General features: G+C 42.7%; 2 protein-coding genes across 2 annotated transcripts in view; both read left to right on the forward strand.

Annotated features, from left to right (window-relative positions):
• Positions 1-31,983: 31,983 nt before the first annotated feature.
• LOC126468583 (melanopsin-like) lies at positions 31,984-197,275 on the forward strand. The gene is made up of 8 exons (XM_050096565.1): positions 31,984-31,988; positions 32,105-32,284; positions 110,568-110,698; positions 132,970-133,115; positions 173,636-173,978; positions 184,031-184,233; positions 185,814-186,107; positions 197,138-197,275. Exons 1-8 carry the CDS (start codon positions 31,984-31,986, stop codon positions 197,273-197,275), a joined length of 1,440 nt encoding a protein of 479 aa, XP_049952522.1.
• Positions 197,276-207,858: 10,583 nt separating this feature from the next.
• LOC126468740 (uncharacterized) overlaps positions 207,859-288,358 on the forward strand; it is a 115,996-nt gene continuing 35,496 nt past the window's right edge. The window contains exon 1 of the mRNA XM_050096578.1: positions 207,859-207,968. Coding sequence (XP_049952535.1) covers positions 207,859-207,968 — 110 coding nt within the window. The remainder of the gene's footprint in view (positions 207,969-288,358) is intronic.

The raw sequence follows: 288,358 nt of genomic DNA on the forward strand, positions 1-288,358 counted from the left end.
ACTTTAACCTCAGTTTTGCGATGGCTTCGTATTAGCAAAGTTGCTAAATTTCAGGGTAAATCTTTTACTAGCCGTAATTCCGTAACCAAACATTTGCGGTCCTATGTTTCTATGAACTTTTTGTTTAGTTTTACTTGTAGAATAACATATTAAAATATTTGAATATCTTTGTGAATCGCCCGTATGTACAGGTTGCTCAGAAACAGTCTGAAAAGCTTGTAAGGATGTTATAGAGCATATCGTGACGAGAATTCAGTGTTAAGAAAAGGATTGGATGAGTTGCACTGTTTCAGAGTTATTTAGCGAATTCTGTCGTTCCGCAAAAGGTACGTGTGTTATCACTTGTTGAAATGCTCATTACCAGTTAAAATGTGCCTTTTCAGAAGTGATAAATTTAAGCTACGTGAGCGAAAGCTACGTTTGTTCGGTTTGAGGAACAAATAACGAGGCCGGCCGCCGTGGCCGAGCGGCTCTAGGCGTTCAAACCGGAACCGCGCGACTGCTACGATCGCAGGTTCGAATCCTGCCTTGGGCATGGATGTGTGTGATTTCCTTAGGTTGGTTATGTTTAAGTAGTTCTAAGTTCTAGGGGACTGATGACCTCAGATGTTAAGTCCCATAGTGCTCAGAGCCGTTTGAACCATTTGAAAAAAGTAACGAGTTTGTCAACACTGTCTCTGTCAGGCAACGTGAACTCGCTCGCGCGCCAACGCGACGGTTAACTTCAAGGCTAAATAACTTGGAAACGGCGCAGTGATTGGAATTTTTTTCTTAACAATTACTGATCAATCTCTCCCCCCCCCCCCCACCCACCCACCCTGCCGTAGTAGTCCAAGCTCTTTGACTTTTTCTGACCATCTTATGTGCAGGATGAATAACCTAAAGCTTGCAAAGCATTGGAAATGGAAAGTGCTATTGATGTACGGTTTTCACGGAATGGATTGGTGGTCAGGTCCTCGTATTTTTAGTCAATCAACGAACTGTAATAATTCTTAAAGTGTATTTTTTGTGCAAACATACAGTTCTTTTAAATGGAACAATGCCTGTTAACACCAATTAACTAGAAGTAGTGTAAATTTTAATGTGAGTGGTGTTTGTTGTAGGTTTCTAGTGCGGATTTTTTTACAAGATATCGCATTTTGAAAAGTTCCACGCTGGAACTTGTACAATACCTGTGGTAGCACACGCTGAAGAACAACATAAGTGCGTACAGTAGTCATATGGATACCGACCAGTACACGACACAACTGACAACCACAGGTTGTGTTCAAAATGAACACCGGCAGCGGCAATACACGCCTCCGGTCTGGTATGTAACGACTGCTGCACATGTGCTACCATTTCCGCGGAAATTTCCGAGCAGGCTGCACTAATACGTCGTGGTGCATCATTCGGTGTAGTTGGTATGTCCGTTTAGACTGCATTTTTAAGCTTTCCCCACAGAAAGATTGTATAGGCGTCAAATTCGTGGAAATGGACGGCAAAGGTACAGGTCCCAGGTGTCCAATCCAGCGATTGGGAAATAATTCATGAAGAAATGCTGTTGTACTTCGTGTACTATGGGATGGTTTGCCATCGTATTGCTGCAGCAGGTTTCTACTAGTCTGCAGAGGAACACCTTCTAGCACCGCAGAAGACAGGTGTTCTGAGGCTGCAATACTTGTGCGCGTTAAGTGCTCTGTCTATGAAAAAAGGGCCTCTGAGTTGATGCTTCACTATCTCACACAAACGTTTACACTGCATGGACGCTGAAGTTCAACCTGACGAAGCCAACGAGAATTCTCAATACACCAACAGTGCATGCTTTGTCGGTTTACCTCGCCTTAAATGGTACATGTGGCCTCATCACTAAACAAGATACATCATGATTCATCTGGAGTATTATGTCTTAATGTCCATGAACAAAAATTAACACAATTCTCATAATCGTTCCCATGCAGCTCTTGACGGAAAAGATGGAACCTATGTCGATGGAGAATGTGGAGGAGACTTGCCTGACTGCCGCCACCTCATCGTGCAATAGCGCGCGAGCTAACATGCACATCAGCTGCAACAGCAGGAAGAACATTAATATCTTCCTCTTCTGTCGTCAATTGTTTCCTTCTGTTACTTTGTCTAAGTTTATCCTACCACTTTCACGTAACTGGTTGAAGAGATTGATAAAAACGGTGGCCATTCTGAAAGCAAGGTACGATCGATCTCGAAATGGAAACGAAAGTGAAAATCCGATGAAACTTTGCAGAGACATGTTGGATAGTGTCTCTAGTACGCTCGTCGATTGCGTGACGTCCCTATTTCCAGTTCTCAGCGCACAGTGAGATCTTAAAGATGCCTAGAAATAAGGGTCTCCCTCCACGTGTGAGGGTCTGGTGAGAGATTTCATCTAAGGCGATTCAGTCCACATAACATGGCGGTCATGCATTTCCTTCGTCATGACTATTCTCACCAACACACTCCAGAGACTATGAATGTGCTCCCGCAACGTTTTCGATGGGAAGTCTTTGATTACCAACCATACAGCCCGTAATCGGCTCCCACTGAGTTTCGTTTCTGCTCACATGAACCGCTGAGACAACGAACTATAGACCAGTGCAGCGATTTGGTGGAGAGCACAGGCAACTGCCTTCTGTGACGAGGGCATTGGAAAGTTGGTACTACGCTTCGACATATGTCGAAGTCTGAGCGGCGAATATGTAGAGAAGTAGATGGCAAGTTACAAACAAAACATTTTTGAATTTCACAGTGGTTGCCATTTCGCGAACGATCGGACCTTACTTTCCGAATAGCTATTGTAATTGCTGAGATGGTTGACTTCTATGACTTATCTTGCCGTGTAGACCATGAACCGAGGGGAAATCGCTGGCTCTAATTATTCTATTTCCCGTCTGAGTAACAATCCAGCTTGTTCTGGCATGAGTGTTTCCTTTTTGGTTTTCCTCTTCTGGCCGATATTTAAGCGCGGCGCTTGCGACGTTGTGAGTCTTGGTTTTCCGCTCCGGGTCGCTAGAGGTCTTGCTTGCCCGTAGTGTGGGCGTAGGTTGTGTTGTGGAGTCTCGCAGTGACCGTTGCGTGGATCGTTGGTTGCTCGCGGCGCCGTGTTATGATTTGAGAAGTGTGTAGGCGCCGGACTGGTGGTGATGGCCTCTAATGTACTAGGAAGAGTGTATGTAGTACGACCCCATGCTGGATGCCTATGTACGCTATGTGGAGTCTCGGCACTTGCTGCTACTAACGGTGGGCACCTGCTAGTTTCTTTCAAGTGGCATTGGTGATCAATCTGATCGTAATTTCTATTCACAGCCGGAAACACCGTTTGTGATTATCCCCGCTGAGGCGGGTCATCCGTCGGGGTGTGCCCGCTGTTACACTGACTTTAAAGTGACTATTAAAGTAATTGTTTTGCACATGTTTGGTGTTATACTCGGAAGAAATTCCAGGAGTGAGTTCTGTGGAATAGTCACTATATTATTAGTGGAATTCCGTTGGTCTGTTTAATGGATCAAATTTCCCATTGTTCAAATTGCTCTGTAACAAGTTGTTATTAAATTTTCTATACTATTGCTTAATGCACCTGTAAGCTTCACATTGCTGAAATTGCTCTTTAACAAGTTGTTATTCAATTTTTATACTGTTGCTTAATGCACCTGTTGGAATTTTGTCCCGGTAAGTTCCTGTTACCTTTGTGGGGAATTACGATTGTTATTCATATTCGTTAGGGACCGTATATTTGTTTAATTAAAAAGGAAGGATATTTACTTAACTTGTTTCATTCCATGTGCTCATGTAAAGATTGATTATCCTTGTTATTGGTGGTCATTGGAAAGCCGGTTTTGTAAAAGATTTTGTAAAACTGTTTTGGGGATACGTGTAATAAATCTTTGTGGACTACAAGCCTGTGTTTGCGTTTTCTTGTGGTTGCTCTTGGTGACGGTTGAAGAATTGTAAATTTTACGTCCCAACTGGTAGAAGATTGGCTCTGAGCACTATGGGACTTAACATCTATGGTCAAGAAGAGTTTTATCTGATGGAGGGAAGAAGGGCTCCTACGTTTTCGAAGGTTTATTGTTCTGTTTCGATAGCCTTTCTCCTTATAATATTACTGGTTGCTTCTGAGATATTGATCTCCGTTCCCTGTTTACAGGAGACCATTATCACCGTCGCCACCCGCACTTGCCCGAGCATAGCATGTTTACGTCGTGAGTATCTGGTATAAGAACTGCGCGTGCGCGGCCATTCGTGTGACGGGAAGTGTCGCGGAGGTTGCGGCCCGTCTCCGTGCAGCAATCAACGGTCACTGCGAGACTCCGCAATACAACCTACGCCCACACTACGGGCAAGCACGCCCCGGGGCGGAAGACCAGGACTCACAACGCCAGAAGTGCCGCGCTTAAATAGCGGCCAGAAGAGGAAAATCATAGAGAAAACACGCATTCCAAAGCAACCTGGATTGCTGCCCTGACTAGAAAGAGAATCATTGGCGCCAGCGGTTACCCCACAGCTCACACCGTACAAGAACGAACTGCATTTTTCCTACTATTTCCGTACACCATGAGCACGTCGGCTTTTCCTGCATTGGTAAATCCAATTGAGTGAATAACCCGTAGTCTCGAGGCAGTCTGCTTTCCGCAGTCGAGTAGCTCGTGCGTCCCGGGCGTGGAACTCAGAGCGCATGCGATTATTTACTTCGTGTTAGCCTTTGCTAGGGCTTGCACCTTCGAACTAGAATGGCTCATTCGTACCGACAGTGTACCATTAAGATCAGCATTATTAATGAATTCTCACGACCGAAGGCATTTGAACTAGAACGATTTACACCAAATTAAAATAAAACCACAAGATATGATTGGAATCCCCGTCTCTATTACAAGCTGATCAACGACACGGTGTGTAACAAAATCGTCCGCCACCACAACGATAGACTTAAATTTAAACATTCTGTCGGCCATGTCGGAAAAATGGCTATTGATCATGTGGGGATTGGATTAAGAACTGTCAGGCTATTTGAGCTACTATTTGAGGTTCCTCCTAAAATTGAAGTTACCGCACTACAACCAAGTAGCCTGGAACTTACTCACATACCAGAAAAAGGGACAACCTTTACCAATTTTTCTTTTTGAGTCATCAGTCTTCTTACTGGGTTGATGCGACCCGCCACGGATTTCTCTTCTGTGACAACCTCTGCATCTCAGAGTAGCAACTGCAACGTACGTCGTCAATTACCTGCTGGGCGTATTCCAATCTCTGTCTTCCTCTACACATTTTGCCCTCTGCAGCTCTCTCTAGTAGCATGGAAGTCAGTCCCTGATGTCTTTATAGATATACTATCATCCTGTCCCTTCTCCTTGTCAGTATTTTCCACAGATTCCTTTTCTCTGCAATTCTGCGCAGAACCTCCTTACTCCTTACCTCATCAGTCCACCTAATTTTCAACATTCGTCAGTAACACCACATCTCAAATGCTTCGATTCTCTTCTGTTCTGGTTTTCCCACAGCCCGTGTCTCACTACTGCTGTGCTCCAAACATGACAGAAATTTCCTCCTCAAGTTGAGCACTATGGTTGATACTAGCAGACTTCTCTTGGACATTTTGGTCAAAGTTGGTCTGCTTCTGATGTCCTCCTTCCTCCGTCCGTCATCGGTATTTTGCTGCGTAGATAGCAGAATTCCTTAATTTCATGTACTTCCTGACCATCAATCCTGATGTTGAGTTTCTCGCTGCTCCCAATTATGCTACTTCTCATTACTGTCGTCTGTCTTCGATTTAGTCCCACCTTCGGTGAGTACTAATTCGAAAAACGATAAGCAGCTGGATTACACTGCCTAAATCAATGTACAGGAAGACTGGTACAGTTCAAAGGTCCTACACGTTTCAGTCACGTTTCCGTGGCCACCACCTGTGCTCGACGTCAACGTGCACCACTCACAAACGGCAGGCAGCAGCATTAACATATGAAGGTCTATAAAGCATATTGATGGCTGGGGGACGGGGGGGGGGGGGGGGGGGGACGTGGGGTAGGGGGTCGGCAGGACGACACGGAAATCAGTACAGTCGTTGTCGTAATTGACTATTAGATGTTCATCTCCCTTTGTGTATTGTATTACCCAGTCAATATCCTCATATACATTATATACCTCATCATCTTCAGCTTGCGACATGGGCATGTATACCTAAAATGTCGTTGTCGGTGTTGGTTTGCTGTCGATTCTGGTAAGAATAACCCTATCACTGAACTGTTCACTGTAACACACTGTCTGCCCCACCTTCCTATTCCCACGACCGGGTTCCCGGGTTTGATTCCCGGTGGGGTCAGGGATTTTCTCTGCCTCGTGATGGCTGGGTGTTGTGTGATGTCCTTAGGTTAGTTAGGTTTAAGTAGTTCTAAGTTCAAGGGGACTGATGACCATAGATGTTAAGTCCCATAGTGCTCAGAGTCATTTGAACCATTTCCTATTCGTAACGAATCCTACTCCCGTTATACTAATTTCTGCTGCTGTTGATCTGACCAGAAATCCTTAACTTCTTTTCATTTCACTTCACTGACTGCTACTATATCTAGTTTGAGAATTTACATTTCTCTTTTCACATTTTATAGCTTCCCTACCACGTCCAAACTCCTGATGCTCCACGCCCCTACTTGTCGAACGCTGTTCTTTCGTTGGTTATTCAATCTTTTTCTCATGGTCACCTCCCCATTGACAGTCCCCTCCTGGAGGTCGGAATGGAGGACTATCACTGATCCTTCGCCAATGCAGAGATCAAGGTGACACCTTTCAGAGTACGGGCCACATTCCCTGTGGATACAAGTTATGTGTCTTTAGTCGGGTGGTTTCCATTGCTTTCTGCATCCTCACGCCGTTGATCAGTGCTGTTTCATAAGCCTCTTTGACGAGGCCGTTGGCAGAATGAAGGTGACTTCTTACGCCGGAAGTCTTCGGCGGCGAATGCAGATTATTAATCGAAATTTAATTGCTGGCTCTTTCCGGACCCTGGAATACGTTCTTTTTTATTACTAACCGGAGAGGCCATCTTTCTTTTTCGCTTGAAGGCAGCGGTTACCTGAACCATATGCTTTTATTATTTTTATTTTCTTGTTAACGCATTCTGTAGGATTTATAATATGAGATTAACAATCTTTTCTTGTATGAGCTGAACAGTATAACTACAAACCACACCCACGTATAACGTTGCAATAAGTAACGCTCTGTCGGAAGTTAAACAAAAATTGAGTTTAAAAAACCCAATAAAATTGGGTTAAAAAGAAATAATTCTCCAACTCCGCTTCAAATTTTAATGAATATCTTTCGTAAATTAAAGCAAATCCTGGTACACCTATAACGTTTAGGTGAAGTTAAATTTCAGTAGCAACCACTTCAGTGTCATACCACAAATAATATTTCTGTAGTCTTGAAAGCTATTAAACTGAACGTTATTGTCCCGTAAAACAAAGAAAGAAAAACACATCCCCGCTTCTATATCATCCCGGTATGTGTCCTCGTAGGCATATAGTATCGACCGATTCTCGTCTTCCGTTCACTCTTTCATCGCATCGATAAATTAACTTCTCCTACCATGGACGTTCGAGCTGCGCGGAGGAGGGGGGAGTCTTGAAACGCACTCCATAGGAATGAAATACTATCGGTATTTCGGATTGCTCATGAACTCCAGATATCCGAAAGAACAGATACTATCTTCATATAGATGAGGCTTACGGGCCAATGATCTTCTTCAGTGCGGATGCTCTCACATTGCCCGAACTCTTACGGGAATCGGTAGATTCACTGCAGCGAGTAATGAGTATAATGGGCAGGGTCACTACAAATGCAGTGTGTGGACAATAAGTTGGGAATGTGAGTCTTACGCGGAGCCTGCCAGAGATAAGCCCCTGCAGTCGCAATATCCTCTGTGTCTTCGGTGGCCCAGACGGATAGAGCGTCTGCCATGTAAGCAGGAGCTCTCGGGTTTGAGTCCCGGTCGGGGCACACATTTTCAACTGTCTCCGTTGATATTTATCAATGTCTGTAGACAGGTAAGGGTCTGGATTTCACTGTAATTTCATTCTTTGTGAGCTGCAAGATCACCAATGGTATCTGTTCTTTTGGACATGTCCGAAAGAACAGATACCATCTTCATGTAGCTGTATGTTGTGGAGTGACTGGGAAATGTGCTGGATCGCCACTGGCGCCATTTGTGAAACTAATACTGGTTCATCTTTTAAGATTGCTATCAGACAAGTCAGATGTCGTCTCCATAGTTTTAAAAATGTGCTGATATACAGTTCTCGATCCTGAACATACTCAAGACCAAGCTTACGCCCTGCTAAGAGGGAGGGTAAGGGCCTCGAATCTTACTTTAAATCGTATATCTGCACTCACAAGGAACCGAAAGCTGCCAGTATCTGTCGTGCTATCATCATCTGCATCGGGAGCACTTGAGCAAGGTGCGGAATTCGTGACGGAGCGTGTGATGTTCCCTTTGACACCAATCCAGACTGACTATAGTAGTCACTTACAGTTGTATTCTGCTGTGCGACATGTGTCGTAGGTAAAAATAATCTCTAGGCATTTCAAGGAATCCATGAGCCGTAAAGGTGCTACACAATCTTCCGTTAGTCCAATAACGTTAATATTCATCGCTACAAATTTGACCACATTTACACACCTGCCGATTACCGTTCTATATTTGCGTACCCAATTTATAGCCACACTCATATAGTTTTCATTCCGCACTATCCGCCCCAGGTCATCCGCGTATGACTTGCACGTAAATGTATATCCTCCCAAAGACAGTCCTGTCAACCGGTGCCGAAGGACGCAAAGTAACGGGTCGAGTGCCAGTGAATATAATGTTGTAGATAAGGGACATTATTTTCTGACAGATCTCGCTAAGAGATTTTGTCGTACGTTCATTGACGATAACTTTGGTGCAGGCATTGATGAGTAGCCGCATCACGACAGATAAAAATTGTCGTGGAAACAGCATGTGTGTCAGGACTTCTGCAAGATAGCTATGGATTACTCTATCAAAGGCTTCTCTCCAACAAGCGCCGTCTAGATTTTGTTATCTTCGCCGAGTGAAGTCCGATCGACAGAGATCATTTGAGCAATACTCTTCGGAGACTAATAACAATGAATACTTTAAAATCGCAATTAAGGAGCGTCCGTGGTCTATAGACGCGTGTGCGTGTACCACCGAGGTTTTGCGTACCGGGATTATCAGCCCCTCCACACAACCCGGTGGCAAGGGCACGTCTGGAGACAACTCGTGACAGATAGCAGTCCATCGTGATGCTGTCATGTAGCTGAAGGTCCTATAGAATTTAACAGGGAGGCCATCTGGTCATGGCAATTTATTCACCGCTCCCCTACCAATGGCTCCCATCTCATCTTCCTCTATAATCTCCTCCATTAGTTGTGCTTCCGCCTCCGGTTCGATGGTGCTGAAAATCAAATGTGTAACTTGGCCCCCACATCGGTATCCATTCCAGTGTATAGTTGAGTGTAATGTATAAAGACGTTGCCTATTTCTTACTGCTATGTTAGATGACTGCCATCATCTATGTCCACAGAATGTACCAGGGCTCTTCGTCGTTCTTTGCTTTCGTTGATGATGTGATACACCGTTGGACTTTCTCCTCCAACCCGGTATTGTGTCCGCGCCCTGACCACTGCACCTTCGAGGTGGCGTAGCATGATGACCTTTGCTCGTTGTACTGCCGCTTGCCTCTCTGGAGAAGGCACTTGTTCGGCCCATTACCGTGGCACCGTGAAATGGAAGTCCATCTCTGACGTCGCCACACTGCCTTCTCTCGAACGTACGTGATCATTGCACGGCGCAGTGCCGGTTTGGCGCAACCCATCCACCAACTTAAGGTCGTGGGATACGACCAAAGGCGTCGCTTGCAAGTTTTCCAAACATCTTCAATGGCATCTCGGCAAGCTGGGTCCCGCAGGTTGGCGACGTTCATTTTCCGAGGACCGCGGCTGCGCCACAGTTGCTGCCGCCGGATTGAGATCGTACACATTAATTTCGTATCGTCAGTATAGGCTGCAGCCCACAGCTCTGCTTCCAGGAGGTCAGCGTTAAGACTGCGTGCAACCTTGTCTCTGTCGAGACGGCCAGCGGAGTGAGCCGTTGTATGCATGTAACCAGGAGGAGACAATGGACATGCTCCCAGATGTGAACCCGTGAACCCGTCAACCCGATGCATAGTTTGCACCAACATTCGTAGTTCTGACCACGTTATGTATCGCGGAAATTGATCATTCGGTGCAAGTACACAATTAAAATCACCGCGTAGGATTAACCGGTCGTGTCGACATTGGAAGAGGGGCCATTGCCACTTCGACGAAGCCGGGATGCTCTCGTCTACTGTCTCTAGCGAACGAAGCATAGACGTTGATGAGTCGTACATCAAGTGCTGTCATCGCTAATCCCCACGCCGATGGTAGGTACGATACATCCTCTGCCGTGATGCTTTCATTGAGAAGTATTGCTATGCCGCGGCCAGTGATATTTCAGATTCGTACCCGTACATGAAAGGAAATCCATCGACGTATACTTCTTGGGGGAGGACGATGTCGATGTCCCCTGCTTGTAGCATATCTTTGAGTAAATACATCTTAATCTGCGACTGTATGTTATTGATATTGATAGAGGCAAGCCGATATGCTCGTCTTCGTTCCGTCACATGTGCAAGGGCCGTGGGAGCTTATGCCATCTGCTGTTCTACTGGCACGTTCCGTGACTCCGTCGTTGGTATTAAGGCTAACTTTAGAGGGCATCGCCCCCGCCGTGTCACCTGTTGCGACTGTCGGTTGGTCCCCTTCTCAATCATCAGTCCAGCCTCCTTGTGACAATTTTTCCGTCATCCAGGGCTCTCCAGCTCCGTCTCTCTGTGTCTCCTCTTCTACTACCTGGGAGGGCATTAGACTGCTAGTTTCTGTGCTTTGTCAAGTTTTTCAGGTCCCTCTTGACGTACTCTGGTGTCGAGACGGTGGTGTTCTGGATGTGAAGTCTCTGGATCTTCTGGGAGATGGCCGACTTCCTCGGGCTTTTCTTGATTGTCGCCATGCATGCGTATTAAGGGCTCCTCCGACGGAGTTAAACGTCGTTTCTTGCACCGTTTCGGAGATCGTTGCTTATGCGTGTGTGTTTCTGAATACGAAGATGGTGAATGTCTCTGTCGCCACTGCAGTCTGAAACGAAAACAGCCATCGGCACTATCCGACTGTCGATGACCATTTGCTCTTCCGATCTCTGCACTGTTGGTATCTGTCGGTGCTGCTTGTCGGGGGCCGTCCCCACAGCCACCATGCACGGGTCGGTATCCACCGTCGTCGGCGTTTCGACGGCACTGTCCAGCTGTTGGGTGGTGTTACTTTCCAGTGGGGCGTCCTTCCGGGACATATTTGGATATTTGTTGCTGCTGTCGGTATTTGTACAATTCTTTGTTGGAGACACGCTGGCCTTCCTGACCACAAGCAAAGAGAGTTTCGGCTGACCATCATAAATGGAGTTTCCAGTTGTGAGGTAAGAGTCGGCCTTTCGCTGTGGTGAGGCGCACACGCCTTGTTTGCGTCTCACCTGTTATGCTGCTTGCGCGTTTGTTTACTTCCGCGTAGCGGCTTGTCTCTGAGTCCGACTTCCTTGACCATCATGACGTTTTCTTACCGACAAGCCATGATCAAATTAACGTTCCCATTAGATCAAGAACGACCGAAGGCGTATGAAGTTGAACGTTTTATAAGGGATGAAATACTTCTCATGCCACAAGAAGTTCTCGGGATACATTTTTCGATCCTCAATACTATTGTATTGGCGAATGACGACCTGTGCCCCGATGTTGTGTGGCGCCACGTTAAAAATCTCAAGGTTCGGTACTCTGACGGACGTATAGGGATTGCAGTGGTTGATCACGCTGGTTTTGGCCTCCGTTGCGGGTTTTCGAACTCCCATTTGAAGCACCGTCGGACGCTGTAGTGGCCGCTTTAAACCTCACGCAAACGCCGTCAGTCACGTTGATGTAACGTGGAAGATGTTCAATACGTATGATGTCCTCAATAATGTCCGTCACATAATCACCGAACTACGGAAACACGTTCCTTTTTACTTGGTTACTCCAGGCAGCAGGGCTGTCGTCATGCAAGATGGCCAGCCGCGTACCCGTTCAGGTTGTGGCCAGGAAGGCCATGTCCGTTCTGAGTGTCTCCGACGTAGACTGGTCCTGACGCCGAACGGAGACGTCGCTCCTCCTGCGGCGCCCACTGTGCTACCTCTGTCTTACGCGTCTGCTGAGGTGCTGCCTGTTACGCCCCCTGTGAATCAGTCGGCACAAGTATCGGGTCCTCCCGACGATGCGACTGACGTTTCGCCTGTCTCTCCTACACCTCTGCCGGAGGCAGTAAAAATCAACGACGACCGTCGACAGGCATAAGCTGTCCGTCCCGCCCACATGGTTGTTGATCATGGATCTGTAACTACGCCTTTCTGCCATCTGGCCACATGTCGGACGATAGCCATCCGCCATCCGACACGGTACAGCATGTTAGGAAGCATTGTTCGCCGAGGAAATGGAAGAGACAATGCCGTACCCCTTCCGATGACTGCGTCAACCGGACCTGCACAGGACGACGTTGGTGCGCCGCACTCTGACTCCCTGACACCTGACGACGCGACGTCCTTCCCTGCCTTCATCCCCAGTCAGCCTCCAACTCGGGACACCGACTTTCACCCGACTGTGTCGGATGCGGTTGTCGCCCTCTCTGTGTCTGACTCTACCTGTGGGCCCACCTCTGACAATGTCTCCACTGAACCGGTCCGGTCACACATCTGTCTCCTGAGCGGACGACGTCGATGATGAGGATGGACTTCCCCATAGTTGGGTCGGCTCCCTCCCTTCTGTGAGGGCCTAACAGGGAGTTCGCTGTGCTTTCCCCATGTTTGACTGGCCTGTCCTCCTGCCGATGGCAATTTGGCAGAATTATCGCATAGGCACTGCCAATAACCATATTATTCTTGTACGCTACAAACTGGCTTTACTCCATGACATCCTGTATGATATGGGCATTGACGTATCTCTCGTTCAGGAGGTGCATGTTGTAACTTTCTATGCTCCCCATAGTTTTGAAGCACATGTCTCTCTCTTGCTTCCCCTACTGGTAGTGTCCACTTACACGGCATTATCCTCACTGATTCAGTTGCCTATCACCCTGATGCCAGAGGTATGGCTCTCACTTTTAGTGGCGTCAGGATCATCAATGTCTATGCACCATCTGGTTCTGGTCGCCGCCGTGAACGTTCCTCCTCCTTTTCAGAGACAGTCACTGCTCTCCTCCAGGGCCGGCAGAAAGCATTGATCATGGGGGGAGTGGGGCGATTTCAGCTGCACCCAGACGCCCAGAGACCAACTACAACGTCCCTCTCCAGGACCTTAGCCTATTGGATTCTTGGGAGCATCTTCATCACGATCATTCAGGTTTACGCATTTCACTAACCGTTCTTCCAGTCGACTCGATCGTGTTTACATCTCCCGCGGTATTATCAGTGGGGTGCAGGCTGCTGAAGTCCACTCTGTTCTCTGACCATAACGCATATATCTGCGCCATCAAACTGCCACCAAAGGGTGTGGCGCGGTCGTGGACCATGGAAACTGAACACGATCCAACTTACTTCACCCGACTGCCGGCAGCTCATCGAGACCAAGTGCGCTGCTTGTCGTCGACGCTGTGATGCCTAGCAGTCATGGTGGGTGTGCTCTGTCCAAAGCCTGCTCTCCGGAAGGCTTTGATTGGTTACGGAAGCAAGGTTGCGGCATGGTGGCGAAGGACACAGGAATTCTATTTCACCATTCTCCTGGAATATGCTATGACGCCTTTTTCGCAAGAGCAATAGGTGATGGCGAATCGTGCCAAGGCATAGCTCACGTCACTCCCTCGCCGCCACCTTGAAGGAGCTATGGTCAGGGCGCACATACGAGGTGTGGCTAGAAAAAAACCGGACTAGTACTGGTGAAACAATAAAACGAATGCAATAAGGCTGAAAGTCGCGTGGCCTGTCACGTGACTCTCGCTCCACCTACTGCTCGAGTTTCATCTGCCTCCTGCACTCAGTCTGCCCGTGGCGTCTGTTTTAAGTAGTTGACGTTTTGTCTGTGCGTCGGAAAATGTTGAATGTACAGAAAGAACAGCGTGTTAACATCAAATTTTGTTTCAAACTAGGAAAATCTGCAAGTGAAACGTTTGTAATGTTACAACAAGTGTACGGCGATGATTGTTTATCGCGAACACAAGTGTTTGAGTGGTTTAAGCAATTTAAAGATGGCCGCAAAGACACCAGTGATGACACTCGCACTGGCAGACCATTGTCGGCAAAAACTGATGCAAACATTGAAAAAATCGGTAAACTTGTTCGACAAGATCGCCGTTTAACAATCAGAGCAGTGTCCGAATTAACAGGAGTTGACAAGCAAAGTGTTAGGCAGATTCTTCATGAAAGTTTCAACATGAACAAAGTGTGTTCAAAAATGGTTCCAAAGTGTCTCACAATTGAACAGAAGGAACGCCGAAGAATGATTGTTCTGACATCCTGGAAAACACTGAAAGTGATCTCACCTTCTTACAAAATGTTATTACTTGCGATGAATCGTGGTTTTTTACTTACGATCCCGAAACTAAACGCCAATCGATGCATTGGAAAACTCCTGGTTCTCCACGACAAAAGAAAGCACGAATGTCAAAATCGAAATTCAAGGCAATGATTGTGGTGTCACCGCCAGACACCACACTTGCTAGGTGGTAGCTTTAAATCGGCCGCGGTCCATTAGTACATGTCGGACCAGCGTGTCGCCACTGTGTGATCGCAGACCGAGCGCCACCACAAGGCAGGTCTCGAGATACGGACGAGCACTCGCCCCAGTTGTACGGACGACTTTGCTAGCGACTACATGGACGAAGCATTGCTCATTAGCCGAGCCAATAGTTAGAATAGCCTTCAGCTAAGTCAATGGCTACGACCTAGCAAGGCGCCATTAGTAACATTGCATGTATCTAAAGAGTCTCACTTGTATCGCCACAATCTCCAAATGTACCAAAAGGATGGATTAAAGTTAAGTATTCCTGAAGCTACGTACTTTTCTTTATAGCATTCATTACGTATCCTGTTTCAGACCTCACGTCAATTAGCGCGTGCCTTCCGGCTTCCTCTCATTGTGTCTAGGCTGTCTTGTCTAGACACAACAATGATGATTGTTTTTTATTGACATCAAAGGGATTGTGCACATTGATTGGGTACCAGAGGGACAAACAGTGAATCAGCATTACTACATTAGCGTCCTGGCTACCCTACGTGAGCGAGTACGGAGAAAACGGAACGATTTGTGGAGAAAAAAGTCATGGATCCTTCACCAAGACAATGCCACAGCTCACAGTGCGTTGTCAGTGAAGACGTTTTTGACAAAACACAACATTCCCATCTTAGATCATCCACCCTACTCACCTGATTTGGCCCCCTGTGACTTTTTTCTTTTCCCTAAAGTCAAGTCAGCTTTGAAAGGAAATAGATTTGAGACTGTTGAAGCAGTAAAAGAAAAAGCGACGGAAGTACTGTATGGACTTACCGAAAATGATCTGCAGCATTGCTATGAACAGTGGAAAATTCGTATGGAGCGGTGTAGAGACCGAGGAGGAGAGTACATTGAAGGAGATAACATGAAATTGTAAATAATTGTCAATAAATGTTTTTTCCAGCATCAGTCCGGTTTTTTTCTAGCCGCACCTCGTACACGCTGGGTTGCCGCAAGAGCGTCCGTCTATGGATTATGTTATAGCGGAACGACGCCACCGTCGGAGGAATTTGACTAATGTTCTTACGACTGATGATGGCAAGCGTTATCATACCCAACGGGATACCGGGTCAGCCATCCATGCACATTATGTCACGCTATACTCTGAACAACGTCACCGTCCTGTCAACATTACGGTGCTCCGTTCCCGCGTCTGATTGCTAACGTCACGGAGGACGAAGTCGATGATGCTCTCCAGGCGGGTTCTAGGAAAAGGTCGCCTGGCCCTGACGGCCTCCCACTTGAGTTTTATCGGACATTTCGTCCCCTTCTGGCGCCAGTGTGGACGGAAATTTGTCAGGACCTAATACCATCTTTCGTGCCGATTCCAGACGCTTCCTCGATGGTTTCCTAATTCCCATCCACTTCTCGGAGTATTTCACGGATATGCGATTGCCGCCCCTTGACATTCGTCTGTAGGACCACATCTCAAATGCTTCGAATGCTTCGATTCTCTCCTCTTCCGGTTTCGCCACAGTCCATGTCTTACTGCCATACAATGCTGCGCTCGAAACGTACATCGGGAATTTCTTCCTCATATTTGATATTAGTAGTCTTGTCTTGGCCAGGATCGCCTTCTAGCCTTCTAGTCTGCTTCTTATGTCCTCTTTGCTCCGTCCATCACGGGTTACTTTGCAGCCTTTGTAGAGAAGATCCCTCAACTTCATCTACTTCGTGATGTCCGATACTGATGTTTACTTTATAGCAGTTCTCTTTTCTGATACTTCTCATTACTTTGGTCTTTCATCGATTTAGTCTCAATGCATATTCAGTATCTATTACAGAGTTCATTCCATTCAACAGACTCTCTAATTCCTCTTCGCATTCACTGAGGATCGCATGTCATCAGTGATTCTTATCATATATGTCCTTTCACCATGAATTTTAATTCCACTCTCGAACCTTTCTTATTTCCGTCGTTTCTTCCTCGTTGTATAGCGAAAGACTACGTCCCTGCCCGACGCTCTTTATAATCCGATCACTTTGTTCTTGGGATTGCAGTCTTATTATTCCCACTATTGTATGAATCCGTCCGTCCCGGTAGCTTATCCGTATTTTGCTCAGTATTCCGAATTCTTGCACACTTTGAAAATGTGCCAATGTCGCCATATCCCATGAATATGTATTAAATTTCCATCACTCGCAACATCAGTGCTGCCTCTCTGTTTGCTTTACCTTTCCTAAAGGCAAATTGATTGTCATCTAACAAATCCTCAATTTTCTTTTCAATTCATATCATCAGCTGTTGAGCTGATTGTGCGATAATTCTAGAACTTGTCTGCTCTTGCTATCTCCAGAATTGTGTGGATGATATTTTTCCGAAAGTCTGATGCTACATCACCAGTCTCAAATATTCTACACTCCAAATTTTCACATAAATTTTCTCAGCATGTTATAGTCTTAGGTGGAGATTTCAATTTACCAGATATAGACTGGGACACTCAGATGTTTAGGACGGGTAGTAGGGACAGAGCATCGAGTGACATTATACTGAGTGCACTATCCGAAAATTACCTCGAGCAATTAAACAGAGAACCGACTCGTGGAGATAACATCTTGAACCTACTGATAACAAACAGACCCGAACTTTTCGACTCTGTATGTACAGAACAGGGAATCAGTGATCATAAGGCCGTTGCAGCATCCCTGAATATGGAAGTTAATAGGAATATAAAAAAAGGGAGGAAGGTTTATCTGTTTAGCAAGAGTAATCGAAGGCAGATTTCAGACTACCTAACAGATCAAAACGAAAATTTCTGTTCCGACACTGACAATGTTGAGTGTTTATGGAAAAAGTTCAAGGCAATCGTAAAATGCGTTTTAGACAGGTACGTGCCGAGTAAAACTGTGAGGGACGGGAAAAACCCACCGTGGTACAACAACAAAGTTAGGAAACTACTGCGAAAGCAAAGAGAGCTCCACTCCAAGTTTAAACGCAGCCAAAACCTCTCAGACAAACAGAAGCTAAACGATGTCAAAGTTAGCGTAAGGAGGGCTATGCGTGAAGCGTTCATTGAATTCGAAAGTAAAATTCTATGTACCGACTTGACAGAAAATCCTAGGAAGTTCTGGTCTTACGTTAAATCAGCAAGTGGCTCGAAACAGCATATCCAGACACTACGGGATGATGATGGCATTGAAACAGAGGATGACACGCGTAAAGCTGAAATACTAAACACATTTTTCCAAAGCTGTTTCACAGAGGAAGACCGCACTGCAGTTCCTTCTCTAAATCCTCGCACAAACGAAAAAATGGCTGACATCGAAATAAGTGTCCAAGGAATAGAAAAGCAACTGGAATCACTCAATAGAGGAAAGTCCACTGGACCTGACGGGATACCAATTCGATTCTACACAGAGTACGCGAAAGAACTTGCCCCCCTTCTAACAGCCGTGTACCGCAAGTCTCTAGAGGAACGGAGGGTTCCCAATGATTGGAAAAGAGCACAGGTAGTCCCAGTCTTCAAGAAGGGTCGTCGATCAGATGCGCAAAACTATAGACCTATATCTCTGACGTCGATCTGTTGTAGAATTTTAGAACATGTTTTTTGCTCGAGTATCATGTCGTTTTTGGAAACCCAGAATCTACTATGTAGGAATCAACGTGGATTCCAGAAACAGCGATCGTGTGAGACCCAACTCGCTTTATTTGTTCATGAGACCGAGAAAATATTAGATACAGGCTCCCAGGTAGATGCTATTTTTCTTGACTTCCGGAAGGCGTTCGATACAGTTCCGCACTGTCGCCTGATAAACAAAGTAAGAGCCTACGGAATATCAGACCAGCTGTGTGGCTGAATTGCAGAGTTTTTGGCAAACAGAACACAGCATGTTGTTATCAATGGGGAGACGTCTACAGACGTTAAAGTAACCTGTGGCGTGCCACAGGGGAGTGTTATGGGACCATTGCTTTTCACAATATATATAAATGACCTAGTAGATAGTGTCGGAAGTTCCATGCGGCTTTTCGCGGATGATGCTGTAGTATACAGAGAAGTTGCAGCATTAGAAAATTGTAGCGAAATACAGGAAGATCTGAAGCGGATAGGCACTTGGTGCAGGGAGTGGCAACTGACCCTTAACATAGACAAATGTAATGTATTGCGAATACATAGAAAGAAGGATCCTTTATTGTATGATTATATGAAAGCGGAACAAACACTGGTAGCAGTTACTTTTGTAAAATATCTGGGAGTATGCGTGCGGAACGATTTGAAGTGGAATGATCATATAAAATTAATTGTTGGTAAGGCGGGTACCAGGTTGAGATTCATTGGGAGAGTGCTTAGAAAATGTAGTCCATCAACAAAGGAGGTGGCTTACAAAACACTCGTTCGACCTATACTTGAGTATTGCTCATCAGTGTGGGATCCGTACCAGATCGGTCTGACGGAGGAGATAGAGAAGATCCAAAGAAGAGCGGCGCGTTTCGTCACAGGGTTATTTGGTAACCGTGATAGTGTTACGGAGATGTTTAATAAACTCAAGTGGCAGACTCTGCAAGAGAGGCGCTCTGCATTGCGGTGTAGCTTGCTCGCCAGGTTTCGAGAGGATGCGTTTCTGGATTAGGTATCGAATATATTGCTTCCCCCTACTTATACCTTCCGAGGAGATCACGAATGTAAAATTAGAGAGATTAGAGCGCGCACGGAGGCTTTCAGACAGTCGTTCTTCCCGCGAACCATACGCGACTGGAACAGGAAAGGGAGGTAATGACAGTGGCACGTAAAGTGCCCTCCGCCACACACCGTTGGGTGGCTTGCGGAGTATAAATGTAGATGTAGATGTAGATGTAGAATAGTCATTCTGAAGCCATCTACTCCAATGATTTTACAAATTCCGATGAGGTTGTCTGTCTCTTGTGCTTTATTTGGTCTTAATTATTCCAAAGCTCTTTTAAATTCTCATTCAAAATGCATCTGTATGCGCCGTGATCAACTTGATCTTCTTACGATCCCTATGGGGGCGATATTCAGGGTTTCGTAGAGTATTTAAAGTCGGTTCTTGAAACCCTGGAAGCATGCTCTGTAATTATTGTTCACGTATCATGTATCTTCATGTGTATGCCAAACATATCTTTAAACATCTCTGTGACGCTCTCCCGCTTATCAGACAAACCTGTGACCTTTCGTGCTGCCCTTATGTGAATACGTTCAATATCCCCTGCTAGTCCTGTTTGCTGGGAGTCCCACACAGCGGGACAATACACTACGATGAATCGCACGAATGATTTGCATGCAATCCCTGTTGTGGGACGATTGCATTTCCATCGTTTTTCCACTATACTCCACATGATACTAAGAGCGACTGTCCGTCGAACACTTAAGATTAATGTGATAAATCTAAATTTATCATCACATTCCACCAAAACATGAGCAGTACTGCCATCTCTGCCCCACTTCCGTTATCGTTAGTAGTCGACATTCACTTACACTTGGTGTTCTCTTGTAAGCTTTTCAATTTATATAAACCTCACGCAGAGCGGGGTAGCCGCACGGCCTGAAGCATCTTGTCACGGTCCGCGCTGCTCCCCCCTTCGGAGGTTCGATTTCTCGGGCATGGGTGTGTGTGTGTTGTCCTTAGCGTAAGTTAATTTAAGTTAGGTTAAACAGCTTGTAAGCTTAGAGACCGATGACCTCAGCAGCACTTAAGACCTTACCACAAATTTCCTAATTTTCCAAAAACTTCACAATAACTTTAACACACATGCTGTGTAGCCTTCCAGCCAAAAGAGTGAGGGTACACAGAGGTACGAAGCACGAGATTTGTAGGCGGTTCTTAACTGATGTAAGCGAGCTGTTGTAAGTGGATTGCTTTTACAGCAGCAGACAGAGATCCCTACGCACGGAATATGTGGTGCCCCACGACTGCTTGCCCATACACAAAGGCAACTGTAGACAACAGCACACGTTACTTCTAGTTACGGTAATGAACTGTAGTGTAATATTTTGTTTCAGAAACCTTAATTACTCCCCAGACACAAAGAACTATAATGGTAAAACCTATCGCGGCTTCGGATTTCTATTTTACAATGGTTGGTATTTCCATCCCTAATTCCCCCATGCGGCACGAGCTCGTTACTGCTGTAAATGAGTAGTTGATAGATATTTCCCAGTTCCATTCAGGGGCTAATGAGTTCGTCGAGTTGCATCACGTATGGTTTCACAGTGTTATCAAATCTGTATGAAGTACCTTTTCATTGGTTACTGGTTATCTGGAAGTCTAGACTGCATACAAAAATTCGATGGTGAGACCATAACAGTGTCACTACCCAAGACTACTGTTAGTTACATAGAAAAATGTTTGAAAATATAACTTTTCAATAGAGTCTGACGTTAGGAAAAGCTTGTAATTGATCCTGTTGACCAGACTACATAATACAATACCATTTATGAAACTGAAGTGTAGTCGAAAAGAAATTATAGGAAACAAAAGGATTTATTGAAGCATATCTGACAATCGGAGCGGAGCTGGAGTTAGTCACATCGTGTGTTATATTCAGATCAGAAAGGAAAAGACATTTATTAATTTAAATTAAAATGTAATGTACACCGTATTAGATAGGCTTTTTAATATAAACGTCTATTTTTCTACTCCACAATTCGCACTACCTATGAACCATCACCGTTGTTGCGTTTGGGTGGTTTGCTTGCGTCAACAATACAAATAGGCGTGCCGGCCGCTGGTGGCCGAGCGGTTCTGGCGCTACAGTCTGGAACCGCGCGACCGCTACGGTCGCAGGTTCGAATCCTGCCTCGGGCATGGATGTGTGTGTTGTCCTTAGGTTAGTTAGGTTTAAGTAGTTCTAATTTCTAGGGGACTTATGACCTCAGCAGTTGAGTCCCATAGTGCTCAGAGCCATTTTTGAACAAATAGGCGTACCATAGGTGCTAGCTACCACATGGACATGATCGCTAAAGACGGGCAGTAGTCTCTGCAATGGCTGAAGAACGACAATATAGTTGATTGACTAATGTTGCTTAGTTGTACACTAGTACTGCGATCGGCCGAACTCAGGAAAACTACCGCCCTCACACATGGTAATCGAAAATTCGTAGACATCAAAAAGTAATCACGGACATTAAGTCCTTTATTTCATGGGCTCACACATTTTAGTTGTAACATACCGCTAATGAGGTTACACTATTCAGTACTAGGTGCACGAGTTAGTTGCGATGTATGAGGGCGCTTTGCAGAGCCAGTGCGTGTAGTTTGTTCTTGGAGTCTTCCGTTTAGCTCCACAGGCAGAAGTCTGGATTCTTTATATCGGGAGAATGTGGACGTATAATACTTATATATCACCAACTGGAACCAACATTAACGTTCATCTGCTTCAAGATATAAAATAAACTGTGTTATGTTTCTGTATACACCTCTGGTGATGTAGTTTGAAGAAAGAAGGCCCACAGATTGACGACGCCATACTGCACACCACACAACAGTTCAAGGTGTTTTCACGAAAGACAAGTCGATTTTCAGTTGACCATATTCTTCTGTTTTCATTATTTACTTACTAATAAGGTGAAATCACACTTCAACAATAACGAAATCACCGTCCAGTTCTGCGATTCCATGGATGTCAACTAATGACCGAGGCTATATATAGTGCCCTAGATGGTAAACTATACAAAACTGATGTTGCACAAGTAACCACGTCAAACACTTGATGGCAAACCATTCCTCACAACACCCACTTTAATGTAAATGAAGGTGGTCGGTCTCCCAGTTGCTTTCTTTCATGCATTTGATCCGCATTCCCAGAAACGGACGATAACTCTCGTTATTTGTGATTGCTGCAACTGGATACGTGCCGCGATATGAGTCTACAACACAAGCATACGAACCACAGGATTGAAAACTATTTACTCTATGGGTAATATCATGTGTACCAAGCAGGGAACTCCATAATAATATATATTTTATGTGACCTGTACCTCCTTTACTGTCGGTAACACCTGTCGTTACGTCTTGCGGTGGCTGGTCGAGCGAATGCATTGCAACTTTCGTTTACAGCCGCATTTGTTTCCATGCGCGTGACTGCGTTAGCACTGTATTTCCCGAGGACATGCAGCTGCCTTATATACATGGAGAATTGCATGAAGCTACAGTATAATTCACTGTCCACTGCAAACTCCTTTTTTGAAAAACAATTGCTCACCGTTCAGAAGGTTCTCAATACCGCTATTGACTGTCAGTGGGTACACAGTGACATTACGCAGGTTTCATAGTAATCAATTATTTCATGATGATCGCCCACTGCCATTTCACTTCCTGAAGGATAGGGCGCGTTAAGTTGCCACTGGTCGATCAGTGTGTGCTCTGTAATTTGGAACCATCTGCTCATCAGCGCAGGACGTAGAGTACATTTGCTACTCTCACTTAGCCCGCATCTCGTGGTCGTGCGGTAGCGTTCTCGCTTCCCACGCCCGGGTTCCCGGGTTCGATTCCCGGCGGGGTCAGGGATTTTCTCTGCCTCGTGATGGCTGGGTGTTGTGTGCTGTCCTTAGGTTAGTTAGGTTTAAGTAGTTCTAAGTTCTAGGGGACTGATGACCATAGCTGTTAAGTCCCATAGTGCTCAGAGCCATTTGAACCATTTGAACCTGCTCTCACTTAGAGAGCGTCATCAAATTGCGATCCCCATACTTTTTCTTCTCCTCTGTGCACTACAAAACATATTATCTTATTCCTGTAGTTACTAGTCATCGCAAAACCAGGATCTGTTCACTCCTAAAATTCCTTCAGTAATGAGTAGTTTCGTATTCAGCACCTAATTTTCATGTTTGTGGTAAAAATTTTATTTCGGCGAATTCTGAGAGTTTTTGTTAAATTCAACAGTAACACCGGAGTTTTAAGTTCTCCAAAACCTCTTTTTCAGTTTTGAAAGCAAATTTCGTGAAAACAGAGCTTTAGTTACGGAACATTATTTCTCTGTGGATTAGTACTCAAGCCCATTCGACTTTCAAGCTGTTGACTTCAAAATGAGACGAGAGCTCACATGTCACTCGTTCTATGTGCCGCGATCCCTTGAGAAAACAATAATGTCACTGTCGAAAGAACTACTCCGCTATTGAGGTTTTCCACGTATGCGAAGTGTAGAAGCGGAAGGAGAACCAGTTCCTTAGGACTGAGCGGACTTGTTCTTTCCGTCGGTTATCTACCGTTGACATTCCCAAACATTTTCATGGTATCTGTGTTATATAGTTTCTACAGTGTCTTTTGCTCCTTTCAATATTCATGATACGTGCAACTTTTGCTAAGAGCAATGGCCTTTTCCGCTCGGCGTAGGTGAGCAGTTTCCGTGCGTCCGGAGTAATGACGACGTCTCCACCCCCGCGTGTTGGCGGACAATCCATCAGTCAGGCGCTGCAGCTGCCCTGATACATCACACCTGTTGCTTCAGACCTCGCTTCCGCCATTCCTCGATATATCACTGTCCCTGAGAACAGAGAGATAAATGTATATTTCCGGTACACTGTGCATTAGTCAGTATCGTCCTGTGTATATAAGAGAATACAAGGAGCGCAGATTTATACATGACGCTCAAATTTAGCAGATGTGGTTGTACAGGGAGCTAGTAGTTAAAGTGCTTCTAGATTTATTTTGATCAACTAATGGGTATTATTATTTTTTTCCGTTAATTGCTTATTTTGTATGGGTGCATGAATGCGTGTTAATAATTACTGTTCTCATAAACTCTTTATGCGAATTAATTTTCTCGGCTTCATTATTTTCGTGGTTAGCGGATCGTATTAACGCAAAAAGTTACTCAATGCTTCTGTGTTCATTTCAGTGATGATACCAATGATTCTATTTCTTTATAGTAGTGTAGTAAGGCCTCCTGAGATACCTTTACTTATCAGAAACATGTTTTTAGTTTTCAGTTCTCTCATTGAATCATTTTTCTCCTTAATTATTAAGCAATAACCCCTGAAAACGCATGCTGTATATTACGCAAAATGATCAGTTAAGTGACCTGCAGTGTAACAGGTCTTAGCACATTGAAACAGGTGTTTTATTTATTGAATAGTCAATGAGGCACTATAAAATTCTTTCAGCACTTAGATATATAATAGAAAGTCGTTGAAATCTGAGTAATCAAAAACCTTGGGTTTCGCGGCCAGCTTAGTTATCGTAGAAGAGCAAGAGGCTCTTAGGTACACTTAATGACACAATTTACATCAAAAATATTTTGAAGAATCAGCCTCAGTTGCCCAAATTTTCTAGTCTTTAACGGGTTTAGGCTAAATTAATCTAGCCTTCTTCAGAAGCATAAAATTACTATAACATGCCAGAGTTACGCACAGTCACCATTAAAATCAAAACCTATAGTATCTTGGTGCCATGTCGAATTAAAACTACTTAACTGTGGTCCAAATTTACATGAAACCTCTTGCGGAGAGCTAAGTCGGTTTTCATTTTCTTTCAGAGTATGGGGTCTCTAGCTCAATCATAAAGTATTCGCTGGTGGGCAACGTCGTTGCTCAGGTTAATGAGGCCCTCTGATCCGGCCACAAACTGAGCATTGATAAATCGACAGAGCCACATCAAATCGACTCGCACTGGATTTCTCCATGTACTTTGCACGATTCGTTATGAAAGTTACAGTATAGTTAACGTGAATGCTATTTAAAGCATTCAGTTGTCAGACTAAGTACGGGAGCTTCTAATGGCACACAGAATTCAAAGATCTCTGAATGAAAGTCTCCTAACAACGAAATCGGAGCTGAGAGTTAATTTACCAAACTAAAATTAATTCCCGTAGTTAATCATCAAACAACTCATAAAGTGTTTCATAGTCCATGACACTTCGCGCCGAGATGCTGAAGAAACCATAGGTACGGCCGTGTAATACCTCAAAGGAGACACAGCCTGTTTATAAAATAACAAGCTCAGCTTTGCCAGACGGAGAAGCGTTTGCTCAAGGATGAAGGGTATGGGTCCTGGATTGACTGTATTCTATTCCGAACCGAATTCACAGTGAACAGGTATAATTAATTCCGATTATAAGTAGACTGATTTTACTAAGCTGCAGATTAAATTATAACAGTTTTGGACTCAATGATAGTCTTTTTAGGGTTCCATACCCCTTCAAAGATCCCATTATTGTCTTTCGGTCTCACTACTCAAAACGCATTTTCTCTGGAACAGGTAGACGCATCCAGTTGACATTTATGCTACATATTAAATAAATTGAAGAGGATGTGGGAAGAAAGCAAAAGAAACGGAAGGAACTAATGATATCAGCTACATTGTGACTTCGTGCGAAATCAGAGGCGACGAGTGAACATTTGTACCGGACTGGCCTCTAAGCCGGGATCTTTTGCTTGCTAGGCAAATGAGATAAGCACTGCGCCACCTGAACATAATGTTTATTGCAAATGCACGGACTATTCCGGCACACATAGCGTCCCTAATGCGCAGTCACTGTCCGCATCCTCCATGACTGCGAATTTTAGTTTCCCGGTGGAGATCAACAGCAAATGTGCACCCGCACTGGAGGTTGTGGATTCATTGCTCCTGCAGATGATTCAGTGATCTGAATGAGTGGTGTCCGTGCTTTCTCTCTGTCTCTTTTCTGAGCCATCAGTCTTCCGATTTGTTTGATGCGGCCCGCCACGAAACTTTCTCCTGTGCCAACCTTTTCATCTCAGAGTAGGACTTGCTTCCTACGTCCTCAGTTATTTTCTGGATGTTTTCCAATCTTCGTCTTCCTCTACAATTTTTGCCTCTGCAACTCCCTCTGGTCCCACAGAAGTTATTCCCGGATGTCTTAACATATGTCCTATCATCCTGTCACTTCTTCTTGTCAGTGTTTCCATTATATCCATTTTCTCTTCGGCTCATTCCATATCCTAGCAGCCCACCTAATAATCAAGATTCTTCTGTAGCACGGCATCTCAGATGGTTCGATTGTCTTTTGGTCCGGTTTTCCGACAGTCAGTGTTTCACTGCCATACAATGCTTTGCTCCAAGCGTACATTCTCATATATTTCCTCCTCAAATTATGGCTGATGTTTGATAGTAGTAGAATTCTGATGGCCAGGAATGCCCTTTTTGCCAGTGCTATTCTGCATTTTACGTCCTTCTTTCTCTGTCCGTCATGGGGTATTTTGCTGTATAAGTAGAAGATTTCCTTAACTTTATCTATTTCGTGATCCTCACCCTGGTATTTTCTCGCTGTTGAGTTTTGTGCTTCTTCTCATTACTTTCGTCTTTTTTCGATTTACTCTCAGACCATACTCTGTACTAATTACGCTGTTCATTTCATTCAACAAATTCTGTAATTCCTCTTCACTGTCACTAGCGTTAGCGATGTCATCACCTAATCTTATCATTGAAATCCTTTCACCTTAAATTTCAGTTCCTCTTGAACCTTTCTCTTTTTTCCATCATTGCTCCTTTGATGTATAGACTGGATAGTAGGGGCCTAAGATTACATCCTCTACAGTCCGGACACTTCGTTCTTGTTCTTCCAGTGTTGTTGTTCCTTCTTGGCTATTGTACATGTAGTATATTACCCGTCTCTCCCTACAGCTTCCCCAAATTTTCCTCAGAGTTTAGAACATCCTGCACCCATTGACACTGTCTAACACGTTTCCCAGGCCGACAAATCTAATGAACGTTTTTTGATTCTTATTTGGTCTTGCTCCCATTATCAAGTGCAATATAAGAAACGCCTCTCTGGTCTCTCTATCTTTCATAGAGCCCAACCGAAAAGGGTAGTCAAATAAAATAAAGAATAATATTACTGTTGTCGTTATTTTTTTTTTTCGAGTATATTGCTTGTGTTTTGGAGCACACCGTTTAGCGCACATTGTTGAACACGGGGCTCTGCAGCAGACGTGTTCGCATAGGTACCGAAAAGCGTCATCAGTTACGATTTCAGAGGGCTTGGGATCATCGAAATTGAGCTTTGGCTGGTTGGAAACGTTTCGCTTGGACTTGGATGGTCGTTGGTCGTGTTCCGATATTCTTCCATACTGGAGAAAGCACTAAATATTGGAAATTTGTGGTAAGAGCTTATGGGACCAAACTGCTGAGGTCATCGGTTCCTAAGCTTACAACCTACTAGAAATCTAAATGCAATTAACTTACGCTGTGGACAACACAAATACCCATGCCGGAGGGAGGACTCCAACCTCCGAAGGGAGGAGCGGCGTGGACCGTCACAAGGCGCCTAGACCGCACGGCTACCCCGCATGGTGCTCTAAATATTCATTGTGATATAGTGGAAGGCGTGTTGGGAGGGGGCAGGGCGATATAACGCAGTGGGAGGCCTTAATCTCGGCTTCTATGGGGCATATCGTAGTGATCGAAGGCACCATAATACTTGTACACTTCGTGGAAATTGGACCACCTTCATTTCCTCCTCGGAAGTGATGATATCTTCCAACAGGATACTATCTTGTGCCACTGCAGTGGTTCCAGGTGTATGATGGTGCCCTGACGTTGATGTCTTGACCACCAAACTACGTATGATCACAACCCCGCGTAACATATCTGGGTGGTGGGAGTGTGTGGGACGTCTTCTTTGTGTAAAGGACTTGTCAAATCCATGTCAGACAGAACCACTGCTTTATTGCCTTCCGGAGATAGAACCAGACGCTATTATGCATTTCGCGGTAATGTTTTGGCGTATCAGTCTCTGTATATTTGAAATTTAAAAAAAAATCGCAATTAAATTGTATCCCAGAATTTCCTGGCAGTTACTCTCGCTCAGTGAGGTAGAAGCTCAGGTGGTCTCCCAAAAGAACAGTTACCATCTTCATACACCCAATGTTGGTGGACTTAAGCGATATGACTAATATCCGTGTATTCAACGAGGCAGGGCCGTTGGTACCTAGCGATTAGCCTAACTGACATTTATTATTTATCAATTTCTAGCTCTTCCGTGGCTTATCGTATACTGTATATGATATAAAGGATTAAAATCGGAACATCGATACTGTCAAGACCTCCTCAACGGGTTTTTTCAGCTCAGAAATGGTTTAGGGATTATTGCTGTACGCCTTGTCTTTAAAATAGCCTCACAAAAAGGAATCGCATCTGTTCAGATTAGGAGAATATGGCAGCCAATCGAGGCCGTGCCAGAGGCAGAATGCGGTCCCCAACGGGCTCCGCTAGGGCATCAAACACTCTCCTGCTTCGATAGTTCGATCTCGGTCCCTTATGAATCACATCTTGTAGAAATCACGGTTACTTTGGATAATGAAGATGAAATCACCTTCCAAAACCTGCAGTCTAGTCAGACTGCTGATTATTCCGTGACTGGACATTGCACACCACACAGTCACCCGTTGAGGGTGAAGAGACATCTCGATCGTGAAATGCCGATTCTCAGTCCTCAAAATGCACCAATTTTGCTTATTGACAAACCTATCCAAATGAAAGTGGGTTTCCTCGCTAAACCAAATCATGGTAATTCCCAACACGCCCTGCGGTCAACCGTGTAATTTGAACATCTTAACGCAAACCATTCAAAGTTATGACGATTTTATTTCATATAGTTCAATAATTGTCACCCTGTACATTTAGTACTGCTAACCAGGAGAGTCGTATCTTTTATGTTACCTGGGCCATACTGGAAAATGACGAGTACTATATCCCGCACGTAATGTACTTAATGCTAACAATAACCACGAAGAAGAAAAAATATATCTTCATACATCCATATTTAAACTGGATGAAGGTGGGACACAGCTGGTATAATTTTTATTAAAAATGAAATTATTCCAGTTGTACTCAAGATTTTATATTTGCTACGCTACTAGTTTCGACGTTGCGTCGACGCCTTCTACAGGCCCGTACACTTTGATGAGATCAGTTGTGTGTGGCTTAGTCTAGCAGTCCTCGGTGAAACCAACACGTTCTCCACGTGGATGGCGGGTAGTAAATAGTAAAGAAGATGGCGATGACGCAACGTTGAAACTAGTACCGAAGTAAATATAATATCTTAAGTACAACTGGAATAATTTCATTTTTATTAATAATAAAAAATAGAAAAAAATACACTCCTGGAAATGGAAAAAAGAACACATTGACACCGGTGTGTCAGACCCACCATACTTGCTCCGGACACTGCGAGAGGACTGTACAAGCAATGATCACACGCACGGCACAGCGGACACACGAGGAACCGCGGTGTTGGCCGTCGAATGGCGCTAGCTGCGCAGCATTTGTGCACCGCCGCCGTCAGTGTCAGCCAGTTTGCCGTGGCATACGGAGCTCCATCGCAGTCTTTAACACTGGTAGCATGCCGCGACAGCGTGGACGTGAACCGTATGTGCAGTTGACGGACTTTGAGCGAGGGCGTATAGTGGGAATGCGGGAGGCCCGGTGGACGTACCGCCGAATTGCTCAACACGTGGGGCGTGAGGTCTCCACAGTACATCGATGTTGTCGCCAGTGGTCGGCGGAAGGTGCACGTGCCCGTCGACCTGGGACTGGACCGCAGCGACGCACGGATGCACGCCAAGTCCGTAGGATCCTACGCAGTGCCGTAGGGGACCGCACCGCCACTTCCCAGCAAATTAGGGACACTGTTGCTCCTGGGGTATCGGCAAGGACCATTCGCAACCGTCTCCATGAAGCTGGGCTACGGTCCCGCACACCGTTAGGCCGTCTTCCGCTCACGCGCCAACATCGTGCAGCCCGCCTCCAGTGGTGTCGCGACAGGCGTGAATGGAGGGACGAATGGAGACGTGTCGTCTTCAGCGATGAGAGTCGCTTCTGCCTTGGTGCCAATGATGGTCGTATGCGTGTTTGGCGCCGTGCAGGTGAGCGCCACAATCAGGACTGCATACGACCGAGGCACACAGGGCCAACACCCGGCATCATAGTGTGGGGAGCGATCTCCTACACTGGCCGTACACCACTGGTGATCGTCGAGGGGACACTGAATAGTGCACGGTACATCCAAACCGTCATCGAACCCATCGTTCTACCATTCCTAGACCGGCAAGGGAACTTGCTGTTCCAACAGGACAATGCACGTCCGCATGTATCCCGTGTCACCCAACGTGCTCTAGAAGGTGTAAGTCAACTACCCTGGCCAGCATGATCTCCGGATCTGTCCCCCATTGAGCATGTTTGGGACTGGATGAAGCGTCGTCTCACGCGGTCTGCACGTCCAGCACGAACGCTGGTCCAACTGAGGCGCCAGGTAGAAATGGCATGGCAAGCCGTTCCACAGGACTACATCCAGCATCTCAACGATCGTATCCATGGGAGAATAGCAGCCTCCATTGCTGCGAAAGGTGGATATACACTGTACTAGTGCCGACATTGTGCGTGCTCTGTTGCCTGTGTCTATGTGCCTGTGGTTCTGTCAGTGTGATCATGTGATGTATCTGACCCCAGGAATGTGTCAATAAAGTTTCCCCTTCCTGGGACAATGAATTCACGGTGTTCTTATTTCAATTTCCAGGAGTGTATGTCCATTTAATTTGTTTATGTATTTAATAATGTGTGTTAGGGGGTGTTTATGGTCCAGCCGTAGGAATATTTATTTAATTTCAAGTTATTTAAATATAAATCCAGTATTTTGATAGTGTTTCATTATGTTTTTGAATGTGCGTTGGCTTGAAGACATGGCGGGAGTGCTCTAGCCAACCACAGCCCTTGTGATTTGGGAGATTGGATGGAGGTGGGAGAAGAGCATCGTTTCGAGAGAGGACAAGGCAGTTCTGGACACGGAGAGTCTGGGAAGGTATGGCGCGACGGACGCACGGTCGGCGGAAAGACTTAGACAGTGGAGCAGTTTGTGCATGGTCGCAGAGGATTGAAATATTTCGGAGTGCCGACCTGTGCTCTTGTCTGATTTCCGTGGCTTCTGTAGTGAAGATGCAGTATGCGTTCAGAAGTGAATATCTGGCGAGCAATGTTGTTGTTCATAACTAATTACGTGAAGTTGGAATCTATTGTTTCCCTGTTATTCAACTTATATTTTATTTAATTGCTGGACCATCGACATCAATAAGTGTATTGCAGAAACATACCACATTCTAAAGCCCGCAATGGTGTTACTTTTTTTCTCGGACCATTTTCTAAACCGTTCGTACCTCGTCAATTCAGCAAAAACTGATACGCCGCCTGGCAGGTTCTGTGGAACGGACCGCAAGGTATGTTGATACGGAGCCTGCCTATGAGGTACTCATTCTCCTGGACTGCCTGATCGCTATAACGCTCTGCGACAGCAAGCGGGTGACGTACATCGACGGTACGGTGAATGTGCCGCACGTGACGTGTCACTCGGTGTGTTGCAGCAACAGCAGCGGCGGCGCCAGCGGCCTCCCCCGCTGCCCGCCGACGCCGCCCACGCACCCGCACTGGCTGCAGTACCCCGGGCTGCCGCCCGCCGCCCACTACGCGCTCGGCTCCGTCCTGCTCGCCATCGGCACCGCCGGAGTCCTCGGCAACGCCCTCGTCCTCTTCGTCTTCACCAGGTGGGCTCATCGTGACAGTTTCTACGCCTATAATTGTCACGTATTGTACGGCGTAATTTACTAAGCCCATGAAACATTTTTAAAAACTGATGTAAGTAAATACCTAAACATAACGTAACAAATGATACAATATGTGAAAGATAAATCTAAAAGTTAGTTTTGAACCTTGAGGGCTCAAGGCAACTCGAAAAACCGCCAAGAGAGGCACCACTGACAGTAGTTGCTGAAAATGGCGGAGAACGAGCCACAGAAAACGTTCTTTTTACTTCTTATTTATGTTTTGCAACAATTATCTCGTTGACAACAGGTAGCGAGTGTGCAAGGAGCTTTGCGCTGTATGTTTCGCAAGGCACGATGAGATTTCAAACAGCATAGTGAAGTGGTACAAGAAATTGTGGGAGGACGGGTATTTGTGAGACGTGGTAGGTTCATGCCGAACTGGCGTGTCAGAATACACAGTGGGCTGTGTTCAAATTGTTCAAATGGCTCAGCACTATGGGACTTACCTTCTGAGGTCATCAGTCCCCTAGAACTTAGAACTACTTAAACCTAAATAACCTAAGGACATCACACACATCCATGCCCGAAACAGGATTCGAACCAGCGACCGTAGCGGTCGCGTGGTTCGAGACTGTAGCGCCTAGAACCGCTCGACCACCCCGGCTGGCTAGTGGGCTGTGTACTGGACGTAATATTGCCAAGTTACACAAACTTTATTCATCTGCCGGCCTATATGGACGAGCGGTTCTAGGCGCTACAGTCTGGAGCCGCGCGACCGCTACGGTCGCAGGTTCGAACCCTGCCTCGGGCATGGATGTGTGTGATGTCCTTAGGTTAGTTACGTTTTACTAGTTCTAAGTTCTAGGGGACTGATGATTTCAGATGTCAAGTACCATAGTGCTCAGAGCCATTTAAACCATTTTCTAGTTATCTAGGTAATGCAGAATTGAATATAACTAAGCCAATAATGTGAAAAATCCTTCGTAAGCTTTCAAGAGTGAAGCAGTACAAGTTGCAGTTACTGCATACCATAATCCAAGAAGACAAATTGTTCCATCTACGTTTGTATACTGATATGCAGAACCATCTTGAAAATAACGACATCACAAGCAAATTTTCAGTCACGAAGCTCCTTCTCATCTTTCGAGAAAGGTCAACAACACAAGACACGCATGTGGATCAACATGAAACTGCAGAACACGTTCGCAGTTCGCAAAAAAGTGAACGTCTTCTGCGCCGTGTCCAAAAAGCTTGTCTACGGACTCTTCTTCTTCGCTGAGGGAACTGTCAGTAGTCTCACCAGTCTCAACATGCTGCAGTCTTGGCTGATGACAAACTTGTAACTGATAAGCTACGATTTCATGTTTCAGCAAGATAGCGCCCCTCCATGTTTCCATCTGAACGAGATGGCGCCACGTCCTTGGATAGACTGTGTGGCACTGCTCACCTAGTGATGATCGATTCGCCACTACAGTTCTCGCATCTGATTACTTGGTTTTGTTTCTTACCTGGTGACATCAAGGATAGAATTTATGTTCCATCTCTACCTACCATAGGACTTCGAAGACCTGCGACACTGCATCACAGCAGATGTTCTTACCGTCACTCTGAATTTCTGGGTCGGTTTTGGGCACCATTGGATTCAAATGTTCAAATGTGTGAATTTCTATGGAACCAAACTGCTTAGGCCATCGGTCCCTAGACTTACACACTACCTAATTTAACTTAAACTGACCTGTGCTAAGAACAACACACACCGATGCCCGAGGGAGGCCTCGAACCTCGGCGGGAGGGGTCGCGCAGTCCGTGTCATGACGCCACAAAACGTGCGGCCACTCCGCGCGGCCCAGCATTGGACTACCAATTAGATGCGCCTCGTGTGACGAAGGGTGGAAAGGTAAATTTTCAGAAGGTGGTGCCCCGTAGCTCTTATATATTCGAAAAATGCCACATTATCTCCCTGAGCTGCTAGTGAAATACTTCATTTAGAAAACCAGTTTCAGTAGTTTGACAGTTATTAGCTTCATAAAGGTATTCACAGCATTGACGACGTAGTTTATATTACCGAATGATAACAGTAGTCTATATAATTTTTTCACCTGACGTCAATGATTTTATATTTCCGCTCAAATGATGCTGTTAATACGTTTATCAATGTAATGATGATCAGACGACTGAAATGTTTATGTAACTAAAAGCGGTAACACGTCATTTCCCAGACGTTTTTCAGAAGTGTGGAATCGTTACGAGTATCCTAAAAAAATGTTGAAGGTTTCTCGATAAAATTCTTCTGGGATGTTGACCACACTGCCAGCACATAAAAATTGTCCGACTGTCGACCACTACTGCAAGTGGCCGAAACTTCGGACAGTTTTATATATTGACAATGTGGTCAACAACCCACAAGAATTTTATCTACAGTGACAACGGCCGCGGAAGCCACGTCTGAGGGTTTGTCTTTCTCATTCTGTATCATTTCTTATGCTATTTTTGACTGTTTATCTGTACCGGCTTTAAAAAGGTTTCAAGATCTTTATATTCACTCTGTACTCAGCTCAACTTTGTTACTTTGTCAGCAACAACTCAAACGAACACTTCAAGAAAATTAACATGCTAATTCCGTTCAAATAATCGAGCTTGGATTATCCAACAGTGTCGGAAACACGGCAATTAAATGCTACTTTGGGAGGACACTTCTTATTCTGTTATTGTCAATTAAATTACTGCATCCTGTACATTTAGAGAATTTAGATTTTATTCTGCAACCCACCATGCTTCGTTCTGTTCAACAGACGACTGTTGTGTGTCATAGGGAGACAATGGTGACCTGAAAGTAATATATACGACGACAAGTAATGCCACTGCACATAACAACTTTTATAGAGTAAACAGGTTGCCACACTTACGTCACTTTCAGTAGTCCCTATACCTTTCTACACAAAGACTTTGTATGAAAGTAGTAAGAAGCTAGTTACTCTTCAAAGTTCCTACTAGAGTCTTCTAGGTACTTCAGAATATACCGCCTCATGAAACAACTGAAGCAGCTGGAAAACTTGGTCGGAAATTAAAGTATTGTGTATTGTGTATTTTAACTGGGGACCTAGAAACGATGGAAAGGCTTCGTCCTGACGTAGCCCTCAGTGGTTCACAGCAGTCCACCCACCCTACCGCCGCTCCACTACGAACACAGGGTTATTCTGCGGTTCGGCCCCCAGTCGACACCTCGGGAACATCTCGTACCAGACGAGTGTAGCCACAAATGTTTGCGTGGTAATTATAGTGTACGCGTACGTGGAGACAGTGTTTACGCAGAAATCGCCGACATAGTGCAACTGATGCGGAATAAGGGGAACCAGCCCCTTTCGCCGAAGTAGGTGGAAAAACGCCTTAAAAGCCATCCACAGGCCGGCCGGCACACCGGTCCTCGACGGTAATGCCCCGGGTGGCTTCGTACCGTGGACCGGCACGCCTTCCCGCTGGGGAAACAGGGCGTTAGAGCGCACGGCTAGCCTGGCGGGCAAGTCAACGTAACTTCTTAAATATACGCACCATAGTCAGGGATGTGCACCATTAGGGTACAATTCTCTGGGATGGGAAGAATTGCCACCAGAGTGCGGTAATGTTGTTCGTATCTTGAAACTGGGCACAAATAACCTCGACCAAAAAAACATTTATTCCTATACTGACAGGTTTCGGTCAGTTTTTGACCGTCCACAGCTCCTCATACTTTAATGGTAGGCGATGGTGGTGAATGGGTCGAGTGTTGTAACTCTACGAACATAAACAGCTCGTACAGTTGCAACACCTGCTCCATTCACCACCATCGCCTGCCATCATGATTGTCAAAAACTGACCGAAACGGTTTACCATTAAAGTAAACGTTTTTACTATCGATACCGCAGTTTCTTCACGAGAAATGTACTCCAAATTTAATGTTTGTGTTTATCGTGGTTACCAGGTCTCCAAGGGGAAATAATGGGATGAACACTGTCAGATGATGATTGATCGCTCTTAAGGACACAGAAAAGCCAAATATTAATGTGAGTGTCATTAGCATTAGAAACCTCATTCTTGGTCTCTATTCAACTGGCTTTTGAAATGGTGAAATGTTCAGATTTCTGGGGCGTTTGGGTAATGAAATTGCCTGATGTTGAACTGCATGGTAACCTGAGGACAGGCATACTCTACTCCAATGTGGCGCCCGACCACGTCTCACTACCATAAGGGCGGATTATAGCATTGTGCGCCAAACGCATTATATCACGTCACATCTGTGCCTGCCATCCCAGAACAAGTATTAGATTCCCTGCCGCAACACTCTAAGTTATCCTGTACTGGTCAGAGACTAGCAAAAGGCGTAGGCTGCCTTTAAAACAGCAACACAAATGGTGAATGGTCAAACTGTTTATTCAGTGATGAATCCCAGTTAGGCACTATACCTGTTGATCATCGTAGGTGAGAATGGAGGTGATCTGGGGACAGGACTCCCATCTTCCAATCAGTGGCGGCTCGTAGGTATACATTTTGGATGTTCACAAGTTTTTAAATTTAGGTAAGTTTGAGGCTGCAGAATTAATAGCTTCTGCTGTGTAACAGTTAAGCTTATCAACATATTTATACAACTGCAGCTGCTGTCAATAATAACAGTAATAGTAATAACACTAATAGTAATAATAATATGTATAACTTTCCCTTGTTTGAAAACGAAGGACTCTTTTTATGGAATTTTTTTTGTTTTGTACATAATGAAGTACATTTAATGGCAAGAATGAAATATTATTTAAGTTTTCGCTACTCTTCGTTTCGCAATTTTGTGTGAGTGAGACTTTACCTGTTATTTTTTAAGTTTTTCGGACAAATTCATAAGATCGCTTATTGATGCATTAGTTAACGAATTAACTTCCAGGCTGAAAATCAGGCATTCTTACGTTGCACCCATACAACAACTTACGTTTATTATACACTTCATAGTTAAAAGGTCCCTTGCAGTCACGTTTGTTTGATTTATTTGATTTAATCACTTTCTCAGGCAACGGACTCGGTGTGGGAGGACCTACTTCCTACACGGCTAACTTTTCTTGGAAATTTGCTTTTCTATGAGAGCTTAAGACAGATTCAACAGAGTTCATGTTGACAATGCACAGGAAAACCGATTCCTGCACCGAAAAATAACCAAGTCCAAACACAACGTTTGCGGAAATTATTAAATTCAAGTAGTACTATCTACCAATAAGATCTCTTGACGAGAATACAAATGAGGCGCTGAGAGCCATAAGGGCCAAAAGGACGCCGTCTTCGACCCTCCATATTTAAGTGAATATCAGAGAAACCTCTGAGACAGCTTTTCCTGAATCTGCAGATATACGTCCAATGTGGGCCTACAGTACAGGGAAACCTGACCCATTATAAGATCAACAGATGTCAGAAGCTTGGATAAATGATACAATCTCACAATCCACGGTGATCTCCTTTATGGGTCTCAGCGCTTCAAATGGATTAAAGTATGATAACAGACAAAACTTACTATATCTCATTCAGAACCCAACAAAACAGGTTTTTCTAACAGTATAACCTTCACATATACTGATGTCCTATCTAATTTTACTACACCGGGAGTGAATTGGCGTATGTGTGGAATGTACTAATGCCTTCCGGGATTTTTGTCAACCGAACGTCGATAAAAGTCTGGCGGCACTGACATAAACTTGAAGTTGAGTGGTAAGGGCTAACTGTACAGCCCCTGAACCTTGCACATTCTTTATGAAATCCGTATGTATTTGGAGCAATGCAGTACAGATTGGTAGATTTAGTGCCATATATTTCAGATTGCGGAATCTACATTACTTTTTTTTTCTTTTGAGCCATCAGTTTTCTGACTAGTTTGATGTTGCTAGGAACGAATACCTCTCCTGTGACAACCTCTCCATCTCAGAATGGCACTCGTAACAACATATTCAACTATTTGCTGGATATATTCTAATCTCTGTCTTCCTCTACAGGTTCTGACCTCTACAGCTCCCTCTAGTACCATGGCGATCATTCCCTGATGTCACAGCAGATGTCCTATCATCCTGTCCCTACTCCTTGTCTGGGTTTTCCAACATATTCCTTTCCTCTCCGATTCTGCGCAAAACCTCCTCTTTCATTGCCCTGTCAGTCCACCTAATTTTTAATACTCGTCTGTAGCACCACATTACGTTTAACAGCATTCAGAGGAAAATAACCAGTAAATCCGCATGGTGTCAAAAGTTAGGGTCTAATGTGCTCTTGTGCTCTTACACAACAGCCGTCACTGCTTCCAATGTTCTGGAGAGGCACAGCAGTATTACTTGTGGCATTATGGTGCGGGACGCTGCCTGGTAGCCGGCCGAAATGGCCGTGCGGTTAAAGGCGCTGCAGTCTGGAACCGCAAGACCGCTACGGTCGCAGGTTCGAATCATGCCTCGGGCATGGATGTTTGTGATGTCCTTAGGTTAGTTAGGTTTAACTAGTTCTAAGTTCTAGGGGATTAATGACCTCAGCAGTTGAGTCCCATAGTGCTCAGAGCCATTTTTTTGAGCTGTCTGGTAAAACTTTAGGTCACGGCTAATAGTATATGAGGGAATTAGGACAGCGCAACAATATTTCACAGAGTCCTGCGATCTCATGTTCTACTTCTCATGCTAAAGTATTAGGGTCCCGTTTTTCAACAGGACAATGCTCGCCCAGATACGAAAGTGTCGCATGAACTGACTGCGTGGAGATACTTCTGCGGCCAGCAAAGCCCAGATGTATCCCCAGCAGACCAGCTCTAACGTCGGCTTTGCCCCCGTGCCAGTATTTGGGATATCAAGGAGCTGTTACAAAAGCTGTGGGACAGCGTGCCTCAGTAGAGCAATCAACGGCTTTGTGACAACGTCCCCAACTGAAAGTTTTGCGTGCAACCAGGTCGAGGGCTTCAACGTTATAATAATAAGTGAGTTCATGCTGCCAAGTTCATTGTAAATTTGACTTTGCTTCTAAATACTGAATAACATCACGTGCTCTCTCAACCCATAAAGTTGTACCCTGTTTTCTGCATCCCTTCTGGGTGTTTCGTTTCTTTGTCAGTCAGTCTATTAAAGCATTGTACAATTAATGCTGTCCTATAATACGCCAATCGGAAATGCACAAACTGGAACGAAATACTGGGGTTCCATTTACCGCCTAGTACTACTTAAAAGTGAAATAAACCGGATGTGAGGCGGGAGTTTTACTCTTGAAGACCCCGTCGACTTGTCTCAGGAAAACGGAAGGAAAGACATATTCTAATATCCTGCCTTCCAGCCATTTGGGAACCGATTCAGAGAGCTGTGGTAATAGTGCCTGTGTAGCGGGTACTTCTGGTTTGAGCGGCAACGACTTCAAAGGTCATACAAACACGTCATCACGCTGGGATATTCATAGGTCTGCCACAGGAAAAAAATTTCCAGCCCGGCTGATAGCCAAATGCACCTGTTATCTTGCTTTTCTGATCCACCACTTTACTTTTTTAACTCCGGTTGTGGGTACTGTTATCTAACTTATTCTGGCTGTGTTTATTGGTACTGATGTCAGCTTAAGTTACTTGCAGTCGTAATGCTCTCTCTACTCTACGCCAGGAGGTAAGCGCTGTCGTTTTGACTGTGTTATCCCTGGTAACGATACAGGAAACGTTACCGTTTTAACGAGGCCGTTTAGAGAAGAATGGCGTAAGGAATCGGATATTGATTTTTTTGTTTAAGTCATCAGTCTTCTGACTGGTTTCACTTGACCCGCCACGAATTTCTTTGTGCCAGCCTCTTCACCTCAGAGTAAAACTTGCAAACTACGTCCTCAGTTATCTGCTGGATGTATTACAATCTCTGTCTGTCTCTACAGTTTTTGTCCTCTACACGCCCTTTAGTACGAGTACATCATTCCATGATGTCTTAACAGATGTCCTACCATCCTGTCCCTTCTCCTTTTCAGTGTTTCCCACATATTCCTCTCCTCTCTGATTCTGCGCAGAACCCTATCCCTCACCTTATCAATCCATTCAATTTTCAACATGCGCCTGCATCTCAAATGCTTCGATTCTCTTCTGCTCCGGTTTCCCCATAGTCCATCTTTCACTGCCATACAATTCTGTACTCCAAACATATATTCTCAGAAATTTCTTCCTCAAATTAAAGCCCACATTTGGTACTAGCAGATTTCTCTTGGCCAGGAATTTCCTTTCTTCAAGTGCTAGTCTGGTTTTGATGCCCTCCTCGACCATCCGTCGTTGGTTATATTGCTTCCTGGGTTGTAGAATTCTTTAACATCATCTACTTCGTGATCATAAACCCTCATATTAAGTTTCTTTCTGTTCTCGTTTCTGCTACTTTCCATTTCTTTCGTCTTCCTTCGATTGACTCCCAATCCATATCCTGTACACATTAGACTGTTTAATCCATATGGCAGATCATGTATTGCTTTCTCACTTTCACTCAGGATAGCAATGTCGTCAGGGAATCATATCATATATACCCTTTCTCGTTGAATTTTAGTTCCACTCCTGAGCGTTTCTTTTATTTCCATCATTCCTTGATCGGTGTACAGACTGAACAGTAGGGGTGAAAGACTACATCCCTGTCTTATACCCTTTTTAATACGAGCTTTTCATTCTTGGTCACGCACCCTTATTATTCTCTCTTGGTTCTTGTACATATTGTATATTTCCCGCCTTTCCCTATACCTTACCACTATTTTTCACAGAATTTCGAATATCTTGCACCATTTTACATTGTCGAACGCTTTTTGTAGGTCAGCAAAACCTATGAACGTGTCTTGCTTCCATTATCAACCGCAACGTCAGAATTGCCTGTCTCGCGCCTTTACATTTGCTAAAGCAAAACTGATCGTCATCTAAATCCTCAATTTTCTTTTCCATTTTTCTGCATGTTATTCTTCTCAGCAATTTGGATGCAGGAGCTGTTAACCTGATTCTACGATAATTCTCAAACTTGTCAGCTCTTGAAGTCTTCGGAATTATGTGGGTGATATTTTTCCGAAAGTCAGACGGTATACTGCCAGACCCATACATTCTACACACCGACGTGAATAGTCGTTCTGTTGCCACTTCCCCCATTGATTCTAATACTGGATCCTGTATCTCTTCTAAATCGACTCCTGTGTCTTCTTCTATCACATCTGTCCCTCTCATAGATGTTTTCAATGTAGTCTTTCCACCTATCCGCTCTCTTCTCTGCATATAACAGTGGAATCACCGTTGCATTCTTAACGTTAACACCCCTGCTCTTTTGTGTCACCGAAGGTTATTTCGACTTTCCTGTATGCTGAGTCACAACTTCCTACTATCATTTCTTTTTTGATTTCTTCACATTTTTCATGCGTCCATTTCGTCTTAACGTCCCTCCTCTTACAGTTTATTTCATTCCTCAGCGACTTGTACATGTGTATTCCTGAATTTCCCTCAACATTTTTTACTTCCCTCTTTCATCGATCAACTGAAGTATTTCTTTTACCGTGGTTTGGTTGCAGTTACTTTCTTTGTACCTATGGTTTTCTTCCAGCTTTTGCAACTACTGCTTTTAGAGAACTTCGAGCCTTTCTCGTCATCCTTAGTACTTTCGTATCCCACTTCCTTGCTTATTGATTCTTCCTGATTAATCTCTTAAACTTCTGCCTACTCTTTATCACTACTACATTGCGATCTGCGTCTATTCCTGGGTACTCTTTACAACCCAGAACTGATTTCGGAATCATTGTCTGACCATGATCTAATCTAACTGAAATCTTCCCGTACCACCCAGCCTTTTCGAAGTATACCTCCTCCTCTTGTAATTCGAACAGAATATTCGCTGTTACTAGCTGAACTTTATTACAGAACTCAATTAGTCTTTCTTCTCTCTCATTCCCTAACCTAACCCCATATTCTTCTCTACCTTTTTCTCCTACTCCTTCACCTACAACTGCATTCCAGTCCCTCATGACTATTAGATTTTCGTCTCCTTTATGTAGCGTATAAGCGTTTCAATATCCTCACATACTTTCTCCATCTCTTCATCTTCAGCTTGTGACTCAACTATCGTTGTCGGTGTTGGTATGCTATCGAGTCTGATAATGACCCTATCACTAAACTTTTCACAATAACAAACTCTCTGCCCTTTCTTCTTATTCATAATAAAGCCTACTCCCATTATAACATTTTGTGTTGCTGTTGATATTACCCTATACTCATCTGACCATAATTCCTTGTCTTCTTTCTATTTCACTTCAATGACCCCTGCTATATCTAGACTGAGCCTTTGCATTTCTCTTTTCAGATTTTCTAGGTTACCTACCACGTACAAGGGCAAGACATTCAACGGCCCGACCCCTAGAAAGTTACCGTTTTGTGGTTTATTCAGTCTTTTTCTCATGGTTACCTCTCGTTGCCAGTCCCCTCCTGGAGATCCGAATGGGGGACTATTCCGGAATATTTTGCCAGTGTAGGGATCATCATGACACTTTTTGAATTACAGGCCACATATCCTGTGGATACACGTTATATGTCTTTAATGCAGTGGTTTCCATTGCCTTCTCCGTCCACAGCTCGTGTTCTCGTGGCTAGCGTTGCTGCCTCTTGTCATGGGTCCCTAGGTTCGATTCCCGGCCGGTTTGGGGATTTTTCTCTATCCGAGAACCAGGTGTTTGTGTTGTCCTTATCATTTCATCATCGTCGACATCGTCATTTGTGACTGTGACTAGATTGTATCGTATAAAAATTGGACTGTGCAAAAATTGGGGCTTTGTACAGGCGCGGATGCCAAAATAAATTTTATTTCCTTAACAGGTCTCAGGCACAGTGCCCTTCGTCGGGAGGACACTGTCGCGTATTTACGAATGTCAAAAATGAAATGCATGCAACATATGGCTGTGGCCGTGTGGTTCTTAGTGCCCGTACAAAAATTGTGGAAGAGAGCCAAACAGCAAAGGTCGACATCATGCCAGACCTACCGAGGTGGCACAGTGGTTAGCACACTGGACTCGCATTCTGGAGTACGACGGTTCAATCCCGCGTTCGGCCATCCTGATTCAGGTTTTCGGTGATTTCCCTACATCGCTTCAGGCAAATGCCGGGATGGTTCCTTTGACAGGGCACTGCCGACTTCGTTCCCCATCCTTCCCGAATCCGTTGAGAACGATGACATCGCTGTTTGGTTTCTTCCCGGAAATCAACCCTAACCCCGTCATGCCAGTTCTGGCAGTATATGTTAATTACGCAAATATTAGTTTATGTTGCACCCTTTCAACCTTTTGACGTCCACATCACTACTTTTAATTTTACATTTTTGTAATATAATAATTATTGCACATAGCGACTTACGTTTAATAATTACATTTCTTTTACTAAATACGTATCGGATGCACGGTTTACTGTCTCATTTCATTTTAACAACACACGAATGGCCCATACATCAGATACAAAAGAATTAGTTTACTTAAAACATCTCTTCACGCCTCTCTTCGAGTGGTGTAACTCAGCTGAATGGGAAACTAGCGCGAGCACTGCGGTGGAAGCTCACATTGTCTCCCTTGTCTGTACGCGCGTCTTTCCTTTCTTCTCGGTAGCGTAATCATCTGCCTTTTTACTTCAGTGGAACTGTAGCTAATGAGAAACTCTAGTCACTGTTCCGGCTTCATCTTCCGCACATAAAAACGTTGACGAATGTTACAGCAACGAACCCTGAAGCGCCTAAATAAATGCCATCCATAATTCATCCGATCTTTTTAATTGACCGTGAAAGTACTAACAATTAAGAGCGTACTTTCATATGCCACCTGTGTTAAGAAATATGTACGTCAAATTAGGCACTGATATATCGTATCATTTGTTCCCTCATTACGTACTTCTGTGTATCCTTCCACATGACTTCTTTCTGATAACGCAATACACACTGGCGGGCAGAAAGATCGTAGCATCAAGAAACAACTGTGCGATATAAACCAAAGTTAGTAGGGGTGTTTCTACATCTGAAAGATGATCTCTATTCAAATTTCATGTAATTGGCGCTGGTAGCGCCACTATGAAGATGCTAATCAGGTTTCATTAATTAAAACTTCCGGGCTGAGAGGCCGTGGTCGATCAGAAAAACTTCTTTCCGACGTATCCTTGCCAATTACGCGCAACATCTGCCAAGTTGAGTCAACGACTCGTTGACTCACTTCGGAAGATGTTGCCCTCAATTGGCAACGATACGTCAGGAAGAAGAAGTTTTACTGATCGACTACGGCCTCTCGGCCAGGAAGTTTTAATTAATTAAGACGCCGGCCGCGAAAGCCTAGACGTTATGACTAATCAGGTTTGCTTTACATACAAGCTGTAACGGAAAGTAAGGGTTAGTTACCTGAAACTGATGAGCTAAAGTTAGTCAAGGATGCCTATAAGGCAACAAGAACTCCATTATCAGCATCTGACTGAGTTTAAATCAGGTCGTGTAATAGCCGGATATTCCTCCTGCGATGATGCAGAAAGACTTGACACGAATGTAGCCACGTATATGATTGCTGGCTGCGGTGGTCGCGGGAAGTTACGGTGGCAAGTAGGCCTGGCTCTGGTCGGCCACGTGTCAGTACCTAGAGAGAAGAATGTCGAGGTCGGTGTATGGCTCTGACGTACCGTACTCGATCTCCAGCAGCAATTTGAGCAGTAGTTGACGCTATAATGACACAACGAACTGTTACAAATCGATCATATAGTATAGGCTTTCACTGCCGATATTGTCTTCACTTAAAACTTCCGGGCTGATAGGCCGTCGTCGATGTATAAAACTCTAACGGTACCTTTCGTCTTCGACTGCGGGAGACATCCTCCGAGGTAGAGCGGCGAATTGCTAAGTTAACTCGAGGAAGCGCTGATTATATAGGCAATGCAGAGGGAGCCACTGTCTATCGCGTGGCGTCGCCAATAGGACTGCCTCTGGTAACGCCAACATTTTCGATTGAAAGTAATCGATCGTAAGGCTTTCGGTGCAAAGTTGACATCCAAATTTTATAGTTTAACACCCTCCTCTTTCCTGTTAAAATTATTACGGTATTTATCAATCTCGATAGCCTCTCTATACATTCGCGCATAATAATGCGACGTTTCTAGATATGACGCTCATCTCGCTGAATTTTATTTCGTGATCAGCTTCCTAGTAAAGATGTTCTGCTACGGCCAATTTATCCGTGTGATCCAGGCAGCAATTCCTCTTATGTTCAACAAAACGGGTGTTAACATTTCTCTTTGAAATACCAATATAAACCTGTCCACAACCACAAGCAATTTTATTGTAATGCGTGTCAATAGACCTTTGTATGTCTGTGTACTGTAGTTTTCCACGGTCTTTGACATGAATAAAGTTTGTGATATCTGTGTGCGGAAGCTAGCAGAGTTGGTGACGCCTTGCTATCATCTCCAGGCTGTATTGGCTTCGGTTCACAGCTTGAGGCTGAGTGGATGGGCATCACTCTTGTGGGCCGGCCATGGAGATCCAACGTATGTCCAGTACGGCCCACGAGTCTACGGGTCGGTCCGCATCGGTATCCAGCCCATTTATGGTTCGCACTGAGGTTGACCCTTCATCCATGTACAAATGGCAGGTCGCCTCAGGGCGTGGCAGGCTGCGAATGACTTCCAGCAGGGCCAAACGTAAAGCCTCCGCGGTTAGTCTGGGGAAATGACTGCAGGTGCTATCTGTGGCTGACACTGTCACTTATCCAGGTGCAGTCTTTTGTCCTGTTTCGGAGGAAACTTCTCAACCTGCAGGACCCGTGCTTTCCCAGAGGGTGCGATTATTGATAGTTGGGAACTCCAATGTTATCCCTTAGTGATCTGGCTCCTAGGGAGGGGGAGACAGCCAGTGTACACTTTGTGTACATATCGGGTGGAGCTATTCCAGACGTGGAATGGTTCCTTCCGGATACCAAAAGTTGACGCTGTGCAGTCAACTGCTAACAGTGGCTCACGTCAATACTAGTGATGTGTGTTGTTTGCATCTGTCTGAAGTGTTGAAGGCTACCGATCTTGACTGCGAGATAAAAACAGAGCTCTCCATTTGTAGCATAGTCGTCAGGACCGATTGTGCACTTTTGGTACAGAGGCCAGTGGAGGGTCTGAATAAGAGGTTCAGACCTGCGACCTTATTAGACTGCAGATTCCTCGATTTGCGCTACGGTCGCAGGTTCGAATCCGGCCCGGGAATGGATGTGTGTGATGTCCTTAGGTTAGTTAGTTTTAAGTAGTTCTAAGTTCTAGGGGACTGATGACCTTAGAAGATAATTCTCATAGTGCTCAGAGCCATTTGAACTATTTATTTCCTCGACTTGCGCCATAGGCTATGGGGTTCCGAGTTTCGCGAAATAGGTCGGTAGTCCATTACATGCAGGAGGCGGCTACACGGATAGCAGGGGCTAATGTGGGCTTTTTAGGGTAGAGGGTTTCAGTCTCAAAGGTCGAATACAGATAGTACGTGGATCTAGGAACAGTCGGTATAACAGTTTAAAATTGTCACAGATGTGTTCGGAAATTGTAAGAGCTCCAAGCGCTAATAGATAGCACTGATGCCCAAATCGTTATACCTACTGAAAGCTCGCTAGGGCCGGAAATAGGTTCAGCCGAAATTTTTTCGAAGGATCTAACGGTGTTCCAAAAGGATAGGTAAAAGTCAGTTGGCATGTGGTGGCGTGGTTGTTGCTATTATAAATAATTTATCCCGTAGTGAAATTGAAGTAGACAGTTCCTGTGAGCCGGTGAGAGAGAGAGGTCATTCTAGCCAACCGGAACAGAATAATAATTGGAACCCTTTTCCGACCTCCCAACACAGATGATACAATTACTGAATGGTTCAAAGATAACTTGAGTCTAACTTCACATACATTACCGATCCATACAATTATGGTTGGTAGCGATTTCAATTTATCCTCGATATGTTTGAGAAAATATCCGGAGGCATAGATAAAACATCATCCGAAATTGCGTTAAACGCATTCTCTGGAAATTAATTAGAGCAATTACTTCATGAGCCCACTCGAATAGTAAACCATTGTGAAAAAACACTTGACCTCGTAGCAACAAAAAATCCGTCGCAAACAACGAGCATCAAAACGGATACAGGGATTAGTGAACACAGGATTCTCTTAGCGAGAATAAATTCCGCAGCTCTGAAATCACGAAAAATAAACGAAAAATATGTCTACTCAAAAAAGCACATAAAAATTTGCTTGACGCCTTCCTGAGAGACAATCGCCACTCCTTCAAAGTTAACAGTGTAACTGCGGATCAGATGTGGCATGAATTTAGAATAATAGTATCGACAGCAGTTCAGATATTTCTACCAAACGGCGGAGCTCATGTCCCATGGCACACAAAACAAGACAGAAAACTGTTGGAGAAGAAAAAGCATGCCAAATTTAAACGAACGCAAAAAAGTGTCCAAGATTGGCGATCTGAAGCTAGAAATTTAGCTAGGACTTCAGTTCGATATGCATATAATAGTTTCTGCAGTGAAATAATGCTCAAAACCTGGCAGAAAATCCAAAGAGATTCTGCTCGTGTGTAAAGTATGCTAGCGGAAAGACACAATCAATGCCTTTTCTGCGCTCTAGCAATGGAAATACTATCGATGACAGTGCTGCTAAAGGAGAGTTACTAAACACAGACTTCTGAAATTCTTTCTTCAGAGAAGACGGAAGTAACAAGTCAGACACAGATATCTTAGGAGTAGTGAAGCAACTTAAATCATTTAATAAAAGCAAGTCCTCCAGTCCAGACTGTGTAACAATTACGTTCCTTTCAGAGTACGCTGATGCAATAGCTCCATAGTGCGACGGGGCGGAAAATAAGTGCGGTTGAAGAATTCACCCGAATGTTAGTGCAAATTTTGGCTCTCACGTAAGTTTCAGAAGATGATTTCCACACTTCGTGCGTTAGTACACTGTTCCACACCCGCGCATTAGTTATAGTTTTTGAATTAATATTCACTCAGACATGAGTACAGTTTATGCTAGGGAACAAAAATTAAGCGATTATTATAGCAAAATCTTTTTTCACGACACAGTTCAATTAAGTTTTTATCATCTGGCGTTGTCCTTTTCGTTCACACAATGAAATTAGCACTGGTGAGATGGTTTACAGTTTTGCTTTAATAATAATTTGCCTCCGAGCCCCCAATAGCTTTAATAATAATTTGACTCCGAGCCCCCAATAGCAGTAATGTAGGCTGCTGTAATCGAGAGTTACTCAATCAACTCGAACAGAACCACAAGTCCCACTGTCCTCTTTGTTCTAACAGTTTTGGTGCGAAATCACAGATCGCCACATGTTCACTTACGCCGATGTATACCTCACACAAATAATCCTAGCACTTCCAGTTCACCAAATATATGCTTGCACACTTGCACTGTTAAACAATACTCTTTGTCGAAATAAATCGGCGCAAAAATTCTTACTCAAACGACCACATGAGCCACCCACAAGTCGGGTTCGCTCGCCACCCACTGGCCAACTCCGCCACCCAACTGCCCACTGACCAACGACTGCGCAACGACTGAACGACTGCCCCCCCCCCTCCCCCACGGCCAAGATGGCCGCTCGCTTATAAACCCAGCTGTCTCTCCCCCCCCCCCCCCCCCCCCTGGCTATCTATGTAAGTACCAATCTCACAAGTTAAGGTAACAAATTTTGACGCTTACGTCCCTCAACGGAAATAAGTACACCAAAGGAACCGCGCTAAAAAGTACATCTTATTCACTATTTTACACTAATTTCTAGGATATTCTATGGTCCTTAAATCAAGTTTTAGTTTTTTGCAAAATTTCGCCACTTGACGCAAATTTGCTTGTTTACATCTGCGCTTCAAAATTTTAACATAGAACTGCATATCGCACTGTTTTTATACGTAATCTATAGCGATCTACACATTGCGCTGCTCAAGATCTTCATATCTAAAATAATTAATTAATTATGGGCGAAAAACGTTAATAATGGCTCTGAGCACTATGGGACTTAACATCTGAGTTCATAAGTCCCCTACAACCTAGAACAACTTAAACCTAACCGCGCGCTCCCTCTCCACAAAGCAATCCTTGCATACTACACTATCTAGTAACGGGGGTTTCTACCGTCAAAATAGTAAACAACCATACACAATATCTCGCTCGACGAAAGATCCGTACCAAACGATGGAAAGTTGTACAAGAAACACTAGTATTCAAGAAAGGCAACAGGAGTATTCGATTAAATTACAGGCCCATATAATTAACCTCGATATGTCGCAGGATTGTGGAACACATAATTTGTTCGAATATTTTGAATTACTTCGAAGAGAACGGTATATTGACACACAGTGACGAGGGTTTTAGAAAACTTTCTTGTTGTGAAACGTAAGTCGCTCTTTATTCACACGAAGTGTTGAGTGTTATTGATAAGGTATTTCAAATTCATTCTGTTCTTCTAGACTTACAGAATGCTTTTGACACTACCTCACAAGCGGATTTGTATATCAAATTGCGTAATTATGGAATATCGACGTATCGATGTCGCAGGATTGGTTTCGAGATTTACTGTCAGAGAGGTCCAAGTTTGTAGTAACTGACGGAAAGTCGTCGAGTAAAACATAACTGATTGCTGGCGTTCTCCAAGGTAGTGTTGTAGGCCCTCTGCTGTTCCTTATCTACATAAAAGATTTAGGAGACAATCCGAGCAGCCATCTTATATTGTTTGAAAATGATGCTATGGTTTATCGTCTAATAAAATCATTGGAAGACGAAAACAAACTCCAAACGATTTAGAAATTATATATGTATTGTGCGAAAATTGGCAAAAGACCTTAAAGAATGAAAAGTGTCAGGTAATCGACACAAGTGCTGGAAGGAATCCATTAAACTTCGGTTACACGATAAATCCATCAAATCCAACGGCCATAAATTCCTCTAAATGTCTAGGAATAAAAATGACGTACAGATAGAAAATGTTGTGTGAAAGGCAAACCAAAGTTTGCCTTTTACTGGCAGAGCACTTACAAGATGCAACTGATCTACTAAGGAAATTGCCTACACTACGCTTGTCCGTCCTCTTTCGGAGTATTGTTACGCAGCCTGAGAACGTTACCAGATAGAATTAACGGTGTACATCGAGAAATCTGAAAGAAGTGCAGCGTGTTTTGTATTATCGAGAAATAGAGGAGAGAGTGTCACAGACATGATACAGGATTTGGGGTAGACATCATTAAAGTAAAGGCGTGTCTCATTGCGGCAGTATCTTTTCACGAAATTTGAGTCACCAATTTCTCTCCACCGAATGCGAAAATATTTTGTTGACGCCGACCTATCTAGGGAGAAACGATCATCATAGTAATAAAATAAGGGAAATCAGAACTCCCACAGGAAGATACAGGTGTTGGTTTTGTCCGCGCGCTGTTCAAGAGAGGAATAATAGAGAATTATAGTGAAGGTGGTTCGATGAACTTCTGCTAGACACTTCAGTGTGATTTGCCGAGTATCCATGTAGATGTAGACGCAGTGATGTCAAGGATTACAGAAATGAAGAGTATATCACGTCCCATGCAATGCGGAATGACTTGCATAATTCAGACGGTGCGCACTGTCGATAATCGTGGATGAGTACGCCAACGGCACGCCAAACTCCAGCAGCCTAACAAGTCGGTAGTCATGGAACATTGCCTGTCGGAATTACACGAAATGGATGAGGACCATTCAAAGTTTCTGACACACGCGCCTTACGTTTCACGTCAATAGAGATTAAAGGAACTGCTGATTAATCATGATGTCGGCTACATCCTCAGTATGACGAAGGAACCTGCAGTTAGACCCATTAAGAGGATGAAGGAACTAGCACACAACGAACTGACTTCGGTGCCAGACGAAGTAACAGCAGAGATTCCTCCAGCACGCACAACTGGTCGGGAACCTTGGTCGTAGCAGTGTGGCTGCGGGCGAAGTGGGAGAAGAGAAGCTGGGTGTGGATGGCGATTAGAAAGTTTGATCAGTGGGAGGGAGGAAGGAAGAGATAAAAGTGCCACCCATCCCCAGCTGGTTCAAATGGTTCAAGTGACTCGAAGCACTATGGGACCTAACATTTGTATCGTTTTGGACATAGGTAGTAGTTTAGGGTCCAGTCGGAGACATAGCCATTAGAGACGGAGCCCAAGTTTAAACGGACAAGAGTGGGATGGGAAACATCAGAGGTCATCAGTCCCCTAGACTTAGAACTAATTAAATCTAACTAACGTAAGGACATCACACACATCCATGCCCGAGGCAGGATTCGAACCTGCGACCGTAGCAGCAGTGCGGTTCCAGACTGAAGGTGCAGCCGGTAATGACAACGTTGTCACTTAACGAAATATTGTGCAGGGTGGACACTGACACGTGCCCGTCCACATGCAAACTATTTCGACATTTTCAGCAACCTTCTACACTTTCTCTGGTCTTACAGGTCAATTTTACTTAGTAGATGCAAGTTAACCAGGGAGAGCAAGAGATGAATACACTAAGCAGATTCAGAAGGATGTAGGTTGCAGTAGGTACTGGGAGATGAAGAAACTTGTACAGGATAGGGTAGCATGGAGAGCTGCATCAAACCAGTCTCAGGACTGAAGACAACAACAACAACAACAACCAGCCCTGGTTGTGTACGCTGTAGTCTCCTTGGGGGGCTCTTCATCTGTTCTTTTTTTCTGTTGGCACATTTTTCAATAGCATACATTCAGCCTCTACAATTAATAGACAGTGCATATAGTTTTATAATTCAGATATGTCTTGTAAATAAGGCTCTTATTGCCAGGTGCAAAATCGAATGAACTAACGCAGTATTAGAGACAAGCATCATATCCCTTTTTCATTAAGACTTTCGAATTTCTGAAGTTATAATTTATGACTTGGGGAAAATACCGCGGTGATAATGAGAGAAGGTTTAGGATAGTTCCCTGTCCCACTCTTGCCCGTTTAAACTTGTTCTCGGTCTCTAATGGCTACGGCTCTGACTGCACCCTAAACTGCTACCTTCGTTCAAATCGATACAATTACATAAAATTTTGCCATTCCTAGCTCCATCATAATTTTACATAGTTCTAGGCCATACTTGTGCGACACCTGAAAAAATGTGATTAATGCTGGACTAAAATCGGCCTAATGAGAAGCACCGTCCGATGAAGAACTATCACGTTTTAATAACTCGTCTAAGAGAAGACACAGGTCGACCATCGAGATATCGCTTTCGAACAGAAGGAAAAGCGTTGCTACCATAACTGCGCCTGTGAAAAGTGAAACCATGATTTACTTGTCAACAAAATGGGTGATATCTTAGAGGCCATTAATTAGATCTGAGTTTGTTCTTGAAGTCTGAAGTATACATTACAACTCGGCCTGTGTACTAGTGTTTATCTCGAGACTCAAAATGCATTGACGAGCCAAAGAAGTTGGTGGTACACCTGCGTTATATCGTGTAGGACCCCCGCGATCCGCAACACGACATGGTATGGACTCGACTAATGTCAGAAGTAGTGTTGGAGGGAACTGACACCATGAATCCTGCAGTGCTGTGCATAAATCCGTAACAGTACGAGGGGGGTGCAGATCACTTCTGAAAATCGTGTTGCAAGGCATTCAAGATACGTTGAATAATGTTCATGTTTGGGGAGTCTTGTCGCCAGCGGAAGTGTTTAAACTCACGAGAGTATTCCTGAAGCCATGCTGTAGGAATTCTGGACGTCTGGGCTGTCGCATTCTCCTGCTGGAATGCGCAATGGGCATAAATGGACACAGACGATAAGACAGGATCCTTACGTACGTGTCACCTGTCAGAGTCGTATCTAGACTGTAATGGGTTCCATACCACTCCAACTGCACACGCCCTGCACCATTACAGAGCCTCTACCAGCTTAAACAGTCCACTGCTGACATGCAGGGTCCATATATTCCATAAACGGCGATCGGCTCGATACAATTTGAAACGAGACGCATCCGACCACGCAACATGTTTCCAGTCACCAACAGTCCAATGTCAGTGTTGACGGGCACAGACGAGGCGTAAAGCTTTGTGACGTGCAGTCATCAAGGGTACGCTAGTGGGCCTTCGGCTCCGAATGCACATATAGATGATTTTTCGTTGAAAGGTTCGTACGCTGACACTTGTTGATGTCCCAGCAATGAAATCTGCAGAAATTTTCGGAAAGGTTGCACTTATTTCTAGTTGAACGATTCTTTTCAGTCGTCGTTGGTTCCGTTCTAGCAGGATCGGCTTTTTGGCCGCAGCGATGTCGGAATTTTGATGTTTTACCGGGTACCTGATATTCACGGTACGCTCGTGAAGTGGTCGTACGGAAAAATCCCCACTTCATCGCTACCTCGGAGATGCTGTGTCCGATCACTCGTGCGCCGACTATAATACCACTATCAAACCCACTGCCCTGGACGATGTAACAACTAAGCTAGACAGTTGTTGTCTTGTGTAGGTGTTGCCGACCGCAGCGCCATATTCTGCCTGTTTACATATCTCTGTATTTGAATACGCACGGCCATGCCAGTTTCTTTGGCGCTTCACTGTAATATCGGCTTGTCAATGTAAGAAAGGTACTGTAAGTTTCCTGTTGCCATTAACATGAATCTATATATCAATACTATAATCATAAGTACAAATTTCAGTGCAAATGGCAGGAGACCGGAATTCCATAGAGAAGGCTGCGAAATCACTGTGCGTTGATCCAGAATCAATGAACTGCCGCGAACATAGGTAACCTAAGACTTGTGGGGTAGATCTGACCGTATTTGACGGTAGTTTTGTTACAAATCAGATTGCGACTAATGCTAACTTCTTCGGACTCACTTGGCGAATCCAAAATAGTGGCGGAGAAGGAAACTTGTGTCTGGGACGCGCACTATTTTAAAAAGAATTTTATTTATTTTCAGTGGGCAATATGCGATTTAATAGCCACTTGATTTGAAACTCACACTCTTTAATCTCGTCACACAAAAACACGAAGGAGGTATTTTGTGGCAGTAAAATTCCTTCGGGTTCACGTGTTTCATGGCCTGATTAAGCCTAACGCCGTACATTCGTAATAAAGCCAGAATTATTAGAAGGTTCTAAAATATTGCGAAAGAAAAATACCTACTTACCATTTCTTACGTGCAACACATATTGGCATATTAAACATATGTACGTGAACGATCCATTAAAAGTCCTACAGGAACTCACTGAACCTTAAAAATTTAAAGTAGTGTACCTCGTTCTGAGTTACGGGTTGCCGTGAAGACAGTAGTTAAATAGACAGACTTATCACCTAGTTTTGGTGGCCTTTCTTTCAATTTACGTATTGACAACGAATATATACCCAAACTGTGGAAAACGAATTAAAATTTAAAAACTTAATGATCAGCTACGTGTAAAGGACCTCTTGATCCATTACAGCAATGATTCAGGGAGAGAAGGGGAACTCAACTACGTACCTGCAGGATACCTGTCCATTGTCTAAATTACTATTGGACCTCTCTGTCTAGTAGGTCGAGATTGCATGAGGCACTTCAGCTCCGCCGGTCATCTACGCTCTGTCTCAAGGGTCGCCGAGTCAGCGTGTCCAGGTGACCATTCAGCGCTTCTCTCTATAGGCAGCCGCCTTCATGCATTCAAAGGAGCCTGCAATACTGAGATCTCACAAGAAGTTCCGAAGCAGCAGAAGGGAGCAGCACATTTGCTATTCACTGTCTCGGAATATTGTTAACCCTGTGCTGGCAGTATCTGCTTTCCCGCGCTCCGACATGTTAAACTTCCACACGGCGGTCCTCTATTGAGTTCCAAGTTAACTGTACTGCTTTGTCTTCACTTACCCCTTAACATCTAGAATTATTACACGTTTCTCACATTCCTTGTGTTCTGCAGGTACGTTTATTTGTTCCGTTCTATTGTATCCTGTCAACTATAATTTAAACGAAGGCTGTATTGATTCTTATACAAATTATACACTGTACACTGGCACAGTACTATCTCCCATTACCATAAATAATACTACATGAGATTCTTAAAGTATAGATCAATTGTGGTCAACTACATCACAAGAATCGTACGTATTCCACTAAATATCCCGATTGACTTGTTTTCTTGTTTTTCTTAGTAATTCCCAAGATGCCTCTTTTTAGTGATCGCTGTGTAATCAAATGCTCTGCATGATTTTCGCATTATAGGACTCGCTGCCATAGGGAAAACCTGGTAATCTACACTACTTGTGAACTCATCTTTTGAGGATAGCTCTACCGTGGTTTCAAGTATTCTATTTTGTTTACCGAAAGTACTTCATGCCACGTTTACTCTTCTGTTTATATCTTTGCTGACTATCAGGTCTTTATCTCCTAATGCATTACAAACAAAACCTGTTGAAAGTGACCTGGACGTCAGTTTCAGATAATAAAGCTTTGTGATTCTTCCTGATTCTAAACATGTAAATTATGTTTATTGTAGCTCATCATTTTGGTGTTTAAATAACTGTCTAAAGCAGATGTGGGCGTTAAGGCCTAACTGTCACACTACCATCAAACAAAAACCATGCCTACAATTTTGGCGTCGCTATTTCCATAGAGACTCGTTTGTGCAATACCCTTAAAGTCCATATCGACTGTACTAAGAGCAGGGGTTTATTACAATCGATTTCTCTGCCGGATACATGAGTTTACTTACGTTTCTCGGATGCGTTCTTGTTTGTAAATTTGTTGTTGAGACAGCGTATTTCTAATATTCTTCCAAGTAAAATGTAGTAAACGAATAAGCTTAATTGCAGTCTTAAGTTTTACGGTAATCAACACAAGCGTGTTGTTGGAAACCGGAAAAATGAAGAAACTGTCACGCCGCAGTGAAGTGCTATTGGGACTAAAAGTTCACCAGGCAGATCTTCAAAACGCAAGTTGAAATATCTTACCGAAAATGAACACCATGCTGGTATTGTAAGTAGTGATAATAACGAATGCATTTTAATTAGTAACTGCAAGCTTTCAGAATAGCTTCTCCTTGTTGCTAAATGTATATATCGTAAGAGCGAAAAACCCCGTACGTTTAGTGAGCATGCAGGTATCCTGTAACATGGACAAAATACAGTGGCGTAAATGTTCGCCTTGTTGATGCCATGAGGGGAAGTGGGAAGAGAGGAAAAACAGACCACATATTAACGTCTGCATGATGCCCTAACTGAAGTCAATGAAGCATTTATGCAGAGGGCAGAGAAAGAAACTGTGGATATTTGTGAATCTACTGATATTGTTGCTGCATTGGACAGTTCTTGGCAGAAGAGAGGCCGTACAGCGTCACAGTTAACTCTAGTTACAGGGAAGGTGCTGGACAATGTCTAACAAAACACTATCAAGGTTATGTCAATAAGGTTAATGAACACAAATGTGCGAAATCTAGAAGGCTTCAGAGGTGGTGTGGGACGGACGCAAGAGAGCAGAATCTATTTTTAGTAGGTGAATCGCTACAAGCTGTGTTCAGTACACCTACTTCCTTTTTGATGGTTACTCTAAAGGCTGTTAAAGCATATAGCAAAACTGAAATTTAAAAAAGAGTAGAATGCTTGGGATGTGTGCAGAAGAGAGTGGGGGCAAGACTTAAAACTCTACAAGGACAGAACCGCAAAAAATTTCTCTGATGGCAAAGCAATTGGATGACGATGCAGACTCCCCAAATTAGAAATAGAAAACGTCACATAATATTGTGGTATAGCCTAATGAGAAACAAAGGAAAAATCAGTGACATGAAAAAAGCAATTTCTGCAACTCTGTTTCATGGAACATCCACTGATGAGTATCCACACTATGGCCTGTGCCCAAAAGGAAACACTTCATCTTGCTAGCATAGCGGGTGTGAAGCAAATGGACAAAACATACACATGTACACGCCATCCTAGAAACCGTTATGGCAAAATTAAAGTCAACAGATAAAGATCGTTTAGATTTTAAACTAATGGAAAAATGTTTACATGGCTGAAGACAAAACTCAAATGAAAGCTTCAGTAGTTGTATTTGGGAACAGTTGTCGAAACTTTCTGTTATAACAAACCATGAGCAGATCAGTCATTAAAACAGGGGGACTGCTACAAATGGACAGGCAACGTGTCACTGAAGATAAAAAAGTTGCTGGAAGCATGACAAAGGCGGCCAGAATAACACAGAAGGGAAATCAAAGTACAGGAGATAAATAAGGTACTCATAAGCAACAAGATTATGGAGATAGAATGTTTTGAAATGTTATTATTGAGAAGAAAATGACATGCAAATCTTTAGTGTCAATTTCCCGTAATCAAAGTTTTATCATATGTATGTATCATTATCTCATCCAGTATTAAAGCTATAAAACCAATTTTTTGCAAGAATAATAATAGAGTGGTTGCCTCCACAGTGAACCACATTATTCAACAATATATTAAATATTATAAACTGGAGCATGACATATGATCTTAAAATATTAGAAGAAAAAATTGACTCTTGAAAACTATTTTTTAGATACACAAGACAACATATTGGTAAATATTCCTGGTTTTCTGGTTAACATGTTAATAATTATAAGAATAAAATTTGTTTTGACATTTTATTTTGAGTAACGTGGAAGTTCAGCGTACCTAAAATAAAAATTAGACCTATTTTAGTTTGTAAGATAAAAACCAGTATTCACTCCACTATGTGTTCCATAGTTTTTATTTTATTTTCTCTAAAAGAATCAATATTCACTCCGCTATGTATTTCACAGCTATATTTTTTTTATTTTTTTCGCATATCTGTCACAGAGGGCACCTGTCGTCTGGAGGCAGTCCGGCCTTCGCAGCCGAGCAGTGCCCACGTGCTGTTGCTTCCGCCCGCAGAGCGCGCGTTTGCTGTTACTTTCAGCGGCCGTCAATTGCGTCTACCAGAACCATCGCCAACCGTTTTCGAAATTCGGCACTACGATTCAGCTTCAGACCGAAAGCCTTGAACACGGAACGCTTCCTACGCGGCATTGCTAAGGTCCCTGCTTCCGACATCTAGGGCATTAATGTGTCTATCTTAAGTAGTACAGTGTACGTCAATAACGCGGCGTGTGAAAAAAATACTTCATGAAACAAGCATGGACTACTCTTTTGCCACGTCTACGGAAATTTCGGTGCGGGCAGGCTTAGACATACGCACCATATGAGTTTTCGAACTTTCATTCGAGCTCCCGGCGAAAGACATTATCGAGGCATTCCGCCCGTATGGCACTGTACACTCTTTGACGTAAAACTTGACCGGCGGCCGGCCGCTTCAGAGGCTAAGTCCGCGCCGATCGCGACATGGGACAAAAAAACTGGCCAACTCGCTAATTCTCTAAGTCCGGTTATCTGCCCAATCTGGCAACACTGTAGACTGCGGCACTTTCTGGAGGAAAACTTGTCCCATGATAGAGAAGCTCTAGGCTGATTACGCCTGTGGTCTAGCGGTAGCGTGCGTTGTTTCTGTTCATATTGTCAGTGGATCGAGAGCAGCTGGCATAAAATATTTTTATAGCCTCTTCTGTCTGAATGCTGAAGACGTGAATGTAATGGTAGCGCAGATTCAATCTATTTCGCTTTGTGACACACCGATATCAAAATTTTATCCAGTAACGATTTTGCGGCAGATTTCCTGCAGACTGTCCTCCTCTGGACGCCGTATGCGGCAAAGCTCCGGGATCCATTTGCTGGCTACTGGCAGCGGCCGTGGCGACAGCAGCGGCGCTGCACTCCCCCGTTCTTTATCGAAAGCGCCTGCTACCGCTCATCGCTTTTAATGATTTAAAACGCTTTATTATTAAATGTTGCTCCACAGAAAATTTCTACAATTTCCATTCACGCTCAAAAGCAACGGAGACAGACGCCCTGATTAGTAGGCGGGTATTATATTACATTAATCGGCAAGAACTGAGTATGGCCCGAAATTAATTTTATAGACTGGGACGAAATGAAACCACCTCACTACATTCGATGAATTTATAAATGCTTCATACCTCGTTTCTTTTCCTTTCAAACTCAATTATTTGTGCAACTTTTGGTCAATGTTTGGATGTTTTCGTGAAGCCAGAGTGAGCGTCTGTGGTGTAAAGTGTATTACAGTTCTTGTTTCATTCCTTCTGGTAAGTCTATGCGATAAACTGTGTGAATACCTTGCAATGCATGCTCTGTAGCAGTGCAGGAACACTGCACATTTGGAGTTCATGAAGTATTTATTGTTTATCGGAAGTGATAGTTAAGGTCATCAGATTTAAACCAGAAAAATTTGTCGTTTTCAAGGTTTCAGAGAACGGAAAGGAATTGCTAACGCCGGTGTTAGAAAACGTCTACAGTTAAATGCTATTGCAAAAATTTAGAAGAAGGGAACTATATTAATGAACATGTGCACTTCATAAACAACCTTCTGACATGTTAGACCTATATGACGAACAAAGCTCAAATTTATATCGTTGACAGTCGGTTTGAATCTTTTCAGGGTCTATTTTACAGTGAAGCACCTTGGAATTTGCAAAGCAGAAATCCATGATATTAACTTAATTTACTAAGTCGAAACCGGACGAAGATTGATGTTTAAAGGCATTCTTCAGATTTCGCATAAGAAATTTTTACTAGCAGTTTGCAACTCCATTAATTAAAATGGAAAATAAAAGGTTGTAGTCAGCGGCTTCTACCGTGATTCGAACTGCTATGTTTTATAGTACAAGCACTGCAACGCACAAGGTAACCTCTGAGCTAACGACACACTGGCTGCCAGAGGCGGAATATAGTCACTGCGATGTTGCCTGAGCCTCAAAACGCAACCTTAAACACTCGAACAGAGGAGGTGGAGATTACTGTTTTAACGTCCCGTCGACAACGATGTCATTAGAGACGGAGCACAAGCTCGGATTAGGGAAGGATGGGGAACGAAATCGGCCGTGCCCTTCCTAAGGAACCAACCCGGCATTTGCCTGAAGCGATTTAGGGAAATCATTGAAAACCTAAATCAGGATGGCCGGGCGCGGGATTGCACCGTCGTCCTCCCGAATGCACACACAAACAGGTGTTACTTATGTGAAGAACGCCGTTCTTGGAGTCCAGAAATTAAATATACTTTCTAATTGTGTCATCTTGCAGTGGATTATATCGTACGAGTCTTCGATGTGGAAAACGAATGTCAAGTGAATTTAGCGAGGTAACGCCGACCTACACCCGGAAGTAAATGCACTATCAGAGTGTTGACAAATACTTGCTACGACGCTGCCATTTCTAGGCTCTCTGACGAGGCAGCTCTTCAGCGAAATGCTTGCCGTGATTCTCCGATACGGTTCTTCAGAGTGGAGACGCGCGCGCACGTTTGGTTTTTATGCGGCGTTCTCCCCTGATGGTTTCTGACGTCGCCTTGTGGGCTATGTATACATATGAGACATTTAATTATCATTAATCCAGAATCATACAAGTTTCAGCTTCCGGCGTGGAAGAAGGCTCTTGACGCCGACATTATATCATTTCAACGTAGGGAAAGCAAAACGGATCATTCAATGTTTCTCATTCAACATAAAGCATGTGAGATAATTTTCCGTAACGTTCATAATCATCTAAAAATACAAACGAAGTAAAAATACACCGGAAGCTTATTCGAATTGAATATAACGCTTTGCACCTCGATGTCGAATTTGTCCACTTGCAATCTTTTGCAGCATACACATAGAATGTCATGATTACCACGAGAATGAAGAAATATGTTGGTAAGGATGGAAGCAAGAAGAGACGCAGTCAACAAATATTCTATTCCTCATGGCATTCATTTCATTTGACATGTAAGAAGAGGTAAAGCGGGAATTTACTTTCGTTAACACGAAAGATATGCCGCACATATTGATAACGAGGAAGTCTGCGTCTTCATACGTTTCCTCCTTGAAATCTGTATGCTCTATTATATACTAAGTAGCCCGATCATTGTTTCAGTAATGTTACCCTCTTGTTTGACCCCGTAACGATGAACAGATTCCAAATGCATGTCTCCCTTCCTGGGTTGTTTTTTGTGTTTTATTGCTTGGAATTCCTGAAGCAGACCACTGTGCCTTCCCCCCTCGTGGGTTAGGTCTCAAAACTAAACCGCTTTGTATCCAATGGCATAATTTATTCAGACAGCATCAGCATAAGACTATCAAAGAAAGCCTTCCATTTACAGTTGCAGCACTCTAACCAGCACTGACCAAAGTGTAATCCACGGTCATGGTCCTAAATTACCAGCTGTCTGCTACTGTGGCAAAGTCCGTACTACACTTTCGATTCCGCAGGACCATTTTATCTGGTAACACTGTGTAGTTGCACAGTTGTGCTACCAGGTCTGTCCTCACACTGTCAATTTTATGTATCTCACTTCTCCTGTAACGTAGATCACGAGGAGCCGAAGTAAATGAGTGTATTCTGCATGACGTAACATTCAGTATTCCCTTCTTTCATAGCCACTCTTCATGTGCATCGATACCAAATAGGAATGCGAAAACTCTTGCGAGTGAGAGAATGACAATAACAATCGTAACAAGAACAAGCAAATAATGAATGATGTTTATTCCAACGCAGAACGAGAATGGCTTTAAATATAAAAATCTGTATCTATATCCATATCTATTGATCTTTGAGTTGGCACAATGCAAATATATTCTTAGCATTTAGTTACTGAATTTAGTTCTGGATGTTTGCAGAGAAAAGGAAAAGTCGGTACTTCTCGCTAGTGTAATATAATGTGAACCAGCAACTACCCTTTCCTTAGAACACGACTCAAGCAGGTCCTCAAGTAGGTAGCAAGGCACTGCTGCATTCTGTTCCCTGACATTGCTCTGATGACGGTTAATGCAGATAGTTCCGATTATGAAATACAAAACGTATTGCAGGTTAGTTCCTAGGATAGTAACATTAAATTTGCGTTGTAGACGGCACATGAACGTGTCGCCTATCCATATTACTCATCAATATAAAAAGACAATATTTTGGGAATTTAGCAGGATTACTCAAAATGAATTCTGAAATTGGGTGACTGACTGCACAGGTGCTAAACGTCGTCAAGAGTATACGATGTCCTAATCGCATTAGGAATATGAAGATCGTCTTCGACAGCTCGCAACTTTCATATTGCTATCTCCACCCTACTCCAGACAGCCCTCGGTGGAGTTGCACTACGTTGCCGATGTTATGGAAGGCCTTCAAACCGACAACGGACCACATATTGAAAAATACAAGCGAATTCTCTTGCAGCGTAAGCTTATTGTAACTAATCTAAAAATTATTGGAGAGGAACATTGTCCTATTCAAAAAAAGTAAAATGTTACACACTGTTGACGTCAAACGGACATTATCTATGTCCTGTCTAGTGTCCTACTCATCTATAATATCAAGTGTACTATGAAAATGATTATATATAATGGATGATAGGATAATGCATTGATACCAGATGGTGGGGGCCGGCCGGTGTGGCCGTGCGGTTCTAGGCGCTTCAGTCTGGAACCGCGTGACCGCTACGGTCGCAGGTTCAAATCCTGCCTCGGGCATGGATGTGAGTGATGTCCTTAGGTTAGTTAGCTTTAAGTAGTTCTAAGTTCTAGGGGACTGATGACCTTAGAAGTTAAGTCCCATAGTGCTCAGAGCCATTTGAACCATTTGAACTATTTAACACAAAATGACATTAAAAATTAAAGTTATTCACGAGCAGCTAGTTGAGAATATGTATGAACATTAAATGACACGACGAACTGAAATAATATGTCGAAGAGTTCAGCGCTCACTGGGAATAGAGCCCCACACATATCGTTGTTGACTACACACAAAGAGACGTCAGCTACCGAATTTTTCTCCACCAGCTGCTCAGAATAGCATCTTGAACTTACAGTCACCTCGCAAATAGTTCTGTGTCTCACTGGGAGTTAAAAACGTCAGATATCGTTAGTGTTGACAACGAATGAAAATACATTAAAAATCAAAATTATTATCCACCAGCAGGTAGGTGTTCTCCTGATAGAGCTTGATAATACATAATTAAATCTTTAGTGCCGGGCCAGGATTCGATCCCATTCACGCGTAATATGTGAAGGTGTTGAGGAATCTGCAGTTTTGAACAAACAACAAATTGTAGCCGAGCTGTATTGCCACGAAGGGATCAAATTCCGCGTTAAGGGCGGTCTGAGTTGCATTCCCAGTTTAGAACCAATTTTATCGACATACAGAAGCTCAAATAAAAGATGGAATAAGTGTCCTGTGACCATACATAGCGTTTGTGTCGTCACTTGAAATAAATAACTAGGATAAGAAAGGTTACTGGTGATAGAGTTTCTACACGTCGCCACTCCAGACTTTATTGTGGTTCAACCTACCGTCTACGTGGTAAAGAAGGAATATCATCTTTAATGTGAATTTTCAGACCACGCAGCCATTATATCTCCTTCACTTGGTGTAGCCAGGAGAGAATGGAATCTGTCTCTCCCTATCTAAAATCATTGACGGAAGTGGGAATCGAACCCAGACCATAGGTATAACAACCTACCATCCGTCCAACAGACCACGAAATCCTCTTCTCTGCGAGTCATTTTTCTATCGAAACTCAGTTGCGCCACACTGGATGAGAATTCTGACACACAGGCTCCCTGTAGTAATTTGCAGCATGTTCAGTAAATTCATTTACTTGGTTGACCGAATCACCATGAACTAGCTGCCTCGGCTACCCAGTGCATACATTCGACTATTTTGTAATCACAGAAATAAAATCACGTAACTGCAACCTACACACAACTGCCAACAGTGTAGGATGCGGAAGTTTAAATAGGAAGTGTTCCTTTCCACTTGAGCTATTCCATTGCGCTATCTGTTACTAGAAAACGTCGTTCAGTCCAAAAGAAAAGCTGTAACTGTTTGTCTCTCAGAAGTCAAGACCTGGCCATATGCATAATCTCACAGTGCTGTGGAATCCAAAAGTTCTGGAGGAATAGTTGCCGAGCTCTGGAGCTTATGTAGCTACGTGTCAGCTTGTAGCATAGATAAGATGTCGCGTGTTAGAATACATTCAGTGCTACATTTTTTAAAACGCAATTCTGCTCTCTGCTGAAGGTATCAATCTAATGGAACTTTGAACGTAATTCCCTTCACTTCTCAACCCAAAGTAGTCGCATGTGGAAAAAGGGCTAACTACTGTGACATTTTGTTCTATTCAGGTTTAATAGACAGCAGGCAGCAGATGCATCTCGAAGATGTGCAGGGAGAGCGCATCGTGCCATAATATGTCAGAAAAGTATTTTCTACATTAGCCGTCGTGTGGTAGTGATATTTTATTCTTCTTCAAACTTTGTTTGACAGCTTTAACTCAGAACAAGTTTTCTACATGCATGTAATCAATAAACTGCATGTGCATTGTCATACTGTCATAGGTAACATCAGAGAATTCGCATATATCGTTGATGATTAATTTCTCTCTCATGTTTACTATTGTTTTAACAACACTAAAGGAAACCTTACGAAAATTGTGCACTGTATTATAAGAAATGAAATAAAACTAACCATGATAACCTTATGACGAAAGTATCTGTACACAAGCATGCCTCTATCGACACGAATTAGTAAAATACTACTCACTTAGATTTTGATTGGGTCTGTGTTTAATTGGTATGCTGTGTCATACTCAAGAGGTATGCAAATGTGGCAATTCATAAATATAGTTACGTATTCCTAGAAACCCAAAATTCGCTTGGCAGCAGCGGAAAGAGGCCTTACCTGTTGTGCAGCATTGTAAGCTTTTCAACATTGCACTATGAGCTGAAAGCATTTTCTTGCGATTTCCTTATTGATGTTTGATCTGACTGCTTGTAGCTCTTTCACAGAAGGGATAAAAACGTTACAGTCAGTGAGACTGGAACTGCGAACCATAACAGACGCTTTTTCACAGGTCAGCACATTACCACAGAGCTGGCAAGGAGGTATGGGTCTGAGCTTCCTATTACGAGGGCAATAGGAACTCGAACTCGTAAACCGCTATTTGAAGGTCGAGATTAGTTGCGGTTTCCACCTGCAACGACTTTCCTGGGCTGAAAACCGTAAATTTTCAATCTTTTGTTACCCTTCAAGCGATAATAACTCAGATTATTCAATGGAAATGACAGGTAAAATCAAGTGAACTTTGAGGCTTAATTCCGTGCACACCAGGAAGTAGCTCGTCGATCACAGAGTTGCCAAACATACGTTGCCTTGTTGCCAAATCTCAGTTACAGTACCAGCAGGAAGAAGACGAACCGATGTGATCCTACAGCGGTCTGGGAAGTGACCATAGCTGGTGTCTCCAAGTCGCGGCTGCTACGGCCTGGAATACGTAATGCGTCTGATTCGCTTTCTGTAACTAGGTTTAGGGACTGGAGCGTAGTTACTAATAATACTCAGAACTGACTGCAAACTGAGCATCATAAATCAGTAACTCTCATTGTTGTTTTTATATTTCTTTCGTAAGTGTACTCAAAACTAAGAAAGTCATTCACAGGCGTTTTCGTGCCTCGCCGATAGTCGAGCACAACATACAAATAAAAATAAAAAAGAGTGCGTGTCTGTGTGTTTGTGTGTGTGTGTGTGTGTGTGTGAGAGAGAGAGAGAGAGAGAGAGAGAGAGAGAGAGAGATAAATAAAAAGCAATGAGAGTGTAAAAAATTGTTGTAAAGAAATTGAATCATGGTATATTGATGATTAGCCATGAAGAGTCATGAATTACCGAAATTTTGGCACATACCAGTAACCAAATCTAAACTTGAAAATAAAAGACGACAATTTTTGTAATAAACCGTGACTCCTATCAAGACCCTTTCGTCCCTGTTATCTAACCACGAAAGATGTCTGATATACCTCCATTCTGAAGTAACAAAGTGTGCATGCTTTTAAAGATGAAGTGCATGATGTGAAGTTCTGTGACGGAGATACGAACCCAACACGTAATCCGATTGTTAACTAAGAAAAATCAAATGTTACGTATCGGTTTTTCTTACGAGCCGCTAGGTGTCTGAATCTAAAATAAGGATACAAACTTTTGTGCCTAAGCGACAATCGAACTGCACACCTACCGTGCATCCACGAATATAGCTTAAGTATCAGTTGCTTACTCATGAACAGTAAGATGTGCGCGTGTTTGACCAGAAATAACGACACCTGTTGCGATTGCTGGAAACACATGAACAGACATTGAACTTGCGCGTTAATTTTCAGTAGCAGGTGGGTGTGGACTTGATAAAGCTAGAAATGAAATTATGAATATTTTTGTACTGGATCAGGTTTCAGACCAACATACTTACCTTTGGAGGAGACCTAGAGAAGATTGCAGTCTTGGGAAAAGGAACGAAATGACTGAACTATACTGTTCCGAGAGATTCAGATCCTCGAAAGAGGAGATACGAATTCGAATCACAGTCCAGCACCAAATTTTTAAACGTCTCTAGTTCAATCAAGTACAAGTGAAATAAGAGCCCTGTCCCTTTAAATGGCTATCGGTTCATCAAATAAAATAAAATTTTCTAATGTAAGTAAGCTTACTGGCGACTGTATTTCTGTTTACCATGACTTCCGCTGTGTCATTTCCCAACGTAAACCGGCTCTGCCCAGTTGGTAATGAAGGAACATGATGTTTAATGCGGATTCTGGATTATAACGTCTTTCTCTTGAGGTTACCACAGGTAAAATAAATCTGTTTGTGCCTCTTAAAAGTAAATGCCTGAACCCACGCATTGCACCTGTGATAGCTCGTTCCACCATACCATTGTGGCCACATTACCCAGCCCCAAGAGTGTGCTGTAACGGATGATGTGCTTAGCTTACAAAATTAGTCACGGTGGAAAAAATGCGAGTCTATTAAATGGTCAAGTAGAAGCAAGCTTCTGACGCAGAGATTATGCTATTCTCATGTCAGCAGGATGTAAAGACTCTTCTAGGCATCATAGGCTGGATGTGAAGCCATTTTGATTTTTCACAAATTCAGCAAATTTCTTAGTTCGAGAAAATCCACTGTGAAGTGTGAAGTTGCCGGATAATTCGATTATTACTGTTATTATTACTATCATTTTATTCATACCGCTGCTGGAACACGACCGTAGTCTTCAGGTAAAATGCGAGACCAGCTAATATGACGTCTGGCGACCGAAAGCACATATCGACAAAATTTTTATCTCCCCTTTCCTCTCGGTGCTGAAGTTATGAGTGTAATTCAAGCGAATCTACAATATCATATTAGCTGGTCTCGCGTTTTACCTCAAGACTACGGTCGTAGTCAAGAGTAATGTACTAAGACTGGAGTCAAGACTTCCTCTGGGAAGTGCCGCAGTCTACATGTTGATAGATCGAGCATATTGCCAGACATAGAATTCTGAGAGGAGCACGATTGTATTGTCCACCTTACGTGAACGACTCGGCGGTCAATTTTTTGGTCTGAGACTGTATCTACAACACATATTGCACGCTGAAGACCCAGAAGAATTAAAAAAAAAAGTAGTTTGTGAGAGCAACGTTAACCATAGCGTTCGAAGTATTCATAGTATTGTATACGTGTGTGTAAACGCCTTCCAATGACCACTCAAGAAAGACAAGGATACACAGTCTAGCTCCAATATTATAAATACGCCTCAGTTTGTGGATGAACTCAGAGTTAGGTTGATAATAATTGTGAAAATTCAGCAGCACTGTACCCATTGGTGTTAAACTCGTTTTCAACCAATGATTCCCACAGCTACCTCTTAGACAAATACTTAAGCAGTGTTATCAGACGAAAAGATCAACCTGACACAAACTGTGGGAAGTTTGTTTTACAACCTTCGTACCTGAATATTAAGCTTTTTCCTATTTGAGATATCTGTGAACGTTGCTGCTTAAGACGTTTTAAGCAGAAACTAAATTCCCTCAGCTTCGACAATGTTTAAAGAAATCGTCTTATTGGCACTAAATCGTGGTTTGTGAATTGTTTACCGGCCGTACTCTGCCGTATTTTGCCGGTTGGAAGGCAAAAGCTTACTGACAAATTTCACACAGAAATTACTGTTACAGTGTACTTATGGAGCCAAATGAGTGAATTGCGTATTTTCCGGTGAGAAAGAGCACTGGCAAACAGTCTTCGCTACATTAGGTTATTTAAACTGGTGTCACTCTGAGCTAGAATTTATGGGCAGCGACTAAGTGTAAGGTCAACGTTTCGGATGCGAGTTTTGCGACTGTGAAATACTTTCCTACATTATAGAAGCGAATATTAAATTTGAACTAATATTGCGAAAATTTTGTACTTGGACAGCTTAGAATGAAAATACTTCTGTTTATTTCAAAGGGAAACAATAGATTTTCTAAAACACTGTCTGTCATCCACAACTTGAAACAGGTCATGTCGACCAAATCATGTGGAGGAACTAACATCAACGTATATCGGAAGGCAGTAAGATCTCTTGCCTTTTGGTTTGTCAGTACTCGATAGCCATTTCTAGGCGAAAGTAAATGAAGAAAGGCAGTGCGTTTTTGTTACCAAGTAACGTCTTCGTCAATTACTTTAGTTTTAAAGTAATCTACGAGTAATTTCTGGTGTTTGATATTAACATGAAAAGGATTCCGTAGACAGGGAAAGAACCTGTTCTTGGGAAACTACATCTATAGTGACCAAAAGGCATTAAATGATGTTCAAGCACTTGTGTTACAGCAGCGGTATGAATAAAATGATATTAATAATAACAGTAATAATCGAATTATCCGGCAACTTCACACTTCACAGTGGATTTTCTCGAACTAAGAAATTTGCTGAATTTGTGAAAAATCAAAATGGCTTCACATCCAGCCTATGATGCCTAGAAGAGTCTTTACACCCTGCTGACATGAGAATAGCATAATCTCTGCGTCAGAAGCTTGCTTCTACGTGACCATTTAATAGACTCGCATTTTTTCCACCGTGACTAATTTTGTAAGCTAAGCACATCATCCGTTACAGCACACTCTTGGGGCTGGGTAATGTGGCCACAATGGTATGGTGGAACGAGCTATCACAGGTGCAATGCGTGGGTTCAGGCATTTACTTTTAAGAGGCACAAACAGATTTATTTTACCTGTGGTAAACTCAAGAGAAAGACATTATAATCCAGAATCCGCATTAAACATCATGTTCCTTCATTACCAACTGGGCAGAGCCGGTTTACGTTGGGAAATGACACAGCGGAAGTCATGGTAAACAGAAATACAGTCGCCAGTAAGCTTACTTACATTAGAAAATTTTATTTGATTTGATGAACCGATAGCCATTTAAAGGGACAGGGCTCTTATTTCACTTGTACTTGATTGAACTAGAGACGTTTAAAAATTTGGTGCTGGACTGTGATTCGAATTCGTATCTCCTCTTTCGAGGATCTGAATCTCTCGGAACAGTATAGTTCAGTCATTTCGTTCCTTTTCCCAAGACTGCAATCTTCTCTAGGTCTCCTCCAAAGGTAAGTATGTTGGTCTGAAACCTGATCCAGTACAAAAATATTCATAATTTCATTTCTAGCTTTATCAAGTGCACACCCACCTGCTAGTGAAAATTATCGCGCAATTTCAATGTCTGTTCATGTGTTTCCAACAATCGCAACAGGTGTCGTTATTTCTGGTCAAACACGCGCACATCTTACTGTTCATGAGTAAGCAACTGATACTTAAGCTATATTCGTGGATGCACGGTAGGTGTGCAGTTCGATTGTCGCTTAGGCACAAAAGTTTGTATCCTTATTTTAGATTCAGACACCTAGCGGCTCGTAAGAAAAACCGATACGTAACATTTGATTTTTCTTAGTTAACAATCGGATTACGTGTTGGGTTCGTATCTCCGTCACAGAACTTCACATCATGCACTTCATCTTTAAATGCATTCACACTTTGTTACTTCAGAATGGAGGTATACCAGACATCTTTCGTGGTTAGATAACAGGGACGAAAGGGTCTTGATAGGAGTCACGGTTTATTACAAAAATTGTCGTCTTTTATTTTCAAGTTTAGATTTGGTTACTGGTATGTGCCAAAATTTCGGTAATTCATGACTCTTCATGGCTAATCATCAATATACCATGATTCAATTTCTTTACAACAATTTTTTACACTCTCATTGCTTTTTATTTATCTCTCTCTCTCTCTCTCTCTCTCTCTCTCTCTCTCTCTCTCTCTCACACACACACACACACAAACACACAGACACGCACTCTTTTTTATTTTTATTTGTATGTTGTGCTCGACTATCGGCGAGGCACGAAAACGCCTGTGAATGACTTTCTTAGTTTTGAGTACACTTACGAAAGAAATATAAAAACAACAATGAGAGTTACTGATTTATGATGCTCAGTTTGCAGTCAGTTCTGAGTATTATTAGTAACTACGCTCCAGTCCCTAAACCTAGTTACAGAAAGCGAATCAGACGCATTACGTATTCCAGGCCGTAGCAGCCGCGACTTGGAGACACCAGCTATGGTCACTTCCCAGACCGCTGTAGGATCACATCGGTTCGTCTTCTTCCTGCTGGTACTGTAACTGAGATTTGGCAACAAGGCAACGTATGTTTGGCAACTCTGTGATCGAAGAGCTACTTCCTGGTGTGCGCGGAATTAAGCCTCTAAGTTCACTTGATTTTACCTGTCATTTCCATTGAATAATCTGAGTTATTATCGCTTGAAGGGTAACAAAAGACTGAAAATTTACGGTTTTCAGCCCAGGAAAATCGTTGCAGGTGGAAACCGCAACTAATCTCGACCTTCAAATAGCGGTTTACGTGTTCGAGTTCCTATTGCCTTCGTAATAGGAAACTCAGACCCATACCTCCTTGCCAGCTCTGTGGTAACGTGCTGACCTGTGAAAAAGCGTCTGTTACGGTTCGCAGTTCCAGTCTCACTGACTGTAACGCTTTTATCCCTTCTGTGAAAGAGCTACAAGCAGTCAGATCAAACATCAATAAGGAAATCGCAAGAAAATGCTTTCAGCTCATAGTGCAATGTTGAAAAACTTACAATGCTGCACAACAGGTAAGGCCCCTTTCCGCTGCTGCCAAGCGAATTTTGGGTTTCTAGGAATACGTAACTATATTTATGAATTGCCACATTTGGATACCTCTTGAGTATGACACAGCATACCAATTAAACACAGACCCAATCAAAATCTAAGTCAGTAGTATTTTACTAATTCGTGTCGATAGCTGCATGCTTGTGTACAGATACTTTCGTCATAAGGTTATCATGGTTAGTTTTATTTCATTTCTTATAATACAGTGCACAATGTTCGTAAGGTTTCCTTTAGTGTTGTTAAAACAACAGCAAACATGAGAGAGAAATTAATCATCAACGATATATGCGAATTCTCTGATGTTACCTATGACAGTCTGACAATGCACATGCAGTTTATTGATTACATGCATGTAGAAAACTTGTTCTGAGTTAAAGCTGTCAAACAAAATTTGAAGAAGAATAAAATATCACTACCACACGACGGCTAATGTAGAAAATACTTTTCTGACATATTATGGCACGATGCGCTCTCCCTGCACATCTTCGAGATGCATCTGCTGCCTGCTGTCTATTAAACCTGAATAGAACAAAATGTCACAGTAGTTAGCCCTTTTTCCACATGCGACTACTTTGGGTTGAGAAGTGAAGGGAATTACGTTCAAAGTTCCATTAGATTGATACCTTCAGCAGAGAGCAGAATTGCGTTTTAAAAAATGTAGCACTGAATGTATTCTAACACGCGACATCTTATCTATGCTACAAGCTGACACGTAGCTACATAAGCTCCAGAGCTCGGCAACTATTCCTCCAGAACTTTTGGATTCCACAGCACTGTGAGATTATGCATATGGCCAGGTCTTGACTTCTGAGAGACAAACAGTTACAGCTTTTCTTTTGGACTGAACGACGTTTTCTAGTAACAGATAGCGCAATGGAATAGCTCAAGTGGAAAGGAACACTTCCTATTTAAACTTCCGCATCCTACACTGTTGGCAGTTGTGTGTAGGTTGCAGTTACGTGATTTTATTTCTGTGATTACAAAATAGTCGAATGTATGCACTGGGTAGCCGAGGCAGCTAGTTCATGGTGATTCGGTCAACCAAGTAAATGAATTTACTGAACATGCTGCAAATTACTACAGGGAGCCTGTGTGTCAGAATTCTCATCCAGTGTGGCGCAACTGAGTTTCGATAGAAAAATGACTCGCAGAGAAGAGGATTTCGTGGTCTGTTGGACGGATGGTAGGTTGTTATACCTATGGTCTGGGTTCGATTCCCACTTCCGTCAATGATTTTAGATAGGGAGAGACAGATTCCATTCTCTCCTGGCTACACCAAGTGAAGGAGATATAATGGCTGCGTGGTCTGAAAATTCACATTAAAGATGATATTCCTTCTTTACCACGTAGACGGTAGGTTGAACCACAATAAAGTCTGGAGTGGCGACGTGTAGAAACTCTATCACCAGTAACCTTTCTTATCCTAGTTATTTATTTCAAGTGACGACACAAACGCTATGTATGGTCACAGGACACTTATTCCATCTTTTATTTGAGCTTCTGTATGTCGATAAAATTGGTTCTAAACTGGGAATGCAACTCAGACCGCCCTTAACGCGGAATTTGATCCCTTCGTGGCAATACAGCTCGGCTACAATTTGTTGTTTGTTCAAAACTGCAGATTCCTCAACACCTTCACATATTACGCGTGAATGGGATCGAATCCTGGCCCGGCACTAAAGATTTAATTATGTATTATCAAGCTCTATCAGGAGAACACCTACCTGCTGGTGGATAATAATTTTGATTTTTAATGTATTTTCATTCGTTGTCAACACTAACGATATCTGACGTTTTTAACTCCCAGTGAGACACAGAACTATTTGCGAGGTGACTGTAAGTTCAAGATGCTATTCTGAGCAGCTGGTGGAGAAAAATTCGGTAGCTGACGTCTCTTTGTGTGTAGTCAACAACGATATGTGTGGGGCTCTATTCCCAGTGAGCGCTGAACTCTTCGACATATTATTTCAGTTCGTCGTGTCATTTAATGTTCATACATATTCTCAACTAGCTGCTCGTGAATAACTTTAATTTTTAATGTCATTTTGTGTTAAATAGTTCAAATGGTTCAAATGGCTCTGAGCACTATGGGACTTAACTTCTAAGGTCATCAGTCCCCTAGAACTTAGAACTACTTAAAGCTAACTAACCTAAGGACATCACTCACATCCATGCCCGAGGCAGGATTCGAACCTGCGACCGTAGCGGTCACGCGGTTCCAGACTGAAGCGCCTAGAACCGCACGGCCACACCGGCCGGCCCCCACCATCTGGTATCAATGCATTATCCTATCATCCATTATATATAATCATTTTCATAGTACACTTGATATTATAGATGAGTAGGACACTAGACAGGACATAGATAATGTCCGTTTGACGTCAACAGTGTGTAACATTTTACTTTTTTTGAATAGGACAATGTTCCTCTCCAATAATTTTTAGATTAGTTACAATAAGCTTACGCTGCAAGAGAATTCGCTTGTATTTTTCAATATGTGGTCCGTTGTCGGTTTGAAGGCCTTCCATAACATCGGCAACGTAGTGCAACTCCACCGAGGGCTGTCTGGAGTAGGGTGGAGATAGCAATATGAAAGTTGCGAGCTGTCGAAGACGATCTTCATATTCCTAATGCGATTAGGACATCGTATACTCTTGACGACGTTTAGCACCTGTGCAGTCAGTCACCCAATTTCAGAATTCATTTTGAGTAATCCTGCTAAATTCCCAAAATATTGTCTTTTTATATTGATGAGTAATATGGATAGGCGACACGTTCATGTGCCGTCTACAACGCAAATTTAATGTTACTATCCTAGGAACTAACCTGCAATACGTTTTGTATTTCATAATCGGAACTATCTGCATTAACCGTCATCAGAGCAATGTCAGGGAACAGAATGCAGCAGTGCCTTGCTACCTACTTGAGGACCTGCTTGAGTCGTGTTCTAAGGAAAGGGTAGTTGCTGGTTCACATTATATTACACTAGCGAGAAGTACCGACTTTTCCTTTTCTCTGCAAACATCCAGAACTAAATTCAGTAACTAAATGCTAAGAATATATTTGCATTGTGCCAACTCAAAGATCAATAGATATGGATATAGATACAGATTTTTATATTTAAAGCCATTCTCGTTCTGCGTTGGAATAAACATCATTCATTATTTGCTTGTTCTTGTTACGATTGTTATTGTCATTCTCTCACTCGCAAGAGTTTTCGCATTCCTATTTGGTATCGATGCACATGAAGAGTGGCTATGAAAGAAGGGAATACTGAATGTTACGTCATGCAGAATACACTCATTTACTTCGGCTCCTCGTGATCTACGTTACAGGAGAAGTGAGATACATAAAATTGACAGTGTGAGGACAGACCTGGTAGCACAACTGTGCAACTACACAGTGTTACCAGATAAAATGGTCCTGCGGAATCGAAAGTGTAGTACGGACTTTGCCACAGTAGCAGACAGCTGGTAATTTAGGACCATGACCGTGGATTACACTTTGGTCAGTGCTGGTTAGAGTGCTGCAACTGTAAATGGAAGGCTTTCTTTGATAGTCTTATGCTGATGCTGTCTGAATAAATTATGCCATTGGATACAAAGCGGTTTAGTTTTGAGACCTAACCCACGAGGGGGGAAGGCACAGTGGTCTGCTTCAGGAATTCCAAGCAATAAAACACAAAAAACAACCCAGGAAGGGAGACATGCATTTGGAATCTGTTCATCGTTACGGGGTCAAACAAGAGGGTAACATTACTGAAACAATGATCGGGCTACTTAGTATATAATAGAGCATACAGATTTCAAGGAGGAAACGTATGAAGACGCAGACTTCCTCGTTATCAATATGTGCGGCATATCTTTCGTGTTAACGAAAGTAAATTCCCGCTTTACCTCTTCTTACATGTCAAATGAAATGAATGCCATGAGGAATAGAATATTTGTTGACTGCGTCTCTTCTTGCTTCCATCCTTACCAACATATTTCTTCATTCTCGTGGTAATCATGACATTCTATGTGTATGCTGCAAAAGATTGCAAGTGGACAAATTCGACATCGAGGTGCAAAGCGTTATATTCAATTCGAATAAGCTTCCGGTGTATTTTTACTTCGTTTGTATTTTTAGATGATTATGAACGTTACGGAAAATTATCTCACATGCTTTATGTTGAATGAGAAACATTGAATGATCCGTTTTGCTTTCCCTATGTTGAAATGATATAATGTCGGCATCAACAGCCTTCTTCCACGCCGGAAGCTGAAACTTGTATGATTCTGGATTAATGGTAATTGAATGTCTCATATGTATACATAGCCCACAAGGCGACGTCAGAAACCATCAGGAGAGAACGCCGCATAAAAACCAAACGTGCGCGCGCGTCTCCACTCTGAAGAACCGTATCGGAGAATCACGGCAAGCATTTCGCTGAAGAGCTGCCTCGTCAGAGAGCCTAGAAATGGCAGCGTCGTAGCAAGTATTTGTCAACACTCTGATAGTGCATTTACTTCCGGGTGTAGGTCGGCGTTACCTCGCTAAATTCACTTGACATTCGTTTTCCACATCGAAGACTCGTACGATATAATCCACTGCAAGATGACACAATTAGAAAGTATATTTAATTTCTGGACTTCAAGAACGGCGTTCTTCACATAAGTAACAACTGTTTGTGTGTGCATTCGGGAGGACGACGGTGCAATCCCGCGCCCGGCCATCCTGATTTAGGTTTTCAATGATTTCCCTAAATCGCTTCAGGCAAATGCCGGGATGGTTCCTTAGGAAGGGCACGGCCGATTTCGTTCCCCATCCTTCCCTAATCCGAGCTTGTGCTCCGTCTCTAATGACATCGTTGTCGACGGGACGTTAAAACAGTAATCTCCACCTCCTCTGTTCGAGTGTTTAAGGTTGCGTTTTGAGGCTCAGGCAACATCGCAGTGACTATATTCCGCCTCTGGCAGCCAGTGTGTCGTTAGCTCAGCGGTTCCCTTGTGCGTTGCAGTGTTTGTACTATAAGACATAGCAGTTCGAATCACGGTAGAAGCCGCTGACTACAACCTTTTATTTTCCATTTTAATTAATGGAGTTGCAAACTGCTAGTAAAAATTTCTGAAGAATGCCTTTAAACATCAATCTTCGTCCGGTTTCGACTTAGTAAATTAATAAAATTCTTCAGGGTATCAGACCGCATCGTCATAATTTTAAAATGTGCCAACGTTTCGGCCAGCGTTGCAGCTAGCCTTCATCAGGGCCTTACGTTAACTGCAGTTAACGTAAGGCCCTGATGAAGGCTAGCTGCAACGCTGGCCGAAACGTTGGCACATTTTAAAATTATGACGATGCGGTCTGATACCCTGAAGAATTTTATTGAAGAAGACAACGGCCGCGGAAGCCTACGCTTACATTAGTAAATTAAGTTAATATCATGGATTTCTGCTTTGCAAATTCCAAGGTGCTTCACTGTAAAATAGACCCTGAAAAGATTCAAACCGACTGTCAACGATATAAATTTGAGCTTTGTTCGTCATATAGGTCTAACATATCAGAAGGTTGTTTATGAAGTGCACATGTTCATTAATATAGTTCCCTTCTTCTAAATTTTTGCAATAGCATTTAACTGTAGACGTTTTCTAACACCGGCGTTAGCAATTCCTTTCCGTTCTCTGAAACCTTAAAAACGACAAATTTTTCTGGTTTAAATCTGATGACCTTAACTATCACTTCCGATAAACAATAAATACTTCATGAACTCCAAATGTGCAGTGTTCCTGCACTGCTACAGAGCATGCATTGCAAGGTATTCACACAGTTTATCGCATAGACTTACCAGAAGGAATGAAACAAGAACTGTAATACACTTTACACCACAGACGCTCACTCTGGCTTGACGAAAACATCCAAACATTGACCAAAAGTTGCACAAATAATTGAGTTTGAAAGGAAAAGAAACGAGGTATGAAGCATTTATAAATTCATCGAATGTAGTGTGGTGGTTTCATTTCGTCCCAGTCTATAAAATTAATTTCGGACCATACTCAGCTCTTGCCGATTAATGTAATATAATACCCGCCTACTAATCAGGGCGTCTGTCTCCGTTGCTTTTGAGCGTGAATGGAAATTGTAGAAATTTTCTGTGGAGCAACATTTAATAATAAAGCGTTTTAAATCATTAAAAGCGATGAGCGGTAGCAGGCGCTTTCGATAAAGAACGGGGGAGTGCAGCGCCGCTGCTGTCGCCACGGCCGCTGCCAGTAGCCAGCAAATGGATCCCGGAGCTTTGCCGCATACGGCGTCCAGAGGAGGACAGTCTGCAGGAAATCTGCCGCAAAATCGTTACTGGATAAAATTTTGATATCGGTGTGTCACAAAGCGAAATAGATTGAATCTGCGCTACCATTACATTCACGTCTTCAGCATTCAGACAGAAGAGGCTATAAAAATATTTTATGCCAGCTGCTCTCGATCCACTGACATTATGAACAGAAACAACGCACGCTACCGCTAGACCACAGGCGTAATCAGCCTAGAGTTTCTCTATCATGGGACAAGTTTTCCTCCAGGAAGTGCCGCAGTCTACAGTGTTGCCAGATTGTGCAGATAACCGGACTTAGAGAATTAGCGAGTTGGCCAGTTTTTTTGTCCCATGTCGCGATCGGCGCGGACTTAGCCTCTGAAGCGGCCGGCCGCCGGTCAAGTTTTATGTCAAAGAGTGTACATGGCCACAGTGCTGAGAGCTGTGTGCAGTTCCAAACGCAACCCGTTCTTAACGACAGATCACCATCGATCTTCATTGCCATATGCCATCTTATCTGCAAATCAGCTTGTGCCGCGCGGTAGTCATATACAACGGCCAACCCAAGACCTGTTCTGGATGCGTCAAAGAAGGCCACCTCAGATCTGTGTTCTTCAGCGACGAGTCATCTGATTGCCAGCAGGCTCCGACGACGGTTTTACCGATCACCTACGCATCGGCACTCTCTTCTCCTCCCACCGGCCGCCGTCCGTCAGGACATGTACTGGTGACCCTTCCTGCTGCTACAGGTACCGCCAGCGCCAACCTGACGCTACTCCGGCGCCACTACCAACAGCGACGACTTCCGATCCCCTCCCGGCCGATGACATGGACGATCCCTCACTAGTCCCAGCGACGACCTTGCTCCCAGACCACCGGGACTCCCTCCCATCTTCCGACACTGAGGGACGAACAAGTAAACAACGTTCACCTAAAAGGGGCACGAGGAAGTGCCGCAAGGTCTCGGAATGAGAGAGATCACCTGCCCCGGAGGCTCCAGAGGCTGTCTGGCCCGACGAGGCTTCGGAGAACCTGCACGGCGACAAGAATGACGACAACATGAAGCCAGCTCTGGCTGTGCCGGTGCCTACACTGCTGGCTCGCCCAGGACTCACCTGAACCAATGGACTCCACCACTGCAACTACCGCCGAGAAGTTTTCCGCTCTTAAGAATGAGGTGGAACGTAAGAACAGCACAACGATAGCGGCCGGCCGTTGTGGCCGTGCGGTTAAAGGCGCTTCAGTCTGGAACCGTGTGACCGCTACGGTCGCAGGTTCGAATCCTGCCTCGGGCATGGATGTGTGTGATGTCCTTAGGTTAGTTAGGTTTAATTAGTTCTAAGTTCTAGGCGACTGATGACCTCAGAAGTTAAGTCGCATAGTGCTCAGAGCCATTTGAACCATTTTGAACAACGATAGCGCCCTCGATAGCTTGGAGTGACGACGTCGACGAAGGCCCGAGCCACATGCTGGGGATGGAGTTACCGCCGATAACGCCTTCAGGTGGCGTACGGCACGAATCGCCTCTGCATTGCCCCTCTTCACCCTCCGTTGATGGAGTTCCCCTCTACGGCGGAACATGACCCCAAACCTACCGAGTAGCAACAATCAACATCAGAACCATTAGCACCTACGTGAAAATTCAACAGCTGCGAGAGATGATATGTGCATGGGGTGTCGACGTTACACTACTAGTGGAAGTACACTACCACACTTCCAGACGTCGCGGGATATAACACTTATCCTTCTGCTGGTGACTACATGTGGTGTGGCGTAGCCATCTACGCCCTAGAAGGCATTCCGGTGGCTGATATCACATACCTCCCGTCCACCAGAGGCACCATAATGGGGCTCCACCCACAGATGCGATAGGGCACTCTTCTATTCAGTAGAAATCGCCCCTTTGTTTCTCGGGCGCTGCTTGGGGATGAATTTCATTGTGTCCTACACCATAAGGATCAAATGCTCCAATACTACGTCTGACGAGAACTGCGCCTAGTCGTCCGTGATCTGTTGCACCACGATACTTGGGAAGTTCGGCACGGCGACGCACCTGGACATTGTTACCAGACAAGTCACTCCGCGAGACTCCTTGATAGGATTTACGTGTCTCGGGAATTCACACCTGCAGTCCAAGGTGCGGAACGTTGGCCCTTGACCTTTTCAGACCACTGCGCCTACATCTGCAACATTGTCCTCCCGCAACAAGTGCTCTGGCGCAGTCGTGCACCGTGGAAACTAAACACCTCCCAACATCGTGATCCCGAATGTCTTCAACGCGCTACCTATACAGGGGTCACCTAATAACCTCTCTTACCTAAGTATTGCACAACCTTGACTTAGTGGCTGGAATGGGCCAAATCTGCCATTCGAAGTACCTCGATGGCAAGGAAGTCGTTGCGTCGCGCCGGCACACTACCGACTATTTGTACGGTCTGGCCGCCCAGCCTCGCACCCTTGAAACCTGAAGGGAACGTAGCAGGATTTAGGTACAAATTACAGCTCTGACACATCATAGACTATAGGGGCGATGGTGCGGACCAAACGACAAGATTTGGTGGAACAGGAACAGCCCACCACGCATCATATCACCTCCCATAGGAAACGACGATGACAACGACTCGTCATCGATATCTAAACCTGTCGTGCCCAGCACGTCAATTGCCAGTACGAAATCGTCAATGCCTTTATAGACCACTACCGTACAACGTACCAAGAAGAGACCACCAACAAACGCGCTGAGGAGTTTGTGATACCACACGTAACTCGCACCCTCGCCGGCGACGAGGCGGACGAGGTGATGGAGCCGATTACGTGCGACGATCAAAAAGGGTGTTCTGAATAAGTCACCTGGCGGCAACGGATTGTCGATAGAATTTTGTGGCACTTTGTTTATCGTAATGTAAGCCCCGATAGCTGAGTGGTCAGCGCGGCGGTCTGTCACGCCAAGGGGCCCGGGTTCGATTCCCGGCTGGGTCGGAGATTTTCTTCGCTCAGGGACTGGGTGTTGTGTTGTCCTCATTACCATTTCATCATCATCTGTGGAGGCAGCGGGAATCCACCACTAGAATAACTTCCCTAGACCCTCTTGCGGTGGACCTCTCTGCCGAGGCTTTCCCCACGACAACACCTGCCGTAAGGCAGAATACAAAATTTTCTTTACCCTAATGGCGTCACGGTGGACGACGATGTTTCGTGAACTGTTGACGGTGGGAAACGCCGTCCTTTGTCCGGGAATTATTATTCACATCCACAAACTGAAGCCGGGAGCGACGACAGCACATTACCGACCCCTAACTCTGCTTGACGCAGACTATAAAATTTTTGCACTGCTCCTGGCGACACGATGCTGTAAGATCCTGCCTAGCATTCTATCCCCAGAACGGACAATTCCGGGTGGCTCAGTTAATACATAAACGGCCACAGGAGAATGTCATGATTTAATTGCAATGGCAGCGGCGTACCGATGCGGTTGCCATTGATTTTGACGGCGCGTTCGACGAGGTGCGGCATCGTTTTCTGTTCTCATTAATGAACCAAATGGGTTTTCCACCCGCCTTTATCGATATTATTCGGAGGTTGTACGGCAGCGTCGAATCATTGACTCTGGTCAATAGCCGTGTGGCGGGACCAGTGACCATCTGTCGTTCCATACGGCCCACTTCCGACTCTACTCTATGCCATACACCTGGAGATACTCATCGGGAATCTCACGAGCCACCTTTCTCGCCTCACTTTGCGACAGCACACTTTTCGGTGTCGTGGCTAAATCCACGGTGGTGCGCACAGGACGCGGACTATCACACGACGACTTAGCGCCTCTGCCGTGTGTACATAAAGTACGACACCTTGGTATCAATTTCACCTCCACTGTGCGCCGCTCCACTGCCATCAATTTTCGGCGTACTCCAAATTATCCGCACGGCTGTGGGACAAAATCTCCTCCGCCGACTCGACTCTTCACAACGTGTCGAATACCTCAATCAACATGTGGCGTCCAGAATGGTCCACATCACGCAGGCATTCCCGCTGCCATCAACTATTGGACACAGCCTTCAGGCTGCATTCAGATTCTATCTTACGGATGGTACGCTCTTTAAGGTCCGTTGCGAAATGCTCACCCTCCCTTGCGAGCGGAGGCCTCGGAGTCGTCAATGTGCGACTCCGAGCGGCATCTTTGTACATGCTCACCAAGCACAAGCTGTGGGGTCCCTCTCTTACACACAGCTTGCTGGAAATTCCTATTCTCGCTACCATAACGTTGCCAGTAGCAATCCGCCACATCATGCACCATCTAGCGCACATTTCTGATTTCATAGTCGACTTCAGTTGTGCTCACACTCACTTACCGAGCAGGCGTCTACTTCGAACCATAGATATCTACACCACACTGCTTCATTACACATCCAGCAACAACATCGACGCGGTGTTCCACGGTTTGGCGTCATATCCACCAGCGTTTCCTTCCTCCCAACGTCCGGGCAACGTGGTACCACGTCGCATGTGGAAAAATCGCCACAAATCAACGTCTTCACGCTATCGAACTAACGAACACTCTGCTTTGTTCAGTTTGCCACCTCGTTGACGACGATGTCCACCAATTGACTTGTGCTGCCACCAGTGACGTCTGGAAACTGGGTCGAAAGTTCGTTGTCTGTTATCACCGCGTTCCGCCGCATTGAACCATCGACATTCATCCATCCCGAGGATAAAATCATGCGATTGTATGGGACAAGGGGCAGACGATCACTTACATGTACAATGATGGAGATAAACCACGCCTGACTTCTGGCAGTACTTACAAACCACCCGCAGTGAAGTCAAGCACCGATCGCGCTACCGCGCCTTCTTCGACAGTTACCTCTACGCGATTTTTACGTCCGACACTCCAACCTCCCTCTCTGATGTCTGAGACTCTCCGCTCTACATTTCTATATCATAACCCATAGTGTAGTACGCGCATGGACACACGCCCCTTTCTTTTAGGCACTATTCGAGAGCACGCTGTTCATTCCCCCAACACTACTGTCGCCTCCTCCGTGTCTTCTGGCCTCCTTTCAGGCGCTTCTTGCCGGGAGTGTTGCCGGGAAGAGACCTCGCATGTTGAACCCCGCCCACTCTGCTCCACGCCCCAACTGCAGGGCAGATGCCTGCAAGTCTTATCATACTCCCTCTTTCTTCCACTTCTTAGCTTACTTCAGTGTTACTGTTATTATTTTTCCCACACTTTGTTAATAACGACTTTTGTTCGCCTTTTTCGAGTGTAATGTCTCGTGTTGATTCCGCCGGAAGAATGGCCTTTCTCTTGTATTTATGCTTGTACAGATAAAGATATTTGTTTACTTAACCTGTTTCCGGTAAAAAAAAAAGCTCGCCGGCCTAGATAAAAAATCGACAGCGTATTTGCTTCCTAATCAAAACATTCGTGGTAACGGGTACGAAACCTACCGCCGCTTACATTTTGATTAATAACCAGTATCTTCTGGTAAACCTTCCGGGATATAAGGTCGTGGTCCATAAAACTCTTCAGCTCCTAACGTTTCGTCCAGAGCTGCGCTGGACATCTTCAGAGGGGTGTTTCTCCTCCGGTGAGTCTTGCCGACAGTTACCTCCACGCGATTTTTACGTCCGACACTCCAGCCTCCCTCTCTGATGTCTGAGACTCTCCGCTCTACATTTCTATATCATAGCCCATAGTGTAGTACACGCATGGACACAGTCGGCAAGACTCACCGGAGGAGAAACACCCCTCTGAAGATGTCCAGCGCAGCTCTGGACGAAACGTTAGGAGCTGAATAGTTTCATGGACCACGACCTTACATCCCGGAAGGTTTACCAGAAGATATGTCATCCGGTCGTGAAAGCTTTCATACTATAATAACCAGTAATTGGCGGACGAAGACTTCCATCGTAAGCTGTCACCCTCATTCTGCCAACGGCCTTGTAAGAGAGGGTGGAGGAGCAGACAGAATTTCGGGACCCTTATTCGTCCTGGGGGTGTGAAACTGCCCCTAATGGCGAAAAAAACAAAAACAGAATTTGATTAACGGGACGTGGATACATAAGACAGTCAAATCCACGACATTAAAGACACATAACATGTAGCGGGTAATTGAAAACGTGCCATGATGATTTCTCAGTTGCCACAATAATCCAGAACAGTTCCCCATTCGGATCTCCAGGAGGGCACAGCCAACAGGGAGGTAGCCATGAGAAAAAGGCTGAATAAACAACGAAGCGATAACATTCTACGAGTGGAGGCTCGGAATGTCAACTGCTTGAATGTGGTAGGGAAGCTAGAAAATCTGAAAAGGGAAAAGCAAAAGTTCAATCTAGATAAAGCAGCGGTACGTGAAGTTAAATGGAAAGAAGACAAAGATTTCTGGGCATATGAGTATAGGGTAATATCAACAGCAGCAGAAAATGGTATAAGTAGGATTCTTTATGAATAGGAAGCTAGGGCAGAGAGTGTGTTACGGGGAACAGTTCAGTGATAGGGTTGTCTATGTCAGAATCGACAGCAAACCAACACCGACAACGATAGACCAGGTATAATGCCAATTTCCCAAGCTGAAGATAAAGAGACACAGAAAGTGTATGATGGTATTGACAGGGTAATACAGTACATAAAGGGAGATCAAAATTTAATAGTCATGAGGAACTGGAATGCAGGTCTAGGGGAAGGAGGAGGTATACTTTGAAAGGGCTGGGTGATAAGGGAAAATTTTAGTTGGATCACATCACGGTCAGACAGAATTTCTGAAATCAGATACTGGACTGTAAGGAGTGCCCAGGAGAAGATATAGACTCAGATCACAAAGTGGTAGTAATGAACAGCAGTCTGAGGTTCAACAGATTAGTCAGTAAGAATTAATACGTAATGGAGCGACATACAGAAGCACTAAGGGACGGCGAGACACGCTTGAAGTTCTCTAAGGCAATAGATACAGCAGTAAGGAATAGCTCAGTAGGCAGTACAGTTGAAGAGGAACGAATATCTCTAAGAAGGGCAACCACAGAAATAGGAAAGAAAAACATAGATACAAAGAAGTTAACTGCGAAGAAACCATGGGTAAAAGAACAAATACTTTAGTTGATCGATGAAAGAAGGAAGTACAAAAATCTTCAGGTAATTTCAGGAATACAGAAATACAAATCGCGGAGGAAGGAAATAATTAAGAAGTGCAGGGAAGCTAAGACGAAACGGCTTCGTGTAAAATGCGAAAAAATCGAAAAAGAAGAGGCTCAGCATATAGGAAAGCAAAAATAATCTTCGGTGTCACAAAAACCAATTTTAATAACATTAATAGTGCAACGGGAATTCCACTGTTAAATGCAGAGGGGGACGGATAGGTCTCGATGAGAAGGAAGATTTGTCAGATATGTTAGAAGAAGGTGCAGAAGTCGATTTAGAAGAGATAGAGGATCCAGTATTAAAATCAGAATATAAAAGATCTTTGTACGATTTAAGATCAAATAAGGCAGAAGGGACAAATAACATTCCATCAATTTTTTTTTAAACAAGCATTCTGGAAAAGCTGTTGCAAGTTCCTTTTGTTACAGTTTTCTTTGAGATTCAATAATTGTTTCCATTGTAACTCCTTATCCAGCACCAGTATCGGAGGCAAGTTACCTTTGTATTAAGCATCTGTGTCTGAATCGTCTCTTGCCCTACACAGACATTTAAAAAAGTCCTGGAATTCTCACACATCTTTTTCTCTGAATGTTGCCGTGCCTCACTACATTCGAAAGGTTATTGACGCGTAAACTACAGGCCTTCAAACCGATGGTTAACTGTAGGAATATTATTATTTAGAAACTTTAAATGCCGTAGCCTCTGAACCTTGCATGCAAGGATTCTTCTTGTGAACTATGTGGTCAGAAATCCTACAAAAATAGACATCTCGTACCTTTCTTACGAGTTTAGTTCTAAGGTTGGAGTTGAATCATCCTCGGTCTCCGAAAATCACTGAACACAACATAACTGGAAAGCAGGGTTTTTGCGTTGCTGGCGTAGTGTTTCGTCCTACTTTCGCAGTATCCTGTATTCACAGCGTTTAGGTTTCTGCAATCAAGAAGGCCAGTATCCATTATTTGACGTACTCTAGCTGTCCGTCACAGAGACGGAACTTTTGGAATTCAAATTAATGTTTGCCGTAGAGAGCAGTCAGTTTATCTGCAACTTTGTAGTCCATGTCATATATTGCGAGCACTCTGATTGTTTGTGTCCTTTGCATTTCTGTGCAGTACGCTAGTCACGAACTGTATGCTTAATGTTATCTCTTAAATGTCGCAATTTGGTCTGTGTTAATGACGTTTTTTATGTCAATGAGTTTCATCATGTGGTATCGCCCGCAACTTTGGTAGCAGTCTCTCCAACTGCGTCGATACCACAACGAGGACGTTAAAGAAGGACGTTAAATAACACTGCAGACAGGGTCTGTAATCTAACGAGCACACAAACTCTCCACCAGACGCCTGCCAGAATCACACAAGACGGCGAGTTCTGAGATCATGGGGTACCGTGCACACTGAAAATCATAGTGAGTCTATTCCGTTGCTAATGAAGTAGAGGAGTACACAGAATCTGGGCCCAGAAGCATCTAATCCACTTGGCATACTTGATGTGTAGATATGGTCTGAAAATGCACTTTAAGACGAACCACAAATGAATCATCCAAATGGGACGGAAATAAGTAGATGTGATACACATGTACAGACCAAAAAATTATTACGAGTTCAGAAACATTAGAGGATTTATTCAAGAGAAAAAGCTTCAAAACTTAGCTCGTCAGTAACGCGTTGGTGTACATATGACTCTTAGGCAAACAGGTATTCGACTTGGCATTGACTGACAGTGTTTTTGGATGTCCTCCTGAGGGATATCATAGCAAATTCTGTACAACTACACGTTAGATCTTCAAAACACCTAGCTGGTTGAAGGGCCCTGCCCACTGTGCTCCAGACATTCTTAATTGTAGCAGATATGACAGCCTTGCTGGCCAATGCAGGATTTGTCAAGCAGGAAGACAAGCAGAGTAGACTGTCGCCGTGCACAGACGGGCATTACCATGCAGAAATATATGCTCAGACCTTATTGCCATGAAGGGCAACATAACGGGGCTTAGAACATCGTCGCCCCCACGGCTTTGCTGTAACGGTGGCGTGGATGACAACCAAAACGGTCCTGATTTGGCACCCCAGATCATCAGTCCTGGTTGTCGGGCAGCTGGAAGGGCGTCAGTCAGGTTGGTATCCAGCCGCTGGCCGGAACGTCTCCAGACACGTCTTTGGCCTGGAATCTCATTGACAAGTAGAATTGTCATCAGTGATGAATCCTGCTTTGAACTTTGCCCATGATCAGCGCTATATCCCTTAGGATCAATGACAAGTCTAATAATTTCTTGCCTAAGGACCGACGTGGAACAATGTGTTATTGTGTTGCTCAATTTATAAAGCTCTTTCTCTTGAATAAATTGTCAGTTTTTTCTGAAATCGTACTCATTTATTTGTCTGTACAGATGCACCACGTCTAACGATTTATGTCCTATTTGGCACGTGTTTCTACCGGAACATACAGCTACTTCTAACTACTTAATCTTCATATAAAGGTAGATTCTCCCTAATGTTTTAAAAAAACCGAAGCGATGTAGATATCACTGAGACGAGTAATTTGATATGGGTCAGTTAGTTTCACAAATGACGGAAAATACCCCAGAAGTGGATGTTAACCATCAGATGACATGCTTCACTGCATGTGTAGTGGTTGGGCATGTCATTATTATTGTTGCCGGTAGGGCGGCAGTGCTACAGATTCCACCGTCACGGTACTCTTTATTCGTTCTTGCATAATAAATGGTGATAGGGTAGTACTTGTGGTAGTTGCAATCCAATACTATTAAACGGTTTTACGAAACAAACGTAGCCTAGCTTAGCGATGTTTAGCACTGGAGCCTACCAGCGAGAGTAGGATAGACAGGCACAGGTGCTGCACGTGCTCCGAGGTACGTCATCAGGTGACTTTACTTGCTCAGCACTTGCTACCCACTTTTGGGATACTTCCCGACATTTGTGACCCCATGTGTCTTGCATCTAATTATTCGTTTCAGCGTCATTTACGTCGCTTCAGGGATTTTTAAATGTTAATAAGAATCATCCTGAAGTATATCCGATTTAAGTTTCCATACATATAATTGCAGCAGTATCTAACATACCTTTTTGGCGTTGAACACATTATAAAGCGGGAGTTTAGCCCGGCATATAATAAGTTCAAACAACCTGCGTCAACGCAGCTTGGTGACTTGTTCAACAACCGCTAATATTTCGACAAGAGAAAACATTGTCATTTTAAAGGCAGAACTGCAACGAGAGAGTGCTTTCTAGGGAAACTTAAACCCTCGACAGGCCGACAGAAGCACTACTAATGTCTATGAAGAAAGACAACACACACAATCTCAAAGTCTCAACCTCTAGTTGTTTACGGCGTGTATCTCTCTCTCTCTCTCTCTCTCTCTCTCTCTCTCTCTCTCTCTCTCCAGCCCTCTCAGTGTGTGTGTGTGTGTGTGTGTGTGTGTGTGTGTGTGTGTGTGTGTGTTTTTGTACGGCTGCATGTGTTGCGTTCCTGCATATGACGTGTTGTATTTATTGGTAGGTGTAGCCCCCAACATCACCTGTATTTGTGCCATGAAAAAGGGTGTTCACCTCTCTGAATATCGGTGTATGACGACAACTATGATTATGCATGATCTCATTCACAGTAACATATTACTGCATTTGTCTTAATTATCTCAGTTAGTTATTGACGAACAATTTACTCTCTTTTACATGGGAAAAATCTGTGAATGAATTCCAAGCACACACTGTACATTCTCTGACCAAATTAAGCCAATAACTGATCGGAGAAAATCCCTTTTGACTGACTGAAATATGGTGATTTCCATACATCGTCTGCTACTATTTAATTAGGTTATAGTTGACAGGAAATAAGCTACAGCAAACGACATATGTTACCACTACAGCACACGAAATTTGATGCACTCAAAATGTTGTATTTCATATAGAATTAATTATGTTAATATCATTAACAGATTAATATCGTCAAGTACATTTAACGATGGAAAAGTTTAAGACAAGATGCGATCTTAACACACACAACAGGAGCAACTGCTATATATAAACAAAGTGTATCACCACTATTATGTTTCAGGAGAAATTTAATTTTTTTAAAATTTTAGTATGTCACTAATATTACTTTCTTCTAGCTACCTCATTTCAATATACTCTTATAAATAGTGAACCTGTACCAAGAAAAAATGGTATTGTCTGCGAAATAGTAATTAACAAAAATGGTTCATATGGCTCTGATCACTATGGGACTTCTGAGGTTCAAAAATGGTTCAAATGGCTCTGAGCACTATGGCACTTAACTGCTGAGGTCGTCAGTCCCCTAGAACTTAGAACTACTTAAACCTAACTAACCTAAGGATATCACACACATCCATGCCCGAGGCAGGATTCGAACCTGCGACCGTTGCGGTCGCGCGGTTCCAGACTGAAGTGCCTAGAACCGCTCGGCCACACCGGCCGGCCAGTAGTTAACATATTTTTATTTTATTAACATATATTTATAATGTCTGTAGCCTGATTATCTGTTACTAATTAGATAAATTTCTAGGCATTTCGACGTTTAAAGCCTTGCATTAGATATCAACTTCTGTAATATTTCCGAAGGCGGAAGGAGCACAAAGACAAGAGGATGAGGGGAGCTAGATGGCTCATTTGCCATCGATTAGCAATGTTTCCTATAGAATACTATCGAGGAAACATCAATTTAAAGGATCTTTCATCCATCAGCTAAAACTTCATCTCTCCTGGTTTCTGTCAAATACGGTCCACGGCTACACAAGGCAGGAGTTATTTGGGCCAAACAAAATCTTTCCTTGGGAAAGATTGTTTGAAGGACTTTGTTGAGTATGAGTGGCATACTCCCTTTCCACAACCCAGCATATGCTTTACTGCTGAACCTTAAATTTCCAGGAGTCATTGGATTTGTTATAAGCTATATCAGAAAGCTGTGGAGAAAAAATTCCTCAAACGTAGAGGAAGAAAATATGTTATATCGACATTGATTGGAAACACGCCGGAAGAGAATGTACCAGTACAGTTTGTAACACATTCCTAAATGAAATGTAGCACTCTGCAGGCAGCCATATTGCCAACATTACTTGTTGCAGCTAATTCTCTTCCAGTGACACTAGGGTTGTCGTGAAACGCTCGAGGAAGGTCCTCCTCCATGAGAGGGTTCCTGCTTCTGTAGGCCTCCTCAGGTCGCGAGTAGTGAGCTTAAACGTCCCACGCTCTATTAGACGACGGACAAGCTTCAGATGTCGACCTGTCGGGGCAACGTCCTTCTAAAAATTCCTCTCGATACAAATCACCACGACCATTACCATCTGCTAAGCCATAAAGCAAACGAGCATCTGGCAACTTCACACATGTGTGCACTTTGATTGATGGACAGCGATCATTTGATGTTACATGTTAGCTAGTTGAACAATGAAGTTGTACGCGTATCAACACAAGCAATGAAATTACTCGCATGGCAACACAAGAAAGGAACTCTGTCGTATTCCGAAACAAGCAACGAAGTGAGTCAAAATTCAACATGACCTACGTTCAATTGGAACTACAAACACTGGCGGTGAACCTAGTAACTACAACTTACTGTAGATCCGCACCAATCGTATACCGAACATTTGATATACTGTATGAAATCGTTTCATGTAATGTTGGTACTTCTATCTCCGGAGGTGTCCCGTGATTAACGTGATTATGAAGAGAAGAAGAAAATAAGCTCGACCATGGTAATAAAGCGATTCCGAACCCATGTCCGTATATAACACTTTATTTCTCTGTGTGTGAGGAAAGTTTCTTGAAAGTCTGCCTATTCCTTTTCGTTACATCTTGTTTGCTATATTGAGAACCTTAGGTCTTAAATGTTACTATTCGGCCGCTATCACTAAGGAATCGATAGAAATACAACTGTTGGACGACTTCGTCAGTTCGGATGACCGTACTCTGAAAGATATTGCCTGGGGACCTGTTATTAATTATCGGCTTTCTCTACGTAACCAGCGTTTATCTGCTACTTCAAAGAACAAGGATAATCGATAACAGGGTGCTCGTAACAGTCTACTGACTTTCATTAAAAAAGCACGCGGTTATGTAACGCCTGCGAAACAACGACCCAACGTTCTACACCAAGCATGAGCATGCCGTAACATAAATTACATATCAGTGTCCTTTAGGCATTCTATACATCAAGACGTTCAGTGACTCACACGACTGCAATTTTGTAACAGAAAATCTCTTTGGAAATTTTACGGAACAAGTACGGGAAGTCTATTAGAATTGGAATCGTGTTTGGAAATAGATATATTACTGCTGTCTTCGTCGTCAGCCTTAAGGGCATACGGAATGAGTTTTTCGATGAAAAAAAATCGATTTTTGGGTGAATGCATTTTCGAAAAATTTAGACTCTCCCGTTTAATACCATGTATAAAATATTTGGATGACGTGAATAGAACTATTTTAAATATTTTTTTAAAATAATTTCGACACACGATGTTCCGCACTTTGTATATGAGACGCGAAACATACCTGATATAAACAGCCTTACCAGAGATATAATTGAGCACAAGAGAGTTAGCTTTTCTGTTGGCTACACTGCTAGACAGTTGACAATAGATTCTGCACCATTTGTATTGTTTCCTTTGTGAGTACATCCATGTCATTGTTGTGAAAGTCGTATGTGGAGAAGTCATTCTTTCCTTCAACATGCCAAGACCTAGTCTGAAGGTATTTAGAAAGCGTGTACATTGGCGCAAGAAAGTAAAGTGTACTAAAAATTCGTCTGATTCATCTTCATCAGTATCTGATGTCCCAGTAGCGACTAACCTCAACACTGGTAGTGATACATTGAGTGATGCTGCTGCCACTACACCGGAAAGTGCTTCAAGAAGAAAACTAGCTGGAATTGAAGAAGAATACAAGAAACTAAATGCTGGGACTACAAAATATGAGGTAATTAACGTCTCTTTATTTTCAGACGTGTTGGAGAACAATGTGTGCTGCAAACAATGTGGAAAATGTGGTGTTTCATTTAAAACAAACTTACATGTAGGACTTGCTTGTGAATTAGAGTTGATGTGCAGTTATTGCAAACACAGTGTTACTTTCTTCAATTCCTCACATGTTACTGCAGATACAGGTAAACTATACGATATAAACATTAGACTGGTTTATGGATTACGGTGTATAGGAAATGGCAGGGCTGCAGGTGCCATGTTGTGTGGTGTGATGAACCTCCCTCCCCCACCTTCAAAATTTAACAAACACATAATTGCAATAGGCTCTGCTGTAGAAGATGTGGCACAGGAAAACATGAAAGATGCTGTTGAGGAAGCAGTTGAAAATAATAATAGCAGAGACTTGTCCATAGCTTTTGATGGAAGCTGGCAGAAGAGAGGCCACACATCTCTGAATGGTGTAGTAACAGCTACAAGTGTGGACACTGGTAAGGTAGTTGATGTGGCAATACTTTCCAAGCATTGCAGATGCAAGGAGAAAATGAAAAATAAACATGAAAATGAGTGCATGGCAAATTACTATGGGTCAAGTGGTGGTATGAAAGTTGCTGGTGTAAGAAGTATTTATCAACGCTCAGTAAAATGGTACAACGTTAGATACATAAATTATCTTGGTGACTCAAAGGCTTTCAAAGAAATTGAGGAACTGAGACCCTATGGTAACGATGTGAAAATTTCCAATCTGGAGTGTGTTGGCCATGTTCAGAAAAGGATGGGATCAAGACTTCGACGGCTCAAGGCTAGCATGAAAGGCAAGAAATTGAGCGATGGAAAAACTTTAGATGGCAAAAATAGACAGACAGATGCTACAATAGATCGTATTCAGAAGTGCTATGGTCTAGCAATAAGACAGAATACAGCAGATGCAGAATTAATGAGAAGAGCAGTCTGGGCTCTGTTTTGTCATACAGCTTCAAACAATGAGAATCCCCAACATGGGCTATGTCCAAAAGAAGACGATAGTTGGTGCTAGTACAACAGAGGCAAGGTAACTAAGAAACAATACAATCACCCTCATCACCTGCCACCTGCCGTAATGGATGAAATAAAACCAATATTCCGAGTCCTCGCAGACGTTAGTCTACTAAAGAAATGTCTTCATGGCCGGACTCAAAACCCAAATGAGTGTGTGAACCATGTGATATGGAATAGACTACCTAAAACTGTGTTTGTGGGTATAAACACACTTCACTTTGGCGTTTATGATGCTGTTTCATCATTCAACCAGGGCAATATAATAAAGTGCATAGTTTTGCAGAAGTAGGACTACGAGCTGCCGCAGCTGTGCTTTGTTTGGACAAGGAACGGCTCAGGTCTTCAGATATTGCCATAAAAGTATATTCAAAGATGGCTAGACAGCATAGCAGAGCCATCAAGAGGAAGCTGTTGGACGATTCTGATGATACAAGCTATGGAGCAGGCTTGTACTGAAGTAAAAACTTTGAAGCTGATTTCCCGTAACTTTAGTTTTTTTGTGTATAAGGTACATTTTCTCAGGGCCTATTTGTAGTAGAAAGATGAAATTTTCTGTAGTTGTTCCTTAAGACCTTCTAATATATCTGAATTAAAAGATATGTGGAATTATTTTGCATTAATGGATGTAATTTTAAAATACTTGTTAAAATGTATAACTTTTTTAACATTCACAAAAAATAAACTATCTGAAAGACTATACATTATTTTTTCAAAATTAATAATTCAGCATAAAAGCAAAACATATCTCTCCGTTCTGTGAAAAAATCAAGAGTATCGTCCAAATAACAAATGAGAAAATGTTCCTAACTTTTAGCTCAATTTAATATTGGAAGCATAGGGCGTTCCGTATACCCTTAAATAAGCTGTGAAATGAGCTGGTCAGGCCTGCATAAACGTTTGCTTACACAATGAAACAAATATGTAAAGTCTGATTTTCTAAGTTGGCATCCACCATGATAAATTTGTAATTTGCAAAGGTAAATCAGGCCACAAATTGGAGTTATGTATATATCCATTGTGTATATACTGAAGGAAAATGTATTTAGGTACCGTAATCTCAGCTTCGGTGTCGATCAACTGAGCAGCATTGAACTTGGGAAGGCTTCAGCATCTAGAATCGAAATGGGTGAACGAGTTGCATGGTAATCTTATGGTCTGTTTCAGCTCATGTGTGACTATAGCTGACATAATTGCTGCAAATGAGCACACTTCGTACTACACGATAGCAGTGTAGACACTTCTACAGCTGAAATGATAATTAAATGGACACTCTAGCTGCAAACAGGCGTTGATGTGCTTCACTGGGGACATGTTGAAAATGTGTGCCCCGACCAGGACTAGAACCCGGGATTTCCGGCTTACATGGCAGACGCTCTATCCATCTTTTTTTTTTAATTAAGAAAAAAGGGAGTGAACTTGGTTTGAAGCTCAGACTGAGACTTCAACGCTACTCATTTTCTTATTTTTTTATTTTTTATTTATTTTATTTTTTATTTTTTCTTTATTTTTTTTTCAATGTCTGACTTACAACCTTTACTGACATTACATTTTGTTGTACTACCACATAAAAGTGTCTACAATGTCCAAATGTTGACAAATAGTGGCTAATTAGAAAATTAATTAAGTAAGGAAATTCAGTTAACATGAAAAAACCAAAAATTCAATGAAACGAAACAAAACGCCGTCCAGTCAATTTCGAGATGTAAATGAAATGACTCTCATAATTAACACAGATCAATCTCGACTAACTGGAACAAAATTCGGCCAAGATATTTTACAGGGATTATACCTCACTAGGACGGCGATCCTTGGGGTCGCTTTGAAGAAGCGAGTGGTGGCGTTTGACTCTGTAGCCTGTTCCTTTAAACTTCTGGGCTAATAGGCCGTGGTCGTTGCGTAAGACTTTCTCCTGACGTTTCCTCTCCGGCTGCTGGGGATGTCTTCAGGGGTATAAAGTGGCCACTTTATCTCTGAAGGTGTCTCCTGCAGTCAGAGACAAAACGTCAGGAGAAAGGTTTATATTTCGACCATTGAGTATTATCTCGGAAGTTTTGGGCGATGTCAGTACCATCCGTGAAAGGTTACGCTGTATAATCTGCAGACCACTGTTTTAACGTAGAAGGTGATGGGCATCTCCTGACGTTAGGCTGAAAAACACGGGAAGAGCTGCGATTTGCACAGAGTGCAACATTTGAGTCGCACAAAAAAGAGACATGGCACATTGTCGCGATGGCCAATCTACACTAAAGCGCCAAAGAAACTGGTGTAGGCATGCCTATTCAAATACACAGATATATAAAAAGGAGAATACAGCGCTGCGGTCGGCAACGCCTATGTAAGACAACAAGTGTCTGGCGCAGTTGTTAGATCGGTTACTGCTGCTACAATGGCAGGTTATCAAGATTTAAGAGAGTGGTGTTATAGTCGGTGCACGAGCTATGGGGCACAGCATCTTCGAGGTAGCGATGAAGTGGGGACTTTCCCTTATGATCATTTCACGAGTGTACGTGAATACCAGGAATCCGGTAAAACATCAAATTTCCGAACTCGCTGCTGCCAGAAAAAAAAACTGCATGAAGGAGACCAACGACGACTGCTGAAGAGAGTTGTTCAATGAGACAGAAATGCAACCCTTCCGAAAATTGCTGCAGATTTCAATGCTGGCCCGTCATGCTGGCCCGTCAATAAGTGTCAGCGTGCTAACCATTCAACGAAACATCATCGATGAGGGCTTTCGGAGCCGAAGGCCCACTCGTATACCCTTGTTGGCTGCACGAAACAGAGTTTTATGTCTCTCCTGGGCTCGTCAACACCAACACTGGACTGTTGATGACTGGAAACATGTGACCTGATCTGACGAGGCTCGTTTCAAATTTGTCGTGTACGGGTATGGAGACATCTCATGAATCCATGGACCCTGCATGTCAGCAGGGGACTGTTCAAGCAGGTGTAGGCTCTGTAATGGTGTGAGGCGCCTGCAGTTAGAGTGATGCGGGACCCCTGATACTTCTAGATACGACTCTTACAGGTGAAACGTAGGTAAGCATCCTGTCTGATCACCTGTAGCCATTATTGTCCATTGGGCATTCCGACTGACTTGGGCAATTGGCTCCAGGAACACTCTTCTCAGTTTAAACATTTCCTCTGGTCACCAAACTCCCAAAATATGAACATTATTGACATATCTGTGAGGCCTTGCAACGTGTTGTTCAGAAGACATCTTCGCCCTTCGTACTCTTATGGATTTAGTGACAGCCTTGCAGGATTCATGGTGTCAATTCCCTCCCGCACTACTACAGTCATTAGTCGAGTCCAAGCCACGTAGTGTTGCGGCACTTCTGCGTGCTAGCGGGGGCCCTACACGATATTAGGCATGTGTACCAGTGTTTTCATATCTTCAGTGTATTTATTATGGTACTGGACGTAACTCTCGTTTTAAATGTTGCTGAGTGAAAAAAGCAATCGTATAAATTTGGCTAAAGAAATAAGCTCTCTTTTGGGGGGAAGTCTTCGATATTGATAGTACACGGCCCAGATTACAGAAGAAAATCTCTACTTCCCTGACTAACAGGATTAACAGATTGTAACTTTGTTGATATTATTTAGGCAAACGGAGAGCGTCAGGGGAGGATGCTGGCTGACACATAAGGTACTTACATATGTGCACAACATCCCCATTCTCTTAACAAACGAGCAGACGCAGAAAAGCCGTCCCGCGATCGTCATGTCCGACGTACTGGGGTATAGTGTTCCTATTTTACTTTTTTCATCTCGTTCCGGAGAGATCAGGGTGGCATGTCATACAACTTTGTCCATTTCAAGCGAATCTGAGAAAGCTGGGAGTGGGAAAAAAGGGGCACCAAATGGGCCATATTACGGAGAGAATTTTCATTTCCCGTAAGAGTCTCATGGATGAAGAAAATCTTCGACTGTTATGTGAATGTGAACTATTTGTAATTTACTTTGGAAGCAATTTTTGAAGGTTAGGAGCGCCGTCACTGTAATTTCCAAGAATGTTTGCCTATCGAAGCCGCGGGCTCCAAACGATAGGTATCGAACGTGCGATTCTAAATCCATCACGCGACTGTGGCGGCGGGTGCTATAATAAATTATTTGCGAGTTTCTGGGGGAACCCAAACGATCTATGTCGGTAGCTCGTGGGATGTCTGGTGTTGTAGACGTTTCTTCGACCTAACCCCTCACATGGAAGAATATAATTCCATGCTTATTCAATGTAGAAAATTATTTGAATTTCTTTCCGAAATATGGACTCATACGGGATGACGAAAGGAGGCACTGTGTAGACTGCGGTGGGGCGATGTCTATAAAAGTTCGTAAGAAGAGTTCCGATACCGAAATACCTTTACAATTTCATTGCAGAAACTGTGGTAAACTAACGACCATCAGGAAGAATGCATGGTTTGACTGTTCTAAATTATCTATCCAGACCAGCAAAATTCTTGTATCTTGCTGGATTAGGGACTACACCCTGCGAGAAACAGCATCGGAAGCTGACTTATCTACCAATACCGTGTGCGACTGTTTCGTGTTTTGCAGAGATTGTGTTATGTAATAGAGACGAACGACAGTGTACCTATCTGTGGACCAAATAATGTTCTTGAAGTGAACGAATCGCACATAGCTAGAAGGAAAAAACAGAGAGGATGACCTTTAATGAATGAAATCAAACATATTTGGGCATTCGGTGGTACAGAACGAGAGTCCCGGAAGTGCTTTGTGGTAAGAGCGTTCTCCAGAGGCAAGGTAACTTAAGTCGGTTTGATAAAGCATTTTATACTGACCTTTAGCAAAGTGATTAAGGACAGTTTTCAGTCCTGCAAGGCACTGAAAGCAGAAGGATTCAGTCACGGGTTCGTCAACCACTCTGTAGAGTTCGTGTCTTCCGATGACCCCAGTGTGCACACGCAGCACATCGAGCGGCTGTGGAGATCAGTGAAATCTTCCATTGAAAGCGAAGGGCGTCCAGGAGAAAGAAACCAACTCTACTTGCTTCAGTATCTGTATTTTCATAAGGTGCGGCTGCAAGGGAAAGTTGACGCATGTGACACTCGGCCCACATTTTTGCGAGACATTGGCAGAAAAAAAGGGAATGAAAATATGGAAATACCTCCCGTAGCATACACATCAAATGGACTTTCTTATGACGACAATGTCGTCAACGAGTGAGGTAAGTCGTTTCCTTTGTAATTATACTATTTTAGTATCGCTTTTCCTTTGTCGTTGCTGTAGTGACCACTATAAACATGCTCATAACACGCGCCACCACAAACGCGTGATCGATTTAGAATCGCACGTGCGATATCTATCGTTTGGAGCCCACGGCTTCGACAGGCAAACATTATCCGAAATTACCGCCGTTGTACAAGTATCAAAGCATTTTGAAAGTGAAGAACACACTGGTCTAACGGTCCGCACAATTCTCCCGCCCCCCCCACCCCCACCTCTCCCCTCACCCACCCCCTACGCCACACTACACCACCTCTTTGGGGGTAAGTTAGACCTTTCGGATCGTTTGCCCCAGTATGACGCTAGCACGGACATGTGATGAATAATTCTTCAATTCGAGAATTGGTGTCTCATGTTTAAGTGTGGACCAGCGAATATCCATCCTGAAGAACGATCAGATCGACCTCAAGTTGTGAACGAGCTATAATCAATGTTTGAGAAAAAACTCAACAGAATAGGTGTCATCATCGAGCTTGTATTTTCCTCAGATTTCACGATCAATTTTTTCTGGCATATTAGGTTTCCATTTGTGCTTTACAAAAGTGTGTACTTTCTAGTTTTCTCTACTCTTGTCAGATGAACACAATAATGGAAGCTGTACTTACTTTTGTCACTTGGTGCGGCATGGTTTGGCAAGACTTTCCTGTAGAAGAGGTTCAGTTTCACATAAAAGTCCAGAGACAAAGCGCCAATTATTTGAATGACATCCTTCACTATGCCCAACAAACCCAAACAAGCCAAACAATTTCTGAGCACCAGAATGGTTAGAGGCACAGTGTTTTGGAATCTAAAAACACGCTGGTCCATTGACTTTACGCATAGATGCGAGACTGCAAATGCAGTGGGATTCTGTCAAACCATTTACCTACTACACACCGTCGTTCAAAACGCACATAGTGGTTTGTTGTCTAGCAGCATAGCGCTTCTTCATGGGAACGCTCGTCCGGATTCTGCTGTGTTGACGAAAGTTTTCCTCCGGCAGTTTAAGTTAACAAGTTTATGATCCGCCTTGTGGACCGGAATTGGACCCGAATAAATACATTTTCCCAAAATGTAAGATTTATTTGGGTGGAAAACACTGTGGTAAGAAATACGAACAGGAAGAGGACGTTAGTTACTGATTCAAAAAGCATAGCTAAGCTCTACGAAAAATGTTTACTTTTGAACGTCGGCTGCGTGGAAAAATAGCAGAAATGTTAAATAAGTTTGCTTTTGTTACCTTGATGTCGGGGGAAAAAAATGTTCCTTACTTTTAGAATTACTCTGTATTAGAGATTCTTGATATGGATAAGCAGTAGGGAAAGGAGTAAGCTACAGGGAAAGACGGGTAATATACAGTATGTGCAAGAACCAAGAGGCTACAATAAGATAGAAGACAAAGAACTAAGTACTCATATTAAAAATGGCGTTAGACAGGGATACAGTCTTTCGCACCCTGCTGTTCAATCTATACAACGGAGAAGCAATGAGGGAAACAAAAGCAAGTTTCAAGAATGGGTAAAAATTCAGGGTGAGAAGATTCGCTGATAACATTGCTCTCCACAGTGGATGTGAAGAAGAATGACAGGCGTTCCTGGATGGAATGAATCTTACGATGAGTGCAGAGTACGCGTTGAAAGGAAACCTGAAAAAGACATAGGTCATAACATGTACCAGGAATGAGAACGAGAATATTACCTTCGTAATCGCTGATCACAAAGCAGACGAAGTTAAGGAGTTTTCTATCTTGGAAGCAAAATTAGCAATGACAGATGAAGCAAAGAGAAGCAAAAGCAAAATAACACATGCGAAAGTGGTACTCCTGGCCAAGAAACGTCTACTACACGATGGGACAAGTAAGTGGCCCAGACGAGTGGATGCGACTGGACCTAAATTTGTGGCAGAATTAACGGAGGAGGAGAGGACCTTTAGTTACTTCCAGCAGGACGGAGCAACTGCCCATGCCGCCGGCCAAAACTTGGCGCACATTTACACAATGTTCACAGCTGACAGAGCTGTTAGCAGAGGCCAGTCTGGTTGCGGTCCTAGCCGCCACTCAGGTCACCTCGTCAGCCAGTGTGCAGTTACGTCTTGTGGGGAACCTTCAAGTCTAAGGTGTATGGCATCAGCCCTCATAGTCTTCAAGAACTTTAGCAGAACATTTTGGATTTGATTGTAAGAATCCCCGCAGTCCAGCTCCGATCCGCTTTCAGCAAATTGCTGACCAGGGTCAAAAGATGCCAAGAGCTGAAAGGTGGTCAGTTTCAACATCTGCTGTATTCAGTGCTGTGTTTTCTTTTCTCTGCTGTGTTTCTTCATACCCTGAAACTCTTCTTATCTGGGCCATTTTTATTCACCTTACCCTTCACCATCCAACATGGACCTTAATTTCAGGAAGAAATTTCTGAGAAGCATTGGAGCGAAGCATTGTGTAGCAGTGAATCACGGACAGTGGGGAAACGGGAACAGAAAGGAACTGGTGACTGAGGTGATAGAGAATATTGTTCAAAATCAGGTAGACTGATAAGGAATGAGGACTTTATTCGGAGAAACGGTGGGGAAAGGAACTGTTAGATGGCCCTTCGATTGCCGTCTGTGGAGAGTGAAACGAGACGCCAGGACGAAAGTAGTTTTGTGCAATTAACTACTTTATCCCGGCCCTCGGCCGTAGTACACAGGAGCAGCGTGGTGGAGGCGTCCAGTTGCGTCTCATGTTAAAGAATAGGCTTGCAGCATTGCTGCCAGTGCAAGAGCGGAGCGGAGGGAGACGTCACACGAATGCCGCTGTCAGCATTGACTCCTGGCTGCGACGGTTACGACAGCGAGGCCGCGCAGCTGACGTTGCCCTCCAGCGAGCGGACGGCTCCCTGTTCGAGTGGCAGTTCTCTCGTGACTCAGTCCAGGTTGCTACTTCCTATCGTAGAACAGCGGACCTCTTAATTCATTTCAGGATGTCGCTCTGGCTGTGACTGGCCCGTGGTGTAGGCTTTGAAACTGAGGCAAGAATAATTTAGTGCACGAAAGGCTGAGTAGATGAACTCTCGTGACTTGTGTTCATTTAGGGCTTAAGGCACGTACTCTATACACTTTCATGGTGGCAAGTGAGGAAAGGTTTCCGTCGTTTCGCTAGCGTTTTGTAGTGTCGGCTGTTAACTATAGCCGGCCGGGGTGGTCGAGCGAGCGGTTCTCGGCGCTACAGTCTGGAACCACGCGACCGCTACAGTCGCAGGTTCGAATCCTGCCTTGGGCATGGTTGTGTATGATGTCCTTAGGTTAGCTAGGTGTAACTAGTTCTAAGTTCTAGGGGACTAATGACGTCAGATGTTAAGTCCCATAGTGCTCTGAGCCATTTGAACCATTTTTGTTGACTATAACGCGCCCAGCTGACTTTGCTTCGTAACACCTGTCGGCAGTGTTTTTGCTTCAGAATGAATAACACTCTTGCCTGCCTGCAGCTGACTGTGTTGCAACTCACTTCCGCTCTCGCGAATTTTTTGACCGAATACTATCGATACGCTGCTAAATATCTGGAAAACAATTCCAAGAAGAAGTGACAGGATGATAGGACATGTATTAACGAATCAGGGAATCATCTCCGTGGTACTAGAACGAACTGCATAGGGCAAAAACTGTAGGGAAAGACATGTGTGAGATCTTACAATTAATTCAGGATGTAGAGTGCAAGTGTTTATCACAGAGGATGAGTTTAGGAGAGGTCTTAATTGGAGGCCACATCAATGCAATCATAAGACTAAAACAAAGAAAAATCGTTTCAGAAGGACAATGGCCGGTTACCTGTAGCGAAGATTATTATTCCATTATTCTCTGTAGAATCACTTGCACTCTACCATGCAAATTCTCTTATTAAAATGTCAATCGAGGGAGATGCTGGTGTGGCAACGTTATGGTTTCGTCTTTGGTACGAAAGAGGTTTAGACCTGTCTTCGGATTTGGCTTTTCGATGATTTGCCTAAATACGAGGGGTGTCCAGAAAGTAGGTTCCGATCGGTCGCGAAATGGAAACGACTATGAAAAACCGATCAAGCTTTGCACAGATGTGTTGGGCAGTGTCTCTAGTATACCCGTAGATAGCATCACGTCACTCTTCTCATTTCTGAGCCAACAGTGAGCGCGTAAAGATGTCTAGGAAACAGTGTCTCCCGCCAAGCTCGAGGGCCTGGTGAGAAATTTCTCCTGAAGCTATGCAGCCAACATTACATAACTGTCGTGCTGTTTCTTCTTCAAGACAATTTTCAGTCGCATTCTGCAGGGGCAGTGAAGAAGCTCCTGCATCGTTTACAATTGGAAATGTTTGATTACCCACAATACAGCCCTTAATCGTCTCCCTCTGAGTTTCATCTCTGCTCGCATGAACCGCTGGTTATGAAGACAACATTCTGGCACAGGCAATGACCTGTAGGCCAGCGTAGAGAATTGGCGGAAAGCACTGGTGGCTGCCTTCTGTGATGAGGATATTGGAAAGTTGGTACAACACTACGACAAATGTCTAAGAACGGCGACTACGTAGAGAAGTAGTTGGAAGGTGTAGCTAACTGTTAGAAATAAAACATTTCTTATTTTCAATGTTTTTCCATTTCGTGATCAATCGAAACTTACTTTCTGGACAGCTCTCGTATCTTAAGGGGTATTCCAGAGTATTTCCGGCGAAAGGACTTGGTAAATTTTCTAATCTATCCTTCCTCAATCGAAACATAAGCTTCGTTTCTGATGACCTCGTTATCGTCGCATCGAAATGCTAAACACAAATCTTTTTTGCTCCATTGGAGTGACGTCCACCTAACGCAACGCTCATTTAACGTAACATTCATCAATGTTGGAGTAGTCTGGTCGTCATTCATTTCCTTGCAATTGCTCGTAACGCTTCATGTACTTTCAAGCAAACCACACAGACGTTAGTTCACTCTCAGACACCAACAGAATTATGCACTTTCACCCGTTTTAACACTAACGTGCCATAATGCTTAGAAACGCTTATTGTAGAAAGTCTTTCACATCCTACTGACTTCTCGCAATGATCTTGCCCGTTTCTCTAACTGAAATTATTTGTCTTTGCGCATTAATCTTATCTGTGCTACAAGATTCCGTTCAACTCCAGGTAGTATTTCTGGTGTTGTACCTTTCAAAAAGCGGAAATGTAGCAACGCTCTAAGCACAAGTGCTTCAAGTGTAGTCCGGTGCTGCATACTGACTGACTCAGTTACGTACTACACGCTCTATTGCGTCATTTAACAGATCACAGGATTCGCTGGTTTTCGCGCTCCGTACATTCCACCCGACACGTGGTCCGTTCAGTGCATCAAGTGGAGCGTTGACAGGATCGATCGGTGGCATTGCGACTGCATACCGCGTAATTCACGCCTGATTAACGTTTTCCACTTAAAAGCGTCTAATGCTTCTGCAGTCCATTTGCTGAAACTTCCGCTCCAAATACCTCTCCGAAAGTTCTCAGTCCCTTTCTTGACGGATTCCAACTAGCGGACATCATATGAAAAATTGAGTGTGCTCGACCCTATTAAAAATTAATATACCGCATACCAAATCTTATGAAGATATCCGTCATAAAACTCGCGTTTAATTTATAGTGCTGGTTACCACTTAGCCTTTGTCATAGGCCTTTTCACACTGACTGTAAGGGTATGACAATGCGAATTATCTGACTTGTATTGAGGTGTTGCATGAATAAATTATTTGGAAATTGATCTGAAAATTTAAAATTAAAAGCAAAAAATCGACATACTAAGTTGTTATTGAGATTTATGCATTTTACATTAGCTAAATTGAGTGCTTATATGATACTATCAGCTTGCCACATGATGTCCTCTGTCTGGCAACTATACAGTTAGATTTTACCGTTCATCCACCACAACCGCCTGAAAGGAGAGGAGTACCTGATTTCCCATACCAGAGGTGATCTTGGAATAGCTGGAAGGTATGTCACTGAAAATACGTAAAGTAACGTGATTCAGCACAATGGAGTATTAACACTTTTTGCACTGACCGTCCCTCACCATCAGAACACAAAATTTGAGGAACGGTACGCCAACTTTACCTACAAGCTTGGTCGAAAAACTTCCCGTATTTAGTTCCTATACACTTTTTCTTGCAGGATTACATGATAAGTTTGAACTAAATAATTGTTGGTTGTATGTTCATTCTTTGATGTTTCTGTCAAGTTTTGTTTTTATAATTTGTGTATATTCATATGCTGATTCGGATATAATTAGATATTATTTTGGTGTTGATTATTTTGTTTTTAGTTTAATTTTATTGAGGTTTTGGATTTGCTCATTAATTAGATTAATACTGTCATCATATAATTACGACTAAATGTAGTCTGCATTTTGTCCACTTTGTGTAAATTAACAGACACAATCTGCGCAACTGAGTTAGAGTTTCTCGTGTCACCTTGTTTTTACATTGAAGCGACGAGAGTCACGGGATAGCGATAACCACGTATACAGCTGTCGGCAGTACCTGTGCAAAATCTATAAAAGGGCAGTCCATTGGCAGAATTGTCATCTTTACTCGGGTAATTCATGTGGAAAGATGTCCGACGTGATTATGGCCGCACGACGGGATTTATCACGCTTTTATGGAGGAATGTTAGTTGGAGCTAGACTCACGGGACGTTCCATTTGGGAAATCGCATGGATATTCAGTATTTTGAAACCCACAGTGTGGAGAGTGTGTCGAGGATACCAAGGTTCAGGCATTACCTCTCACCACGGACAACGCAGTGGTCAATAGCCTTCACTTGGCGACCAAGAGCAGCGATGTTTGAGTGGAGTTGTCAGTACTAATAGACAAGCAATACTGCGTGAAACAAACACAGAAATCAATGTTTGAAGTACTACAGCTTATCAGTTAGGACAATGCGGCGAAATTTGGCTTTCAAAAACGTAAAATGGTGTCATTTGAAATACGATGTTAATACTTGAGTGATGGGTACGTTTATGTTTGTCATAGGCAAACCTTTTACGGAGTAGAGAAATGCGGGTAGTAAAATAATATGTGTAAGAACGTAGAGCGAGCAGGAGTGAAACTCCAGGAGAAAGCTGTCCCTCTCACAAGGGGCTGGAGACAGACGTAGAGTATTTTTCATCTACTGTTCTAGCTGTGCATCGAAAATATAAGTAAGAAAATAAAAGTTTTGAAGTTGAATTAAAATCCAGGATTGGAAAATATCACTCAAAAGATGTGCTGATGACATAGCTATCCCCAGCGAAAGTGAGAAAAAAAGTAAGCAAAGATAGACGAAAGTATTAAGGAACAGGAGAAAGGTGATCACCGGTAAGCTTAACAGGGTTGTTGATATTTCTTCCGGGTTATATGGCCGTGGTCCATGGAATTATTCAGTTCCTAACGTTTCGTCCAATACTACGTTGGACATCTTCAGAGGTATGGCTGGTTCTGCTGGATTCAGCAGATGTGAAGTTTCAGCGTCTTTGTGCGATGCACGGGCCAGAGCTCATTAACTGACGATTACGTGGGAGTTTGCGACTAATGCACTCCTTGGGAAGTTACCCCCGTACTAGCTCGGGACGCGAGAAGCAACTCGGAAGTGGACCGGAGGAGAGGGAAGAGGCGTCCATTTGAACGAGAAGAGATGGCCTGCTGTTGCAGAGCTTCCGACTAAACCTCTCCAAACTCGTACTTTGTGTATTGCCTTAGGAGGTGGAAAGGGAGAGGCGCTAATTTAGGGGATGGTCTTCGACACTGTGTCTTCGAGTAGACAAGAGAAGTGTTTTGTCTGCAAATGGGTTAAATTTTAAATGGGAAAGTAAATTATATTAGGTTATGTCACATTGGTATTACTCTCGTTACAAGACGTCGTTGTGGCCTTGCATTGTAAAATTATTTATTTACAAAGACAACAATAAAAATCGTGAACTACATAAACATATCGGCTGTCGCGGTTAGAAGTCCTCATATTTTTATATGTGGTACATTAATATGTATACAAGTCAGTGCGTTGATTGTTTTTCTCTTCATAGAACAGATTTCCAGCAGACGCACCATATAACTTACTGTTTGATGGTTTGGCTCAAAGGGCTCTGAGCACTATGGGACTTAACATATGTGGTCATCAGTCCCCTAGAACTTAGAACTACTTAAACCTAAGTAACCTAAGGACATCACACATATCCATGCCCGAGGCAGGACTCGAACCTGCGACCGTAGCGGTCACGCGGTTCCAGACTGAAGCGCCTAGAACCGCACGGCTACAGCGGCTGCTCTGATGGTTTCTGCACTGCCGTAGCTGCACCACTATGTTGACTTCACCTGTCAATATAGACTAACCGTTTGCGTCCATGTGCCCACATTTCAACACCAGACTTGCTGTGCAGGTGAAAATAAGCATTAAAGGCTTGCTCTTGCCATATGTACTTAGAAGTACTAACCAACTTAAAAAGATACTCCTCCTAACAGCTATAACTATGGGTCTGCAAATGACGTAATTATTCCAGAATGAGATTTTCACTCTGCAGCGGAGTGTGCACTGATATGAAACTTCCTGGTAGATTAAAACTGTATGCCGGACCGAGACTCGAACTCGGGACCTTTGACTTTCGCGAGCAAGTGCTCTCCCAACTGAGTTACCCAAACACGACTCACGCCCAGTCCTCATAGCTTTACTTCTGCCAGTATCTCGTCTCCTACCTTCCAAACTTTACAGAAGCTCTCCTGCGAACCCTGCAGAACTAGCACTACTGAAAGAAAGGATATTGCGGAGACATGGAATAGCCACAGCCTGGGGGATGTTTCCAGAATGAGATTTTGACTCTGCAGCGGAGTGTGCACTGATATGGAACTTCCTGGTAGAGCACTTGCCCGCGAAAGGCAAAGTTCCCGAGTTCGAGTCTCGGTCCGGCACACAGTTTTAATCTGCCAGGAAGTTTCATTGACGTAATTATTGTTTGTACACTGTCCTCAATCACCGACAGAAATATATGCTTTACACCTGTTACACACTCTATAATTTTAACAGTCGAATGCGACAGTCATGAGTTTTAAGAATTACTGTATGACTGTTAACCCGACCAAAAGAAAGGTAAATTTTAAATTCTGTGCTAATCAAGAGAATTTAGACTTTTTTCTAGTACTTGCATTTTTTCAGAAAACGAAATGAGGTATACCCACTAATGTTTTTTGCATAATGACGTACTACGAATCTGAAACTTTTAATCAACAGAAATGAAAAGGTTTGAGAAACTTGTAAGCCTTTACCCATTTCTGAAGCTTGCAGCTGAAACGGAGCGAAACCTTCCTCAGTGAAAAATCCTCGTCACCAGCAGAACTTAACGTCACTCTCCAGCTTAACAACACATACTGGCGAGCCAAAACACCATGACCACCGCACACTGCGAGACAGAATGCCACCTGTTGACACACCTGACACTTGACATTACAGTGGAAGTTTATTAGTGGAGTAGACACGGAAGTGAAATCATTATAGCGACAAGGGCTATAAATCCACACACCCACTGATGTAACAGAGTTTGGTAAAGGCAGATTATTATTACCTGTAAGACAATCTCGGTAGCAGTGAAACTGGTAGGCTACTTGCGTGCTTCTATCAAGAACATTTATGGACAGTGATTGAAAGCTGGTGAAATTACGATTTTCGAAGGATTTCTCGCGCTGAAAAGCAGAATAGCGACGAACTGTGGAACAAATGACAACAGACCGCACAGGTGACGCAGCTACAAGGGTTTCGTGGCAAACCGTCCAATCGTAGAATATGGGGAAATGTTCATGCAACGATATCACCAAATACGATTGTACTAGGTACAGGATTACAGAGATGGGAATCCGAAGTAGATAGCGACAGTCTGTTGTTATGGGAAAGTTTTTCCCAAATCTAATATGTAACCCAATTAATAACCCACTGTTCGAATTAAAGTCACCTTAATATTTTATAATTGATGCATGAAAGTATGGATGCAACTGAAAAAAACATCAGTGGTTACGAATTTAGTAATTACTTTTTCATTTCTATACAGTTGTGAAAGCTATACACAATTTCTCTGTGAGCTGAGTCCACTAGCTGACTGTAACGACACGAGGCGCACTGAGGTAAAACAGCTAGAGGATCGTAAAACAGCTTTTCGCTGAAAGGCAGAGTCCCTGGCCTGTATGCACTTAGCGACGGTTGCTGTTTTGGATGGTTCTCGGGTCCTGGTGATGGCCACGGGATGAGGCAGGAGACTGAACTCACAGAACTGTAAACTCGCATCGCGAGAAGCAGTGAAAAAACTGCTTTCTAAAAGACAGTGGTCTCTAGAATGATAGGAAACGTAAGAGACTCAGGGCGAAAGGAATCAGCTGAACTCAAAGGAGGTTAGCTGTAATTAATGTATGAATTCTGAAAGGGAGCCCAGTATTGGCTCACTAAAATTACTTTTTAACAAGGATTAAAGTTCGTAACTGTATACATGTTGGTGCTGAGGCGTGAAACCGGCATCTTCTTGGGAGATACTTTCTACTCTCAGCCGGACAGCTTCCTTAAAATGAGAAAATGAGGGAGATTGCTAGTGATTTTATGAATTTTTGATTGGAAAGAACTCAGAAGCTCCACGGCAATTGGCTAACGGAAATCTAGTGCTGGCTGAACTAGCAAGAATTTTTGTATTAGAGCATATAAACAGTTCGTGGCGGGAGATGGGGGAGGGAGGGGAGGGGGGAGACTCCTTAAAGGTGCAGACAGGAATGACTTCTCCCTTGTCTGCACTTACAGCAAAAAAATGGCTCTGAGCACTATGGGACTCAACTGCTGAGGTCATTAGTCCCCTAGAACTTAGAACTAGTTAAACCTAACTAACCTAAGGACAACACAAACATCCATGCCCGAGGCAGGATTCGAACCTGCGACCGTAGCGGTCTTGCGGTTCCTGACTGCAGCGCCTTTAACCGCACGGCCACTTCGGCCGGCTGCACTTACAGCAGACATCGCTTTTTTTGGCGGTCATTTAGAGACTCTGTTTTAGAGCTGATCCGGACTCTGAACTTAAATTTGAAACTTGGAACTACCATTGCTGTTATTCTCTTTACCTGAGTTTTAGAATGATGGCCAGCACATGCAGCATTTGTGCTTGCATGCTGAGGCACCCGATGTCATTTGTTTCGAGTTAGAGTTTTGCTTTTCTCAATTAGCGAACACACTCAGCTAGTGAATTCAAAATCTGCTTAGACAAGGGAACAGTTGCTCGTATCTACTTCTCTGAGTGTTTCCTTTAAATTGTAAGCTAATCCTGCTACACTTAGCGTGCACTTATTGACACTTGATAATTACACCGTGCCCATAATATCCATTCAGTGTTTGGACACAAGTCCTTGCGTTTTAACAATAAATAAATTGTGATCTTCAGTATCATTCAGTAGAGGAAAACCTTTGTCGTTATGTCAGTGTAAGGCACGGTATCCACATTTCACCGTTCTCTGGGCCACCCCGATCAAATTCACATGTTCAGAAGTATCTATTGCGCGACTGCCCGGCTTTGTCTTAACACTCCACATGACGTTGTGGGAAGTGGTCTGTGGGTTCAGACCTTAAAGTTCTACTATAGTTTCGCAATGTCACTTTGTCGGATGATGTTTGATGATGTTTGGTTTGTGGGTCGCTCAACTGAGTCATCAGCGCCCATACAATGTACAGATTTTTACACACTCCATTTTCTTTTCACAATCCAATCTCATCACTCTCACAAATGATGATGATGAAATGATGAGGACAACACAAACACCCAGTTCCTGGACAGAGAAAATCCCCAACTCGGCCGGGAATCGAACCTCGGACCCCTTGATCCAGAGGTAGCAAATCTAGCCCCTAGACCACGAGCGGTGGACCTGGTCGGATGAATCATGTTTCTGGTTACAGTAGGTGGCGCTTCTCGCTACAGGATGTTGTTTCCAAGAACCACGAAGGACTCTGCGAAATATGTATTGTGCCACGGATGCATGCTGGTGGGGGCTGATTATGCTATCAACGACTCTCGACTCCGTTGGAGTTGTGGTAGTAATTAAAGAACCGTGGCAACTGATGACTACGTGTGCTTTATTACTGATCACCAGCATGTCTTCCGCTTGACGCCTTCCCAGACCGTGCTGACCTCTTCTAGCGGTATAGGCTGTCTTGTCACAATACCAGAATCGCGCTGCAGTAGTTTCAGTAAACTCAACTTGATATCTTGGCCACCAAAATAGACTGATCTGACGTACGTGGAACAAATCCTGGAACCTGTCGGGCGTCATCCCCGACCACAGGAACCACCACCCAGTAATTCGTGAGTGGGTAGCCTATCTCACATAACTCTGGAAACCTGCAAGGACCTGTAGAGTCGAAGCCATACAGAATCGCTGCTGAAATAAATTCCAATGTGAACCAAGCTCATGATCGTAATTTTTCGGTTCATCAGTGTTTACGGTGCTTCTCAGTCTTCTTGTTAAGCCCATTAGCTCCCCAAAGTCCACGTAATACCTGACCCAACCTCATCAACCATAGGACGGCCTGCTGACATTCAGGACCTGTCTTGCCGCACCTATCTTCTCTGACAGTGGCTTTCCAATCCACAGGTTCCGGCGCCTGCGCGGTCCGTTCAGCGCGTTCATCGTGAACCTGGCGGTGGCCGACCTGTGCACGTCGCTGCTGCACGCCGCGGCTGCCACCTCCTCCTTCAGCGGACACTGGGTCTTCGGCGTCGCAGGTGAGTCAATGTCCATAGCTACCAACTGTACCTCTATACTTAACACTTCCCGGCTGAGTATGCATTAGGAGTGATTTAAAACGGAATGACCATAAGAAATTGATCTTCGGCAGATGCCAGACTGCGATTCGTTGGAAGAATCCTAAGGAAATGCAATCCGAAAACAAAGGAAGTAGGTTACAGTACGCTTGTTCGCCCACTGCTTCAATACTAATCAGCAGTGTGGGATCCGTACCAGACGGGGTTGATGGACGAAATAGAGAAGATCCAACGGAGAGCAGCGCGCTTCGTTACAGGATCATTTAGTAATCGTGAAAGCGTTACGGAGCCAAGGAGGCGTGTCTCGATCCACAAGTATGTCAGTGTGCTATACCACTGTACGCACTCACCTCGCTGTTGAGTTCACGAGTCATGCGTCGGTGGGAGGATGAGTGGCTGGAAGTGACTGACAATAAGCTCCGTATAGTCAAGCCCACAACGCATGTGTGGTGTACTTCCTTTCAGCCCCGTTGACGGGACGAGGTTGTCCTCACTCGGCTTCGGATAGGCCACAGCCCTATGGCGCTTGGCTTCCTGCTCCGGCGGGAGGACCCTCCAATGTGTGGTGCTTGTGGCGTCTGGGTCACTGTGCGCCACGTTTTATTGGATTGCGTTTTATGTTCTGACCATCGGGCCGCAGCTGACTTGCCAGCGGACCTGCCATCTCTTTCAGGCAACACTCTGACGAATGTGGTTAAAGTTTTAAAGTTCTGTGCCATGTCAAATGTTTTCACAAAGATTTTAGGGAGAGGATCTTAATTTGCTCACCGTGTGACAAGCTCGCCCATATTTTATGTAAGTGGCCAGCCAATGACAATTTACTGTGGCATTCTCGTTGCTACGTTTTCCCTTTCCTTACGTTCTACTTTCTTATGTCACATTTTCCTTCTTTTCCTGCTTTCTTTGCATGTTTGTTTCAGTTTTATTAGGTCTGTCTACATCCGTTCCCTTTAATGTGTGTCAGGGCGCTGATGACCTCGACGTTGAGCGCCCATAAGCCCCAACACACACACTCAGAGGCATATCGACAATGCTTCTTTCCACCAACAATACGAGACTGGAACAGAAGGGAGAACCGATATACTCAAGGTACCCTCCGCCACACACCATCAGGTGGCTTGCGGAGTATGGATGTAAATGTAGATGTAGAGATGCCGTGGTCCATACGTAAGACTCTCCCCTGACGTTTCGCCTTCGACTGCGGAAGGCATCCTCGAGAACAATCGGCGAACTGCAACGAGAGCGCGAGTGAGCGCTGTATATGTAAGCCATCCAGATGGCACCGCTGTCAATCCCGTGACGTCGGCTCTGCTGTGATCTCTGATATTGCCAACATTCCCAATTGAAATTAATCGATTGTCACGCTGTTGCTGCAATGTTCATATCCATATCTTATCCTGCTTAATACCTTCATCTTTTCTGTTAAAATTATTCCAGTGTCTGGCAATCTTAATGGCCTTTATGTACATTTGCGCATAATAATGCGACGTCTTTGCTATGACAGTTGTCTCACCAAACTTTATTTCATGATCACCTTCCTGAAACACATGTTCCGCAACAGCAGATTTATCAATATGTCCGAGGCGGCAGTTCCTTTTATGTTCACCCAGACGGGTGTTGCGCTTCTTTTTGTTGTTCCTATATAGACCTTTCCACAACTGCACGGAATTTTATAGACACCTGATGTAGCTAGAGGATGTCGTTTATCTTTTACGGATTTTAGACATTCTTTTATTTTCGTGGTGGGTCTGAAAACAATTTGCACAGCTTACTTGCTTGCATCTCAGCCCGGAAGTGTTTAGTGATGACAACACCTGCCGTGAAAGCCTCCATTCCATGATGTCCCTCTATACTTTTTGAGTAGCTGCGCAATAGAAACTCTGCACGTGACATTCTCATGTCGAATTGTGGCGAATACCTACGAAATGAATTTACGATCACCCCTACACGTTGAGTGTCTCAGGTGCCAAGGAGAGAGTTTCCTGTACTATCCGGCTAATAATTTGAACCGTTGCCATAAAATTGGTACCTCTCGTATTATTCGACAGTAAGTAAGGTCAGGGTGCACTAAGTGCTTTTTGTGGTCATACCGTCAGGTATGAGTTCTATGTGTCAAGGAACAGATAGTCCAAAGACACCCATTTTTTGGAGTTTTCATCTAATTTTTTGGGTACATGTTGAAAAGCATCACTATAACTAGACAAGTGGCAACGCAATATTTGTTTTATGTCTGAATCTATATGTAAAATACTCGTAGTTATGAATTCGTTTTTGTTTGTTTTTAGAAAACTGACCAAGAGAAAATGGATACGAAGCCAGTAATGTGACCCATACGTTTCCATTTTGTAGTGATACAGTATAAGCACTTGCTCGTGTTATGAGCATTGTTCTTATTATGGCTGTTGTGCGCTTCAGTCCAGAGACTGGTTTGATGCATCTCGTCATGCTACTCTATCCTGCGGAAGCTTCATCATCTCCGAGTAACTACTGCAACCTACATCCTTCTGAATCAGCTTACTGTATTCATCTCTTGGTCTCCCTCTACGCGTTTTACCCTCCACCCTCCTCCCCCCCCCCCCCCAATACTTAATTGGTGATCCCCAGATGCCTCAGAACGTGTCATACCAACCGAACCCATCCTTTAGTCAGGTTGTACCACGAATTCCTCTTCACCCCAATACTGTTTACTACCTCCTCATTACTTACATAATCTACACATCTGATCTTCAGCATTATGAGCATTAAGAAATTTGTTTATCATTATTTAGTGCAACATAATGTTTATTTATCCCAAGCAGTTAATTAAATAATTATTTTGTACCACAATACGACAGCAGAAAGGCGTTATGGAAAATGGAGCACAGATGGACTTAATTTAGCTACAACACTATTTCTAAATGGTGAGCGTAGATTAAGCTAATGTGCACATGTGTAAAATATACCTAAGCCAACAGTTAAAAGGCATTTTGAAAACTAAAACAAAAATCTACATCTGCATGTACATCTACATACATACTCCGCAAACCACCATACGGTGCGTGGCGGAGGGTACCTCGTACCACAACTAGCATCTTCTCTCCCTGTTCCACTCCCAAACACAACGAGGGAAAAATGACTGCCTATATGCCTCTGTACGAGCCCTAATCTCTCCTATCTTATCTTTATGGCCTTTCCGCGAAATGTAAGTTGGTGGCAGTAAAATTGTGCCGCAGTCAGCCTCAAATGCTAGTTCTCTAAATTTCGTCAGTAGCGATTCACGAAAAGAACGTCTCCTTTCCTCTAGAGACTCCCACCCGAGTTCCTGAAGCATTTTCGTAACACTCGCGTGATGATCACACCTAACAGTAACAAATCTAGCAGCCCGCCTCTGAATTGCTTCTATGTCCTCCCTCAATCCGACCTGACAGGGATCCCAAACGCTCGAGCAGTACTCAAGAATAGGTCGTATTAGTGTTTTATAAGCGGTCTCCTTTACAGATGAACCACATCTTCCCAAAATTCTACCAATGAACCGAAGACGACTATCCGCCTTCCCCACAATTGCCATTACATGCTTGTCCCACTCCATATCGCTCTGCAATGTTACGCCCAAATATTTAATTGTCGTCACTGTGTCAAGAGCTACACTACTAATGGCGTATTCAAACATTACAGGATTCTTTTTCCTATTCATCTGCATTAATTTACATTTATCTATATTGAAAGTTAGCAGCCAATCTTTACACCAATCACAAATCCAGTCCAAGTCAACTTGTATCCTCCTACAGTCACTCAACGACGACACCTTCCCGTACACCACAGCATCATAGCATCATCAGCAAACAGCCGCACATTGCTACCCACCCTATCCGAATGGTCATTTATGTAGATAGAAAACAACAGTGGACCTAGAACACTTCCCTGGGCCACTCCAGATGATACCCTCACCTCCGATGAACACTCACCATCGAGAACAACGTACTGGGTTCTATTACTTAAGTAGTCTTCGAGTCACTCACGTACTTGGCAACCAATCCCATATGCTCTTACCTTAGCTAGGAGTCTGCAGTGGGGCACCGATTCAAACGCTTTCCTGAAGTTAAGGAATATGGCATCCGTCTGATACCCTTCATCCATGGTTCCCAAAATATCATGTGAGAAAAGGGCGAGTTGCGTTTCGCAGGAGCGATGCTTTCTAAAGCCGTGCTGATGCATGGACAGCAACTTCTCTGTCTCAAGGAAATTCATTATATTCGAACTGAGAACATGTTCGAGAGTCCTGCAACAAACCGATGTTAAGGATATTGGTCTGTAATTTTGAGGATCCGTGCTTCTACCCTTCTTATATACAGGAGTCACCTGCGCTTCTTTCCAGTCGCTCGGGACTTTACGTAGGGCGAGGGATTCGCTATAAATGCAAGCTAAGTAAGGAGCCAATGCATTGGAGTAGTCTCTGTAAAACCGAATTGGAATCCCATCAGGACCTGGCGATTTATTTATTTTCAAAACATTCAGCTGCTTCACAACCCCAGGGGTGTCTATCACTATGTCCTCCATACGGGAATCGGTATGAGACTCAAACGGCAGTATGTTTGTACGATCCTCCTGCGTGGTAGATTTCTCAAATGCTAAATCTGAAATTTCAGTTTTCGTTTTGCTGTCTTCCGTTGCCAGGTCAGACTGATCAGTGAGTGACTAGATGGAAGCCTTCGACCCGTTTACCGATTTTACGTAAGACCAGAATTTCCTCGTGTTTTCAGCAAGATCTTTTGCTAAGGTATGACGGTGGTAGTGGTAGAATGCTTCGCGCATCGCTCTTTTTACAGCAGCACGAATCTCTACTAACTTTTTCCTGTCCTCATTCTCCAGATCTTTCTTGTACCGCGAGTGCAACAGCCTTTGTATCCAGAGCATTCTCCGAATTGCGCTGTTAAACCAAAGTGGGTCTTTTCCATCCATAACCCACTTTTTCAGCACATACTTGTCCAATGCTTTATTTACAATGTGTTTAAAATTTGCCCATAATTCTTCCACGCCCATCGTACCGAAAGTAAATGAAGTCGATTAATTTACTAAGTGGGATGCTAACAACTGCTTATTTGCTATTTCTACTGAGAATACTCTCCTAGCCTTCTTGACCGAATTTTTAACTTTCGTAACCATAGTCGTAATGACAACATCGTGATCACTAATCCCTGTCTCAACACTGACACCGTCGATGAGGTCTGGTCTGTTCGTGGCTTCCAGATCTATAATATTTCCATTACGCGTTGGCTGTCGATTTAGCTGCTCAAGACAGTTTTCGGATAATGTGTTCACACGACGGCTTGTCTGTACCACCTGTAATGAATCCATAGACATCTCAGTCCATACTAGGTAGGTTGAAGTCACCTCCGACTCCAAAAGCTATATAAAAATTATTGGCCGCAATCAAGCGGTTTCATTGTAGTTCAGAAAAATTGGAAGAGCGTATTCTATATTTGGAGGGATTGTGTCCATTTTAAGCATACCGTAGGTAAGGAAACTCAAGTTTGACACTGCTGAAAGTGGGATTTCCATGAAAGAAATATCGCTGGATACGAGGGAAATAGTGAAAACTTCAAGAAAAACTTCAACATCCAGCCAAGAAGCTTATAAGCTAAGTAGCAGCTCATGCATATATATATATATATATATATATATATATATATATATATATATATATATATATATATATATATATATATATATATATATATATATATATATATATATATATATAATAAAAGATAGGTAAAGTAATTATTTAAAAGTTGAAAAAATAAATAAAAATTACCACCTGTGAAAAGGAAGTGGTTTCGAAATTGCGGGTAGCCACCAGACAAGATCGAATAGAAGAAATGAAACACAGGATGTGGATTCACGCAAAGTGTGTAGGCGTGGGGCAAGGAAGTAAACAGTTACATTGCATGCCTACAAGTAGTGTTGTAGGGAGTGAAATATGGAACATTTCTTTAATCTCAAGTAGTACATAAAGTCTACCTCAGGGATATAGCGATACAACTTATGCACCTTCTGGTGCAAATTAGGGATCAACTTGTACCACTTCCAGATGTTTAGAAAGTATTGCGTAGTGCGTTTATTTTTCTTAGAATATGACTTCTTTATATCAAATATCAATAACAACAACCTGCAGTTGAAGGAGGCACTGTTTGAATAATTTTTGCACTTATTGTTTCGGCTATAATAAATAAAATCTCAAAAGTTGTACAATTAATGCTACTCTCCTCTAAGATCAAAATGATTTCGTGCATCCTAAAGAATTGTGCAAGATATTATGAAAGACATTAAAAACAAACTAAATTATCTGATATGTAAAGACGTTTACCATGTCAGTGAACAGTATCTTCTTACAAGACATTCCCAAATGTTTACTCTGGCATTGACGCTTTATGTTTTTTGAATCGTCGTTGAAGGACAAACGTATCCACAAGTACTGTCTCACATCCGAATTTCAAAGTGTTGGTGAATATGTAAAAAAAAAAATCTTTGTGAAAGCTAACAGTTAACTAAAAATAAACAAAATTTTAAGGCGGGGCAGATTTGTTTATTGTATGTCTGGATCTAAAGTATCACATGAATGCCATACGAATGTCTACATACTTCGTGGAAATGCATACAGCTTACAAAGATTCTCATAAGATTTTAATCTGCAGCTCGAAAACGTCAAACTGTGGCCATTAATCTCAGTGATGGGGCCATTCCTTTCCCTACATAATACTTGTATTTACCTCTGAAGGTGGCAAATATTTCCGAAGGATGGTTGACCCGGCAGGCGCTTTGACTGTAGGCATCTGCATTTTGGTTTTTCAGGAATCGTTCTAACAATACGTAGTCGTCATTCTGAAAATGCCTCCCATTAAATGATTTCTTCATTCGATGATATAGTAAGGTGTCATTGGATCCCATGCCAAAAAAATTAAGAAAGTAAAGCAAAAATTGATAGCTCATAGAAGTTTCATCCTATGCAGAATGAATCGGTTTATTATCTTGGAGCAAAGACACTCTGTTTCGAGCATAATCTGTCAGCACTTTTGCGCACTGAAATAATACTGGAACAGCTGAGTAGTCGTTTACTATGTCCCCACAGCTCACCATTGCTTTAGCACAAGAAGATGTGAATATGAGTCAGCCACAAGGCGTAAACGTTTCGACACAGTTAGCTGGTCACCGTGAAAGGGACGTCGATTCTTCTGTGTATGAGACAGTACGAAATCAGCATAACATTCTGAACAAAGAGTGCATTGAACTACCTTCGTTCGTCTCTTAACATTAAGTAACATGCACTAGATAGGGGGACTAGATGCAGCCAGACCTGTTAAACGAATGTAGAAGAACTAGAAACAGCTCCCGAAATAAACTGGGATGATTCGGTCATTACGAATGGTGAAAGATAAGACTCTCTTCAGTTCAACAGATACCGGGACCAGTTAGCCTAGACCCAGTCGATCAGTAGTATCGATGGTACCCGTGATTTTCGCTGTCTGTTCTCTATCTTGTTTAATATTGTTCCAGTATTGTCACGCTGTCTACTCATATTTTCTCTGCCTGACGTAATGACAGTGTTTCTGTGATCATGGATGACTGTCACCAGTGTCCATGACTGAGGCTGCTATTGAGTGATACTCGATGAGCCAGCTAATACTGCTCCTGTTTCAGGCATCAGCTGCTGTAATACTGTGGAACTATATGGAACAGACGGCCTACCAAACCGGTGGGACAGGGTCAGGATACATCATGACAACAGACATCACGGCACCTGACAATGTGGACCATCCGACATGACAATGCAGGCAGTGACACAAAAGTAGCATTTCCAAAAACACTTACGTGGTACTAGTAACATCTTACATCATTTGGAGAATTGTTTGATATTTCAATAAAATCAGAGAAAAAGATAAGAATCATTTTCAAGTATATGATTTATCCTGTCTGTCTTTAGTAAAATGGGAAAAAAATGTACATGTAGAATAAATACTATCACTGAATTCTAGAAGAAGAATGTCTTTGAAAAGAACACATACAACGAATTTTATATACCGGGTGATCAAAAAGTCAGTATAAATTTGAAAACTTAATAAACGACGGTATAATGTAGATAGAGAGGTAAAAATTGACACACATGCTTGGAATGACATGGGGTTTTATTAGAACCAAAAAAAACACCCCATATTGCTAGACGCGTGAAAGATCATTTGCGCGCGTCGTTTGGTGATGATCGTGTGCTCAGCCGCCACTTTCGTCATGCTTGGCCTCCCAGGTCCCCAGACCTCAGTCCGTGCGATTATTGGGAAATAAATAATACATATCTCATATGGAAATCATGAACACGTGTTCGAAAATTATGTGTTTTGCGTTAGTAAAATTGGATACAAATTGTAATACTTTGGTTTGGCTACAAGGCACTATCACTAACTAACAAAAACGATTAGGTTCATGGTTGCATTCTAACATATGTGAGACTTCTTCTGATGTATCTTCCTACCACAGTTGTGCAAGGACCCTCTGTGAATGTTTTATGAGTTTTATGTTGAACCTATAGCCTTCATTGTAGAAAGATACCATGTCATGCATGCTGATTTCCGAAGAATACAGCAGTATGGACGGTAATATAATCAAACAATGATTACAATGTCAGTTCCACTACACTCCCTGTATAGGAAACATTATCGCTAACAGAAATTAGTCTATGGGTTCAGGCATAACTATATGTTAGCAAAAAATGAAATCTTACATTTTCGTTATTCAGGTTTAAATCTTCTCTACGTATGACTTCATAATATCATTATGTCATCATTATAATACGTAGAGGGTATTGAAATATCGATATTGGGTGTTCACAACTGTGAAGCGAAATTCCTAACTATTCTAAGGTTCTTTAATAGTAAGATGGTTGACGAACAGATCCGGTGGTCGATAAAATACAAACAAATTAAATACAATTGAGACTAGAGATATTCATTACAATAAAATGCACGATGAAAACACCCAAAATTGAATGTGGATCGCTAAGATGCAATCGGAAAGAAGTACACAATTGAAACAATTCCATAACTTAAGAGTATGAAGCACTCTACAGTGGCTGATCAATCCTTTTCATTAGATCGGATATCTCGCCTTTCTGCATCAGTTAAACCTGTCAATCACGAATATGTTTAACTACAGGTCATGGCTGAATGTACAAAAAAAATAGTAGAGACGGAGACGACCGCAATATTGAGTGTCAATTGAATATCATTTGCTGGCATAGTGTGAGCGTGCATGTTTACCTTTCGTCGGTTGTAGCAGTGGCTCCTGTCGCCGCAAGCTGTGAACCTGAGAATCCGTTCTAAATCTCTCTCAACTGTTAAATTCCAGTCTGATACATTTCCTAAGGCTTCGGCGATGCTGAGAATCCTAGTTACTCCGTAGTAAAGTAATTTGGCACGGTACATGAAATTTGGCTGGAATAGTGTGTACGTCGTTACCCTCAAATCGCTTCCAAGGATTAACTGTCAGTGCTCAGTGCGATTCTCCATACTGGGTGACCTTACAGTTTAACTCCTTCTGAGATGAGTCTGAGAACAAGTATTCACACAATGACAATAGCAATCATCTCAGTGTGGCACAAATCACCTTGCTCAAACACTCAACGATTTCCTCCAAGAGCAAAAGCGAAATATTCTCTCTACCGTTTGCTTGTATCATACCTAACGCTCACACGTTTTCTTTCTGGTCGATAAGACCATTTGTACGTCTTATAATTCCAGCCGCTAGAGTTCTTGTAGCCGGTCACAGGCATCGTTTCTTTCGTAGGGCAGATTTTAACTTCTGCTACTTAATACTGTGATAAACAGGTTTTTCTTTCATGCGAGTTGTAAGACAGGTGACTACAGTGAGTCATCAATGTTCTGAGTTGGCTTTCTCCAGACATTTATCTGCTATTTCCGGCTGTGTTCCTGAAGAAAGGATTTCTCAAGGGTCATCGTTAAAAGCAGGGACAAGCATGGCTTTTGTCAGAGGCAGTCTGCACAGTGGCTCTGGTGTCTCACTTGACGTCCCACTGTGAAGCTTTCAGACTACATGAGACAGGTGATGCTGTACTAAATTTCCTCTTTCCTCAGAAGTTCCTCTTTCCTCAGAACGGCGTCTTGTAGCTCAGGTCTTGTTACTGATTTATATTCATGGAATTCTGGCCTGTTTATACGCTTTGACTACCAGTAATTCGCACATTTTCAAGAAACTATGTAGTGTGACATATCGATTTAACCAGAATTGTTTCAGGAATTCGATGTAAGGTGTGTTATTTGTTTTACATTTTACATATCATCATTCTTCTGTGGTAATTTTCGTCCTGAGGTTAGAAAATTGTTGAGGTGTTATCTAAGACACTCAAAAATTATACTTTGCCTCAAGCATTGAATATTGGTGAGTCACTTGGTCTAGTCCTTATTCTGTTTAATTATAATAGTTTGTATGCTTTAATTTTTAAAATGTTTCACTTTGTTAATGATTTAATTGAATCCCTTAAGTGAAAAATATAATTTTTTATCAATACTGAAGTCAATTTCTTTTTCTTATTTACTTAAATGTGTTGTATGTATTTTAGATTTTATTGCAAAGATGAGGAGCCTCTCACATCGATCTTTTAATGCTATTTTTCAACCACTTACAATGTAAATCAGCTCAAAAAGTTAAATGCCTTTACACATAATCCAAAAATGCAGCGTTGGCCCCTGCTATTTGTTGTACAAAAATTATGTTTCTAACACTAATATAAGCATCAAAATAATTCTTTAGCAAATCCTACAAATGTTAAAATTTTAAAACTTGATATTAATGGGTTATGCAACATTGAAAAGTATTATAGTCTAAAACAACGTTCACACTGACATATTATTTTAAAAAAAACTTTATTCTAACAAACAATGTGGTTTTTAAGTAATATGGCATTGATAATTATGCATGAATAAAATTTTAAAATATTACACTCACATAAAGTAAATTAATTGCAAAAAATGAATGGATGTAAGATCCACCTGTTATGGAAAGCATGTTTCTCCAAGTTCCCAAATATGTTTCAGCTCCTCTGTGCCATCATTGGTGGGTTTCTGTTTTACTTAATCTGTAATGTGAACATTTTTACTAAATGTTTAGAAAATTATAGGAATATTTAGTTCAAACAACAATTTGTTTATTTTAGTTTATACTTTTACACTCGGTTTTTATGGTTTTTTAGGACCACTTGCGTATTATTTATTACAGGTAACTTCTCATGTGCAACCTGCAATTTTGTTGGCAGTTAAGCTATCATTTCATGCTTCAAACATAATTTAGTTGTCGCGATATTTTTCGCCCATATTTGTACTTGGGTTTTTGTGTGGCAAGCACTTTCTTTCAGTGTCCTGATCAGGTGTCGTGAGACACACAAATATAACACATATTTTCACAAATATGGTCGTAAAAGCGCTTTCCACTTCACCAAAACACACTGTAATCGTGGTTGCTGTGTGTCCCAGACCAATCAGTGTTCGTTTTTTCACCAGTGAGTTGGATGCAAAATTTGAATTTTATTTGCATTTTATCTTTGTGTGTGTGTGTGTGTGTGTGTGTGTGTGTGTGTGTGTGCGAGTGTGAGTGTGCAGAATTTTTAACTGTTTGTATTGTCTCTTGTGTAAAGTTCCTTTAATTTGTTAAATAGTTGTGCCATTGCAGAGTGTAGTGTATTCGTTTATGACCTGTTTCCCTTCGGCTATTGCCTTCTGTATGTAGAAGTTTTCCTCAATGGTCGGTTTGCTGTATAGGATATGGCTAGGTTTTAGTATTATTAAGTCTGTTCATATTGTAATGGGTGGTGATTGTGGGCTGTTAGGTGTTCAGCAAAAGTGCTATGGGAGCTGTTGCTTTTTAAAGCTCTGAGATTTTCTGAATATCTGGTTTTGAAGTTTCTGCATGTCTGTCTTACTCATAGTGACTGGAAAGTGTTGCATGTGTGGTCATATATTCTTGATCTGTTAAATTTATTCATAGGTGTTCAGGTCTTTTTTCTGTTGTATTCTCTGTCCTGTATCCTATTTGCAGTCCCTGTTTCTTTAATATGTTGCCTACTCTGTGGACAGTTTTGTTATTGTAGGTGAGAAGTGCCATTGGTTTTGTGTATATGTTGTCGCTCTGTTGTATTTTGTATGTAGTCATTGTTTGTTGTTCTGTGTTGGGTGAGAACATGTGTGTGTGTGCGTGTGCGTGCGTGTGTGTGTGTGTGTGTGTGTGTGTGTGTGTGTGTGTGGTATGTTCATTTCTTAAGTGTTTACATATTTTTGATTTAATTTGTCTACCATATGTGTACCACAACTATTTTTTACTGCTATTTGTTTTATTGTGTTTGGATTTTGTTGCTCAGGAGTGTTGTGTTTAGCCCACAGAGCATGAATCTCAAGTTTGCTTCCTTACGTGTTGTCAGGTTCTGTTTCTAATGTGAAGTTAATTTTTGATTGTAAGCAGTTTATTTCATTATGTACCTTTTCTATGTCTGTATATGGTTCATCAGTCCGGAATTTTTTGTCATTGACATAATGGTGCCAGTATATAACTTTGTAGGTTATTGGTTTTATTATGTGTCTGAAGATCATGTTCCCAAGATTGTTTAAAAATATGTTAGCTAGGTGACCACCAAATAATACAGATGTTGTCCTGAAAAACCATGCAGACCGAGTGTAAAGGTATTAACTAAAATAAACATATTGTTGTTTGAACTACATATTCCCATAATTTTGTAATCATTTAGTAAAAATGTTCACATTACAGATTAAATAAAACTGAAACCACTGATGATGGCACAGAGATGCTGAAACATGTTTAGGAACTTGGAAAAAAACGGTATGTTGCATAACTGGCGGACCTTACATCCAACAATTGCAACTGCAAGCACGGTCAACACAAGGAGCTGTAAATCCAAATGATTAATATTTACAAAAATGTTATCTTTAACACACAATCCACGTAAACAATTTTCCCTTTTAACATATTATTCTACTAACATTATATGTACATAAAACATTTCTTTAAAGAAAGGTTTCTCCTGCACTACTAATTAAACAAGACTATGGAAAGACAGTTACACAGCTCTTATTCAGACACTTACACATGTTCTATAGAGAATTTAAATTGTATCAATACATTGAAGTCCTATGTTCATTGTTGTGCTTTTTGCAGTTTTTTCATTGTATGACACTGATCTTTACAAAATTTCGACCAATATTTTCACACGATGTCTACGACTTTTCGTGCAAGAGGTTGGCGATGAATGTCTTTGCACGAAGCTGAACGACTTGTACGAGAGGTTTGTCGGCAAACATTTGGGTGGGAAGCATGGTTTTCCATCGTTTTTTGCAATAGGATGTTGCCGTAGTTTGGTGTGGCCCTCATAATAATGTGGACCTTTTAGTGCGGTGTCTCGTGGAAAATTGACTTTAAAAACGTGTATTTATTTTCTCAAAACATTGCTAAAGATATTTATGTTTTTATAGCCCACTTCGCAGACAACATGTTTACAACAGGATGGGTATTTGGAAACGTGTATCTTGAAATATTTTCGCCTATCTTCTGCCTTAACATCAGCCTTGGAACTCCTCATCTTCCTTTCTTCAGACTTAAACCTTGTCTCTTCTGTGGGCAGGATATAGGAAATTATTGATTACTAGTTGCTTTTCAGTTTGACATTCGTTAGTATTTCAGTCTTTGATTAGGACGTGTAGTTGAGCACTGACTGACTGATTCATTTAGCTCTGTTGCTCAATATAATATCGCAGCTGATGGCGACAGTGCTATTCTAAACGTAAGTTTTTGTCAGGTTATGCCTCAGCCAAGCCGGGGTTTCGGCGAGGTGTTTTGATCTTTAATCCACGCACTGGCTACTGTTTCGTCTTTTGTGGCCCGCCGTTCCCTGCAGTCCCTCCGATTTGGATATCGATCGAAAGTGAATTTCCTCAAGGCCAGGACCTAATGTTGATCTACTGCTGCTTATCGACCTTCCTTGTGTTTTCTTTATCACGGCATGATTTGCTTCCGCAGTTAGGTTCAAGGATTGCCTTGGTTATTAATCGCCATCCTTCTCGGGCCCTTGGCGGCGCCTCCGCAACGTAGAAAATCGTTGATCTCGTCGATTCACGTCCTGCACATCTTCAGTTGTCGTCCGCCACATCGTCGTGGACAGTGCCTTGCAGGAGGTTTGAGTACGAAAATATTTTCTTATAACCTACCTTAAGCTGAATGCCTAATTTACGCCCCTTGAGAATTTTTTTTACATCTCCGTATTATAGTTCTAGTTTCTCTAACAGGTTCCAATTTGTTCCTGATATCTTAAGCTAATGAGACTCCTTGTGTTCGTTACGTGAGGTGTCGTGGTGTGGCACGTTAGTATGTCTTGCTAGTAGATCAGGATTTAATGGTTTCACCCTGGTGAGCTCTGCATATCATGTTAGTTTCTACATATAAAAATTTCAGGTGCTTCTCATTTCTCTGTCTCTTCTTTCCTCAGACTCCTGGTGATGTACTGTCTGAAACATACTTAACGGCTTCTTTTGATATTATTTACTGATGACTATTAGCGATTATTCATCATACCTTTTAATATGGCTTACATGACGAAATCCTGAACGTTTACGTATCTCTTTCTGTGCCTGGTTCGTTATGTCTATACCATTTTGTTTGAATGGTGGAACACCAATCCTTAGGTCTGGAAGGCTCTTGGTCTTGCACCTATGTTTTACACTGTACAGCCCTCGCTCAAAGAGAAGTGTAATGCTCCCAAATCTCACGCTAATCTTTCCCATGTCTATCGCAGCTCATCCTTCATTCAGGAAACGCGCACCTATTATCATGTCCACCATAGAATTTCGGAATGATAACGAAATTGGAGTGGTCTTGTTTATTCCTTAACATCCGCAGCATGATTTTAATGGGACCCTTCACCTTAATCTTCTTCGTTTCCAATTATATTTTCAATTCTTCATTAGCCTTGCAATGGTTAAATAAATTCTCCAAAATCGCTTCCGCTTCCTATGATTACATTAATTGGAATTTTGCTACCATGGTTGAACTTTGACCTGTTTATTCGGTTCTTGCTAATGTCCCTGCATTGAAGTAGCTTGTATCGAATCATATGTGAGTCATTTTCAGATCTTGATCTTTCAAGATCAAGATGTTGGACAAGCCTCGACCGCTAACCTTCTCTCGTCTACAACTTTCTCACATTTGACTCTTTCTTCCCTCAACTCAAGTACATCTGCTTCTTCTTTTTTCGCCGAAACTCCAAAATGATCACATCTAAATGCCCTGACTATATTTCTGTAACGTCCATAATTGTACACATTTGGGACCTGTGCCCAATTGTAATTTATTTTCAACCTTCGTCAACTGCGCATTATCCTCCTGAAATTCGTCTTTTCTGGTCTCAGCCACAAATAACTCAGCAATTCTAATTACTTCGTCCCTAATCTCTTCGCCCATTGTGCCTGCCTGTGGTTGTCCTCTTTCTTCATCGGTATACTCCCAATTAATATCTCCCCACTTTCATTTGATCCCTGCAATCCTATTTCCTTATTTATTACCTGTCGTGACAAAATGTTCTCGACGGTACATTATCCTCTTGGAATCGGCTCTCCCTACTTTCAGTATTAAATAACTCTGCAATGCTAATTACTTTGTCTTCTTACTCGAATTCCGTTATCCCTGCTTCATTTTGTTATTGTAGTCCGGTTTTTTATTTTTATTTTATTTTATTATTATTATTACTTTTTTTGCGAAATCCTCCCAACTAATTCCTGTCCAACCTGTCATTCGCGGTCTCTCGACATTTTAGGTCCCTGCGGTTCTGTTCGTTCATCTTTCACCACTCATGTCAAAGTGTTTTGCTTTCGTTATATTGCTGCTGCTTGCTTGGGTAGGTGCGCTTTTCCCCTTCACTTGGGCGCTCTCCCGACATTTCAAACGTTATTGGGGTTTGGTGACCTTATTTCCACATCATCTTTCCGTGCTTCCTGTCTTTGTTCGACTTGGTGACGCGGGTTTCGTTGCTGATAATTTGTCAGCCTGTTTTTCCTTCAATACCCATTGCGATCACCGTTATTCCCCCTTCAACAATTATTGCCATTCCTGGGAGGATAACCACTGCCATTTCTTGTTCCGTATCCGTACACATTTCTCTCTTGGACGATGTCCATGTGTACGAAACTACATTGACATCCTACCTTGTGTTCTTTTGCCAGGCAGCATATTTCGAAGGATACTTGTGGGATTTTAGCTCATAACATGGAATCATTCAAGAAGAACTGGAGCAGTCACTCGCTAAACAGCCGACAGGATGTGAGTCTCCTGGTGGATAAGGCTTAACAGTTGTTCATGAGTGTGTACACTATTTAGCAAGTTTAATTTGAGTTTAGTTCAACAGAAGCAGGAAATTATAAGAGAAAAATGTCAGTTTTCCATTTCAAATGCAAACATTTCCGTATCACAAATTATGAGTTTATCTGCTATAGTGCACTCATACGCATACACTGACGTTGATTTCCTGCTTCTGGTGCTTTTTGTTCAGTATTCCAAAGATTAGATACTTTCATGAGAAAATTAATTAGAAATAGCTGTTGTGATGTAAAGAGAGCGCGACGTTGTCCTCGCGGCAAATAGTGGGGCGCGTCACGTAACTGTGATATCATCATACTGTGTACATTCCGTTTGCGCAATAGTTACGAGCAGATCCGGCGAGACGCTCGATATCTATACATTTCATCGCAGCCGCTTTATGGATGCCAAACTCCTTGGCAACTCCATCTGCGAGGTACTGTAGGCACAGATGATGACTGTGTTTATATTTATTATTCCGACCAGTTCCGTTCATAAACCGTATTCACGGGTCTGTAGAAATATAAAAAACAAAAATCATATCAAAATGCAGAGCGGAAATAACCTGCCCGTAAAACGCTCCAATGCAACGTAATAGTAGCCAACTGCGCATTCCTACAGGGAAGAAAGTAGTGGAGGATAAAACACACGGGCGGCAGAGATATGTGTTACCGTGATACCCTCTGTAAAACATGTTATGTCACAAATTGTCATCGACAGGGGAGCATTACCATTGAATACGATTGCTAACGAAGACCAGTGGCGTATTCATCATTTTATCACGGTGGAAACCATCAAAACTATTAATTAAATCGCTCGTCGAACTTACTTCAGTGGCTTTCCTAAAATTTCCTGAACACAGAATCTCAAAATGTTGAAACAGATGTTAAAAAATGGAAGTTCTCGTCACCCACTTGTATACGGTAATACGCAGTAAGAATATGAAGTGTCACATTTCTAATCTTAAAATGAATGTCAGTGTACCAGCCGTTTTCATGTGTTGGTCTTATGTGGTCCTCCACTTTAAATCATTCTAAGCGTATAATTGGATAAATTTCATGATTGTGGCTGCTTCTTATGACATTGCCAATAGTAAACATTCCCCTTTTATGCGCAGTACGATATATTTGTCCGTGTTAAGCGTCAACGGAAGATGACAAGTGCTTGAATTATCGCACAATCAGCTTAACAGCTCATGCATCCAAGTTTCTGACAAGAATAATATACAGTAGAACGGAAATCAAAACTGAGGATGTGTTAGACGACGATCAGTTCGGCTTTAATAAAGACAAAGGCACCAGAGAAGTAATTATTATGCTGTGGCTGGTAATGGAAGCAAGGCTAAAGGAAAATCAAAACACGTTCATAGAATTTGTCGACCTGGAGAAAGCGTTCGACAATGTAAAATGGTGCAAGATGTTCGAAATTCTGAGAAAAATAGGGGTAAGTTGTACAGAAAACGGGCAATTCAATTTACGTACAAGATTGAGGAGGGAATAGTAAGCGTGGACGAGCAAGAATGAAGCTCTCGCATTAAAAACGGTGTAAGACAGGGATGTAGTCTTACGCCCTACTGTCCAATCTGTCATCGAAGAAGCAATGATGGAAATTAATGAAAGATTCAGGAGAGAAATTAAAATTAAAGGTGAAAGATAATCAACGATAAGATATGCTGTTCACATTGCTATCGTTACTGAAGAAGAATTACAGGAAGTGTTGAATGAAATGAACAGCATAATTGGTACATAGTATCGACTGAGAGTAAATCGAAGAAAGACGAAAGACGAGTTACTTAACATCAAGATTAATGACCACGAAAGCAATAAAGTTAAGAAATGCTTCTACCTAGGCAGCAAAATAACCAATGACGGACGGCGCAAGGAGGACATCAAAAGCAGCATAGAACTAGGAACAAGGGAATTCCTGGCCGAGAGAAGTCTACACAGGCTTTAATTTGAGGAAGAAATTTCTGAGAATGTACGTATGCAGCACAGAATTGTATGGTTGTAAAGCGCAGACTTTGGGAAAACCGGAACAGAAGAAGGTCGAAGCGTTTGAGATGTGGCACTACAGACGAATTTTGAAAAGTGGGTGGACTGATAAGATAAAGAATGAGGAATAAGGCAACACTACCACGGGTGGCGCTAATAGGGAAGTCCAGATTTGGGACTACGCAATTTCCACCTTTTCGGAAACCTGAAAGAACATCAGAGGGAGGGAGGGGGGAGAGAGGGGAACAGGTTCAAAAGTGATGATGACGTTCATACAATGGCTTCGTGACCAAGAAGCCAGCTTCTATCGTCGATGAAGTGAACGACTGATGGAACATTTCGACCGTAGCTCACGGAGAGATCACACAAGTTTCCTCAGTGAAACAATTTCAGGAGGTGGTATTCAGTATTTCATCCATGCACGTATCTGTTTTAAGAACTACACACTTTACTAAATTTAGCCTGGGTAACAGTTTCTATTCTACAGACGATGCTACGTCTCTTAAGCAGCACAGTTACCAGATATACTTCAGTTTTTCGTGCACAGGGATCAAAGATCTTCAGCCCAAAATTGGGATACGTGTAGTACTTCTTTGCTTCCACCTTAAAATTAATTGTATGTTTACTGGGATAGTTACGACAGATCACACGATAATGCACGTCCTGGTATTCGCGACAACCACATTTTCCATCGTATCCATCTACACTGTGTTCCATTTATCTGATGACCGCCTGCCAGGGGCATCGCAGGTCGGCTACGGAAGCCGCGCCTGCCGGTCGAATGGGATCCGCGGGCCTGCACTATGCCCGCCCTTTCTTGCGGGTTTGAGGCTAAAGGCCACTGTTCGAGCAATGAAACAAGCGGCACGAGTGTAACAGTGAAGTTTTGCCGATCCAACGATGGCAAGTGCGAATTATTCAATTACAGAGCACTGCACTCCGTCTTCAGGCCACAAGTGGCCCATCGGGACCATCCGACCGCCGTGTCATCCTCAGTTGAGGATGCGGATAGGAGGGGCGTGTGGTCAGCACACCGCTCTCCCAGTCGTTATGATGGTTTTCTTTGACCGGAGCCGCTATTACTCGGTCGAGTAGCTCCTCAGTTGGCATCACGTGGCTGAGTGCACCCCGAAAAACGGCAACAGCGTATGGCGGCCGGATGATCACCCATCCAAGTGCCAGCCACGCCCGACAGCACTTAACTTCGGTGATCTCACCCGGAACCGGTGTGTCCACTGAGGCAAGGCCGTTGTCATTCAGTTCCGGAACGAGTGTTTATTTACGATTCGTATTTGCGTACAGAGTCCACACGTACTGTTCGGAGAGTCTTTGAACGGATGTTCCTAGCTGTTCGAGTTCCGATTCGTGATGCAGTTCACAAATTAGTGAAAAAATTTCGTGAAAAGGGAAGCGTTCAAGACAAGAAGCGCAAACAACGACGTACAGTGTTCACAGAAGTTCGTCCTAATGACATTGCATACCGTCTGTAAAATTCCCCTAAAAAGTCACTTAGACGTCTTTCGCAGCAAACACAAATATCATGCATCTCTGTACAAGGAGGTGCTAAGCTGCTTTGGCTACGGCCCTATAAATATCAGTAGTACAATAACTTCGACCTGGTGATCCTGTGCACAGGGTTAAGTTTTGCGAATGTGTTTTAAAACAAGTGCATGTCGGTGAAATTGATGTTTACCTCAATCTGATTTCAGACGAGGCTTGGTTAATTCCAAAAACTGTCGACACTGGAGCGATGATAGGCCTGATGTGCTTCATGAGGGACCCCTTGATGACCTAAAATTAGGCGTATGGTGCGCAGTTAGTGGTGGCAGAATAATAAGCCCAATTACAAGTGAATGATATGTGCTAAATATTTCTCGACCGTTTTTTAATGAACTGAGTGAAAGAGAAATAAGCCTCGCATTTTTTTAACAGGCTTCGTCAAGGGCTCATACGGCCAATGTTTCTTTGAACGCAGTTCAAGATGTGTTCGATGAAAGTGATTAGTAACAATATCTGGCCCGCTAGAAGTCCTGATTTAACTCCATGCGATTTTTATTTGTGGGGTGCCCTGAAGGACACAGTGTGCACAACAAATCCTCGCACGATAGAGGAACTTAAGAATAATATCCGTGAATCAATTATTTCAATATCTCAGTGAGAATTACACCGTACGATTAATAATTTCTTGAATCGATGGTAGAAATGCATGAAAAATAATGGCAGGCAGTTCCAGCATATCCTTGTGTTACCTGGGTGAGTAAAAAATTTCCTTGCTTATATTTTAAATGTAGTCAAATCGTAGCACAGCAATAGACGGGCGACACGGCATCTGATTGTCGGGGAACGGTGCGCTCATAGTACGGTATCTATCTACTGCGCCACACAAGATACCATCATGTAGATGGAACGCCCAGTATAATGTCCCACTTAATCAAGTGAGCCAGTCACTGGTGCTGCGTCAATTCCGATAATACTCGGGCTCTTTCAAATCTTTCTTCTGAAATTGTCGCCGCTGTGCGTTTCCCGTAGTGAAGGGTAGTCGTCTGGAGGCTTGGTAAATTCTTTGTTCAAGAATATCTTGCTGAATTTCTGTCTCTCAGATTCACAGGGAACTCCAAAAAACGAGTTACGTTCATCGATTACGTGCTTCAACATCCCAGGCTGTTTGTGGTCCAGCTCTTTGGGAGTTGTGGCCCATAAATTCGGCAGCTTAGTGTAGTTTACCGCATGGCGTAGTTTTCATTTAACAAGTTACATTTAAGCTTGAGCTGGCCTTTTTGGCAAGTAAAGGTCTGGACCAAATCAGGCAAGCACATTCTTCCGTGTTTTGTTTCTCAGAACCAATGGTCGATCTCGTTACTACCGATTGCTAATTCTCTCAGTACTACATTTCTTGCGGCGATTTTATGGCAAGTCTTCTCACAGTAACGCTTTTGCGTCAATAGCTGGCCCAGTAGGACACTGAATGAACTCGGTTTATCAGTATGTTTCATGTTGATGCCATTTACATTCAGCTTTCGCATAACTTGTATTGAACGAAGGTGAAAGGCGCTGACCTCTGTCCTTGAGAGAGTTTGTTACACGTATCAAAGGCAGTTAGTATGCAGGGTTTTCTACAGTATAAAATAGCCATGAAAACTTTTAACGTCCGCAGCTCGTGGTCGTGCGGTAGCGTTCTCGCTTCCCACGCCCGGGTTTCCGCGTTCGATTCCCGGCGGGGTCAGGGATTTTCTCTGCCTCGTGATGACTGGGTGTTGTGTGATGTCCTTAGGTTAGTTAGGTTTAAGTAGTTCTAAGTTCTAGGGGACTGATGACCATAGATGTTAAGTCCCATAGTGCTCAGAGCCATTTGAACCGTTTTGAACCAAAACTTCTAACATTGCAGCTGTACTGACATTTGAGATAAGTACAGCTATTGACATGGTACACACGTACAGTTTATTTTATATTTTATGCGAGTCTTTTGCCCTTTTGGGCGTTCTGTATTAGTATTGGACCATGCCGCTTTAGGCAATTTGATTTTTAGTGTGTTCCGAAGAAGGCTTGGTTATCCACGCCGAAACCTTGGTCAACAGCCGGTTTCGATTTGCAAATCGAGGCGGATTCTTTACAATCATTTTATAATAGTCATGTAGACTCACGAAACCATCATGACGATATCGAAATATCTCTTCCTAATTATAATTTCCAATAAACGAGATAACTCTTACCGAATATGATGTAGTGAATTAGTCAAATAATCATAAACAGCCGCATATCTGACCACATACCGGTGATAAGTGGTTAAAAGGACAAGCATTCACCATTCTTATTGGTACCTTAGCCACAGCCATCGCTTTGTTGCAGGCTGCCAGCTGTACGCATGCGCAGTGGGTCACTTCGGGCTGCTGTCCATCGTGACGTTGGCCGCCATAGCCGTGGAGCGCTACATGGTCATCACGGCCAAGCCGCTGTCCGCCTCCTGGAAGATGACGCAGTACACCGCCAGGAAGGTAGGCTCAGCCATCTCGTGTAACTTTTTTATATTTGGTATGTCTTCAGGTAGAGAGCAGTAGCGAGTACAGTGACTTGTGCCGTACCGTTTGTAGCAGTTGAAAGCTCCGCACACAATGAATAGAAAAGCAGTTGACACTTCTGAGATAATTTCTTTGTAACATAAAACGTTCTCTGTGTGTGTTTTAAAACAAGATAAAACTCCAATTTACTTTATGAAACGTTTCTATAGCTGCAGTTAACATAATCGAAGGTTTTATTTTTAATTAAACAAAGAATTGGCGAAACATATTGTTAGGCTTCGTTCGAGCTATGATACAGGACAGGCATTGTAGAGAAGAAGAATCCCAGTAACGAATCTTTCTTCTGATACAGTTACCACTTTGGTTCATTATATTTATGGCGTCCAGCAGTAGCAGAGAATCCATTTCTTTTACCGATAATTGGGCTGTACACCTTTCGATCATCTTCCGAGTGAATGAAAATTCGAATTTTGCAGTAAAGTAAAATAGTATTGTTTTTCGAAGTACGCATGATTTTGAGCACAAAAGACACCGGGGGCTATTGCTGTAATATAATTATTCTATTATACTTTAAAAATAGACATATACATGCATGCTGGCACTCCCAATAAAACGTATAGGCTAAGGAACATTTGTTGGCGACCAAACTGTCGTTGTTGGAGCACTCTTCGAAGCACGTCTGACTTACAAATCAAATATTTCCGCATTTATATTGTCTCTAGTACTTATTAATATATTGATATTGATGCTTATTAATATATTGATACTACTGAAATAAATTATATGTTGCTCAAAAACATAGTTTAACCTCTGTACCATGGATTTAGTTCATCAAAATGAATGAAAATTGGTTGTATAACATTGAAAAACAGACCTGGGCATTACTCCTGGGCCAACGTAAACTTACAGTGGGAAATGCAATTGCCGATGACAGTTGTGAAAGCGAACAATGCTATTCCCACGACGATGGCAATGACAACATTGGATGTTCGCAAAAACAATTTCGGCTAGTTCACCAGTCATCTATGCGTTTTCCCATACATGGAACACATTCAGCATAAAAGTTTGATCAGAATGCCTACCACCATCAAATGATTTTAGCTGATATATAAAATAGCAATTGCCACGCCAACAACAAAAAACCTCTGGGAAAATGGAGCTGTAGAAACTTTTTTCCCCACAATCATCACCGTACCTACTGTTGGTACGTTAAGCACCTTAGCAAGGATCTGTCTCAATGGAGTACGTTCATAATTACCTATCTAAGTTCTTCAGGTCTCAAAGTAAAACTTTATTTTTTCGTACACATCTTCCCGTTTGCGACTGAGTCTTCCTCTTTATTTTCCACAGCCATAAAAAAAAATCAAGCAATGATCAATGCTTCTCCAAGCTCCTCTTCATTGTTGCGTAATCACGTGAATTATTGCCTATCTTTTTCAGGGATGGCAAGAAAACTGATCGTTCCATCAATACATTTGGATTATTCAAAGTGCGAAATTAAAATATATTTTCGTTCTCTCCCACATGTACGTCATCTCTCAGTAATGATCTGCCACTTTTGTTTAATACAAGTTTGCTTGGGTCTTATTTATAGCACCTCTTTGAACTTACTTGTCCGTAGGACAGATATCTTGGCTTATGAGCATTGGTAGCCTAGAGAATTTTCTTCGTCGACTCGTCTTCAACACGATCACATTTAAAGAATTCTTCTTTTTCTTCTTCTTTTTCTGCTTCTTCTCCTTTGCCACTTTCTACTATCATAAAATGATTGCTTTCTTTGTACCTTTCCCTTTCGTCCTGGTCTGTCTTCTTTCGTACTTTCTTCTACAACAAAAACTGGTGAAATGTTTGTATCCACCGTTGTGCTCAGCTGGATTAAGGTCTGAAATTGGGAATAATGTAATTTCTCCATTGAGTGTAACAGACTACACAGCATTGTATTTAATGCACTATCACTTATTAATTCGACGTGTTTTTTGTGCTTAATGGCAATAAATTTGAAAATTAATCCCTATTAAAATTTCACTCAATTGCCTTAAAAGAAATAATGTTTTTCTTGCTAATCAAACTTCGGGATTATGTGTAAGTATAAATTTTGTTACGAGCAAAACCAGCTTTCATTTCCCTGTAGAATCGCTGTAGCATAATTATATTTATTCGGTATTTATTAGCAGTCTTTCTCAGTTAAGATACAGCTGTTACATCTGTAGTTGCTTCACTACTTGTTTCTTTTTGTGTCGCACCTCTGTCTTCCTCTTATAATTTATTATGTTGCCTTCACAAGGAAAATAAGGTTGTTACGCCGCAATATATTTCAATTAACTGTAATAAATTTCGCATACATCATCATTTTATACTTGTTCCTTATGAAATGGTAATTGAATAACATTTTTATGGCAAAATTGTGGTCAGTCACAGCACCCAGACGCGTTTCGTCTTAGTTACAAGACATCGTCAGTGGGTGTCACATAAGCGGCTAATTCAGTATTTGTAAGCCAAACAGCTTTGTCTCAAGTGGCGAACTGGTTGAAAGTTTTCAGTTTGTTTTCTGGTCACTGTTTTCGAACTACAGCCATTTAACTACCATTTTTTTTGTCTACGACAGTTAAGCAGCTGTATTTCGAAAACGGTGACCACGTAGAAACCTGCAAACTTTCACCCAATTTGCCACATAAAGGAAAGCTGTTTAGGTTGCAAATAGCGAATTAGATGTTGATATGTACCCGCTGAAAATGACTGGTAACTAAGGCGTAACGCGTCTGAGTGCAAAAATTTAAACAAAAAAATTAAAGTTCAGCTTGCAAAAGACGTTTTTCAGTTGCACTGATTTTGCCGGACCTAAACTCGAACTCGGGACGTTTGCCTTTCGCGGGCAAGTGCTCTGCCGTTTGAGCTACCGAAGCACGACTCACGGCCCTTTCACAGCTTCACTTCCGCCAGTATTTCGTCTCCTACCTTTCAAACTTCACAGAAGCTCTCCTGCTTTTGTTTCGTGTTGTTTTGAAATGCAGAAGACACATATTCCAGATGGAGTTTCCTGTTTTATGCACATTTCAGAGCTTGCACTCCTCTGGGATGTTCTTGCATATGTGAAAATGACGCAGCAGCAGCTAGACAGAACTAATGTTGACTATTCACAGTTTGTGTGTGTTGGAACTTGCTGACTTAGCATGTTGGTGTGTTATGGTTCAAATGACTCTGAGCACTATGGGACTTAACAGCTGTGGTCATCAGTCCCCTAGAACTTAGAACTACTTAAACCTAAGTAACCTAAGGACATCACACACATCCATGCCCGAGGCAGGATTCGAACCTGCGACCGTAGCAGTCGCGCGGTTCCGGACTGCGCGCCTAGAACCGCGAGACCACCGCGGCCGGCGGTGTGTTATAAAAGCTGTAACACCCACTGAGTAGCTTTTCATTGGTGCTACAACATGACAGACATCATCGTCATAGCAGAGCGTGTCATCATTCTTCACTTCTTCGGTCTGCTTGCAAAATGTAAGTATGACACGCTTTGTATACTGCTGATAGAATCTATATGCTTTCTTATGAATTACTTCTCGCAATACAAGAAAACCGAAATTCTTGTATTTGTATGTTACAGAACATGAAGAATTTGGCTGTGGGCAGAAGCAAAATACGCAATGAACGGTTATAGATACTGGAGGTGGAACAACGCTCTCCAGTATAGAGCGCGAGGTGTATGAACACCAGGTTTAGAGAGGTAGTCCTGGTTTATTTCAAAGACTGCAAAATACATCTGTCGTCAAAATTCTTAACTACCAGTGCTAATGAGCAGGACTATCTCAACTGGCGGCACTGTATGCATGATTTGTCATGGAAGAGTTAACATCTTGACTCCTTGTTTAACTTACGAGTCATTAGTTCTCACATACAAAGACGTTGGTTTCGGGTGCAATCTAAACGCTTTTTTAGAAATGAACGTGAACTTTCTAAAAATTAGAACTCGCATAAGAGGGAGTACCTTAACGATTCTGAATTCTGTACTTTTGGAGTGTATGTATTTATCACATTAGTTTTGTCTGTATCAGTAAGACAAACTCCTTCATTATAGCATAAAGATGTACACTGATCAGCCAGAACATTACGACCACCTCCCTAATGGCAGGTATGTCCACCTTTGGCTGGAGTAACAGTGGTGACGCAACGTAGCATGGAAGCGACAACGTCTTGGTAGCTCTCTGGTGGGAGCTGGTGCCACATCTGTACACACAAGTCATGTAATTCCCGTAAATTCCGGGAAGGGGGGCAATGATCTCTGACACCATGCCAGATGTTCTCGATCGGATTCAGATCTAGTGTGTTCGAGGACCAGCACATTAATTGGAACGCCACTGTGTTCTTCGAACCGCTCTATCATACTACTAGCCTTGTGACATAGTACATTATCTTGTTGAAAAGTGCCACTACCGTCGGGAAATATGATCGTCATTAGGTGGTGTAGTGGTGTACGTGGGCTGAAACCAGTGTGAAATACACCGTGTCCGTTATGGTGCCATGCACGAACTCCACTGGACCCATGAATTACTACTTGAATTTTCCCCAGATCATAATGAAGCCGGCGCCAGCTTGTCTCTGCCCCGCAGCACAGGTGTCAAGGAGCTGCTATTCTGGAAGACGACGGACTCGCGCCCTCCCATGGGCATGGTGAAGAAGGCATCGGGATTCATCAAACAATGCAATGCACTGACACTGCCCAAATGTCCTGGGCCGATTGTTACGGGCCCATTTCAGTTGTGGTTGCCGATGACGTAGTGTTAGCATTGGCACGTGCTTGGTTCGTCGGCTGCGGATGCACGTCGTTAAGTGTGTTCTGTGCAATTTGTGTTCAGACACTCTTGTTTTCTGCCCAGCATTTAAGTCTGATGTTAGCTCCGCCACAGTTCCCCACCTCTTCTGTTTTACCAGTCTGCCCCCATGTGCAGCATCTGGGAATGAGTGGTGGCCACCCAATCCCACGACGCGTGGACGTGGTTTCGCCTTGGTTTCACCACGTATTAAGATATTCACCAAAGCACTCCTCGTAATCCCGACGTTTCCTTCAATTTCTGAAATGCTTGCATCGAACTTCCGGGCCATCACTATCTGCCCTCAGTCAACCTCAGATAGATCGCAATCCTTCCCGATTCTACACACCGACAGCACACTCACTGATTCTACGTGCACCATTCACGTTCCTGACTAGCAGTCATTCCTCGCCAGGTGACGCTGCTGTCGCCTGAACGGGTTTACATCGATAGTTGGTCGGTGGCCATAATGTTCTGGGTGTATTATTTGTACTGTATACGGTTTGCCTGCAAAGTGCAATTCAGTCTCATTTAGATTTCATTGAGACAGATACAGCAGTCAAACCTTGGCTGTACTTTGTAACCTCCCCCTCACTTATCGACCTTAATGACAGTGAAAAATTAAACCGCGTGTACCCGAAGTTAATCTGTCGGTAAAGAGGGAGGAAAGGGTTACATCTAAATGAAAGGAAAAATGCAAATGAAACTGGTGGTAATTAATTTTGAAAAGGGGTAAAGTTAATAAAGAAAGTAAATGTGCGGCCATTACGTTAACAATTAACTAGCGGTAATTAGATATTTGAGATTTGGGGAAAATTACGGTCGCCAGTCCTATGGAAAATTACTATAGCAACTCAAAAAGAAAGGTTATTGCACATATAATTAGCACTAGAAGCGTGGCAACTGAAGGTTGACACGTGTAGTGTGAAAACCGAAAGTTTGTCAGAAGTAATAAATTTCGCTACACTCTGACTTAATTTAGCAAAAGAATTAATAAAACCGGAAAATTGAAAGTTAATTTAGTGACTGAAATTAATAGTGAGCCTTGTTACTGAAGCACATCGAAATTCAGTAAAATACGGTTAGTCTTGGGCTACCTCAACAATCATTTCAAAAGCTACTTGAATGTACGCAATTTAGAAATAAGAGATTTAACTTTGAACTTGAATTTAATGATTCTGAACAATTAACAATAGTAAAATTTAGTACATACCAAGCTGAGCAGTAGTCACAGGTAAGCTAAAATATGGTAACAAAACTCCCACTCATAATTTGTGCTTGTGTAATCTAAATATTGTAGCCAGCTATGAATACTTTAACTGAACTTTGAAATTAAAGCAGTGAAATGGAATAATATTACTTTAATGCTGGCGTTTGAATTTCAACGACACTCGGGTTCATTCCGGAAAAGCTAGGGACCCTGCTTGGTAATGCAATTGGGACAATGAGCAACAAAGGTTCATGCTAAATTGGTGTAATTTTGTGAATGGACAATTTTTAAAAGCTGGGGTCTGCCATACAGTTCTAAAACTTTACGTGCTTCCAGTCTTCCTTGTTGGTTGATTGAAGGTTTGAAGTCGTCAGGCGAGGAGGTGGCGACAGTCACTCATTGTCGGCCGTCGCTGTTGCAGAAGCTGGATGTTGGCGCGCCTTCTTCTCGACACTGTCACCAGGCGAAACGGGCTCTTGATGTGCGGCAGCTAATGCTTCCCGTCAGCGACACCGTGTCAGAAACTATCATAGCAATTCGAGCGCAATTACATGCTGCCAAACCCCGAAAGCGCGGCAACTCGCGGGGGCATCGCACAACACACCTGCTCAACTGCACTACTCCAGCCAGACTCCCCTCTGCCCGCGCTCCACGCGACAGAGTTAAAACTACCAAAGATACTAAACACTTTGGTTCTCCACACAACCTATCGATGTATTCGTTCGATAGCATAGTTTTCCCTAGGCCAGACCCAGCGTATAAATACAAATACTATTATTCACAAAACAAACCAATTATACATCGACATAAATGCATATATATACAAATAGTAAAACAATTACAAAGACACAGAAATGTTATATCTTCAGGTAACAAAATAAGGAAAAAAATTTGCAGTGCAATTGATGGAAATAGGAGGATATGCATTTCCGGCGTTACAACTTCATGAGTAATTTAAATAACAAATTGCAATTTGATTCAAATAACACATCGTACTCCAACAGCAGTTGTGGAAGACTGAGTTAATTTGTTACCAGAAGTGTTTGTAGATAACTATTTACTACCCTCAAGAACATGAAAAGAAGCATTTTGAGGTAACATTGGTACTTACACACTCTTTATTGTTAGCCGATTTCAGTTTTAGCGAACAAAATTGGAGGAAAAGTTTTTGAATAGGTCAATCCCAAAATTACATTAAATTCAAAACGGATACAGCCACATGTCTAGTACAGACTTTCTCCATAGTAGCATGTTTAATATAATAAAAACTTCAAAAAACTATGGATCACAAAAATTCAGAATGTGTAACAGACGACTCTTAGCTGTTAACAACCAGTGTATATAAAGCAAAAATTCAACAGATTGAATGAACGAGTAAATTAACTCTAACCGAAAAAGTACAGAACCTCGTTGCTAATGATATGTTTTGCTGCTTTTCGTTTAGTGTAGCCCATTTCAGGAAGAAAATTATTGACATTGTTACGTTATCCGTCAGAGAAACCATTCATTATTTTTGGTCAAATGAGTTAAATGGCAGCCATTGAGAGCCTATCATGGAGCCAGTTACTGAAAGAAAACAAGAAATAAAAACTCTTCTTTTTGTTCACCTAATTATTTAACATTTTGCAAGGAAGGCTGTTACTAAATTTTCATGTTACTCACAGTCGTGGACGCCATCCAACGCAAATGAGCTTCCACACAAACGCCGGATCCCTCGTACCAACGGTTCAGACCTCGGGCAGTTTGTTTTGGTAATTTGCCCCATGACAGCCGTCAACGCAACTAAGTAATGTTCTAGTAAGTAGGTGTGTAAAACTAGCGGCTTGTCCGCTAAGGGACCTTCGAGAACTGAAGCTCCGCGAACAATAATACAAAACTTCAGTAATTAAGCGAGACGGTCCAAAATCAACGCGATATAGATACAGCTCATCTCCTGACAACGTATTGTGTTTTCATGTAGATTTCCAAACAGAATAACTACATCTCCCCGATGAAACAATTTAATTGCAGCGTTCAGAGAACGTGAAACTTGTTTATTTTCAATTAATATCGTCAAATTACACCCGCTGCGTGTACTTACTTTTTCAGGTCATTTTAGTATTGCAATGCAATGTTTACAGGCTTCCAGTAAGGTCTTCTCTCAATTCAAGATCTGTGCACAGAATTACAGACTCATATGCCATTGTCGCAGGCACTGGATAAAATATCGAGCTCCCTATATCGAAGCCACGATATAAAACACTGAAATCTGGTTTCTCATGACAGAGCGGATCAGGTTGTGGAAAGGGGCCAAGACCCATTACTGTGACTTACACAAGAACAGAACAAAACAGAACAGTGGTGCTCAGAAGTGTTAAAAGGGTCGGCCTGTGGAGGGAGCTCTAACGTAAGTTTAGGTAGACAGGCAGCCAAGCGGAATACTAAATAATCGGATGGCAACACGACCTATTGTCTGCTGAAGGACCTACCAACAACCTAATATCAGTTCCCTCGGCCGACCAACAGCACGACAACCGAAAATAACAGCGAAGGACGAAGACACCAAAAGCACAACTTTTTCAAATATTGACGACTAAATACAGCCAAGGCACAATAACCACTCAAAAATATGAACAAACTCAAAGGCTGTCGATCTACACGCCATGCCGGACAGCATCAACACAGCGAGGAAACACACACTTGCTGCTCTGTCGCAACTGACCGACTGGCTACTCCAGTACGCAGACAGCATTCATCTGCTCAGTGGAAATCACAGAAGTTACACACAGTTCCACCTGGCACCAAGAACTCTGACAATCCTAAAACCAATCACCGTGGAACAACAGGTAAAAATGACAAGTCGACACGCACAGAGTTGCCATAAGCGGTCGGTGACCAAATACAAGTCGTCCGATGAGACGACGACCGAACGACCTACCAAGGTCGTCCCCACCCAAGTAATGAGTGTCGGCAACGGTCGGCTGAGTCTTACCTGTCCGAAGCTCACTGCAGCTCCAACCCGCCTCAACTCGATTTCCGTTCGGAACTCGGAGACACAGCGACCTGGACACACTGGCCTGGACCCACCCATGCAGAGGTAACTCTTGCCCGTCGGCGACGACACCTCTGCACGAGTAAGGAACCGACCCACGTCCGGCAAGATGACCAACTGGGGAGGCCCAGAAACGGTCAAAAGACCAAATACACGTCGCCCAATGAGATAACCAACCGAACGACCCACCAACGGTCGTCTCCGTTCAAGTTTTATTCCGCCGGACAATGCATGTGTGTCGCCAACGGCTGGCGAGTACTGGCTGTGCAGACCTCAGAGCTCCATTCCGACTGAAACCCGACAGACGACGACCCGGAAATACTAGCGGTCGCTCCAGAGATAGTAAGGCAGTGCATATAACGATAAGCGCTGCTACTGCCACTCGCGGGCAAGCAAACCAGCAACTTAGTACCACCAATAAATTGAATAAGAAAAGAGGCGAAAGTATGGTAAATAGAAGGGGACAAGCAATACACGGCGTGAACATGAGCTGCGCACAGCTCAAACACTATCAGTTTTGGAGTACGGAAATCATTTTAAATCTAATCGGTTTAACGTTAGGAATTTTAATAAGAGTAACAGCATCCAGAAGAAGTTAAATCTATCTGCGTGTTTCACCTCTAATATATATATATAATTCAGCTGAAAAACAAATATTATTTTCATATGTCTGGAAACATTATATGAATAAATCCAGCTGAACATCTCACAAAATAACTATGAAAAAAATCGTCATTGATTATCGTCACTCTTGTATGTACGATACACGAACAGAATAAGGACTGGGAGAAGTGATACTGATATCTGTATTACTCACCGCCTCGCATTGTGAGGTGGATTTCGGACTATAGAGAAGATATAGATATGCTACGCCGAAATGATATTTTAACGCCATCCTAACGAAGATTTTATCGACTACCGTCAGCCCAATCTATGAACCAGATCATGCAACCACTTGAGGATTCGACACGTTTTTGTGATAGAAATAGGCCGTGGATTTTTCAAATGTGTTATATCAGCGTGTTTTTGACATTATATAGAAAACCCAAGGAAGCGATAAATGAGGGAGGTTGGAGTTAAATTCAGTGACATTTCACCCGTAGTATGTTCGTAGCTTGACGTGGAATCGGAACCGAAAACTGGGCTTAGCTCTTGAAATAACTAATACAGTAGAAAATTGCCAACAACCTAACGTAGTTGTAATGGAAGCAGGCTTAAATATTACTGTGATACTTATATTCAATGTACAGTTCTTCTCGTTTTTTACAAGTGAGCACATTAAAAAGCTATATTTTGTCAGTCAGTACAAGGATATGATTATCATAACCTGAAATACCTGAATATATATGATTAATATGACAGCGTTCTCTTGGCCGAGCGAGGTGGTGCAGTGGTTAGCACACTGGACTCGCATTCCGGGGGACGACGGTTCAAACCCGCGACCGGCTATCATAATTTAGGTCTTTAGTGATTTCTCTAATTAGCTTCAGCCAATGCCAGAATGGTTCCTTTGAAAGGGCACTGCCGACTTCCTCCCCCATCCTTCCCTAATCCGATGAGACAGATGACCTCGCCGTTTGGACCCCTCCCCCGAATCAACCAAGCAACCAACCGACAGCCATATCTTGCCGTGAAGCTACGATAGGTTTCAAAAGTAGGGTATACTAGTATCTTAAATATTACCACGGGAATAACAGTTCTGACCTAGAGAAAGTCTGTTCCGACTTCCTTGCTATTAAACAGACACAAAATACTCGACGATGTGAATGTAACTGGGAGAGCAATATATTGCGTTGGCATGTTATCACGAGTAGTACAGTAGCTCGTGCTTTCTGCCACTGTCTTTTGAGGAGGAGGGCCTTCCCCCTACGGAACACTACTGCAACACAGAACAAAAATATTAATAATAATTACATTAAACTTCTTGTTACATCGTCCCCCACCTCACCCCTCTACCCAGTTGTAGGTAGGATGTTACTGTCCGTTGTGTAATTTGCCTTGGGATCCAAATACGCGAGTGGAGTTACACTTTTCGTAAATTTCATTGAAATATTAGGAGGTCTTAGAGTACAATTGTTATAAGTTGTGGTTCTTATAATGGATTTCTCAGATATTAAAAAAGTTGAAATTTCTTTGAAATATTAGGATGTGTTACAGTACAATTGCTAGAATGTGTGGTTATTTTAATGGCTTTCTTTGATATTTAAAACATTGAAAACCTCCCACTCTCTTTTGAAACTGAATCTGAGTGTGCATAAGATCTTAAACATGGTTTATGTCCTAAAATACACCCCCAGAAAGAGCACATGACCCATTAATTATCGAATCTGACTACTGTTGCCGGCCGGAGTGGTCGAGCGGTTCTAGGCGCTACAGTCAGGAACCGCGCGACCGCTACCGTCGCAGGTTCGAATCCTGCCTCGGGCATGGATGTGTGTAATGTCCTTAGGTTAGTTAGGTTTAAGTAGTTCTAAGTTCTAGGGAACTGGACCTCAGAAGTTAAGTCCCATAGTGCCCAGAGCCATTCAACTACTGTTATGAAGGTTTGGAGATGACAAAACTCTTGCAAATCGCAAAAGAATAATGGTTACTCAGCAGTGATACGTTGGCGTTTAAATTACCACTTTGACTGAAAACAGCGTACCCTGTTGTCTCAAATAGTAATGAGCTGTCCATTGTAGAACATGTGTGTTTGTTTTTTGAGAGCTGCGGTGCCTATTAACCTCAAAAACCAGGAACTTATGTGTTGGAAGAAATATTTTTCTATGATACCGTCCTGCCATCGTGTGTCTCCAAGTAAGTCTCCAAGTCGCCTTCCGTAAAGTGCTGTAAACTACTTACGCAAGTGCTGTAAACTACTTACGCAAGATAATCGGAAACTCTGCGGTTAATCCAAGGATGACGGAATACGAAAGTGCAAAGAAAGTGAAAGGAGCACATTTTTATGAAGCAAACGAGAAGCATTCATATGGTGGATTCGTGAGTAAAGGAATAGGTTCAAGATAAGAAATTCTTAAAGACAAAACATATTAAATATGCGGTAATGTTTGAAATGGCGGACATTATAGCAGGAAGAAAATACAAAATAAAGTATAGCAGCACCACCACTTAGGATAGGGAAAGTTAGTTTTGTGCGATATTATGAGCGCAAGTTACAGCCAGGCGCGGGCCGGATTGCAGTAAGTTACGCTGACCGGCGTTTGTGAAGTGGAATGGAGGCCACAGGGCCGTCGAACCGCTGAAAAGCATAAACGCAGCGGTTTGCATGTCGCAAGTTACAGGTAGATGGGGCCCACTGGCGCAACTGGGGTGTGGTGTGTACGTGACTCGGAGCGATGCGTTAGCGAAACACGGGCGCGCAGCCGAGTACAAATAGTTGTTGTTTTCTAATGAGAGTCATTCAAGTGTAGCAGCTCTTCTACACTGCGGGGCGTGTCACACTGCTGGGCTACACGCAGCAACAGATTGGGCGACAGGGTCCCAGTCCACGGCGGATCGTTGGTTCGACCCTCTGAGGCCGACGCTGAGTCCGCAGCCAGCCAGGGCGGGCCACTCTTCGGCTCGCTACCGCGGACAGTCGTCTCAGCTCCCGACATGCGCTGGAGACTTCCGTGGCGAGGACCACAAAATCGGACGCCGGATCGCGGGCGGTCGTTGCTGCCGCGTTTCCAGCTGTGCCAGCCGAGCAAGAAGCAGCAGTGGGGCCGGCCTACGTCTCTCGGCGGAGCAGCGCGGAGACAACGACAGTGGTCGCTGAGTCGGCTACTGGCGCAGCCATCCTGACGTAATCGTAACTCTACAGCTGGCGAACAAGGCCGGCACGACACAGAGTTGCGTTGCAGAGGTCGCTGGGGCAGTGGCCTCAGCATTGTGGGGCCAGTGACACGGACCGAGATGAACGAAGCATTGCAGTGGAAATGAATAAATCATTTGGAAAGTTCTCGCCGAGTTTTAATACAGCACCTCCTGGCATCCACCCTCTACATTTGGTGTCAATACGCCACATTTGACGTCCGATACCACAACAAAGGTTACAAGCTTCTTAAAAAATGGTTCAAATGGCTCTGAGCACTATGGGAATAAACTTCTGGGGTCATCAGTCCCCTAGAACCTAGAACTACTTAAACCTAACTAACCTAAGGACATCACACACATCCATGTCCGATGCAGGATTCCAACCTGCGACCGTAGCGGTCGCTCGGTTCTAGACTGTAGCGCCTAGAACCGCTCGGACACCCCGGCCGGCTACAAGCTACTAAAACTTGATCTTGCAAGAGAGGGAAACTGTGAGACACTTGAGTCTATCTTTCATAAAACATCCAACAGCCATAAATTTGATCAATAACTGTATTATGCTACCAGTTACGGTGCCTCATTTGCACCATCTTCAGGCCTCTGTACACGAAACGGGATAAGCCATCCAGTTGTTCGTGTTCACTAAAGGAACCACTACTTCAATCTCGTTTCTGTAGATATCTTCACAGCCGAAGTGGACACTTTACACATTTAACAACACGTATATCTGGTCTGAGTGCAGGGAGTGTGCGGCAACGAGACTTTTTTTCTCTCACTTTCAGTAGATACCTGATTACTTTCTCCCTTACTCAGCACAATGTCGAATGAGGGTTTGCAGAGAATGATAGTAGTGTCTGTTGTGCTGTGTACGCTGGACACAATAATATCTGTCGAGTGGAAGGAGTCAAGATTTTATTCTACTTCATCGTTGTTGTCTTCCTCTTCTTTGCATCTGTTTCTCTCTTGAGAGGCAATATGTTGCTGAAATTTGATTCCCACTACATTTCCTTGTTTAAGACGGTAGCATTAGCTTTCTGCAGTCCTTATTGATCAGCAAGTCTTCCTTCAGTATAGGACGACTCTTTCATGTAAGTGTTTTCATTTTGTATCACAATCGATATGGAATCGTTGTGAGCGAAAGCTGATTTATGTTTACGGTATTTGAAGCAAATAATAAACTCAGCAACGGGAATCTTTTATCTCAGAATCAGTAGTTCATTCTTTACTTCTCATTTGCCCATTTTCTTTCCTGTTCCACTAACAAATATAGCGAGGGAAAAACTACTATCTATAAACATTCGTATGAGCCGCTATTTCTCGAATCTTCTCTTCGTGGTCCTAATGGGCAATTATGTTGGTGGGAGTAGAATCATTAGGCAGTCAGCTTCAGATACAGGTTCTTTAGATTTTCTTATTAGTGTTCCTCTGACAGAAGTTTGCATTCCTTCCAGAGTTTCCTATCTGAGTTCGCGAAGCATTTCCGTAAGAATTACGTGACGTTCGAACCACCGGTATAAAATCTAGCAGTCCGCTTCTCAATTGCTTCGATGTATTTCTTCAGTCTGACCTGGTACAGATCCCAAACTCGCGAGCACTACTCAACAATAAATCGCACCAGTGTCCTGTATGTGGTCGCCTTTGCAGGTTCTATCTACATCTACATGGATACTCTGCAAATCACATTTAAGTGCCTGGCAGAGGGTTCATTGAACTACCTTCACAATTCTTTATTATTCCAATCTCGTATAGCGCACGGAAAGAATGAACACCTATATCTTTCCGTACGAGCTCTGATTTCCCTCATTTTATCGTGGTGATCGTTCCTCCCTATGTAGGTCGGTGTCAACAAAATATTTTCGCATTCGGAGGAGAAAGTTGGTGATTGGAATTTCTTGAGAAGATTCCGTCACAACGAAAAACGCCTTGCTTTTAACGGTTTCCAGCCCAAATACTGTATCATTTCAGTGACACTCTCTCCCATATTTCGCGATAATAGAAAAAGTGCTGGCTTTTTTTTTAACTTTTTCGATGTACTCCGTCAGTCCTATCTGGTAAGGATCCCACACCGCGTAACAGTATTCTAAAAGAGGACGGACAAGCGTAGTGTAGGCAGTCTCCTTAATAGGTCTGTTACATTTTCTAAGTGTCCTGCCAGTAAAACGTATTCTTCCTTCCCCACAACATTTACTATGTGTTCCTTCCAATTTAAATTGATCGTAATTGTAATACCTAGGTATTTAGTTGAGGTTACGGCTTTTAGATTAGACTCATTTATCGTGTAACCACTCTTTCATAAAATTCTCCCAATAAATCGAAGCCGACCATTTGCATTCCCTACCACAGTACTCACATGCTCGTCCCATTTCATGTCGCTTTGCAACTTTACGCCCACGGACGAAAACGAATTCACTGCTTCAAGTTGGACACTAGTAATACTGTAGCCGACCAGTACAGGTTTGTTCTTCCTATTCATCCGCATTAATTCACATTTTTCCACAATTAGAGCTAGTGAAGACAATTCATATCGTTTTAAAGGAGTCAAGACATTTTCCACTTACTTATTCTGTTTCTTCGTTGTCGTCTTCTTCTTCTTCTTTGTGTCCGTTTTCATCTCTTCAGACACAACACATTGCCTGTGTATGATGCCCATTACGTTCCCCTGAATGAAATCGGACAATCATTTCCCCTCTGTCGAAATCGACAAAATTTCCGTCTTGATCTCTGACTGACATATTTAATTCTGAAATGCAGTTAACAACTGGCTAGCAAATATGTGATTTCGATGATTGCACAGTATTACATCCGGGTGATGCTGCAGGCCAGAATCGATGTAACATTTTTGTAGGAGCAGTATTACGGAATTTACTTGGAGAAATATTACATTCGGCCCTTGGAACTTCAACGATCTGAATATTTACTCGATCTTCTGTTGTATTTAATGTTTCTTTTTCAATTACATCTCCATCAAAACCTATAACTCGGCCTATATCATAATTCACTTAAAATCAACATGTACAGTACTCCACATTCGATATCGTTTGAGAGTTTTATTATAGTTGATGTTGATTTTGACAATGATTCATTTTTTTCCTTTTTCTCCTCGTCGTCATCATCTCGGTCATTCTTGATGTTGTATTACTCTGTGTCTCTCAAAATGACGGGAAAAGCGTTATCGAGTTCATACGTTAAAGGAACCCTGTCCAGCATTTACACATCACGTAGATGTAAGTATAGAAATGGGAGTTATTTTTTATCGGTGTAATATTCGGTATGTAATTCCAGCCAAATACATTGAGCAAGACAAATGGTTCAAATGGCTCTGAGCACTATGGGACTTAACATCTGAGTTCATTAGTCCCCTAAAACTTAGAACTACTTACACCCAACTAACCTAAAGACATCACACACACCCATGCCCGAGGCAGGATTCGAACCTGCAGGCATAGCGGTCGCGCGGTTCCAGACTGAAGCGCCTAGAACCGCTTGGCCACAGCGGCTGGCCTGAGTAAGGCAATTTCGTACACATGATCATAAATTTAGCCTTATAAATTTGCGGATATGGACAACCATCACCAGTGGAATAGAATGTCGACACGGAAAATTTGTACCGAACCGGGACTCATGCCGTGATTTCTCGCTTACCGCGAGCGGTCGCCTTACCATTTGTCTATCCGTGCACGACTCAGCAGCAAACCCAGATTTACGTACGTCGTCAAGCGTGTTTCTACAACCTGTAGTCGTACATCAGTTAAGTACATTCCCGTACAGGGGGAGACATTTTACTAGAAAGTTACTTGTCCAAAGGCACATTACATGGTAATTCGATACAACACAGGCACTACAATATCGTATTTATCCGCTTACACCGAGCATGCGACTTTTAAGTAAAATGTCTCACCTGTACGGGAATGTACATAATGGATGTTCGAGTACAGGCTGTAGACACATGCTTGACTTTATATAGAAGTTTGGGTTTGACCGTCCGTCGTGTACGCATAGCCAAGTAAGTATTAGTAGGCTGCCTTCGGCAGTGGTGAGACGCGCACGCCTTCTTTGCGTCCCGCCTGTTGTGCTGCTTGCTAGCGAGTGCGCGTATGTTTACTTCCGCACAGCGGCTTGTCTCGGAGACCGACTTCATCGACCATCATGGCGTTTTCTTACCGCCAAACAACAATTACATTAACATTTCCTTTGTATCACGGGCGCCCGAATGCGTATGAAGTAGAACGTTTTATACGGGACGAAATGCGTCTCCCGCCACAGGATGTTCTCGGAATTCATTTTTCAGTCCTCAGTACTACTGTGTAAATAAAGCTGGCGAATGGCGATCTGTGTGCCTAAGTTGTGCGGCACCTCGCGAATGCTCTTCTTATGCTCTGACGGACACATAGGGAATGTCGTGGTTGATCACTCCTGGTTTTGGCCTCCGAATGTTACGGGTTTTCGAATTCCCGTTTGAGGTACCGTCAGACGCTATAGTGCCCACCTTTACGCCTTACTGCAACATCCTTAGTCACGTTGCTGAAACGTGGAAGATGTTGGAAACATTCCGTGTCCTCACTGGCGCAAAAATAAATAAAAAAAATTAACTACCGAAATACGTGCCTTACTACTCGGCTATTGCCCGCTTGGTTCATGCCGGCCTATTCAAGTTGTGGCCAGGGTGCTGCCTGCTGCACCCCCTCTGAATCAGTCGGTACCGCCGTCGATTCCTCTCGACGATGAGATGGATGTTTCGCCTGTCTCTCCTAAACTCCTGCCGGAAGCAATACAAATGAACGATGACCGTCAGCAGGCGCAGACGCTCTGTCCCGACCCCATGGTTGCTGATCATGGGGCTGTATCGACCCACACTTTTCAACTATCTGGCCACATGTCGGACGACAACTGCCCGCCATCTGACACAGAACTGCATGTTAGGAAGCAACGGTCGCCAAGGAAACGGAAGAGACAGCGTCGTATCCCTTCCGATGACTACCTCTATCGGATGTGTGCACAGGATGTATCTGACACTGATGTTGGCTCTGAGCACAATGGGGCTTAACATCTGAGGTCATCAGTCCCCTAGAACTTAGAACTACTTAAACCTAACTAACCTAAGGACATCACACACATCCATGCCCGAGGCAGGATTCGAACCTGCGACCGTAGCGGTCACGCGGTTCCAGACTGAAGCGCCTAGAACCGCACGGCCACACCGGCCGGCCACTGATGTTGCGCTGTCTTCTGACGCCCTGACACCTGGCGACACGACCCCGCCCCAGTCTCCAGTCAGCGCTCACCTCCGGACACTGACCTTCACACTCCTGCGTCTGATGCTATTGCCTCCGTGTTTCCGTGTTTGACGCTGTCTGTAGGCGCAGCTCTAATAACGTTCCACTGAATTGGCCCAGTGAGAAGTTTGTCTCCTTGGTGGGATCGGGTCCCTTCCCGTCAAACTGATGTCCTTTCCGGGGGCCTAACAGACAGTTCCCTGTGCTTCCCTCGTGTTTGAATCGTCCTTCCTCCTGGTGATGGGAGCTTTGCAAACTTATTGAATAGCCACAAACTGGCTTTACTCCATGATACGTTGTATGCTGCGGACGTCGGCGTTGCTGTGCTTCAGAGGGTGCATGTCGCAACTTTCTGTGCTCCTCATTGATTTACAGCGCATTTCTCTTATGCTTTCCTCACTGGTAGCGGGGTGGCAATCCTGTTACATGATGGTATTCTCGCTGATGCAGTTGCCTATCTCCCTGATGCCAGAGGTACGGGTCTCAAGTTTAATGGTGCAGAATCGTCAATGTGTATGCGCCATCGGGTTCGGATCACCACCGTAAACGTTACGCCTCCTCCTCAGAGACAGTCACGCCTCTTTTCCTGAGTCGGCAGGAACTACTGATCATGGGAGGCGATTTCAACTGCGCTCAGGTACCCAAATATCAACTACCTCGTCACTATCTGCGTGCGACGCTAGCGACAATTCTCCAGCACCTCAGTCTAGTGGATTCTTGGGAGCATGTTCTGGCGATCGTCCGGGTTTTACGCGTTCTCTAGCCTTTCTTCCAGGAGATTCGATAGTGTTTACATCTCCCGCGATATTATCAGTGGGGTGCAGGCTGCTGAAGTCTGGTCCGTTGACTTTTCTGACCATTCCAAAGGGAGTGGTGTGGCCGTGGATCATGGAAACTGAAAATGATCCACCCTACTTTATGCGACTCTCGGCAGCTCATCGAGCCCACGTGGACAGCTTGTCGTCGACGCCATGATGCCTACCAGTCTGCCCTGACTTGGTGGGTACTCTGTGCAAAGCCTGGCCTCCGAAAGGCCTTGATAGGTTACGGAAGGGACGAACTGAGGAATTCATTCTGTTTTACCAATGTTTTGTTTGACGTATGATGCGTTCGTGTATTTCATGCATGTGTCACTCTCGGCTTATTCACCAGCGCCAGGCGATGGTGAATCACGCCAACGCAAAGCTCGCATCCCGGTCTCACTGCTTCCTTGAAGGACCTATGGTCAGGGCGCGAAAACATGACGGGTTAGTGCAGTAGCGTCCAAGTACGTATCATGTCATAGTGGAAGACGCCACCGTCGGAGGAAATTGATTAATGTTCTTACGACCGATGATCGGCTGCGTTTTGATACCCAACGGGATATAGGGTCTCCCTCATCGCACATTGTGTTACACTGTACTCTGAACAACGTCATCAACATTACTGTGGTCTCCAGACTATCTTTTGGCTCGGTTCCCGTGGATGCGCCGATGAATTTGATTGCTATCGCCACAGACGACGAACTCAATAATGTTATACTGGCATGTTCTATGTCCAGGTCATCTGTCGCTGGCAGTATCCCATTAGACTTCTATTCGACATTTCGTCCACTTCTGACGCCAATGTGGACGGAAATCGCGTGCCAATTGCAGCCGGCTTCTTCGATGGTTTCCTCATTCCCATCCGAAAGCCTCAGGGTGCCCCTCGGATAGGCCCCTTGACATTTCTCAGCAGCGACACAATGATCATTACCCAGCTGTGGGCTTTGCGGCATAAAAGCGCAGCTCGTTATGTGGTTTATCCAGGTCAAACTTCTTAGTAGGTGTCAATAACATCCGTACTGCCCTCTGCCGCTATCGGGACATAATCGCTCTTACTCACAGTCGCCGTAAGCCTGGACCTTTGGTAGCTCTTAACTTAAGCCAGCCGTTCGATCGGATTGATCACGACTAACTGGAAGAGGTGCATCGCAATAAGGGATACCGTGATACTGCCGTTGACGTCGGGATGCATCTCCTTCATGTAGCTACGTCTCGTATACTCTGCAATAGCTGTCTTATTCCTCTCATCTCGATCCGTGATCAAGGCTGCCCGCTCTCTCTGCTGTTGTATGCTTTCACCATGGAACCGTTTCTCTACGACCTCCGTCAGTGCCTCTCTAGGGTGTCTGTCTGTGACCATGTATTCACCTGCACTGCTTTTGCAAACGATCTCGTTCTCCGTAGCGGTGCTCAGACAGGGTCAATGCCATAGTTTTGCAATTACGGCAAAGTTTCTGGTAGCTGCCGTAACGTCCGCAAATCGAGCGCCATGGCTACAGGCGCGGGGCTTCCTGCGGACAGTGGTGCACCTTTTCGTGCAGCTGATACTATCCGACGCTTAGCACTCGATTACGCAAGTGATCTGTGGCGGACAGTTGCCTTCATCCGTCGACGTCTACTTTCCATACTGCGAGCGGTCTCTTACATCACCATTTACGAGCACTCGACACACACCGACACAGTACGTAACTGTAAATCTGGTGTCTCGTATCCCCCACGGGGCACAGACACTCCGTATTCCGCCATCCATGACCCGCCGCATGCTAGCGGCATTGGGTTCATTTGCTTGCCACGGGTTACTGCTCAATATAAGGTACCAGACCCTCATCCTCCCGCGATGCAGGGGCGGTTTAGGTCTGTATCATGTGTCTGACAGAGCGGTAGCCCTTTTCTGGCTCTCACATTACATTGTGTCACCGTAGTTATACGGGCCTTACCAGCCTGTTGCTAGAGGCCCCTGCACCATACTCTCTCTCTCAGCACCCATCCATCTCTCGGAAAACCCGTCGCCCTTCTTTTACTTCCGCCACTTTTTCTCGATGTGAGCTACGTCCGTACACTGATACGGCCAGCGCACTTAACATCCACGAAGGCAATCTATGGTCCTTCAGCAACACAGTTCACCAAATGTGGTTGAGAAAAAGCATCCCCACGTCGGCTGGCGTGCCGTTTGGCGATCGGTGTGCGTTCCTTATCTCGACACTGCCGTCCTGTTTGCGTGGTAGCTTACCGTCAATGGGAAGCAAGTATGCCCGTCATGCTTGCACAGGATTATGTCTGGTACCTTACTGTCAATGGGAAGGATTCACCTCGCAGGCACCCCGTTATGTGTCGCCTGTCGAGCACCGTCAGGTGTACATATCGGTGAGAAGTGTCTGGTTCTTGGTGATACAGAAGTTGTCCCTAATTACCCGTACGACTCCTAATCAGAAACCTACTCAGTTGCTCCTCTTTCCGGACGCTGGATACTTCCCAAAAGCGAAGAAGAAATCTGTAAAGTTGATTTATGGACACGCAGTTCCGTACTTGCTGACGTCGAAAAGAGTATCTTTGATTTTTGGCAGTCCTTAATGAACGCCATTGTGCAATTGTCCGAAATACAAAATACAGGTTTTTTTCTCCAAATTCCTTTGCAGTGTATTTCTTAACCCACCCCAAAGCTGGGGTGTTCCCGTCATGAAGAGTTGATACCCGCCACTTCCACACTTAGAACCGATTTATTTACTTGTCATCGCAATGTTCTTCTCGGAAAAACTGTACGTTGTAGTCTCAATGAGTCTGACGTCTTGCTGCGCCCTCCTCCTCGCGACGCCGGCTTCCTGTTATTCTTGGTGGTTTTAATGTTAAGCCATAAATAAATGAAAATAAAAAGAAAGAAAAGGAAAATAAATAAGCGATGTTTAGTGTACCTCTACTCCACGTTCCCTACGCCTTCCTTGATTCCTCGAGGGTCGAGGGTGCGAACGGGACATGGTGGCCTCGGGTTGTGACGCCTGCCCACTTTGCCACCACCCCTCCCTTTGGGCGCCGGGAAGGTTCCTTTAAAAAAACATGATGGTAGAGCACTTGCCCGCGAAAGGCAAAGGTCCCGAGTTCGAGTCTCTATCCAGCACACAGTTTTAATCTGCCAGGAAGTTTCAAGTCTGGCAGTTTCTGAAACTCAGCTAGATGCTCGAAACCAGAGACAATCTGTTCCGATCCAAAGCGGCACACGTGATTAGTAGCGACATGAAGCACCACCTGCAGTTTGCTCCAGCTTGTGATCTTCATGGCATCTCCTTTATAGGCTGGTTCTTTGCCCAGTAACGGTGACTGAGCCTTTGTTTCTATATCCAGAAACTGCTAAACCGATATGTTTGTATGAGTGGGTACTCCAATTTTGACTTGTTGGTATTACAGACGTAGGTTACAGTTTTTAAGCGTTTTTTAAAGCACAAAATCCTAAACTTCTTTACATTTAAAAACTTTACAAATATTAGCCTCTCTTGAAGTCTTAGGAAGACCTTTTTGGTTTTGTTAAAAATCGAGATATTGATCTCAGATATATTGACCAGGTAACTAATTTCGGTCATCTACGACCATCTTCAGACCTGAGTGAAGACAGTTCCTTACGTAATTCGTGTCATTGCGTATATGTTTGCCACATACAGATCTGTATACGCAATCACACGAATTGTGTAACGTATTGGATTCAATCAGTTCTGAAGATTGTCATAGCTCAGCTAAATTAATTACCTGGTTAATAATTTTTTGTAATCCCTAACGGGATTTATAACATCTATTGCTTCCAAGCTTTTTACAAGGATACAGAAGAATAGAAGAAATAATTGACGATTTGTTAGATGACGATGAATTTCGCTTTAGAAAATGTGAAGACACCAGAGAGGCATTTCAGACGTTGTGCTTGATAATCGAAGCAAAATTGAAGAAATATCAAGACAGGCCCCAACGATTTATTGATCTAGAAAAATCGTTCAACAATGTAAAATGATGCAAGATGTTCGAAATTCTGAGAAAAATTGGAGTGGGCTACACGCAAACACGGGTCAAAAAATGGTTCAAATGGCTTTAAGCACTATGGGACTTAACATCGGAGGTCATCAGTCCCCTAGACTTAGAACTACGTAAACCTAACGAACCTAAAGACATAACACACATCCATACCCGAGGCAGGATTCGAACCTGCGACCGTAGCAGCTGCGCGGTTCCGGATTGAGGCGCCTAGAACCGCTCGGCCACCGCGGCCGGCTACACGGGTCATATACAATAACAAAATGAATATATGAAACATCGTTACGAATTTGTCGCACCCCGCTTATCTTAGGTAGACCTTCTGTGAATTTTTTTTCTGCAGACAGTACTTCGTAACATCAAGCATATCCGGTTGATGAGGTACACAAACAAGACATCTCCTTTATCTACGAAGTAAAATCCCCAGCGATCGTTGGCCCAAAGAAAAAGTAGTACTGACTGTTTGGCACGTTTAACATAATTAAAAATATGTTAAGGTTAGGTTAGGGTTGTTTAACGTCCCGTCGACAACGAGGTCATTAGAGACGGAGCGCAAGCTCAGGTAGGGAAGGATGGGGAAGGAAATCGGCCGTGCCCTTTCAAAGGAACCATCCCGGCATTTGCCTGAAACGATTTAGGGAAATCAAGGAAAACTTAAATCAGGATAGCTGGAGACGGGGTTGAACCGTCATCCTCGCGAATGCGAGTCCAGTGTGCTAACCACTGCGCCACCTCGCTCGGTAAAAATATTTTAAGATCTATAACAGAGTAGATATCTGTATATGATTCCTGAAAACACAACTTAGGATTGCAGCTCCGTGTGGATGTGTGCAACTGATTGAGGCGAGTCAAATAAGAAAACTTCTCTCGAAATTTGATACTCTAAACGCTTTACAAAAATGATGTGAAATCATCACAAATGATCTTAGAAGGGTAGATGAGAATAAACGGAAATCTGTTTTATAAAGACAGACGCCTTGATCTATGGGTCATGAATGTCTCTTTGTTGGAATTGTGATGAACTGTATCAGTGAAAATATACCTAGCACTAGATCAAGGCATGTTGTGCTCAAATAAAATATGAAAAATCTACACAGCGATGAAGAAGAAAGCAGGAACAGCAAAGAACGGCAGTCTACCAGCCACGCAGTGGCCAGCGCGACTGCTGTCAACGACTCTTCGGGTTGTTCACCACGGAAGAGTCCGCCCCCGGTAGCAGAGTGGTCAGCGCGACAGACTGTCAATCCTACGGGCCGGGTTCGATTCCCGACTGGCTCGGAGATTTTCTCCGCTCAGGGACTGGGTGTTGTGTTGCCCTCATCATCATCATTTCATCCCCATCGACGCGTAAATCGCCGACGTGGCGTCAAATGGAAAGACTTGCACCAGGCGGACGGTCTACCCGCAGTCTACCCGTAGTCACACGACCACTGAAGAAAGATGGATTCGAGACCATTTTTCAATGACTGTTTTATTAAGTGAACGTAGAAGAGGTATGTTTTGTTTGACGTGTGATGCGTTCGTATGTTTCCATACTTGTGTCACTCTGGAAATGGCATCATTTAGGTTGTTGACGATTATGGAACGTTGTTCTCGTCCAAATATACTACGACACCAGTTAGTGTCCAAAAGTTAAGCGTAATCACGAAAAGAGGACATATCGCGTTATTGGGATATCGGAAGGATTTCTGAACAAGCTACAGCTTAATCATGAGACATTTTTCGTAGAACAGTTCATAACAAAGTGTGAAAACAGTACCGATAGCTAAGAAAAACATTTGTAAAGAAATTGCACATCTGGGGAATCTCACGGAGAAGAAGCTCTTTGCACAGCGAAGTGGCACACAGCAACGGAGGGCGATCTCTTGGTGGTCGGTCCCATTCCTCAGTACGACGGATGCAGAGGCCTCTTAGTATCCTTGGTGGACGCTGAAGGGAAGCATTTCGCCTCCCTAACGCATCCCAGGCATTTCATAACATTCAGATGCGGGGACCAGGCTGGCTAGCTCATGTGACGTTATGTTCACCTTCAAGAAATTCATCCACCAGAGCGTTATCGTCCATAAGTATGACTTCGGGACCAATTGCATCTCTGAAAAAGCAAACATGAGAGAGCGGTGCCTCATCTCTGCATATCTGAGCGTTTACAGTACTCCTCGACCACTAATCAAGATGTGATGGCTCTTCCCTAAGTGTTGTTCCAGCACTCTGGCAATTCGAACATTATCTACTCCAGGCAGCAGTGATATTAGTTCTGCTCAGAGACGCAATGGGCGGAGGGAAATGTGAAAATGTTAAAATGTATGTTAATTGCTAAGGGACCCAATTGCTGAGGTCATCGGTCCCTAGACTTACGCACTACTTAAACTAACTTATGCTAATAACAACGCACACATCCATGCCCGAGGGAGGACTCGAACCTCCAGCGCGAGGGGCCGCGCAGTCCGTGTCATGGCGCCTCAAACCGCGAGGCCACTCCGCGCGGCTAGGGAAATGTAAATAAGAATTGGTGTAGAAGGTGGAAGAATGTAATACAAGTTGGAAAGCAAATTCTTTTCTTTGCAGTTCGCGAGTTGCGCGAACTTCCGGATTTCCTCCCTCCCAAACGCCCATTGTTCCGCTACCGCTTAAGTTCTATTAGCTGTTTTGTGTGCAGTCTTTGAAGCAGTAGGACGCTTTCACATGACCTTCTAAGAATAACTTTAACGCCATTATCCTGTTAGCTGCATCTTTTTTGGTGTCACCCTTATTTTAAATAGGGTAGCGAGTCTCTCTTATCGTCGAGACAGGGTTCATGCTGTTGTCTACATCATATTTCTTTCGCCGGTAGCTCGCAACCCCTTTCCTGTAGGCAGCTCAGAAGGCTATCCATCCACTCACTTGTTCTGATTATATGGAAACTATTCACATATTTGTTTTTGCTTTACAAACGGCATGTCCGTTTATAGTTCAGCATAAATATAAAAGTTGTAGGTGCGAAGCAGAAACGCAGAGCAGTATCTCAATAGCTCATGGCCAAGCCACTAAATGATTGATGCATCATGTGAGGTAACTAGTGCAGCCGTACTGATGTAACGGGGCCTGCGTAGGATCTCTGAAACTGAAGATGTAAATTCCAGTGTATAGAGTATGTGTACTAATGACGGAAAAGAAGCATTACAAAGATGAACTCCCTAACTTTATGTACGTTTAACGTCGAAAAACTACGGAAAGCACACATATGTGCATTTATATATTTATTTACTATAAATACCCTCAAATCTACACTACTGGCCATTAAAATTGCTACACCAAGAAGAAATGCAGATGGTAAGCGGGTAATCATTGGACAAATTTATTATACTAGAACCAACATGTGATTACATTTTCACGCAATTTGGATGCATAGATCCTGAGAAACCAGTACCTAGAACAACCGCCTCTGGCCGTAATAACGGCCTTGATACGCCTGGGCATTGAGTCAAACAGAGCTTGGATGGCGTGTACAGGTACAGCTGCCCATGCAGCTTCAACACGATACCACAGTTCATCAAGAGTAGTGACTGGCGTATTGTGACGAGCCAGTTGCTCGGCCACCATTGATCAGACGTTTTCAATTGGTGAGAGATCTGGAGAATGTGCTGGCCAGGGCAGCAGTCGAATATTATCTGTATCCAGAAAGGCCCGTACAGGACCTGCAACATGCGGTCGTGCATTATCCTGCTGAAATGTAGGATTTCGCAGGGATCGAATGAAGGGTAGAGCCAAGGATCGTAACACAACTGAAATGTAACGTCCACTGTTCGTCAATGCGAACAAGAGGTGACCGAGATGTGTAACCAATGGCACCCCATACCATCACGCCGGGTGATATGCCAGTATGCCGATGACGAATACACGCTTCCAATGTGCGTTCACCGCGATGTCGCCAAACACGGATGCGACCATCACGATGCTGAAAACAGAACCTGGATTCATCCGAAAAAATGATGTTTTGCCATTCGTGCACCCAGGTTCGTCGTTTAGTACACCATCGCAGGCGCTCCTGTCTGTGATACAGCGTCAAGGGTAACCGCAGACATGGTCTCCGAGCTGATAGTGCATGCTGCTGCAAACGTCATCGAACTGTTCGTGCAGATGGTTGTTGTCTTGCAAACGTCCCCATCTGCTGACTCAGGGATCGAGACGTGGCTGCACGATCCGTTACAGCGGTGCGGATAAGATGCCTGTCATCTCGACTGCTAGTGATACGAGGCCGTTGGGATCCAGCACGGCGTTCCGTATTACCCTCCTGAACCCACCGATTCCATATTCTGCTAACAGTCATTGGATGTCGACCAACGCGAGCAGCAATGTCGCGATACGTTAAACCGCAATCGCGGTAGGCTGCAATCCGACCTTTACCAAAGTCGGAAAGGTAATGGTACGCATTTCTCACGAGGCATCACAACAACGTTTCACCAGGCAACGCCGGTGAACTGCTGTTTGTGTATGAGAAATCAGTTGGAAACTTTCGTCATGTCAGCACGTTGTAGGTGTCGCCACCGGCGCCAAGCTTGTGTGAATGCTCTGAAAGGGTAATCATTTGCATATCACAGCATCTTCTTCCTGTTGGTTAAATTTCGCGTCTGTAGCACGTCATCTTCGTGGTGTAGCAATTTTAATGGCCAGTGGTGTACTTAATTTATGCGAAATTATCTTGTGAAATATTGTTATTATTTCATAATTAATATTTCAAATATATTGTAATACCTTTTTTATTTTGGAAAGTGAAGAGTGCTCCTGCTGGGATCTCTCACTCTCCTCTCTGTCAGCCTTTGTACTGATAGGACGCACTATAACTGTGTTCCTTGCGTATCAGTAATTAATCCTTCTTTTGTGTAGACAAATGGGATGTAAGTGAGATGTGTTAGCTTTAGAACCATTTGCGATTATATTAATGTATATTAGTCAAGTCTCATGAGTTCTCGTTTTTAAGAGTTCTCCTAATACACTCCTGGAAATTGAAATAAGAACACCGTGAATTCATTGTCCCAGGAAGGGGAAACTTTATTGACACATTCCTGGGGTCAGATACATCACATGATCACACTGACAGACCCACAGGCACATAGACACAGGCAACAGAGCATGCACAATGTCGGCACTAGTACAGTGTATATCCACCTTTCGCAGCAATGCAGGCTGCTATTCTCCCATGGAGACGATCGTAGAGATGCTGGATGTAGTCCTGTGGAACGGCTTGCCATGCCATTTCCACCTGGCGCCTCAGTTGGACCAGCGTTCGTGCTGGACGTGCAGACCGCGTGAGACGACGCTTCATCCAGTCCCAAACATGCTCAATGGGGGACAGATCCGGAGATCTTGCTGGCCAGGGTAGTTGACTTACACCTTCTAGAGCACGTTGGGTGGCACGGGATACATGCGGACGTGCATTGTCCTGTTGGAACAGCAAGTTCCCTTGCCAGTCTAGGAATGGTAGAACGATGGGTTCGATGACGGTTAGGATGTACCGTGCACTATTCAGTGCCCCTCGACGATCACCAGTGGTGTACGGCCAGTGTAGGAGATCGCTCCCCACACCATGATGCCGGGTGTTGGCCCTGTGTGCCTCGGTCGTATGCAGTCCTGATTGTGACGCTCACCTGCACGGCGCCAAACACGCATACGACCATCATTGGCACCAAGGCAGAAGCGACTCTCATCGCTGAAGACGACACGTCTCCATTCGTCCCTCCATTCACGCCTGTCGCGACACCACTGGAGGCGGGCTGCACGATGTTGGGGCGTGAGCGGAAGACGGCCTAACGGTGTGCGGGATCGTAGCCCAGCTTCATGGAGACGGTTGCGAATGGTCCTCGCCGATACCCCAGGAGCAACAGTGTCCCTAATTTGCTGGGAAGTGGCAGTGCGGTCCCCTACGGCACTGCGTAGGATCCTACGGTCTTGGCGTGCATCCGTGCGTCGCTGCGGTCCGGTCCCAGGTCGACGGGCACGTGCACCTTCCGCCGACCACTGGCGACAACATCGATGTACTGTGGAGACCTCACGCCCCACGTGTTGAGCAATTCGGCGGTACGTCCACCCGGCCTCCCGCATGCCCACTATATGCCCTCGCTCAAAATCCGTCAACTGCACATACGGTTCACGTCCACGCTGTCGCGGCATGCTACCAGTGTTAAAGACTGCGATGGAGCTCCGTATGCCACGGCAAACTGGCTGACACTGACGGCGGCGGTGCACAAATGCTGCGCAGGTAGCGCCATTCGACGGCCAACACCGCGGTTCCTGGTGTGTCCGCTGTGCCGTGCGTGTGATCATTGCTTGTACAGCCCTCTCGCAGTGTCCGGAGCAAGTATGGTGGGTCTGACACACCGGTGTCAACGTGTTCTTTTTTCCATTTCCAGGAGTGTAGATATACGATACATGACATGTTGTAATGGTTTATTGTTACAGCCAACGACCATTACGAGTGTAACAGATCGTAACGTCGAGACGCAATAGCCGAATACAATTAGTATTCAGCCATTTATTGATTTGCAACTTGTTACAGCGTTCCTGAGATTAATTGTCGATCATCACGAAGCGTTTTGCAAACTTGACCGCCAGCGCGGAACGTTAATTATTTGCCCACACTTTCCAGGCTATAATTCCGTTTCGCCCGTAAATAACAGACATCGGCCCCGCAAAATTGGTGTTGGTACTAAAAGATGTAATCATTTCTAAATCTCACAGCATTTTCCTCGATATCAATTTGGGTACTAACAAATTGCGTCCACTATGGTTCAAATGGCACTGAGCACTATGGCACTTAACTGCTGAGGTCATCAGTCCCCTAGAACTTAGAACTAGTTAAACCTAACTAACCTAAGAACATCACACACATCCATGCCCGAGGCAGGATTCGAACCTGCGACCGTAGTGCGTCCACTATCAACAATGGCCGTCTGCACCAGTTAATTTTAACAGTTTTCTTTTCAGTGATTAATTTTAATTTCTATTTAAAGTCTAATTTTAGTAATCTTGGGCGCGAGCAGACGCGTCAGATTCACCGTGGCGTAATAACAAAAATTCTCAAAATACTGCGGAAGCAGAGACTGTTGTACTCTCCGTTCAAACAAGATTGCACAAATGTCGACAAGCAGAAGTTAGTGGAAACAAGATCCGTACTGAAGCACACAACTTCCACTCATACCTTAGCGAAAGATCTTGATCTTGCCGAGACCCCGAGAAAATTCTGATTCAGCGTAAAACCGCTTAGCATGTCGAAGTCACTCGCTCACCAGGCTGGAATAACAATAGACGACATGAAAGTAAAGATGAAGTTTCGAATTTCGCATTTCATAGGTCATTCACGCGGCAGGATCGCTTGAGCGTTTGATCATCGCACAGAATTCCCTATGGGAGAGTTAGTAACAAGCATCCCTGGCGTAGAAATACAGCTGAAAGCGTTCAACAAAAGTAACCCACCAGGTCCAGACAGAATTCCTGTTCTGTTTCACTCAGTCCTCTGTGGCATCGGACTCGTACTTACTTTGCATTGATTGAGATCTCTCACCCATCGCAAAACCCTAGGAGAGGAAAAAAGCATAGGTGATTCGTGTATATAAAAACAGTATAAGAAAGGATCTAGAAAATTATGGATCAATATCCTTTAGAGTGATTTGCTGCAGACTTCCTGAACGTTTTCTGTGTTCGAATATAATAAATTTTCCTCCCAGACGTAAAAGCTTCTGTAATATAATGAAACACCTACAGCCGTCGTTTCAGTGTTATTTATTTCCCTACAACTGACATTTTATAGTATTTATTATACTTCAATGTAACAAATTACATAAAACGACGGCTGCAGCTGTTTCATTTTATTGCTTAAATGAACGGCAGATGTCCCGCAGGCCATCAGTCAGAAGGATGGGCCTAAAAAAAAAAAAAGGAAAGTGTTCTTTCCATAAATCAGCATGGATTTAGAAATTGTTGCTCGTGCGAAACTACACTTGCAGCTTTTCCACACGATATCCTGCGAATCGCGAATGAAGGGCAGCTCGCCAGATCTGAACCCCATCGAACGCGTCTTGGATGCGATCGCACTGTCGTCAGAGCTCATCGCCCCATCCCCTCTCGTGTGTGTGCAGATGTGGTGCCAGATCCCTCCAGCGACCTACCACGGCATCATTTCTTCAATGCGAAGTCGCGTCGCCACTCTTGTACTTGTGAAAAGTGCTCATACTGACTGTTAGTTTGGTGGTCGTAATATTCTGGCTGATCAGTATATGTAGCAAGCAGAGTTGTGGCGGATGGGGAAGATCTGGCGCTGTTAGAAATCCTTTATAGATACTTACTTCGAAAGTTAAGATAGCTGCAACCAAAGATCCGAACAAAGGTAAGGCCTTGTTGATGCACAAGAACAAGATAACGTCAAAATTAATCTAAAGAGCGGAAAGAGACAGAAGGTCTAAGAGTTAAAACGTAAAACACTGCCTAACGATCTGACAAAAATTCCTACAGGATTTTACTTCTGACGTTTATTTGTGGTAGAGTTTATGTCCATTTATGAAGGATTTTTTTTAAGGCGTAAAATCTCTTTTGCGGTAACTAACGATTATCTTGTCAAATTCAGGTCGTTTAGCTCATCCGTGAAATTCAGAAGTCCGCAGATAACGGGGTCTAGGTCGCTGTATTATTCTTTGCTTTCGGAAGGCAATCGATACAGATCCACACTCTTGTTTAGTGAACTAAATACGAGATTACAGAATATAAGACCAGACTTGCGAGGATATTCAGAATTTTTCAAAGAAATTGAGAAACTGAAAGTCATAGATGAGTGGAAGCTAGTTAAATCATAATCGCCGAAGTAGAATGGTTATTTAATGCAGTTTGCCAACAGTAGAAAAAGCATTTCTGAAAAAAATGAAGAGAGAAATATAAACTTTAAGAAGTGTTATCCGAAAAGTACTTTTTGCTACGGAAGAATGCTGAAGATAAAAGAGTGGGCCGGGGGGTGCAGACTCGGATATTTGAGGAAAAAGTACTGCGTCGAATCGGGCAGAATATCAATTTTCGCCTCATCTTGAGTAAAAGAATGTATCATTAGGTAGGACACATTCTGCGGCATCAAGGAAGAGTTCATTTGGCCCAAGATGTACTAGGACGAGGTAAAAATTGTAGACAGAAACGAAGACTTGATGTGGACGTAGGTTGCAAGAGTTACGAAGGAATGAAGAGTGTTGCAGAGGAAAGACTTGTGGCGAGAACTACATACGACCAGTTTTTGGCCGGAAGCCACAACTGCTTCGAGAACAACATATACACAGACACTTACACACACAAGGGTAGCAATAAGCATCAACGGTCAGACAACTTGTGCGGCGCGGCGTAGCGTATATTCATTGCGGGCCATAGCGTAAAGTTATGAATAAATCTCAGAGAACGACATTAAGTAACTGAATGTCATCACTTTCATACAACTTACGGGATGTAAACAGCGCACGGGACGAAAGTTGTCAGGAGGCATAAATGTTATGAGTTCCACACTAAGTCGGCGTTAGGAGTGACATTAAATTTAAATTTCAGAAAGTTATTTTGTAAAAAAAAAAAAAAAAAAAAAAAAATCTCAGTGTAAGTTTTATCAAAATACGTAATGTACAACTTTCGGGATTTGTTTGAGATGGGCGGCAGACAGGTTTGAGAGTTTTCCCACTTGCCTCGTTTAGTGTGATTGAATGGTAGCTGATGTTCGGTCGGAATGTGGAGCACCATCAATGCCTTCCTGTCCGTCTCGCAACAGTCGGCACCCACACTTTCACCCACATCGTGTATCTATCCGTTATCTTACCTGTATTACCTCAATATATATGTATCTTACGTGCCTCAGGATCCACCATGGTTTCAGTCGTCGTTCTGTCAGTTTGTGATGAAATTAAATGCTTTCTTCCTTGTTGACGTCACATCACCACAAATCAACGGCCGCCCTGACTACTGAATGGTCAGCGCGACGGACTGCCGTCCTAAGAGGCTCGGGTTCGATTCCCGGCTGGGTCGAGGGTTTTCTCCGCTCAGGGACTGGGTGTTGTCTTCATCATCATTCATCCCCATACGGCGCGCAGGTCGCCCAATGTGTCATATGTGTCATAAGACCTGCACCAAGGCGGCCGGACCTGCCCCGTAAGGGGCCTCCCGGCCAATGACGCCAAACGCTCATTTCTATTTACCACAAATCAACATCTGCCTCCTCATGATTCCCCTGAAATTCGCTCTATGAAGAGCGAGCGCAGGCACCGCTTGTAGTGGGAACAGCGACAGTTAGAAATTAAAAATTGACACTTCACTCTACAGACGAAACCTTCTTTAGAAGTTAAGTCCCTAAGGGCCACACGTTAAATTTATCTGTTTGTGTGTAGTGCCGCCGTCATACATAAGAAAAACACACACACACACACACACACACACACACACACACACACACACACACACATACAGATACATTTAACGTATACTCTTGGCTACTTAACACATGAGTGAAAGATGTCAAAAAATGGAGGTTGCTTGCGACTTGTGACGGCTCTACAGTTTTAATTCACTCATAAGTGCCTGGCGGATGGTTCATACAACCTCTAGAGCCTTACGCTCTCGAATAGCACGCGGGAAAAACGAACACCTAAATCTTTCCGTGCGGGCTCCAATTTCTCTCAGCTCATCGTGATGGTAATTTTTTCCTACTTAGGTGGAAGACATCGAAATATTTTCGCATTCTGAATATAAGTTGGTAATTGAAATTACGTGAAGAGACTTCATGCGCCACGAAACACGCCTTTATTTTAATAATTGCCATTTCAACGTGCTTCTTACAATCATTAGTACTGTCTCCCTCAGTTCGCAATAATGCAGAAAGACGTTCCTATGTACGACATTTTTCAGTGCCCCACGAAAACGTACCTGGTAAGTAATCGATACCGCGCAGCAAAACTTCAGATGCGTAGTGTAGGCAGTTTCTTTAGTAGATTTGTTGCATTTTCTCTGTGTGCTGTTAATAAAACTCATTCTTTGATTCGCCTTCCGTACAACATTTTCTATGTGATTGTTCCAGTTTAAGCTGTTTCTAATTGTATGCTTAGCCACTTAGTTAAATCAACAGACCTTCAGTTTTTACAGTTTATCGTTTAACCAAAATTTAACGGACTTTTTTTAGTGCTCTTGTGAAGGACCTCACATTTGTTATTGTTCCGATTGATTCCCTGCTTTTCGCGTAATGCAGGTACCTTGTATAAATCACATTGCGATTCATATTGGTCTTCTGGAGTGTTTTCTAAATGGAAATTGACAACAGCATCAGCCAACAATCTGAGAGGTGGAAGTCGAATGCTGTGTTTCGAAATTTCACTCTATAAACGTTCTGCGTATAATTTACCGCATAATAGCTGTAAGGATACGTTTATGCACCTAGTTATCGATGCTAGCTACATAGTTGGACTTTGTGACAGGCTGTAATGTGTTTGGGCAGCAGCCGGAGTTAGGTTTAGCCGGCCAATCAAGCACCACCCACCTAGTTGTGAACTAGGGCTAGAGTGTTTGAGCAGACCCGCAGTTCTGGCGTGCGTGCGTAACTTGGCATCTCCTTTCGGTAACCCGATGGCGTGGTCTAGTGTTTTCGGAACGGTGGTGTGGTAAATAGCAGTTGCCAGTTTCCAGGCAATGCACATTTACATTACGAGTTCGTTAATCATTCGCCGACATTGTATGGTTCACGCACTTTTACTTCCTTGGTTCGCGTCTGGAAGTTTCAAGTACAGAATTTCATCCAAACCTTCATTGTTTACTAGAGTTAGCTTTCATGTTGGGATAAGGTCTTTACAGTTTCGGTGTGGAAATTATTAAAGGCATCTCGCATTGAACTCCGTGCTGCATTTCACGCTTCTGTGAAATGTCCAGAATATTTGAGAATTTGTGTTCTTCTATATCTGACTTGCTCTTTTCGTTGGTTCTGCAACAGGTTCCTGACCTGTTTTGGGAACCGTGGGGAAGCTCTTCCTGTCTGAATTAACTTGATATGAAATTCTCAATGTCGTAAATATGGTTTTTTAAGCTGGATCTAGTGATAGTTTACAGATTTAGTTTGGACACCTCCTTTTTAGCAAGGCTTAAACCAAATTTTTATCTGTGTTTTAAAAGGATACAGGCAGTGTGCATTCAGTTAAGGTTGATGCGAATGCTACGGTATTCAGTCTCACTAAGTACTCCCTGTATCCCTCATGTCACTCTCTACTTGCTCATGATTGTTTGTGTTTAAGACATCTAGTGTACAACACAACCGTTTACACTTGGTGTGGGTTCTTGAACTAACTGCTTTTTTTTTTAAATTATTATTGTTCTGCAGCTAGTTTTGGCAGTAATTTCAATATCTTGCAAGCTCCAACATTTTAAAGTGGTGTATATTTTATATCTATAAGTTTAAAATTAGTTATGTATCTATTTACAAACTGGATAACTTACATGATCAAAACAAGTAGTTATCTGGTACATATCATTTAAACCTCTTACTAATATTATTATTAGCATGGTATTGCGCTGTTCCGTGCGTTATTTCATCGACGTAGCACGTATTCTACACTGTTTGGCAGCACATGTCAGAATTATCAGCAGAAGATGACTAATGATTTTTACTGCACGTTAATACCTTAGCATTAGGGTTATAGAACTGTTTGAAGATTGCAAACGTTTTGTACTGCATTGTGTAGTTAATATCCCAGTATGGAGGCGCTGTTATGTGTAGGAGACTCTACGATCATGGAAACAATTAATTCATACCTACGTGAATGTAGTCTACTAGTGTTCTGTATGCCAGTTTATCGATGTATCATGTAGTTTCCACTGTGTTAGAGGAGTAGGCGAGAAAATTTCGAACTGGAGGAAGAAACTAATGACATAATATGGTTTACTATATTGTCTGGCTGACTTTCATATCAGTTAGAGACGTATTCTTGCCAAACTTAGGTGTGATAATATCATTGTTTACTTTGCAGATTCTCGTAGAGATGCACACTTTAACCTGATCATCATTATCATGTGTATTTTTCAATGAAATAGAAGAATTTCCTTTTCTTTACGTCTATGGTCAACAAACTTTTTTTCTAACAGATTACCGGTTTCGGTCTATAATGACCATCTTCAGATCTATTTCATAAAAGCAATGTCCTAGACCGAAACCGATAATCTGTTGGAAAAAAAGTTTGTGACCATAGAATTAAAGTAAAGGAAATTTATTCTACATTCGGATCACTGTTTTATTCGAGACAATGTCGCAGCTTGGGAAACAGAACCAGATTGGGTGACGTACTTTTATTAATTCAATATATGGTACAAAGATCGAACTATGCTCCATGATAACTTATTTCATTAATGCCAGTAAGCAAATCATGTGTAAATTCATAACTGAAGAAAATTAGATATGAAAATACTTAATCTGAAAGTCCATTTATCACGGCATAACTGTATATGGGTGTGGAGGGCCCATTTATCATGGGATATATATATATATATATATATATATATATATATATATATATAAATTATGATTTTGGTTGGGGTGGCTTGAAATATTGTGGGCTAGCATGAGACTTTTAATTAACTTATACCGCGATATCACTCGTACGGACATCGGATGCTCCGAAGTACGTACGATATAATATTTTTTAAACACAACGCGCGACTCACCGCCTTCTAATAAATAGTTTGCGTGAGCGCTGCTATTTAGAAAAGAAAATATGCAGTTTCTTTCGCAAGCTGTAATTATTATATGGGTCTCAGGGGCTGCTGGTTATTTATGTACCAAATGTCACAAAGCTTAACTGAGCTTACTGAATGGAACGATTTTCAATATTTCTTGTTCATTATTTGCAAGGCAAAACTGGAGAGAATCTCACCTGCCGTTAGGCGGCCAAAATGAAACATACTGAACTCATTCAGTGCTGTAGATTTTGGTGAATGAAATTTGTTACCACGCTTCTTAACTTTTAAATTAATGAAAGATCAAAATTGAGAAGTCTCTCGCATTTACATTTAGTAGTATGACATGAAATTTTAATTAAATAATACAGTCAGCCTAATGGCCGACTAAACGCTCCTAGGGGAGATGAGCTCCCTGCATTACGAAGTTCTCTAAAAAACTTTGTTAATGAAAATTAATGGTTGCGACCATGATAGGTGACTACTAAGTCAATTATACATACTTTCTACTAACAATTTCTATTATATTTTGCAAAAACTACAGAAAAACTTACATTAATTATCAGACAGCACTACAATGGTGGCCTACGGCTAAAGGAAACAAACCAGGAGAGCTCCTTCAATCAAAGCACTGTCTCTGATCTTCATGGCCTATGTTACACAGAGATTATACAAAAAAACAACTGTCTTTATTATTTTTTATACATCGCGCAGACGTACTTAGTCTTTAGATAATTTATGGTTCACACGTCGCACAACAAAAACTTCCTTTCCCTTTCTCCAAATGTCCATTTACGTGACGTACCGTCACACATTGCCTTTGTAAAGTTTGATATAGCAGCCGAACTTTTCTTGTGGAACAAAGCAGCTTAACCTAGAAGTGTCGTCATTTTGCCTTTGTATAAGCCGAGTGTATTTTTTTAGATCTTGTTTGCAGTGGTGCCACGAGTGTTTTGTGGTCAAGGTGATACATATTTAGAGAAATAACACAATTTCGTTTTGGTGCAATGTCTGAACTTTCGTTCGCGATGTGGAATGTGTAATAATACTTGAGTATTGCAATAAGCAACCTGGCGCATGTCTGTGCGTGTTTGTGTGGAAAGGTGAGGAGGTAGCGTAGCGGTTGGAGGGGGGGGGGGGGGGGGGCTGGGCGACAGAGTAGCTGAGGTATTTTAGATGTATAAATACTTCAGACTATGCTCTTTTCGTTACTTTTTGGATAGATACTTTCCGAATATGACGAAAAAAGTTCATTTTTAGTACAGCCTCGATGGCTGCATTGGGACTTCACTGCGATCAGCTGTATCATTTTACTGGCCTGTAAATTACTGATTTCATAGTCTGTTTCATTCTAACAGTCACTGTCATTCTAAGACATAAGATGTTGCTTGATGAAATGCAAATGGTGACAGTGATAAGAGAGGCTTGGCTTTTCATATGACGATAACGTCATGGATATGTGACATGTGGTTTGTCATACGGTAGGTAAGTGGGGTATAACTTGCCGCTATTTTGAACTTCTTATTTTATTTCCAGTAACTGCAGTGGTATCTGATAGATTATATAATGGTAAGACAGAGATTTAGGAACCAGGTTTTAAATTGTAAGACATTTCCAGGGGCAGATGTGGACTCTGACCACAATCTATCAGTTATGAACTGTAGATTAAAACTGAAGAAACTGCAAGAAGGTGGGAATTTAAGGAGATGGGACCTGGATAAACTGAAAGAACCAGAGATTGTACAGAGTTTCAGGGAGAGCATAAGGGAACAATTGACAGGAATGGGGGAAAGAAATACAGTAGAAGAAGATGGGTAGCTTTGAGGGATGAAATAGTGAAGGCAGCAGAGGATCAAGTAAGTAAAAAGACGAGGGCTAGTAGAAACTCTTGGGTAACAGAAGAAATATTGAATTTAATTGATGAAAGGAGAAAATATAAAAATGCAGTAAATGAAGCAGGCAAAAAGGAATACAAACGTCTCAAAAATGATATAGACAGAAAGTGCAAAATACCTAAGCAGGGATGGCTAGAGAACAAATGTAAGGATTTAGAGGCTTATCTCACTAGGGTAAGATAGATACTGCCTACAGGAAAATTAAAGAGACCTTTGGAGAAAGGAGAACCACTTGCATGAATATCAAGAGCTCAGATGAAAACCCAGTTCTAAGCAAAGAAGGGAAAGCAGAAAGGTGGAAGGAGTATATAGAGGGCCTATATAAGGGCGATGTACTTGAGGAAAATATTATGGAAATGGAAGAGGATGTAGATGAAGATGAAATGGGGTATATGATATTGCGTGAAGAGTTTGACAGAGCACTGAAAGACCTGAGTCGAAACAAGGCCCCCGGGAGTAGAAAACATTCCATTAGAACTACTGGCAACCTTGGGAGAGCCAGTCCTGACAAAACTCTACCATCTGGTGAGCAAGATGTATGAGACAGGCGAAATATCCTGAGACTTCAAGAAGAATATAATAATCCCAATCCCAAAGAAAGCAGGTGTTGGCTGATGTGAAAATAACCGAACTATCAGTTTAATAAATCACAGCTGCAAAATACTAACGCGAATTCTTTACAGACGAATGGAAAAACTGATAGAAGCCGCCCTCGGGGAAGATCAGTTTGGATTCCGTAGAAATGTTGTAAAACGTTAGGCAATACTGACCCTACGACTTATCTTAGAAGAAAGATTAAGGAAAGACAAACCTACGTTTCTAGCATTTGTAGACTTAGAGAAAGCTTTTGACAATGTTGATTGGAATACTCTCTTTCAAATTCTGAAGGTGGCAGGGGTAAAATACAGAGATCGAAAGGCTATTTACAATTTGTACAGAAACCAGATGGCAGTTATAAGAGTCGAGGGGCATGAAAGGGAAGCAGTGGTTGGGAAGGGAGTGAGACAGGGTTGTGGCCTGTCCCCGATGTTATTCAATCTGTATATTCAGCAAGCAGTGAAGGAAACAAAAGAAAAGATCGGAGTAGGTATTAAAATCCATGGAGAAGAAATAAAAACTTTGAGGTTCGCCGATGACATTGTAATTCTGTCAGAGACAGCAAAGGTCTTGGAAGAGCAGTTGAACGGAATGGACAGTGTCTTGAAAGGAGGGTATAAGATGAACATCAACAAAAGCAAAACAAGGATAATGGAATGTAGTCGAATTAAGTCGGGTGGTGCTGAGGGAATTAGATTAGGTAATGAGACACTTAAAGTATTAAAGGAGTTTTGCTATTTGGGGAGCAAAATATCTGATGATGGTGGAAGTAGAGAGGATATAAAATGTAGACTGGCAATGGCAAGGAAAGCGTTTCTTAAGAAGAGAAATTTGTTAGCATCGAGTAGTGATTTAAGTGTCAGGAAGTCGTTTCTCAAAGTACGTATTTGTATGGAGTGTAACGTGGACGATAAATAGCTTAGACAAGAAGAGAATAGAAGCTTTAGAAATGTGGTGTTACAGAAGAATGCTGAAGATTAGATGGGTTGATCACATAACTAATGAGGAGGTATTGAATAGAATTGGGGAGAAGAGGAGCTTGTGGCACAACTTGACTAGAAGAAGGGATCTTTTGGTAGGACATGTTCTGAGACATCGAGGGATCACCAGTTTAGTATTGGAGGGCAGCGTGGAGGGTAAAAATCGTATAGGGAGACCAAGAGAGGAATACACTAAGCAGATTCAGAAGGATGTAGGTTGCAGTAGGTACTGGGAGATGAAGAAGCTTGCACAGGATAGAGTAGTATGGAGAGCTGCATCAAACCAGTCTCAGAACTGAAGACCACAACAACAACAACAACAACTGCGGTGGTGTAACATCAGCGCTGGCTAACAGTAAAAACTATGCTCCAGGTTCATCTGGATTTGCTAGTTTCGTTCATTTACTGGACACTTAACAACGCTGCTTTCGTGCGATCCTCTTGAGCCAGGTGTGATAGGTGGTCTTGTTTACAAGGTGTGCGCCGCGGCATGGGTGTACTGCCTGTTCCTGTCGGTGCCACCGCTGCTGGGCTGGAGCCGCTACATCCCAGAGGGCTTCCTCACCTCCTGCTCCTGGGACTACCTGACGCGCACGCCCGCCAACCGCGCCTACTACATCTACCTGCTTGCCTTCGGCTTCGTCCTGCCCGTTTCCGTCATTGCGTACTGCTACACCTTCATCCTGGCTGCAATACACGCTCACGGCCGCGAGATGAAGGGTGTAGAGTCAGCAGGTTAGTTATTTTGTCTTTTCTTATTTATTTCGGAGCATCACAGATTGTGACAATAAGGAATTTGAGATTTGAAACTTGAAAACTGAAGAGTGAGCTAATTCTTGGAGAAAGCTAGTTAAAAATACCCTAACATCTAAAAGTAACGAAAATGTACCTGTATTTTTAAAAAATTTTCAACAGATAGTCTTCCATCGTTTCATACGTTGCTAAAATATTATCAGGAGACATCAGGGCCATGCTATTTAAGATTCCTGGCAATGATCTCCGTTCAGTGAAGGCAAAGTTTCCGCAGTTACGGTTCAGTTGCAACTACTGATTGTCGATTAGGTCCGGTAGAACTACGAAATAACGGGGATATTGATTGCTACATTTCACGCACTCTTCCCAATACTCCCAGAGACTTTCTATGAGATTAAGCAGGGCAGTTGAGATGGCACAGAGTGTCCGACTGTTCATCAAACTAGGAACGTGTGTGTGCAGCCCACTGGTTACAGTTGTGCCATCTTATAAGTCGGGAGTCCAGCGCATACCAATCACGAAAACGTAGAACAAGGGTAAATCTTGCACACGTCGCCAAACATATCACACCAACCACTGGTCTGATTTACATCCACCAAACACTGGAGGTGAAATGCACCATTGGGTCTTTGGCATATACTATGATTCCTTTCTGCCTTTCCGTCACAATATTACACACAGTTCCACCTTACTGCGCTGATGTCATGTAATCGAATGATAAAGGTACATGAACTTCACTGTCGTGTTTCATGTTGACAATGGATGGTAAAATGACTGCCCAAACAAAAAGGAGGCTCTGCAGTTACGTGTAAAAAATTTTAACAACAATATTGCGTGTGGAACAGACATTGATACACCGATTCCAGCGCTTAGGAAGAGTGTGTTGAAACTCCTGGGTTGCTGACGGATCTAGTTTTCCATGATATCCTGCCCTTCCTTAGCACACATGAAACACTGACTTTTCTAGATTGTTTTAAGGGACCGAAGACATGCGAGTCACATGTGGCGATTCTACGGCTGAAAGGAGCTTGTGCCATTACCTCCCACCGAAATTTTTGAAAGTCGATGAGTAGAGGTGCTTCTCCGTCGAAAAAGAAACTTGCCGTCACTTTTCCGATATCGGTGACGGAGAGGAGGGCCAGAATGCCACCAGTCTATACTCATCCGTTTTGGGATAGGATCAAATTGGTGAAAAGCACGTTTCATCACACGCCACCATCTGTGCAATGAAACTTGTTCCTTGCACCACGTATCTCAGCAGGTATGTCAGGAGACACCCAATCTAACCTCTGATCCTCTGAAAGATGGTTACGCATTCAATGCCCATAACGAAGTTTCTCGTGTATTAAGTAATACACATTTCCTTTGCTTGTCGACGATTCAACAGCAATGTCGGGCATGGTGATATGACGATTCGTCCGTACGAGTTGCTCCACAAACGAAACTATGGCACCGGTGCTGATGGCGTGCATGTTCACGTCCATGGCGTGGCACATCCCCGATGTTTACATGTCCTGCCTCATAACACTGACACCATCAGCATTTTTGTGCACCATGTGAGACACCGCTTTCCGTAGAGCTTTTTCATCCCGCGATAAGTTCGTTAACGGTGCTCCATTTCTGTTTGAAGAAACTGGTGTAGTCTGTTTGTGCTGATCGAGAGGACTCCTACATGCAACAAACTGCTTAAACAATTAGCCAGAAAGGACGAAAACAGTGCGCATACATTAACTGCGCTTGGTCAGCTGGGAATACCTCCACATCATCTCTGGGTAAACACGTTCTGCATTGTGGGATTATGTACAACGCCACTAGAGCGGACGTCTGCTCTACAGTTGTGCACACCTCATATCAACTCTACACCATACACTGATGTCCAAATCTACCAGTGTTCAAGACGAACCTTTCTCCTGAAACATTGCAGGTTAACCTGCAAATGTTATCATTATGGATTTATGCAAGCAGCATGTTTTTTCTTCTAATCTTTTTTTTGGGTCATCAGACTTCTGTCTGGTTTGATGCGGCCCGCCACGAATTCCTTTCCTGTGCCAAACTCTTTATTTCAGAGTAGCACTTGCAACCTACTACGTCCTTAATTACTTGCTGCAGGTACTCCAATCTCTGTCTTCCGCTGGAGTTTTTACCCTCTACAGCTCTTTCCAGTAACACGGAAGTCGTTCTCTGATGTCTTAGCAGATGTCTTGTCATCCTGTCAAAAAGAAATGGTTCAAATGGCTCTGAGCACTATGGGACTCAACTGCTGTGGTCATCAGTCCCCTAGAACTTAGAACTACTTAAACCTAACTAACCTAAGGACATCACATACACCCATGCCCGAGGCAGGATTCGAACCTGCGACCGTAGCAACAGCGAGGCTCCGGACTGGAGCGCCTAGAACCGCACGGCCACCGCGGCCGGCCATCCTGTCCTTGTCAGTGTTTTCCACATATTCCTTTCCTCTCCAATACTGCGCAGAACCTCCTCATTCCTTACCTTTTCATTCCACCTATATTTGAACATTTATCTGTAGCATCATATCTCAAATGCTTCAATTCTCTTCCCAATCTCGTTCTCCCACAGTCCGTGTTTCTCCACCGTACAATGCTGTGCTCCAAACATACATTGTCAGAAAATTCTTCTTCAAATTAAGACCTATGTTTGATACCAGTAACCTTCACTTTAACAGGAATGCCCTTTTTGCCGGTGCTAGTCTGCTTTTTGATGTCCTCCCTGCCCCGTCCATTGTCGGTTATTTTGCTGCATAGATAATAAATGTCATTGACTTCATCTACAGTGTGACCATTAAGTTTCTCGCTGTTCTCATTTTGGCTACTTCTCATTACTTTAGTCTTTCTTCGATTTACTCTCAATTCATATTCTCCACTAACTACACTGTCCATTCCATTCAGCATATCGTGTAATTCCTTTCCACTTCCATTCAGGATAGCAATGTCATCAGCGAACCGTATCATTTATATCCTTTCACCTAGAGATTTAATCCCACTCCTGAACCTTTCTTTTACTTCCCTCATTTTTTCTTCGCTGTACGGATTGAACAGTAGGGGTGAAAGTCTACAGCCCAGCCTTTTTTTTTTTTTTGGTCATCAGTCTACTGACTGATGCGGCCCGCCACGAATTCCTTTCCTGTGCTAACCTCATCATCTCAGAGTAGCACTTGCAACCTACGTCCTCAATTATTTGCTTGACGTATTCCAATCTCTGTCTTCCTCTACAGTTTTTGCCCTCTACAGCTCCCTCTAGTACCATGGAAGTCATTCCCTCATGTCTTAGCAGATGTCCTATCATCCTGTCCCTTCTCCTTATCAGTGTTTTCCACATATTCCTTTCCTCTCCGATTCTGCGTAGAACCTCCTCATTCCTTACCTTATCAGTCCACCTAATTTTCAACATTCGTCTATAGCACCACATCTCAAATGCTTCGATTCTCTTCTGTTCCGGTTTTCCCACAGTCCAGGTTTCACTGCCATACAATGCTGTACTCCAGACGTACATCCTCAGAAACTTCTTCCTCAAATTAAGGCCGGTATTTGATGTTAGTAGACTTCTCTTGGCCAGAAATGCCTTTTTTGCCATAGCGAGTCTGCTTTTGATGTCCTCCTTGCTCCGTCCGTCATTGGTTATTTTACTGCGTAGGCAGCAGAATTCCTTAACTTCATTGACTTCGTGACCATCAATCCTAATGTTAAGTTTCTCGCTGTTCTCATTTCTACTACTTCTCATTACCTTCGTCTTTCTCCGATTTACTCTCAAACCATACTGTGTACTCATTAGACTGTTCATTCCGTTCAGCAGATCATTTAATTCTTCTTCACTTTCACTCAGGATAGCAATGTCATCAGCGAATCGTATCATTGACATACTTTCACCTTGTATTTTAATTCCACTCCTGAACCTTTCTTATTTCCATCATTGCTTCCTCGATGTACAGATTGAGGAGTAGGGGCGAAAGGCTACAGCTTTGTCTTACACCCTTCTTATTACGAGCACTTCGTTCTTGATCGTCCACTCTTATTATTCCCTCTTGGTTGTTGTACATATTGTATATGACCCGTCTCTCCCTACAGCTTACCCCTACTTTTTTCAGAATCTCGAACAGCTTGCACCATTTTATATTGTCGAACGCTTTTTCCAGGTCGACAAATCCTATGAAAGTGTCTTGATTTTTCTTTAGCCTTGCTTCCATCATTAGCCGTAACGTCAGAATTGCCTCTCTCGTCCCTTTACTTTTCCTAAAGCCAAACTGATCGTCACCTAGCGCATTCTCAATTTTCTTTTCCATTCTTCTGTATATTATTCTTGTAAGCAGCTTCGATGCATGAGCTGTTAAGCTGATTGTGCGATAATTCTCGCACTTGTCAGCTCTTGCCGTCTTCGGAATTGTGTGGATGATGCTTTTCCCAAAGTCAGATGGTATGTCGCCAGACTCATATATTCTACACACCAACGTGAATAGTCGTTTTGTTGCCACTTCCCCAAATGATTTTAGAAATTCTGATGGAATGTTATCCATCCCTTCTGCCTTATTTGACCGTAAGTCCTCCAAAGCTCTTTTAAATTCCGATTCTAATACTGGATCCCCTATCTCTTCTAAATCGACTCCTGTTTCTTCTTCTATCACATCAGACAAATCTTCACCCTCATAGAGGCTTTCAACGTATTCTTTCCACCTATCTGCTCTCTCCTCTGCATTTAACAGTGGAATTCCCGTTGCACTTTTAATGTTACCACCGTTGCTTTTAATGTCACCAAAGGTTGTTTTGACGTTCCTGTATGCTGAGTCTGTCCTTCCGTCAATCATATCTTTTTCGATGTCTTGACATTTTTCCTGCAGCAATTTCGTCTTAGCTTCCCTGCACTTCCTATTTATTTCAATCCTCAGCGACTTGTATTTTGTATTCCTGATTTTCCCGGAACATGTTTGTACTTCCTCCTTTCATCAATCAACTGAAGTATTTCTTCTGTTACCCATGGTTTCTTCGCACCTACCTTCTTTGTCCCTATGTTTTCCTTCCCAACTTCTGTGATGGCCCTTTTTAGAGATGTCCATTCCTCTTAAACTGTACTGCCTACTGCGCTATTCCTTATTGCTGTATCTATAGCGTTAGAGAACTTCAAACGTATCTCGTCATTTGTATCTCGTCTCGTACCTTAGTACTTCCGTATCCCACTTCTTTGCGTATTGATTCTTCCTGACTAATGTCTTGAACTTCAGTCTACTCTTCATCACTACTATATTGTGATCTGAGTCTATATCTGCTCCTGGGTACGCCTTACAATCCAGTATCTGATTTCGGAATCTCTGTCTCGCCATGATGTAATCTAATTGAAATATTCCCATATCTCCCGGCCTTTTCCAAGTATACCTCCTCCTCTTGTGATTCGCTATTAGTAGCTGCAACTTGTTACAGAACTCAATTAGTCTTTCTCCTCTTTCATTCCTTGTCCCAAGCCCATATTCTCCTGTAACCTTTTCTTCTACTCCTTCCCCTACAACTGCATTCCAGTCGCCCATGAATGTTAGATTTTCGTCCCCCTTTACATACTGCATTACCCTTTCAATATCTTCATACACTTTCTCTATCTGTTCATCTTCAGCTTGCGACGTCGCCATGTATACCTGAACTATCGTTTTCGGTGTTGGTCTGCTGTCGATTCTGATTAGAACAACCCGGTCACTGAACAGTTCACAGTAACACACCCTCTGCCCTACCTTCCTATTCATAACGAATCCTACACCTGTTATACCAATTTCTGCTGCTGCTGATATTACCCGATACTCATCTGACCAGAAATCTTTGTCTTCCTTCCACTTCACTGACCCCTACTATATCTAGATTGAGCCTTTGCATTTCCCTTTTCAGATTTTCTAGTTTCCCTACCACGTTCAAGCTTCTGATATTCCACGCCCCGACTCGTAGAACGTTATCCTTTCGTTGATTATTCAATCTTTTTCTCATGGTAACCTCCCCCTTGGCAGTCCCCTCCCGGAGATCCGAATGGAGGACTATTCCGGAATCTTTTGCCAATGGAGAGATCATCATGAGACTTCTTCAATTACAGAGCACATGTCCTGTGGATACACGTTACGTGTCTTTAATGCAGTGGTTTCCATTGCCTTCTGCATCCTCATGTCGATCATTGCTGATTCTTCCGCCTTTAGGGGCAATTTCCCACCCCTAGGACAAGATAGTGCCCTGAATCTCTATCTGCTCCTCCTCCCTGTCTTACACCCTTTTTAATCCGGGCAATTCGCTCTTGGACGTCCACTCTTATTATTACCTCTTGGCTCTCTCTCTCTACAGCTTACCCCTATTTTTCTCGGAATTTATAACATCTTGCACCATTTTACACTGTCGAACGCTTTTTCCAGTTCGACAAATCCTATGAACAAGTCTTAATTTTCCTTTAGTCTTGCTTCAAACATTATCTACCGCAACGTTAGATATTGCATCACTGGTGCCCTTACTTTTCTTAAAGTCAAACTGGTCGTCATCTGGCATATTCTGAGTTTTCTAATCTATTCTTCTGTACATTATTCTTGTCAGCAACTTGGATGATTGTGTGATAATTCTCGCTCTTGTCAGCTCTAGCAGTGTTCGGAAGGTGTGCATGACATTTTTCCGAAAGTCAAATGGTATGTCACCAGACTCATAGATTTCACACATCAACGTGAATAGTGACAGCCCCTATGTTTTGTAGGCTGTAAAAATAATCTGCTCCTAAGTGTTTCAATGTAGTCCTGCAGGTACAACGTTCGATCAACCATAGAGTCAGGGTTTTCCTCGTCCCTTCTACATTTACATCTACTTAAATACTTCGCAAGCCATCGTGTGGTGCGTACCCTGTACCACTACTTGTTATTGCCTTTCCTGTTCCATTCGCAAATAAATCGATGAGAAAACGACTGTCTGTTTGCCTCCGTATGAGCCCCATTTACGTGTTGTTCGAAACTATCGGTAACAAATCTAGCAGTCCGCTTCTAAATTGCTTCGATGCATTTCTTCAGTCTGACTTGGTACGGATCCCAAACGCACGAGAACTACTCAAGAATAAATCGCACCAGGTTAACCACTCTTTTCTAGAATTCTCCCATTTAACTGAAGTCGACTGTTTGCCTTCTCTACGACGGTTCCCACATGCTCGTTCCAGCTCATATCGATTTGCATGCCCAGATATTCAAACAACTTGGCTATGTCAAGCAGGAGACTATTAATACTGTATCCAAACGCTCCAGGTTTGATTTTCCTACGCATCCGCATGAACTTACATTTTTACGTGATGTCCATTGCCTCACTCCACAAAGAATTCCTTGAAAAACAGTCCGCTAATCAGTATCCTGGTAAAGGAAGCCTCTGAGTTGTCAGATTATTTAAACGGTGCTCCGATATACCAATAATTTCGGAGTCTACATCTACAAGCAGTTCACTATCTCTATCGCTAATAACTCTTACATTTTGATGCAACAATTCTGCTATGCGAACTACCTTGTAGTAGAACTTTCTTCTTTCCGTTGTAATTTGCAACTGACTTCGGCTCCCTAACTGCTGAGGACTGCTGCATGTTTCCTACACCAGGGTCTTCTCCACTCATCTCGGAAGGTTGGTAGAATCTATTGGCTGTACGCAAAGTACAACTGAATGTTTCCTCCTCCCAGCTGCCTCCTTACAAACCGTCAGTTCACATTCCCCATCACAACTCAACTATCTAATTCCTCTTTTGCGTCTTGTAACTGCACCTAAAGGGAACATATCTTACGCTCCTGCACTCTATCAACTTACTTCTGTTACAAATTCTGCATTTCCGGGAGATGATCTCGCTAGAATGCACACTGTCTTCCCCACTGTATTCCCCACAATGAAAATACTTTGAACAAATCTTACACATTACCCCACCACTCACAAACCTACGACAAAGCCCACACTTCTCACTCATGGTAAAATTTTAATAGTTACCGAAAAAACTAGACTTCTATGTTACCTAAGTTGAAATAGAACAGTAGAACCATTTAAAGAACTAACAACAGTGATCCCAAAATTTTCGCTCCACTAAGAAAGCAACTACTTTTATCACTATTACTAAACCAAAACTGTCAGCAATACCACCAAAACTTCACACAATTTCTTATCTAAAACCAGAAATTGAAGCGACCACTTTAACACTCAACGAAATTAAACACATTGAACTAAAATTTTACTAAAATATTTCACAATAAGAAACGTCAGCCGAAAACTACTGTACGAAAATTAATAAATGACTTCAACGCACTAACAGCTTTAAAAACACAGTGGGCGAAAGTCGCTGAAAGTTTATTAAACCGTTATTTCGCCAGAAACAGCACGAGACACCGTTGAAAACTACTAAATCTAGTAGTTGGATAACAGTGCGCAACCAACTTCGTCAAAACTTAAGAACAACTACAGCTGCAACTGCACGCCGCGAAATGTGAACACACTGCTAATATTTGGGTAAACGATTGAAAACTACTAGATTTAATATTCGAATAGAGTGTTCAAACAACTTTGTCAGTACTTAGATATAGAACCGCTACAGTTGAAAACGCACGCGGCGAAATACGACACCCATTTTTCTTACTAAGACATGCACGAATAAAAGCCCTTACTCTTATTTGGCATTTGATTAGTTCGTTTATTACTCTCAAGAATTGTGCGTCTTTAAATTCTAGAAGGCTGTGTCCTGTAGTCACCTTGTGATAACTAGACCTGTCCAACCAGACACTGTCGAAATGTAATGATAACGATAGCTGCCATGTAGCGTCTCATTCCGATGAACTGAATGTAGTTCCTTACATATGATTTCATTATATAATCACAGTTACTTATTTGGGTGCAGTTAAAGTCTGTTATGAAAGCGTACATGGAATTTCCATTCGATTACAGTACCAGCCTTTTGAGTTGTGTCACACATGACAAAGTTTCAGATGCGTGTATACATATTCATGTACATCATGTCGAAACCTATTCAAAAAATTGGGCATATTAACCACAGCTTCTCAGTATATTTATTCCTTAATGAAGCTTGTTGTAAATAATACATCTCTTTTTCCAGCTAACTGCTTAGTACACCGTATCAATACTAGGAATAAGAGCAAATCACTTACTCTTGCCCAGAAAGGAGTCCAGTATTCAGCAACTCATATTTTCAATAAGTTACCAGCAACCATTAAGAGTTTAGTTTCAAACAAGGCACAATTTGAACATAATTTAAAAGAATTTTTGGCGGCCAACTCCTTCTATTCCATCCATGAGTTTCTCAACAAGTGTAGTAGACCATTTTAATGAAAATTTATTATACTTTAATTTTTGACAATACTTGGTTGCAACAGCCAAGTAACTACCTACTGTGTGAATAATGGATGTGTGGAAAGCAGGTGTAAGTCTTAAGTCTGTAAACAGTGGAAGTTTAATTTTAAATCTTGTACATAATCTGACTGTTCTTAACTGAGGATCACTGAAATGAATAATTTAATTTTTGACAATACTTGGTTGTAATAGCCAAGAAACTAGAAAATGTCTGAATGGTGGATTTAATGAAAGCAGATGTAAGTATTAAACCTGTAAATATTAGAAGTTTAAATTTAATTCATGTAAATAATTTTACTGTTTATTGACTGAGGATCATTAAAATCAATGAAACTCAAGTTTTTCTAATTACATTTTTGTAATGTGTTTATCTGACATGTTCCACACCCAGGAGGATTCCCTGTTTTATGGTTCTATGGAATGAATAATTAAGCTTATATAATCTAATCTTATACACTTCTCTCCGAAGAGGAAGTGAAGATGCCACACATTCCATTGCTACATAGAGGTAACGAAGCCTTTAAACCCAGAAATATTCATTGGATATGAAATGAGAATCGAAATGGGCTCGAATGTAATGCACCCCTAATTTTTTATGACTCACATTCCCCTTTGCATCAGATGGATGAAAGTGAGTACTGACAAATCGAGGAATGTGGAAGTGTATGTGGGTGTGGCTTGGCTTGGTCGCAGGGGGCCGACGCAGCTTCCACCGCGCCTCGACGCACCGTCCCCCCTGCTCGTCCACTGTGCGCTCGCTGGAGATCATCGTGACGCTGGTGCTGCTCTTCCTCATCTCCTGGACGCCCTACACCGTCGTCACGCTCATCGGCCAGTTCGGGGACGAGTCGTTCATCACGCCGTGGGTGGCCTCCCTGCCCGCCTTCTTCGCTAAGGTGCGTATTTGTCCACCAACGTGTCATTCAATACGAAATAGCGGAAGTCTTAAAAGCGGGAATTTCATCAGGATCTGGAATTTCGTGAGTAAGGAAGGCGTTGTCAATGGCCACAACTTGAAACCTTTACAGGTTATTAGTCAAACGTACCTAGAAAAGAGCAGAATTTGCAAGATCCTCCCTCGCATTTACCGTAGACCATGCCATTGGTGCCGTTTCTGAAGAAGTAAAATTTGTTAACATCGAATGTAGATACAAGTGTTGAGTAGTTATTTCTGATTGCATTTGTCTGGAGCGTAGCCATTTATGTACCTGAAATACGGACAATAAATAGTTTAGACAAGAAAAGAATACAGGCTTTTAACACGTGGTGCTACAGAAGAATGCTGAAGATTATTTGAGTAGACCGCGTAACTAATGAAGAAGTTACCTCCCATTACGAACATGGGTGCCCTCACCGACTGTGATGTGATTTGTAAATGGTAGACCACAACAATCAGTCGTCCCTTTGTTGCAGGTTTTATTTGGCAAATCCAGATTCCGGCTGGTGCCTAGCCAAAACTGTGACTGACGCCCGAACAACAGGGCAACGACAAGCATTGAGATTATAAAATAGTGTGTTGATAATTGCTAGGCGCTAGCCGATATGTGGATTTATTTCCCTAACATAATGATGCAAGTTATTCTAGAGTCGGTTCCTGCTGTTGAGAAGGACTTCGAGAAAGTGGCTGAACTATGGAGTGGGATAGAAAGAATTTTGCTCTGATAGGAATGGGTGTTTCTGCTACCGTATGTTGTTCAGGCAAGAGCGTTAAAGCCTTTGTACAAGTTTCTTTTTCAGTTCAGCACGGAAAAGGTTTCTGTGTTTTTGTTGAGCGTGGAGATGTACTGATACCTTCTTGCACTTTGCAGTTATGCGGCCAGTCAAATTAAGGTTTTAATGTATTGTGACAAGTAGGCTCTTTTTCGAAAGAGAGAAGTTGATATTAACCCTATCTGGGATTCAAAATGGTACGGATTTTCGGTATTTCAGGCTCATGAGCGTAGAATAACCGAACAGTAATCCCTGGGTTTCGGATGGGTTCAGCTTTAACCCTGAATCCTGCGTCCATTTTGATAGTCCACGGAGTCGCTATTGAGATTCTCTTATGATTAGTTTATTGGTAGGACCTAATTCTGAAACCTATAGGACAGTTGTTACAACCCGCACCCATTATGACTTCATGGTGCTGGACATGACGCATTACTGGCGAGACGTCAGTTATGAGTGCCTGAAGTCAACGAGTAATCTGCAGGATTCTGCATCCGGTCCATGTGTCTGAAATCATACAAGAGTTCTTCATCAACTAGTGAATGCCAATGTTTCTTGACCTCGTTGTCGTTTCTCTGAAACACATTTCAGTTGGACTCGTCTGAAACTGACCAACCACACGGCGTCCACACTCTCTGTGTACTAACTGCTAGCTCTTCACGAAATAAGATAGCTGTATCTGGCCTGGAGAGTATTCTAACACTGTTGCTATTTGTAGTAAAATGTTTCAAGTGTCGAGCACTGTATTACTGACGTGTGTGTTCGTCAGGCGTCGGTGGTGTACAACCCGATCGTGTACGGCCTGTCGCACCCGCACTTCCGCGCGTCCATCAAGCAGTACCTGTCGGGCTACCGGGGGCCGTGCTCCGCCTCCGGGCTGCTGCCCACCGCGCCGCCGCCCACCACGTGGGGCAGCCTGGTGCTGCGCCGGCGGCCGCGCGCCGCCTCCAGCCCGGGCCACGTGCAGCACGTGCGCTGTTTCCTGCCACCGCAGCACCGACACCTTCACCACTACCACAGCGAGCCTCCAGACCCGCCCTCGCTCGACGGCAGCAGGTCACTGGTACGTCTCTTACTTTTTATTCGATACATACGAGGGATGAACATGTTTATTCTTCATCTCTACATATTTTCAGCTCTCTGCCGGAAGAGGGATCCGAATGTTTTTCGTGTAATTGGGTGGTGTGTAACGTAACAATGTGTGTGTGTGTGTGTGTGTGAGAAACAGCGTGCTGTAATCGTGTCTCGAATTCGAAGAGTTCGTCCATGCATAGAACAGCCTCTCTTTCAGCATGACAAGGCCTGACCACACACGAACTCCGCGACTTCTGCAACAAGCCGATGCCTCAGTTTCACTATCATCGATCATCCTCCATATATCCAGAATGAAATTTTCACACTTCAGCGGAGCGTGCACTGATATGAAACTTCGTGGCAGATTAAAACTATGTGCCGGACCGAGACTCGAACTCGGTTCCTTTACCTTTCGTGGGGAATATCCTTCCTTCCAGGAGTGCTAGTTCTCCGAGGTCTTCAGGAGAGCTTCTGTGAAGTCTGGAAGGTAGGAGATGAGGTACTGGCGAAATTAAAGCTGTGAGGACGGGTCGTGAGTGAGTCGTGCTGGGGTAGCCCAGATGACATAGCTCTTACCCGTGAATGGCAAAGATCCCGAGTTCGATTCTCGGTCCGGCACTCAGTTTTAATCTGCAGGAACTGTCTTATACAAACGGTTTTGTAGATTCTTAATGTTGAACACAGAGAGCTTTAAAGAGCATTGCTGGACAGAACAAGAGGTTAAATTCAAAGTAAAGGCCACTTATAATCATAGACACATATTCTCAAAACCGATTTAGTAAAAATCAGATGCATTACATCATATACAAGAGACACCCACTGAGGAGACCAAATTTATGCTATAGCTCCTAATATCGTGTCAGACCACCTTTTGGCCGACGTAGTGCAGAAATTCGAAGAGCCTTTGACTCAACATGTCATTTTAAGTCTTCTGCAGAAATAATGAGCCTTGCTGTCTCTATAGCCGTCCATAATTGCCGTAGTATTGTCGCTGCATTTTTCTGAGCACGAACTGACATCTCGACTACCTCCCATAAATGTTCAGTGTGACTTCTATCGGGGCTCTGGGTGGCCAAATCATTCGAACGAATTATAAAAGGTTTTCTTCAAACCAATCGCGAGCAATAGTGACCCTGTGACATGGTACATTGACATCCATAAAAATTCCATTATTGTTTGTGACCATGAAGTCCATGAGTAGCTGAATATAACCATTTCCTGTCAATAATTGGTTCAGTTGGACAGAGGACCAAGTCCATTCCATGCACACACAGGCCGCACCATTACGGAGCCACCACAAGATTGCACAGTGCATTATTGATAACTTGGGCATGGCTTTAAAAGCGGTGGCTCGTTTTTGTTTCTTTTTTTTTATTTTCACAGGTTACTATTCGTTGCTGTAGGGGCTGTGATTTTTTGATATTTTTTGTCTAAACCAGCAAGGCAAAACGCAGGCCACTACTTCCACCACATCAAGTGGATTTAATGCTCACGTACTCACACTGAGCCGTGAACACTTCGCAGTTTATCAATGGGGAATAGTTGAACATGATTACTACTGTTATCGATGCTATGCGTGCAATGGTCGTGCCAGGTGCGCGATATGGAATCTTTATACTATCGTTAGTGGCGCGAGACCTGCACGATCTTATAGCAACCGTTATAGCTCCGCATTATTCTGTTACACTAGGGGTGAGTTCACGTAAGGTAAGAGAGAGCATGTAAGATTTACGGACTCATTTATTAAACAGTTGAGAATCGAACAATAATACAACCAAATGGGGGTGGGGGGAAGAAAGATTCGAGTTCAACAGCCTGCCCTAACGTACGTTCATAACACGCCATGATAGCAGGATGAAAGGAATTTTAGTAAAGATCGCCGTATTATCAAACAGAATCCCATTTATTAAAGGAAGGGGTTGCAGGCGTTCAGCGACCACCACCAGGAATTAGCCAAGACTAAGAAGATGCTACTGTGCGTGAATCGCTCGGTAGCCTGCCGTACTAAAGCAATAAAAACAGCAAGACGCGAAACTATTCACAATGACCTATCAGGTTCCCTGTGGGCCGCAGGGCGCGAATCTACAGTGCACGTCGGCGCTCATGCTTACCGAACTTCATCTCCTGGAAGCGGCACCTCCGGTCTCCGGCACGGCCACACCGGAACTGCCAGCTACTGCCCCTTTGTCCACCACGCATCCGCGGAGGGCGGTTGGCGCCCGCCAGCGAAGAACGGACGCGCACATGAACTGGCCAATCATAGGGCCGGAATTTCACAGGGAGGTGACCTCGCGACGTTAAAATTGAGCAGAAATAGCGGTTACATGGTTGGTAAGGCAGGTTGAGGAACTGAGAACAGGAGAAACTTTGGCCACTACAGAATGTTCAGACGACACCACGCGCTACCCTGGCGATCGGAAAAGGGATGGGAAACTGGAAGCCATTATGGCTGCTAGGAAGACTGCTGCCCCAGCCCATAAATAAAGAAAATTCCTGGCGCCAAGCTCCTCTCACAGAATAGTGTGAGACAAACTGTAAAAAATCGTCAAATAAATCAGGCAACCCATACAAATTTTTTACGCTATCTGAACTATTACTTTACCGAGTACCAGAATGCTGGGATTAGAAATGTGAAATACGAGCACTGGATGGTGAATGAAGTGCACGTCTTTCAGCTTCGTGAGGTCTGCGACACACCCGAAGCCTACTATCAGCTCTTACCAACTGATATCGGGACTCATCTGAGCAGGCCACGGTTTTCCAGTCGTACGGGTCCAACAAATACGGTCACGAGCCCAGGAGAGGCGCTGCAGGCGATGTCGTGCTGTTAGCAATGGCACTCGCGTCAGTCGTCTGCGCCATCGCCAATTAACAGCGTACTTCGCCGCACTGTCCTGACTAATATGTTCGTCGAGGTTCCACACTGAATTTCACTGTTATTTCACGTAGTGTTTCTTGTCTGTTGTTAAGTGAAGGCCGTCGATCATTGAATTGTGCATGGTGAAAAGTAATGCCTAAAATTCGGTATTCTCGACACGCTCTTCACATTGTGAATTCCGGATTACTGAATTCCCTAGCAATTTTCGAAATGCAGTGTCCCACGCACTGTAGCTCTAACTACCATTTCGCGTTGTGCGCCGTAATCAGGTTGAAAATCTTTTCACATGAATCACCTGAGTACAAATAACAACTCCGTTAGTGCACTGCCCTTTTATACCTTGTCTACACGATACTTTCGGCATCTGTGTATATGCATATCGCTATCCCATGATTTCTGTTAGCCCGAGGTGGCCGAGCGGTTCTAGGCGCTACAGTCTGGAGCCGTAGGTTCGAATCCTGCCTCGGGCATGGATGTGTGTGATGTCCTTAGGTTAGTTAGGTTCAAGTAGTTCTAAGTTCTAGGGGACTGATGACCTCGGAAGTTAAGTCCCATAGTGCTCAGAGCCAACTTCTATTACCTCAGTGTATAAAACACCAAAATAAGGCACATAATTTGCGAGTTTACAGAAATCACACAGTGCCAGTAGCCGCCCAAATATACAGACGGTGGGCAGAAACGGTGAATAAACAGCTGAGAAGATGATTAATAGACAGGCAACTAGTTCGGTAAATAGCAAATGGCAAATAATGCTGGCTGGCTATAATCAACTGTTCTGCTGTTTTGTCAAAATAGATGCCTTTTCCACAGATCTGTGAGAAGTTTATAAAAGTCGTTTTCTAAATGCCACGTGACCGAACCAAACAACGAACCTCCGATAAATAAGGCACTAAAAGATGGCTAACCTGCCCTATATCACGTACATATAGACAGAATGGTTCAAATGGTTCAAATGGCTCTGAGCACTATGCGACTTAACTGCTGACGTCATCAGTCGCCTAGAACTTAGAACTATTTAAACCTAACTAACCTAAGGACATCACACACATCCATGCCCGAGGCAGGATTCGAACCTGCGATGGGAGCAGTCGCTCGGCTCCAGACTGTAGCGCCTAGAACCGCACGGCTACTCCGGCCGGCCTAGACAGAATTAAACACGATTCCAACTGAACATATGACACCAATGCATAGAATACGTTTGACTAGCACTGGAAGCATTAAACAGTATTCTAATTAAATACAGAGCGCCAATGAAATAAGCCAACTGGGCAACACTAAGCACTAAACACTAATCTAATTAAAGGCTGAAACCATTAATGAATTAAAAGGCTGGTGACTATTAAATAAATACTATTTCTGTAAAATTCACGACACTAGATAACACATCAATGCACTGCTGGAATGTAATACAAGACACTTTACAGAAGGCTGGCAAACACGGTGTAAGTAAAAAGCCAGGCAAGTAAATTACAGAATGAATTAAAATGAAGCGCATCCTCCGAATACAAACAAGACAGCAACGCTGCTCAGTAATGTGGCGAATAGATCACACATCAAAATACAATACATATTAGCCACCAACCGCTATAACATGTCCATAAAATCGACAAAAATACAGCCTAGTAGCAAAACATAAACCAGCGCCTGTGGCTCACAGCACTCAGACGCGCAGAATGACACTCATATCAAGCACACCCAAAAGCAACGAGAATTTAGTGGCTCACCTATAGATTGAGAACAAAATGGCCTCAGCATACAGTCCACAGCAAGGGCACGCATCGCTACACAGAGCAGGTCGTTGCCTTCAATGATCAAGATGCTGAAAGTTAAAATCCAACTGGTATGCCGGCAACCACAGCTCTCCACAGATCAATCATGCACTTTTCAGCGATGTTCAGACCAACAGTGCACACACAAACACGCCCTGAGTAATCGTGGACCTCTAACTGCCAACCACTGCCAGCAAGTCGCTTCCCCATAGCTAGCCGAGCACGCCTCTACATCCCAGTCAGCCGCTGCTTAAGCGACCTTTTGCGACCAGGCATCCTCTGGTCTTCCAGCAACGAGCTAGAGCCAACACAGGGCCGTTGCAATCGATAGTGTGCAACCAAGGAAATCGCAGGTGCACGTCACATGTATACTTGATCAATACACAAGTATTACGGAGATGCTTCGGAAATTGAAAGGAGAATCCCTGGAGAAAAGGCGACGTTCTTTTCGAGGAACACTGTAGAGAAAATTCAGAGAACCGATATTTGAAGTTGACTGAGAAACCATTCTACTGTTGCCAACGCACTTTTCGTATGAGAACCAGGAATATAAGATATGACAAATTACTGCTATTGTGGAGGCATATAGATACGTTTCCCCTTGAGCTATTCGCGAGTGCAACACCACAAGAAATGACTGGTAGTCGTGCAAGGTACCCTTGCCATCATATTGTGGCTTGTGGAGTATGTATGTAACTGTAGATGTAGATATACGCCTCGTATAAGGCTTCCCCAGCATTAGGGCTTGCTAGATATTGCACAATATTATACTTCGACTGACTCTAGTTCGCTGTAAATGTTATAGGGCAGTCCAACTTCATGGCCACCACGTTAACCAGATATAACCCCCATTGACTGCTTTTTGTGGGATTACATTAAAGATAAAGTGTTAATTTCACCATTTCACGATGCGCAAGCTCTCACAGCATGAACATAGGGTGCTGTAGGGACATTTATGGAAGGGACGTTGCCAAATTAGCCGGCTACGATGGCCGAGCGGTTCTAGGCGCTTCAGTCCGGAACCGCACGGCTGCTACGGTCGCAGGTTGGAATCCTGCCTCGGGCATGGATGTGTGTGATGTCCTTAGGTTAGTTAGGTTTAAGTAATTCTAAGTTCTGTTAAGTCCCATAGTGGTCAGAGCCGTTGCCGAACTGAGTCTACCATTTGAACCAAATCGCAACTGTATCTAGCATAATGCCTTAGAAGCAGATGTTTGTAATAAGGTAAGGAGTTTATGTTGACCATGAATAACCATCTGCATTGCATAGGAATTATAGAATATGCCCAAATGAAAAGCATACTAATGTTACATGTAAAGAAATTTTAATAACGGTAGTATACGAACAGCTCATGTAAAACTGTAAAATTATACACAACTGGCAATGACTTTGATACACGGAACAGAATGCGTAAGAAGGAAGTGGAGGGCTCCAGTGAAGAAATTCCTGGTCTGATGAAAAATCCGGTTTTCAATGATATCCTGCACTTCCTTGTCATAGGTGAACCTCTGACTTTTCAGAGGTTGTTTTAAGTGGCGCAAGATATTAGAGTCACACGGCGAGATGTCGGTGTTGTACAGGACCTTCTATGAAAATGTTTGAAGGGGGTTTGGCGTCGTCTTTGCCGTATGTCACGTAGAATTGTCCTGAAGGAGCACTATTCCAGTCGAGAGCTTGCCCTTGTGCTTTTTGGTGATAACCTGTTCTAGGTCTAGCAGGTGTTGCAATACTGTTTAATGTTAACTGTTCCACCTCTTGCAAGCTTGTCGATGAATGGAGGTCCTTCTTCATCGAAAAAGAAACTGCGCATCACTTTTCTCCTCTTTTCTTCTCTTTGGGGCAGACTGGGGGGAAGCAGCAATCTCATACTTATTCGTTTACAGACGTTGTCGAAGAGTCGAGACAATTTTTTATCGCATGTTGCGATCTGAGCAATGAAATCCGTGCCTTGCTCAACGTACTGCATCGGATGGATGAGGCAAACGTATATTCTCGCAGTCTTCTGAATCTCTGAAAGATGTTTCGGCGCCCACTGTGCCCGAACTTGTGCATGACGCCGTTTCACGAGGATTATGTAATGCACAGTTCCTTTCCTTATCCACAGTTCTACAACAATGTGCTCTTCGACAACCGAAATCGTCGCACTGGTGACGACAAATGCGCCAGTCCAGGGTGCTTACATGGCCTGCATTATAACACTGACACCACCTAAGTATCGTACATCATGCGAGACACTGCTTTCCACACTCCTCTTTCATCAAGGGATACCAGGAGTAGAAGTGTGAAATTGGAATTTGGTTGTAATAATTACGCGTCTGCTCACAGAATGAGATTTTCACTCTGCAGCGGAGAGTACGCTGACATGAAACTTCCTGGCATAATAAAACTGTGTGCCGGTCCGAGACTCATACTCGGGACCTTTGCCTTTCGCGGACAAGTGCTCTACCATCTCAGTTATACAAGCAAGACTCATGACCCATCCTCACAGTTTCAATTCTGCCAGTACCTCATCTCCTACGTTCCTCGTCTCCTTCCTTTCGAAGTTGTGAGGGGAAGTCGGGACTATATGGAGGATGAAACTTCCTGGCAGATTAAAACTGTGTGCCGGACCGAGACTCGAACTCGAGACCTTTGCCTTTCGGGCAAGTTCGAGTCTCGGCCCGGCACACAGTTTTGATCTGTCAGGCAGTTTTATAGCAGCGCACAATCCACTGCAGAGTGAAAATCTCATTCTGGAAACATCCCCAAGGCTGTGGCTAAGCCGTGCCTCGTCAATATCCTGTCTTCCAGAAGTGCTACTTCTGCAAGTTTCGCAGAAGAGCTTCTGTGAAGTTCGGAAGACGGGAGACGAGGTACTGGCAGAATTGAGGCTGTGAGGACGTGTCATGAGCCATGCCTGAGTAGCTCAAATGGGTAATGCCGCCACGGTAGCTCAGCTTGTTCGGTCAGAGGGTTAGCTACCCTTCTGCAACAAAAAACTGAGTGAAAAGATCAACAGAGAACCTACATGGGTGTAATCGGACGTCCACCTCAAACAAATTCAACGAACAATATAGAACAAAATGAGATTAAAAAATAGATTTCAATCTACCAGAAAGTTCCATTCCACTTCTGAAACTGATAAACAATATTTTATTCAAAATAATCTCCACTTCAGTTTATACATTTATACCATCCATTCGGCACGCTATGAATGCCAAGGGAAAAAAATTCTTCTTGTGAAGCGAACCAGTCAGCGAGCCATTTTCGTATATTTTCATACGAATTGAACCATTGTTCAGCGAGAACGTGTCCCAGTGATGCAAGTAAATGATAATCGGACGGAGCCAAGCCTGGAAAATAAGTCGCATGCCCTAGTATTTCCCAACTGAACGCTTCGATCGTTTCCCTGACCCGTTTTGCTGTGTGTGATCATAGAGCAATATGAATTTTGTGTTGCCTTTTTCGTATTCCTGTCGTTTTTCACGTAATAACTCCATTTACATCGATCATTTGCTGTTGGTAGCGATCAGCGTTAACGGTTTCGCCAGACATAACAAATGACATCCTGCTGATCCCACCAAAGCTGATCTTCTTTTCTAAGCGATTAGGTCGTGCAGCAGATGTCGATGGTTTTCCTGGATTCACCCATGATTTACGACGCTTAGGTTTCTCAAAATATATCCAACAATTCCTGCCGTTCGTTGTCTTAGAAATTTTTTGTTGGTTTCCCGCGCACGTCGTTTCTCACATCAGAATCACATCTTTCGAATTTTTTGAACCACTCGAAATACTGTGTTTTTCGATGTATGTTCGACGATAGCTTCGACAAGCGTTCGACGCGATTCTACAGCAGCTTCCTTCAAATAATAATAGAAATCCTGTCCGCAAATCGTAGTTTATAGGCACAAAACTCGACATGTTTACAGGTTTGAAATAGATACCGATGCATGGAACTTGGGTCACTGTGTGCCAGCCATTCCAGGAAGCAGATGGTGCTGCAGACGCGGTCTCACCGGCACTTCACTGATGGCTAGCACCATATACAGGTAAAGTACGGTTTTATACTTTTACACCTTGTAATTTTGTGAAGCGGGCTGTCCTTCTGTGCGAAGGAATTGGATAACTACTATTTCTGCTGATTTGGAGGTATCCATAACGCAACGAACAGCAGAAGCAGACTTACTGCTAAATTATGAGGATTTTGCTATGAAGATATCAACTTCGCAACTGGGAATACTACCAGGTCATCTATCGGTAAACGTATGACCCCTCCTCGGATTACATAGAACGTCTACAAGCACATTCCCCCTCCCTCCCCTTTCCCCATGGGATTAAAGATACTCTATGTGATCAAAAGTATCCGGACACCTGCCTGAAAATTACTTACAAGTTCGTGGCGCCATCCATCGGCAATACTGGAATTCAATGTGACCCACTCTTAGCCTTGATGACAGCTTCCACTCTCACAGGCATACGTTTAATCAGGTACTAAAAGAAAAGGTTTCTTGGGGAACGCCAGCCCATTCTTCACGGAGTGCTGCGCTGAGGAGAGGTATCGAGGTCGGTCGGTGAGGCCTGGCACGAAGTCGGCGTTCCACAACGTCCCAAAGGTGTTCAATAGAATTTAGGTCAGGACTCTGCGCAGGTCAGTCCATTACTGGGATGTTATTGTCGTGTAAGCACTCCACCACAGGCTCTGCATTATGAACAGGTGCTCGATCGTGTTGAAAGATGCAGTCGCCATCCCCGAATTGCTCTTGAATAGTGGGGAGCAAGAAGGTGTTTAAAACATCAATGTCGACGTGCTGTGATAGTGCCACGCAAAACAACAAGGGGTGCATGCCCCCTCCATGGAAAACACGACCACACCATAACACCACCGCCTTCGAATTTTACTGTGTAGACACACTAACAGATGACGCTCAGCGGGCTTTCGCCATATCCACACCCTGCCACATTGTGTACCCTGATTCGTCATTCCACACAAAGTTTTTTCACTGTTCAGTCGTCCAATGTTCACTCTCCTTACACCAAGCGAGGCGCCGTTTGGCATTTGGCGGCGTGATGTGTGAAATCCAAGTTTGTCACCTCCCACCTGACTGTCACAGTGTAAGTAGGCTGTTTAGGGTTTTTTATTGGTAACGCCACGTAGCACTATGTATGAAAATCACTGGCTGTGCTGTGTGCAGTCTGTGGCTGGTTTGCATTGTTGTTTGCTATTGTAGTTTTGGGCAGCTGGATGTTAACAGCGCGTAGCGTTGCGCAGTTGGAGGTGAGCCGCCAGCAGTGGTGGATGTGGAGAGTGAGATGGCGGAGTTTTGAGAGTGGATGATCTGTAAATTTGTAAGACTGGATGTCATGAACTGATTATTTATATATATATATATATATATATATATATATATATATATTATGACTTTTGATGACTATTAAGGTAAATACATTGTTTGTTCTCCATCAAAATCTTTTTTGGTAACTATGCCTATTAGTAGTTAGTGCCTTCAGTAATTAGAATCTTTTATTTAGCTGGCAGTATTGGCGCTCGCTATATTGCAGTAGTTCGAGTAAGGAAGATTTTTGTGAGGTAAGAATTCATGAAAGGTATAGCTTATTGTTAGTCAGGGCCATTCTTTTGTAGGGATTACTGAAAGTCAGATTGCGTTGCGCTAAAAATATTGTGTGTCACTTTAGTGAATGTCTGAGTACGTTCAGTTTTGCTCAGCTGTTTGGGAGTCAAATAACATAAGATGTTTATCAGCACAGTAATTCATCAATTTTTCTAAGGGGACGTGACAACAGTACTTGCAGTGGATCCTGATGCGGTTTGGAATTCCTTTGTGATGGCCTGAATAGATGTCCGCCTATTACACATTACGGCCCTCTGTCAGCAGTCTCTGTCAGTCAACAGACGAGGTCAGCCTGTACGCTTTTGCGCTGTAGATGTCCCTTCACGTTTCCACGTCAGTGTCACATCGGAAACAATTGACCTAGAGATGTTTAGGAGTGTGGAAATCCCCTGTACAGACGTATGACACAAGTGACACCCAATCACCTAACCACGTTCGAAGTTCATTTTGCTCTCTCACGATGTCTAATGACTACTGGGGTCGCTGATATGGAGTACCTGGCAGTAGGTGGCAGCACAATGCACATAATATGAGAAACGTATGTTTTTGTGAGTGTCCGGATACTTTTGATCGCATAGTGTAATACCGCCATAGTAAAGGCTCCTTTCTCTTATATTCCAGATCTAGAGCAACATCTCGCAAAAGACTGAGGATCTATTCCGCCGTTCCACCCTCTGCTACACAGTAACATAGTCCACTCATCTCCACACACCTCCTGCACTGCCAGCTGATGTGACAGTATGGACGCTTGCGTACTTTCCAGATGTCGAGCAGCCCTCCGATGGTGCGCGGCCACCGCTCGCTGGGCGCCGCCCCCGCCGCCTCCTGCGTGGTGCTGCAGGGGGAGCGCCGGCGCGTCTGCTGCCTCAGGGAGGCGATGGCGGCCGCCGCCGCCGTCTGATCGTTGCCGCACCACTGCAGCGCTCCTTGCAACTCCGATGGCCGGCAGCCGTCCCCACCCAGCGGCGGTGCGGCTGGTTGCCCTCTGACGTGTACTGTCTGTGAAGTAGCACGGAACGACAGCCGGCCAGTCTACCACATGCAGCAGGCGTTTCATCTGTTACAACTTCTCTACGGGTGATCCAATGTGCTACATCGTTGCTGTCTGACAAAAATGTAGCTGAATCGCGTGGTAACTAAGCAACCGCTCCATAGGCGCTATGTAATATGTGTTGTGTAAGACTACAGCATACAACAGTGGACATGGGCCCATTTACTCCTCGAACAGAGTGGGCAGTGCCTGGTCCTTACTTTTCCTTTAAGAAGTCCTTCACTACATTGCTAGGAACAGCGCGGAAGAATAAAAAGTCAAGGGAAAATACAAGGTGTATATCGAACGACCACCGTCATAATACGTGTCAGGGACAAACTAAAAAGTTCTCTATTTTCAACAGTGCCACATAAATAGCCAAATTCCAAGGTCATTGGCGTAGACAAACATTTTTGCAGCACTGGAACACTGATACACAGAAGAATTTCGACGAAAAATATATGGACTGCAACAGAGTGACAAATTTTGACCAGAATTTTCGGCCGCTCTCTGTAACACCACGGTCGCACAATTACGGTATGCTCGGTTTCTTCCAATGAGACTGCTTACGTCCATGTCCGCCGCCAGTGCGGGCTAAGACATTTGGAATATACTTGCTACGTGTTGCCTTGTGTGCCGCATTCGCATGAGGAAAGTTCGAAGAGGTACATTGCGTTCTTGAGACAACATACCTGCATCCAAGCCGTTAAGCTGCTGTGCACATCCTCAGTATGAAGCTCTTCAACCAAGAGGATATGGGAGAATCTTAATTCCTCATTCACCTCATATCAATAATGTAAGGAAGCCGCAGAAGAATTTAATGATAACCTGCTTCCGAGTCTTCTGGAATAGCTTCCAACGTTTCTGTGACTCATCAGAAGCTTTTTCTTCTCGTCCTGAATTTAAGCCCATTCATGTACGTTACTGCCCATCACTTGGCCTCCCTGCGGCCCCACGACAGCGCGCTTTTTTCCGACAGAAGTACCTCCTGCTGCTATACTACCTCCCAGAAAGGTTGTGTAACAGCGTCCAGTACTCATGTCGAAACTATTTTTGTTCATCATTCTGAGAGAGGAATACACAAAACATGAAAACTTATAATTTGAAACGTAATTTTTTTAGGTGCAGTGAACAGTTTATGTTAATGGTAACAAACACTTCGTATGCAATGGGGTAACGCCATTTAAAAGTATCACGTTTCAGGATCATCAGATATGTATTAAAGGAGTGATCTTAAACCAGTTCTCACAGTGTGAAGAAATAGTGTTGCTGAGAAAGGGGGAGAAATAATCTGAAATACAAACTGCCGCTAAAAATAAATTATTTCTGGTGGGCTAAGTTTTCTGAGAATTCTAGTAATAGACTACAATGTGAATATGGAAGGAGGGCAGAATTTAATTAGTAAACATTCATTGCTGTGTGCAAGTGGAATAATGGTATAGAAAATTGGTCAAACTTCAAGTGGGACGAATTGTCATCCAGTGATTTGTCATCATTGTTACTCGTATACAGTTACACAACAAGGAAAACAGTGAGATGTTCAAGACATTAGATTGCTGCATAAATGGGTTGGTGTGGCAGCCTTTCTTATTTAAAAAAATGTAATATCATATTTTGGGACGTTCTCTTTGTATGGATTTTTGTTGGTTTTCAGTTTTAATTTGTATGGATAGTATCTGCCGAGGATTGATGAAAGGCACAGGAACTGGTAGTTGGCCTTGAATCAAATAAATATAACATATTTCCCATATATAGGACAAGAAATCCATTACATTACTGTGTAATTACACTGCGAGTTAAGTCGCTCGAAACAGAAACTCCCTTAAAATACCTGAGAGTAACCAGCCAGAGCGACCTTAACTGAAATGACGACGTAAAACAATTAATAGGAAAAGCAGATGTCAAACTGATATTCGTCGGAAGAAATGTGATTCATCCACGGAAGAAATGACTTATTACAAAATACTTATTCGACAGATTGTTGTACTTTTATCGTCAGAGTAGGAGCCCAACTAGATTGAATTAATAAAAGAGATACCCCAGATCCAACGAAGACCTTCGCGTTTCGGCATAGGATCGTTTAGCCGGCGCGAGAGCACTCGGCCGAAGGACCACAAACGCCAGTGTAGACTCTACAAGAGAGGCTTTGTGCATCACGTATAGGTTACCTGCTGGAAGTCCGAGGGAATGCCTTACAGGAACAGTCGGGCAACATATTACTTTCTCCCACATACGTCTCGCGGAATTACAACATTGAAATGATTTGATAAATCAGAGGTAATACGGTTTACTATCAGTCCTTCTTCCTAAGCGCTATTTGCGAATGGAACAGGGAATTTGCTATCGAATAGTGGTAATAGAAGTACCCTCCACCACACACCGTAAGGTGCCTTGTGAAGGATAAATGTAAATGTAGAAGGCTGATTGACAGTTCTTTCAGTCTTACAGATTAACACGATACGTTTTTGTAATTTCAGAACGTGAGAAACATGTAGTGAATAAGACCGTAGGAGAAGACAAGGGCCAATATACCGAACGTCTTTTGCCAATACTGTTTCAGAGGAAGATCGCACTGTAGTACCTTCTTTCATTCGTCAGGAGAACGACGAAATAGCTGATATCGAAATATATTATCAAGGGATAGAAAAACAACTGAAATAGCTTAACAGGTAGAAGGTCACTGGACCTGACGGGATACCAATACGATTCTACATGGCGTATACGAGAAAACCTGCCCATCTCCTAGCAGCACTGTACCGTAGGTGTCTTAAACAGCGAAGGTGTTCTGATTACTGGGTCGTCGAACAGACGACCAAACTAGACTCCTGTATTTCTGACGTCGACCTGTTGTAGAATTTTGAACCATTCTTTATGCTCGCATGCTGTGACGTTTCTGGAAATCGAATATCTTCTCTGTAGAAATCAACATGGGTTCCGCGAAAAGTACGGTAACATGAAATCCAGATCATTGTTTGTCCATGAGATAAAGGTGGTAGACACGGGCACACATAGGAATGCCGTGTTCCTTGACTTCCTTAAGGCGTTCGATGCTGTTTCGCACTGATGCTTGATTAACTGTACGGAAGAGTTTCTAGAAAACAGAACATAGCATGTCGTTCTGAACTGAGAGAAATCTTGAGAGAAAAAAGTAACTTCGGACGTACCATAAGGGAGTGTTACAGGTCCATTAATTTTCACAATATACAGAGTAATTATAATTAAATTTCGATAATTAAGCCAATGTAATTGAAAACTAATTGGGTACCCAACTTTATAAGAAAGGTGTTCTGACTGTACGCTGCAGAATTTATTTTAGTGTCGTGACTTGCCCTTAGGCGCCGGTTCTGGTACGGCGACGCATGAGGAAATCGGACTCCAAAGACCGAGGGCACGCTGCTTGAACGGCACACGTTACTGTGGTCTGCTTCGAAAATACGTGATCCTTGCTTTACGGGAAAGACGTGCTGTGAACACAAAAGTTCTGATGAGCGATGGAACTCCACCTCACATTGTTCGTAAAGTCACTCGGTTATTCCGTAATGTAATTGGAGTAAACCGAATCATTGGCTGATTGTTCCAAATTGCGTGGCTGCCAAGATCATTAGATTTAAACCCGAGTGATTTCTGGCTATGGGGTTGCCTGAAGGGCAGCGTTTATCGAGGGGACACAGACACATGTTGTAGGTTGAAGATGACCGAAGCGAGGGAGAAAGCCAGCATCCCACCTGAGATGTTTCGGTCGACAACAGAACAATCAATAGCACGATTCCTGGCTGCCGTGGATGCAGACGGTTCTTACAATCGGCAAAATTTGTGACATGGAACGTACACATGGTCTGCAATAAACAAATGTTACATTCTCATGCGGGAATTAATATATGTATTTTCCCAATGGTTTATTCGTTATTTCTCTTACACACGTCCTTACAAATGCTTCCACAAAGCTTCGCTGTCATACGTTGACTCGTTTCTAATGTAGTCCCTCCCAATAACCACCTTGTGCTTTAAAGACGTAGGAGACAATATTGGAAGTCCGATGAGATATTCCGCGGATGGTGCTGTTTTATACAGAGAAGTCGCAAATGAAGAAAATTGTAGCGAAATGCAGAATGACCCGCAGAGGATCAACGTGTAGTGCAGGGTTGGTGTGTGTGAAATCCTATGGGACTTTACTGCTAAGGTCATCAGTCCCTAAGCGTACACACTACTTAATCTAAATTATCCTAAGAACAAACACACACACCCATGCCCGAGGGAGGACTCGAACCTCCGGCGCCGGCCGAAGTGGCCGTGCGGTTAAAGGCGCTGCAGTCTGGAACCGCAAGACCGCTACGGTCGCGGGTTCGATTCCTGCCTCGGGCATGGATGTTTGTAATGTCCTTAGGTTAGTTAGGTTTAACTAGTTCTAAGTTCTAGGGGACTAATGACCTCAGCAGTTGAGTCCCATAGTGCTCCGAGCCATTTGAACCATTTGAACCTCCGCCGCCGCGCGGGATTAGCCGAGCGGTCTTAGGGGCTGCAGTCATAGACTGTGCGGCTGTTCACGGCGGAGATAGGAGTCCTTCCTCTGGCATGGATGTGTGTGTTTGTCCTTAGAATAATTTTGGTTAAGTAGTGTGTAAGCTTAGGGACTGATGACCTTAGCAGTTAAGTCCCATAAGATATCACACACATTTGAACAATTTGAACCTCCGACGGGACCAGCCGCACAATCCTTGACTGCAGCGGTGCTGGAAGAGGAAACGGATCCTGAACACAGACAAATGTTGTGTATTGCACATTCATGGACGAAAAGATCCGTTATTGTCTGATTATATTATTGCTGAACAAACACTTTAAGAAGTTACTTCCATAAAATATCTGGGAACATGCGTAAGGAGAGGTTTTAAGTGGAAGTACAACATAAAACTAATAGTAGCATAGGTAGATTCCAGACCAATGTTTCTTATGGGAGTCCTCAACAAAGGAGGTATCTTCCAAAATCGCCGTTCGATCAACGCTTCAATGTTACTCGTGAGTATGGGGTCTGTGCCAGAGAGGTTTGATGGAACATAGGAGGTCTAAAGAAGACAAGCGCATTTCGCTGCAGGTTCATTTAGCAGGAACGGAAGAATCAGAGAGATGATCAGTCAACTTCTGTGGCAGACGCTGCATCACGGTATGGTTTAGTGTTAAAAGTTTGTAGATTGTAGGTCCCTAGTTAGATCAGTTTGGCTTTAGGAAAGAGTGAGGCAATTCTGAAGTAGCGCTTGATAATGGAAGGAAGAACGAAGAATAATCAAGACACATTCATAGGATTCATTGGCTTGGAAAAAGTGTTCGACAACGTAAAATGGGTCAAGATGTTCGAAATTTTGAGAAAAATAGGGGTAAACTATAAGGACAGGCGGGTAATATACAATTTATATAACAGCTAAGAGATAATAATAATCGTGGACGATCAAGAACGAAATGCTCGGAATCAAATGGGTGTAAGGCAGGGGTGTAGTATTTCGCCCATACTGTTCAATCTGTACATTGAAGAAGCAATGATGGAAATAAAACAAAGGTCCAGGACTGGAATTAAAATTCAAGGTGAAAGTAATCACTGATAAGATTCGCTGATGACATTGCTATCCTGAGCGAATGTGATCTGCTGAATAGAATTAACAATCTAATTAGTAGAGAATACGAGTTGAGAGTACATCGAAGAAAGACAAAAGTAATGAGAAATAGCAGAAATGAGAATAACGAGAAACTTAACATCAGGACTGATGGTCACGAAGTAGATGAAGTTAAGGAATCTGCTATCTTGGGAGGAAAATAACCAATGAGGGATAGAGCAAGGAGGACATCAAACGCTGACTAGCACTGGCAAAAAAGGCATTCCTTGCCAAGAGAAGTCAACTCGTATCAAACATAGACCTTTATTTGAGGAAAAAATTTCTGATAATGTACATTTAGAGCACAGTATTGTATAGATGTGAATCATGGACTGTTCGAAAACCAGAACGGAAGAGAATCAAAGCTTTCGAGATGTGGTGCTGTAGACGAACGTTGAAAATTTGCGACTGGATAAAAGGAGTTTCAGATGTCTTCAGTATAAACAAGTGACAATGACGAGCCGGCCGTTGTGGCCGAGAGGTTCTATGCGCTTCAGTCCGGAACCGCGCGACCGCTACGGTCGCAGGTTCGAATCCTGCCCCGGGCATGGATGTGTGTGATGTCAAGTTAATTAAGTTTAAGCAGTTCTAAGTTCTAGGGGACTGATGACCTCAGATGTTAAGTCGCATAGTGCTACGAGCCATTTGAACCATATTTTTGAAAATTAGGTGGACTGATAAGGTAAGGAATGAGGAGTTTCAACGCAAAATCGAAGAGGAAAGGAATGTGCGGAAAATGCCGATAAGGAGAAGGGACAGGATGATATTACGTATGTTAAGACCTGAGGGACTGAGTTCCATAATACTAGAGGGAGCTGTAGAGGGAAAAAAAACTGTAGAGGAAGACAGAGACTGGATTACACCCAGAAAGTAACTGAGGACGGAGGTTGGAAGTGCTACTCTGAGATGAAGATGTTTGGCGATGTTTGGCACAGAAGACAAAATCGTGGCGGGCCGCACCAAACGAGTCAAAAGACTGATGACAAAAAAAAAGATCCCTAGGAGATTCAACATATATTGCTTCTTCCTACGTACATCCCGCGAAAATGTCATGCAAATAAAAAGATATCAGTCCCGATGGTGGCTTACCTGCAATCGTTCTTCCTGCGAACCATTCGCGACTGAAACTGTGAAGAGGGCAAAGTGACACAAAGCGTCGTAAGCCACATGCCGAAACGTACCTTCGGAGTATAGGTGTAGACTTATGTAATATGTTACAACACGCATGCATTTTCCACATGAGGACGAAAGTTTCGTGGCATGACGACATGCTCATTAGGAATGGAACACAGGTGAAGGTTGGAATGGTAGGATTAAATTAAATGTATCCCATTGAGGAGATCCAGTCTGACATTCTTGTCAAGTGATTTAGGAAGTCATATGGACCAGTCATGTGCTTGATTGCTACTGCTTCATAATGTGAGTTTCTTGTCTTAATCATTCCATCATTTCGATACCCGCTTCGAAAGAAGGCCCTTAATCTGTTCCTACGGAGCTAATAGAAAGCACTCTAACAGCTTCTTACGTCACTGCTTTTTGCATTGTTCTCTGGGAAAATTATCTATGTGGTAATTATTTGTGGCATCTCACACAAATAAACTGCTTGTGCGTAGCTCAAATATTTTAAGATAAAACGTCAACTCGAAGCTTTTGTTTTCATGATTTCATCAGCTTCTCTCAAGTTGCTGTTGTAGTCGTCTTTGGTCCGAAGACAGTTTTAATGCAGTTCTCTCTTCGCTACCCTGGGTATGCCTCCTTATCTCCGCGTGAGTACTGCAGCCTGCATCGATCTGAACTTGCTTACTATATTCTTGTTCCTGCTCTGCTGCGTTTTCCCCTCCTCCTGTCCCCAGCCACCACCCGCCTCCCTCTCCCCCAGTACACACAGCCAGCCGTAACTAAATTGACTTGCTTGATGCCTCGGCATGCGTCCCGTCAACGGGTCCCTTCCTCCAATAGCATAAACTAATTTAAAATTAAAGTTTTCTGTCCGTTACTGGGTTTTCTTGTCATTTTTATTCTTTGCTATTCTACCTGGCGTCTATTTAGCTCGTGTTCCTCTACACGTTATTTGTATTCCCCAAATTTTGTGTGTAAGAATACCTTTAATTGCCCAGAACGCAGGGGAACTGATTTCTTAGTCTTTTGGTTCCTTCACAGAACGCCCAACTGAGGTATGTTCACTGTCTTCGATTAAATTTGAAGAAAGGTATAATTTAGATCGGCACCAATGAAACGACAGCCTAATGGATTATGCTCCAAACAATAGTAAAAGTGTTCCACACTTAGTTTTCTTCCAGTTAGTAGGTCACATGTGTACCAATTTTTGTTCACAATTTTCGACATGGTAGCTTAGTTTTATTTTCAGTCACCGTCCGAAATCAATTTTTAATCGCCCGGTTATCTGATCCTAAAAATTTTCAACAGATCAACACACACATTTATCATGCTTGGTATCTATCACATATACCATTACCACTAAGGCTGTCTTACCAACTTTCTGAGACACAGATGTACCAAGTTTGGTGTAGATTGCAGTGATAATGGGACGTGCATTGTTGATGGATTTGTGGAGGTACGTGGCATTTGATGCCTACACGTGGGTTATGTATTTCGTGTAAATAACAGACCGCTGATTTGCCCACGCGGCAATTGCGCCCAATAGTGATCCAGATGGGTTCAGTAGGATTTACATCAGGCGCATTTGGTCGCTGAGACTTCAACTTGAGTTTATTATAATGCTGCTGAAACGGGTCTTACCCCGAGACAAGGACAATTATTCTGCTGAAAGACGATATCGGAGTTTGGGGGTACATCAGGCAAAAAGCGATGAGGGTGATTCGCAGTTGTCAGCATGTCTTCGATTACTACCTCAGGTCCCATGTCAACACAGGAGAATGTCTCCCATAGACTTATACCGGTCCCACCAACCTGCGTCCCTGGCGCGTTGCACGTTATGAGCCGCCTTTCACATCGATGACGGTGTTTCTGAAGACCACCATCGACCTAGTGTAGCAAAAATGTCATTTACCCGAAGAGCCGACGCGTTTCCATTGATCGACGGTCGAATCCCGATGGTCCCGTGCCCATTGCAGTCGTAACTGTCGATGTAGTTGGGTCAACATGTGAACATGTAGTCGTGGTCTGCTGCGGAGCTCCATGTTCAACAATGTACGATGAACGGTGGGCTCCGAAACACTTGTCCCTGGCACGAGAGTTGTGCTCTTTGGGCTGAGATACCACTGATTACCGTCTATCCTATTTTACACAGCAGACAAGCATACGAACCCCACGTTCTTTGAAGAAACGTGGTTTTCCAACCATTTAGCTCTAAGTGTTAGTTTCATTGACCTTCTACCTATTTCTGTAGAAGCTCAAGACTTTAACACGTGAACCAGCTCCACCGTTTCCGAGACACCGTTTTCGACCCTCATCCATGTCCGCTCCGCTTATATACTTTTGTTACGGCGTCGCATGCCTGCAACGCTACCAGGCGGCATGGAACTTCGCGGTGGGATGTGGTCGTAATGTTTTGGCTCATCAGTGTACCTCCAATTGTATTTGCAGCACACTAAGACGGTTTATCTAACATAATAATGGACTACATATTTTTGAAGTATTGTTACTTTTTGGGCTCTCAATTAAGTTACGTGGCTCGCAGTAAGCTTTCTATTTTAAATTCGAAAAATTACACACATGAAACTTCCTGGCAGATTAAAACTGCGTGCCCGAACGAGACTCGAACTCGGGACCTTTGCCTTTCGCGGGCAAGTGCTCTACCATCTGAGCTACCGAAGCACGACTCACGCCCTGTTTCACAGCTTTACTTCTGCCAGTATCTCGTCTCCTACCTTCCAAACTTTACAGAAGCTCTCCTGCGAACCTTGCAGAACTAGCACTCCTGAAAGAAAGGATATGGCGGAGACATGGCGTAGCCACAGCCTGGGAGATGTTTCCAGAATGAGATTTTCGCAGGAGAGCTTCTGTAAAGTTTGGAAGGTAGGAGACGAGATACTGGCAGAAGTAAGGCTGTGAGTACCGGGCGTGAGTCGTACTTCGGCAGCTCAGAAGGTAGAGCACTTGCCCGCGAAAGGCAAAGGTCCCGAGTTCGAGTCTCGGTCGGGCACACAGTTTTAATCTGCCAGGAAGTTTCATATCAGCGCACACTCCGCTGCAGAATGAAAATCTCATTCTGGAAACATCCCCCAGGCTGTGGCTAAGCCATGTCTCCGCCATATCCTTTCTTTCAGGAGTGCTAGTTCTGCAAGGTTCGCAGGAGAGCATCTGTAAAGTTTGGAAGGTAGGAGACGAGATACTGGCAGAAGTAAAGCTGTGAGACCGGGCGTGAGTCGTGCTTCGGTAGCTCAGATGGTAGAGCACTTGCCCGCGAAAGGCAAAGGTCCCGAGTTCGAGTCTCGGTCGGGCACGCAGTTTTAATCTGTCAGGAAGTTTCATATCAGCGCACACTCCGCTGCAGAGTGAAAATCTCATTCTGGATTACACACATGTCTCGTCTTCAGTGGTTATATCCGCCGTGAGACACAAAAAATAAGTAAATTCTGTCCATATTCCCAATGGTGACAGCAAAATAATGGAAGATTGGTTGACGATATAAAGAAACCAGCAGTTTAAAGTAGTGGAAAGCTGAAGAGCAAAATATACTTAGGTGTCTGGGGGACCCTACATCCAGTGCTGGGCAGTAACTGAGCGACGGCGATGATGATGGTGATGATGACGATGATAATTACAAAGATTCTGCACTAAGCTGAGTGATGGCGATGATGATGATGATGATGATGATGGATTACAAAGATGCTGCACTTATCTGCCCTGCGGAGCGGCTTTTCAGAAGGAGCGCTGCCCACCACTGGTGAGCCGCCCCGGTGGCTGGGCACGGAGAAACCGCCGGAGCCCGGCGGCAGGTCTGTTTGATGACGTCACTTATTCATCCCCTGAGGGGTGCACTTCATTATCGCTCGCGGCTCCGCGCTGATAACTCTCAGCAGTTAGCAGGGTCCAACCCCCCCCCCCCCCCTTTCCCCATTCCCCGCAGCCCCGCAACTCCGTAACGGTGTTCCATTAGTAACTGGGTCAAGCCAAACCAAATTCCCGCTAGCCGTTTTGTCTGCATTAATACTAATGTCGGCTCCTAGCCCGTCTGCCAATTACCATATCATTTGTTAATGAGTAGTGTGTTCTACGCACGCTCTTCGCAGCTCTTTGGACGAAACAGCAGGGCAGGTTAGCGACTGATACTTATTTTCCGTGAGTTTATTAGTAATATGGCGTACATATTCTAAACTCGAGAAACTAGAAAGCACAATAAATTCTCAGTTTCTGTGTCAAAAACTATGATAATAGCGTCTGTTATAGACCGAGTTAAATTAATTTTGGATAAATACATTCCTCACTCACGCAGTAGCCTATGTGACACCTTGTGGAAGATTAGAACTGTGTGGTGGACAGGTCTCGTACATTGGAGTCGTTTGGGAGAAAATGCCGTAGCGATTGAGTTATCTCTTCTGAGCTCCTTCGTAATATTAACAAAAAAGTGGAGAAAAACAGCGGTTGTTCAACTTCAGTGCTTTTCCTTTAAATCAATGATCTGTTTTCCTGCAGAAACGGAATTAATAAAGGACAGAGGTGTCTTCATGACGGATTGAGTGTAACATAACGTAGTACAATTAAAATCCTTCTTCTTGTAAGAAGGACAACTTCGTCTTAAAGTAAAATAAAATTTCACTTCTTCATACGAATATCATTAGAATGTTTTTCTCTTCCATTAAGACAAAGTACAAAATAACGCCTTCCAAGGTGGAAAAAATTAAAAAGAAGGAAAATGTGAACTGCCGCGTTCAGTTTTACATCTACACCTGTCTGTTAGAAATTTGTTTCTACTGATTCAAACAGTAAATACTGGAAACTATATATGTTTTATACATATTTGCCATCTCCCGCTTTATATGTCTTGAGCATAGGAGAGCTCTATGTATAGATTATACTAGAGGGGAAAACGTCTCACTTTACAAACAAGTTAAAAAGAGGTTTCCTTACAATTTTAGAATTATAAATCATATTTGCCTTTGGAGTTGGTTCTGAATGACTGTTCATCCGTATGGCTTTTATTCTGTCTCTAGTTTCAAATTTGTTATTACTTTTTGGTCTTCGATTCTTTACGTGGCCTTTCAAAAATGTGTAGGTATCCAAGCACGACTCATGACCCTCTCTCACAGCTTTACTTGCGCAAGTAGCACTTCTATCTTCTAAGTGGTGCTGGCGGAAGTAAAGCTGTGAGGACGGGATATGTTTCACGCGTTTAGAGATCAGTCGGTAGAGAAACACAGTTTTAACGTGACAGGAAGTTTCTTGTCAGCACGCACTACGTTGCAGAGTGAAGATTCAGTCTGGGATGAAATACGTTTCTCTTAGCATAGTTGCTTTAGTGCAACGTCTAGTCACTTCGCAGTAAATACAACTAAACAATATAACTAAACAATACATAACTAACGATCCAAGTTGCTTACATAATCACCAAGTAAGGCATACGCCTGATGACAACATGTGGATGCGGTCAAATTATATTACGCTACAAATCCAATATTTGACTCATATCTCTTCCATGTCGGCACCTCATGAAATGCAGAAAATAGTAAGACCTACATGTAGTCAACTGTATTTGACTTTCGCCAGATGGTCAGTTAACTGTGCGAAACTGGCAACTGTCTCTGTGCCACGGGTAACGTCACCGTTTCAAGTACGACAAGTCACGGGTTTTGTTCCCGTATCTCGCTTGGTTTTTCGTTTTAACGGTGCCGTGTCTAAGTATCCGTGCACATGAAGAGGCAATGTTATAGAGTTGACAACAAACAGATCTAAAACTGCTTATTAGAAGGCTATAGGCCTCACAACTGGCTATCGTGTATCAGCGGTTTACGTTTACCTCTGGGATTGGCTACATAGCCGAAAATAAAAACTGAAGCGGAAGAAGAGAACTAATTAGGCTGGGGTTAGTGCGAATACGATTCGACCTGCTTTATAGCAGACATGAATTTGTAGTTTATGGGATGTATACTGGAAGCTCTAATGTGTCAACGTTTCACGCCGACTTCTCTGTCATACTTGCGTAATGTTTTTGCCGCACCTAAACAAATAACGCTGACTGTATATGGATACTATAGCGCTAGTCACGTACGGAGTAGTACATAGGCCTAATTTACAGTAACAGCCGTTGACATATGGTGCCCATACTTCCATACCTAACTCTCGTGATTGTTATTAATTTGTGTCTAGTCACCGAGTACTGAGTGCTGTCATATTCACTGACTAACGTTGCGTATGATTGTGACATTTTATGATTTAGTAGGGAGAAAGCTCTTAGTAGTGGCATAAAAACTTATTATGAAGCCTGTGTTGTTAACAAATGGTTCAAATGGCTTTGAGCACTATGGGACGTAACATCTGAGGTCATCAGTCCCCTAGAACTTAGAACTACTTAAACCTAACTAACCTAAGGACATCAGACACATCCATGCTCGAGGCAGGATTAGAACCTGCTACCGGAGCGGTCGCGCGGTTCCAGACTGAATCGCCTAGAACCGCTCGGCCACAAAGCCCGGCTGTGTTGTTGAAGCTAAGCGTGTAAGCTAATTCAGCACTACACAAAACATACGTGTGACTATTGTCTGAATTTTATTCTTGCCGAGGTCTATTTCGGCTGCTATCGATGTATTGCCCTTAGATCTATGACATATGCAAGGACTGCTCGAAAAATTTTCGACAATGTTCTCTGTAGGGGAGAATGTTGTACCTGGTAGATAGTTTATCTAGGGAGACATCACGTTTTCTGGTCGACATTTCGCTCTAGTGACCGAGTAGATGGAGGGCGTATTACACACCTCCATATGTAGTTTCCAGCTGTGAGATATGAGGTTCTGCTCTGTGCAGTGCTTGTAATTACACGGAGCTGAAAGTATTTAAGTGCTGTACAATATATGAAGACTGTTTGGAGGACATTATTAGTTTATCGGGTACAGAGATTTGCTTTGAGTGAAATTCTGTCCATCCTTAAACCTAGTTGCCTAACATGTGGACGGTAAAACCATACTTTTATATTGAAATGTAGATGTTATACCGTGGAACACGTATATAACCGACGTCTTTCAAAATGTAAACTGAAGACGTATTAAACTTTTATCACAGGACTGGACATAGGACAGTCTGCTAAAATTTCCCGGTACAACACTTTCCCTTTGTATTTAATTTCTCACATCATCTCATACTTCTAGTACAGAGCATACTCAGTCCGGAACCGCGCGACTGCTTCGGTCGCAGGTTCGAATCCTGCCTTGGACATGGTTGTGTGTGTTGTGCTTAGGTTAGTTAGGTTTAAGTAGTTCTAAGTTCTAGGGGACTGATGACCACACATGTTAAGTCCCGTAGTGCTCAGAGCCATTTGTACCAATTTTGAACAGAGCATACTTTTGGCCAACTAATATTTATTTCTTAAATTCTAGTGAGGCAGTGTAGTTATAGGCAGTCACTATTTCAACCTCACCCCAGTAGTTAAATACGAGTGGGTTGCTAAAGCAGTAGTGGCGATAAGAAATATTCTTTCGTTTTGGTACAGTCTCACTCACGAAACAAATGGTCTTCACTGAAGTTTTGTATTCGAGTACAGCAGTACATTCACGTTTCTTTTGCTGCATTACACCAGAATTTCTTCCGTTTATTCTTCACTTTTTCCAAACACGATTTAGAAATGTTAATTCTCCAGCGGTAAGGGTCGGAATGAACATAGGTGGACATATTTTACAGGACTCGCAGCTTCTTCAGGTGCAATATTTGATTTTTAATAAGATGTAATATTCGTATGAGATGACTAAAGCAGCAACATTTTAATGTAACCATAGAAATCTGAAAACTGGTCGCAGAAGGGTGTGTACATGTCCCCAGACGGTACACCAAGACGTTTTATCCTCTGGAAAATCTTCATGTATAACATTAAAATTGTTGTTGTGTTAGAGTTTTTCCTCATGGAATAACATGTTTGTGTGCCAATGTTAATCGGTATTCAATAGCTCTCAGCTTCAAACGGCCCAGAAATAAACAAACGGTAAGAGCCATGATCTTTCTGTTTGTTTCAACGCTGTACGTTGTGGTAACACAGTCAGAATCACAGAAAGTACTAACAACCTACACATACATTTTTGTACTCTACGTTCATATCTGTTCTCGACAAATTACATTACGGCGTGAGACAAACTAAAATAAAGTCTTTGTAAGTTTAAACTTTCGTACTCATTTCGCCATCGCTTTCGATGATGCTTGTTCCCTGGGGTGTAATAACTCACGTTTCATTCACGGACTTGAACACACTCATCTGGCCTAATAGTTTTTGTTTTCTTAATTCAAATGTCAATTCGCAAAATAGATTGGTGAGGTGAACGATAGTTTTATAATTCCAAACGGATATTCTCTCCAAGGCAGAAAAAGAGAATGTGATAGCGCAAACATCATCCCTACCCCAGTTACGAAGAGAGGTTTTGTAGGATATCAGAGGAGAAGCTCTGAATGCTCTACATGTACGATGCGTCTTTAGGAAACTTCCTCAACAACCCTTCTGGGGCCAGAACGTAGAACACTGGACGTTTCCAACATTACTTTTGTGTGCAGAAAGTAATGTACTTTTCATTCGAATGTCCCTAAAATCAGCTATGTCACACGTATTCAGATTGCACTTTGCGGGACAATTACCTCAGCTGACCATCCAAGCAACTTTTCAAGTTCTGTTCTTGTGCGACTGCCTTTTAAATCACCGCCGTCTTAACAATTAGTCTAAAATATACATTCACAACACTCTTAAATGTGATTTAATTCAATTCTGAAAAGAGCGGATGTGCTGTATTTCAAAGTAATAAACCACGAACCTCGTTTCTCTCCACACGTCACACAAACGACGTCACAAACAGTCTGGTAAGCAGCTTGACGATGATAAATTCATTCTTATTAACACTGAAGCGATTGGGAGAATTTTTATTTTATTTTTATTTATTTATTTTTTTTTGCCTCTTCGTGAAAACCTTACCAGACATAAATATGCACTCCTATGTCGTGCAGGCTCTTACCCATACGTACTATCTCTTCTGTTTTCAAACTTTCAAGAGAATGTAGACTGCGAAATTACCATAGAATGTGTCTGGAGAGCGCAGTTGGTGGAGGAATTCCTTATGGCTTCCAACAGGTGTCACTTTGTGGTCGGAATGGAATGCAAATGATGTTATGAGGGTGGTGGACACCTTGACGCCGACTTCTGCGCTCGTGCATTAATACCATGCGGGTACCACCGCTGGAGGTCACAAAATTGCACGTAAAGTGTTAGCTTCCAAGGTTCTCCCAAATTCTCAGTAATTAACAATGGTTTGAATAAGTAATTTTACGTGCATGGACCTGAGAGCCGATCTATCCACAAGTAGGGAAAAATGAAACCACAGCTTATGTTTCATAGACGGTAAAACGTGACCCAACGGAGACATTAAAATGATATAATTATGTAACTCCACTTTGTGAAAACGTTTAAAGAAACGCAACAGTCGTTTTGGACGCCAATTAATTTACGGTAAGATCCAGCGACGCGTGGAGTGTTCACTTATTACTACGTTAAAACGTTGTGCAAATTTCACTTTCGTTGATAATACTCCAATAAACTGGACTAAAATAGAGAAGGGAAGTGTACATGTGAGAATGGTACGACAGTAACTGAACATTTTGAAAATGTGTATCTGAAAAAGGCACGATAAAATTCATGAATTATTCCGAGTGTAAAAACGACTCCTGTGATGTCATATAGTAAGATACAGTACAGTTTTATAAAATATATCTTATCTACTGTAATGTTCTCGTCCATATGAACGTAACTTTCTTGACTGAACCATATTTGATCTGTCACTGGTATACATTCTTACATTATAGCGTTCTCTTACAAATGAATGTAACCCTAACGACAGTACAATTTTTGATCTGCAACTTGCATACATGTAACTCATACGACTGAACAATAGTTGATCTGTAATTGGTATACATTCCAATATTTGTCAGTATTTCTTACAAACGGGCTCTCCAGAATGTCAACTCCAGCTTTCAAAAAAAAAGAAATGTTTATCTCAAAACAGAAACTTCGCTCGAAATGCTTATCTTTGTAAAATGAAATTTCTAAAGAGTTTACTAACGTATTAAATTACCCTTGTATCCACATTAACGTCCTTTACAGAACCAACATACGTTTTCAAAGGATACAGGTAACAATGGCAAATGTGAAATGTTTTACCTGATTTTAGTGTATTCTCTGCCACTTTAACTTGTTAATTGTTGTTGTGATATTTCAAACGACTGGAATTTAGAAAGTAAGTGAAGAATTATATATCTTGCCGTGTTGATTTTATTATATAGGGTGCTTCACAAAGATATGTAAACATTTCAATATGTTATTCTACAAGTAACACAAAAGAAAAAAGTTAATGTAAACATAGGTCTCCAAGTTATGGAGTTACGGCTAGTAAAAGATTTTGCCTAAGTTTAGTAACTTCGCTAATATGAAGCCATTACAAAACCGTACGAGGTTAAAGTAAAACACGATTTCCAATCATTTTGTTGTTATTGGTCTGGTGAATCTAATAAAATCACGTCCCAAACGAGTATCTTCAGTAGTTTCCCAGAATATCCGGAGCAGCAAAGGTTATTATGCAAGGAAATTTGTTTACTTTCCATGAAGAATGTAAAAACGTTTATGTTATTGTTGGCTACCGTTAGTGAGTTGTTTCAGTCGTTTCCTAACCTTGAAACTAGGTAGTTGTCTGTAATGTTCAGCGAAAGAACATAATAACAACAAAGTATTTAAGTGAAACCACATAGTAACTGTTGTAGTTTGTTGTGTAGTGTAGTGGTATTAATAAAAGTAGATTATCTGACACCATTCATACAGATTCAGTTAAAGTCATTACCACCATTTTCCAAAATTGAATTCTCTACAACTTCTGTTGAAAACTTTGTGCAATTGTCTCGAATTTAAAAAACAAATTGGGCCGAGTAGTTAATAAATTAAAAATTTTACGAAATTTGATTCTCTGGATATTCTGTAAAACCACTGCAGTAATGGAAATCCTGCTTTACTTTAACCTCGTACAGTTTTTGGATGGCTTCATATTACCGTAGTTGCTAAATTTCAGGCAAAATTTTTTATTAGCCATAACTGTGTAACTAATCATTTGCGTACGTATGTTCATATGAACTTTTTCTTTAGTTTTACTTGTAGAATAACATTAAAATATTTGCATATCATCGTGAATCACCCTGTATATTATAAACTTAAATGTATGAATAATTGTTTAAGAAAATAAAGATGTTTACAAAATATTTCTTCCATTTAATATATTCCTCCTGTTGAATGTTTCCTCGCTTCACAATACTATACAAGTTTCGACCAGTAACTTGTATCACATTTAATGCTGTAATTGCAGTAGTTCGACTTGAGAGTATTTAGATTTGTATGTGGCGTGCGTGACGACACATAGGATTTAACTGTATGCGGACTGTGTTTTGTGTGGTGTGTGTGTGTGTGTGTGTGTGTGTGTGTGTGTGTGTGTGTGTGTGTCTGGGAGCTGAAGTAAACAAAGGTATATGAACTAGAGTCGTCAATTCTCTGCTGCAGTGCATGTGATAGCTTTTTCTCTTCTTTATCTTTTTTTTTCTTGTTTGATAATACACTCATTACAGATCCATATGGAAGACAATGTATCATCGTGCTCTACTCCCCCTCCCCCTCCCCCTCCCAGTATTATACCTGCAGCCCATCGCAAGTGATACACCCCAATCCCTGTAACGAAATATCTGAAATTAGAGTCTCCATTCATATTATCGATGTAAACATCCCATCTAAACATCTGCCTACAACTCAACCCCACCATTGATGACGTAATACAAGAAATTTACTTTATTGTGACTGTCCTCCAAAGTATCCACACAATGAGTCACTCCATATCCAACATCCGTATGCTACTGTTTCACACATTCATAATCTCTTCCAGTTCACCTGTTAGCATCTAAATATATTTGGTTAGGTTCCGTCCCCCATGTGTAGCACCCACAGTACTAATTCCCAATATTCCCACCACAAACATAGGCAGATCCTATTCTGTTGCATCAACAGTCCCAATGCTCAGTTGATAATCTCCATTCTCCAACCCACACCCTCACATCACCTGCACATCTGCATCCTGCTTTCATTCTCATTCCTATAATTACAATTTGTCTAGCACCCAGGGCTGGTGATAAAACTACATTTCACCTGGAGAGATTAATCAGCTTCAGCAGCTCTATTCTCAGAAGCTTAGCGTTTCGTCGTATTTACCGTATTTTTAATTAAATAAATATGAACACCACAGTTATGATTTCAGATTTCTAATAATTTGAAATTGTCGAAAGACCTCTTCACGAAGAAATCAGCACGAAAAGGTTTACATTAATCAAGAGTACCATAAGTAAACAGGTCATTTTGCATGCGCTTCTCACAAATCACATGGTCCGAGGATGTACCGTCTTTTCAGTGTACAAAAATTTCCTGAAAAGTTTATCCCACGCAATTATTAAGGCGTCTTTGCGTCAAATCTACGTAACTAACTTGAAAACCATGACGTCAGAGAGTTTCAAGTTAAATTTCTAGATCCTGGTGGTAAGATAGGGACTGGTTAGGTATCATCCTAAAATAAATTAAAACGTAGTATCACACACCTAAGAACCATTTCATCCAGTACAATCTTCAACATACAAACATTTAGGAATAGCACAGAAAATTAGAGGCTCTAAAACAGAGACATTCGTGTAATAATATGTATATATATTGTTAGCTTCGCTATTTATCTTTCCTGTACATATTTGCGTGAAACACACACTAAGAATAACATTATTAACTAAGGCGCTGAACAGGTGACATAACAACAATAAGGATGTAGTTTCAAGTTTTAGAATAATAACAGAATAATTGTTGCTAACGCATAATAAACTTGCAATTATAATTTTTCATTAATTGTAGTTCATTTTTTATCTCCTGACCCCAAGAGAGTTCAGCTCTATACGGGGGGGGGGGGAGGGGGGGGGGGAGAGATACAGTTTTCATTAATAGATTCTTCCTTGGTGAATCATTAGAATGGAGGCAAGCAAACAGTAAATAGGTTGCATCAGGAGGTACAACTTTATATCTGTAATTACAGTACGATGTCTCACGAAAACCCAGGCAGTACAAATGGCTTGAAAAATTCCCACGGCTTAGCCTCACTTTCACTAAAATGGAGACACTTATTTTGCTGCTCTTCGTTTTGTGCAGACGAGGTTTCCGGAAGAACTTGTTCTGTGCGATTGCGTTTTGATTGCCCTTTAATTATCTCGATGAATTCCAGTCCTATTGTGACAAGAAATGGATGTCATATATGTATCTCTGTTGTTAGTGCTTGCTTTGCAAGTTCTCAACTTCTGTCATAGTTTCTGACTTCGTAGTGTTCTTTTTCCCAAGTAATCTCTATGGGTCTTCATTATGTGTTACATTGAGTGTACTGCACTATTATTCTGATAGTATTATACAAAGATGCTCTCCAGTTTGTTGTTGACCATGAATTTAAAACCAATGTTGAATCAGTGATGACTACGGAAATTTGTTTGAATCTGTATGCGTAGCATACGTTAGCGCTTCAAGCATAGCAACTGATTCCGCAGTTACCATTGAGGTGTTTTCTGGTGAATAATATTTTTTATACTCTGCTAAATGTGGGCAGTAAAAGGCGCACCGTACATAGTCGTTTACAGTTCGATTATATCTATCAGAGAAGATAAAGAAATAATTTCGTAAATAATTAAGTTTCTCACGACAATTTTTTCAATAAATATTGACAGGATTCGTCTTTGACCTGAAAAGTAAACTTGCAGTTAAGTGGTACGTTATAGCCCATTCATAGACTGGAGGCATTTTCGTGACATTTATTTTAATTTTTAAATAAATCCATAGCTTGTTGCTATGGGATAAGACTGAGTGATTGCTATTTTACAGGTACGTTTGGCCAGAATGGATTTTCTTTTTTTTTTACTGTTGAATGCTCGTAAATCGACAATGCAAACAATATATATTCCTAGCTGAAGAGGAACCACTAAGACAGCGATCGCTGGAGTCGGTGTCACTGCTCCTAAATATATCCTGGTGCACCTTCACTACAGTTTATACAACTTGCTTAACCTGGCCTACTTTGCATTCTGTTCTGTAAAATAGATGTAGACGATTTTGGGTCTTATTAGTACCCTGCACATAGTGACAAAAATTCTAGCATGTGCTCTACACGATGCAACATAGTGCTCTCTAATTATATTTAGAGATTTCTCATAGGATTGCCCTAAATTATGTGAGAATCGGTGTTGAAACATCACACCAACAAATATAATTTCCAGATTTACTGGGGAAGACAATGAATTTGATATGTTGCTGAAGATTTCTACTGTTGAATTTTCGCTTGATACTTTCTAATCCACTGTGAGAGAGCCCTCCATCTAGGTATTTAATTGAATTATTAAGGCTCTCTAACGCATGCTAAACATTATAAGGCATGTGGAATAATCGGGTCTGCTGTTAGATGTTTGTGTCGCTTTGGCACAATATTTCGGCCACGTAACGCCTTGCCTTCTTCAGGTGCTACCTGAGACTGCCGTATTGGAGCATCTTGTCCAGTATTTATGCCCAGAGGGCGCTGGGCGCTCTGTTTGCCGTCTGCGCCCGCCTGGCGCTGCTTGTAAGGTGTTGTCTCTTCCCCGGTGCTCCCTCAGACGTCAGCGCCCGACGTCCGAGCGGGCGCGGACGTCCAAGGGAGCACCGGGGAAGAACGGTTCGAACGGCACCCCAAGAAGTACCATTGAGGAAAGATAGGACATTGAGGGACTGTGTGCAGTGGGCTGCCAGGTAAGAGACATGGGAGGACCAAGAGTGTTTCTGTTCGAGCATGAGCCCCAGGAATTTCGAAGTGTCAACGAACGGAAGGGCAACAGGCCCAAGATGTAGAGATGGTGGGAGAAACCAGAAATTCATACAGACGGTGTTGTCAGTGGAAAAGCGAAAGCCATTGGCGATGATCCAGGAGTGAAAACGATCAAGACAGCTCTGAAGACGCCGCTCAGTGACACAGGTCCATGAAGAAGTGCAATAGATGGCAAAATCATCACAAAAAGAGAGTCAGAGATGCCCGGCTGGAGACAGGCCTTGATAGGGTTAATGGCGTTAGCAAAGAGGATGACCCTCAGGACGGAACCCTGAGGCACACCATTTTCCTGAATAAAGGTGTCCGACAAAGCAGAACCCACACACCCTTTGAAAACCTGGTCTTGTAAAAATGCCTGAAGAAAACAGGGCAGGCGCCCACGGAAGGCCCCTTTGTTAAGAGCATGCAGGATACTAGTTCTCCAGCAGGTGTCGTAGGCCTTCTCCAAATGGAAAAACACTGCCATAGTCTGGGATTGCTGCAGGAAACCATTCATGTCATAGGTGGACAAAATAATGAGATGGTCAATTGTAGAACGCTGCGCTCCAAATCCACACTGTGCATTCGTGATTAAATGGCGAGATTCGAGCCACCTCACCAGCTGGACATGAATCATATGTTCCATCACGTTGCAAACACAGCTGGTAAGAGAGATGGGGCGGTAGCTAGAAGGGAGGTTTTAGTTCTTATCGGGCTCAGGTATGGGTATGACTGCAGCTTCACGCCAGCGTCCAGGAAATGTGCCCTCAGTCCAGATGCGTTTGTATGTGTTAAGCACAAACTGCTTGCCTGCAAGAAAGAGGTGCTGCAACATCTGAATGTGGATAGCGTTTGGCCCTGCGGTGGAGGACTGGGATGAACTGAGAGCATGATCTAGCTTCCTCATAGTGAAGGCGGCATTGTAGCACTCACGATCCGGAGAAGCGTATCGCCCGAGCCTCCTCCCCTCGTTTCCTATGGAGAAAGTGATAGTGGTAAGAGCTCGAAACTTCTGCAAAATGGCGGCCCATGGTGTTGGAGATAGCAACAGGATCCATGATGAAAGCGGCACCTACTGTCAGGCCGGAAATGGGGGAATTAATCTGGGTTCCAGAGAGCCATAGGAGCTTGGGCCCCACATCAAAGGATGGGTGGAACTGTTAAAAGAACTACTGAACGAAATCCAGCTAGCTCTTGTGCTATCCCGAAGAACTCGACGACACTTTTCACGGATCTGTTTATAATGAATGCAGTTTTCCAGATTAGAGTGGCTGTTAAAACGGCGGAGAGTACGTCTCCATGCACAAATTGCGTCGCGGCACGTCTAAGTCCACCAGGGGACTTGGACACGACATGGTAAAGAGGAAGTGCGGGGAATGGAACGTTCTGCAGCAATAAAGATAACGTTTCTGAGATAGTCCACCTTGGTCATCACAACTGAGGAAATCTTGATCTGTGAAGATCGCGAGTAAAGCTGCCAGTCAGCCTGAGTAAGCTGCCATTTGGGCATGCATGTGGATGGGGTAGGAGTTAGCGGACGGAGAGCACATGGGATATGGTCGCTCGAGTAGGCGTCAGAAAGAACGGACCACTAAAGACGATGGGCAAGCTGGGCAGTGCAAAAGGATTGGTCGAAATGGGAATAGGTGTGCGAGGAGTCAGAAAGGAAAGTGGGTGCACCAGTGTTAAGGCAGAAGAGGTTGATTTGGTTAAGAGTGTCAGCCAAGAGGGCACCTATCTGGCAGGTCCTGGGAGAACCCCAAAGGGGATGATCAACATTAAAGTCACCGAGTAGCAAAAACGGTGGAGGTAGCTGCCGAATAAGCTGAAGGAAGTCGGCTCTGGTGGCATCAAAGGATGGAAATACATAAATGTTACACAGGGAGAAAGTCAGGTGGGGAAGGAAGAGGCGAACGGCAACAGGTTGAAGACGGGTTTTCAGTGAGATCGGTTGACAATGAAGGTCATCTCGTATAAGCAGTAAGACTCCCCCATGAGATGGGATGCCGACCTCAGGTGGAAGGTCAAAACGAATCGATAAGTAATGTGGAAGCTCAAAGCAATCTTGAGCGCGCAACTTCATTTCCTGAAGGCAAAGTACAAGGCGATGCTGTGCTGTGAGAAGCAGCCACAAACCTTGTTTGTGGGACTGAAGGCCACGAACGTTCCAGTGGAGGACAGTCATGAGGAGGAAGAGATGGATGGGTGTCAACTCAGCATCCGCTAGGGGATACCCAGTGGAGAGTCGCTACTACAGGGCACAGGAAGGGGAGGATCCTGCTCCATGGGGTCCACACAAGCATCAGCATGCTTGTGCGGGTGGGCAGTGGAGTCCAACGCTGAAAAACGGTTGGTGGTGCACACCAGTGAGACAGAGGTCGGCTGGGCTTAGCGACCACGTGGCGACACCATCGAGCAGGATCTTCGAGTTGGTGAATGGGAAGACCGTTTGTCTTGAGCGGACTTCTTAGAGCCCTTCCGGGTAGAGGAAGACATAGGTGGTGTTTGGCTGGAGGGATCGAGGAAGTCTTCTCGGGAGTACTCCTTCTGGCCTTTCCTGCCTGCCAGTTGTGCAGAGGGTAACTCCGCCCCTTTAGGCGAGAGTTTGACAGGTTTTTGCACAGTGGGACGGAGGAATGGCGATACTACCTTGACATTGGGTGACTTCACAACCTCAGAGCCAAATTTGAGGTCACATGTCCTTCATGGTGCGAAGGGTAACAAGAACTGAACTATAAGTGCCAGGCGGGAGAACACAAGGTTTGCGACTAGCCAGTAACTTGCGAGCTACTGGGTAAGGCAATTTTTCCTTTACCGGAATCTCTTGAAAAGCCCGCTCATCCAGATACACGGGACAAACCCGGGAGGAGGCGGCGTGGCCACCATTGCAGTTGATACAGTGGAGAGAAGGAGGTGGACATCCACCCTCATGTCCATCCCTGCCACAAGTTACGCATTTGGCTGGGTGTCGACAAGACGTTCTAGTGTGAGTGAACCAATGACACTGGTTACAGTGCATTGCATTCTGAATGTACAGCCAGATGGTGATGATTTCGTAGCCTGCTTTAATCTTGGACGGCAGCATCACACTATCAGAGGTCAGGAAAAGTGTGCAGGTGGGCACCAATGAGGAATCGACCTTTTTCATTACACGATGAATGGAAATGACACCATGATCAGAGTAGTAAGATTGTATTTCAGCCTTGGTTAAAATGTCAAGCAGCCTGGTGTAAATTACAACACAGGAAGAATTCAAAGTTCTATGTGCCTCGACACGAACAGGGGTAGCCATGGAGAAGTGAGGCAGCAAGTAGTAGTTGTGCTTGAGCAACAGAAGCCATTTCCAAAAGGAAGGTGCCATTCCATAAACAAGAGCAGGATTTCACAGGGCCAGCAGTTGTATCAACACCTATCTGAATAATTGACCTTGGCAAAGGACTGACCATCTTCAGTACGTGATACCACAAGGAACCGCGGTGCAGTGGGAAGAGCCTTTGAATCAGTAGCCTCATTACATTTACGTCAATGGTGAGGATGAGTGACTCATTGTGAGGAAATCCCCCATGATTGCCAGCGTCTCCGATTGCGTGCACCTTCCAACTGGGGGCCCCATAAAGAAGGGACACACCCGCCTTAGGTGATTGTTCACACCTCCTAAACGCTTGACAGAGGGACCAATGGGCAATTTGGGAAGGTTACACCTCAGGCAATCACCATTCCCTGGGCCTGGCCTGTACCAGGGGGTACGTGTAAACCATACCTGTCGACCCTGGCCTAGGAATTACGCATTACCCAGTCACCTTTTACCCGTCAGACACGTGGCCCAGCCTTCAGGAGCGCACAGGGAGAAAGAAGAAAAAAAGTATCCTCCAATGCCGAAGGAGAGGAAAACAAAGAAAGGAAAAAGGAGCCAAAAAGAAAGTTTAGATTGTTCGCAGGTCAGCAACAGAACCCAGAACATTCCCAATAATACCCCAGACATATTCCCAAGGGAGAGGAAAAGGAATAGCAAGAGGATTGACATGGAGCACGGAAGGGAAAAAGTTCTGCAAAGGCTGGGGGCCAGTGGTAGCCAAGCACGAATCCACCAAAGGTGACGAGGCTCCTGGGTGGAGGGGGGGGGGGGGGGGGGAACGACATGGTGAACACATTTCTGTAGCCAAGATAGACATGAAGGCCATACTCACCACATTAGTACAAGCTTATATGGCAACTAGCTCAGTAGACAAGGAAGAGATTGAGGAAATATATGTATGATGGGACAAAAGAAATTATTTGGATAATTAAGGGAGACGAAGATTTCGTATGGAGGAATGGAATTCGATAGCAGGAAAAGGAAGAGAAGGAAAAGTAGTAGTTGAACAAGGACTTGGCGAAAGAAATGAAAGAGGAAGCCACCTAAAAAAATTTTCGTGGAGCATAGTTTAATCACGGCTACCACTTGATTTAAGCATCATGATAGAAGGTTGTAGGCTTGGAAGAGATCTGGGGACACCGGTAAGATTCAGATTGATTATATAATGGTATTACAGAGATTTTGGGACCGGCTTCTAACTTGTAAGACATTTCCAGGGCCAGATGTGGACACTGACCATAATTTATTTCTTATGAACTGCAGGTTAAAACTGAAGAAACTGCAAAAAGGCAAGATTGACTGAAAGAACCAGACGTTGTAGAGAATTTCAGAGAGAGCGTTAGGGAACGACTGACAAGAATGGATGAAAGAAATACAGTAGAAGAAGAATGGGTAGCTTTGAGAGCAAAATAACTGATGATGGTCGAAGAAGGGAGGTTATAAAATGTAGACTGGCTATGGCAAGAAAGTCTTTCTGGAGAAGAGAAATTTGTTAAAATCGAGTAGAGATTTAAGTGTCACGAAGTTCTTTCTGAAAGTATTTGTATGGAGTGCAGCCATGTATGGGAGTGAAAAATGGACGATAAATACTGTAGTTTAGACAAGAAGAGAAAAGAAGCTTTCGAAATGTAGTGCTACATAAGAATGCTGAAGCTTAGATGAGGAGGTACTGAATAGAATTGGGGAGAAGAGGAATTTGTGGCACAACGTGGCTAAAAGAAAGGCTCGGTTGGTTGGACATGTTCTGAGGCATCAAATGAGCACAAGTATAGTACTGGAGGAAAGCGTGGTGAATAAGTATCGTAGAAGGAGACCAAGAGTGAATGCAGTAAGCAGATTCAGATGGATGTAGGCTGCAGTAGTTACTCGGTGAATAAGAGGCTTGCACAGGATAGAGCAGCATGGAATGCAACACGTCCTTGAACTGAAGATCACAGCAACACAACCAAGTCTGGCTTATATGACACAACGTCTGCATGCCACACAATCAGTTTCAACATGTGCTCCTTTGGAGGTACACACAACATCGTGCATCTATTCAGGTTCTATCCACACTCGGTGCAACATATTCCCATCAACAGTGACAACGGCAGCAACGATACAATTCTTTAAATCGTTGACGTAGCTGACAGAGGTTTGGTAGACTGTGTCCGTATGTATCTCTATTGAAAGAAGTACGTCAGTGTAATGTCAGGAGATCCAGAAGGCTAGGGAGTTTGAGCACACGTACCAATCGAGCTATCTGCAAACATCTACCCTAGAACATTTCGCTCAGTCTGAGCCCAATGTGGTTCTGCAGTATCTTCTTGGAAAACGATTGTGTCTCGGCGGTAAGTCAGTTGCGGTGAATAAAACGTTTTTCTGAGCAAGGAAAAGAAAGAAAAAAGGTCTTGTGTACTGAGAAAATGCTTGACTGTTTAGAAAATTTCCATCCTCCTCCAAACGGTGAAGAACGTCCACATCGATTTCTTGTATCAGCGGCGTATTTAACGTCTGCGAGAGTGGTTGCTTTCTGTGCTTATAAAATGACTTTTATCTTAATAACATGAGTATTTCTATTTGTGTTTGGAGAGAGAGAGATAGAGAGAGAGAGAGAGAGAGAGAGAGAGAGAGGTTCCCACTCAAGTATTAAATTGTGTTGTTTTCTACTCGCCGATTGCACAGGCCTCACCAGAGTGAGCCTACGGACCCATGCGCCAAAATGGTGGTTGTGATACATCTATGTGCTTTTTGATTGATATTTTTACTTTAGGTCGTAACTGGTACCTGAATTTTGGTTGCTGCCTCCTTGAATGATCAACTTCTGCACCAGTTGGTGACGTATTGTAATTTGGAGGAAGTTATTGTTCTTTAAGGTTTAAAATGCGACTCTGTTAGTTACTTGGCCGTATTGCAGATAGCTTTGAGCCCAAGCTTTCTTAGCGTTTCATACCTAAGGGACCACTGTTGTAAGTAAATAAGATCAAACAGCAATCTGCTTTTCGTGAGAAAAGGAGACCGCTTGGCACACAAACTTCTTTCAAACTGTACGTCCTGCTACATCAAATTTGGTCAGTGGAGTTCAGCACCATACTATTGTACAACAACATAGTCCAATTACTGCAATTAAGAAATTATGAGAGGTTGTTACGTATTGAATGAGAACTATAGAGAATGTATTTCTTTTCCTGTACTTCAGTGAACTTTGTACACATACAGTTCTGTCGATTGATAGACGGCGACGACAATGAAGTTCACCTCCTTTTCCAAAAACAAGATATTTCTATTCTTCACTTCCAGAAAATTTGTATACATAAATGTTTGGAAACTCTTACACATACTTTACTCGGTTTTATCACTAAAATATCAATTTTCATTACATGTAACACTACGTTCTGAGCGACGGCCTAACAATACGTCCTCTTTTTTTTAATAAATCAATTGCCTCTTTTTTAGAGTCCATACTCAAAGATTCACAACTACTATCGTTGCGGGGATTGAGCGCTTAAGAGTTTCTTGCTGTCCAGCTGCACTTCACTTCAAGTACTTTTTGATTCACATTTACGGTATTTACATACATTACTGAGGTTCTCAGAATAAAATCAGGTACAAATTAGTTAAAAAAGAAAAAGCAGTGAGGCACACGTAACATTACATGCTGTGTTTGGAAGTTCCTTTGGTGCAGCACGTCCAATTTAGTCTGAATAAACCATTGCACACAATGAGCTTTTCCTTGAGCTATTTTTATTATGTTTCACGCACGACCATCGGGAACACAAACAGACAAAAGCACACATAAACCAAACATTGTTTGAACATCTGAAATAGAGAGGGTGTTGTAGCACACAATGGTAGCGTGCATTTTAAGACACCCTGTACATACGGCTGTCTAAGAATGACGATGGACGGGCAAAGTAACACGTATAAAATGCTTCGATAAGTGAAAGTGTGTACTATTCGCGAGTGACGAAATGTACATGGCCGTTACGGTGAACAGCACCTCACCACAACGAGCAGACGCGATGAACTCCGACGTCGCATTTGGCTACAACTGGAAAAGTGAAAAATCGTCTGCTACTCAGAACTACCTGATTATAGCACACTAAGACTCTCACTGAAGTTTCACCTTCCTGTATCACATTGTTTAATATGTAGATCAGCGTAGCATGATGAAGGCCATAGCCCTATGACTGACTGAATGACTGAATGACTGACAGTCAAGTCGTGTAGACTGCCGAAGACAACACAGAAATAAAAGAAGTCTTAGCCAACCATTCGACACACATTCATAAGGTTTGTCGACGTCGAAAAACCGTTAGATAATATAAAACGGTACTAGATGTTCGAATTTCTGAGAAAAATATGGGTAAGCTGTAGGGAAGGACAGGTAATATACAATATGTACTAGAATCGTGAAGGAAAGTAAGAGTGGAAGACGGAGTGCACGTATTAAAAAGGGTGTAAGACAGGAATGTAGTCGTTCGCCGCTTCTGGTCGATCTGTACACTGAAGAAACAGTGACGGAAGTATAAGAAAAGGTCAAGAGAGAAGTTAAAGTTTAAGATGGAAAGAATGTTAGTGTGAAGATTCGATGATGACATTGGTATCGTCAGTGAATGCGTAGAAGAATGTCAGGAACTGGTAAATTGATTTTTTTTTTTACTAAGCCCACTATCTCGAGTACAAAAATGGGCTGTGCAAAGTCTTTATTTTCTAATAATATGTTACAATTGTACAGTGATTTATTGATTTAATACATTAAAAAGATCGTATTACAATTCTAGTGTTATTGAAGTAGTTGCCTCTTACCTGTTTCTGGAGCGGTGTCTGTCCGTAACCAAAGTGGAGGTGGGCCAGGCTCTACTATTTAGACAAAACCACTGATGATTACAGCTAATTGCCTCCACAATCCCTTACGTTTACACATACATTAATTAATACAACAACTACAGCCCTAAATTAACTAAGATTCACTACGCGCTGCTTACGAAAAACAATTAGGACAGCATGGTTTACATTTACATTGTCAATATCACGTTACGCGAACGGTAAATAACCTTGCCATCTCTCTTGTTTGAGTTTGAACAAGCTTACAGGCAAAGCACACATGGGAACATCCTCCTTATCTAAGTATTGTCCAATAGATAGTGGAGTTTCGCCAGCACTACCCAACTTGTCCTCTGCACCGTCCTGTGTTTTTGTATGTTATCCCCAATCGTGGTAGTGGTCGGGCCCCAGACCGGCCAATCCACCGAGGGCCACGGATGTCCACCGCCAGTCGGGGCAGTCAGGCCATAGGTCCGCCGGCCCTCCCACGATGAGGCACAGTGTATTGTTATCTCGTGTTTTATTTATTGACGGCGATTCTGCTCAGACTTGCTAAGGATTATGGCCATTTTCGCCAAAGTTTTCTCTCTATTGTAGTCTTGCTCGAATACTGTTCTTGCATATCTTGACACTTAATCAAAAAATTTCTTAAAAATAATGAACATGTCAGGGTCCGTTAATACCTGTAAGAGTTGATGTTCCGCAAGCTCCTACCTGAATTCGCAGGCAACTCGTTTGAAAGCTGGACATACAAAAATCACTTGCTCGGGAATCCCTTCATGGCCACCCCAGACCCACTCTGATGAGGAGTGGCTGCCTATCCGGCTTAGGTGTGTCGGATAAGGGCCGAGTCCAGTGAGAAAATGAATAGTGCCTGAAACGCCCTGCTGAACCCGTGGGACAGGACAAGTAGTAGGAATTGTCGAAGGGGGCCAGAATGATCGGCTTTCAGTTACACTCTAAACATAACACTTTATTAAGCTGTCCAAACATTACAGCGCAACTTCTAACCTTGACTATCGACAGAAAAACGTCTTTAGTTCGAAAATGGGCTGCCGGCCCCATAAATAAACAGCATAACTACAGTAATCTTTCAATAGGCAGAAGGACTTACTTCAAAACGGCTGAAGGCGTTTGTTAAAAAAAACTGCAACCAGTTTTCCAAGGCAGAAGGCCCAAAGCCTTTAACCTTAAATAGTATTTAAGCCCAAGTGCTGTAAGACTTGATAAGTAAGAATCCAAAATTTTAAGACCAACACAGTTACAATAATTTTTCAACAGGCAGAAGGCCCACAGCTTTATCTTGAAATAAAGTGGCTGAAGGCCGATGCTTTTAAAACAATACACAACAATAAATTTTCAACAGGCAGAAAGCCCACGGCTTTAGCTTCCAAAAGATAAGACTTACCCAGTTTATAAAACTTACTTTTGAAGCGGCTGAAGGCCTTTGATTTTAAAAACACAATTACGAGCATACAAATTCCAACCATCGTCTAGGAGCCATTAAAAATACGCAATTAAACGTTAATAAGAAGGCAGTACAGGCAACGGCTCTCAGAAGTTTCCAGAGGGCTCGGTCGGCCCTTGAAATCTTAACGTTCGCTTAGGTGAGACAAGAAGTCGGCCCAACTATACTCGATCCGCCAGCAACGCAACCAAGAGACAATCAGGGACCCACCGACAAGACGATTTGCTAACCACCGATCAGTATACGAGAATTCCAAAGCAAAACGTTACAGACATAGCCACCCACAACCAAAAATACATTAATCTGTCAAAAACTACACACCATGTTGGAAAGCGACAACAGGTGAGGGAAGAACGCTGCCTGAATTTACGTCAGCGACCAGGGCAGGTAAACGGAACACTAACGCCCAAAAGGCAGAAAATTCCGCTGGTGCACTTGAATTTGAAACCGACAAATATAGTTAATTCCACCACACGGCGGCTAAATCTTCACCGACTCGAATACTCGCTGTTGCTCCCAGGAATACCACCAACAGCGAACCACCAACCAAGGGGTCAACGTGAACAGACGTGCCTTCGGTAATTAAATCACCATTCAACTTTCGTGTCCTGGGTCGGTGAGCCAGGAACCTCGCAACACTCTGAACAGCCCCCACATGCTACGACACTGCATAGAGACCGCCAGCGGGCCCGGCCGACTGCGCCGTCCGGAGACTTACTTGCTGATCCGTTCCAACCCGACTCACTGCCAGTATGCCGACAACATTTGAAACAAGTTGTCAGTGGAAATGACACCAACTATACATAAAGTTTGACAAACACTTGCACAAAGACTTGAACGACGCTCAGTAGTGGCTGTGCAATCACGAAGACAAATCGGGAGTCGATACACACACACACACACACACACACGCACGCACACAGTCAACCCATAAGCGATCTACGAGCCAATTCACCTCGTCCAGTAGGACGACCGACTGACGATCCACGAAGACCGTCCCCGGCTCAAGTAATGCGTGGCGGCAACGGTCGGGCTAGCGATGGACATCCAGGCCTCACTGCTGCTCCACTCCACGACTGGCAGGTCCGAATTGCCCTCCTGGTACGTTCCAACTGACTCCACGACAGACGACAACCGGGAAGTAATAGCACTGCAGCAAAGATAACACTTGAGGGCTATACCGATAGGCGCTGCTGCTACCGCTTATGGGCAGACAAAGCAGCAACTCACTGACAACAGAAATTGAAACTAAACATAACGAGATGGCAACACGAACAGAAAAAAAAACAGGATGTAAAATAAGAGATGGCACGAGCGCGAACAACGCACGGCTTAGTGCAATGAGCTGGTTTAGGTTAGGCAAGAGATTGTGCCCTTTTCTCCCATTATCTGAGATTTCCCATTGAATCTGTCAAGTTTGTGCTCAGTTTTTAATTTCTTTGACATTTCCCAAATGGCTATCTGTTATATCGAAGATTTTGTCATGAGCATGTCTATGCAGCCAATAAATCGCCGCATTCTCTCTAATATCCGTACCAGATCGGTCTGACGGAGGAGATAGAGAAGATCCAAAGAAGAGCGGCGCGTTTCGTCACAGGGTTATTTGGTAACCGTGATAGCGTTACGGAGATGTTTAATAAACTCAAGTGGCAGACTCTGCAAGAGAGGCGCTCTGCATCGCGGTGTAGCTTGCTCGCCAGGTTTCGAGAGGGTGCGTTTCTGGATGAGGTATCGAATATATTGCTTCCCCCTACTTATCCCTCCCGAGGAGATCACGAATGTAAAATTAGAGAGATTAGAGCGCGCACGGAGGCTTTCAGACAGTCGTTCTTCCCGTGAACCATACGCGACTGTAACAGGAAAGGGAGGTAATGACAGTGGCACGTAAAGTGCCCTCCGCCACACACCGTTGGTTGGCTTGCGGAGTATAAATGTAGATGTAGATGAACAAGAATGTGTATCGGGAAAAAACGCCATTAGCACCGGATGGGCGTCGGTAGGTGCTGTGACGAAGGCTCCCACTCACCAAGTATTAAATTGTGTTGTTTTCTACTCGCCGATTGCGCAGGCCTCACCAGAGTGAGCCTGCGGACCCATGCACCAAAAGGGTGGTTGTGATACATCTTTGTGGCCACAGGCGGCACATGAAATCGTCTTTGGCCGATACTTTTAAGTTAAAGAATTCTCTTACCTAGGCAGCAAAATAACCCATGACAGGTGGAACAAGAGAGACGTAGAACGCCGACAATCCTTGGCAAAAAGGGAATTCCTGGCTAGTATCAAAGATGGGTCTTAATCTGAGAATCAAATCTTTGAGAATGTACGTTTGGAACACAGCTTTGTATGATAGTGTGGCATAGACTGTGGGGAAACCGCAATAGAAGCGATTAATAGTGTTTGATATGCTTTGCTGTAGATGACTGTTAAAAGCTTGATGAACTGATGAGGTATAGAATGATGAGGTGTTCCGGAAAATCGGCATTGAAAGGAATAAGGGAAAAATACTAACAAAATAAATTGACAGGATGATAGTACATCTGTTAGGACATCAGGGAATAGCTTCCATAGTACTAGAGAAAGCTGTAGAGGGAAAAAAACTGTAGACGAAAACTGAGATTAGGGTACATCCAGCAAACAACTGAGAACGTAGTTTGCAAGTGCTTTTCTGAGATTAAAAGTTTCACAGGAATTCGTGGGGTGCCGCATCAAACCAGTCAGAAGACTGGTGAGTAAAAAATTAGTTCTAATCCCGTCTCATATTAAATTACTTCATTATTAATGCACTAGAAGACTAGAAGACACCAAATCGACTATATATTAGTAAAATCGCGTTTTAAAAACCAAATCAAGGATTGCAGAAGCTACCCGTCTGCGGATATTAATAGTGATCACAACCTTGTAATGATGAAATGCTTACTCAAACTCAAGCGATTAGAGAGAAAAACGAACAAAGTATGGAACAGAGATAACCTAAAGTCTGAAGAACTAGTGATCCCTTATGCACGGAAAACTGATGAGATGGCATCAAACATTATTCCCGGGAGTACTAACGAGGAGTGGAAACAAATCAAAGAAGGCATACATAAAGCAGCAGAAGAATTTATTGGGAAAGCCAAACCTGTAAACAGGAAAGAGTGGATAACACCTGAAATAATTTGTCTAATGGAAGAAAGAAGACTATACAAAAATGCCTCTGACGAGCAAAGCGAAAACAAATATAGAAAGCTTAGAAACCAAATAAACAGAGAATCTAGGAAAGCAAAAGAAAATTACCTCAACAGCATTTGTAAAGAGGTGGAGGAAAACATGGTTAAAGGAAAAACTGACTTGGCCTACAGAACAATAAAACAAAACTTTGTTAAACGGAAAGTAAAATCTTCAGGAACTATAAAGAACAAAGAGGGCAAGGTACTATTTGGATATGACACGCTGAAGAGATGGCAAGAATACATTGAAGAGCTATATCAAGGAGACCCTCTAACAGATAATATGATAGAATTAAGCGAAGAAGTAGAGAAAGAAGAACTAGGGGACACAATTCTGAAAGATGAATTTGAAAAAGCACTAAAAGAACTACCAGATAAGAAAGCGGCAGGTGTTGATGATATACCTTCTGAACTAATTAAGAAATCAGGAGACAAAATGAAAGCTACATTACTGCAACTCATACAGAAAATATACAAAACAGGTGAAGTTCCTGAAGACTATCAGAAATGCATCATATTCCCCATACCTAAGAAAGCATCTACTATGGACTGTGAAAACCATCGAACACTCAGTCTTCTTTCACACGCATCAAAAATTCTAATAAGAATAATTTTGAAAAGAGTTGAAAACCAATTGAATAGCACTCTAAGTGAAGACCAATTCGGTTTTAGAAGCGGTGTAGGGACGAGGGAAGCAATCTTATCTTTAAGACTAATAATTGAGAAACAAATTTCCAAAAACAAACAAGTATTTATAGCCTTCGTAGACCTCGAAAAGGCATTTGACAATGTTGTATGGCCAGAAATGTTTAGAATTCTGAAGAAGGCTGGTCTGAAATATAATGATAGAAGGATAATCTTTAAAATATACCAAAATGAAACAGCCTTAGTTAAGAAGGAAAACAAAGAAGAAACAGCAAGAATAAGGAAAGGAGTGAGACAGGGATGCCCACTATCTCCAGTAATTTTCAACGCATATATCCAAGAAGCAATAGACAAAATAAGAGAGAATATTGAAGTAGGAATAAAACTTAACGGAATGAAAATAGATATGTTGCGATATGCAGATGATATCGCCATAATTACAGAAAGGAAAGAAGATTTAGAAGCCGCACTCAATGAAATGGAAAACACCTTAAAAGAACAGTATGGAATGAAAATAAATAAGAAAAAGACTAAAGTGATGGTGAGTGGCGCCCTGAACTACAATGAACCCATACGAATAACAATAAAGGGAGAGAAACTAGGGCAGGTTACAGAATTTAACTACTTAGGTAGCAAAATAACAGCAGATGGAAGGAGCAAAAGTGACATTAAAAACAGAATACAACTTGCCAAAATAGCATTCAATGGAAAAAGAAACTTACTGACGAGTAGAAATGTTAGTTTAGACGTAAGAAAGAGAGTCATGAAAACCTATGTGTGGAGTACAGCCCTTTACGGATGTGAAACTTGGACTAGTGGAAAAGAAGAAAAGAGAAGATTAGAGGCATTCGAAATGTGGTGCTACCGGAGAATGGAAAAAATCAGCTGGCGAGACAAGGCTACAAACGAAGATGTCCTCAGAAGAGTGAAAGAAAACAGATCTCTTTGGCGAAATATACAGAAAAGAAGAATAACCTTCATAGGTCACATTTTACGGCATAACAATTTCATTAAGAGAATATTAGAAGGAATCATTGAAGGAAGAACTCGCCGAGGACGACCTAGATTAAGCTACATTCAACAAGTAATAAATGACATCGGGTGCCAGACCTATGCAGATATGAAGAAGAAAGTTGACAAAAGAACGGAATGGCGTGCTGCTGCCAACCAACCTGTGGGTTGATAACCGAAGAAGAAGATTAATGCATGGAGGCTGCTAATGACGCTCGCTACTATTCATATTCCACGAATGATAAAAAGACAAAATTTAACAAAAATGTACAGATATTACTCCTATCCAATAAAAGATAAATTGTTCTAACTGGTATCGTTTAAGATACTTAAACAAGAAAACAAGCTACAATTATCATAATTCTTTGTGTATTGGTACGCTTATTAACATCTAAGTGCAAGACGTCAGACTAGAAATGGGCACCATTATCATTTTATGGTCTGTGAAAATGACGGAAAGTTTTACTGAAAAGTACTACGCTACAGGACTGTGTCAGTTTAAACATGGTACACAGCCTCGGCCAATCTACTAAGACACCTTGCAGGGTCGATAATAAACCCTGACTGTTTGAACAATAACGTGAAAAAGTTGAAAAGAGAAAATTGCAAAACCAAATCGTAATAATTGAAAATTTGGTTATTAGAGCACGTACTCCAAACTTACTATAGACTCGAGGAGTGAAACAACACGTTAAATGATGGTTAGAATCGGATCTTGGTATTTACTGGTTTTACCAAACATCTTTCACCCTCATGATATACTCGTACATTTCTCTAAGCGATGTTTCCTACACAGTAAAATCTAAAAATGAAGATTATCTTACCACATTTGATTACTTGTCTGATCGATGCAACAGTTCATGTTTCTTTAGTAGTGTAAACATTCTGAACGGATATAATACTGACAGTATGTAACCCGAGCCCGTCTTCACCGTCGTTGATCTGCTCCAGTAACAGACAGAGCTGTCTATAACAGGTTCAGGCAGGCATCCACGGATTACATGCATAAGGTTTGGCATATTTTGCAATAATCAATAAATGATATAATAAGTTAGATATCGTAAAATAAATGAAAGTCAGTGTGTGACGCTAGAACAGAGTCCTTGCTATAAATTTTTTCGCATACTTAACACATGAAACTGTTTGTATACGATGTATTTTCTAGTGTAAATATGTATTGTAAATACTACGTTTAAATTATGTGATATTTAACGCTGGCAAGTCAGGGCATATTTAGTTAACGTTGAAGTCAGAGAGATTGTTTTGTCGTGTCGCTGGACGCGGGAGCGCGCCAGCGGGCAGTAGTAGCAGTGACGACGTGCTTTGAGTAAGACGTACAGTCGAGTGCTGCTATTCCTAGCTGTGTTACATCTAAGGCTAGTGTGTGGATCTAAGTACGACGGGAAAGTAACGGTCGGCATATCTGGAAGCATGGCCGGGCAAGTTATTATGGATTAATGGGCATAGTGCTGAAGAAACGAGGGCTTACATGTGAAGCGCACTGTGGGCCCAAGTCGCAACAGTAAAAGCCCGCTGCCACATTGTGTTGCCGCCATAGACTTCCGTCGATCAACCGACAACGAGGAAAGTAAGATCTACGTAATTTTCGTAGGATAAAATTGTTGAAGGTTTGCCAGTGACTTTGTTTTTCTCTGAAGTTGAACAATTAATAACAGGCACTTTATAATCGAAGTGTTGCAGTTACATTCCACCCGACAATATCACCAAGTAGGTTCCTTCCGATCCTTACCTTACTGAACCGAGTGTGTCACGCCATTATCAAGAGAAAATATGTTAATTATCAAATTATTTTCATAGACAGTGAAGAGTAAATTTCAGACTGTTTTGAACGATTGGTTATCGTAGTTAATTGTTGCACTTAATAAGCTTACGCCAACCGTAGTAACTTAATAATAGACTGAAGTAATAAATTTTATTATTAAGATTTATTTCAATGCATATTCAGCTGAAGTTAGTTCAAGGATATTTCATGAAACTATAAAGCTTATTCCACGTGACAATCGCCCAATTAATTAATTATTATCATTCAAAACATAGTTAATCAATTATTGGCAATATATTTCATTACCAGTAACTCAAACTGTGCAAAGTATGTAATTTTAAAGACAGAATGACAGTGCATTATTCAAGATCTCGATAGATAATTATCTGTGTTGTCAGCATTGCACTTAGCTGACAAATTATGAACAAAATAATTATCAAAATACTTATTGAAAGTTAACCATTAATGTTTAAGTGTAGTTAGATTGTTATGACATTCTTTTATATGACTACTGAGCCTAACACAGCACTTTCGTAAAAGTTCCCGTTCCACCTGCTGCGCTACAAACAGGTAAACTTTATTTTTTACGCAATTATTCACATACTTAACATTAGTGTCGTTCATCAGTTGAGCTGGCGACCGATTTCATTTCTTTCGGCAAAATTTCCACTGGCAAAATTTATTTCCAAATTATTTCCATTATTTCATTTACCGATCGTTATTGAATGAAATTACTCATTTAGTAACGATCAAGTTATAGCGTCTCCTTTTTCCCGCGGAATAATCATTATTTACTTCGGATTCAGATGCCTTATCCCGACACGGGTCAAAATTCATAATTCACGGTCATTGTTAAGTCGTAATTTCGCAAATCCCGGGAAGAAGGGGGGTGTTATACGTGGCGACCGCGTGACACATTTACAATACTGGGATTGTCCAGCGGCCCGAACCTTGCAAAATTTGAATTCTTAAAAAAACTAAAAAAATATCAGTGGAAAATGGCTGAACAATAGATGTTAAACTCGACAATGCAATCGGAACTGAAACTACAAAGGCCTGAGTCAGGTTCAGCATTGTTTGATGCTGAAATGAGTAACGATAGTGGGCTAGGTAGCTCAACTAATGCAGAAGGTAAGAGCCATATAGTAATAGAGCAAGAACTCAATGACTCATATCAAGAAAATTATGAAAATATGTTTACTGAGGATAAAATATTAATGAAGCTGATACAGGTATGAAACACGTACCATGTGTGACGGACCTTGTTGCGCAACCAGTAACCAATACGGGAGGTAGTTTGGAATCCAATAATTGGGATAAATTATTTCATATGATAGGTTCGATGAAAACTGAAATGAAAACTGATCTGAACAATGTGAATAGTGTTATGGGTTTGTTGAAAAGTGAACTTCGTGGGCAAATTAAAACTTTGGCTACGAAAATGGACGAAAAATTCATCGAAAAAGTTAATCAGTTAGAAAGCAAATTTTATAATAAGATGGAAGCATTAAAGAAGACAGCCAGCAAAGAAATTAATAAGCAAAGAGAGGAATTGTATGACGCGGTTAGCAGTAGGCTGATGGACGATGTAAATTTAATGCGTAATGATCTGAAGGAAAAAGTAGACCAGGAAATTAAAGTGGTCACTGACGAACAAGCGAAAATCCGAAATGAACTAGATAGGTTAGTCAGTATCTTGAAGGGAACGATCGTGAAGGTTCAGGATGAAACAGAAAAGAAATTAAACGAGACGGTAATCGCAATTAATACGGAATTACAATATAAAACGTTAGAGGTCGGCGTGAACCACAAACTCGTAGAGTTTAAAAATACAGAAGTAGAGAGTTTGAGGTCCGAAACCAATAGAATCAAAGAGCAAGTGAAAAACTTAGAAAATGTAAAAAATTTAACGACTACGTTCGCGTTGGGTGGGGCATACCCTAGCCATGTGACTTTTGAAATCGAGATATTCGATCCGAAAGGAGAGGTCCACCCCTTTATATTCATGGACGCGTGCAGGAAAATAATTCCGTCCGCGTTACCCGAAGAAGACAGGATTAGAATTGAGAGAACTAAATTAACCGGAGACACGAGTAGCTGGGTCGTCCATGCAACGGATAATTGTCGAACATTGGAGGAATTTCTAATTAAGTTCGAAGATAAACAATGGTCCGCGGATAAAAAAAAATGGTTCAAATGGCTCTGAGCACTATGGGACTTAACTGCTGTGGTCATGAGTCCCCTAGAACTTAGAACTACTTAAACCTAACTAACCTAAGGACAACACACACATCCATGCACGAGGCAGGATTCGAACCTGCGACCGTAGCAGTCGCGTGGCTTCGGACTGAGCGCCTACGACCGCGAGACCACCGCGGCCGGCTCTAACTAATGACATCACACACATCCATGCCCGGGGCAGGATTGGAACCTGCGACCCTAGTGGTCGCGCGGTTCCAGACTGTAGCGCTTAGAACCGCTTGGCCACTCCGGCCGACTCCGCGGATAAGCAGGACGAAGTTTTGCAAGAATTTATGCAAGCTTCTCCTTACCGGCCAAGCAAAGATACAGACATGAAGTCATACTGTGAAGACTTATTCAAAAAAGTCGAGTACGTTCAGGGATGGATGTCGGAAAAGAGTATGCTGACGGAAAATAACGGTGGAGTGTCTAAGGATACTTAATTGATGAAAATAGTAATGCAGCCTTTATGAAGTTACCGAGACGGTGACGATCGGTTCCACGGCGGTCATAATAATCAGAGTAGGCACAATTATAACAGTCACCAAAATAACGAAAGACGTAATGAATATGACGTGAGATTTACTCGAGTAGACCGAGGTAGGAGAGGAAGGGGTGGTCGCGCGCGGGGAAGCCACAGCGGGCAACATTTTGATCACTGTTGTCCGGAAAACGAACAGCCGCAACAGTGACGGGGCAGACTGGCGCGGGTGGCGGCGCGCGGCCCCGACCAAACAAACAATGAACTGTTTGAGCGGCGAGAACACAGACAAGCGAATTTACGTAAGAAAGAAAAAACATGAAAAACAGACAGAAGAGGGGAATGACCTGAGTATACGGGCTGTGTCGCCTGCGGTAGTAAACAAGTCTATGAGCATTGTCGAAGCGACACCAGGTGCGGCGCGTACGGAAAGTACGGCGGCGCCGGCGAGAGGTCAGTGTCCGGCCGAAAAGCGGCATGTTGATGAAGCGAAGCAATTAGGCAATGAAGGGGGATGGCTACTACAAATGAGCAAAATGTATGAAGGTGTAGAATAATGGAAAAGGGATAGGAAAATTGTTTTTAGTGGAGGAAGAAGGCAAAGGGTGAAGAGAGCAAGGAGGCGAGCGATCTTAAAGAGACGCTGCGTGGGAGAAATGAAGTTAATAACAATAAAATGGATAATAGTGATGAGATAATTTACGTTAATAACGATGACGGGGCACGTGACGTGCGGGTAGGTGAAAGTAGTAGGAATGCCATTTCCGAGTCAGCAGAATTCGACGGATCTGACCTAACTGATGAGCGCCGTTCACTGCCGACCGAAGGTGGAACTGTCCGCATCTCGTGGTCGTGCGGTAGCTTCTCGCTTCCCACGCCCGGGTTTCCGGGTTCGATTCCCGGCGGGGTCAGGGATTTTCTCTGCCTCGTGATGACTGGGTGTAGTGTGATATCCTTAGGTTAGTTAGGTTTAAGTAGCTCTAAGTTCTAGGGGACTGATGACCACAGATGTTAAGTCGCATGGTGCTCAGAGCCATTTGGAACCAAAAAAAAACCCCTGATAAAATAATTGAGAGAAGCGATCCTTTATGGAGTGATTTCGAAGTTGAAAAAGATTTATTGTGGGAAGAGAAAAGTAAGGAAGCAAAAACATATGACCAGATAAGGATACCTAGTAAAGTATACGGTATGGAAGTTCAAGTTTTGATTGACAGTGGCAGCCAGATTATTGTAATCTCGCCGTCATTTTACGAACGAAATGGTTCAAATGGCTCTGAGCACTATGGGACTCAATTGCTGTGGTCATAAGTCCCCTAGAACTTAGAACTACTTAAACCTAACTAACCTAAGGACATCACACACATCCATGCCCGAGGCAGGATTCGAACCTGCGACCGTAGCGGTCGTGCGGTTCCAGACTGTAGCGCCTTTAACCGCTCGGCAACTTCGGCCGGCTTTCACGAACGGATTAAGGCCGACACGGAGATGGTAGAAATGCCTGTTACACGAGTAAAAGTGATAGGTGCTACAGGTGTCTGTAGCAAACCAATTAAGACGCAGGTTCTGATGCAATTTTGTATTAAGGATGTTGCGATGGAACATGACTTTTTAGTAGTGCCGCACTTAGGCACAGAGATGATTGTAGGCATGGATTGGATGACGAAGTATAAAGTGATTATAGATTGTGACAGAAAGATTATGATGTGTTCAGTAGGAGAGTTTAAATTAGAAATGAGTTTTGATGATGCTGATCAGGAAATTGACATTAACGAGACGAGATTGAACATAATTACATTACCAATGAATGAAGGTCTGAGTGGAGGTTCAGAGTGTTATCATGTTAGGAATATAAACATGATATCGCCGTCTGACGACGAATTTGCTGCGATCGTCGAAAATATTTGGGAGTCACTAACGAACATAAAAATCAATTATATGACATTTTAATTAACAACAAAGAAGTATTCTTGGATGAACCATGTCGCGTGCGGAATTTTGAATATAAGATCGATACAATTCCCCACGAGCCGTTTTTTGGGCTGGTTTATCAGGTGCCGATAGCTCGGAGGGAAGCGGTGCACAAAGAAATAACCCGCATGGAAGAATGGGGCATTATTGAACGTTCTAAGAGCCAATATAGTAACCCGCTCGCTATGGTCAATAATAAAGACACTGGCGTCACGACTGTGATCGATGCCCGCGAACTTAACAAAGTAGTGAAACGTGAGAAGGACCGTCCGGAGTGTGTAAATGACGTGCTGTAGAAATTTCATAATGTACGGTACATGACAACCCTCGATATGACCGCTGGATACTGGAAGATAAGCCTCGAAGAGGAATCACGGAAACTGACAGCATTCCCATTTGCAGGAAAGTGTTATCAGTATAAAGTTATCCCCTTCGGATTGAACACTTGTGTGTCGGTGTTTATCCGAGCGCTCGACAGTTTACTGGGAAAAGAACTGAGTTCCCGGATTACAATCTATGTTGACGACCTGCTGATAGCGATGGAATCATGGGAGGAACATTGCGAGCTCTTGAATGAAGTATTTCGAGTATTAAGACGCGGAGGGATGACGTTGAAATTAAAGAAGTGTGAGTTTGTGAAGAAGGAAATTGAATTTTTAGGCCATATTATAACAACTTCAGGAATAACCAAAGTTACGAAAAAATTGTACGCGATAAGAAATTGTCCGCCACCGAGAACAAAAAAACAATTACGAGCTTTCGTAGGTCTTTGTAATTTTTATCGTAAATATGTTGAAGGGCAAGCGTTCAATGATCCCGATTTGTGTGACTTGTTAAAGAAAAACAGTTCCTTTGTTTGGACCGAGAAGTGTCAAAGAGCTTTTGATAGATTGAAAGATGAGCTTGTGGATGAAATAGTACTGTATCGCCCGGATTTAGCAATGCCATTTCACATGGGGACAGACTCGTGTGATAATGGAATTGCGGTGCACATTTTCCAAGAAGTATGAGAAGGCGATACCAAGCAGTGTCGGTCCATTGCTTTTGCGAGCAGGGCCTTGACTAAATACGAAAGAAGTTATACCGTTTCAGAGAAAGAGGCGATAGCCATTGTTTTGGGATTTAAAAAATTTAAAGGTTTTTTATGGGGGCGCAAAGTGATTGTGCACACTGACGATAAAGCTTTGACGTTTCTAAAATCGTGTCATTTATTACACGACCGGTTGAAAAGATGGGCGTTGTACATCCAACAATTTGATGTCGAAATTTGTCATGTGAAGGGAGTAGACAATTGCGTAGCTGACGCATTGTCAAGGTTACCGTGTGATCCTGGAGGAGTAATGGATAAAGATAATACGGAAGGTGTGTTTAAAGTTATGTATTTCAAAGATGTGGAAGGAAAAAAGAAGGTGGAGAATCTGTGTAACAATATGAGACATTATCAGAATGAAGACGAGAGACTGAAATTGGTAAAAAAAAAGGTTACGACGCAAAAGATGAGAAAGGTGAGAAGTTGAGGAAATATTATAAGATATATAAGGGTATTTTATATTCACGAAAGAATACAGAAAGAGAGGAGTGGCGTGTCAGATGGGCAAGTAAATATGTGTGTGAAGTAATTGACTATTTCCACTTAGCGTTTGGTCATTGAGGGGAAAGAAATGTCTTGACAAAATATTAGAGTCCATTAGCTTCGACAATATAAGTGACCGACAGAATCCGTACTTGTGACCGAAGGCATAAGGTAAAAGTAACGAATGCATTTAGTGACAAAGTATTCAACCGAAGGATAATTTGGAAATTCTAGCAACGGACATTTACCGTCCTTTAAAGAAGACATCGGGTAATTTTGCATACATTTTGGTCGGATTAGACACGTTCTCAAAATTTGTAAAGCAATATACTTCGTGTAAGGCTACGGCCAATGCAGTGTTCAGTAAATTCAGTGAAGATTATTTCGTGAAGATGGGTGTACCGAAGGCGATATTGTCCGATAACGGACCGCAATTTATTTCCAAAATTTAGAATGAGGGGATGAGAGAAAGAGGAATAGAGGTTATTCACATATCGGCATATCACCCCCCCCCTCCCCCAGTAACCCTGTAAGACGTGTATATTTCTATTGTCTATTGTCAAATCACAATTTGTGAGAGATGTTTATATTTTATTAATAGGATTAAGTAGGAATAATTAATATTTGTCATGTTGGAAATAATTGTGGTAGTAGGTAATGTCTGCACCAAAGTATTGTTGACAAGAGAGACCGCAAATTGATATAGTTTTAAAAAGGGCGGGAGAGACCGCGTATGGATACATTTTAAGAAAAGAGCGGGACAGACCGCGCATTGATACATTTTGTAATGGTAGCAGGGATTGTCTGCACCAGAAAGCATTGCTGGCAGGAGAGACCGCACTTTAGCGTTCGTAGGAAGTCAGTAGCAAGCGAGAAGTGAAGCGAGTCGGTAGCAGGTCTGAAGCGAGAGGTTGAGAGGAGAGGTGTGCCTGCCAGCCACTAGCTATGATTTACAAGAGATTATAAACGGATGTAAGGAGACATCAGCTAACTGTTATAATAAGAGGAACTAATATTATTGAATTAATTTTTTGAGAAACTGAAGACTACTGAAGGTATGCTTGCGCATTGCTAGTTGTAAGATTATTGTAAAAAGTAAGTCCCATTTGAACGTTTGTAAAATCATTTCATTCAGAATATAATTAATTTTTGCCAGCAATATTGCATTTCTAATTATAATCCATCCCATAAACCATCAACGTAAAACTCTGCAAAATTTTATTGTTGTCAAGAAAAAGTTTAACTATGATATACGTAACTTCAGTCAAATTAATTAAAGAATAACGTCAGCTTTGCTATTAAAAAATGGCGTCAGCATTGGTAATAAATACAGCCACTTATTATGAAAGCCCACCAGGAGCTAATAGAGTATAGTAAATCAGAGGAAGTATATTCATGTCGCAGTTCGATGTAGCAGTCATATGGCGATCCAGTAACAGTAAAAAATGGTAAGGAACAGTTTTGGGTTATTGCAGATAACGACTGAGGGCCACGACGACGACACATTCTATGTTTCGTCGAAATAATCAAATGGTTCAAATGGCTCTGAGCACTATGCGACTTAACTTCTGAGGTCATCAGTCGCCTAGAACTTAGAACTAATTAAACCTAACTAACCTAAGGACATCACACACATCCATGCCCGAGGCAGGATTCGAACCAGCGACCGGAGCGGCTCCAGACTGTAGCGCCTAGAACCGCACGGCCACTCCGGCCGGCGAAATAATCAGAAAATCACTTTTAATAAGCAGTAACTAAATTTGTATGCGAAGATTGAGAAAGAGAATAAATTTCAAATGGGAGATTTCATTTGTTATGATTAAGCAAGAGATAGAAATCCTAAGGAAAGGTTTCATAGGTTATTGTAGAATGGAACAAAAGAGGTACAGAGGAGACGGGAATGTTTCAACCCTTCGGAGCGGTATATGCGAGAATTAGGACGACACTTTCGAACATACTGCCACAACAATCATAAAGCCTGGGGCAGGTATCAAGAAGATGTTGAAAGGATTATGAATACATTATCTCATGAAAGTACAGGGTTCACACCAGAGGATACCAGGTTGGATGTTAAATCCAAGGGTATAGTAGAGGAAATAATTGATTTTCCACCCAGACAAGATGTAGACATTATTCGGAAGAAAGATATGGTGAGAGAAAAGATGAAGAAACGTGCTGAGGCTCGGCTTAAGAGGCACGATGAGAATCTGGAGCTAGCAAAATTTAAAGTAGGAGACAAAGTCCTAGTGAAAACTCACGAAAAATCGATTGAAATCGACAATGAAATAGCGAAGTTTAAATTTGTTTTAATGGGCCGTTTAGAATTGAAAGTATTCCCCATCCAAAGGCTTTCTACCTAGTGTACCCACAGTCAGGCAAAAGGTTAGGAGTGAGGAACATAATAGACTTGAAGCTCTATCAGAGCAGAAATGATTAAATTTTTTGCGTTGATGTATTCATACACTGTCTGATTAAGAATGTCTGAAGTCATTGATGTGGTACGAAAAGTATGTGCGTTAATAATGGACACTAATGTAAATAGTACAGAATAGTAATGAACAAGATAATTAGGTTTTATTTACTAACAGTAGGATATATTTTGTGATTTGTAAAATAAAATGAAAAATGACGTCTAATGTAATTAATATTAAGATATATAATACTGTGTACTGTCAGTAAATGTAAATGACTAAGACTGTAGATAAAAGTTCTGTAACAAAAGGAGTGCACAAGGCAGTGCACTAGCAATGTCATTTTCGTTGCTAACGGAGATTGAGAAAAGTTGTGGGCATGCAAAACCGACTAGCACAAATCTGTGAATTAGTTAGTATGTTCTTACGTTGTTTACGTGATAATTGGTTTAAATTGACAGAGTTATACTCAGGCTGTGTGAGCTAATTAATATGTGTTTTTGCTTATTGCCACTATAGTTGAGCTTAGGTATGGACACAGATGGTATATGCTGTGTCAGCTAATTAAAATGGTTTAAATGGCTCTGAGCACTATGGGGCTTAACAGTTGAGGTCATCAGTCCCCTAGAACTGAGAACTACTTAAACCTATGGACATCACACACATCCATGCCCGAGGCAGGACTCGAACCTGCGACTGTAGCGGTCGTGCGGTTCCAGACTGAAGCGCCTAAAACCGCTCGGCCACAACGGCCGACTGAGCTAATTAATAGGGTTTTTTATCTGGTTGTGGTACAGTCTTACCATTTAATTAATATGAAGTGATGATAAATTACTGTACCCACAATATTTACTATTGTTTCTTGTACTTTGCAGCTAACTGCTGTACTAAAGAAATTTCGAATGGTGTACAAAATAATGTACAAGGAAAACAATTAATGTAAAGGATGTTTTTTGACAATTATGTATTCAAAAGTATTGATTGTCAAATGTGTCATATGTTAAGATTTTCGGAAAGAGTGAGTAATTACTGTAAATTTATGTAATGTTTTAAAGTGTTTTGAACGCGCAAGGGCTGGTTGTTGCGTTCTGGACGTTTCGTTGAGTCTATATCTGCTGATGACGATCAACGAAACGTGGGGCATATGAGACGCTACAACGCAGTCCTTGCTATAAATTTTTTCGCATACTTAACAAATACGATGTATTTTCTAGTGTAAATATGTATTGTAAATACTATGTTTAAATCATGTAATATTTACGCTGGCAAGTCAGGGCATATTTAGTTAACGTTGAAGTCAGAGAGCTTGTTTTGTCGTGCCGCTGGACGCGGGAGCGCACCAGCGGGCAGTAGTAGCAGTGACGCCGTGCTCGGAGTAAGACGTACAGTCGAGTGCTGCTATTCCTAGCTGTGTTCCATCTAACGACTAGTGTGTGGATCTAAGTACGACGGGAAAGTAACGGTCAGCATATCTGGAAGCATGGCCGGGCAAGTTATTATGGATTAATGGGCATAGTGCTGAAGAAACGAAGGCCTCAATGTGAATCGCACTGTGGCTCCAAGTCGCAAAAGTAAATGCCCGCTGCCACATTGTGTCGCCGCCGTGGACTTCGTCGATCCACCGACAACGATTGAAGTAGCATACTTATTGAAAGTTAACCATTAATGTTTAAGTGTAGTTAGATTTTTATGACTATATTTTATATGACTACTGAGCCTGACACATCACTTACGTAAAAGTTCCCGTTCCACCAGCTGCGCTACAACAGGTAAACTTTATTTTTTACCCAATTATTCACGTACTTAACAGTACTGTCGCTCATCAGTTGAGCTGGCGACCAATTTTTTTTATTTCTTTTACAACTTAATCATTTCTTTCGGAAAAATTTCCACTGGTAAAATTTATTTCCAAACTATTTCCATTATTTCTTTTACCGATCGTTATTGAATCAAATTACTCATTCAATAACGATCAAGTTATAAAGTCTCCTGTTTCCCGTGGAATAATCATTATTTACTTCGGATGCCCTATCCCGATACGGGTCATAATTCATAATTCACGGTCATTGTTAACTTGTAATTTCCCAAATCCGGGAATCAGGGGGTTGGTTCCAGTCCAATGGCTCTGAGCACTATGCAACTTAACTTCTGAGGTCATCAGTCGCCTAGAACTTAGAACTAATTAAACTTAACTAACCAAGGGCATCACAGTCATCCATGCCCGAGGCAGGATTCGAACGTGCGACCGGAGCGGACGCTCGGCTCCAGACTGTAGCGCCTAGAACCGCACGGCCACTCCGGACGGTGCTCAGGGGATTTGCATCTTCACAGTGGTGCGACTACAGCAATTCTTATGCGACTGGCGCCAAATTTGAGTCGACATCATCTTTCACATGTAGAAACACCCCAACCTTTGTTTGTGTTGCACAGCTCCTTCTTGGTGCCCCGATTTTTTTCCGTCAGTGTATTAAAGATGCTCCTTCCGTGTCTTCTACTGTTCATAAATAAGACCGACTCTAGGCCGACCTTAAATATGTTCGACGTGAAACATAAAACGCTCGAAACTAGCACGAAAATTTCCATATGCCTATGCGCTGCTTAAAATATTATCAACCAATTCGAAAGCGTTGAAATGGATTGGCTGCACTGCAGCCGAGAAAGTGAGTTTAACTCCCACCGAACGTCACCCCGAGTCGACACCAAACATCCACTAACCAAATTAACTGCAAAAGAATACAGGGCGGACCAGCCCCACCTGTTTAAAATTTCTGGAAAGAGACCTTGTTCATAACTTTACAAAACTATACTAGACCATCATCGAAAATACGTTACTTTCTTTAAAACTAAGCATATTAGACTGAGCACCTTCCTACTCTGGTCATTTTCCGACTTAACAGAACTTACAAAGTTTTTCCGTCTTCCAGCCACGTCTAGTGGTTTAAAATGCACGAGCTTTTGGCCTAGTACTCCTCGCCATTGTCAAGTGGTGACTGTTTTCTGGTTGCTGCTGCCGTCCTTATGCAGTCGCGCTGCCTTCCGTGACGTCACTGGTACCCGCTTCGGCACCATATATGGTAATGTTTGCGTTGTGCGGCCGCCGGAGCGGCTTCAACCGTCCGATAACCGGGTCCCACGCCGCGCTTAGCTGCAGGCCGCCGTCTTTATTGAGCGTGTTGTCACAAATTTTTATTTCGATCGCTTCTTTTATTATGCTATCCCAATAACTGTTACTTCGTGTGATAATAGATGTCTCGTAGAATGCAATACGATGTCCTTTTGCTAATGCATGCTCTCCTACCGCTGATTTCTCTGGGTACCGTAGACGAAAACATCTCTCGTGTTTTACACAGTGCTGTTCAATGGTACGCACAGTCTGTCCGTTATAGAACTTTCCACAACCACATGGTATTTTATATACTCCTGGAGTTCTGAGGCCTACGTCTTCTTTCACAGGCCTCAAGAGTTTTCGAATTTTTGCTAGAGCCCTGAAGACCGAATCGATTCTATGCCTCTTTAGGATCCGGCTTATCTATCCTGTTACTGAGAAACAGAACTGAAAGAATGCAAACTTCTTCGAGTCCTCCTCGGAGTTTTTCTGCTTACATATTTTCGGAAAGATAACTTGCGAAATCTGGCGGTTAGTGTAGCCGTTTTCCTTGAATACTTTCCGCAAGTGGCTCAGTTCCTTCGGCTAGTGTTCAGAGTCTGAAGCGGTTTCGACTCGATGCACTAAGGTCCTCAGAACAGAATGTTTCTGCGGAGGATGGTGACAGCTGTTAGCGTGCAGATATCGGTCTGTGTGTGTGGGTTTCCGGTAAACGCTGTGAATGAGACACCCATTTGCTTTGCGGCGGACGAGGACATCAAAAAAAAAAATGGTTCAAATGGCTCTGAGCACTATGGGACTCAACTGCTGAGGTCATTAGCCCCCTAGAACTTAGAACTAGTTAAACCTAACTAACCTAAGGACATCACAAACATCCATGCCCGAGGCAGGATTCGAACCTGCGACCGTAGCGGTCTTGCGGTTCCAGACTGCAGCGCCTTTAACCGCACGGCCACTTCGGCCGGCACGAGGACATCAAGGAACGGCAAGGCACAGGCTGCATCACGAACTTGATGTTGCCTTGGACGTTGTTGATGCGGCCCAAGAATTCTCCCAGCTTTTCACGTCGATGAGACAGACAACTAACGTGTCATCGACGTAAAAATAAAAGCAACTCGGCTTTTCAGGAGCCATGTCCAGGGCGATGTTTTCGAAGTACTCCATGAAGAGACTGGCTTCAACGGGAGCTAATGGGCTTTCCATCGCTACGCCCTCCGTCTGGTCGAAATATTCTCCATCATACAAGAAATACGATGACTTCAAAGGATGCTTGAATATATCACCAACACTGTCGTCGAATAACTGGAAGAGAAGACCTATAGAGTCTTTACTGGGAACGCGCGTGGACAATGACACTACATCAAAGCTGACCATAATATCCTTTTCTCCAAGACGCAGGCATTTATTTAGACTGATGAAGTCGGCCGTATTCTTGATGTGGTGCACATAGTGACCAACGTGCGGGGTAAGGAGGTTGGCCAGATATTTCGCGAGTCTGAAAGTCAGCGATTCAATGGTGCTCACGATGGGGCGTAGAGGAGTGTACTTCTTGTGATCTTTTGGAATGCCATACAATGTAGGTGGTCGAGGTGCCCGAGGGAGGAGGTTATTGCTGACATTCTCTTGCAGCGAAGACCTCTTGAGAAGCTCCGACGTCTTCCTCATTATTCTGGAAGTTACGTCCTTTGACAGTTTTTTTTTATATGTCTCCTCCTCCAGCACCAACCGATTCTTCGCGCTGTAGTCGGCTCGTTCCATAATGACGGCTGCATTGCCCTTGTCACCTGGCACGACCACGAGATGTGGATCGTTGCTGAGTTCACGAAAACCATTACGCTCAGCTCTTGTCATGTTCGAAGTCGGAGGCTTGGATTTAGAAAGAATGCGGCTCGTTTCTCGGCGAATTTCTTCTGCAGTTTCCCTTGGCATCTTGTGAACTGCTTTATCCACGCCATTTATTTTGTCAGAGCCGACATGGCACCCGCGTCGGTGTTTCTTGTCGCCATGTTGATAGCGGCGCGTTCTGTTTTCCGCTCTGCTCCATGCAGTTGCTGTGAAAGCCGGACGAATTTCCCTTCCTTACTTTCCGTGATGTTCCTCTGTGATGACATTTTTTTGTACTACTGTGGCTGCATCAATCCATTCCCAGTCCAAAACGAAGAGTGACTCCGACACCCGCAAGTGTCCGTTTGTGTCCAACTGCTTTCTAGTATGATGTATCTTCTATCGCGACAGGGCGAAGCTGGCGCGACGAAATTTTCTCTTGGTAGCAGCAGTGTTAGTATGATGCTCATGTAGGCAGAACGTGGAACGGTCTTCACGGCAGCGTAATAGATAAGCCGGCTCCTAAAGAGGCACAGAATCGATTCAGTCTTCAGTGCTCCAGCAAAAATTAGGCAACTCTTGAGGCCTGTGAAAGACGACGTGGGGCTCAGAACGCCAGGAGTATAGAAAATACCATGTGGTTCGATATCGGACAGACTGCGCGTACCATTGAACAGCGCTGCGTAGAACACGAGAGATGTTCTCGCCTGGGGTACCGAGAGAAATCAGCGGCAGCGGAGCATGCATCAGAAAACGATCATCGTATTGCATTCGACGAGACATCTATTATCACACGGACTAACAGTTTTTTGTATAACATAATAAAAGAAGCGATCCAAATAAAAGTTTGTGACAACACGCCCCATAAAGACGGCGGCCTGCAGCTAAGCACGGCGTGGCGCCCGGCCATCGGAAGGGTGAAGCGGGCGCGGCGGCCGCACAACGCAAACACTACCGTATATGATGCCGGAGCGAGTACCAGTGACGTCACGGAAGGCAGCGCGGCTGTATAGAGACGGCAGCAGCCACCAGGAGACAGTCACCACTTGACAATGGCCGAGGAGTACTCCGCCCAAAGCTCGTGGATCTTAAATCACTGGACGAGGCTCGACCCCCACAAAATTTTATTACTACATATCGCCGTGGAAATATGCACTCCTATATTAACAGAACTTTCTGATATAGGTATTACCTCAAATATTAATCGAAACATGGTATGTTGCCATAATGCACAGTTTTTAAAACAAAGATGTGCAAGTAAATGTAAGCACACAGAGCAATTTCCGCTCCTTTACATAGTATTCTCTGTTTTTATGGAGCAAGCACCGAATTTGAATTACAGCCGATTTAATTGATGACCTGTTGCAATCAAGTTGGATAATAATTATTTCGGCACAGAGATATCCTACACGCACGCATAAGCACAGATACATTTAAGAAAAGAGTCAAGGCTTAGGCTAACTTCTGCTGATGGCATAATTTTGGAGCACATTTAGTTCTGGTCAGCTTAAGTTAAAGGTTGTTCTGGATTCAATTAAGTTCTCGTTAACCTATGTTAGTATGTGTTCTCTACACAGTTGAGCTTCTTTTTGTCATATTGGATATTTTGGTGGCAATATTGTTTTTCCAGTCGTGCTGTTTTAAATGTTTTTGCAGTCATTGTTCAAAAGATCAATTGTAATTAAAAACGAGAGTTTACAGACAATCACGCAATATTGCATAGGCCTCGTGTTGTCGACCCTCCCACTTCGACAGCCTCACGCCTCCTCACTAATTCTTTGTGATAAACTTTAGTATTTTCCTATGTAGTATTGCTGTATAATGTTCAACAGCTGAAAAGTAACAGTTTTGGTTGACGTTCACGCATCTGAAGCCTCCGCAAGCACGAGCAGTCGTCCTGGGAATTGCACGCATAACCCACGCTATCCCGCGTTAGTAGCCAGCGCAGTGCCCTGGCCAAGTTACAGGCATCTCCGTTGCCACTGTGCTATACTCCGTTTCTCTCCCAGGCCGATCCAAAAGCCTTTCGGGCATGTAAACTAAGAAATACAGAGGTACAGAACAATAGCGACACTTTTTGATACTAAATATTAGTGTAACAAAATGACATACCGTTACAATTCTTGCACGGGGGAAGATTAATTTATTTGTTCAAAGTGATCCATATTGCCAGTGAAACAACGTCGATGCCACTGAACTGTAGACCGAATTGCATTTGTCAGTATTGTCTGTGTGATAGCCGCAAAGGATGCCTCAATGGTTTCCCGTAGCTCGTTCAGTGTGGCTGGCGTCTGTTGATAAACTTCTGAATTACCCCAGGGGGAAGAAGTCAAGAGGTGTAAGCTCCTCTTCGAACTATTCCTTGTCCAGGTAGTCTCAGACATCTTTCTGTTAGTGGGGTGGAGCACCATATCGCTGTAGGTACAATCTTTCATTTCCAGACACGTCTCGGATGGCAGGTAAAAATCTATGCCTGTAACATGTAAAGATACACCTCACCAGTTACAGTACCTTCAAAGAAGAATGGGCCAATGAGAACGTGCGATGACAGACAACACCATACATTAACACGCAGCAGATGAACACGTTTGTCCACGTGAACATCAGGACTTTCAGGAGCCGAGTACACGCAGTTGTGGGGGTTTACAGCACCGTTCAGTATGAAATGCGCTTCGTCAGAGCAGATAACCTGCAAGCCGTTCATCCTCGTGAACCATGGTTTCACTCCACTCACAGTAGCCCATCCTGTGACCTGGGTCGTCCTAGTTCAGACCGTGCAGTGATCTTGGAATGCCCACTTTACACTTCGCAGCCTTCAGAAATCGTCACGCCGTGATTGGCTTACCCCGCTCTCACGTGCACCCTGCCTCACAGATTTTTGAGGCGACCTAGAAAAATGTTGCAACATAGCAGCGCTGGAAGCTGAACTTGTTGACGTTTTTGCTCAGCCAGACCTTTTCTTAAGCACATCCTGGACAGCACCGTCGCCTTAATATTTGTCCAGATTACAGTACATTGTTGTACGTGTTGGTGGCTGCGTTTCGTAGGCATTACGCCATTGCCATTGTACCGTCATTATGCTTTTGTACTTCCAGAACCACTCCAACAGAGCCTTGCGTTGCTCAAACGACAATGTTACTTCATTCATCGCTGAGCTGTCATCTGCTGGAAACCACTTTCGCCAAGGTCCATTGAGAAAATAATGGATTATGCTACAGCGCAAAATTGCAACGTTATCTCACATTTTTCCAAAGATACCAACTATCAAAGAGAATCTACATTTTTCCGGACTCCTCTGTATTTACTCGCTGTATTGTTTATTACATGAAGTGAATTATTACTTGACATCTCATAATGATGTGAGGAAGTAATATGTTTAGCTTCCATTTGTCTCAGTCAAGTGTGGTTAGGTGCTCTTCTTTCAAGAAAATGATATAAAGGTCGTTATTATGCAAGCCTTTAACAGATCCGAACTGTGTCTTTTTTATTAGTATTTAGAAGGTGTCATTTGTCTTACAGTATATTAAAAATACGAGGGTCGTTCAAAAATTAATGCTCCACATTTTTTTCTGAGAACGTATTTACTGTTAAGAGTCAGAATCTGGTGACAGTATACATCAAAATGTCGTGTCCATGACCAATTTTTCTACGTGGTTCTATGGCTGTACGCCAACGTTGTGGAAGAGCATGTATTCCCTGCTGGTAAAAGCTCTTGTTCTGTATATGTAGCCGTGTTTCCACTGCATTACTGACACTCTCCTCACCTTAAAAGTATGTTAGCCGTAGAGAGTCTTTAAGCGGCCCAAAGAGATGGAAGTACGAGGGTGCCATGTCTGGACTGTAGGGGGGAGGAGGCAATGATGTCCAGTGGCAGTGACACGACGTCCCGAGCGCGGCTAATCATGGAGCTCTGTTCTTGCATTTCCTGACGCTGTAACTTTCTTTACGCGTCGCCAAACTGTAGTCCTATCAACTGCAGCTTTGCCATACACTGCCCACAACCGTTTATGGATGTTCATCACGGTTTCTTTTTCTGCACACAGGAATTCAAAACATCACGCTGCTTGTAACGTGAGTAGTATGTAGACGCCATTTTGACGTTGTACTACGGCTCTGCGAACTGCCAGAGAGGTTCGAAGCTTCGCCAGGGCACAGAAAAAATATCAAATGTGAAGCACCAACAAGTACGTTTGTCTATATAAATGGCTTCTTAAAAAAAATGTGGGGCATTACTTTTTGACTGACCCTCGTACTTCATACTCCAAGGTCTTGGACCCCCTCCCACCCCCACCCCAACTCCCTTACAACTATCGTAGGCAGGGCGCACAAAATTTGTGAACCTATTTATTTAAAAGATGAGACTGAACATCTACGGTCAGATTTCGTGAAGAACGGCTATTCTAGCAAGGATATAGATTGAGCACTTTGCTCCAGGCAGAGAATCAGGAGCAACGGCGAACAACAGTCGCCCAAGGGCAAGGTTTTTCTTCCATTCATTACTATGGTCACCGATCGCATTGGGAAAGTTTTAAGCAAGTATGAGGTGGAACCTCTTTTCATACCAACCAGGAAAATAAAAGAATTTTTAATATCTGCAAAATATGCACGATATCCTTTGGCTACACCGTGGATAATGTGGCGCTGTTCTCTCTCGGCTCGATGGTGATGGGTGTCCCAGTCGAGATGACGTGGAAAGACGTCTGTCGATCACGACAACGCCAATCTGTAACTATATTTGGTGTAAAATTCCTTGCAGTTGTGGACAGCTGTATATCGGTACCATAAAGAACTTCTTGAACATAAGAGGAATTGCCGCCTGGGTCACACGGATAAATCGGCCGTAGCAGAACATGTTTACGAGGAAGATAGTCATGAAATAAAATTCAGTGAGACGAGCGTCATATCTAAAACTTCGCAATATTATGCGGGCATGTATAGAGAGATAACCCTGGGTTCGGTGTGGGGAAGTGGAGGGGTGAAGTGGACTGCGGTAGTCGCCGTGGAGTTGTGTACCACTGCGGCTGCGGTGGGTACGGAGCGTCTCCGTCGTTTCTAGGTCCCCGGTTAACATACAGTATAATACAATTATAGAGAGGCTATCGAGATTGATAAACAACGTAATAATTTTAATAGGAAAGACGAAGGTGTTAAACTGACTGGATAAAATTTGGATGTCAGCGTTGCACCGGAAGCGTGACGATCGGTGACTTTCAATCGAGAATGTTGGTATTACAGAGACAGTCTCATAGCCGACGCCACGTGATGGACAGTGGTGCTCTCTCTACTACCTTTATAATCGGCGTTTCCTCGAGTTTTCTTCGCAGTTCGCCGCTGTACCTCGGAGTACGTCACCCGCAGTTGGAGGCGGAACGTCATGGGAGAGTTTTACACATCGACCACGGCCTATTAGCCCGGAAGTTTTAAGTGAAGAAAAGTGAAAAACTTTCTCCCTGACTACGCCTTCTGTTCCATAGAAGAATTTCGAAGGATCGCGGGTAGGAATTACTAACTCACATTTGTATATTAAAACGAACAGCTGGTGACATTTAAGATCTTGTCCGTGGCATTTTAAGGAGAGCTGAAGGAGTACTCTACCCACAACTAGCAGAGTATCATGCAGGATGTAGGAAAGTAAGGTCTTGTATAGAGCAAATACCAAACCTAAAGGAATATAGTAGAAAAGAGGAAGATCGAAAACTCGCGGAAGATTTAAAAAAAAAAAAGGCGTATGACTGAATTGACAGAAATGGATTCGCACTTGACAATAAAACAACAGAAATACTTAAAATAACTTTAGCAAACACAAGATCAAAAGTAAAATTTATGGGGGAACAGTGAAAATCTTTGGAAATAAGATCTGGAGCATGGCAGAGGGATGGCTCATCACGCTTTTTTTACTGTGCATTTGAGAAAGTAGTGAGAGAATAGAGAAAATTCATCAATTCTAAATACGTTCAACTAGGAAGAAAGTTAAATAAAATATCCATAGATTGTCTAGGTTTTGCGGATGACATGATATCAGTTACTGACTTCCTGGAGAGTGCCAAAGAATTCATCACAGAATTTCAGAAACAAGCAGACAAAATAGGACTTAAATACCATTTGAAGAAACACATTTCATGACAAATATCAATAACGTTGCTGCAAGTCTTAAACTTCATAACAACGCAATACCTTAAACAAACTGATTTAAATATGTACGAGAATGGATAACCACCTCTAGAAAATAGAGTATAAAATGGAAAGGGTAGTCCAAATGACAGAAACATAAATAACAAAAAATAAATTGTCCTGAAACACAAAACTGAGACACTATCAAACACTAGTGGGGCCTGAAACATTGTATGCAGCAAAAACGCTTAAACTGACAGCATTGGGGCTCTAGAGAAACTGAAAAAAGTTGGAAGAAGAATTCTAAGGAAAATACTGGGCTCTAGACGTAATGTTGAGTATAAGTAAAGATCAGAGAGCTCCATTTTAAAATGGGAAAGTTAGCATCTGTAGTGAGGAAAAGAAGACTACAATTTTATGGACACATATAAAGAATTGATAGTAACAGACTGACCAAGCAACTCTTCAACTTACTAAACAGGTAAGAATCCAGACACACATGTTTCACCGAAACGGAAAAAGATGTGAAAAACGCAGGAATTAAAATAGATAATGGAATACTTTTTTAGAGAAGCAACACAGAATGCAGGATTTCGGGAAAGAAAGAGGTCTGTAAAAGGCAGAAAGTGAACCCAAGAAGAAAAGGAAAGACACTATCAAAGTATGAAGGAAGACTGGGAGCAACGAAAAGGAAACACACAGAAGCAAAACCAAAGTTGATGTATCGTACCCCCCAAAAGGGTTATTGAAATAAATAAATAAATGAAACGAATAGTCAGTATGTAAGGATGTAGGCTGCAGTAGGTACTGAGAGATGAAGAAGCTTGCACAGGTTAGAGTAGCATGGAGAGCTGCATCGAACCAGTCTCAGGACTGAAGACCACAAAAACAACAACAGACAGTATGTAGCGATATTAGTGATCATTTGCAAATTAGTTGTTGGAATGTTTCACATCATTAAGATTCATTTGGCAAATGATCCTTGAAACTTCAAATTAAGTAAGTAATGGCCGGTGACCTTCGGACTAGAGGTTCCTTAACACTACCGTGGCCATGTGTAATGAGAGAATTATTCTCCATCGGGAGCCGGGCCCTAATTCTTCGTTCTGGCCAGTGGGCCGAGAGCAAGCTTACTTGCCTGTTCACCGAGAGAGTGGCATTTACAGATACCGTGGTCTTTCCTCTCTGATGAAGGCCTCTTCGGTATAAAAGTGCGCTGTTTAACATTGTGCTGGGAGGTAACTTAGTTTAGTTTGTGCGACTATAATTCTATATCCTGTAGCAAAGATCTGACACAACAGTAAGGCTATAAGTCTGGACAAAGGGAATCAATCAAATCCTCCATTAACTTACTGGTAATTAGTCTAGATAATAACTTAGAGAATTCAGCATCTCCTCTACAAAATTAATGTATAATACACGATACCGAGAGACTAGTTTGTATGGATCAGAAATTTTTGAGCACGTCCGTCGTTTATAACCTCGTTCATTATTATAAAAAAATGCCTTTTCAATAGAATTAAACTTCTGTGTAAGTTTTGTGAATTACAGACTCTGTTATACGGTTTTCGCCACTTCATGTACCGTGTCTCACGAGGTGAGTTGCTGTTGGGGTAGCCGAGAGCTGTGTCACGAGAACACAAAGCGACCTCAGAGGAATGTGACACACAGTAGCCAGAGGAGGATCACCTGTGGTGACTGTGGTCGCCCCAAGAATGCCTCGACTGGCTCGATCGTAGGATGTCACTTGTGCCGGAAAATGCTCCGATCGTGCATTAAGCCGCTGAGCGTCATTTACTCATTGCAATCGAGATGCAGATCTTTACGCGTATAATCAATGGAGATCAAACGGCTGCATGATTTGGTCTTTAATATGTAGGTCAGACTATACGAACATAAATATTTTATTTTTATAATAACTTTTGATGGTGTACAGCAGCCAGCTACAAAATAGCCTTACATTGCTTTATTCAGAATTATCGTCAAAGGCTTCGATTTTTACAATTCATGATGAGACGGCTCTCAGTTTTCATAGGAACATGTGGTGGGTTGGTTTACTGGTGACTTATGCTAGTATAATCAATAATTCACTGTTACAGATGTGTAATAAAGATGGTTACGCTACAGACGAGCGTTAAAATGTTACTTACGTAAAATGCTCCCTCCAGCAAATCATATTCTTAATGCTGATTGTGGTTATACACTCACGCACGCTCGTTTACGTTATTAAACACTACAGTTTAGCCACGAAACACATCCCTGATTCATTTTCGAGATACTCACAAAATCGTACTCACTTATCTGTATTTAATTCCCTGCATTTCATGTAAAACGTGTTTTCAGTTTTACATTACGGTTATATACGATTCCTTTCCCAAAATTCTATATCTCTCTAACGTATCACTGCATCGCAGTGTCTTTGACACTTTTGCGCTTTGTAGACACTTCCTATTTGTTTTCACGTGTTGTGTGTGAGCCCACATATGTGGTGCGCTTTGGAAGTTTGTTTCGTGACCAAACGAAGGTGCTTAGAAACCGAAACAGAGTTGCTTGATTGTGAAAACTCAACCAACATTTCAAATACGATTCATCGGAAGAAAACTGTGAAAACAAATGTTCCAGACCGACGCTTTACGTAAGTTTCATTGTAATACGAATTTGTTAGAGATTTGTAGTTGTGAACAGTTGATTAGACTGTGGTAACTCACCAGTACATCAACGTTTCGCGTGGTTTTGAGGAAACCATGAAAACAGTCTAATGATAAATTGTATAAATTCGAAACCGGTGAGGGTGATTTTGGAATAAAGGTACGCTAAACCAATTTGTGGCTTGTCGCTGTATACCATCTACAGTTTATTTCACGTAACTGCAGATGTATCGACCCAGGTCTTAATTTGACAAAATCTGATTTTGTTTTTCTGACAGTGAATCAGAAAATATTTTGCTTGTATGTATAGGAGATTAGTAAACATCTTTCCAACACTGAAATCGATCTCGACCACAGTTTGAACAGGGCATCTGTTAAATACGCCTTTTCCACTTCGGAGTTCTGTGCGATTTAATCTGACTTTCATCTTGAATATTGCCCTTCAGATACATAGTGTCTCCAGGTACATTTATGAAGGCCTACTGTACACCTGCGGGTTAGTATCTATGATAGTGGAATGGCTGCGCATGCTTGAAATCTCTGTTCGAAGTGATATAAATACCACCGTCATGAATGCCCTGTCAATTATTGCAATACTACTGATTTGCTCAAAATCGTTTATCGTACCAGTAGATTCCACAGTGACACGTTTCTGTAGCACGAAACTTTTATAAAATCCCTTTTACCGTAAATATGACAGATTTCCAATTCTTGCCAAATGAAAGTATGTTTAGTAATATGAAGGCTGTCGGGCGCCTTCACTGACATCTGAGCTATGAAGAGGAGCATGTGTAACAACTATCGATTGGAACATTATGTTCGTTCACTAAACGACACGTAGGGTTGATGTGAGTGGCACAAATACTGAATGGAATGGAGTTCAATATAACGGTCCAATACACTAGGCCGCAGGAGGTTGTTATAACGACGTTTCCAATGGTCCTTTTACTAAGTTGATACTAATGGAAAATTATTGTTAAACTTTTGCGTAGTAAGTGAAGCGGAACTGTGCTAAAAGCACGTTATCGGTGCTTACAACACTGTGCCTGTATTATATCGATTTCGCAAACTTATATTCGAAGAAGTACCTGTAGATCAGACTTCCAGAGTGCAAACACAGTAACACACCTAAACGCAAAGCGAGAGCAGAGAGGTGGAAGTGCTCTGTGAGTCTTTACAACGGGGATGAACTGTCTACTGATTTGATAGAGGTAGAAATGAATACTCCGGGATCCGATGTTAAAAGCAACTTTCATAGGAATTTATTTAAGGAATTCAGGAGGCTCATAGTACCTTCGCAATCCATCCAGATTCAAAAGTAACAGTGAAATGCATAAAACTAGAAGAAAAGATGATCGTTACTATTCTGGGTTAAATCTGACTTTGGCACAGGAAGGGGTGAACTGTGTTGCCACAACAATCTTTGGTCATTTACGTAATAGCATTAAAGGTCTGACAGCCAACCAACATTTAAAAACCAATTAAAAGAATTTCGGAATGACAATTCCTTTTACTCTATAGATGAATTTTTAGATACGGAGTAGTAACTGCTAAAATAATTATTATATTGTGTATATAAAATATGCTAAATTGACACGTTCCACATCATTACGAAATGTCGTATTCATGATGCATGAAACAAGTATTAATGTAATGTAATGCTGATATAAAATAAGGAAGAAAAGAGATTCCTTCATGTTTCCGAAAGTCATTGCCAAAAGTGGAATCCAATTATTCAGTTTAGTTCATAGAACCTTCTAGACACGACGCATACAACCGGACCTTAGATATAATCTACACAATCTCTAAACTAACAAGGGAAGACAACTGCGGCGACTATCACAAAGCCAGTTTGCTAGTTCAAACATCTATGCTGCTGATAAGAGTAATATACACAAGAACGGAAAAGACAACAGAGTGTGTTAGGTTACCGTCACTTCGTCTTTACGATACGTAATGGCACGAGAAAAGACGCGCTGAGGTTGCGTTTGACAGTGAAAGCAAGACTTTCAAGAAAAATCAACCTACGTTCGTAGGTCATTTGCAACTAAAGTAAGCATTAGTGGCACAGAATTTTTAAAATACTCCAGAAAATAGATGTACTGTATTGAGAGAGACAGGTAGGAGATATTTACAAGACAGAGAAGGAATTTACAAGACAGAGAAGGAATATCCAACACGCATATGGAAGAAGCACTACCGGAATTAAATGAAAGGTTTAAAAGTGGGATAAAATTCCAGGTAAACGGGAATCAATAGTAAGAATCGTTCGTGGTACTGCTTCCGCTGTAAAAATGTGGACGAATAACAAGACCCTTTGAATCGAATAAAGAATCTGATGAGCACGGTATACAGATTGATAATAATAAAAGAAGGAAGAAATTAATAAGGAGTAGCAGAAATGACGTTAGCGACAAATTTATCATCAAAGTTGAGGGCCACGGAGCGGAACAATCAAATTAATCCTCCTGCCTTCGAAGAAAAATAGCGCATGACTGATGAAACCAAGAGAATATAAGATAGAAAACAGAGCTTCTCTTCTGGAAAGTAGCCTCTTACCATCAAGCGTAGGAAGGTACTTCTGAGAATCCTGCGCACAGCATTCAATGGAAATGAATCATACACTGCCGGGAAAGAGAAGAATCGGAGTGTTTAAGATGTGGTGCTGTAGGATTTGAAAATTATGTAGACGGATAAGAAAAGAAACGAGGATGTTTTTCTCGGAACCGGCGAGGAAAGGATTGTGCGAAGAACTAGAAGAAAGAGCGGAATGATAAGACTTGTGTTAAGACACCCAGGAATAACATCCATAGTACTCGAGGGAGCCGCTAAAGGTAAAACCTGTAAGACTGTGAAACCTTTTGACAGATTAAAATTGTGTGCTGGACCAGTTCTCGAATTCAGAAGCTTCACCTATAGCGTGCAATCGCTCTGCCGAATGAGCATTGCATGTAAGACTACTGATTTGGCCTCGCAGCGTTACTGCATCTACACTTGTACTCCGCAAGCCGTTTTACGGTGTGTTGTGGAGAGTAAATTGTGTATCACAGTTCCCCTCCGCTTCTCTGTTCCAATCGCGAATGGTTCGCGAGAAAACGATTTTTGGTAAGCCTCTTTGTGAAGTCGAATCTCTCCAATTTTACCTTCATTGCCTTTCCGTCAGATATACGCAGGAAGAAGCAGTATATCGGGAGACTTGTCTAGGCCCGTATGCTCTCCGCATTGTAACAGTAAACTGTACCATGATGCGGAAAACCTCTCTTGTAGGTCTGCCACTGTAACTGGCTACGCATCCCCCTGACGCTTTCAAGCTTACTAAATGGATCTGTAACGCACTTCTTTCGTTGTTCTCTATTTCCTGTATCAGGCTTATCTGATACGTATCAGAAACTTAGTAAAAATAAATATTGGACTAACGCGGATTTAGAAAACTGTCTCCGTTGTGAGTGGACTATAGTTCCGTAGGGTTCTTCCAATGCTACTTTTATGTCCGAAGATTTCACTGCATTGCGAATGATATGCCGAGTCGTTAACTCTCTGCTGTCTTCCAAACGTCACGAGAACTCACCTCGACGCCTGTCTGGCCTAGCACTGATATAAAGAATGTTGTGGCTGGCAGGAGAGCCAACCCGTATGAATAGAGGAAGCCGATAGGCACGGGTTTAAGTTAACGCAGGCTGGCGTGAGGTCTGGAACATAACAAGGAAATTAGAACTTAGAAAAACGGGCGCAGATGGTGGAATACTTAACTTTAATTCATTAATGTTGAACGTAGCTCTTGTCTGTGCATTATTTACAATATTAATAGCAACTGATAATGGCGCCTTGCTAGGTCGTTGCAAATGACGTAGCTGAAGGCTATGCTAACTATCGTCTCGGCAAATGAGAGCGTATTTTGTCAGTGAACCATCGCTAGCAAAGTCGGCTGTTCAACTGGGGCGAGTGCTAAGAAGTCTCTCTAGACCTGCCGTGTGGCGGCGCTCGGTCTGCAATCTCTGATAGTGGCGACACGCGGGTCCGACGTATACTAACGGACCGCGGCCGATTTAAAGGCTACCACCTAGCAAGTGTGGTGTCTGGCGGTGACACCACAAAGAAAATATTGTGAAGAGATGGGTAAGCCATAGCCAAGGGGATGGTTTCCAGAATCAGTCATTCACTGCTAGTGTGAGTTCGACAAAGTCTGCAGAAATGGCAGGAAGGCAGCAGAGGAATACTGGCAGAAGCAAAATTGTGAGGCTGGGTCGTCAGTCCTGCCTGGATAGCTCAGTACGAAGAGCAATTTCCCGCGAAATGCAAAGATACTAGTTTCGAGTTCCGATCGGGAACAATTTTAATCTGCGAGGAAGTTTCACATAGCAAGCGACCATGAACGCGATCAAGTATGCCATATGATATGGGGCCTTCACAAATCGTATATAAAAGAAGTCTAAGCCCTACTTATATAGCACCAAGTCATTTCTTAGCCTAGTGCGGAAATAGGACTATTATTCGGGACTGTAAACAGGTATCTACAATTCGACTGGTAATCGTCGTTCTCTATTCACTTGCTCAGTAGTTCCCACAGTCACCTGATGAAAACAGAGTGCAGCAACTCCAATCTATTACTTCTGCTTTCAAGTTTTCATACCTACGCAGCTTTATTGTTGAGGATGGACAATCATGGCAAATCCCGGAAATATGCAAGTACGTCAAAACAAAAATAAAAAATAAACATCTTCAAATACGATGCTAATGCCGCAAATGTAAAACACGCCAGCAACATTGCAGCTGAAACCCAGAAAATAAGATACCAGAAGAAGTGTGATATCAAAAACCATTGAAACATGTAGAGCCCTGAAGGCATTTTCCACGGAGAGACAACGTGTTGTGGTCGCAAGATTTCCTCTAATTTTGAGGGCTGGAATTTAGTACACTTTCATCAGAGGCTGGAAAAAAAATTATCTCTCCTATCCATCGCTTAAATTGGAGTGCAAGTAGCGAAGAAAATTTATGATTAGCGTGACACATTCATTACAATAGAGAGAATCAGTAAAACAACTTCGAACTGAAAGTATTTCGTATAAATATCTGGCTGCAACTGATTTATGGAAATGAGAGAAGTTACTTCTTAAACCATATTCTTATCCTTGTAGTGTGCTGCCTACAATACTATCAAAGTGCAAGCAAACACGCAAGGAGAAGTAACATTGACTTTCGTGTCAATCGAAAAATACAGCTCTTTCTGATGGGAAAAGTAATTATTACATTTCCCATCCGCAGAGAAGTAATATATGTGAAGTGGGGCATGATAGATAAGGATTAATATTATAATTAGTCCGGTAAATATTTGACGTTAACATTAATTACGAATCAGCAGAGCGGTACTGCTACATAATAATTATATGAGAACCGAATTCGTTAAAAAGAATGGCTGTGGCAACAGTCTTCAGAATAAATCCCCACAGAAGGCTGTTGGCGGAGTAACCTGATGGTGCTCTTTCGAACGGAACCAGTCGTAACACAACAAATGTGTATCAACACAGCTGTGGTGCTTTCATATTACATCTAACAGTAATCAGTTTAGGGCCGGATACAACTTCACGGTTCGCTACGTTATAGTAACTAGACAAAAGAAGTTAACCTGTTTGTACGCATAATCCACTTAGAGGCAATTGATACATGCGAGCCAAAAGAAATGTACGTTAGAGTATAAAGGCCTAAGAGTTCTTTTAGCAAAATAAGACTGCATTATATAATGTTAAGTCTCCTGTGTGTTTACGAAGTGTACAATTTGGGTATATTTCAACTTTGAATTTCTACAGCTTGGTGTAGACCTTTAATTCCAAAACCATTCAGAACCCGTTAGTCAGTGACCAAGAGAGAAATATATGACAGCACTAACACAACTACCTAATTTATACTATACAGAGTGGAGTAGTGACTAGCCTCACTGTAATGAAATTGAAAGTACAGAGAGATGAAAATGAAGCATAGGCACAGGTATTAGTGATCGCAATGTCATATTAGCGACAATGGTTCTAAAGTTAATAAATCCATCAAGAAGGCTGGGTTTTTCGGTAGAAACAGGAGGTAAACAGTTGTTAGCACCGCACTTACACAATGAATGAACATCATTTACTTCCAGTATGACTGACGTATAGGAATTGTGGTCAACGTTTAAACTGAATTTTGGGCAAAGTTTAAACAAATTTTACATCGCGCTCTGAAGGAATATGTGTCCATAGGTAGATTAAGGATGGAGAAGACCCACCATGGTGTAGTCACAAAATTCGGGGAGTGATGAAGGAAGGAGAGACTGGCGCACTCTCATTTCAAAAAGTTACGCGCCAATGCCGACAAGCAAAAGTTTGTAGAATATCTTGTGTCTGTGGAAAGATCGATATGCGAAGCACACAGCTTTCACAGTCATACGACAACAACAAAAACTTCGGAAAATCTGAGAAAATTCTGGTCCTACAAAAAATCGCTAAACGGGTCGAGGGCTTCTATGCAGTTACTCGCCGAGCCATATGGGGTGGCAATAGAAGGCAACAAAAAGAAATATGAAGTTAAAATTTCGAGTTTAAAAAATCATTCACGCGGGAGATTCGTAGGAAGAGAATGGCACACAAACTAGACATATTGATAGGCATCCCTGGAGCAGAGAAGCAACCAAAAGAGTTGAAAACAAAGATGCTGGCCGGTTCTGATTAAAAACCAATTAGTAATCTAAGTTATTGACCCCTTAAATAGCTTCCATTAATCGCGAACCTTTCTCCCAGCGCGAAGTCTTAGGCGACTTGAAATGTGCAGATGACCATATGAAAATTAAAAGAGTGGGCCCCCAAAATTTCACCAGCTTGCTGCAGAGTTATGGATCATATTATGAGTTCGAATACAGTAAAATTTCTTGGTACGGAAAAGATTCAGTCCATAAATCAGCACGACTTTAGAAAGCATCGTTCGTGTGGAACTCGGCTTGTCATTTTCTCACGTTGTCCTGCGAAACATGGACGAAGGGCAACAGGCAGATTAGATAGTGCTAGATTTCAGGGAAACGCTTAATACATTACCCACACTGCAGACTGTTAACGAAGGTCCGAGCAAACAAATTAGGTTCCGCTCTTATTCTCTGTACGCAGAATAATCTGGCAGACAGGACGGCTGTGAGGCGGTTTTCTTATGAGATTGTGGTGTACGGGAAGATATCATCGTTGGTTGACTGTAGGGGGGTACAAGATAACTGGGAAAGAGCTTTTAGTCGATGTAACAAATGATAGCTTCCTCTAAACGAAAAAATGCTGGTTAACGTAGATGAAAAGGAAAAACAATCCCTTAATATTAGAATATAGCGTTGGTAGTGTGCTTAGTGTGCTGCTTGACACAGTTACGTCGATTACAGGCATATGCGTAACGTTGCAGAGCGTTTTGAAGTGGAACAAGCGCGTGAAAACGGTATTAGGGACGGTGAATGGTCGACTCGTTTTATTCTGATAATTGAGTTGTCATCTGTAAAGGAGGCTATGTATAGAACACTAGTGCAACCAATCGATGAGTTCAGCTAGGGGCGTTTGAAATCCCCGTCAGGTCTTTTTAAAGAAAGACGTAGAAGCAATTCGGAGGCGAGTCGCTGGATTTGTTCCCTGTAGATTTGGCCGACATGCGAGTCTTACGTAAAAGCTTCGTGAACTGAAATGGAATCCCTGGAGGGGTGACGATGTTCTTTTCGCAAAACACTATCAAAAACTTTTTAGAGAACCGACATCTGAAGTTGTCTTGAGTAAAATAATACTTCTGCCAACGTACATTTCACCTAAGGACCACGAAGATGACATAAGATACGTTATGGCTCGTAAGGAGGAATAGAGCAGTCGTTTTTCCATCATTGTATTTACAAGTGGAACAGCAAAGGAAATGACTAGCAGTGGTACAAGGTACCCAGCCTCACGCAACATGCGTTGCCTTGTTGAGGATGGATGTGGATGCGCATTTAGATGTATATGTAGATGTGGTTTCTGGGCCATATAAGTAAACCGACGAGAAGAAGTCGAGACGTCGACCTAGTTGAAAATTGGTAAATGACATTTTGAAAGCTTGGAAATAGGAAATTTGTGGTAAGGTCTTATGGGACCAAACTGCTGAGATCATCGGTCCATAAGCTTACACACTACTTAATCTAACTTAAACTATTTTAAACTAACTTACGCTAAGGACAACACGCACACCAATGCCCGAGGGAGGATTTGAACCTCCGACGAGGGGGTGAACCGCGAACCGTGACAAGGCGCCCGTAGACCGCTCGGCTTCCCCGCGCGGCTATTTAAAGCTTGCATGTGCATGTTGTTTTTATAGTTTATTACTGTAATGCATAGGAAAGTCTAAATGTGGCCCTTAGGCATCGGAGGATGCCATCACTGTCAACTGTTTATATTGAAAACATTTGAAACTCCCTTTATCCAGTCACAAAGACGGTCCCTTATTAAAAGTAAAATCACGTTTGATATTATCGAGTAAGGAAATGAGAACTGTTGAAGTAATTCTACCTTGTCAGATTAATGAAGTCACCATATTGTGATAAAAAATTTGCAAATTATGGAAAAGACAAACAACTTATGCATGGGTAAGCCTGAATTATTTCAAATGGAATCCAGACGTTAGTAAATTTCCAACACATTTCGGTTGATGGTAATGAAGACTTGGTTGAAATTTGATGAAAGAATTTCTCTCCTATAGTAAACTTTCTTTGAAAGTGATAATCTGAAGAGTCTTTTCTTAATCATAGCGATACAATAATTAGCAGCTTACAGAGAAACACCACCTCAGCAAGTTGTTGGATCCTTCCCGATGATAGAGGTGATAATTCACTGTGAATAGGACTAGGCAAGTTAATAAGCTTTCGGAAGCCATGCTGATGAAATACCACTTAGCAGATTGGTAGCGACACGGTTTACGGCTGGATAATTCATTCTGACTGGACGATGAGCATTCGCAACATGACTGAGCGAGTCAGGTGTCTCTACAGCACGTATGGCCCATCGAGCTACTGCTATTCCATTGGGGAGCGATGGAGTGATATATTGTTTTCTCACGTTATTGCTTTTATACAGTGCCGATGTCTCTTCGGGAATTCTGTTGACCAAGTGTGCTAATATGATCTACATTCAGGTTCCTGTATTTTTGGTCTAAGAGAAACGATAGGAGAACTACAAATATTTTTAAATGTGTGTATCAGGCAAGGACTACATTCCAAACTTCTTTTGCGAAAAAGTAATATCACTTCATCGTGTAATGATACACTGAAGAGTCACAGAGAGTGGTACACATGCCTAATATGGTGGAGGGCCCCCGCCAGCAAGCAGAACTGCCGCAACGTGACGTGGCATGGAGTCGACTAATGTCTGAAGTAGTGCTGGAGGGAACTGGCACCGTGAATCCTGCAGGGCTATCCATAAATCCGTAAGAGTACAAGGGGGTGAAGATCTCTTCTGAACAGCATGTTGCAAGGCACCCCAGACATGCTCAGTAATGTTCATGTCTGGGGAGTTAGGAGCCATCAGAAGTGTTTAAATTATCAAGGGTCCCATGTCACTCGATCTGAACACGCCCCACGCCATTACGGAGCCTTGACCAGCTTGAACAGTCCCCTGCTGACATGCACGGTCCATGAATTCATGAGGTTGTCTCTATACCCGTACACGTCCATCCGCTCGATAAAATTTGGAACTAGGTTCGTCCGACCAGGCAACATGTTTCGGTATTGACGGGTTAACGCACCCAGGTAAGGCGAAAGCTTTGTGTCGTGCATTCATAATGGATACACGAGGAGGCCATCGACTCCGAAAGTCCATATCGATGACGTTTCGTTGAATGGGTCGCACGCTAACACTTACTGATTGCCCAGCAATGAAATCTGCAACAATTTGCGGAAGGGTTACAATTCCGTCACATTGAACGATTCTTTTCAGTTGTTGTCGGCCCCTTTCTTGCAGAATCTTTTTCCGGTCGCAGCGAAGTCGGAGATTTTATGTTTTACCGTATTTATGATATTCACGGTACACTCGTGAAATGGCCGTAGGGGAAAATCCCCACTTCATCGCTGCCCCGGAGATACTGTGTCCCATCGCTCGTGTGCCAACTATTACACCACGTTCGAACTCTCTTAAATCTTGATAACCTGCCATTGTTTCAGAAGATACTTGTTGTTTTATATAGGCGCTGCCAACCGCAGAGCCGTATTCTTTCTGTTTACGTATTTCTGTATTTGAATACGCATGCCTATACTAGTTTCTTTGGCGCTACAGTGCATATTGCTACAGAACATAGTCTATGCCGAGCCAATAAATGTCAAAAAATATAAAACAATAAGCTATGCGAAAAGATAATATTTGAAAGTTCGGCGGCGTTATTTCAAGAAATTCATTAAGATCTAATTCTGCAATCAATCTATATCTATGTCTATGCTTTAGAAACACAATCTCCTCTTAAGAGTAGGTCGTTAGTGGCGCCAAAGTTTGCGACGAGACTTAAGAACGACGCAATAACTGAAACTGAGGGTAGTAAAGTAAAATAAGAACTTCTGAACGTAACATTCAAATGTTCAGTAATAGACGACGATCGAACAAAATTGTTACAATTTAGTCTCTACAGTAGGTCCTACTACACAAATAAATGATAGCGATATGAGTTAAATTCGTCCGTGATATACGGAATTGGCTAAGGTCTCTGCTCGTGTTCCAAAATGAATGAGACAGCAAAATTGTCAGTGTCAGTCACATACTTATTCCTGTTTTTTTGGCGCCATGCGTTTTGGCATAATGCTATTATATATGAATCAATTGATATATAACACATTCTTGTGAAATCTGGAAGAATCTTGTGCTGGGTTACGTCCAAAACTATTGTTGCCCTCGTCCAAAATGATTTATGTATTTTAATGTGTATCATGCTGAGTATTGTGTTATGTAGCAGCTGTTCCACATAAATGCGATGCAATATATTTCGTGGTATTATATGTTCATTCCCTTTTGATCAATGTAGCCGCGCTCTTACGTTACGTCATAAGTGCGGAGCATATTCAGTACCGTACTACCAGTCATTTCCCTGCTAATTGCCTCTCCTCCTACCTTTATTTTGTTATGGTAAGGGTTGCAGAGCTGATGGATTCTAAAATGGCTGCGACGCGTCAGAACTTTACTTAAAGTAATAGGGAGAAAACGTGTTAGAGCTGAAGGTTGACTTCCAGCACCGATAGCCGAGAACTGAATTCGCTTTGCCCAATCTTGCACTCCAGGTGGTAAATTCAGTAACTGTATGACAGTGAAATTGCAGAGTTCGAAATAATCAGCTATCCAGTTTCCAAGTAAATATTTATTTACTCTAGGTTTCCTCTAGTTTCTAGGTTTACTCTAGGTTTCCTCAATTTTAAAACGTTCTTCACAAATTCTACTACAATTTCTGAACACAAATTCTACTACAATTTCTGAAGAGGACAATTTTAAAATTATTGAAACACAGGTCAGGGGGCTCTAATAAACTTTTATTTGCAACTGGTTCACCGATTTTTTTTTCAACTTATCCAAGTTTCCTTCAACCTTACCTTAATTATCATTTTGATACATAGATTGTCCCACTGACACGCAGAGCCAGTATTTGCATCTAAACCAGGTGCCGATAAACACTAATATTGAGTATTTTTCTGCTGAATATAAATAATTCTGCGTTTCAAATTTTGTCACCAATCCTGAAGGGACGAATTTTGAAAACAAATGTATGCTCCACGTAACCCGTCCTGTCTATTGACAATAATGTTTAATACTGTAAATTCTCGCATGATATTAATCAACTGGTCTATCTGAATTCGTAAACGAAATGCTGGTTGTTATTCATGTCGTGAAAACAATCGTATAATTAGATTTCATTATTGAATACGCCTACCAGATGAGAGCACGATTCAGACGTAGAAAAAAAAATTAATTGCAAACAGAGCTGTAGGCTCTTTAATTAATTTAGCAATTACAGTGGCTGAAGGCACTATAACTTTCACACGTAATGTAGAGTGATCTGAAGTTCATTTTGTAAATATAGGTCGAGTTTCAATTCTGAATACTCAAAGAGAACACATAAGGAGAAAAAACATTTTTTATTGTGACCCAAGATAAGGGGAAGGGCAGCATCCGTCATAAATTTTTAATGTGTTTACTGCAGATACATTTCAGCTTCTGCGTAGCTATCTTCAGTCCGTATGTACCCAAGTTACGTCGACTCATCGTAAATAAAATGGAACATGGTACCACACTGACATTACAGGTAACAGATAAACTGAGCTTGCTGCTTCAATGGTTCCTAGTAGAAAACAACTTGATCCTTTTTTATTGTATCATTCAAACATATTGTATCTGAACAAAACAAGCAAGCAGTAATCATCAGTGGTGAGAGAGAGAGAGAGAGAGAGAGAGAGAGAGAGAGATTGATAAGAGTGGGCGTTAAGCCGTATTACAATTCGTTTAATAATATGCAACCAATCAGCGAGTGGATGCCAAAGACAGCACCTAATCTCTACACCTATAAGTAATGTGGTTTCTCTGTCTGGCTGCAGCCTAAGGCACACATGTCTTTGCTGCAGTTTTACCGCATTTCAAATGAGTTTTAAAGCATACTATTGCCTGGGATACTACACTGTGGCACAACATAGTTAGGCTGAGTGACTGTAAATACTAGCCACTCCACCTCTAGCAGCACTTGTATGTCTAACTGTACTATGACTGGTTCCAGAACTTTCGAATATATACTGCCGCAATATCCACATCGGCTGACGGTTGCATGTGGGACCAAGCAGCTTCAGCCTCACCTAGTATAGCCGTCATCTGTCTGCTTGCTACTGCAGCCGCTAAACCTGATGGTTCTGCGTCTCGATCCAAGACCACCAAGCCCTCATCATCTATCTTCTGCCTCTCTGCGTCCAACGCTATGATCAGATTCAGATAGTTTTAAAGGCAGATTTGCATGCTGAGCTTTTCTTAGCAGAAAACGTAATTAGAAATCATGAAACAAATAATTTGAGCCATAGACATGGTCCACAGCTATATAAACATTGTATGCATCCGCTGGAAAAATTTGAAGATTGTTTATCGTCATCTGATTAGATTATGAGGCACCTTTGATTTTCTAGGTTTTGTCCAGATCCGACGTATTTAGGCGCACCGCCATTAATACTACGTTCATTACTTTATTGACGAGTTGCAACCAAACGGCACTCGAATTGCATAATGCAAGTCAAATGTAACTATAATAATTTAAATTGTGTTTATATTTCAGAATACATACTTATTACTAACATATGTATGTTTTATTTTAGTCATTGTAAGATTGTTGGGTGACTTGGCATGTCAAAAGGTTCCATACTTTTAAGCAAAAAGTAGTGCAGCTCGATCCATTGCCGTCTTCGGGTGCTGTTTGTTAACGAATTCCGATTTCAGAGAAATTACAGAGAGAAGAAAGACGGTTAAATAATACATGGACGGGCCTTTAAAAGAAAAATGCCATGCTCAAGCGCCGAGACTCTGTATGGAACGTACTTTACCAGTCCGTAAACTTAATTGTAATCTATTCAATATTCATTACTATAATTCACTGTGTGGTCTCGATCCAGTCACGAAAGAGCAAAGAAAGTTAATTGAAAAGTTTTGTATTCAGCACTGGGCAGCTATGCTCCTGACCTGCTATTCACGTCCGCTGGATGTTTGCTGGGGACGTCAACCTCGCATCAAGGTGTCGGCTCACCGGCCGTAGCCCTTCCTCTGAGGCAGCGCCAGTGCCCCACCCATTCGCACTGCCATGACCAAAACACACCGCAGTGTGTTATGCTGAGGTAGCAGCCGCTGTCCGGGTGTCCACACATGCCACAGAGATGTTCTCATTAACCTGTGTACGGAAATTTCACGGAATAAAGAATGTAATTGTGAAATAGGCTCTATTGTTTCAAATGGCTCTGAGCACTATGGGACTCAACTGCTGAGGTCATTAGTCCCCTAGAACTTAGAACTAGTTAAACCTAACTAACCTAAGGACATCACACACATCCATGCCCGAGGCAGGATTCGAACCTGCGACCGTAGCGGTCTCGCGGTTCCAGACTGCAGCGCCAGAACCGCGCGGCCACTTCGGCCGGCAGGCTCTATTGGTTCCTCCTTCGCTAAGATACTGGTAGACGCGACGCACCGTCCTGGAGATACCAGCTTGGGGCAGAAATGGACATCCTGGTATTTAATGGTGTGTGGAACGAACCACACCATAACAACTGGTGTCAGAAGAAAGCTAGCAGCAACGAGCAGCGTCGTCGGACATCGATAACCACCATCATTTCGACGTAGTGACTGTATTTTGGCTTTTTCCGAAGCGATTGACTGACAATGTCTAATCGCAGGATTGGAGGTTTCTGTAGAGAAAGTAGACTCAGTCAGTGACTTGAGTGCATTTAGAGGGCGGGTTAGGGAAACAGGTGATGGTTTGCACCTATTTACATGTTGGGTCAGAGCTACTTGCACCATATCTTCAGAAGCGAATTGTTTTAAATGTAGAAAGCCTGAGCGTTATGCCAGAGCATGTACGTAACTGGTACTCATGTGTAATAATTAGAACTCTATAGCAAGAGATGTTAGTATTAAGTCCTTCCCAACCGTATCTCTCCTTCTGTTATATACACAGGCTTTGCAATGAGCGAACCAGACGTAGAGTTGTTTTCCATTTTGGATGTGGTTCACACCGTGCTAATTCAGTTGGCATGAATGTGGTAGAGAACATCAACTTGCGTAAGCAGTTGCATGCAATACGCTAGGACAGATCCCCGTTCAGCATGTCAGTACCAATTCTAGAAGCTAGTACCGCAGCCGTAGTTTCTTCTTTTTCGGATAAAGCGGTGGAATATGGGTTATCAATTAAAGACAACCTATCAATAGCTACGAAGCTTGAATGATGATCAGAGAAATAGTTGCCACATATGGCCAAGTAGTATTTGGTGGGAGGTGCAAAGATTTACGTGATATACCCCGGGTACTTAAGGAATGTTCGGACTTTTAACGTTCTGAGGTCAGGCTTGGAGCGATACAGGAGGTAGAACGGTTGTAGATATTACCTGGAGCAGTTAAACAGTATATCAGAAAAACAAGGTCATCGAAAGTTTCATCGACAGGATTGCAAAACTAAATGTCAATACATCTGACTTGACGGAAAGCGATGGCATTAATAAGCTCTAGCAGGAAGAGGCAGAGCGGAGAATGTTGGGCGAGTTTTGGTAACGGATGTAAGCTATTGTGCCAAGGATATTGCAGTCAGAGTCAAGACAACTGGGCCACAAGAATTCAACAGCACTGAAAGCGGTAAATGCTATCATCCAAATCTGTGACATAAGGTTGAGGTATTTCTGCTGGGGTAAAGTGTTACGATTTTGGGCCGTCAGGACACTTACAGCAGGTGTGCTGTCAGTCATAGCACAGTAAATACGGAAGAGCAGGGCTTCAGGATGGATATAGTAGACCAGCAGAATAAGGATAAGGGGCATGATGGAAAGATACAGAATGGGAATGGGATAGATGCAAAAGAAGGTACAAGGCCGTTGAGCGGCGCTACTTGTAAATTTTAGGACAATTAGAGCGTGCGCCATGGTAGAATTTTGCTTAAATGGTTTGGTGCATGGAAAGGAAATTTTTGCTGGACAAAGGTGCTTAGATATCTGCGATAATCTAGGATGTCATTACCAACAGGAAGTTCAATTCTCCGTGATATAAATTGTATGTAGTGGGTGGTGGTGATGGATCAGTAATTGTGAGATTCCAGGTAGGGGCAAAAGAATTTCAGGTATGTGTGGAAGTTTTGCCTCACATGGGCGATGGCTACTTTGCAATTTTAGGATTGCGCTTATTACACGATCATGATGCTAATATTTACCTTGGTTAGGTAAAGTAGAACTCTGTGAGATGACCAATTAGACTTCATGTAAGGCCACTAAGGATTAATTCTTGCATACTATGGGTGACCCTAGGAACTGTTGTCATCGTAAACGTTTAGTTGAGTCCGTGAAAAGTAATGATGAATTAGATAAGGTGAAATTTTTCGTATACACTGTTATTGTACATGTATAGGAGATGCATCGTGAGAAGATAGTACTTTTCAGAACAGATAACTTCTGGACTGAAGACACGAACTTCGTTGCAAATTTGGAGGTTCTGGAGGAAGATGATCTGGATAGGATAATATAATTCGGACCGTAAGCATTAACCAGCTGCAAGTTTAACTACATTAAAGGAAAAATTTGAACGCTTGGATGGAACGCAAATGTTAGCGATGGAGGAGCTAGTATTAGGGATTGAGGACGTGTTTAATTCTCGTGGATCTTTGCGGTTGACATATAACACCTCTAAAAACATTATTGCCAATGAGAAAATGTTTTAGTAATTGTTGATTATTATCTTTGGTTGCTATTTAGCTTTTAAAGTTTGCCGTAGTTAAAGTTCACAAATAGAAGAAATTTTAGCTGTTGTACTTTCGTTATAAGTAATTTGCTGTTTACTAACATGTCACAGGATTACTTCCCTGAGTCTTGATATGAATTATTGCAATTAATTATACTTCCTGTCTTAGCTAGCGTAAGAGCGTGATTTTAACACACTACATTGTAGACAGACTTTATAACACAAAATTTCGTGTGAAATCCCACCAAAATTAAACAGGAAGCAGTTTGGATAATCTTCAGTTCTCATTTAGTTGCTGTCACACTATTTAAGTGAGAAAATAATTGTAATGGCTGTTCGTTACACGTAGCCATGCCAGGAAAACAAAAAATTATTTAAAGTTCATCTACTTGGGAAGAAATTATAAAATAAGGACTGCGACATGTCCGTCAAGTCCTGCAAAGAAAATAAAAGTATTTAATGCACCAATATGAATGCTGCTGGGAAGAAAAAGGCTCAAACGCAAGTTTGCCGCTTAATGGCGGTGATGTGATCGATCAGGCCCTGCTAGAGCGTTTGCCGATGGCCTGCTGTGAATGCTGATACAATGTCGATATTTGACACAGGACACACAAAACTACCTAATAAAGATATGAAACAATCAGTTTCAAAAAATTATCTATTTTAACAGTTAATTCGTTTCATATACGGTTACAGACATGATATGGCTATGTCAGCTGTTACCGCATGTACGACAACAGGAGAACCAGTGAACAAGAGAGACGACGAACAAGAGAAGAGAAGCGTACAGTGTCAGATAATAATTCTCATTAAACACTTGCCATTATATGTCTATACGACACATATAGTCTGTGACTCATTATATTGACAAATTATAGAAAATTAATTATTTTGGTAATCGGTTTGTCCATATGTCCACATGACGTGTTCTTTTAGTTTCATACAGTTTTACGTAAATTTTGCCGAACTGCGTTTTATGACAACACATGGGGCCGCTATAGATACCAGTGACACAACATCGAATCCAAAGAGGACATGAGCTGCCTTTGCATCGTAAGCCATATAGGACACCAGATCTTCTGGAACCAGTGATGGAGGAATACATTAATTGATAATTTTGGAATGGTACTAGTGGAACTTGGGGACCACTTGTGGTGATCACCCCGAAAAGAAGTACATATTGCACAAAAGTTTATCGGTCTTCTTGCTCACATATGTGTGAATTCCTAAGGGACCAAACTGCTGAGGTCATCGGTGCCTAGACTTACACTCTACTTAAACTTACTTTAACTGACTTATGCTGAGAACAACACACACACCTATGCCTGAGGAAAGACTCGAACCTCCAGCGGGAGTGGCCGTGCAATCCGTGACATAGCGCCTCTAACCACGCGGCCACTTCGCGCGGCGGCCTTCTTGCGATTGCAGGTATATCAATAGCTACGTTAGTTGATGCGTGGACATGGTGAATGCTTTTCGCAACAATGTATCGGCTGTGAAGTACGCATTACTGTCTGTTAGTGTTTATTCACTGTGCACAATGTTAGCCTTGTGCTTTCATGTGAAGTCACATGCTGTAACATGAATGGCGTGTAAGACTGGATATATGTTATTTCAATATCCAAATGTCATTTAGGCACGTCAGACATTTTGTGACATATCAACTACCACTTGAGAATAGCTGTTGTTGTTATGGCCTTCAGTCCAGAGACTGGTTTGATGCAGCTCTCCATGCTACCCTCTCCTATGCAAGCTTCCTCATCTCCGAGTATCTACTGCAACCTACATCGTTCTGAATCTGTTTAGTGTATTCATCCCTTGAACTCCCTCTACGATTTCAACCCTCCACCCTTCCCTCCAATATGCCTCTAAACGTGTGCTACCAACCGATCCCTTCTCCTAGTCAAGTTGTACCACAAATTCCTCTTCTCCCCGATTCTATTCAGTACCTCCTCATTAGTTACATGATCTACCGATCTAATCTTCAGCATTCATTTCTAGCACCACATTTTGAAAACTTCTATTCTCTTCTTGTCTAAACTATCTATCTTCCATGTTTTACTTACATACATGGCTGCACTCCATACAAATACTTTCAGATAGGATTTCCTGACACTTAAATCTACACTCGCTGTTACCAAATTTTCCTTGTCATTGCCAATCTACACTTAATGTTTTCTCTACTTCGAACATCATCAGTTATTTTGCTCACCAAATAGCAAAACCTATTACTACTTTCAGGGTCTCATTTCCTAATCTAATTCCCTCAGCATCACTTGATTTAATTCGACTACGTTCCAGTATCCTCGTTTTGTTTTTGTGAATGTTCATCCTGTATCCTCTTTTCAAGCCCCTTTCCATTCCGTTCAACTACTCTTCCAGAGCCTCTCAAAGAATGGCAGTGTCATTGCCAAACTTCAAAATTTTTATTTCTTCTCCATGGATTTCAATTCCTACTCCGAATTTTTATTTTGTTTCCTTCACTGCTTGCTCAGTATACATATACTCGCAGAATAGCACCGGGAATAGGCTAAACCCTGTCTCATCCCTTCCCAACCACTGCTTCCCTTTCATGCCCCTCGACTCTTATAACTGCAATCTGGTTTCTGTACAAATTGTAAATAGCTTTTCGCTGTCTCTATTTTACCCCTGTCACCTACAGAATTTGAAAAAGAGTATTCGAGTCAACATAGTCAAAAGCTTTCTCTTGGTCTACAAATGCTAAAACAGTAGGTTTGCCTTTCCTTATTCTATCTTCTAAGGTGAGTCGTAGGATCAGTACTGCCTCACATTTTCCAACATTTATACGGAATCCAAATTAATCTGTCCCGAGGTCAGCTTCTACCAGTTTCTGCATTCGTCTGTACAGAATTCGTGTCGGTATTTTGGAGCCGTGACTTATTAAACTCATAGTTCGGTAATTTTCACACCTATCAACACCTGCTTTCTTCGAGATTGGAATTATTATATTCTTCTTGTCTCTTACATCTTGCTCACCAGATGGTAGAGTTTTGTCATGGTTGGCTCTCCCTAGGCTATCAGTAGTTCTAATGGAATTATGTCTACTCCCGGGGCCTTGTTTCGACTTAGATCTTTCAGTGCTGTATCAAATTCTTCACGCATTATCATATACCCAGTTTCATCTACGTCATTTGCCTAATTTTAACCTCACATACATCGCCCTTGTATAGACCATCTTCCAACTGTCTGCTTTCCCTTCTTTTCTTAAAACCGTTTTTCCACATGAGCTCTTGATATTCATACAGGTAGTTCTCTTTTCTCCAAAGGTCTCTTTAATATTCCTATAGGCTGTATCTGCCTTACCCCTAGTGATACATCCTTACATTTGTCCTCTAAATATCCCTGCTTAGCCATTTTGCACTTCCTGTCGATCTCATTTTTGAGACGTTTGTACTCCTTTTTGAGTACTTCATTTACTGTGTTTTTATATTTTCTCCTTTAATCAATTAAATTCAGTATCTCTTCAGTTACCCAAGGATTACTACTAGCCCTCGTGTTTTTACCTACTTGATCCGCTCCTGCCTTCACTTTTTTATCTCTCAAAGCTATCCATCCTTCTTCTACTGTATTTCTTTCATCCGTTATTGTCAATCGTTCCCTAACGCCTGTCTGAAATTCTCTACAACGTATGGTTCTTTCAGTTTCTACACGTCCCATCTTCTTAAATTCCCACCTTTTTGCAGTTTCTTCAGTTTCAATCCACTGTTCATAACCAATAAATTGTGGTCAGAGTCCACATCTGCCCCTGGATATGTCTTACAATTTATACCTGTTTCCTAAATCTCTGTCTAATCATTACATGATCTATCTCAAATCTTCCAGTGTCTGCAGGCCTTTTCCACGTATACAATCTTCTTTCATGATTCCTAAACCAAGTATTAGCTATGATTGAGTTGTGCTCTGTGCCATATTGTAGCAGGAGGGTTCCTCTTTCAATCTTTACCCCAATTTCAGATTCACCTACAACTTTTCCTCCTCTCTTTTTCCTACTATCCAATTCCAGTCTCCCATGACTGTTAAATTTTCATCTCCCTTCACTATCTGAATAATTTCTTTCATCGCATCATAGATTTCTTCAATCTCTTCATCATCTGCGGAGCTAGTTGGCATATAAACTTGTACTACTGTGGTAGGAGTGGGTTTCATATACGTATTGGCTACAATAATGCGTTATCTATGCTGTTCGTAGTAGTTTATCCGCGATCCTGTTTGTTTATTCATTATTAAACCTACTCCCGCATTACCTCTGTTCGACTTTGTATTTATAGCCCTGTATTCACCAGAAGTCGTGTTCCTCCAGCACAGAACTTCACTAATGCCCACTATATCTAACTTTGACCTATCCATTTCCGTTTTAAATTTTCTAACCTACCTCCGCGATTAACGCTTCTGACATTCTACGATCCGATCTGTAGAACGCCAATTTTCATTCTCCTGATAACGACGTCCGCCTGAGTAGTCCCCGCCCGGAGATGCGAATGGGGGACTATTTTACCTGCGGAATATTTTACTCAAGATTGTGCCATCGTCATTTAACCATACAGTGAAGCTGCAGTTTCCGCTTGCTTTCAGACATTCGCAGTACCAGCACAACAAGGTCGTTTTGGTTAATGTTACAAGGCCAAATCAGTCAATCATCCAGACTGTTGCCCCTGCAACTACTGAAAAGGCTGCTGCCCCTCTTCAGGAACCACACGTTTGTCTAGCTTCTCAACAGATACCCCTCCGTGTTTTATTATCAGAAACAGTCTTGATCACAATTTATTTATAACGGTGACCGGTTTCGACCACTACTGTGGTCATCTTCAGACCAATTAGTAAGAACCTCCTTCTGGTCCTAAATCACTACTCTCCGTTGTGGTTGCATGTGCGGTCCGGCTAATGAACCGCTGAGGAACGCAAGCCACCCCCCCCCCCCAACGGCAAGGTGCATCGTTGATGACGAGGGGGGGGGGGGGGGGGGGGAGGGGTTCAGAACAACTGTAAAGCCGAAATTATGATTGTGTGAAATCAAAGAATAGTAATTTACAAACAGGTGGCGAAAATTCGTTTCAAAAAGGTATTTCTGACCGTGGTTCCCTACCAATAAAGAATGCAACTGTTAAATGAGCTTTCCTGCTAAAAGAAACGAAAATAAAGCCCTACGACCAGAAAATATACGAATGGTACTTCTGATATATGGAAGAAGTTTAAAGGTAAGACATCTACAGAAAATATTTATGATAAAATAGAGGCAGGGTAAGGTCCACCTATGGACAGGAATTTTTCATACATCTCATGGACAACAAGGTTCTTCTCCAGTATTTTAAGTAAGAAAATAGAAAAGGACGTTAGGGCTCTAAATGAAGTGCAGAGTGGTTTTAGACAAGGCCTATAATGTTTTGATAACATTCACTGTGTCAAGGAATTGTGAAAATAGAATTTGAAAGCGTGTGCATGACACTTGTGTGTCTGCGCAAAGCGTATGACAATGTCCTATGAGAAACATTGAGACACGTTAACGTGAGAGAAAAATAAGTTAACCAGGTTAAAAAATTATACAAGAACACAAAAGAAATGTCTAGCAAGGGATATATTTTCATTGGCATAGGTCAAAGACAAGGTTGTGAAATGTCACCTATTCTGTTTGACACTTAATTGGAACAGTCACAGAACGACTCGTACAGGAAATATTCAGGCATGGGAATTAAGATAGGTGGCGATAGTCTTCGTGCCTTCTAATTAGCGAATGACCAGGTGATATTGTTTCGAGATGAAGAGAATGTGAAATACATTCTACGAATAGAGTGTGAAAGTTGCGAGCTCTATCTTCTTATCTCGTGTTTTCTACTGAAAATCTCGTGCTAGTACTCCTGTTAACTTTACTATTACAGAGATCGTCTAAACTTTATTATTGTTTTTTTATTGGTCCTGTGCGCAACAAATAACTTACTTGATCTTTCTGCTGCCACTGCTTGATATGCAGCATTCCATTATTTAACAAAAACATAAAAAACCTATTATTCATGCTGATTGCAATGCATGTTCTGTATGGCGGCTCCTGCTGTTGCTGCGGCTGCTGCTGCTTACTACAACTACATATAATTTAAGAGAAAGGGTTTGGTCAAATCTAAACTCGATAAATGATAACCCAAACAAAAAACTATATTCTGAAAGCGATGATTTCTCATTCAATTAACAAAACGCTAGGAGCTCTTTGAACAATCGGTTCGTTTGTAAATCTGCCTCCAGTGGCATTAAAGCAATATTACAAATTAATTAAACTCTTGAGACAGACTGAAATACTTCTCAATTGAATACATAGTGAAACAATTCCCGGACAATTAAAAAAGAAATCTATGACAAAAATCAATACTTAATCTAACAATGGCTTCCCCTTAACAATTCAACTCCTATCATTATGAAAATTACCGTCTGCTGCTACGCACATACACAAACCCTTTTCTTTAAATTAATAAGCGCGCTGCAAATTATAAAAAATGTCAACTAAATACCAAATCCTGTGTCGCTGCTGGCGGACACGGCAGTACGGCAGCTCGGCGACGACCCCTCGCCCAACACACGTGCGCACCACAGCAGGCGGGCTCCTGCACTGGCTTCAAAACTGCCACTAGTTAATCCGTGCGCTGCGAGGCGCGACAACAATATCTTAGATTCCAGAGCTTGTGTATGCGCGCTGTAGCCAACCTTTAAATCCTAAGAGAGTATTGCCAACTCTCAAGTGTAGCAAATGAGGTTCGAGAATAAATTCGAACAAGACGGGGTGTATGTGTAAGGGACATTTGATGAGTAAAAAGGAGAAGGTTATATGAAGATTCGTCACGGTAGTCTGCTTCGTTTTAACATTAACGTACTGTAAATAAGATGTTCTGAATATGGGTTTGATGTTATTGCTATGTGTTGCTTGTATTTGTCCTTTCGAACCATAGATTTTAATGTACCAAAGCTGACGCCAGGCTAGATCCAGATTTGAACGGTAAAGAAAAAAAACGTTTGCAATGGACAAAATCAGGCGAAGAAGCTGGTTGACATGCATAAACAGCGTGAGCAGTTTGAGTGGGGAAGACTACGATAATAGCAGCCAGCCATGACAAGAAGAGTCGAAGGCCGTCTAAAAATGGAACTAACTGTTAAAAGTAAATATGTCGCTCTACATTCGTCTAATAAAAGGTTCCTAAGCGATTTCATATGAGACGTAAATTATTAGTGAATAGTTAACGTGTGGATACTTAAGTAAGGAGGAAGTTCTGGCTGTTTGATAGTAGGGAGTGGGTAACATATTTAATTGGAAGCGACAGGTCTATGGTGCAAACTGTACGGAGAGCAGACTCTGGTTAGTGATGAGTCATGACTAGAAATGGGAATCAGTTGCTGATCTAAATAGTTCTCCAAATTCGTGTTAGTATTCCAGTTTTCCACGTTTATGGTTGAGCGTTGCAATATTCTTTTTTTTTTTGTACAGTAATTTTTTATATGCTCTGACAGGATCGTGTGTTCAAAGTAGAGAATTGATAGTATTTTGCAGTTACTGAGACAACAGTGTAGTGCGTTATCGTTGTAAAAGACTGATTGGTTTTTCTTTGAGTAATTAGAACTCAACTATGACAAACGGTATTTTGCTGTCATTAACGAATTTTGGAACACAATAATCGATTTGTCATACAGTGTTAACTTCGCCCATTTATTGCAAAGATCTTACCTTAAAAGTCGACTGATAAATAGATGGAATCACTCATACAAGTGAAGGCTTTATTATGACTTAATTATTTCCTTTTTTCTTTTTTTAAAGAAGGAGAAAATAGTGGGCCACCATCAGCCAACACCTGCAGTGGCTTAATTTTTCTCCAGTTGTTTAAATGGTGTAGCATAGCGTGGTGGTGGCACATACGGTACGGATTTCTTTACTTTTTTAAATTTTGGGTCGCATTATTGTGAGATAGAACTTGCGGTCACTTTTTCACCATCGTCGGATGTTGCTGTATACGAAAGACAAATAACGCAAGGTTCTGTTAAACTGAGAAAAAGTTAGTCCCGGCTCTTAATGTCAAAGGAAATTGAAATTATCCCAGTAAAAAAAGAGTAGTAACACCTTACTTCCTACTGAAAGGAAGAGAAATATCTGAAAATAAAATAATAAAATTCATGAAAGGAGGTAACACTGGATATTACCAGGCACAGATGTTCTTTGATGCTGATACTGAAATGTGAGAAATAACTGAAGTTCTAAGATTGGTACTTTATCTTCGGATATGCGATAATGTTGTCAGAAAATAATTGCTAACTGAAGTCTAGAAATTAGTTTGCTTACACTGAGTGTGAAGGGGCAGTCTGTTTTTACTTTCTTAGGAGAAGAAAAACTTCTTAGCCAAGATCGCAATAAAACACTGTATTGTGGACGATCGGTTCCGGTAAAACTATGCTACCATCGTCAGTCCTTCGAACAGATTTCGTCTGCATCTGGCACAAGATGTTTACGGTAATCTGTCCAAAGATCTGATGATGGTAACATAGTTTTACCGGAACCGATCGTCCACAATACAGTGTTTTATAGCGATCTTGGCTAAGAAGTTTTTCTTGTCCTAAGAAAGTCGAGCAACATTCAAAGCAATTCACACACCTTAACGGTAAGAAATATTAAGAGAATAATTCTTGATTATTTATGTGAAGTATAAGTAAATAAACGTATAGCAAAGACATTGACTTTACTAAGCGAACGAAACACATATTCGGTAGTGAGCATGGAGGCAGAAAAAGAAGGGAGTTGTCCTTACGTCACAAACCTGAAGCCGACGTTTGCCAGTTTACCTCCATTGTTCATCGCAGTGATACTTCACCGTTACGTACTCTGACGTACGTACGTACGTACGTACTCTTATCCCAGATAATATCTAGTGCTTTGATTGTGTGGAGATGTAATTGTTGCACCAAACATGCCTGCTTGCGTCGTGTGCGGATGTGCTTATCGATCCGATCGTAATTTAAATGAAGGAACAATGGCGTACATAATTACAATACCAGAAGAAAAAAATTATTCATTACGCCACGTTAAGTTTTTCTGTGACACAAACACGGTTCACAATGCTGCAGCCAGAACTATTCATGTTAAGAACTTTTGATATAAAATCCCTTATAGACAGTGCAGTAAAATTTGAAACTAAATCGAAAACCTCTCTCATTGGCAACTTCTTCTGTTCTACAGAAGACTATAACTGCACTGTGGTGCTGGGTAGGAATTACTCACTACGTTCACATGCGACACATCTTCCGGAAGACAAAGACCGAAATTCGGAAACCGTTTTCCGCTGTCGCCTTTACACGTGAAGGCCTCAAGCGAATTAGCTAACCCAATTAAATATGGCGCCTTGAAAACAGCTGATACAGTTCGCGATATAGTCAGCAGAACCGCTATGTCTCTTCAATTACTCCGAGCTTAAACAGCTTCGATCTAATATTTATTCATATTCTTCACTGTAAAAAAGGCACTCCGACCACATTAATCGAAATTTTTAAAAGCAAAACTAAAATTGACAGCCCAAGCGCGATTCAGAACCAGTTGCGCTTACATGGGAGCGAAAATCGATTGCGGAATTGGAAAACCGGCAACCACATGCGGATTTCCAGAATCGATTTTGAATTGTTTACATGACAACCCAGAAACGGAACTGGGAAATCGGTTTACGAAATCCGGTTTTGGGAGCCATGTAAACGGGGCGATAGACTAACGTCTGTCTGTCTTTGACTAAAAACCAAAAACACTATTAAGTGGTCAACAGGAAACATAACAACAAAAAATTGTTGATTTAAATGAATCTTCCACATCATTACAATTTATCTTCCAAATGATAAATAGAACATGAAGCTAACTATTGTGATACCACAAATCATGGAACAGGCTTATATACTTTGATAATTTCAAAATCAAGTTCAAAAATGAAGCAGATGATCAAAGTAGACGTACATTCCAGTTATGATATGTGTGGTGTCACCGCCAGGCTCCACACTTGCTAGGCGGTAGCCTTTAAATCGGCCGCGGTCCGTTAGTATACGTCGGACCCGCGTGTCGCCACTATCAGTGATTGCAGACCGAACGCCGCCACACGGCAGGTCTAGAGAGACTTCTTAGCACTCGCCCCAGTTGTACAGGCGACTTTGTTAGCGATGGTTCACTGACAAATTACGCTCTCATTTGCCGAGACGATAGTTAGCATAGCCTTCAGTTACGTCATTTGCTACGACCTAGCAAGGCGCCATTACCAGTTACTATTGATGCTATAAAACATGTACCATCAAGAGCGATGTTCACCAATTATGGATTAAAGTTAAGTATTCCAGAAGCTACGTACCTTTTTTGCTAGTCTCTATTCCTTTCACTGTTCCAGACCTCACGCCAGCCTGCGTGAGCTTAAACGCGTGCCTTTCGGCTTCCTCTCATAGTGGCTTGGCTGTCTTGCCAAGTCACAACAATATGTTTGGTTATTCCTCAAAAAGTGACTGGGTTACAGCCGATAAATATTCCGTGAAAAGAAGCAAATAGGCTACCGTTGGAAGGACCGGCCTACATGTTACACATGGCTATCAATACTAAAAAAAAGTCTTGCTTACACGATGAAGTAAAATATCCATTGTACCGAGTCGAAGTGTTTAATACAATTAACTTCATTATATCTATAACATTGCAGAATGCTGGAATATGTTTAAGAAACTTTATCTTTGTATCATAACGTGTAGGCTTTCATGGACCGTGTCTTCATTAGTTAAAACGACCGTGCTGAGAGGCCGTGATCGATCAGTAAAACTTCTTCATCTTCCCGATATATCGTTGCCAACTGCGGCAACATCTTCCGAGGTGAGTCAACTACTGGCTGACAGGCCGTGGAGATCCCGTTTCTCGTATATACAGGGCGTAGAGGGCGCCATCGTACGTCATGTGGGGCCGACTGTAAGTCTCTCTCTGACTAAGGTCATTATTCTCGATTGAAGGTAATCGATTGTCACAGCGCTGGTGCAAAGTCGACCGCCAAATCTTGTCTAACTTTCAGCCTTCATCTTTTCTATTAAAATTGTTGTGGTGTTTCTGAATCTGAGATTTCCTATACGTACGTGCATAATAACGCAATGTCCTGGCTAATTAGCTGCCTCGTCTCACTAAATTTTATTTCATGATCACCTTCTTTAAAAACATCTTCCGCTACATGTGATCTGTCAGTATTTCCTAGTCGACAGTTCTTTTTGGGTTGGGTTAAGCGGGTATTGACACTTCTTTTCTCTGTTCCAATATAAACCTTCCCACAGCTCCACGGACTTTTATACACCCCAGGAGTTGTTCAGAGGTGTCGTGCGCCTTTAGCCGGTCTTAAACACTCACTAACTTTCTTGGTGGGTCTAAAGATTGTTCCAACTTGAAACTTGGCCAGAACTTTCCCAATACGGTCCAAGATATTGTGAATAAATGGAAGAAAACTTTTCCAGCTGACGATTGTTGTTGCTGAATGTTGTGGGACACTTTTCTTCTGGAATGAAGTGCTCGATCTATTCCGTTGTCAGAGCATCCATTTTTCGTAACAGCCGTTCGCAAATGATTTACTACATGCTGCAAATAAACTGGCCCACACATGTTATTAGCTCTATCCACGAATGTTTTAATGACTCCTTTCTTCTGCCTGTGATGATGGTTCGAATCCTTAATGAGGTAACGGGCGGTGTGTTTTCCTTTTCTACACACATAATGCCCTAAGCTCCCATCAGCCCGTTTGATTACTGCAATGCATTTTTATTTTTTTATATGCAGAAGACAGTACATATCTGTCTAAAAAAAAAATTCTTTGACATGGAACATATTTATAATGTAACAGTATTCGCTCTAAAATTCACAAAATCAATGTCTCTCTGTACTGATGTAAAATGCGTTTCAGTTGCATAAATAAATATATGATCCTTTTTTAAGCATTGGGTATCTTTATAATGTTAAGATATACCATAGCATCTTTGACACTCATGTACTTATAAAAATTTGGTATCTATCAAAACATGCGATGCATGTTAGAAATGTATTCTGTGACAAATCTAAAGTGCTCAATGACACAAATTTATGTGTGCAACGATAAGAATGCGGTTAAAACTGCGAATATCATTTGTTGGACTGAAACTATGAAAACAAATATTCCAGACCGGCATTTCAAGACAACTAATCAACAAAAAACGCACTACATGTTCTAATGAAAGCACGAAAGCCATTTGCCGATGAATTGTAATGATTTGAAACCGGTAATGGTACCTCTTTAATAAAGGCTGGTTGCTGTCTCAATACCACAATCATCAGTAGTAATAGTAATTAAAATAAATTATTTTAGTAATTAATAGTTTAGCAATTAATTAGTTTGGTAACTAAGCGTTTCAGCAGTTAATAGCTTTAGTAATCAATAGTAACAGTAATATTATAGTAATATTAATAGTAACAGCATAATACCTAAATAATATTAATCTAAGGACACAATTTACGATGGAGAAAAACAGCAATGGATAACTAAATCTTTTGGATCTATCAGTAGTCAATGTGGCATATGGGAGATTGGTTGTTGGTTGATTGGTTGTTTTTGGGGAAGGAGACCAGACAGCGAGGTCATCGGTCTCATCGGATTAGGGAAGGACGGGGAAGGAAGTCGGCCGTGCCCTTTGAAAGGAATCATCCCGGCATTTGCCTGGAGCGATTTAGGGAAATCACGGAAAACCTAAATCAAGATGGCCGGACGCGGGATTGGACCGTCGTCCTCCCGAATGCGAGTCCAGTGTCTAACCACTGCGCCACCTCGCTCGGTGCAGATGGGAGACTAGGGCATTATGTGTATAGAAAAGATACACACACCGACCGTTACCTCTTTAAGGATTCGAACCATCATCCAAGGCAGAAGAGGCGAGTCATTAAAACATTCGTGGATAGAGCTAATAATATGTGTGGGCCAGTTTATTTGCAAGATGTACTAAATCATTTGCGAACGACAATTAAGAAAAATATGTTGCTGACAACGGGATAGATCGAGCACTTCATTCCAGAAGAAAAGTGTCCCACAACATTCAGCAACACCATCGTCAGCTGGAAAAGTTTTTCTTCCATTTATTCACAATATCTTGGACCGTATTGGGAAAGTTCTGGCCAAGTTTCAAGTTGGAACAATCTTTAGACCCACCAAGAAAGTTAGTGAGTGTTTAAGACCGGCTAAGGACGGACGACACCCCTAAACAACTCCTGGGGTGTATAAAAGTCCGTGGAGCTGTGGGAAGGTTTATATTGGAACAGAGGAAAGAAGTGTCAATACCCGCTTAACCGAACACAAAAGGAACTGTCAACTAGGACATACTGACAAATCACATGTAGCTTAATATGTTTTTAAAGAAGGTGATCATAAAATAAAATTTAGTGAGACGAGGCGGCTAACTAGCCAGGACATTGCGTTATTATGCACGTATGTATAGGAAATCTCAGATTCAGAAACACCACAACAATTTTAATAGAGAAGATGAAGGCTTAAAGTTAGACAAGATTTGGCGGTCGACTTTGCACCAACGCTGTGACAATTACTTTCAACGGAGAATAATGACATTAGTCAGAGATAGACTTACAGTCGGCCCCACATGACGTATGACTGCGCCCTTTATGCGCTCTATGTACGAGAAACGGGACCACCACGGCTTGGCTCCGAGTCGTTGACTCACCTCGGAAGATGATACCCGCCGTTTGCAACGAAACACCAGGAAGGAGAAGAAGCTTTACAGATCGACCTCGGCCTCTCAGATTGGATATTTTAACTAATGATTATATCGTATTTTTACCCTGTAAACTGCTGTTAGGGGCCACACACTGAATGACGCATCATAGGTAAGATTTGAAACTGACAAGTTGTCGTAAATGCAGTGAGACTGATGCTCTGCAGGCTAATAAAACGATTTGTATTCTGCGCGGTGCTATAGCTCTGTGCATTTTTGTTTCTTTCATTTTGTTGAAATGCATAAAATACAATAGCATGCCTTGCTTCTCTCCTCATTACGTATGTCTGTGTGTTAACAATGAACACATAGGTAAATTTTTTTTTGCGAACGTTAACATTAAATACGCTCTACATAAGAGCCGAAAGCTGAAAATGTAACTACTCGTAATACGAATCAGTA

This window comes from Schistocerca serialis, chromosome 1 (assembly GCF_023864345.2).
Source record: "Schistocerca serialis cubense isolate TAMUIC-IGC-003099 chromosome 1, iqSchSeri2.2, whole genome shotgun sequence".
Taxonomy (NCBI): Eukaryota; Metazoa; Arthropoda; class Insecta; order Orthoptera; family Acrididae; genus Schistocerca; species Schistocerca serialis.

Bases quoted from the DNA above. Each gene is read 5' to 3' on its own strand.
- LOC126468583 (XM_050096565.1), top strand. The intron at 110,699-132,969 runs GTGAGTCAATGT...GCTTTGTTGCAG, and splicing joins CTGGGTCTTCGGCGTCGCAG to GCTGCCAGCTGTACGCATGC. The intron at 184,234-185,813 runs GTGCGTATTTGT...TGTGTTCGTCAG, and splicing joins TGCCCGCCTTCTTCGCTAAG to GCGTCGGTGGTGTACAACCC.